The sequence below is a fragment of the Sphaeramia orbicularis genome, chromosome 1 (assembly GCF_902148855.1).
Source record: "Sphaeramia orbicularis chromosome 1, fSphaOr1.1, whole genome shotgun sequence".
Classification (NCBI taxonomy): Eukaryota; Metazoa; Chordata; class Actinopteri; order Kurtiformes; family Apogonidae; genus Sphaeramia; species Sphaeramia orbicularis.
This window is the reverse complement of record NC_043957.1, coordinates 28,667,339-28,955,696: the sequence shown is the minus strand read 5'-3', so window position 1 is coordinate 28,955,696 and position 288,358 is coordinate 28,667,339. Positions and strand designations below refer to the sequence as shown.

Here is a 288,358-nt window from a genome sequence, read left to right as displayed (position 1 = left end):
ATTTATGGTTAGGTATTTGTGATCCAGCAACAATTTTCTGTTAAATAAGGTTGTGATATCTGCTGCACATGCACATGAAATCCAAATCATCCAAGCCCATGCTATGTAATGGTACAGTTATTTAAAGTTAATATACTACTACTACTACTACTACTACTACTACTTCTAATAATAATAATGACTACTCCTAGGTGCAGTAGCTGTCCTGGCAAACCACATTCCATGCAGGAATTTTTTTTCCAAGGCCTGAGTTTTAAAACAAGGTCACTCTTTCCCTGTATTCGCTTGAAAACTTGAGAAGCTGAAGTTGGCTGCCTGTTCCTTTTCTTCTTTCTATTCTGAAATTATAGGGGGCTTTCAGTGAGGTCACCGTGCTGCCATATGAATAATAGATTTTAATTGATTTAACCTGGTCCTGAAATGGGCTAAAACGCAAGCCCTGTCACTTTCAGAGGGCAGCGAGAGGGGAGCATGGTCCAGCACACATCTTTAAAAGCCCCTTGACGTGAGTCTGGGATGAAATATTTACGCTGTAGTGAGGACTGACCTCCTGCAGCAAAACCACGTTGTGATCTCCAATTGATTTCTGACAAGACAATTGGGGCGAGACAAAATGCAACCGGAACTGTCCAGCTATAGAGGCGTGAATCCCCACACTGATAAAATACAGGGTTTAACATACCTGGGGGAATTTAGAGCAGTCACCTATTTTTAACCAAAAATGAATTAAGCAGGACTTAGCCATTAGCTTCTTCTGAGCTTATAGTGTTTACAAGTGTTTTTGTGGAAAAGGGTCCTGGTTATGTTTAGTCAAGCGAAGACCAAAATGATGATTTGAGCTTAAAGACATTATTATTATTATTATTATTATTATTATTATTATTATTATTATTATTATTATTATTATTATTATTATTATTATCATTATATTACAAAAAGTTGTGCAGTTAACATAGTAAAGTTATTTGGCTTTTTATTTGTTCAATGTCTACTTAATAAAATCATGTAAAACACAAAATTCTATATTTTGCTTTTTCAAAGTTCCTTTAAACATGTCTGCTTGCTGGTCCAACAGGCATTGTTAAAATTATGTAGATTTATTCATATCATTAGCATGATAAATTGGGAACAAAATGAAGCAGCTACACTTGAATTATTAAGATTATGAAAAACTATAATGAATGCTTTGCTCTTGATGTGACTTGTTTTCCTGATAAACAAAGGGCTCTAATTACCACTGAAACATCTGGGGACTTTGGTAACCTTCATTAATCTAGCCCAATCCCACTATTCATCTCCCCGCAGAGTTTCACATTAGAAAGGATAAGTGCACCAGTGACACTGCATATAAATGCTTACCAGTTATCAGACACACTCTCTCCGGCTACTTTCTGGCATCTTCACACACCTCAGGGATATTGCCCAATAAATGCCTTCTGCCGGTGCCACATCCTCCGATCTCATTGTCTGCGAGTGTTAATTGCAAGATAGTAAACACTGATTACAAGTCAATTAACTGCAGCTTTAAACACGCTGCTGCAGTTTCACATTGCAAAAACAGGTGATGTAAGAAATTGTGCAGACTAAGTCAGTCATCTTTACAGATTTCTGTGCATATTCCCAAAGGTGAGAGCACTTTGAGTTCATCTCAGACATGATAATAAACGTCACATTCACCCTGGACTTGCACCACATATATTCAGCCTTTTTTCTCAAGTTCTCATCCATCCTGTTCTTTCAAAACTATGGATTCTTCAGTTTGCATCCAACACATCGATACATCATGCTTTGCAGATGTTCTGAGCGTTTTTCATCTTTATGTTTGTCTAAATGTGTGTTCATGCTCCTGAGGGTCACAATGAGTGTTTGTGTATGTGTATGTGTGTGTATGTGTGTGTGTGTGTGTGTGTGTGTGTAGGTGTGTAGGTGTGTAGGTGTGTGTGTGTGTGTGTGTGTGTGTGTGTGTGTGTGTGTGTGTGTGCGTGTGTGTGTGTGTGTGTGTCAGTTCCTGTGTGTTCCCCTCATTCCGCTCATGGAGTGTGAGCCAAGGGTAGCGGTGTGTGGATAACCTCTATGACTGGGGCTTCAGGCTGACAGAAAACCTGGCTTAGGCAGAGAAAGAGGAGCTGGGATACGAGACTGGATCAGACTGGGAGTGATGGAGGGCCATGACCAGGTGTGTGTCTGTGTGCATGTGTGTGTAAGGAGGTGATGGAGGATTTAGGATAGGTAGTGGAGGGGGGAAGAGAGAGGTTGCTGTCAGACTTCTTTTAAAGTTTTAGCAATCATTTGTTTAGTCAGTGTGTGGTGTGAGCTAATGTGTGCCTGTGTGTAGTATGTTTGTACATGAAGGTAGTTCATGTCTGTCCATGTGTTTGTGCAAGTGTGTGTGTGTGTGCTGCTCCCTCTCTGACCTGCAGGATGAGTAGGGGGGAGACTCCTGCTGATTAATGGGCCTGTCGGCTCTCCCATGGTGGCACATTTCCAAACTAAATTTGGCCACTGCTGGCTAGTGGGGTCAGGTGCAGGCAATGGAGACATTAGGGAGGGCCTGCCTCACAGCAGCATCTTCTGAAGACTGCTGGACCTCCGCATCAGGAGAACCTGAGACAGGCTACGACAGGTCATTTCACTGAATCATTAAATGTACTGACAATTATAAAGGGCCTATAAAGGACCAGGAAAAATAATATACGATAAATTAGATGAGATAATTCATATTGAACATTGAAGCTGCAAGATAAAGATAAGATATGATAAGATAAAGATATATAATAAAATCTACACAGGTTTTGCAACTTAAAAGCTCTTTTATGTCATGGTTTTAGATAAAATAATTTAATTTCTTCTGCTTGCTCCAAGTCCTTTATTGCAGAGTGCTTTTGAGCCTGATTACATGTTCTGGTTCTATCTCTTCAAAAAGTGTCATGAGAAAGGAAGCTTACCCATTATTTCTTAAAAGGCTGTTTGCAAGAACACAGTAATGGGGACTCTCAAGTGTGCATTACATCTCATCATCCATCTGATGAGGAGTGGTTGGTGGTTGGTACGATGGACCTATGCATCCAGGTGCAGGTAAAATTAATCATCTTAAACATAGCTGATGATAAAGGAACACATTATGTGCTGTTTTATCACTTATCAATGCTGCTTAAAGAAGCAGCTCTGTTAAACTGTAGACACATCCAATAACATCCCACGCAGTGCCATATCTATCCCCCACCGTGACATTTCCTCATCCATCTCAAAGTGCAATCAGCACTATCCATTATGTATTCGCTACTAGGTAACAAGCACAACTTGACCAATTACAGACACAATGATAGACCCCGCAGCTCATTTTTCTCTGTATTTTTGCCAGCGCTGTCATGGTGACCCCTACAACGGACGAACGTCAAGACTGGTTGGCAGGTCATCCAAGGTGGGCAATGTGAGTACATAATTAGAGCTTGGGAACATTTGCCCTTTGCAAATTGTATGAAATGCATAGTGGCTAATTGGGCCACTCTGGCATTTGTGGAGTTCACCAGGTCATCTTTTATGTGACGGCCATTATCACTAAAGTGATAAGAGTGATAGGCCCACTCAGCTCCCTCTGGTTCTTTTACTGTATCCATAGAAATAACTGGGACTGGGTCAAGTTGTGGAAAACATTACATAGTCAGCTCTATCGCCCATAAAATGGATCCTTTTATGTCCAAAAATCACCATTTAACTTTGGAAATGCAGTAATTAGGAAGGGCATATATTCCTCAGATCATTCGTTACTTGTCTTTTGAACAGTCGTTGCCAAACTTTTTCAGCTCAAGACCAAAAAGATAAGTGTTGTGTCACCTTAGGACCCAGTTTTACCAAACATTTCACATTGTTTTTGTCATGTTGCATAATTTACCTCAGTGTAATTCCTTGGTTTTGGTCTAATGTTTTTTCATTGCTTTCATTTTGTTGCATCTTTTATATCATTTTCATTTTGTTACATTGATTTGACTGAGGCAGGGGCTTGGATGGCATCAACATTTATAAAGTCATCATGAGAACACTCTTCTTCTATCTTCTCAAATTAAAGAAAAATAATTCACAAACCATATGGTGTATAAATATAGATTACCCTGACAGTTGGAAACCCAAGACACAAAAAAAAAGTTCTGTGACTAGTTTTTGGTCCCGACCTTAAGTTTCAGAATAGTTTCTTTAGGACATTGTTTATCTTCTTATTATACACTTATTCTTATTATATACTTATGTATACATTCAATATCACAATTTAAACACCTCAATTCTCTAACATTAAAACCTTACTTATTTAGACAGCATTGTACTTGCTACTCCTGCTGAGCAAATTATTAGTTTCCAGAGAGGGATAAAAGCATCATAATCCCTCAGAATTTAATGATGTATCTATATCAGACTGGGAGATAATCAGATGCAAGGCAATTGAAATTTAATGAAGCAAAAAGAAAAATCTTACTACCTGGAACTGAACTTGTAACAGTGTGGACTTGAAAGCATTATTTCAATGAGAAGTGGTGTCTGTGGACTTTAAGTACAATAATAAGAAAACGTTGGGCATTTCAAGTGACAACGGCAACAGTCTTCACCTTCAGAATGCTCTTCATATTTCATCAAGCTATGAAGAAAACATTTTTGCATTTTAAATCCAACTTTCTGACATTCCACTGACACCTCCCCATTCACAGTAAAGCAGGAATGTGCTAAATCCCCCTCAGGTGGGGGAGTCAGACCGCCAGCCATCGGCAGACTCCATTCTCATACAGACTGATAAATCTCTCCTCTTGTATCCACACCCCTACATTAAGTAAAGGTAGCACCATCTGCTCCCTATTAATTCCCCAGCAGGCGACTTATCACCTCAACCTCTGTGACCCCTTGTGCCTCCTACATCCTCCTTACCCCTCTCCCTCTCTCTCCTCCTCACTTCTCCTTCCACTCCCTCATTCCTGAACCCTATTCATCTCATCTTCTGCATGTTTTATACACTACAGTTGAAGAGGTTTGTTGACATTTCATTTTACTGTGCCTTAGAATATGGATTTATACTCATACACACATGAACACATAACCTTTCACTCACCGCTAAACTCTCCAACAATCCAACTCCCCCCATGTCCCCATGGCAGGGTTCAGTGGACAAGTCTGGTCCTCCAGGTCAATGGCAAATGAGAAGCAGAGCTTTAGGATTAGGGAGGAGATAGCTGAGGGTTCAGGAGCCTTTCTCTGGCTTTGATTAGCTCCCCTACTTGATTAAATGCCCATCGTGGAGGAAAAAAGATGAAAATTGGATGAGGGGAGAAGAAGAGAAGGGAGAGACAGAGTCAAGGCCATTTGTTTTCTCAGCTGGGGCTAGTTCAAGTGGTCGTCTTGTGGAGCCCTCTGGCCCGGGTTCACACACATGCACAGACGCAGACACACGTAAATGCACTTCACTCGAGCACATACGTAGAGATTAATAAAAACGTCCTGCGGGAGGACAGAATAAGTCAGGAGGTTGGCTCAAGTAAGTCCGCCACCTAACTCTTATTTTCCAGTCCCATCCTTCACTCACTTGTTTACCCCCTCATCACCCCCCCCACCTCTCTTTCTCCCCCACTGTATGTAGTCTCTCCCAGCCTGGTCTGTCAGGGTAACCTGACTCCGGCGGCTTCTGACACGATCCAGACCGCTTGTAGCCCCTGCCCAACACTTTCACCACCAGAGCCAGACAGTAAAACAACCAGATTACTACCACATGTTCTCCTCTCTCTCTCTCTTTCTTTCTCTCTTTTACACACACACGCACACACACACACACACACACACACACGCACACGCATGCACACACACACACACTTTCTGTTGTTGGCAAGTATCCCCCACCGCCACCATTGCTGGTTGCACTCAGGAACACAGGCCACACCAAAAACCCCAGAGTGAGGTAAACTGACCCAACCTGTGTGAGAAAAAGGTGTAAGGGGTGGGGGGGGATTTGTGAGGAGAGGAGAGGAGAGGAGAGGAGAGGAGAGGAGAGGAGAGGAGAGGAGAGGAGAGGAGAGGAGAGGAGAGGAGAGGAGAGGAGAGGAGAGGAGAGGAGAGGAGAGGAGAGGAGAGGAGAGGAGAGGAGAGGAGAGGAGAGGAGAGGAGAGGAGAGGAGAGGAGAGGAGAAAAGGCTGATTATATTTAGTTCCCAGCAAAGGAGTTTTACCTACCTCACAATCCAACATCTGCAGAAGAGCAGGGTCATGGGTAATACTGTGAACTGCCATCTAGCGTTCATCTGGGCAATATATAACACATCATTTACCAGATCCCTACTCCAACTCCTCTCACAAATCCCTTCTTTCATTTTATTAAAGAATTTCAAACAAAACCATCAAATGCCTCCCATTCCTATCGATACATGAAATCACAATGAATGCTTTTAAAAGTTAATCTAGGTACTGTGCGCAATCTCCGATGCTGTCTGATCTTCAAAGAGTTATTTTAAGAGAGTTACAGTCCCCTTTTGACTTTGCACCTGCACAGTCCCCCTCCCACCCCCTTCGATGCTTTGTTGCCAAGAGCCGCCTTGGTCATTCTGCATGCCCAGGCACATTATCAACTTGCAATTACATTTACACTCTCTGTTCTACTTGCTCAAATGAACCAGCTGGTGAAACAGCAACACAGAATTACAAACACATTGACTACTGGCACATTCTCAAATAAGAGGTCTTCCTATCACAAATAACCCTAATATGAACTTAATGTGAAGTAATGAATCGGTTGGAGTTTCATTCCAGCATACTGGAAAGTTAATAAAACAATATTGCGATTGGTAGGGAAAGAGAACCCTGCGGACCAAGCTTTAGATTAGGCCCCTAATGGCTCTGAAGCCGGAGGCTAAATTGAAATGTAAAACCCGGAGCGAGACCCTAATTCACCCTTATCTGTGTGAGTGACGAGCCTGCCTCCCCCGACTGAGATTGGGGCCATCGAGTTGGATGAACCGCAATTTGCTTTGTTAGAGGTAGCTGTATATGCATGCATGGCCCGGATCACAGTATGGAGATATAGAATGCGTGTTTGGAATGCATTGAAATGAACGAAAGAGGTTCTTCTTTTTCTCTCCATCTTTTCAGTTGCCTCCATCTGAGCAAGACTGTAGAAGAGACTGTGAGTTACAATGCAACATGAGAGAAAAAAAACACATCAGAAAATGTAAATACAAATGACAGCTGCAGTCTCAAACAAAATGTTCAATGCATTAGTGTTCATAAGTGTAATCTGTGCTGATTTAGGTTCACCGTGTAATATTCAGTGGTATCTAGGATATGATCACTGATTTGAACTAAACACCACTTACTGACCCTTGCATACACTGACCACTGAAACAACAACAATGTTAAAAACACACAAAAAAAACACCCCTATAGCTAGAGCCAGTGTTTCATTTGTCCATTCAGGGGTTTTTGGCAAGCAGACATTAACTTTTTAATTTCAGGATTTAACTTTTTCATTGGGATTGGGCTTTTAATAGGTGTGTGGGTGTGAGTGTAAAGTGCATGTATGAGAATTAATTTGAAGGTTGCAGTTAGTTTCTATGCTTAATATGTGGCTGAAACACTATATAAACTACATTTTTAAAAATTTTTTTTAGTTTAGTTTATTTCGAATATGCAACGAGACAAAGTAATCTTACTTAGTCCTTAAAAAAACAGGTAGCAAGAAGTCATGGAAGAAAACAAAACAGAACAAAATTAAAGTTATACATATACATGACTTCATTTGCACATTCGAAAAGGAGTGGGAGTAAGTAGAATTTATTTAACCCCGCCCCTTCTCCACACAACAGTCTATCCTTTAGCTTCCTATCAGCAGAATATACAAAAAGTCAAGTCCCTTAGATCTTTTGTAAGTAATTAACCTCACTTATCATCCTCACATACACATACATACACGCCCATATTGATTACCTGAAACATGGCTCAAACATAACCATAACTCTTACCAAAACAAGGTTTGCTGGTGAAAGTTAAAAGATTTTAACTCTCTTCCACACTCCAGCAAAGAAGGTAAGATAGGTGAAGTCACATTCATTCTGCAGAACCCTAGAGGAATTAATTTTAGAAAAAAAAACAAAAAAACTGAATAGTGGTCAAAAGTGAGCAATTTTGACCCCATTTTAATTGTACCATTGATGACACATATGACGCTTCTCAAGATAGTCATAAAATTTGTCATAAAAATAGTAACGATTTTGTAGAAATTTAAGAACTAGTTTTATGTAAAATGGGCCAGTGGACTTTTGTCTAACATGCACCAAAATGACCTCAACACATTTATTCTCAACCTTTAAGAATGAGGCCAAAAAGTATTCTAAAATGTATAAATCAGTACAAGTCTGGTCATGTTGAAGCTGCAGAGATATTTTCAGTGACTTTAAACAGACTGTAACGGAAAAAAGGTCACCTGAGATGTAATTTATGTAACTATTATGCATGCATACTCTTTCACTTTCATATTGTCACAGTCTGAGTCTGTTTTAAAACCTAACAAACATCATATGTCTAAGTGATAACATAATTCAGTCAGATTCAAAAAAATGACATTTTTCCCCTCAATTGACTGTAAAATCCTTTATTTTTCAAAATAAGGCCCCATGAGACACAGTCAGAAGGGGAGAGACTTCACCACTAGATGCCACCTAGATGTCCACTACCGTGAATACTGACCTGCTCTGTTTGCAAATATAAAGGGTTCATTTAAAGTAGAAAAAACACAATGCTTTTTATTTTTGCAGATTATCTGCTCAGGAAAACACAATTCTGTATGTTCTATTTTTGCAAATATATACCCCTAAATTCCCATAAATCTTAGACAGGGAACTGTAAGTGCATGCTTCAAACCTTTTGCTTCCTTTTATATGTAGATCCATTTTGCAACCCAGGACTGATTGCAGTAAAACACACAAACACAACACTTCTCCCCACCTCCACCCCTCCTCTTATTCCCCCAGTCAACAGGCCACTCGTCCACCTGTTCCCATTATGTTACCTCGGTGATATCTCTCTCACTTGTGTTCCTCCCTCTCTTTTTAATACTCCTTCCTTCCTCCCCTCTCACCTTAATATCCTTCCTCTTTCCTTTATCGCTCCTCCTTTTACCACCACTGGTGCCTCCATCACTGACCGTTCATTACCCTAATCAAATCCAGCAGCTGAACAACCGCTCACTGCCACTCCACAAGCTGTTATTTTTTCTCCTTTTTTTTTTAATCCCTGGACTCATTTGCATATGCGTCCAGTTAATTAGCGTGGGGGCGCAGGTGCGTGGTGATAATCATTATTAAACATGACAGTCACCTGTGACCGTGGTGCCCTCCCTTCCCTTCCCTTCCCCTTCCCAACCCTACACATACACACACACACTTACTTACTTACTCACACTCAAACACATCATTCCCACTCTGCCTCTGCAGCCCCTTTCCGCTTGAGCATCATAGACCATCAATTTGCACAACCGGTGATGATGTAATTTCCTGTTTCTGTTTTTGCAGTCAGTAAATGCAATCACTTTTTAATCACAGTGGCTTGGTAATATCTGTAAGGGAGCTTTTTCTGATTGGGACGCACTCTTAAGTATTACTGTATGGTCAATTCACCTCTCTTATGGCAGGAAAGTGTGAAAGGAAAAATGACATTCAATGAAGTAAAAAGTCATTCCCAACTGAAGGAGTGAGAGAAAAAGAAGTCTATGTGTGTATTGGCCTGCTGACATCACTGGGAGGGCTGGTTGCCTTATACTCCATTAGCTTTGCCAAGATTTTTCTGTTTGCGTGTGCCAGTGTCAGCACGCATGACACTGTTATGTGTGCATTTACATTTTTATTTGTGTGTGTATACGTGTGAATGTGTGTGTTCTGGCATCATGGAGGCTATATGTATGTATCTGTGTAACACAATACATTCCTGATGATTTTTTTTTTTTCATTGTGGTGGATTAATATGAGTCAATAGACTAATTTTAATGTGAATGAATAGAGGTTATGTGGTAAATGAAATAGATTACGCTAATTTTCTGCTGTTGTGTAGTATGGTGCTTGCTTAGTAAGCTTTTTTTTGTGGGTCTGATGGAGATGTAGTGTGGAGTATTTTAACTGATGTACGGCAAAATGATGAGTATGACTAAACAGTGTCATTTTGTGGAAAGCATTGCTTCACACAAGTGCACCTAACCAATATTTGAAATTTGAAAATGTACTAAATAATAATAATAATAATAATAATAATAATAATAATAATAATACTAATAATAATAAATTTACCATTATTGGGGTTGGTGGGTATCTGGTCTGGTGTTGGACTATAAATAGTGCTGTACTGCCCTCTGCTGTATGATGTAGTGCATTAACCATTATGAAAGCTCGAACATACAGACCTTTTCAGTGTCATTGGGGTCAGTGTTAGGTTTTGTGTGCACATCTTTAAATCTTCACATATATATTTTGCTTATTATTTTTTAAAGCATAAAGTATATAAATTTAAGTGCTGCTATTTTCTGCTTTAGTAAGGTTGACACCAGCATTCTGTTAGTATAAGTATCTACAAGAATATGTTAGGAAATGGCATGGTTATTCAGTAAGACTTTTTTATTAGTAGTATTATTATTACAGTAAATGTAATCCCTAAAGTCTACATGGGCACGGCTGAAAATTTAAAGTCATAAATGGAGAAATAATTTACAATATAGACAATAAACACGAACATATAGACATAATCTATATCACTGTTGAAAATTAGCCTGAACAGATGGTTTAAAGTAGACAAAATACACGCTATTCGTAACTCAAAATAAAGCTCTATTAGATTGTTACTAGATTTTGATTCACTGTCTTCTGTCTTCACATATAAACATGTGAGTAGTACATCATAGTAGTGCATGTGAGCTATTTTGAAAATATAATACTTCAGCATTGTTTTAAGCTTCAATCTTGCCACGAGGATGAATTGTGGTATATATGATGTATGGAGTCTGATGCATGATCATAGACTTATTTAATAGATTGTGTTGTTGTAGTGCCCTCTGTTGGTGAATTCCTGTATTACATTGACATTTAAAGCCGATAACAGAAATTTGATAGCAGTTGAAAATAAGACAGATACTGCAGACCCTTGCTCCTTAGATCAAATCCATCATTTGGAGTAATTCCACCATGCTGTAAAAATAGTAGAAAAAACATGCAGTATGTGTTATCAATCAAGATCATGGCCTTTAAAATTCATTGTGTACTTCAGGTAGTCAAACCAGTGGTGTAAAATCTGTATTATTTAATCATATTATAAAGCAACACTACGGCATGACTATGTAGATCATGCTGATTGATGATGTCATGTAGTATATGTAGTATATTTTTGTTAGAGCAATCACTGCTTTTCCTAGTTTTTTTTTTTTTTTTTGGGGGGGGGGGATAAATACCAAAATAAAAGAAAAAAAGTAGATCTTTCAAGAGGACTGAGGTATACCTGTGTAAACCCTTCAAGTCTAAGTGCATGTTTAGACCTATGTACATACATACTGTGTATAAAGACAGACATTAAGCAAAAGTTCTGGAAAAAGAACTCCTCCTTGAACTGTCACCTTACCATGGTGGAGGAGTTTGAGAGCCCTAATGACCCTAGGAGCTATGTTGTCAGGGGCATTTTGCCCCTGGTAGGGTCTCCCATGGCAGATTAGTCCTAGGCAAAGGGCCAGATGAAGAACAGTTGAGAACACCCTGATGCCAAAGAAAAGCAAGTTTGTCTACCCAGCAGGTAAAATGTGTAAAATGTAAAATGGTAAAATGAACTGAACATTAAATTGGTAAATGAAAGTTATACCACTTTTTGTGAACCAGTAACATATAAAATGCTAAATCAATGCAGTCTCTTTACCATTCAAAACAGTACCCATAGAGGTGCTTCATTTGTGAACGATGGGATTGTTAAATTCTATTCACATCTGACTGTGTGTTTATTGTAGCTTGAAAAAAGTAGCTGTGCTTGCCGTTTTCTGTCCACTAGATGGCAGCATGTTTGTTTAGCACAGACATGCTGCCAATAGCATAGTGTCAGGAGCCTGGTTAAACTTGAAAAAGTTTAACCTGATAAATTGTGGTAATATCTTTTGTTTAATTTTAGCCTCTGCTTTAACAGAAAATAAGAAAAGTTGCCCGATAATAACAGAAAACAGGAGTGTTTCTGAGTACTATTTCTTCTGTGCTCATCTATAAACACACTTAAATGCTTATGATGCAGATAGATCGATGTACCTGGTATAATGTTTGTACTATTTTCTATATGGAAGAAAATAAAGGACTAAAATGAATAAGAGGAAACTGGCAGACAAAAGTACTGCGTGACATTTGGGAGAACACATTAAAAAGATTCTTGTGTGGACAGACTGTAGGTTTAAGCACTTGTTAATTATTAAAGCAACAGTATTTGGTTTTGTGCTGTGCTCAGCAATGTGTCGTTTTACACACGCACACGCACACACACACACACACACATGCACACACACACACACACGCACACACACACACACACACACACACACACACACACACACACACACACACTCACACATCAGTCCTAACAAATGTTCAATAGTTTGACAAATGGATCATTTAGGATATGTTCCAGACATGTGTAATGTGAAAAAGGATGAACTGGTTCTATAGTTGTTTCATTAATTATTGTTAAAAGGTCAATTGTGGGTCAATGAATTACTTAAGCTTACAATAGACATTGTGTGGAAACTATTGATTATGTCCTCTGTGTTTTGACTCATTCTGAGACAAAACAGAACATCAGTAAGTCATTTTAGTAGCTCAACATACAGATAGATTACAATAAGAGTGTCAAGGGAGAATTGGACTCGATTTATGACATTAATTTTTTTTTTTTTCATGTATTTTATATTTTTCTTACAGATGATATACAGCCATTCTGCTTTCACTGTAAATATCCCTTCTCCAGTAGCCTGAGGTGTGTGAAAAAACCTGACAACGATAAAATCATTTTCAGTGTCTTTTTCTCTTGGTCGATCTATGCATGCTGGTGCAGCATGTTCTTTGATCTTTTCTTAGCCCAGTTCACCAGGCCCCAGGCGGCTTTTATTCAGGTGGAAAATGGAGGTTAGACCTAACTGGACAGTGCACAATGGAAGGGAACAGCATGGGGGATGGGGGGCGTCTTTGCCTCTTCAGGATGATGTTGGTGATTCTTGGTGGAAGTAGGTCAAAGGTAGGTCAGCATCTTAAGTGAGAGATGTGTCCATTCAGCAAGCATTATTAAGAGTTATGATCACTACTCGTGAGATATGGCAAGGAGGAGGTCAGTTCATCATCCTTGGGATTTGATTGGATACACAAGATGTATACATTTAGCCTCAGACAGACTGTTCAGTCATAGTGCCTGCTGCTGGATCAGATCATATGTTGTCCCATAGTTTCCTCATCCATCACTTGTATACTGTGGCTCTTCACCCACTGAAGCTAATTCCCATCTTGACAGAGAGCTGTATGTTATAAATCAAAAGGCTTTAATATAATGTCTTAGAACACAGGGATGGTTTGTGTCTGTGTGTGTGTAAAGGGAGTCCTTAGAAAAACTAACATAAGACAGGCTTTTCATGGTTTAACATTAGAGGAAGGTTTTCTTTTTTATTATCTGCTATCATGAAAGTAGTTATGAATTACACAAAACCCTGCAAAGTTCTCCTGAGTTTTAATATCTTTATGGCTTTTATTCTCTCTTCACAACAACACTCCTGCAGTCCTTTGGAAATGAGGGGAAAACTTTTTGACTGAATCCATTGTATTGATCAGCATACCTTGCCCCAGGCCTTGAAATCAGATCTGGTTGTTTACATTCCTGATAATCCTCTGTCTCCTACACATAATCTATTTCCAAGCCTAAATTGCTTGAAGAAGAGTTTGTATATTTAATTCCTTTCCCCTAAAATACAGACAACTGAAAAACAGACTAAAAATAAATGACAATCTGGATCAAATATGGTGGATCCCAGCCATAGGATGTAATGAACCAGCATGTTGGACTTCCCCTTAAATAAAGACCCAGTGCTACTTTTGTGGCAGTCCCCACATTAATTTTTCTGTAGATTTCACCTTTCTTAAGTGATTTATCACCATTTATTATAATATTATCTTCTGTATTTTGCTTTGTTTTCAGTGAAAATCATGCATTTTCTTATGTTTAATTTACTGATCATGCAGATGTTCATTAAACCCCAGATTAAAGTTGAGGATTATTATATCAAAAACAAAGAAAACTGAAGAAAAAGGGACTTTTTCAGCCAATATATCAACAACTGAATGTAAAACAAGTGTGTCCATCCACTATCATTTATCAGACTACATGGGTATTTACTGGTGACTTAATGTTGTAGAAGATGACAGTGTTTTCACATTCACTACAGAGCCTCTGAACATCCAAATGGGTCGTATCTGATGACCATGGAAAGATGATAAACTGCATTTTACCTAAATTATTTACATCTATTGATAGGTTCAGTGGTTCAGAAGATATTAAGCATTTTAGATCAGTAGATGCTTGTGGTCACCAGTGGGTGTTTGGGTCTTTATGGGTTAAAATGGAGTGAGATAAAAAAAAAAAAAGTGAAAGAAAAATAATTTATTGGTACCCTCCGCTTGTAGCAACTCACATACTTTGCATTACAGTATATTAGTAGTGAATCAATTAGCTATCTAGCTTGTTTGCAGCAGTTGATAAAATTAGCACTGAATCTAGTCAGCTGGTGTAGATAATTAAAATGTACAGAAAGAATAGAATAATACTGACACACCCTGACATGTGTAATATATGACAAGGTTGCACCACATGAATTTTATGCATTATCTTGCTGTAAGAGTGGGCCTATCCCACGTTTGGAAGAAGAACATGAAGAGCAGGACTTCTGTTCCAGGTGCAATTTCTTGAGTTAAATGTGAAAGTGAAACAGATGAAGATTCCAAGTCACAGGCTGAATCCCAATTCACCCCTTGGCCCTCGCCATTACCCCTACCCCTCCGTTTTGCGTGTACACGTGAATGGGTAGTGTTGTCCCGATTCTCAATTAGACGGAAAGGAAGGGCTAAGGTGGAGGACTGCATAGCTCTCGAAACAGAGATTTTCCAGGACCGCACTATGAACGGAGGGGTAGGAGAAATTTCCTATAATTCTGTTCGAATCATTGGCAAGATGGAGATAAACAGACCCAAAAAGTGCAGCAGTGTGATGAAACAACTTAATCATTTGATTGACCGTTTCATGCCGTTTCAATGTGTTATAGATCGCATTTCTGCGCTTTATGGTTGATAACTGCAAAAAGACAACCAAATCCCATGCAACAGAGATGGTTACAGTTGCTGACGGCGTGATGAATACTTTCGGAAACAAAGTTTTCACATCTGTTTATAGCGGCATCGATGACTGCTGATGACGTAACAGGTTGCGAAGGGTTGTCCTATTTCATAGGAGAATGTTTCATCTCCTTACCATTTCAGTTCTGTTTCAAGGGGTAGTGTCAAGTGCAAGGGCCAAGGGATAGGGGTAAGGGGTGAATAGGGTTTGGGCCGCAGTAAAATATTACAATTATGTGCATCATCAAAAATAGGTAAGTGACAATGAATAGAAACAACAAATGGGAAAAACAACATGGCTGCAGCAAGGCCTAGTGGTTAAATTGGCTTTAGCAAAAATGCACCAGTACATCTCTAACACAGCAAGTTACTCTGTTTACCACCAGGAGCTTCTGAAACCTGGCTGATATAGTCAGTGTGACCCACTCATGGCTGCACCAAGAAAAGAATATGAATGTTTATGTGTGAAACTATAACTCAATAACATACAACATTATACAAATCAGAACACCTCCCACAAACAAATCAACACACAACTATTGATAAGACCTGCTTGTAAGGACATTTTAGTTGTAAATTTTGCCAAAACCTAACCCCTATGGAAGGGAGTAGGGACTATGACCATAAGCTATTGAAGAAAATGACTAACACTATAAGTTAATATGAACTAAGAAAATATGAATTTTGTGATTATATTAAGTTGGGATAGTGTTATTTTTGAACAGTTTTTTTTGTCTTACTCTTCTGATTCCTGTTAGATTCTGAAACAGTTGAAATTCCAGGTCCAGATGCATTGTATAAAAATGCAAGGAATGATCGGCTTCAATTTCAAGCTTCATCTGTAACCCAATGTGCCAGGTCATTATTTTAACCAAGTATTCGGTCAAACCTACCCATGACCCAGTAGCCGTGAAACCAACATCTGATTATTAAACCAATCCAGCATTTTTTTTCCCAGTGTGTAATTTACATTTTATCTATAGCTATGTACCAGTTCTTTTATAGGGTGCAAAGTCAGTATTTTGAATATCACTTAATAGAGTGACAGCTCTGTGATATATTAATTTTTAAACATTGAATATAACTACACAGAGCTAAATATATGGAAACATATTATGAATACACATTTTACACACTTTTGCTCCAGTGTAAAAATGAAAGAATGGCAGAAAAAATCATGTGGATTTAGCGGCAGATAGAGTAGACAGATAAAAGATTCAGTCAACACATCCATATCTACTTACAGAGTGAAACTGATGGAGACAAAAACAGATTCCTTGTCTCCCCAGCTGACCTTGGTGGCAGCCTAGCTGCGACTTGAGGGCAGAAACCCAAATAACCCAGCCATGAAAATAAAATCAATGCAGGAAGCAGATCTGTTGCCAGAAGGTAGTCCTCCAAGGTCAACAACCCGGCTGGCTGGCTATCACGTTCAGCTTCCCACCCAGTCACACAGATGTAGACAAACAACAGACATGGAAAGAAAATGCCCACAACAATATTCATTCCACCTTAGATCACTTCAGTGTTGGATGTTGAATGCCTTGTCTTAAACTGGGCTGTAAATCCAGGGGTTCTATTGGATTCTGACTCTATTAACTGGTGTATTTACTAAAAAAAAAAATACAGTCCATTTTATCATGTGAATCTGCCTATTTTATGTCTCACAGTGTGAATTGGATTTTTAAATTTTGTCAAATAAAATGATAACACATTCATCTTTTGCCTAAAAATTCTACACATCTCTTTATCTAATAGGAAACGCTTTTGACAGCTTTGTGATAATATCAAGATGATTGGTACCTTGGATACTAATACGTAGAGGGAACTGGCAGGAGCCTGTAGCTACTGAGACTATCAGAAATATTTGTTTCCTATTTTTTCTTTATGCATTACTTTCTTTTATTGAGCGCAAACTTAAAGTAAGCTGTGTTACACCTTTGAGGAAACATAGGTGTAACATAAATTGCAACCAAAAGGACAGATGCAATACACTGTATTCATAAAATGTTTTCTCATAAGTCTTCATGCAGGAGCAGCACTAATCAATGAATGCAGGATGATATTTTAAAGCAGAGAAGTGTCTTGGCTCAGGTTGCATCACAGTAAGTAAGTACTGTTGAGTTACCTCTGTATTGTGTTATTCAGAGTCACAGATTTAGTTTAGATCAAAATGGTACCAATGTGATATTATTCAGCTTGGCAGTTAAACAGTTTCCTTTTTTTTCCTTTAAATTATTCACTTTGTCTAACCTGACGATTTTTCAGGGCAATTAACTCAGCAGTCCACTTGTTCAGGCACTCAGAGGGACACTTTGCAAGACTCTTAAAAGACAAAGAGAGAAAGCACCACTTTATAATTACTTCAGTAATTACTTAAGGTCGGTTTAAGGTCAAACAAGAAATTAGCTGGAGTGAGGTTTAAGTAAAACAGAGGGTCAGAGAGATTAAAGGTTGTGTAGCAGGATGGAGTAGGAGGTAGGTAGGAGGCGCACAGTATAAAAGTACCCCTACTGTTGTTCCTTCTCTCTAGTGATGGGAAGTCTGATTCCTTTGACTAACTCGATTCTTTCGGTTTGTTTATCTGCTGCAAATTAGTATGAATCAATTCATGTGTTCCACCAATTTAAAAAAAAAAAAAACATGTAGTGGGCATTGGTCACAATCTAGCTAGCTAGCTAGCTAGCTAGCTACTTTATGTTGCTTAAAACGACTTTATCCTCCATGTGTTTAATTTAATGTTATTAGTGGTGTTTCTTGCAATTAAACTTTAACATTTTAAACATTACAAAAGCAGGTGACTTCAGATCGCTACATTCACCTTGTTTGTTCATGAGCTAATATGGCTTCTGTTCTGTCCTCGTATGGTAGGGGTATCTAGTCTCATTCAGCGGTACAATAGACTCATGACTAGTGACAACAGACTAGTGATTCACAAAGCCGTTCAGCGAGTCATCGATTCCTGAATGATTCAGAACTTATTCAGTGACTTGGCTCTACTCAGCCCTACTCGTCCGCTCTTTCATTCAGTGGTTCGCTACCTCAGGTTGATCCCTCTGTCGCCGGCAAGTGCTCTGGCGATACAATCAGAGATGTTACGTTGGAGACTACCTGCTGCACAGTGCATCACACAGCACTTCCACCTCCGACTTAATGAGTGATTCTGACTAGTTTATGTGATAATAAACAAAATATTAGGAAAGTGCTGCTGAATTAATTCAGTTGCGTTCGCAAATTGATTCAAGTCCTTCACTGAAATGAATTGATTCTTTTGAATGATTCGTTCATGAATCGCCCATCACTACTCTGCACCTGCTTACTTCCGCCTGGTGTCCTGCATGTCCTACTTCCCCAGTGCCGGTGGCGTGGTGTGGCAGAGCCCCGTGGCATCGCTGTCAGTAGCACTCTACTGTGTGCCGAGCGGAGGTTTGGTTCAGCTGAAGCAGCCAACAGCCTCATTTGTGTCGTCCCCCAAGACGTGTGTGTGTGTGTGTGTGTGTGTGGACTGGTTCGACTGCATGGTGTGGCCTACTGACTGCACAGATTGTGTGTCCTGACAGGCTAGATTGTAAATAGGGTTGCCAACCGTCCCTTGAAAAAAGGAATTTAGAAACAAAACTTACAACACACAAAACAGAAACATTCTGTATTGAGCTGAAAAGGGATGCACTTTTTCACAAACACAAAAAAGGAAAAAAAAAAATTCACCACCCTGGGAGGGGTAGAGGCAATTGGGTCAGTCGGCCCTGCCAACAAGGTGTACATTATTTTTTTATCAGGGAGTTGGCAACCGTAGATGTAAAATTGTTCAGTTTTCCGCTAAAACATCTCAGTCGTCAAGCCTAAAACTAACATTAATTTTGTACATGGGCATCGCCATGAGCCTGTGGCCAGAATTTGGCATGCTGCCTTATCTTTTTGCCATGCCTTTTCATCTTGCCCATTTTTTGAAATCTTGCCTGTATTTATATGAACTGTGATGACATTAACTGAAAATATTCAAAAGGATAATGAAGAAACTCAGAATAACTCTTCAACTTTGAACTATGAAATATTAAATAAACACTTGAGCCTCATCAGTGGATGAACCTGTGTGTATCTGTGGTCCTGAGCCTATCCCAGGTGTGTGTGTGTATATATATATATATATATATATATATATATATATATATATATATGGACATAACAGTGTGACTGCAGAACCTGATGAATTAGGAAACTATGTGAACATGTTCACGTTCAGAGGGGGATTTTGAAATATTATCTCTTCTTATTTGCAGACAGAAATAGATTCTTGAAGCCTATTTCCTCCCATAACAAATGTTCCATGCCATATAACTGTTCAATCACAATGCTGTGATGTTTGTGGCTCATGTCCCTGGGATATACTGTATGTCAGTCAATAGCTCACTGAACAAACTGAAATAATCAAAGTAGGACGTACAAGGAAATGACAGGGGAAGAGATGTGTTTAACATTTTACTGTTGTAGGTTTTAGTGAGCTGTATTAGTGCCATTTAAGTTCTCTCTCAAAAAAGTAAATTCCAAATTAAGAGTCTAATTTTGCCATTTGGTTCATCAGAAATTACTCACAGAAGGTCAGAGGAAGAGAGTGAGTGAGTGTTAAACACACTGATTAAGCTCATGCAGCAGTGGAGAGGTCACAGCTGTCACCGCCGAGGCACAGAAGAGATTTCACTGCAACGGTCTTTGTCTCTTTCAAACAGCTCTTGTCTGAGAGAAGGAAAATAATCACATTTCTCCCTCTTCTTTGATTTAGTTTAAGGAATGACATACTAGTGTGTTATTTACATAATGATGGTTGTATTTGCTGTCAGTTGTGTACCTTCCAATGTGTTTTGCCTGGAGCTTAATTCAAAGACCACAACAATAGATCTATTTATAGCGTTTATGTTTATGGCAGTCTATATTTTTGCTTACATTACATGTGTATATAAACTACAATGACAAACAGTATAAAAACTAAAGTCTGTGATTTTTTTTTTTTTTTTTTTTTTTACATTTTAATACTGATTTAACTGGCCTTCCTCTAGTCTATGTATGCCTTGTATTTAAAATAAATGCCACATATTCTACCATGGACTGTTGAGCAGGTCAAGTCTTGTAAAGAAGCATAGACACCATTTACTCATGGATAATGAACTGTGGTGTGACCAATGTGCTCCATCTCATTTCTGGAATGTAGTTATGAAGCCAGTAGTTTCAAATTTGGTTGTCTCCATGTTGGTTAGTTGGGGCCAGAGGTGACTGTATTTGGATAAAAGGGGCAGAGGTATGGGACCTCTAGGGGTCACAGGTCAGCTAAAGCTAAGCACTAGCTTACTGACTGTAAAGTGGTCAACTCAAACAAGTACTGTGAAATGAAACCATTTTACAGCCTTGTTACTATAACCTATTAATTAAAACCTATTGTATCTATAATCTATTAGTTTTTATTGAAGCAAAATTCATGAAGTCTGCAGATAAGCAGTCTGTCATATAAACTTGTAAATCAAAGACAGACACAGCAGATATTAATGCTTTACATCTGATTTATTGAGATCTGACGATCTGATTAATGAAGCAAAAAACTTGAAGATGGACCATCATAACATTTATCAAAATTTACAAATTAAACAGAGGCAGAGGTCCAGTGTAAGTCCATGCGAGTCAGCAGCTGTCACTGGTATCACAACCTTAATATACTTCATATTGGCTTCATTGACATTTTCAGTTGGTCCTTGCCTGTCATTTCCCAAATAAATGAGTGCAAGAAAAAGCAAAGGCCGTGTAGCACAGTGGTAACTTATTTGATGCATCAAAGCCTAAACAAATAAATGAATAAATGTATTATCTATATTACAAATATCCAATGAATTTGTTAAGTGAAAACTGTGAAAATATATCTCATTTATTAAAGGTTCAAGTGAATTAACATGCATTTTACTTCATATTGCATTTTAGAAAATGTCTAATCTTTTTTGTAAATGGAGTTCGTACACTGGATTCCAGAGTCGGATTTCTCTGACTACGAGGTGGACAACTCACTGAGGTCCAGTACAGCGTCGTGCAGCACTTGAGCACTCAGCTCTTTTCAGGAAGCCTGGCTGCTTAATTACTGAGCAAAGGTCAAGACAGGCATCCCAGAATATGCTTATCCATGGAGATCTCTGGAGGCTGCACAGGTGCACTCCGAGCTGACAATCAATCACAGGGCACACGGGACAGGCCCCTGTGTACCTGTCTGCCCCGTCACTCCCATAAACCATTGTTCCTATGGTGATGAAGTGAGAGAGAGAGAGAGAAAGAGAGAGAGAGGTGTCACTCTCGCGGTGAGCACTGAATAACGATTTCTCTTGCAGTGTGGAGTTCCTGATTTATACCAGCATGTACGCTTGTCACTTGAAGGGCATTACATTTGCAATCAGGAGACAGCAAGCAGATATATGGTAATGGGCAAACATTAGCAGGAGCATGCCTGCTTCTGTACTGTGTAGTCTTAAAACAAAACTCCACTTGTAAATACACTTGCATTGTTGTAAACGGTATGCTGCTGAAATTAGTTCAGTTTAGTGGAAGGTTGCAGCTTTTGATTTAATAATAATTATGGATTAGATTTATATTGAGGTTTTGCACATATGTCACATGATCACGTGGTTGTCTGTTTACGACGCCATATTGGTAGGCAAGCTTTCCTTGGATCGTACAACGTGTTAAATGATGGACCTGCTAAACTCCTCTGTGCCGTTTATTACTTGGCTTTCACCAAGTATAAGTTAGGCATACAGACCGCTCGGTTCCATTGGTGTCAGTGGTGATTCTGTTCTGCCGACCACTGTTTATAGTTATTACCGCGGTTAGCGTAGCTTCTCAGTATAGTTAGCCTGCATGCCTGTTGTGCTAAGTGGCGTGGAAAAAAAGAATTGTCATCATGCGGTACGGTGATGAAGACCCCTTTAACCCCTCCAGGAGGGTTTCCCCTGGCCTATCACCCTATAGAGAGAGAGTGATTGTGGATCTACCTGCTCCCTTTGCCGGCGATGGCAGCCAGAGTTTCCTCAGCTGGAAGTGGCAGTCGGAGCTACGGCAGGCGACACCGGTGAGTTCAGCGGGGAGCTGGTGACAATACTCCCCACCCGTCTGTGCAAGTCTGCTTTTCTACTATGGGACAGCCTTCCCCATGCGGTCAAGTCGAATTATGCAGCCGTGAAAGAGAAGATGGGGTCGGCTTTTGGACAGACAGTTAATGGACCGTTTTAGAGCTAACATATCGGCTCGTTCACGAGTTCCGGTGCAGAGCCTGGAGGTGTACGCAGCTGATGTGAGCCGGCTGGTAACTGGTACGTGTGTTTTTGCCTCCGAGTTGCCCGTGCGTCACTATTGTTAGTAAACATTGAAACTCATCTATGGTGCCTTTATCACAAGCAGACATACTCGCAAATAACAAAACACACAAACACGAGTCCAAAGAAAAACACGATACAAAACAACAGTTCTGACTTTCTGGATCCAGATAGCATACCTACCAATATGGCGGTGTAACCAACAATCACATGACCAGTGACGTCAGCTGCAAGTCCTCAATAGCGCTTTTGTATGAACGCATACTCAAAGCGTGTACAGTGGATCCATTATTCATTCACTCACACATTCTCACTCTGGTGGTGGTAAACTACATAGGTACCCTGTAGGCTGACGGAAGCGTGGCTGCCATTTCCCAGTGTGAATAACAGCAATGAAGGCAAGAAGGGTGAAGTGTCTTGCCCAAGGCACATGACTAGGACAGAGTGGGATTCAAACTGCCAACCCTTTCTGTTGTTGGACAACCCGCTCTACCTCCTGAGCCACCTCTGATTTAGAAATTAAAGCTGTATTGATACAGTACAGGTAAGAGCATCTACATCTAGGATTATGAAATCAGATGGAGATAAACCTGAAATCTTTAAATCATGAATGTGCTTAAAATTTCCCTCCATGTTCTCTTCACTGATATGCAGCTAATATATTAATCCTTCTTTAGGATTAGAGTTGGACACTAATGAAGACAACCAGGTCTGTGATGTTGCTTATAAAGGAAAATAATTGCACTTATCACTGTTCTGACATTTCAAAGTCATTTATTATGGGATTAACTCTGCCCTTGTTTAACATGCCAAACACATGTGAAGACAACAAACCACACATCATGGATTAGCTAACTCTGCTGGGAGTCGACTGGTTAAAATACTAGTATTATACTAGAGTGGATACTGTATCGACTGAAAACCTACCGATTTGCTTTTCTTTTTGTTGAAATTGTTCATTTTCTACTCTGATATATTGCTCTGACATCCTATACTGATGTTCTGTTTTTTTCTGTAAGGAGATTATGTTAAACTGGTTAAATTAAAAATGCTCCTTTCAGAGGATAACAAAAGAAAATCTTCTGTTTTGCACTGAGGTCATATGTTAGGTAAACAGTGAGACAAAAATATGTCGGTGATAGACTTCTATTTAAAGTGTGTTGTGAAGTTAAAGATCACAGTGATAGACTTGAGAAGGATGGTATTTAGTAAAAGTGTCTGCCTTTATTGCTACAGTGCTGTACAACCAAGGAATGTGTGATGTGTTAACAGACAATATGATGCAAAGGTCAGATTGTTTGTCAGCAGCTAAGGTCACATCCCTGGAGAGATGTTTTCCAACTAGACAGGATGAACAATACCTCTTCAGGGGCATGTAACCGTGACTCAGCGCTGTGTATGGGTGCCTGCTGTCCTGCATGTGAATGTGAATGCCTCTGTCAACCTGACTGGCATTCAGTTTCAGCAAGACCCCAGTATGTGCAATAATTCCCTCGATGTACACATAAGATTCACAGGTGAGTTCTATATTTGCTTTAGCTGACTGAATATGCAGGTAAAATAAAGCTGCACTGCCTGACAGTTGAGACAAGAGTAGACTACTGAACTACTCCTTGCCTGTACTGTTGAAAACCTACTCCGTGATGTAGATTTCAGCTAATTACCCTAGATCCCCCCCCCAAAGGGGAGGCAAGGGGTATTGATTTGGTTTGTTTGTTAAAAGTCTAGCAGTAAAACTAATGGTTGAATTCATACCAAATTGGGTTTATATATTGCCAGTGACCCAAAATAGATCTGATTACATTTTTGGAAAAGTTTTTCAAAGTTCAAATTTTTTATGAATTTTTAAAATCTTCCTATTTAATTATAATGGGTGAAATATGTGCAAGGGGCAGGGTTTGTTGTGTTTGGCACTACTTGTTACAGCTGTTTTCAGAATGGTAGGAGGGTTATATACATGAGAGGTAACTGTGATAAACAATTGCTGATCAGTTTGTATCAGATGTGACCTGGATATCACTCTACTGCACCATGTATCTCTGCATAAAACCTTGACTTAAAAGCTTAAAGTGATTTCCTTAGTGATTTATCACCATTTATTATAATACTCTTCTTTTTTCTTATATTTTTCTTTACTTTTTCTTTTGTTTGAGATTGCTTAAGTTGAAATCATGTTTTAAAATCAATTTTTATTCACATTATATTTATTTACTGATCCATCCATATTTGAATTATGTTATTTTATTCTAATAGAAGAGTCACATTAAACATTACCATAGTTTAGGAATAAACATTAGCATAGTAAAGGGAATATGAGGGCACGGAAAGGTAAACAAATGTAACAAGCCATAATAGTGAATAACTGCTCTGAATCTAACCATTATTAGAAATATCTTATAAAACAATAAATAAACAATAAAGTTGGCCTTATCAATTTTAATGTGGAAGGTTTTTAAAAAATGTAGATTTAATTTCCACCTTAAAACAATGTTTTTCAGTCTGTCGTGGCAGCAAAATCATGCATTAATAAACATATTTTCAAATTAAAGGATGACACTTCTCACCTGCCTCCCCTGAAATCCTCCAGGCCATAAAGCAGTTATATATAGAGGGCAGAGATGCAGCCCGTTGTGTGTCTGTCTGAATGGATGTCCTGCAAGCCTCACAGAGGGTTAACTGACCTGACTGTTGGACTATGATTCACACTCTGCTGGGTTAAGGACCTACATGCAACAGAGCAGAACTGTCCTAAGGGCTGAAGCCTGCAGAGCCCAGATTGTGTGTGTGTTTCTGATTGTGTATGCACATATTTGTGTTATAGATTTGCATATTTGCATAGATTTGCTTTCTGTGTGGAGTTTGCATGTTCTCCCCGTGTCTGCGTGGGTTCTCTCCGGGTACTCCGGCTTCCTCCCACCATCCAAAAACATGCACTAATAGGTTAATTGGTTAATCTAAATTGCCCATAGGTGTGAATGTGAGAGTGATTGTTTGTCTCTATATGTTCGGCCCTGCGATGAACTGGCGAAATGTCCAGGGTGTACCCCGCCTTCGCCCCTATGTAGCTGGGATAGGCTCCAAGCGACCCCCGCGACCCTAGTGAGGATAAAGCGGGTTCAGAAAATGAATGAAAGATTTGCATATGTCACAGTTTTTATCTCTTTGGTTTTCAAAATAAGGGGAAAAAAGTAATGCAATCACGTGCATGCTGCACTGACACATACAAATGTATGTGCAGAGACTGAAAGTCCCACAGTGAAACAGTTAGGCAGGGATATGGCTTTATTCTTTTGTGATGAGCACACAGTATAGTTCTCCCTGGAGTGATGAGCTCATGTGATTTACCTGTACATGGACCCGCTTTCAGAGGCAGACTTTAAAATCCCTGCTCTTTGCTCCTCAGTACTTAAAGGCCAGTTATAACATATTGACTGCATGGAGAAATCTCAGGAGAGGCCCATGAAGACAATGACTTTCCATCCGAATGCTTTGACATCCACTTTTTCCCCTCATGGGATGTATGAATCCAGTGTTGCTGCACATGAAGACAGAGGGAGACTCAGAGGCAAGCAGATGATAACCACAGCCTGAAAGTGGTAAGTATTGTAGAAAAAGAGAAGAAGTGCTTACAATGAAAAACCAAAAACAAAGGGCATAAAACTACTTACTGAGACAGTTCAAAGAATGAAGAGAGCAGGAATAAAGAAAGAAAGAGACACAGAGAGATGAAGAAAGAGGAAAGGGTGGGGTAATGGTAATTTACAGCCACCATGTGGCTGAAATATCCATCAGCAGCGCCATAACGAATGGTTGGACCCTGGCAGTGACACTGGGCTGGAGCCTGGGCTGACTGAGTTGTAATCACCCCGCTAGACCACTGCTGCCAGAGACGCAACTCTAACCTGGGCAGGTGACATGGAAACACCAGTGTAAGTTCACAGGTTAAGTGCCACCCCACCCACATTGTCTTGATTAATTCCCTGCCCTTTGTTTTTTTTTGCTCTGTTTTTATACTCATCTTTATCTGTCAGTGTGCACCTGCTCCATTATTGCTGTTTTTAACAGTGTCTGTATGGATTAGTGCGTCTGTCTCCATTTAAGTATACACAGACCAAAACATAGCCTTAGCCTGCAGGGAGTGGCCCTGTTTGAGCTCCACTCATTTCCTCTGCCTCTCAGGTGCTGATGCAGAAGGTTGCATTTAATTTTATTATATTCTACCTTTTCTTCCTCTTTCCCCCATCTTTCCTTTCCCATTGGCACATGATACCCAAGGTCAGGTTCCCTCTCATGTGTCCACATTGCTCATACATTGCTCTATAATTATCAACCAGCGCAGCAACTGCTAAACTCTATTTATGCTTATTCCCTGTTGTAATAGACCTCACCCCCTGCCCCCCCAACGATGCATTACAAAACATAATGTAAGCTATTTGCTGTACAATAGGCTAGTCATTTCCCTTTGTACAGATTTACCAAGTAAAGCTGCAGCCAGCATTGTGTGTCTTTGCTTATATCACTGCTGCTGCTTAGAAATGATCTTTCAGTCAGTGTAAGCCAAGCAACTGGAATCAGCACTTACAGGCTGTCAAAGTGCTGAGAACATTTACATGATTACAGTAATAATGCACTTTTGTGGTCACCGTAGACAGAAAAGGCATATGTTTAAACATCTGTAGACTCTCACATAATCTAAATCTGTAAAATACGACCTCCTAAACAGCAGCTGTCCAATCTTTCCTATTCAGGAACTACTTTTTTGCTTTATGTCAGTTATCAGGTTGCTGCTGACTTGTTTTTTTTCCTCATTTCTTGGAATCTTAAGTGTTTCCACATTAGATTAAATTTAACCGCAAGCTCAACCAGATCTCAACCACATCTGTGAAATATGTTATGAGCATATGATGTTCATTTTTCTGGATATGGATGTAAATGTCAAAGTGTCTCTCAGCCCAGGCAGTGGCATTCAGTGACACCAGACTGAGGTGAGAGGAGGGAGATGGAGGTTGGAGCAGGCACCTTGCTCTCCCCGGTCTGTCTATCTCTTGTTTTATTTGTGTAATATGTGTTTTGGCCTTGGTCCAGTGCAGCGAAGTGCAGCAATAATAAGATTATGAGTGTGCCCAAACTTCATCACCTGTCTGCTGCAGTGCCAGGGGAGATAAATTGATGAGGTGATATATGGTTTGATATGACAAGGGGAGCATGGTTGTGAGAGAAAAATGATATTAACCCCGTTTATTAGTGAGATGGAAGCAAATTGTGCTTAACTGTGGTGGCCTTTTGATACTGTTAGAGGGATATTAACACTGTTCAATGTGTGTGCATGTGTGTGCATTTATCCATGTGGTATAAAAAGATGCAAGTGTTGTTTGTTTTATATAAGGCAATAGTATATAATTTACTACAGTATAATTCAGTGGAAATGTATGTAATAGTGCAAATATAATATTCATTTTCGGAACCAAATGTGATTAGGTTTAGAAAAATAAGAGTCGTGAAGTGCATTGTGGGAATGATAATTCCACGCAGCAGCAATTTTGCTGTCTCTACATGAGTGATGAACCCAAATGTCACCTTTAAGTCCATCCACTGACTATACTCATTCTTTAAAACAACCCTGGTGGACTGTAGAATTTTACATTGTAGTGATCTGGCTCATTTTCTTGCTGAATCTGTGAGAAACTGCTTTTGCTTGGTTGCTACATGGAATTCTTACTCCCACAATGCACTAAGATACAACATTCCCGAAAAGGCCCAAGTGATGTTTTGGTTTGTTATGTAAACAAGTGGACTGTGTTTATGATGGAGTCATCTTCAAAGTTGTTCACTGTGAGGGAAGTGATTCAAGTGTGTAAGCACAGAAAGACTAATGGATTAGTGATAATTAGGTTATCACTCGGGTTTTTCAAATTTGAAAAAAAAAAATTATGTTGAAAGTCATATGCTGCTTTAAATATATATGTAACATGTACATATAAATAATAAAGAACATGTAGTAGATCTGGGCAACATGGTGGTGCAGTGGTTAGCACTCGTGCCTCACAGCAAGAAGGTCCTGGGTTCGATTCCAACACCAGTCGACGGGGGGTGGGACCTTTCTGTGTGGAGTTTGTATGTTCTCCCCGTGTCTGCGTGGGTTCTCTCTGGGTACTCCAGCTTCCTCCCACCATCCAAAGACATGCACTGATAGGTTAATTGATTAATCTAAATTACCCATGGGTGTGAAAGTGAGAGTGATTGTTTGTCTCTATGTGTCAGCCCTGCGATGAACTGGTGATTTGTCCAGGGTGAACCCCGCCTTCGCCCCTATGTAGCTGGGATAGGCTCCAAGCGACCCCCGTGACCCTAATGAGGATAAAGCGGGTTCAGATAATGAATGAATGAATGCAGTAGATCTTCTGTTTCATTGCCGTCATCCATAAAAACAAAAGCTACGTAAGCATTTACTTAATGAGACATTTTGTCAGTTTTATCACTATCAAATGCAGATACAAATAATATTAAAACAAGACATATATTACATTTTATTTAGTATAGTAGTGATACTGGTTATTATGGTAACAAATGTCTTAACATGTGTCCCTTGCTGTCATTGATTAATATTACTGTTGCTATTTAAGTTTGACATACTGAACTTCTCTGATTTTAAAGGAAGTCAAAAACAATTCAAGCATCTGCTCTGTTTTTATTCACATGTTCCAAAATGTAAGTGTTTTTTTTTTTCATGGCCCACCCATGCCCTACCATTCCACCAAGTTTCATGAAAAATGAAGGGAGGGACAGGAGAGACTTCAGAACCTTAATGGCAGACGCAAAAACAGATAATGGTGTTTTGTCAACAGAAAAATAAATCTTATTCAACAAAGTCAGTAAATTATGCAGATTTTAGTTTAACTCATGTAGCAGCACCTGTCCATGTGTATGCACCTTAGTTTCAGTCAGTACAGTAAGTAAATGCAACTATCTGCCAAAATCAGTTACCTTATTTTAAGGTCCCACTCATTCACCAATCTGACGTTGCCTCTGAGGGGAAAGAAAGCTGACACTTGAATTTGCATCTGAGCAGGGTTAGTGGCTGGTAGAGTGGAGGGTACTGCTACCCCTCACCCCCCAGCCCTGGGAGGCTGTGTTTGTGTGTCAGCACTAGTCAGAAGAACACACAACGTTTCCACCATTTAAGTGTTAACAAGGATGGCTTGGCTTGGAAGAAGGGAGGAGGTGGAGACGAAGGGAGAATAGAGATAAATGGGAATGGAAAGGAGGGACACAGACAGACTAGTCACCTACAGAGAAGAAGAAAAATATAGACAAATGTTAACATTTACTGAAAGAGGGACAAAAACAAAGGAAGGTGATTGACATGTCCTCCAGCTGCACCACAACATAGGATGTTGTTTGTGAATGCCATGTCCTATTTTTCATCATAGCCTTTTCATCCACATGGAATAGCACAGGTATGAAATCAGAAATGTGTTCTTTAAAGCATATGAAAGCACTGCCTTATGTTATTACTTTGAAGAATAGTTTCACCTGCATGTATAAGAATGTCCCTACATGTCACTCTCTGATGTTTCCTAGTGACTGCTGATGTTATTTTTCTGGATCAGACTGGCGTGTTCCACTAAAAGGACTCATTTGTATGCTCATATGGCTGCAATAACCTTGTACTTGAGTAGCTATTTATGTCTCTTTCTACTGGCGGAACCACTGACAAGGCAACATGATGTAAAAGAATTAAGCCCAGTAATGCTAAATTGTCAGGGCTCAGTGCTGACATCGCCTTTTCTATGTCAGTATAAATGGGTGTATGCATTTTTTGTGGTCTGTTGTGGATTAATTTCTAATTGAACAAGACAAAGTTCTTTAGTTGCGCTGCACCCCCACTTCTGTGTTGAGGCCAATCTCTTTTACCCTTAATCACCGTTCCACCTCAAAACACCATATTCTTTTCTGTTGGTCATTTATTTTGTAGGAGTTCACTCTCGCCCACCAAAGCAAAAATCAATACAGTCCGAGCCGAGCTCAGTGGGTGGACATAAAATGGCTGTTTCTGGCTCTTTCTTTCCTACTGATCATGGAGGGTGTCAAAGAAAACAATCCAATTCTGTCAAAATGTTAAGTTTTGCTTGATATTAACCCTACAGAAAATTATCCTCAACCTTTGTACAACTTCAAAACTGTTGTAATACACACACGAACCAGCTGATCACATAACAAGAAAAACCACTTACCATTGTTGACTAAAGCTAAAAGGGATACACATCTCCTACGTTTTTGTGCAGCCAATTACCTGCAAAGGTGATGTTCTTTCACTTGAGCTGTCTTTGTAGAGAAACACTGGACAGTAAGATATCAAATGGCAGATTCACAGAAAACTAGATAAACAGCATGGGCCACATTGCTTTTTATAGTCATTAAGCAAATCTACTAATTTAATGATGTACCACATATTTCCTATAAATACATCAACCTAACAACCTAGTATCTGAAGAAAAAGGATTGCACTGTAGTATTTAACAATAAATTGTCCAATGAAACATGTGCTCATTAAAAATGACCTCTTTGTCAGAGTAAAGCCCAGTGGTGAGTGTGTTGTGTTGTAATGAGAGCTGGCTGTGGGCTGAGAATAAGAAGAAGAAAGATCAGGACACAGAGTCTCAGACACAAAGGGCAAAGGACTGACTCAGTCTAACTGAGCCATACAACACTGCAGGAAGGAGAAAGCACTGGCGCCAAAATGACAAGAGATGTATATCTTTAAAATCACTATGACTTGAAATATTTCTGCACAGAATATCTATGCAAAATGCAAAAATCCACATTTGTAAAAACAAGGTGAAACTGGTTGTAATGGATTTTTTAATAGTGAACACTAAAGTTGCGTAAATAATGGTGAAAATATCTAAGTTATCAACATGTCATCATGTATTTGCAGTAATCATTTAACCTTATGAATAATTCATCTATTAGATTCAACAAAAGAGTAAGATATTTGGAAAACATCATACTTAATAAACATGTTTTGATGAAAGTTAAGTCATAATTATGCTGATCATTTCATTTAAAAAAAAGGAAAATAGCACACAGCACAAGTATATTTTAGCTTTTGGATGCATATTGTTAGCCTCATAACATAATTGCCATATTTTTGACCAAACTGTGATATCTGCATAAAATGAATCAGCAGTGTTAGGCGAGTAAAGTTACGCAGATGTGGTCAAAAATATGACAGACAATTATGCTATGTGACTAACGATATGCTAAATATTCTATACATTAAACTGCATATATTGCAAATATAAAACACAGAAACTGTGTACTATAGGACTGCAAAAACATTAACCAGCATTGTAATTTTATAGCCCAAATTACATTTTCATTGGTCCTATTATTCTAAATCCATGCTCAGCTATGCTATACAACCATACTATTAGTGATTACATTAAGTGTTTTTGTAACCTCTGGCATAGTTGAAAGTCAGTGTTTACAAAAATTAATGCAGAAATGACTAAGCTGTTTGCCTTATTCATTGCACATTAATCACGCCACTTCCCTCATTACGAGCCAAAATAGTTGCCATCAGCAAACACCACTCAGTCTCTTCATATATCCAATCTGACTACTCGGCTGACTTCATCTCTTTTTCACCTGCCACCCTTTGGCATTCTTATTATCCCAGTATCAACACTTTGAGCAACACAGAGATGGAGCCAGTCTGACCAAAATAACCTCCCTCCTCAATTCCCCACATTACACTTCAGTCATGTACAAAAGATAATATAGTGTGATGGGACAGTCTCCAGCAGGTGGTGGAGGGTGGGTCAAGGTCAGAGTTAAGGTTGCTATAGAAAAGTGTCAGGACCCTGATTGCAGCAGACAGGTTATCTATGTGCATCAAAGCCCAGGATGCTCTGTGACTGGTTAGGGCCGGCTTGGTGGCAGCTGCACATCGGGTCAGTCCTGTTACTGTCACCGAGAGGAAAACATCCTCTTCAGCAACTACAACTAGAGTGTTGAGGAGGGAAGGAGAGAAACAGTTGTAAAAAGCAAATAAAAATCAATATTGTTAAGGGAACAAACAATAAAAAAAATGTCCCACTAATGTTCAAATTCTGAGAAAAGCATAACATTATTCTCTTTAATGGCACTGCATGATAACCCCTTCACTAATGTTATTGTTTGACTCAATAAAACGTCCAATAGATTTTCATCAGCAATGGCATTCCCATGGTTCTTCAAAATGTCATCTTTGACCGGGCTCGAACCCAAGCCTTTATGGGGCTCTAAGCAGACTTTGATGAAGGGCCCATACAACACTATTGACTATTGTGAGTTAACAGACACTTTCTGCTGTTTTTTTCCACAGATGAGAGGGCTGTAATCTAACACTAGTCTAAACCACTGCTCTTGTATCAAAAATGCATTCACAGTGACAGCGGACTAGGTGTTTTTTAGCCTGCTGTACTAGGGTGGGTTGGTGGAAATAATAGGTGGGCAACTTGGCCATTATGTAACCAGCACATACTCTGTCTCATATCTCATATCTGCTTCTGTTTTCTGTGCATGTTGTCAACAAACACACAAACTTTGGGCTCATATTTTCATCACTAAAGTGCATAATATGCAAATATCATCCTCCGTCACCTTTTGTCCACCTGGAGAGCTCAGTTTTCCAACGTGGACCTGCTGACCCAGAAAAAGACCAGCTATGAATTTTAGAGTTCACACATCCCAGTTTAGGAACTTAAAATAAACAAGTAAATAACTAACTTATCGAGTGGTCTTTCTCTGTGTTGAACGAGTGGTATTGTGTAAACACAGCTGGCTCATTGGAAATGCAAAAAAAATAAAAAAGAAATCTGCTTTTTATCAAACTGTTTTTATTTATTTATTTATTTATTTTACAAATACTAATTTGCAAGAGAAAACAAAAGATGTCATAGAATGTAATACATTTATTGAAATGACAGAGTATGGCACTGCAGATACTACCCATAGAACCAAATAGGATGGTCTTAATTTAGCATTTGATATCTATGAGGCATCATTTAGATACATCAAAATATGCTGCTATTGAGAACATGGAAGGCATGACTGAGTGTCACAGGCATAGTCTGACCTGGTTCCGACTGAGGTTAGTATAGATGCTTTTGGAGCACCACAGCTGTCAACACTAAGAGGAATGCATTAGAGAAAATTGCATTACAGATGGAGGTTCGCCTTATAGGAAAATAAGCCACGTTATTTTGGGTCTAAATTGGTGGTGCCTTCAGGACATACAGTAAGTAGCAGTGGAAAGATAAAACCTTTGTGGCAAGTTAAGCCAATCTGAAGGCAGATATTTGGTTAAAAGCTCTAAAGAAAGCTTGTCTATTTTTGTTAGTTAAATTATTTTTCTTACTGCCCTCACCACTTAAGAAATTATATTTTCATTTACCATGACATTAGTTGGTAAGTTGGAAGGTGAAAAAACAGATGAAACTTTATTGATCCCACAATGGCAAAACTCACTGATTAAAGCAACAAGATAAAGATAAAGTACAAGTGAGATAAAGTACAAGAAAACATGCACGCATAAAGATAGTGCAAAAAACAGACAATACAAACAAAAATATTAGTAAATATACAGGCTCTATACATATTTACATAGAGTAGAATTGCCAAAAACAGATAGAAAAGACTAAAATGAAAAAAAAAAGGAAGATGGGGGGTGTGGCTGTAACCTGCTCCTACTCATGCAGTGCGATGACTCTCATTTTAATTCAATTTTCAACCTTTTTTTTTCCCCTGAAGCTGTCCAGAGTGTTTAAGAAGCCCCTATGACTGTCTCACTTGAGCCCCTTTTACAGAGGATTTCTGTTCTGGGAATTTTCGCCTTTATTCCGGAACATCTGTGTAAACGAAATGGTGGGGTCATTTGGTCCTAACATTATCACGGCTTTGTGACGCCTCTGGAGGTTGTAACAGAGCTGCGATAAAGGTGGAGTCATGATTCCGGAGCACTATGTAAAAGGAACACCTCTCGATCCCCAACCAAGGTGTGACGTTTTGATAATGTATTGCGTGTGCGAACCCTACGCCAGGGGGATTGAAAAATGGGCGTGGGTCGTGTACAGTAAACAAACATATCAGTGTGACCAGAAAAATGTCGAACTGGGGGAACGTCGAGATCTGCGAGCTGTTGTCATTTCGGGTGGAGGACTCTATCCATGCTAACATTTGTGGAACGACTCTGGAGAGGTTGGCAACACCGCTATGCTAGGGGTATTTCTGACATGCAAGTTATACGTAATACTACTACACGCTGCACTGCATCACTGTCCCTTTGATTCCGGAAAAGTGTAAAAGTCCAGCCTGTCTCACTTCTGTTATTCCTTTGGCTTGGCTGTGGAAATCGGTCGGTGGTGGAAAAAAGGTGGGATCACCATCTCACCTTTTTCCGATATCTCTGTGTAAAAGTGGCTTTAGAGAGAGCTACGTATGGATGTGAAACTTAAGGTTATATGTAAATGACTACATTATGAGGTCAAGCATCATCTTCATGAGAGGTGTGTCTCATGGGTTTTTAATGTGAAGGAGACATCTATATCAGGGGTGTAATTATCAAGTTTTACTTTAATTCATATAAATAACCATTGCGTTTCTACGTCATGTCACTCTTTTCACAGTATTTAAACATTTGACTCTGCAACATTTCCCAGTAATTTCTCTGTAGCTGGGATTTCAGGCTGTAAAGTGCTCTTATTTTAAAATGCAGTCTAGAATTTGTGCCAAGAGCAGACGGTGAGTGTATATCGTTTCAATAAATCTGAGTGAAGGAGACAAATTCACAGCTCTCTATCACAGCTTTGATGGATACAGAGGAGGAGGCAGAGAGCACTCAGAGGTCTGTCAGTGAGCCCTCTAACACACCGGCTGTCTGCACTAGATTTGGCGGAGGTGGAGGAGGCTTAACATACAGACACAGCAATAAGGTGAGAGCCAACGCATGGAGTACACCAACATGCACTTAATATTTATGTATGGCACTTTTATACTGTACTGAGCCTTAAAAGACTAACACACACAGTCTTCTTGGTGACTAGAGATGATCTGTAGGCCAGTTCTTATGAGTTCAGGATACTGAGGTGAGAAAACAGCTGTTGCAGTGTTAGGATGAATTTTCTGAAGTGCTATCAAATAAAAATGTAAACATTGCTCATCAATACATCACTCAGCAGAAATAAATTTACTTAACATAAGTTTTGTAACTCAGCCTGTCTATTCCAAATGTGCTAAAACAACTCAAATGTCTTGATTTTCTTGACACTAGTCGCTTTTCTCAAATTGCGTGAATATAACTCGGGCATAAATATTTACCTAATGAAAAAATGACAATTTCGCCAAAACTCTCGTTTTATGAGTAAAAGTTTTTGCGCTGGCAAGAGGTGGTTTTTTGGGTGTAGCGCAATTGGTATATCACGCAAAACTGGAATAGAAAGACCTTTTTCTGCAACTGGAGTCACATGATTAAAAAAACAGATATTTTAAAAGAAACATGGCACGGTATGTGTGGACACATCAGGTTACTGAATAATTTTTAAATTTAGAACGGGATAGAGGGGTAATATATAATAACAAGAAAAGCACTCTGAGAGCGCAGTCCTCCACTAAGACAGATCTGTCGTCCCCCCCCCCCCCCCCCCCCGATCACCACCAAAATTTGATCGTTTCTTCCTTGTGCCAGTATCAACATTTCCTGAAAATTTCATGAAAATCCATCCATAACTTTTTGAGTTATCCTGCTAACAATCAAACACGCAAACAAACACGCAAACACACAAAGCAAAGCGATCACATTACCTCCTGGCAGAGGTAATAATGAATATATCTCTAAATCAACACAATATTTATGTTCATCGCCATGTTTATGGAATGACTTCTCGTGTCATCTCACGATAATAACGGAAACAAATCATCATGTTTGTGATTTAATGGAAAAACCAACATTGAGCACTTCTGTTTTTTCGACATCTTGTAAATATCAGTAAAGTTTTGCACATATGTCCAATGTAAAAGCGAGTACTGAGACATGATTTGAGGGCAATAGTTTCTTTGTTTCGTTTTTTTATATAACTGAGCAAAAATGACATTATTACCACCAAAATTCAATTCCAAAAAGATTTCTATGCCTCCCTTTTGAAAAGCTGTAGAGAGTCTTTCACATGATACAAGATTTTGACTGTTCATAGGTTTCTTTTTAGAGCGGTACAGTGGAGTGTGAAATTCTATACATAATCACAGGGCTTTATTTAATGTATTTCATTGTAACACAGTCTTATTTACAGCTTGTGGTGGTCCATACTGATACAGGTAAATTACAAATAAAGAGTAATTACTTGGTAACAGTTCACAGATAGTCTTCTTAAATGTGACTGATTGAAAAAATTGTTAAAATTTTTACATATAATTTTTAGCATTAAATTTGAGCTATGTGTTTAGGTCTGAGGTATGGCTATGGTGTAAAAAGTCTAATTGATAAAATCGTTTTGTAACTTTTTTTTCTACAAGTGGTATTTTAAAAAAGATAACAGTTTCATAAAATAGAGATCTTCAACTAAAAAATGAGCCCACTTGATAAATTTTGTGAGCAAATTTTACTTTTTCACATTGATGTTCACTTTTGCTTGATTGGACCCATATGCATAGATGCTGCATATAAGGGAACACCATTAAAAACGACACTTTCAGGGCAAAAATCAGCTTTTATAAACCATCGTTTTAATATTTAGGGTGACATCCCTTTGCAGTTAACATGTCTTTAACCCTTTTGTTCAGACAATATGTGATTTATTGCATTAATTTTCTGTTTTATACCAGGTTTCATTCAACACACGTCAGATGTTTCTGTTTGTACTGCTTTTTTTCATGGGGTCAGGGGTCACATTTAAACAGTGACTTTAATCTTTAGAACCAATTTAATTCTGTTTTTTGTGTGTCTCTTAAATCTGTGTACATAGTTCCTGTATTTTCTTACATCTGAAGAAAAGACAAAAAGAAATAAATACGCATGCTCTTTTTCGGCTGAAAAAACAACAAAGCAAAAGGTCTCCTTTGACTTTTGCACAACACTGTATGTTGATTAAGTTATTTGTAGTTTTTAGTTTCAAAAAATAACACCAGCTATCAACAGCAAGGGGCAGTAGTGAACCAGAAAGGACCCACTGCCACCACAGAATTAATGCTATGCCTATTAATCAGAGAAAAGCATCAAGTTTTTTCAAATAAAAATTCAGGAAGCCACTTAAAATAGCAGTGCTGTCTTTTTAGGTTTACATTATATCACATTCATACATCACCTCTCTTTGGAATGTTTTTCCATATTGTTTGTGTTGTCAGTAGCCACATTAAAGATAAATTTTGAATGACTGCAATTGCCTAATATCATATAACTAGAAGCTATCACTATATTGCTATCTTAGTTGTATAGAAATGCATTCAGCAACTTCAGCATCGAACTTCATTACACTGAGAGCTGTCTGCAGTGTGGGAAAGCAATAGTGAATGTGGCAGCATAGATGTGTTAATCCTCTATGTACACTGAACAAAAAAATACACACAACCCTTTTTTTTGTTCCCATTTTTCATGAGCTGAACTCAAAGATCTAAGATTTTTTCTATGTACACAAAAGGTCTGTTTCTTTCAAATATTGTTCATAAATCTGTTAGTGAGCACTTCTCCTTCACTGAGATAATCCATCCACCTCACAGGTTATCAAGATATTGATTAGACAGCATGATTACTGCACAGATCTGCCTTAGGTTGGCCACAATAAAAGGCCCCTCTAAAGTGTGCAGTTTTAGTGTATTGGGGTGGTCAGAAAACCAGTCAGTATCTGGTGTGACAACCATTTGCCTCATGCAGTACAACACATCTCCTTCACATAAAGTTGATCAGGTTGTTGATTGTAGCCTGTGGAATGTTGGTCCGCTCCTCTTCCATGGCTGTGCAAAGTTGCTGGATATTGGCAGGACCTGGAACACACTGTCCAGAGCATCCCAAACATGCTCAGTGGGTGACATGTCCAGTGAGTATACAAGCCACGTAAGAACTAGGATGTTTTCAGCTTCCAGGAATTGTGTCCAGATCCTTCAACATGGGACCGTGCATTATCATGGTCAACATGAGGTGATGGTCGTGGATGATTGGCACAACAATGGGCCTCAGGATGTCGTCACGGTACCTCTGTGCATTCAAAATGCCATCAATAAAATGCACCTGTGTTCGTTGTCCATAATATACACCTGTCCATGCCATAACCCCACCACCGCCATGGTCCACTCCATTCACAACTTGACATCAGCAAACCGCTCACCCACATGATGTCATACATGCTGTCTGCCATCTGCCCTGGACAGTGGAAACTGGGATTCATCCACGTCATTGAATGTCACCATTTGACGACTAACTGTAGTCCAGTCAAGACCTCAGTGAGAATGATGAGCATGCAGATGAGCTTCCCTGAAATGGTTTTGACAGTTTGTGCAGAAATTCTTTGGTTATGTAAACCGATTGTTGCAGCAGCTGTCCGGGCGGTGGGTCTTGGATGATGTTGGAGGTGAAGATGCTGGATGTGGAGGTCCTGGGCTGGTGTGGTTACACGTGGTCTGCAGTTCTGAGGCTGGTTGGATGTACTAACAAATTCTCTGAAACGCCTTCGGAGACAGCTTATGGTATGAACATTCAGTTCACGGGCAACAGCTCTGCCTTAAAACTTGCGGCATCTGTGTCATTGTGCTGTGTAATAAAACTGCACATTTTAGAGTGGCCTTTTATTGTGGCCAGCCTAAGGCACACCTGTGCAATAATCCTGCTGTCTAATCAGCATTTTGATATGCCACACCTGTGAAGTGGATGGACTACCTTGGTCAAAGGAGAAGTGCTCAGTAACACAGATTTAGACAGACTTGTGTACAATATTTGAGAGAAACAGGCCTTTGTGTGCATAGAAAAAGTCTTAGATCTTTAAGTTAGCTCATGAAAAACTGGGAGCAAAAACAAAAGTGTTGCATTTATATTTTTGTTCAGTGTAATTTGCTGTTGCTTGTAATGAGCGCCACTGGTGGCCGTCAATGAGGTGGGCCAGTATAAACATGGCAGCCCTCCCACTAGTTTTTCCTTTGTGCCCCTGTCATCACCGGTGCATCACTTCCAGGTCAGAGGTTGTTTAGCCCAACAGTTATGGCTGCATGCTGCTTCACCTTGCTGGCTTGTTGTGTTTTGTTAGTGTGCTTACGGCATTGTTGTAGACTGCTTGTGTGTGACTTGGTGCCCCCTGTATGTGCTGCTACACTCGTTGGCTGTGGTAAGTGTCCTCTCTCTTTGCAATATGGTTGATGCTATCAGGTGGCTAATGCTAGTGAGGTTGCAGGTAAACGCTGGTGGCTGCCTGGAGCCCTCTTGCCCTCCCTCCTCTTGTGTGAGTGTGTGTCTGTTGCTGCAAACATGGTATGTATATGTACTGTGCACTGCATTATTTTTAGTGTAGTTGGTAACACTAATAGTATTTGTCTTGGTCGGGTGCCACTGTAACCAGCTTATTGGGGCTGCTTCTGTTTTGTCTCCGCTGCTGCTTCATCTTTTCTCTTGTTTGTCTCCGCGGCACCTGCTACTGTGTCTACGCCATTACATTGTTAGCACAGTGTGGCGTCAAACTGTGGACTTGAAGACATTTCACAGCTGTGCATTTGCAACATAGATGCTTTTGGTGATCAGTCCCCACATCCTGGGTGTGACAGCTGCTTACCCACACAACCGATTTTTAACTGGGGTTTGGTCCCTTTTACCAGGATTGAATAAATGTGTGACAGTGTGGATTACCTTCTATCTCTTTTGGGCTTAATGTATGGGTTTATTTTGTTTGGGTTGATCTTGATTTTGGCCGCGAGTTACTTATCTCGTGTTCATGAGTTACTATTAATGTGTGGCCACAAGACAATTCATCTACGAGATTGCTGTAAAGCGTAGCACACCGATTTGATGCTAATTACCAACATGGAACACCTCAATTTGATTTTGTTTTATTTTCATCTTGGTATTAACTACCATGATATACCTCAAACACTTACAGTAAGGCATTGGGTTACGCTTTGGCCATGTATTACTAACTTGTGGCCATGTATTAATATGTTTTTTTCCCTCACATGTCACCAAAGGGACTCCATAGCTTCTTAATGTGTTATGATATTATATTATATCCTCCAATGCCTAGCAACACAAACATCACCAGAGGTAATCATGTCAGTCTAACTCATTGAGCCTAACAATGATTCACCAATAAGTGGCAGCTTATGGCTCAGCTTTGGAAGAAAATGGATATCAAGAAAATTAAACCATGTCCCAAAGGCACACAGCTCTGTGATAAACTAATGGAAATCAATCGTGAGGGCTCTCATTAAAGCGATAATCAAGTATGTCTGCTGAAGTCACATTGATTGGAAAACAGTTTGAGTGACAGTCATGCTAACCTCAGGGGCAGTTAGCAATGAGTCATGGTGAGGAGGACTTTTGAAGCTTCCTCTGTGTCACTTGTCATATCTTGCCTGCTTGGTTTGATCCACTGGGACATTGTGGGTCACATGTCATGACACTGTCGAAATGATCCAGGAGATGATGAGTAGATATGCTCTTAACTACTGAGCGTGTATTTACTGCATAGTGTTTAATGACCAGTATAAGCAGGAGGCAAAGAAGTCATGTTTTTATCTTTATGTCTATTTTAGGTGTGTTGACTTCATATTTTCAGATTCAGATTTGGATGGGTACCTTCAACTGGCATCTTACAATTAAAATTTTATGTGAAGGGTAGTCACTGGAATGGGAAAATGGGACCTTTTTAAATAAGCTTGGAACATTCTGAAAACAATGTGAAACTGGTCTCAGAGTCTTTTAAAGTGATTTTACTTACCTGGAGGTAATGGATGTTTGGCTTGATTCACAATAATAAGATAAGTAATGACAAATATTTGTAGATTACATGTGTATTTTTTTTTATCTCAGTTTATCTCAGTTTCACTCAGTTTAAATCCAGGTAAAAGACCCACCTGTTCTCAACTGCATTTGAATAGAGTTTTTATTCAGAAGTTCAGATCTACAGTGTTTCTTTTAAGCTTAAAGTTTTCATCTGTTTTATCTATATATCTTTTTTCCTCATGCCTATACTTTTTATTGCTTCCCTGCTGTAATGCTTTTAATGTTTTATGTAAAGCACTTTGAACTGTCTTGTACATGAAATGTGCTATGTAAATAAACCTGCCTTGCCTTTATGATTCTGTGTTGTAACCTGTATGATTTAGGTGTCTGTATACATGTAGCCATATAGAAAGTTAAGATGAACAAAATAAATACACATATAAATATAAAAATAAATATACAGAAATGGAAAGATTCACAAAGGAAATACAGGTACATATTTTCTATTCATGTATTTACATATTTTAATAGTTATTTTATTATTTACCAATTTATATTTGTTTGTTCTCTATTTTCATGGATTCCCCATTTATTATTTCCAAATCACATTACTTACTCAATACTTTTTTGATTTACTTCTGCTTTTATTTCTTTATGCATTTCATCACCTGTATATGAATGAGGGGCGATAAGAGACAGCTTTATGTTTGTTTTGTTTTTTTTTGTTGTTGACAAAACACTTCTCCTAAAATATCAAATATTACATCTAACTGGCAAATTTTAAACCACAATAATGAACCAACTCTTAATATTGCATTTTCTTTTACTGATTTTATGAAAATGTTGTACATATTACCAATATATTTGGATGGAAATTATTGACTATAGCTTTGTTAACTGCTGTTATTTGTCTTAGGACTTTTATTAGAGACAGTTTTAATTCTCTTTGGGTCTTTTCTGGTCATAGGATAACAAAGTCAAAGACAAATAAAAAAACAAAACAAAAAAGCCATCTGTACAATTCCTGCTGTTCAGGTTCATATTACTCCATTTCTTTGTCCACATCAGTACCAGTATCCCTGTGTCTTCTTTTTTCTGTCCTTTTGTGTGGAAGCTTTAGGACATCGATCACTCCACCCACAGTTTACTCTGCGAAAGAAGCTTCCACTACCAATGGGAACATTCTTTCTGTAAGTTATTAACTCCCCCCCCCCAGTCATGACAATATTGGCTCATCACCTGCCTCTGTGTGTCTGTGTGTGTGGTTTCATTTCACTTTCATAAAACTAAACAATTTCCTGTGGTGAGAAAAATATCTGTTCACCTTTTGTGTGTTTAGAGCTTTGTGTGTATATGTGCATTTGTGTATGAATGTGTGTTTGTTTGGTGTTAATACCCACTGGCCATCCTCATTGCCTACCGGGTGTGAATAAATAGTGATGTGTGGAGGAGAGAGGCATGACACTCGCTCGACTCAGGTCATCACACTGGCTGGAAGCACAAAATGGAATTCTGCCAAACAGCTGCAAACGGAAACACTTGAAGATTTGTATATTTTTCTGTCAGAGTTGAGGATCTGAATCAAACACTAAAATAGCAAGGTAAACCAAGTGACACATTAACACTTCCAAAAGCTACAAGGTACACCAGTGTCCAGACCTTAACAGTGAATAGTGTTTGTGTAAGTGGACCTAAATGTTCTCTGCAGTTTGACATTGATTTCCCACCCCAAATAGTGACTAACTACCCGAGGGCTGATGGTATTGCTGAGCACTAAACTGTTGTTGTTGGTATTGAGCTGCTTACAATTTACAGTACTTGGCAGCATTTTTGTTTCCTGAATTCAGTAGGAACTGACCTGAAAATGTTCTCTTTTTTTCTCTGTGAAGTTTGTTTATGGAGGTCGAAAGAAAAAGTGTTCAAACTTTACTATGAGGTAAACAAAGTCTTGAGTCATTAACAAAGAACAAGTGGGTAACAAATTACACACTAACTGTTAATCAATGAGGAAGTCCCCCCTCCCCCCTAAAAAAAGGCTCCAGCAGGCTTTTTGCAGAATCCACAACCAACACTCCAGGGGGTGTAGTGAGCATACTGAGTGGAGTTCATTTTATTTGAAGTTTAGGCACAGGACCACTCATCAACACTTCTCTTCCTGTCATATGCTTATAAATGCCTACCTGCCGTACATATACGGTATATTTGTTCTCACTTTTGTGTCCCATTCTTTCTCCTTCTTCTGTCTGTCCTCCTCTCCTCTGGGTACTAGGGGGGATCAGCTGAACCCAGGAACTAGCAGACCCCGAAGAGGCCCTCCCCAAACTGTTGTTGTCATCATTGCTATCCTTTTATAAACACTTGTTTCATTTATCAGAGGTTGTGGTCCTTGCTTGTCAGTTACTAACGTACTGACAAAAAACTAATCCTTGCTCTACTTAAGTTATTAGTCTATATTTCACATCATATCAAAAGAGTGCTATCTTTCAGAAAACTGCTCTAGAAAGAAAACATCCTCAGATTTGGCTGAAACATCCACTGACTCAAGGATAAACTTTTGAATTTTGTGGACAAAGTTAAAATGCCAAGATCAGTAGAGCTAATAAATGTGTTGCTGGCCATAACTCAGTCCACCAGTGCAGAGTTCCAACTGCACCACCTTTTTTTTTTCATTCTATTCTTTTTCAGTCCGAATAACCCATATTACGTATAATATATACAGATGTAAACTACACCCCAAATGATTGGTGGATGTATGCCTCTTCTAGCTGTAAAAGGGGGAAACCATATAATGTACAGTTGGCATCACAGACCAAAAAGCTACTCATCAACCAGGAGCCGTGTGCACTGGAAACTGCAGACTGCAGAGTTTCAAAAGAAAGAGGGATACACTATGCCTGCAATTATATGACTGCAGGACTGAAACAACATGCAGCCGCCTAGAGTCTGGAACAAAAATTATAAAGTACACAATGATATGTCCATGATGTCAGTGATATGGTAACTGCTGAGTGATATAGTATGATTATCTTGGAATGGCAAGAAAAATAATAATCTTGAAGTGATTAAGCCTTTCTCAATACAACATGCTGCACCACTTAACAGGGCATGCATTATGTACTAAGCAAGGTTACAGAGTATAGCAAGTGGTGCCAGGCAAAACAAACCCCGCCCCTCGCACGTTTTATAGCTTATTTTGGCATCGATCCAGCTGATGTCAGCATAGACTTCAACAGCATAGACAAATTTTGGCCATTATAAGTAAATGGGAAGAAAAAAAAAGATTTTTAAAAATTCATAAAACATTTGAACTTTGACCTACTTTTCCCAAAATGTAATCAAATCTATTCTGGGTCACTTGCAATCTTTAAACCCAATCTGGTATGAATTCAACCAGTAGTTTTGTTGCTAGAGTGTCAACAAACAAACAAACAAACCAAACCAAAAACAATACCCTTTGCCTCCCCTTCCGGGGGTGGGGTTATATGTAATTTTAATAATCATCAGTAATCTAAAATAATTCCCAAAAGTTCTGGCAGTGAGACAAATCTTATATTCAAATGCTTCTTAGATCTTTTTTCCATGTGCTTCTAAAGTACATGGACAAACAAGCATTTTTGCAGTTTCAGATACATTTGTTGGCAATTAAATTATATTCATGAAAAGAGTCAATTTGTGTCGCTGCCAAAATGTTTGGCAAAGACTATATATAGTGTACAGCATGATCAGTTTTTCATTACCTCTGAAATGGGGACAATTAAGATGAGATTTGTTTTTGCAAGAATTTAATTTGTCTACACATTAATTTAAGGAATGGAATATGTTTTAATTACGAATCATTATTATATGTATAGCACCCATTGTATTTATTGTCTACATTAGCAAAGTAAGAAGCTTTAAAATAAAAGAATGTGATGGTCTGTAATTGTGTTTGAAAGACTGAAAAGAGTCTAACATGGATTAAACCATAATAAGAGTCATTCAGGAGCTACTTATACCCTACATGTCTTGTTCATTGTCCCAAGGTATGATAACGTTTAATGTCAATGTGCTTGCATGAAGTTGATGTTGGAGTCCATGTTGTACCAGAAGCTGTGTATTTTTTGGTGTTTGTTGACTCAGTTCTGAACTAACAGTGGCTAGTGCTGTATAGTGATGCAGCTGTAAAAGGACAGAGCAAAGGCATTTTGGCATTCGCAAGAGGCATAATTTTCACCCTTTCATTTCAGTCTGACTCCTGGACAGAGAATGTAATCAGGGAAGTAGGCAACTGACAAAGTCGCTGAAGGTTCTCATATTTAAAGGAATGTTACAATCCTGGGACACATTAGGAATAAAAGTGTGATTAATGCACATTTCTTCAAATGTGTTTCATGTTGTATCTTTGATCACTGAAACTTTTGCTAACCTTCCAATGTTTAAGTTCTAAAGGGGTTATATGTAGTATTGTTTCAAATTACCAAAACCACCAACAAATCAGTGCTATATATTCACAGACTGTATCACACTGAATAAAACATAAAGCTCATTGTTTACACACCTCTGTATTATGGTATCATCAGATTTTCTTCTTTGAACTAAAACTATGCATATTCAGTCAAAATGACACTGTATCATAATTTTCACATGCTGTGTTAGCTGATCATTGTAGCTCTGTTAGCTTAGCTCTGTTTTTAGACAGAAAACAGCCACAGTCAAACCACAAATCCAGTCTGTTTTCTGTACGGTTTGTGTTGTCAAGATCTGTTTGGAATCCAACAAATAAGGTCAGAACTGTCACAGTTCAGTCTGAACCGTGGATCAACAACCAACCAACATAGCAAAGATAACAGCCTCCCATAATAACATTATACCTTCATAAGCTTCATAATTAAACTCACCTGTGTAGAAGAAACGCTGCATCACACTCTATTCTTTTCATTTAGAGCTGTGTCCACAGGTGGAAACAACAACGGTGCTCCTTGCTTTTATCACTTCAACTTTCTTTGACTCTAAAAGTTTTTTCTTGACAGTTCTCATCCCACCTCATCACTTTTTGATGCTTTTGTAAAAGAGTCTGTGGTGTTAGTTTTCCTCACCATAGGAGACCAGCAGAGCGACTCGTTACTTCGTCTAGTGGTAATTCTGCCAAATCAACTGTCTGAATATTCTTGGCTCATATTTCTACAATCCATTACATTGGCAGCTTTGGCATAATATATCGGCCCTACATAGAAAATGATTGCACAATCTAATCATTTCATAATGTGATCAAAAGCTGTGGTTAAAAAGGTTTGCTGCAACTTAATGCCAAACGTCAAACATGAATCATGTATTATTTTTGGGTTACACTTTTTTCCAACATTTTTTCAAGCAATTAAATAGTCAGTTTGTTAAATTAAAATATGGGTATATTTGTTAAATTAAAGTCACATTGCGAGACATTGAGAGAAACCCTCTATGACTGTGAATTTGTGTTTCCCATCACCACCAGTAATCCCCTGATCCCAACGGCCCTGCGGTGGCTCTCAGTAGCTTCCCCTGCAGGTGGCTGTCTGAATATTCTTATTAAAGGGCTCTGTGTTGTGCATTTCCCAGGTCCCTGTACAGATGGAAGGCTTAACAGGTGCAGAGCCAGACGCTTATCCTTTGAGCTTCGTGGGGAGTTTATCAGCAGGTTATACCATCAGCAAATGAAGATTGTTAAGCTAGCTGAAGTGAAGTTCAGTCAACACATAGCTGCTATAACTAAGGAAGCTGCAGAGGCGTAAACCAGACAAATTCCAGACAATTAGGGCTTTAATACTGAGACAGGCAGTTACCCAAACACCTGAGGAAGTCGAACACCCACAGAGCCAGACTGAAAAGCTGCACAGACACATATAGAAGCAGGCTTGGCTGTGTCAGACTGTCTGTCTGTCTTTAAGTCTGGTGACCTGTCATTCTGTCTGTCTGGTGCTTGTGTGTGTGTATGTGGTCGTGGGGTGGGGGAATCCTGATGTGGCAGCAGAACAACAGCTCACAAGGGAAATCACTGTCAGAATGCTGAAGATGTGTCAGCTCTGACCCCAGAGGATGACCAGTCGGATTAGCAGGGGGGCATCATGTTGTTTCACTCTGTGGTACTCCATGTGTAGGCGTAGACATGTGGACGGCAACACTGTTTCACTATGTCTGGTCTAGTCTTTGTGCATGTCGTATCATGATAAATTAGCACCTAATAGTGTTTGAGGGCACTGGTGAAGATACATATATGAAATTTCACACATATACTGTACATGATTAAACAGATCTTTTTTTGTTGTTTTGTCTCTGTCTGGATGATGGATTTAGCATAATAAATATAGAGACATGCAACAAAATTAAAGGCCCAGTGTGTCAGTTTTAGCAAAATTTAGTTTGATTTATTTGCAGAAATGGAATACAATATTCACATTCATTTTCAATAGAATATAATTACATTAAAATAAGAGCTAATGTGTTTTATTACACTCATTGTGAATGTGAGTTAATATCCCTGTTAGGGATGAGAACCGATAAGAATTTAATAATTCCATAATCAATTTTGCTAATCGATCCAATTCCTTATCAATTCTCACTGGGTGAGGGAATAAAAGAGTACAAACAGGTTTGTTTGCATTAACTGTCTTTTATATTTGCATCTCTGCACAGAAAAAAGGAAAATACACAGTATGCACAAATAATAATAACACATGACACCGGGCCCAGTTCCAGATAGTCATATATGAGGTGGCAATCAGGAATGTTATGAGGGCACATGTCAGTGACAGAAGCGGCTATGGGGGGGTGGGGGTCCCCACACCATATGACCGTACAAAGTGAAAGTGAAACTTAAGACGCTTTACTAATTCCTATATGTCTCCTGCTGTTGTGCACCTTGTTTCCATTTTCCCTACCTTCGGAAACTTTTTTGAGGTCCTGGTCTTTGCCGTGCCATTGGTTCACAAGTGTCGCTAAGTAGCGTATCAAACACATGACATTCCTACAGATGAATTGCATGCTGTGTGGACAAATGTTTGCAAATATTGGATGTATTTCCCCCCTTTTGAAGAAATGGAAGGTTTGCAAGTGTTACAAGTGGCCCTGGTGTCATCTTTTTGCATGAAATATAGCCATACTTTGGTGTGTTTCTGCCTCAATGCCATGTTGGCTACATTCTAAACCAAAATAATGCAGTGTGCATGTGATGTCATCATGCATGTGCAATGAACCAATAAGCAGAATTGTTAAGCAGGCAGGCAAACGATTCCAAGGAATTGAGCTACTGGGAACTGGTTCTCAGAAAGAACTGGTTCTCAATTCCCATCCCTCATCTGTCTAATTAAAAAGCCCACAGCCAACCAAACACTAGCTATTACAAGGGACTGTCAGTGTCACTGTAGTGGAGGGTGAGAATTATTCACGTGATTGTCTGCAGCTTCACCACTAGATGTTACTATGAATGACACACCGAAGCTTTAAAGTGTCTTAGTAAGGTGTTGGGTCACCATGTGCAATAGAACAATTCTGATGTTCCTTGGCATTAATTCAACACATCTTTGAACACTACTGGATAGATGAGCACCACTCTTCCGAAAGATTTGTTTCCCATTTGGGGTTTTGACAAAGGTAGTGGAAAGTGTCAGCTAATCCACTGGTACTCATTCCAGCACAAGTGAAGCCCATTGTGACGTAGGCTGGCTGTTTAGCGGTTGGAGACAAGTGAAATGAGGAAGAAGATGAGGCAGAGGCAGGAGATGGCGTTGTCCACAGTTTTTTTTTTAATATTTTCAATACTCCTTATTTCTGAACAAAGTGCAAGTGCTGAAAAGTGCAGAGGCTAAAAAAGTGCAAGTGCATATGGAGGTCAGAGCAGCAGTGTCTTCTCCAGCAGCAGAAACCACAACTGATGGAAATGGGCACCTTTTATAGTGTTTAGTCAACTGGATAAAACCACTACAACTCCACAGGAGATTTACAAATCTACATACATTGTTAAAACTAACCTAAAACCTCCATAACTAAAACCCACAACTATAACCTATATAAAACCCAACCCATATACCTAAAAACTCTAAACCCAAACACCAAAGATAAATAAAACCCATAAACCAATAAAATACACTGGCTCCCCCACACATTTCCCTGCCTTGGTCCGGGCCGGAACCTTCTTAAGGGCTGTTGTTCATGCAGGGACTGTTTTCACTGAGGGACCTGGACACAAGGACAGGGTAAGTACAAACACACTACAACACCATTCACTAAACACGTTAAAATCCACTAACACACAGACACTAAACAAAGTTAAACTTAAATATTGCATATTTATGTTGCACTCCATCTGTTTGCGATCTAATTTATGTCTCTCTTTTTCCCCAGGGCTAAGCAATCATCAATTAAAATACTAGTGCCACTAGATGTAAAAACTGAAAAGAAAAGACAAAATCAATAAACTACTTTTAAAACCAATCATGTGCAGTTATTTTGTATGTGCAACAGTGGCAATTTCTCATAGACTGCAAGGAAGGCCCGGCTTCCCCTAAAATTACGAAAATTAAATGGTTAAATATGTTCAGGTGTGTTGACATTTTATTGACTATAAATGTGTTAGAACACATTCATCTTAAAGATGAGTTTGTTCAGAATCAGCTTCATCACAAATCAACGGACGCGATGTTGTTCACTTCTCCTCCATTCCCATGTCTCTGTTTTCTCATTCGATCTCTGCTCAGTGCATTTGTCCGTAGACTGCGGGCGTCTCTGGGCTTCAATGGGACTGAGTGGAACAATTTTTTTCATTGCCTCAAAACTGGACGGTAATTGGATAAATGCCACGATGTTGTCCCGCCCCCGGACGCTGGGCGTCTCTGGGGGTGAATGGAGCTGTGGGCGGAGTTCGACCGGGCTGGACGCCAGAATCCCACGTGCTGATTGGAGGATCAGTTGAAAGGCTGAATCCCATTTGATTGACAGCTGTTTTCAGATCTACTCCTTCACTGACACAGTTCAGTTTAATACCGTCGCACATTCTGCTGTGAAATCAAGAGACAAACCACTACGAAATTACTCGTTCATTTCTTGCACTGTAAATAAAACACACTCATTGTACTTCCTTGTTTCAATTTAACATAATTTCACTGTTTTCTTGTTTCAGTTACATAATTTAATCATTTCTTGTTCGAGTTTAATATCGTTTTGTAGATAGTTAAATCAATCATACTGTCGGCTAGGTCGGAGTGAAAGGAGCATCTCTTATTTAAAAAGGCTGAAGTCTTCCACCCACAACACAATGGGCCAAGGCAATCTAAGCAGAGAGGACACTGGTCCAGTCCCTGGAAAAGATGCCTACTTGGTACGATAAGGTTACTGACCATTTTCTTAAAACAGAACAGAGGGCCGAATGTATGTTTAAATAACTTGACTTTTTTTTTTTTTGTTTTTTTTTGTTTTGATGTAAGCCAACAATGAGCTTCCCCTGTGCAAGTTGAAGTGCTCAAGTGAAAAAGGTGCCTGTATTTATACTTAACCGCAACAAACGGCTGTTTGTTACACCCATTGTATATTCACATCCTTTCACTCATCAAACCGGTCACTCAGACCTTGTACCCTTTCAGCACCAAACTGCAAGAGACCAGTCTCATGAGGTTTTCCCATTTCATTTGTTTCCCATATGTCATTTAGACTTAGACTGATATCTACAATATGCCACATGTGGCGGTATCTCTTGCTCAAGAACATATTCTTCAAATAAAGGTGCCATATCGAATTTAATAGATACTGTCCCTAGCTTGTCAATGTCACCTCCATTATATTTGGTCCAGTGTCTGATGTGACAAAATGTGAAGTCACTCTCTGCCTACATGCAATTCATTTTGCAATCCTGTCAACTGTTTCTGAAGGAGTGAACCACCTGGGGTTTCATAGACACCTGAGCCTAGTACAGAAGAGAATTAATGTTCGAGTTTACTCATGAAATGCCTCACAATATGAAATGACTGCCTGATGCTGAATGGTATTATAGACTCTATATTGGCATAATGCCAGAGCTTTGTAATACTATAAGCCCCTGTGATAGTGGGGCTTATGTCTTGTCAAACGTCATCTGATGAGCCGTGAGCGTCATCTAGAGCTACCTGCTTTAAAGATAATACATGTTTGTGTCAGAGCTTAAGATGAGGAAAAATTGTGCATCTTAAAAAAAAAAAAAGAGAACGGGATGTAAGCCCAAGCTTTGAGGACAAATGGCATATGTTGTCCAGGCAGCCTGAGCTGGTGTTTCAGTATGCTGAGCACTGCGTCTGAATCTTCATAGAGGAGGTGTCAAATGGCCTCTGCAGTAGTTACTCTCCATCTCTGCACTGTCACTGGATACCTGCTACTGTCACAGCCCACTGTGTGTGTGTGCATGCAGGGATAAGCATGCATGTGTACCTGCCTGTGTATTGATGATTGCTGTGTTAGACACAGAGAAATATGCTTTTTTGTTTTGTTTTGAGTGCCTGTTTGTGATCTCTGCCAAAAGCACAGAATAGCCACACATCCTTGCAGCTAGACCATCTGCATCAGCTCTGCTTGCACGTAGAACATTGTCCTTAGTAGGTGTAGAGTATGTTATGTGTGTTTGGACTATGCTTTTGTTTGGGCATGTATTGCCTGCTGCCGCTTGTAGCAACAACCTCCTCTTGAGGACCATAAACCGTACATGCTCTCTTCATGCGCTTACTGGGAAATATGTTTGAGTTTATGGACTTCATTTTCCACTCCCTCTGAAAGAGGCAATACGTCACACAAGTATATCAACTCTGCCAGACTGTGTTGGCCGCGATGGTGAAGCAGACAATAGCCAAGCCTCTTATAGATCCTCTAGAGGGAAATACCCATAAAAGGTTAACAAAAGTCACCTCTTAGATGGCTCTCACACTCTATTAATCATGTTAAGATGATTACGTAAAGGGAATTATCTATCAAAGAGGGCTAAGGCAGGTCACAAGAGTAATTTAGGCTTCTCTTCACACAAGAAGTTGGATGGGAATGCTTTTTATGAGAGACCAGATTGTCAGTCCAAACAAAGGCTGTATGGATTATTGGTTTTATTGTTTTTATTATTATTTTTACAGTTGTTCTATGTCTTTTAATCTACTCTTGTATGGTTTTTATTTATTTTTCTGTACAGCACTTTGGTCCTCTGTGGTTGTTTTAAAGTGCTTTACGAATAAAGTTGGATTGGATGGATTGTCACAGAAATAACAAAATTTCAAGGTAGACATTTCAACCTAGGGCTGGATACAAATGCAAATAATAGATTGCACTCACAACAACCTTTGTTTTAAGGACCCATTCATAAAAGATTTTGCACTATTGATAAACTTGTTTTGACTATTGATAAACTTGTTTTGTGCCAAAGTGTTTCACACCAGCTAGTCCTTTATAAAATCAGCAAAACCCTCAGACTGTGAGTTTTCAGTGAACTGAGACACACACAAGGAGCTCCACAATCAGACCAAGGTTCACCCTTCTGTATGATAGAAGCTCTTAATATTTGCATAACCCCAGTGGATAGTAAAGAAAGATAGTGGAGAAATTCTTAAAGTGTATTAAAATTAGTTTACACAATTATAATAAAAAGCAATTAATACAAGTAAATATTGTCTAATAGAAATACTGACATCAATTGTATCAATATGTGAATGGATTGACATTTATATATTGAATTAATATTGTCAAAAAAACTAAATATCTACTGTGTCCAATTGTAAAAGTTCCTGTTTCCCATTTTTTCAGATGTTAACCTTGCTGTTCATTGCTTCCTTAAAAAGAAATATAACTTTTTGTATAATGCATATTTTGTAATTTATATCTATAGTAGAATGACATTTTATTGAGAAAGTTTAAGTTCACAGAGGTGAGTTAGTGTGTGTCCTATGGGTGCAGACACCCTGTCTTGCACTTTCAGATTCAGTGGGCCATCCCTGCTGCTTCTTTGATGTCATCACCACTCCCCCACCGAGTCCGTCTGCATGTGTCTGTCTGCAGGGCGCTGATTGTTGTGGCATCCTGCCTTCTTCGTCTTCCTTCTCTTCTTCTTCCTCGTCTTCTTCCCCCTGTACTCTTCCTCCCCATCACCTTCTTCTGTCTCTGACTCCCCTTAGTGACAGTTTATGTTGATGTTCCTGGTCTGCCTGAAGATTGTCAGCAGGACACTGTGTTCCTTTTTTGTGCAGGAGTGCTGATGAAAAGCAACAAGAATATCATTTTGAAATAGAATTTTTGGTGTACAGTTTCTATTCATTAAGTGTCAATATGAAATGGAGGGCAAAAATACTGTCAGGCTTGTAGCTATACAAAACAAAACATGTTGGCAGGAAAAACAACTTAATTATCATTGATAAAACCCTAATTACAATGTAGTCAACTGATAAGTGAATGGAGTGAATATTAAATACCACTTTATTTGACATTTGTATGGCAAATAAATCTATTGAATAATGAATTCATTGTAGGATTTGGCAGTAATATTGCATAAAAGATCACATTTTATGCAATGCCATTATTTAAAAAGTCATACAGTGCATTCATGACTATCATCTGTGGTGACTGATCTTGTTTTTCTTCCTGCCTGCTGGTTTCAGACCCACAACTGCGTCCTCAGAGTTGTTTCTTTTCCTCTTTCCACTCTACTTGTTCCCCCATTCCTCTCCCATGGGTTGTTTGCCTGATTGATATAAAATGCATTGCTCTTGAATCTTTAATTCTCATTAAACCAAAGTGTTCAAGGCCTGTATAATGGCTAGCAAATTTTAAATTGCCATCAATTATCTCTCTAGGCCTCTCATTAGACATTCTGGCCACAGTTTTGGGTTACTGCTGCTGCTGCTGCTGTCCCCAACAGGACACTGGAAGGTCCGCCCACGCTAATAAGGAGAAAAGTGCGAAGTCATAGAGAGGCGAGAGAGAATGCCACACAGTTCTTCTGTTTTACACTCATTTGCTTGTTTCCCCCACTCTCATTGGTGTTGAAGCTGTTACATTACACAGCCAGAGGGACTCGGAAAAAGTAATAGCTGTAAGCATATACACTGCCCTGACTCTTTCATGCGTTAGGCATATTATGGCATGCAAGTGCAGACTGATCACATACAGTACTTAATTTCATCTCAAAAGAAGCCTGTGGGGCACCCTGGTGGTTCACCTGGCAGGACGTGGACCAGAGGCTTTGGCCTTATCGTAGCAACTGGGGTTCTATTCAGCCTGAGGCCGTTTACTGCATTTCACTCCCCTGCTCTCCTTCCCTAAAGTTCCTGTCTCTACTTAATCACTCCAATAAATCACAAAATACCAAAAAGGGTAAAAAAAACAAACAAAAAAAAAACAAACAAGCAGAAGTATAAGAACATGTCCCATTCCTACATCCTAAGTAGGCATCTGTGTGTTCATGTACTTACATGATGTTTGTCAGTGTACAGGCTGTGCATTTCACACTTAGGCCGTCATTGGTGTTCCACCTGACTTAACCAACCTTTTCATATCAATATTATACCATCAATACTATACAAAAGAACGCAACATTACAGGACATTGAATAACACACAATTATTTCACATGGCGAAAATGAATATGACTAAAGCAAAAAACCCAATAAATACAACTCTGTTTCTAGTGATTTTCAATACCATGGATTTCCTTTAGGATCCGATACTGAGACTCTGAGTTTTTTTGGAGACTCTGAAGAGGTGCTGATGTGATGAGCGGGAGTTGTACCCACTCCTGGCTGGAGACGGGAGGCCACACAGTTATGGGGGTGTTTTTCCCCATACAGCCTTAGTAAATTAAAGCCAGTGTCATTGCCTCTTTAGTCTTAGTGAAGCCATGACATGAGAGAAGAGCATACAGTTAACAGTGATGGGTCCTGAAGGCAGCATTTGTAATAAAACATAGAGCACTGTGTCCAGACAGTTGAGAGTTGTTGCAGCTGCTGTCATGTAAATGATGTCCCAATAATCCAACACATGCAGGAAAGTGGTTTGTACAAGATCATATTGCAGGCAGAGGGCAGGGAGTGATTTTCTACATGAGTAAAAATGCCCCTGATTTAAGTTGATTGTCTTCATTCTACTCAGTCATCAATAGACAAAACCAGGAGTATTTATCAAGTAACAATGGTTGTTAATCATTTCATGTAAATTTCTTGTGATGTATATAATGTTAGATACTTAACTTTAACACCAAATTGTATCTTATATGAAGTATAAATACTCTGTCTCAGTATGCTGATATACCACATAGGAAGGTGGATGCTAAGTGGTATTTCATATCATGTTTTTATCACCTGTTTACTACGATATGGTTGAGGGAAAATTTTGCCAAGATCATAAAAATTTGAGTAGGTTACATATGATAAACTGATTCATAGAAGTGTTAACATTAATTAAACAGGCCATTTCCTTTGACTCCTGCATGGGATCATGGAACAGTGTAGACATGACATGTCATTCCTAAAGATTGGTGGTGTTGTTCGGCTTGAATTTGCTCTGCGAGTTGAAGAGCCTCTTAAAATGCAGATCAGGGTTGTCACATAGTTGTGTGTACAATGAAAGATACACCCATTTATAGAGTATGGTCTTTTACACATATACACCACATTACGTTTGCCAAGCCCAATCAACAGGACCAGCAGGGAGCAAAACTAGGAGAACCAAATTCAATCACGCTATTGATTTGAGGGAGTTTGAAAATGGAGGGAAGGCATGTATGTGCTTGTGTGTCTTCACACTCAACAGCACTGACTCAAGGCAGACTTTTGTCTGAAACAGCCCTGCAAGTACTTCTATTTAAAGGACTATCAGCAGCTCGTGCTGCTGCAGCTGGAGAGCTCTCTTCTGTGCTGCAGCCATACAGCAATTGTTACACCCTCGAGCAAAGTCCTCCAGGATAGCATGTGAGTTAAAGTAAGGCTGACACACTTCAACCCAGGCTTTGCTGAATATCAGCATTACTGCAAAACATTGTGGCGAGGGCCTCATTTACAAAAGTCTACTCCTGTGTCATAGACACTAAAGGGGACATATGGACAAATATGAACAGACAGCTGGTTTTCTGAACCTGTGGGATTGGTGTTGTGATATTCTATGTGTTCTTTTAGGACAAGCTGCCTGGTGCTATTTGTTTCAAAAACAGAACATTTGCTTGATTATTTGGTGTTTGGAGCTTCTAAACTAAAGCTAGATTTTCACTCACCTCACTGTTTTTGCCTTGAAGTCAGAATATATATAACTTGAGTGCATTTAAGCTAATCTGATGGTAACCATAGCTGGCATTATACGATTAGCGACCTCTATGATTCTGTTCAACACGACATCTGTATTGTCGCTTAAAACTCATCAATAAAATCTCCTGTTATCACACAACACTGTGTCTGGTGTGGATGAAGTGGCAGAAAGTATGCCATGATAAATGTTATGCCCCCCGGAATGAGACAGCAGTTTATGTATGGAGGAAGGGGAGCAAATGGTCTCTTTTTACTAGTGTGCAGGTGGTGTGATAAATCTCTCACCCCGGTGGCCATTTTAAGAGCAGCTTGGCCTGCTTTTGCAGACCCTCCAGACTTGGCTCTCAGAGGGGAGGCAGGCACCGTCCTGTAGATGTGCTCTTTTTATTTCTAGATCTAAACCGTATATTCAAACATTACATCCATATCTAATCTGAGGATTCAGTTTAGCCCATTATGATAGCAACACATTGTTGCATATTTTTGCTGCTCTTGCTTTACAAGAAAAAAAAAATTCCCAAATCAGGACTGTTTCTGTTAGTTTGGGTGATTTTCAACACAGTTCTTTTTTCTAGTTCCCTGAGAACAATCTTTGTACTGTGAGATGTGCTTGAAATAAACTAAAGGTCACATTATTTTTACTTAAATTAATCACAGGGCTGTGTCAAAGGTCACATTATGTTCTATTTGTCATCCAAACTGAGGCCTTGCTGATTTAATCTGCTGATGCATGTTCAGTGAGTTTGAGTCACATAGACAGCTGTCATTGAAGACAGAAGTGTAATCCACATGAGTTACAGCTTTGTTATTTATTTCCTGCTGAAAGAACAATGTGCTTTGCCCCCCCCCCCCCCACACACACACACACACACATTGATTCCCAAAGACTTGAAGCCACGGCACCATATGTTAGTCCTCTTCTCTTGTTTACCTCTTTAGACTGGACACAAGGGAAAATCAATACTGCTCCCTGACAAGTCAGTAAACAGCCTCCATTCGATATTTACTGGTGTCGTGGTTCAGTGGACATTCTTTTGCTACCGTCTCCATCTACCACACCTGACTTTAGATTTCTGCTCAGCTGAGTCTCTCTATCATCAGGCCCCTTCGCTGACATAGCCTCTTTCTTCTCCTGCTGCTGCTATCGTCCATCAGGGTGGCAGGCCCTTTAATCGATGTGGCGCCAAATAGGTCCTGGAAAAGGCCATTTAGCCCAGATTGTTGACACTGTTGCGTAGAGAGATGATAAAGCTTCTTGCTGAAGATAAGAGAAAAGAGGAAGACTAGCAGAAACATGGATGAGACAGCTCAGACAGTGGACATATTTGACGGGTCTGGGGAAATGTTTACACTCTGTAGATACTGCACAGTTGAGGGTGCACATTTGCATGCATATAATTCAGGCTTGACTGAATGTTTGCTACCATTTTTCTTTTCATTTTGTTCACTGTACTGTATGACAATTAATTTTCTCACAATAACTTGGCAAAAACTTCTTGTTTTACTGCTATCTCATGGGGGGTAGTTGCTTTGTAGTTCAGTGTTATCAGCGTCAACATCAATGTAACTCTCTGCTGACTGTCAATCAGCAGCCACTCACTGGAATAAATAGAGATTTCTTTCAGGAAGGAGCCAATTTAAACCATGTTGCCTGACAAACTTTGTGCACATTTGGGGGCATTGTTGACAAGATATCTGCATATCTGCTAAGCACCATGCCGAGAGAAGCTGTGATCTAAGCCTATATGCAGGCATCACTCCAGTCATTCCTCTATATGAAAGAGATTGCATTGGTCATGCTTTGGCTTTCTTACCATCTGTTGGGAGCTTAAGGTTTACTGACACTGTCCTACATGTTGTTATTACTGACACTTTGTAAGATGCAGCATCTATTTTAACTTTACTGTCTTTTTCAATTTCCTAAATGAAAAATTAAAAGTTTGATATGACTAATTAATGAAAAACAAAGGGATGGCTTTTGTGTCAGCAGCGGAAATGGGAAGTCTAAACAGCATCCAGAAGATTTAGGACCACTGAGAATAAACTTTTGGAGATGGCATCTTCTCTACACTTTCCCGCATGACCACACATTTTAAGCCATTCAGTTCATCAGTGCACTCTGATGTCAGCATTACTCGTGTAGGAGCGAGGATCATCATAGTTTTTCATTGCCTGCGAGTAAGGCCTATTTATCATGGGTCAACACATAACCCTCTGCTTTGAGGATGCAAAGGAGATAACATGACTTGACATGCTTTGGCACACTGATATTTATAAATGTAAAATGATGAAGAGCTTAAAAACAAGAACAAGAATTTATTAAATAACTGGATGAAATTAAAGCTACACGAACACAGCAGCAAATAAACACTCATCTTTAACACATATTCACTTTAACATATACACAACACACTATAAATGTGAGCAGAATGTCTCAACACAGACAGATACACACACTGTTGGGGGAGTTTGAGTGTGAGGATGGAGCATCTGCTCCTGCCCACTGGGCCTCCCAGCTAGTGCAAGTAAACACTCACACTCTTTCTCACACAAACTCACACACATACATGCATAGACACACTCAACAGAACTGCTTCTGATTCTAATGAGGCCGAGGCCTGCTGGGGCAGCAGTACGGCTGTCCCAGCCTGTCTCTGGCTCCCTGATTCTTGTCCCAAAGCTCCTCACACGTTATCCACGGTTTCACACCATCCACACTATTTTACACTTGATGATATTTCCTTCCAGCTTTGGGTCTACAGAGAAATGTGTCATCAATATTCAAAATGACAGCGAACAATTGGAAGAAATACAATAGAACTGAAGAAGAATGACATACTTTAAATCGTAGAATGAGCAGAATTACCATGGTTCTATGCATCTCAGTACTAGTGTGATATTATAACTGTTATGCCCTTTGAAGAAGCTAAAACATGTTTTTTGTTGCCAACAGGTGTGGTGCAGATTCCTGACCTCCTGCAGAATCTGATCCCCTTCCGCATTAATAATTTCCCAATGTGAGCAAGATTACTTTTTTGGATAAGGAGGACTATTTGCAGACACAGTGAATACAGGCCATGCCCACAAAATTAAACATATTTGAAGTTCAGACATCAAGAACCTGGTTAGGGTGAGAAAATTAGGTCAGAGGGAAGGTGTTGTAATGCAGAAAACCCTTAATGCAAAAGGGAATCAGAGTCAGGCTTACAATCTACTGCAAGTTAATATTGTGACACTGGGTATGCATTTCACCCTTGTAAGATGATTCGATATGTATTTAGATACAGGGGCTGTAATACGACTCAGGAATGATACAGTTTAATACAGAACACTTCAGGGTGATTCAATGCAGTGGGATTAGTTTTGGTGAGGGGTTACCCCAGCTCTTGCTAACATCAACTTCTTAGTAAAAAGCATTGCTTCAAAGAAATTTACTAAGTAAAAAGCTAAGGTACGTAGATGTGTTGAGCTGTGACTGTCACATAGGAATCAGTCATACAAATTCAGCAATCGATTGTTATTACCACTCGTGTTGCATTTGACAGTTGTTGTTCAACAGACTTAACCCTGCAGTTCAGTCTAAGCTGACCCAGGAGCAATAATGCTGGGGGAAGGACAGTGCACTGAATCTTATCGCCTGTTTCTGGTATTGTGTACCACTTTTGTCTCTACTAATAATTTGCAATATCTGGTTTACTTAGTCTGTTCATTGCTATTCACCCTGTGTCCCTTTTCCCCACTCCCCTCTGGGGGAGTGGCTACTGTTTCAGATGTAGCCACTTGAGGCCCAATGACGACGGGACCTGAGGTGACCCATCTGTGTCCTGTTCTGACCTGTGACCACTGACTTCCTCCCTTACCCTCACCTGTCTGGGTGGACCTCCTCACCCTCATCTGACTAGATGAGGGTGATGTACCCCCTCAGCTGTCTGCATGTACCCCCGCCTACTGCATCCTTACAGACTGGAACTACATCAGCAAATGGATGTCCATCAGTCCTGGTCACATCTACAGCCTGTCTGTCCATGGCAGTGGATCACTCCTTCACTGTGGTTCTCCCTGAGGGTTCTCTTTTTCCCACTGGGTTGTTGGAGATTTTCCTTGCCGAGAAGGAGGGTCTAAGGACGGGGGATACCTGGGACCAAGGCCATGGGAAGTAGGGATGCACAGGATGCTGCAGCACCCCCCTCTGGATCACAGGACAAAACATTCCAAAGTAAATCAATAAAGAGCAATGATCTAATTATTGTTTGTTGGTTAGTATTCTAATGTCAATTTAATTTAGGCTGAGGTTTTTCATTGTAGATTTAAGATTTCCTAGTTTACATGTGCATGACTTAGACACCTTAAAGCCTGGTGGAGGAGCAGCATGACCCAGAAGAGACTGACACACCTCACACTCATGCATGTGCATGCAGACATTATGGAACAGCTGGACATAAAAAATGGTGAAAACTTTCAACAGTATTACCTCGGATCGAAAATACACATTTGGAGCATCATCTTAAGGTCTGTGCACCTGCTACAACAGTAAACCCAGGGTGTGATTTGTGAAAAACGTAAAGGTGGAAATGCTTCTGAAAAGTTTATGAAAATAAATGACAGTAATTAGTTATAGTGTGAAGAGCCTCCTTTTGACCTAATGAAAAAAACAAACATATAAATTGTAAATTGTGGGAAACACGTTGTTGTACCATAATAAAATGTGACCAACAGTAACCCTTTCAGCACCACAGATAGCACCACTCACACTCCTATTACTTGTCGTGGGTTCTAATTTCATCGCTGTTTTCATCACAAAAAAGTTTTTTAAATCATATTGTTTCTATTGTCAATCGGTGAAGGACTTTTAATGAGAGGGGAGACAATTCTTTTCCTGTCCCACACCAAATCGCACTCAGACTCAGCATTAATAGGCCTAGGCCTAGGCCTACTCATTATCAGCTTAGTTTGAAGAAACAAATGTCTGTTCTTTTCCTTGCATATATTTTATCAGTAGTCCATGCTCTTAAAGTAGTCTATTTTGTAACTCTTGCTTTCTGCAGCCAGGAGCCTACACAGCTGCCAGTTGTGTGTTAGCCTGTGCTTCAGAGTATTGTCTAGAGTCGTTGGTATTTGCTGCAGTATTGTGTAAATCTGGCTTTTCTATGAGTCAGTCACTCATTAGTCTTATATTTTGTGTAGCCTGTGGTTTTTTTGTTTTTTTTTAATCATTTATTTATCTATCTTCTACAAGTAATATTGCATTAATAGTCAAACAATGTATTTTCATGACTTGAAAAAGCTAATTGATTTTGCATCACCGTTGGCATGATCCTCACAGCACCCCCTATTTGAAATGGGTTCCCATGGACATTAAACCATTTGCTTCATCCACTGTTTAACATACTAATCAATGACTGTTTGCTTATTTTCATTGTGTTTTTTTATAGGGCTGGGCAAGTTAACGCGTTATTACCGCGTTAACGCATTCATTAAATAACGCCGACAATTTTTTGAATCTCCCGTTAATGCCGTTCTGCCTTTCAAGCAAGTCTTAGTTCATTTATACGTATGGACACTTATTTTGAAACTCATGCTTTTATTTTGGCGCTCCACACGCCGATGCTCTGTGTGAACTGTGCAGGAGCTGAGAGGAGAAAAGTGAGCGACGTTTTCTGCATAATGCTGAATCAAACTTTGCATAACTCCTGCAGAAGCAACGCCAGTATGTATCAATGATTCTGTTGTTTGCTTAATAATTTCACATGCAAACGTGCCGTTAGAAACATGTTTATGACGTTATTTTGGATGTGTTTATTACAATGTGTTATTAACATGTTTAAGCTACAGACGTCTTAGCGAGGACAGTACAATTCTAACTCCTATTCTTCTGCCTCTGCTTGTGTGCCTGTAGCGATTAGCTCGGCAGATAGACAACAGGTTTAACAAGAAAAGCCCAAAACTTCTCTCCAAATCTTACTGTAGACTCACTGTAAAACTGCAACATACATACAAAATATGTCTCAGTCATGTTCACTTAGTACATTTACATGGCATTATACATTTAAATGAATGGGGAAAACACCGCTAGCTCGATGCTAACTTGAATGGGAAAAATCCATAGACACGCTAACGATTAGCATTTACAGATTAATTTAAGATTTACAACGTCTTTTTATCCAGTAACAAAAGGTTCACATCAGAGATATTTTATACTATTCATTCTTACAACAACTGAACATAAAATACTGACAGGCAAACATTTTTCAGGCCACACAAACAGAGTGAAAGAAACGTGTCTGTTAAGTCCTTCTTATATCAGAACTGGCTATGGGAACACGGAAAAGACAAAACATACGTTAGTGCACCTTATTCTGACCACTAGAGGGCCCCCTTTGCTTGCTTTGAACAACTGAACATCACATATTAACGGTCTTATTAGTATTAGTAGTGATTAGTGGGTTTAAGACTCCTGTCAGTCACTCACAACTGGAAATAAACTGGTGGGGACATGAATATGGAGAAAAGTATCGGTCTTTTCCATGGACATTTTCATTTTAAATGTCTTCAAATGGTGGGGTTGAGAAGGCCAAAGTTGTTTGGAAGCACAGCAATGTGGAATTATTTTTTATCACTGGAGTACTTCGAGTCTGAAATATCATTTAAAGGCAATACCCGTTGTTGATGTCGGCAACCCCCCCCAGTATAACTATGCGATTAATCGCAGAAATCCACGCGATTAATTGCAATTAAAAATTTTAATCACTGCCCAGTACTAGTTTTTTATAAATTCAACAAATTCTGTAAAGCCCTGTGAGGCGACCTTGTTGTGATATTGTAGCCTGGCCAGCCATCCATCTTTTTCAATGAGAAATCCATCTGGACTCGCAGGGCTTGAATCCAAACATGAAGACGGGACTAACAGGTGCCGAGTTAACCAATCACAGATAGGATGGATGTGATACTTTTGTCAGAGAAACATAAAAATACAGGGTGTAATCTGTAATTCAATCCTTATTTTTGAATTACGTAAACAACCAACAACAGTTGTAAAGAGATTTGCGGACTTGGAATAGCGAAACACTCGCCCCCCAGACTTGTGGTTAGTTCGTTATAGAATAGATTGTGCATATTTCACAGTGATAGGCCAATTCCAAACTACTTTCACAGTATTGAATACACTGAGAAAACCAGATGGCCAGGCCAGGCTAATGATATTGGGCTCTACAAATAAAATAAAATTGAACTGAATTGTTCAACTACTTTCCTTACTTTGATTTAAAGTAAGTCTACTTGGTGTTCATCTCTTCCTTAAGTATTTGCCATATCACAAAACCCAGCACTCTCAACGATGCTGCAAGCCAGGTACAAGGATATTGGCTCAAAAATGCAGCCAATACAGAAGTATTTTAAAGTTGTAATACCACCAAAGCACTGGGACGTGCTCCAAAAAGCACTGGCTCCCATAGAGTTACATTGAACTTATCTCTAAAAGTCAATAATTTTTGTCCAGGCATCATTTCATTCTCATTTATCTTATTGGGAAACTCTAATAAGTGATTGAATGGTCCATCTTTGCATTTTTCATCATTTAAACAGATCTCAGCTTGAATAGAGACTGTGATTTCTGCTGTGTTGGGGCATTATTGACCGGTCTGTATGACAGCTCACTCGCCTGCAGATGTGGACTTTCAGAGTTTGTGTTTATTGATAAAACAGATTTTTTTTTTTTTACTCTAGTTGTGGTTAAAAGGGTTAACTGGTAATGACTTTGTTACACAATATTTGATGAATTCTACCATCTTACAGTGTCAGTAAGTTAGCATTTAGCCTTCACACTCCCATGATCCCTTGCTCTAATCCCAAATTGGCCAAATGGATAAATCGCAAACTACTGGCTTCAAAAAATCAGTTCAGAAAACAACTGATGACTTTGTGGTTCCTCTATCCACTAATTAGGAATAGTCTCTGGTATTAAGTCTTTAGTAATTAAAGTTTCTATGAATGTTGTATGTATGGGAGTTCTGGCAAGGTTTTGGCTTATAAAAATATTTCGTACTTGCATCTTTGGCTCATGTAATCTTGCTTATCCTAGCTGGACAGAGTCTTTGTTGCTATTATGAGTTTCACTTATGCAGTCTCACCCATTGAGGGTTGGGATTTTGGTCCATGTGTCAGTGCAATCATATCAGTCAAGTTAACATTTGTTTCCATTTCATATCAGTTAATCATTAAACCCCTTTTGCCAATAGATAAGTCCCTTATCCAACACTATTTATTGCAGTTACTTACACTGTAAAGCAGTGGTTCCCAACCTTTTTTGGCTCGTGACCCCATTTTAACATCACAAATTTCTGGCGACCCCAGATTTTCAAAACGGAGACTTTTTTTTTTTTTTTGGCTAAAATTAATTTGTTTTTGATCATGTAATAGTTTGCTATACTATGTTGCAAATAAATGTTAATTTTAGACAACATTTAGTCTACGTAATATATATTATTATGGACAGAGGCTGAAAAGCCAGGTGTAGATTACTGCATAAAGTGAGAATTTTATTTTCCTTGGTCAGGATATGTGCAGTCAGTCCAGCTTGGATTTACAAGGCTGACAATTAATACTGAACAAACAATAACTCAAACTATGAATTATGAAAGAGCTGCAGCATCTGAAACTGACCACAATGAACATTTGACAGATAAACAGTACCACAGTGCTTCAGTTTCAGCTTCACAGTTTGTCATGTCTTTTATGTATTGGGATTGTCTCTCTCAACTCACCATATATATATTTTTAATTAATAAGTTTTGTTTCTATTTTTATCAGGTACTAGAAATTTCAGGCGACCCCATTTGAATTTCAGGTGACCCCAAGTGAGGTCCCGACCCCAAGGTTGAAGAACACTGCTGTAAATCTTTAAATCAAGTTTTTACATGTTAATAAGTTAATGTGAATGCTGTTCAGGTACAAGTGGTTCACTACTGCCTCTATTTTCAGTTTTGGTCCAGGCATTTCCAGAAAACAAACTTCATAGTTCAACAAGGGAAAGTTAGTGGTCTTTCATGCTTCCTCTGCAGGGTTTACATGTGAATGTGTGGAAATATTTGTCTTACTCCCCTACTCTCTTATTCTCTCTAAACTCTAGTTCACTCTTCCTGTTTAAGACTCCTTCGTCCCATCTTTTGACTCACTCCAGCTCTCTCTCCTTTTCTCAGAGTCTCTCCATCAACACTAGGGATAAGCCCAAACAAATCAGCCTAAACCCTTTGCCAGGCTTGACAGTCTAATAGGAATGATACCTATTCCCTCTCATTTCAAAGGACACTAATGGCATATTGATGTGCATGCAGATTAACAGATCATTGTATTTGTGTGTGCAGTGCACAGGAAGTGCGCATTTATCTGTATATTCTAATCCATCTTTTAAACGTTATTTATTTCATCCAGAAGGAAACTCAGCCTGTCCTTTTGTCCTTCACCTAAAGCTGACGCACACATTAGCATGAGCTACCAGCTGCATAAAGACGGGTTATTCATCAACACTTTCAGACTATTTAAGAACTGACTCAGCTTTGAATCAGGCGCTTCATAATCACTTAAACTGTTGTTACTGCTACTGTTAAGAACTAAAGATTATATTTTTCCAACTTTATTTATTATTGTGATTCTCATTAAAAAAGAATTAAACGTCCAATACACAGATGTGTAGCCCTTTCTAAATCACTTTATGTGCTAGTGCAAATACATCTCCTTTATTCTTGCAGACTGGCTCTTTTTGCTTGGCTATTTTTAAAGTGATAATAAAAATGAAAAGGAGAGCTCAGAGTATCAGTGGGGTAAAGAACAGGAGGGGACAAAGTCATCAAAACTATCCCCAAGGAGTCATCTCATCCTTTAGTTCAAGCCATGTAGCTAAACTAATATAGTGAAACGATCTGAGATGGGCCTTTATTTCTCGCCCTCATCTTTTGGGTGTGTATGAATTTGTTTGAGCAAATCCTTGTGCCTGGTCACTGTGAGGAGAGTAGGTGAAATGACATTATTGGTTTTTGCATATTGTAAAAACAAAAAAAAAAAAAGTTTTGCAGAAGACTAAACTTTGCTAGCCTCACAGAAGGGCACCTCATGAAAGAGTTATTATGGTGTGTTTTGCATTACTGGCATCCCAAATTGTCAGATATTGCTTAAAACTAAGCATATCTTAAGGGTTATGAAACTGAGGAGAATGCGGTCAGATGGAGACTGAGGCAGAGAAAGACAGCAAGAGAGTAAGACAGTAACTATTATCAGAAACTAAAGCATCTGCCTCTTTGAAGTGAAAATCTGGACACAAGCTGCAGCTCAGCTGGCCTGTGTTCTTGTTGTAGTTACTGGGTCAGATGATGATTATATTGTGTGTGCATGTGTGTGACTGAGACAAATGGCTTATTGCTGGCGTCATTCTAATAATTTGATCTTTGACAGAGATGGATTGAATGTCATAATGTCCGATGTTAGGAATTAGCATTTGCCAACCTAATGTGTTTTTGCTACAGCATCTAAATGATGTGAAAGCTATTTAGTAGGAAATTACCAACCATGCATCCTCCTCTCATCAGAGAATACAAAGGTGTTATTGGACCAGGTGCTGTGTGTGCATCCAATACACCAGATGCCTTCCAGCAGAAGAGTAAATCCACATTCTTGAGTAACTTCATATCCAGCTGAGGCTCACTCTGACTCCTCTAGCTTTATGAAGAGTGTTTTCTACCAAATCTTGTGAAGTTTGCCTTTTTCTCTTTTTAAGCAGGTGTTTTCTCTCTCATCTTTATAATGTCTGTCATGTCTGACAAGTTTGTTTCACATCTGGCTCATTTGACAAACAGGGAGATAAGAAGTGAAATAGAGATTTGAAACCATTGTGACTAGGGGTGGGAATCGATAAAAATTTATCGATTCTGATTCCTTATCGATTCTCTTATCGATTCTCAATGGGTGGGGGAATAAAAGAGTACAAATGGATGTGTTTAACTGTCTTTTATGTTTCCATCTCTGCACAGAAAATATAACTTATACAGTATGTACAAATAATAATAACAGATAACGCCGGGCCCGGTTTGGGGCGGGGGGGGGGGCGTACAGTGAAAGTGAAACTAAAGACATCGTTGATGTCATTGACAATGATTCCATGGAATCGAGCTACTGGGAGCCGGTTCTCAAAAAGAACCAGTTCTCGATTCCCATCCCTAATTGTGACAAAGGTGGGCGACATGGTGGTGCAGTGGATAACACTCGTGCCTCACTGCAAGAAGGTCCTGGGTTCAATTCCAACACCAGTCGATGGGGGTGGGACCTCTCTGCATGTTCTCCCTGTGTCTGCGTGGGTTCTTTCTGGGTACTCTGGCTTCCTCCCACCATCCAAAGCTATGCACTGATAGGTTAATCTAAATTACCCATAGGTGTAATTGTGAGAGTGATTGTTTGTTTCTATATGTCAACCCTGTGATGAACTAGCAACATATCAGGGTGTACCCATAAGTAGCTGGGATAGGCTCCAGCAACCTCCGTGACCCTAGTGAGGATAAAGCGGGCTCAGAAAATGAATGTGACAGAGGTGAACAAATCTATTTTCTACCCTCAGATGAACAGGATACGACCTCAAGCCATCTTGGGCCTCAGTTCTTAGAAAACAACTTTTTTTTTACTTCTCTGTCAATTACTTTAACTCAGGGACTGAATTATGAATCAAAATTGTTTTATCTGCAACAGATCGTTTTAGCCTTTTTGCAATACTACACTCGTGATATCTAAATCTACAGTTGTAGATAGCATAATTTACTGAGAGCCACTCTTGGATGTGTGATCACTGTAATTTCTATGCTGAGGACCATTTTGCTACTTTAGAACAGCAACTGTGTTTGACACCAACTTCCAGTTTAAAAATGGAGTCCTAACACCAACAAAAAGACTGACTACCAGAACAACAGATTCCAACACAAATTTCTGGGAAGTAACAAAAATGCTGCAAATGGTTCCATTAAATAATTTTGCATCAAGTCTTTATTGAATGATTCACTAAATGTAGTATACAGTCTACTTCCACAAAAAAGATGTATCATAAAAAAATGAGTATTTATCTTTTTATAAAGAAAAAAAAACCCACTTGGATTTACCTGAGCAAATAGTTCAGATCCTACCATTGGATAATTACTGTTAAGATTAATATGTTTTACCTGCAACACATTCTTTAACTCTATCAAATGGATTGAGTGGCTTCTCATTTTTCAAACATCCATCAGTTTGATAGAGAGCATAAAAATTGGACTGTCTCAATGGACAAAGTTCATGTGGTCTGGTGAGTCCAGATTGACCCTGTTCCAGAGTAATGGATGCATTAGGGTGAGAAGAGCGGTGAAAGAAGTGTTTACCTATCATGCCTAGTGCCTAGAGTACAGATCTGTGGGGGCATTGTTATGATCTGGGATTGGTACAGATGGTCAAGGCTAGGTTCAGCAACATTCTGTGTTGGTAAAATGAAATCCATCCATCCCTCCCTCCCAGAACTGACATATACAGACAAACATTCACTTTTCAGTACAAGGTCTTGGCAAAAAAAAAAATGACTGAAACTCTGGATGGAAATAAACAATTGTGTGACATTTATTGTGACATTACATATGCACTTGCATGTCATAAATGATGGCACAGTGAATGCATCCTGTAATCAAAGCTAAATGTGGTCGGATGAAGTATGGTGTTAGTGTCTTTTTTTTTTTTTTTTTGTTCAGGCAGTGTAGAAACACAACTAGACATCACTTCCTGGAGAAAAGAAATTATGTGGATTTGAGGTCACTGGAGTCATGGCAGTTTGATGTGGGAACTTTGTGTAAAGGTCTGGCCTCTCATTCTAACCCCTGTCTCATTGTGTCAGCTGTGGATCTCTCTTTGTGTTCAGCTCCTACCTCTGCCTCCATTGCTGTCACTGCATATCAGCATTGTGTTAATGCTAACATATCACTTCACCATTCCTGACTATGCTCACCCACTCATGAGACAAGGAAAAAAAGAAAAAAAAAAACCCCAAGAAACAATAGCTGAAAGAAGAAAGACAGCAAAAATACAGAAACAATGCTGGTGCTAAAGAAAGTACCAAGAGTTGATAAGATTCATACAAAATAGTCATGCTAAGGTAAAAGAATATATTATGATTTAGTCTGCATTGCAAAACAGCTCCAGAAACCTGCACTTTTACTTGTGTTTACTCGCTTTGCAAAGATTTTTTATTTTTATTTTTTAGTTCAGAGCAGGTATATTGGTGGGAAAGAGAAAATTCTATTAACTTCCATTTTATACTGAAATCTCAGTGACAGCAGAAGTAGTGAACATATTAAAAAAAAAAAAAACACTATATGGGGAAGGGAACATAAAAAAAAAAAAATCACATTAGACACTGCTGAACTGCACCTTTTGAGCTTCCCTTGACTTGGAGAATGCACTTAGAAAGCAGTACCAGTCACTGATTGCATAATTATCTGCTGCCTTAGTAAATCAGATGCTAATTACACACAAACTGTGACTACAAATAGAATGGATGCTTTCTGGCACCGAGTCCTTGCATTTTTGTCAGTCAGTGCACCTGTTCATCAGTCTGTATGATCGATGCTGTGCTTGACATGACCTATTCCATATTAATGATATAATGATCCTGGCCAAAAGTATCAAGTAGTATATAATAAACAAGTACAAGATCTCTAGGTGTATACTACACTGGTCGAATTTCATCAGTGGCACATTACCAGTAGAGGGCGCTATGGTGCCCCCCCCCCCCCCCCCCCCCCCCAAAACCTGTCTCACATGAAGGAGAAGATGAATGGAATCACCTAAAATAATTTTACAGACACATTCATATTTAAATAAATGAGCTGTACATGATACAGCCAGTTAGTACTGTGTATAATCTGCATTCAAGTGTAGTTTAAAAAGGTTTTCAGTCGTTTAATGAGCAGTCAAGTAATGTGTTTCCTTTTTTAAGGATGTCACCCAAGAACTCTATAGACCCTCATTACAGTGGAACCCCCCTCAATACAAGAGATAGGAGAGCTTAAGGGTGCAAGACATTGCGCCCAAGCACCACCCACAGGAGCAAACGTCACATCTCAAAAAGACTCAAGACCTTCCACAGAAATGGAATCACCGAACAGGTCCGTAAGTAATACTACTGAGCCATGAGTAAAGAGTTAGATAGCTCAGTGGTTAACACAACGGACTTTGGTGTGGGTGTGGGGACAAGTGCAGGGCCCATGATATGATTGTTTCTCCTGCAGTGGTCTGATATGGCTGATTTTAAGTTTTCTTGTTCTGCTTTTTCTTTTTGTTTTCTTGTGAGGCATCCCGTTGTTTCCTTTTTGCATTCTTTTTGATGTTCCCAAATGTCCTTGTCTCCCCTATGTATGTTTTATTGCATGATCTGCATGGTATTTCGTATATGACGTTATGCATACGTACAAACAATCATATCATGGATTGGGACAGCACAAGGATTGTTGGATCGGAGAGCAACAAGTACAAACATTGGATCAGGGAGGTTATTGAGATCAGGAAGCGAGCCAGTGGTACTATCAACTGGGACGAGGGGGTGTATATACTCTCATATGTATCCCTCTCCCAACACACCTGATTCCAGTGATAAACCTGTCATCAAGCTCTGCAGAAACCTGATAACAACTGTGAGGTGTGCTGAAAGAGGGAAACATCTGAAACATGCATTATAGTAGATCTTGAGGACCGGGGTTGGTGACACCTGGTGTAGAGCATGACAATGTTTCCACAGTCACTACGGTGCCTCGGAAAAGCCAAAAAAAAAAAAAAAAGACATCTGATGCTTCTGAAAAGCTGATAAACTGCATGTTACCTGAGTTATTTAAATGCATTGATATTATTAGTGTTTCAAGTTATTACACTTGTTTAGGTCTTCAACGATTAAATATGATGCTTCACATAAGGTAATTCACTAAAAGACATGATCATTCACAACTTAGTGGGGAGCTTCGTCCTTGCACATGAAGCCAAAGCAGATAAGTGTCACAGATTAGTACTTCTAATAGGACTTAATATTGTTGGCTGATATTTCAGGACAATAACTCAACCACCCATGCAACATCATGGCTGTACTGGGCACATAATAAAAAAATGCAGGACTCTTTAGGGTTGTTACCTCAGTACTGAAACATGCTTAATGGCATCAGGACTGTGTGTCAAATTTAAATACATTTGTCTCCCTGTCTAGCAGGAGACATATAATGTGGCAGTTGTCTCCACAATAAAGTGCAAGCAGTTTGCTTAATAAGTCCTTCATTTCAGTCCTAGATATGGTAGGAGTGGTAATGAGAGATCTGTTATCTCAGTCTGCCATTAGCCTTAGTGAGTGAAGTCATTAGAGGATGTAATTAACTCCTATTGTACTTGAGATGGGTCGTTAGCAGACGAGTCTTAGGAGCATGTGGCATCGACATTCTTTTTGTGCTTATGCTGGTGACCTACATGGGGTGAGAAGTTTACGTGCTTTGTTGTGAGGCTGCAGGATCGTGGTGATGCTATGTTTACAGCAATGTGTTTCACAAAGGTGTTACCACCTACAGAATGCAGATGAAGCACATTGTTACTCTTTTCATGTACAGACAGAATGCAAAGACATTTATCAATTTGCAAAAGTGTTTAGAATGACAAAAAGCAATCTTTTTGTGAGTCACACATATAGTAAAATCCCTGCTGGGATCTAATGCATGAGTGCATTTATTCAAATCAGTGTAGCTTAAGGATACACTTCATTTTCTTTTTGTCCCCAGAGAGTCTACAGTGTACAGTGCAGAGTGTATTACACTATGTAGTGTATAGGTGCACTGCTGTACATTTTACACCACACAGGGATGCCACCACTATTTACATAAATAAGGGACGCAGTCTGATATGAGCACAATCTGAGACTGTGCAGTGTTACAGTAAATCATGTAGGGATCTATTTGTTTGTTTCTGTTGTTTCTAGATGATAAATCATTGATAGCCCCATTGAAATCGCCCTGCTGTGTGAATGTAATAAAACCCCAAACATCCTGCTAGATGAGCTGAGGCTGAGTATTTGTACATTTGTACAAGCTACTCCCTTGTCAAACAGCTCCCTGAAGCCACATTGGAAAAGAGACACAGTCAGAAAGCACGTCAGTCAGCTGCCATAAACTGCATTTCCCAAGGTGCTCCTTGGTAGATTTATTGCAAAATCTTCTCAAACTGAACAGTTGAACTGAGCAGTTGTATATGTTTGTGGTAAAAACTGGATTTCATAAACTCTAACACATCTTTTGAGGATATTTACTTTATTAACGCAAGGTTGTTATCTCCATTAGTACACATAAAGCAATAATATCCGTTTGATAATGAGAATATTTTTATTACCCTTACCACACAAGGGTTTTGCCATCAGGTCTTTATGTATCTCTACAGCACACTTAACATTTTACCCAAGGTAGGTCTCTGTCATAGCTCATACCTCCAAAAGGATGGACCTGTATACTTTATTCAACACTTTTTGGGACTTGTCTAATTTTCCTGGATATGAAGTTATTTCACACAAACACATACTTTCTGCATGACACTGACTATTAACAAGATCACTTTCTTGCTGATGTCAAAGTGCATATTATAATTTCTAAATCTACCCCATGGGATGGATGTTCATACTCAGTCTCATAAACAACACTTCTAGGAGTATACTTCAAGGGTCAAGGAAGTTATATATATTTTTGTTTAGTGTATTCCCAATATGGGGTTAGAACATGGGGTTTGTGAGCTAAGAAGGAAACATCTGCAGTCTCTGATCATCTTGTAGGTCTATGAAGCCACATGCCTTTTGATAGCTCCAATAAAAGTCCTCATCTTCCACAGATGGATTGTAAATTCTACTAGACTAACAGCTTCCCAAGTCAAAGTGTCACTTTATCTGACTTCAATTGCATGTATTTGCATGTAAAATGTGTGGTCCGCCTAAGTTCATCCTCTGGTGATACGTTTTCCATGGGTTGATCGACTTGTCATCTGGGTAGATTACATGTCTGATCTCCATATAGATAGATTATTGTTACCAGCCTGAATCTGGTGATCTGTTACTATGGTCCTTACTGGTGTCTCATAGCTCTAACAGCTGACAGATTTGGTGTGGTGTTTATAGATTTACCCTCGCAGTGGCAGGGTATGCAGATGGGAAGGATTGACCTGCTGCGACCTTGGAAGAATGCCCTGGCGGAGGATGACGGCGACCTCGGGATGGGCAGGACATGCTGCAATGCAGCAGAGGAGATCAGTGGCGCTGCATGCTCTGACCCACATGCACATACAAACACATAAACTGCAGCTCACCAACACACTGGCACACATTAACATATATACTGTATAATTAAACTGCAGCAGATACACTGATACACACAAATCAATATAAACACACACAGACACTTTTGGTCTTCATGGGATAGCAGGAGTGTGTCTCAACCTGCTGTGTCTGGTGGCCTGAAATAGACAAATCACTAACATGACTCTGCATATTGAACAGCACAGACTTGCACACAGACTCACACACAAATTTCCTGCACACATGTCCATAGACGACATGAAATAAAACCGACACCATATCAATGATTAATATGTGGAACTGATGTCCAAGGAGTGATTAAAAAATCTAAATATCCAGAAATCTGTAAAAGCTTGTCATATTCTGTCCATCTAATCCTACACAAATGAAATACAGTACAGTTATGCTATAGCATATGCAATCACTCCGTACACAATAATACACACTAAGATGTGTAAATACAAACATTTCCCCCTCTTTCCTCTCACTCACACTGCTGAACATAATGCACACTTTTAACAACAGCAGCAAAAATCTCTGCATCTAACCAGCCCCTCTAACCACTGATATCCATACGAGAGAACTACTTCTTTTTTTTTTTTTTTTTTGTCATTTACTGCAGCTTCACTCTGCTGTATGGATAAAGGAATCACTCAGTCCCTATATCCCACTGACAGCTCAGCAGGGCATCTTATAGGGAGACAATATATGTAACACTACTGCTAAGACATCTGATTTAAAGAGCCCCAGCAGAGCAGAACCATCACTTAGTAGATTTTTCTGGGGCAAACAAGTAAACCCTAATCACTTTGAGCAATCAGATCAAACCAGATCCGTCTCAGCTCGCCTTCATTTGCACTGAGCATGCTGGTAATACTTCACATTAGTGGATGACCTTATATGACATATTACACACACACGCACAAGGACACAGTGGTATTTGTGATGACCTTGTGCTGATTTTCATTTATTTCATAGAGGCGTAACAATACCTCCCATATATATATATATATATATATATATATATATATATATATATATATATATATATATATACATACATACATACATATATATATATATATACATATATACATATATATATATATATATATATATATATATATATATATATATATATATATATATATATATATATATACACACACACACACACACACACACACACACACTAATATATCACAATAAATGACCGATTAACCACACATATCCCATTACTGTGTGCCATGCAGTACATTTCCTTTGGTATTAACACACACTTAAAACATATCTATGTGTCAATCCATTGCACTGGGTGATGTGTTAACAATAGTTTGGGCACTGTAGTTCATTTTCAATCAATCCCACATAAATGCTGCTGCTGCTGTATTCATTTGAAATTAAAAAAAAAAAAATGAAAATAGTCTCTGGCAAATGCATCATATACTTCCCATAAAATCTAATGCGATTAAGGAAACTATGGAATTGTTGTAAAAGTGATTTACTTATGACCTTTTTTCAGTGATTTACAACCCAACTGCCGTCAGAAACCAGTGGATCTGAGGGTACTGGAAGACTAAGGAAATCAGGATGCAGTCAAACATGGACTAATGCATTGTTAGATTTAGTATTTCATCTTACTTGTTGAAAATCTAACTTACAGCCAGAAACCCTTATCTTCTATTGAACAATGAAACATGGCAAGATATGAGGGTGTCATATTTAACATGTGGCAGTCAACATCAACAGTATTTCTATTTCTTGTCATCACATACCTTTTTTCATCAAGCGCTCCAACAGCTGATCCTTTTAAGTGACAAATGTGATGACAGACTCTCCTCAAAGGCATCCTTCCATGTTGTATGTGTCGATGTTTTTTTTTTCTCCTGAACTCATTATCTGCTTTAAAACATGCCCTATGTGACCTTCAACCACAGTCCGTCAAACAGCACACAGCCACCTCCACACCAAAATAAAACGTGAACAATTGTTGCACATTTACATAAAGAAGTCTGTTTATTATTTGATATATATCATATGCATCTTCATATAATAGTTCTAATACCAGTAAGTCAAAAATAATAATCATATGATATTTATATATAGATATATAGAAAACTAATCCAATAATCTACTTTTTACTTTTTACTTTACTTCCTTGTAAAAAACAACATGGAGAAACATATACTTTTCTCCCCAGCTTCAATATAGGCGCTTTGAGGGAGCAATGAAGATAATACAAAAAGAAAATTACACCTGAACATTGCATCTTATAGAACTAGAACATCTGTCAGCAGCTAATGTTGACCATCTCGGTTTAAGACACAGGAAGAGGTTTTTGTTTCTTTTTTTTTTTTTTTTTAACTAGAACATCTTTGACAAATACAATTTTTGTTTTGCTTGCAAGTTCAGTTAAAATGGCTTACAAACATTAGAATTTATCAGGGAAGGAGAAGGGATGGTGGCAATACTGTGATGCATGTTGGATTTGGCGATTGAGAGACAGAATATTAGATTACAGCAGTCTCATTACACACTTTGAGGATGATGGGTATCTGAGGATGAAGAAGGGGAGGGTGGGAGAGAAGAAAACGAGAGGGGGTGGGGGGTGTGAAGCAGGAATGTGGAAAATAATTAAGGTTAGGTCAGCAGGATATAGAAAGTTTATATTGTGTGCTTCTCCATCAATTATCTACTTTTGTAAACAATGGGTAGCAGCACAAACAGTGCAGACTCTTCATTTCCTCTCACCAAACCCCAGTATCCCTTTCTTTTTTCTGGGTGCTCTCTGGGAGGTAGCCGTGTCACAGTTGGCAGCGACAGATATCCAGTCTAATCCAAGGAGCTGTACCAGTCCTCATAGGTTTACCAACCATACTAATAGCATTCCTGCTCAACTCCCCTTCCCCTCAAAAGATCTTAATGTGTAGAAAAAGAAAACATGGAGGCAGGGTGTTTCAGGATGCGGGCATGGAAGAGGCCCGGAGCCGTGGAAGGTGGCGTCCAGGGAACCTTTTGTCTATGAAGGCCAGAGACGCAGGATGGCTGGACCACAGCAACCCTCCCGTTCTTTGAGGAGCCCAGCTGGTCAAGTTGTAGTCAAGAGGAGGCATCAAAGCTGCAAAAGATATAAGATATGATATATGAGAAGGATGTCAAATATTCCTTAAGTTAAAGTTGACAATAGTTGATATTTTTTCATTGTTATCATCAAAAATTCTATAATAATCTTTCAGCATGCTGTAATTCAAGGGGTCTTTGAGGGGGGCTAAACTTTGGCGCCTCCTCTTGGCTCTGTTTACAAGCTTTAGAAACTCTACCTCATGACAGAACTAACAGGTCTTTTCATTGCATGGTTATCTCACTGTGCCCATCAGACTAAATAAGTTTAGTTTAGTTTATTTATAAATTTCGAATATGCAACAAAACCAAGTAATCCCACTTAGTCTTTCCAAATGAAACAGATTATAAGAAAACAATACAAACAAACAAAAACCTGTACATATACATGAAAACAAAGTATGACTTCATTTGCATATTAGAAAAGGAGTGGAAGGATGTATAACTTAAATATATATTGAACAGATTCAACACGGTACATGACAGCTCCCCAAACTGGGATATTTTGGCTTCACCTTTTTGACATGAAACAGTGTCACATGTCTATCTTTATATCCAGAGACATTCAGGACAAAGTGAAGAAAGCAGAAAGAGTGTGTGTATTTTGAAAAACATCTGCCTTTTTCCTTAAATTTGTCTAAGTAGATCTCTAGGTTTATTTATGCTGTACTTAGTGGCGGCTTGTCAATAGAGGGTCCTAGAGCTCCGCCCCACCTGTCTCACATGAAGAAGAAGATGATAGGAATTACTTCAAATAATTTTACAAAAACATTAATATTCAAATAAACAAGCTATACATGATATAGCGCATGAGTATCATGTATAATCTGCATTCAAGTGTAGTTTAAAACTGTTTTCGGTCGTTTAATGAGCAGTCAAGTCACATGTTTCCTGTTTAGGGTGCTGCCCGAGAACTCCATAGACTGTCATTATAAATGGCCTGTGTGCAGTAGACCCCCTCCAATACAAGAGACAGGAGAGCCCAAGCACCATCCACAGGAGTAAACATCACATCCCGAAAAAAATCAAGACCTTCCTTAGAAATGGAATCAGTGAATAGGTCCCTCAGTAACACTACAGTGTTCTAAGTAAACAGCTGGATAGCACAGGGGTTAATTAAATGGACTAATTCCAGGTATGAATGGTGTAGATCAGGGGTCACCAACCCTGGTCCTCCAGATCTACTATCCTGCCTGTTTCAGATGTATCCCTCTTCCAACACACCTGATTCAAATGATACGCCTATCATCAAGTTCTGCAGAAGCCTGATAATGATCACCAGGTGCGTTTGAAGAAGGAAACATCTAAAACATGCAGGATAGTAGATCTCGAGGACCAGGGTTGGTGACCCCTGGTGTAGGTATTATGTTTTAACCCTTACTTTGATTCACTTTTTTTTTAACGCCATGCAATCTACCCATACTACCTTTGCCCCTGGTCTAAATGTATTGTCCATATTATCAGTGGAAAAGACACTTGTCAGGGACATGCCTGACTTTAACAATAGAGTCAGAAAAATATGCATGTTTGAAGGATAGATGGGTGAAATTTGATTCATAAAAAATATATGACTGAAAACACATACTGTGTATTTTAATTTTAATGAATATTTTATAGATAGATAGATAGATAGATAGATAGATAGATAGATAGATAGATAGATAGATAGATAGATAGATAGATAGATAGATAGATAGATAGATAGATAGATAGATAGATACTTTATTGATCCCAAGGGAAATTCAACAGAAAATAGTGGTGAAAGTACTTTGGTGTGTCCTAGTAGTGATATGTGGTTATAGTGTAGCTGAAAAATGACTTGGATACTGTGTTCCACCAAAAAATTATTTCACCAGCCACCACTGGCTATAAAGAGCTACACAAATGATGATGATGTTTACAAATGTAGTGTATGTCAGTATTAAGGACTTATTATTTCTACACTCTGCAATATAACAGGTTAAATCCACCTCAAATACCCAGACTGTAATCAGTCCTACTAAAACAAGAAGAGACGAGAGGTACAAGAGGCAAAGAATCAATTCATACTCAAAAAAATTTGTTTGGTTAAAGACGCCATCTTTACATTTTGTGCTTATATTAATACAGATATGTTTTTTCCAGTGATATAACTGTTTTTACGGTAGACTAGATTGAGCCATGTACATTTGAAATATAGGTGTGAAATGATTTTTAATTCACTTTGTATTTCTTTTACAAAATTACTTCGTCACCACATTAGTGCTACAGCATGACAAATAAATATCAGAATTGAAGTGTGGAGATACGCTTTTTTTTCTCTACAATTTCAACAAGCTATAATTTGGCAAATATTCAACTATCATTTAGTTAATCATATCATATAGTTAATGATTAGATGAACTTAGCATCTTGTTTTTACAGTAAAACATCTCAAAACTAATGAAGATTTAAAGCTGAAATTTTGTGCTTTGTGTTTGATTATCCAAAATGATAGCAAAAAAAATACAGACTGGCAGATAGATAGATAGATAGATAGATAGATAGATAGATAGATAGATAGATAGATAGATAGATAGATAGATAGATAGATAGATAGATAGATAGATAGATAGATAGATAGATAGATAGATAGATAGATAGATAGATAGATAGATAGATAGATAGATACCTGCCTGTGTCTGTCTCCCAGGGACCTGACTTCAGTCTGCATTGTTAGCATATCCTTGTTGCTTTTCTCTAAGCCCACAAATCATCCAGTGACATAAAGTACACTTTCTTCTTTTCCTCACCTGAGTCATTGATATTTTTGTATGAGGTATGTGGGAGTGGGAGCTGAAAAAGCATTGGTATGATTGAAAAGACAGTGAATTGAAAAGACAGGGATGTGCAGATAAAGAAGGGAGATGTTCATTCACAGGACTGCCCATGAGTTAGTGTGTGTGAATAATGACTCACAATATGTATTTTTGTATATATGCGACTGAAGTGGTCAGAGGAATGCAAAGATCCGCCTGGAGAATGCATGGCTTGTCTTTCAGCCATTAAATGTTAACATAGTCATCTTGCCCTCCCACTGGGGCCTGATTGAAGATGTAGGATGGTACACAGGGACAGGACAGGGTCACCTCTAACTCCGTAGTCCCCCTGTAAGCCCACTGTGATTACACCTGGGCCAGACCACGCATGCAAACACATTACTCATCTAGAGCTGGTATTCTGGGAGAACTCTTACAACAACCCTGCAATGACGCAGGACCATGAGAACATAAATATCAGTCAAATTTTATGAAAACATTCTGATTTTATTTACTTCTCATTTAGAGATCCTTATTCTTTAATATAAATTAAACCCACCCAGCTCGTTTATATAAATATTGTACGTGTTGGAGCTTCAGCTGAAAGAAGCACACACTGTGGTAAAAGAGAAAATGGTAGCTAATTACAGGATTATGGGCCACTGGTGGAAAGAACAAACAATGACCTTCAAATGGCTGTTCGCCTTCCTTCAAACACTCTTACTAACACAAAGGAGAAACAAAGAGGAGAGGAGTTCTTACCTGTCCCATAGCTTGACATTTCTACAGTTGTTGGTGCAGCAACCGGCTGATATCAAAGCTGTGATGAAGAGAAAAGGAAAAAGAGGGAGAGATGAGAGAGAGAGATGCATTTTAAATGTGTTGATTTGACAAGAAGGAGAGGCTCATTAATCTAATGATTTAGAGCTGACATCTGTCTGTTTAAGCTGCCAAAACAAGTACAACTGCCTCATAAATAAAACATGATGATGGAGTAGTTCCGCCTATTTTTTGTTATCAACAAAACAAGAGAAATTAGATATAGATATTTGAACAAACTTATAGTCACCACTTATTAAAACCTGAACAAACAGTGAGGAAATAAATAGGAAATAGGCTCATTCACTTTCTTGTTGTCAGTTAGATGACAAGATTGATACCATTCATGCATCTACTTAAGCCTGCACTGGAAAACATGTGGCCATGGCTCAGGTGGTAGAGCGGGTTGTCCAATAACCGAAGGGTTGGTGATTCGAATCCCGCTCTGTCCTAGTTAATCCGTTGTGTCCTTGGACAAAACACTTCACCCTCCTTGCCTCCAGTGCCACTCACACTGGTGTATGAATGTTTGGTGGTGGTCGGAGGGGCCGTAGGCGCAAATTGGCAGCCACGCTTCTGTCAGTCTGCCCCAGGACAACTGTGGCTACAGATGTAGTTTACCACCACCAGAGGGAGAATATGTGAGTGAATGAATAATGGGTCAATAATGTAAAGCGCTTTGGGTGTCTAGAAAAGCGTTATATAAATCCAAACTATTATTATTAACATCTAAATCTTACCCAGTGTATTTTACTCATTTCTAGTCAAAATATGTCATCACCCTTGAAATAAGACATAATCACCTAAAGAGTAAATTTTCAGTGAGATATAACAACTTATTTTTAGACAACAGATCTTGAAAACTGTCTTTCAAGAAATCTCACCAAGATAATTTTCACTTGTTCCATTGGTAGATTTTTTGCTTAAAAAAATCTTGAATTAAGCAAAAAAAATCTGCCAGTGGAACAAGTCAAACCTAGAAAAGCAAGCGGAGAGCACAGACCTCCGCCATGGCAGATCAGTCCCCCCCCGATCACTACCAAAATTTAATAATTTGTTCCTTGTGCCAGTATCAATATTTCCTGAAATTCTCATCCAAATCTGTCCGTAACTTTTTGAGTTACCTTGTCAACAGACAAACAAAGAAACAGACAAACAAACAGACAAACCCTGATGAAAACATAACCTCCTTGGCGGAGGTAAAAATAAGTTCTTATATCTCACTGAAAAGTTACTTTTGAGGTGATTATGACTTATTTTAAGTGTGATGAGATATTTTGACTAGAAATGAGAAAAATACACTTGGTAAGATTTTGATTTTTTTCCAGTGTGTTAGCAGAAGGAAACAGCCTGACTTGAACAGAAACTCACTGTTACTTCAGCTATAGCTGTTTCCCACCCTCTCTAGATTTTAAGACACATCTGCCCGATCTGCACTTGGCATCAATCTGGCTGAGACAATCATAAACGTTTATCTGCTCCGTGGCAGGTCTGACGTAGTCTGATGTGATGGGCTGCCTCCAGTGATTCTTCAAGTTCTTGGCTTTGTCTGTGTAGAAAAACCCACCAGTGCAGCCTCAGATCAACCTTTATTCCTGTACAACAACATGCACCGTCTGTTAAACAGCTTACATGTATCACATGACCCTTTAGTTCTGAACGGTTCGTCTTACTTATACTTATTTTCAGACCATACTTACCCCAATCACAGGTCTTATTTCAGTGACTTTTTAGTTAATTGGTCTGGGAGTGCTAGCTTCAGTTGCAGTAGAACCCTTTTGTGACTGGATGGATTCATCATATACAGCTGTGTTATGATCTTAAAATTCTCCAAAATGCTCCCACTCAAGTGCATTTAATATGCTTGAAATCATCACTCCATCTCCACTAAATGACTGGTAGAGAACCAATTCTGAGTATCTGATTCCTTTATGCATATCTACATTTTATATTTTTGACCCAGTGAAACACCCACTACTAAAGACTTTTTCCTTTTTTACTGACAAATTTTCCAAATGTATTTGACCAGTTACATCAACATCCCACATATCAGTGCTTTGATTGCCTGTACATCTATCCCTCTGGCTCTAGAGGCATTCTGGCCTATTCCTGTTGATAATTACTGTTACTGTTGGAAATCAAAAATGAACTGTGGGGGTCAATTGTCATTTCAAAATAATTTTCCTGAAATCAGAATTAAGAATTGTAATTCTAATTTTTTTTGTCCTGGGGTGCCAGCCTTGTCTTTATGTCTAGCTCATGGTGTTTTTCAGCCATTATTCATTTACTCTTAGTGACAAAATATTAACTTTTTTTTTTCATAAATACATTTTAGAAAAACACTTTGATGAAATGTTGAACTTTGTGAAGCACAAGTAGTAAACTGGATTATACACTGTTGTCCATAAGGTTGGAATAAAAATATTTTTAAGTCTCCTCATGAAATGACTGTGACAATTTGATTTATTCATACTAGATAAAGTGTAACTGGGACTAAGTATGTAATCTGGGTCAAAGGTGATTATTGATGTGTAAATAAGAAGAAGAGGAATGTGTTCAAAAATAAAAATATTACAGCTTTATGGGCAAGTATCTATTCTAGTATTTAGATAACTTTTTATAAGTCATTGTGACTATTTTCACTTTGTATTGAGTTGTATAAAAATGTCTTACAATGCAGCTTTTCCTCTCTGTTCCCATTTTTCCATTTCCTGTTTCAATCTTGCTTGTAGCTGTAGCAGCAAACAGAGCGGCCACAACCTTTGCAGTGTAACTAAATGTGAATTTGTCAAGGTACACACATGCACATATTCATGCACAACCTCAGGCAGCCTGATTATCTAGGCTAAAATCAGAAAGTCTATGAAATCTTAGACTTTCAGAACAGGCTAAACAGTGGACAGGACAGACAAGAAAACAAGGAGACAAGAATTGATCTTATTAAAGTAACACTATGAGTGTTGCTTTCTAAAACTTTAATCTGCAGAGCAGACGTTTGACACTATCTTGACATCCTACACCACAGACCAAATCTCTGCTTTATTTATTCCTCTCAGGAAAAATCCTCCTGTCAAGCCAAAGGATATTAATCTAAAGCTGTTTTAAAGTACAATAAATATTTGCCCAAATATTTCACTGGCTGTGCAACTACAACTTTTTGTTTCAGTTCAGTGGAAAAATGTCTTTACCTTAAGCGGACTAACCTTAAAAAATATTTTCCTTCTTTACCTCCTTTGCCCTCCAAAACGATTCTTTCACCCCCCTCTCTTTCTTGCTCAGTATCTTTCTGTGTCTCTTTCTCCATCCTCCAATATTCTCTTCCCCATGAGTCCATAATCACGTTTTCAGCACATTTCCTCTCCTTGCCGTGCGAATGTCTCACATTAAAGATTCATAACACTCTTGTGACTGCAGAGTTCGGCAAAAGATTTCAGTAGCCACCTTTGCTACATTCCCTGCCCATTCTCTCACTCTGTTTATCTTCAGGGGGAAGGGAGATGAGGAAAGACTACATAAAGAGATATGAAAACTCCTTTAAAAAATCAGGGGGATGCAGCAGTAGGCTGGAGGGTATTTTCCTTTGGAGGTCAGGGAATGTGGAATGGAATTGATTTCACGGCTAAAGCAGAGCTGCAAAGCGACAAATTCACGATCACATGCATTTCAGTTCCTACTAACAGAGACAAACATACAAAGTCAACAGGAAGTGGAGCTGATAGCTATGTTAGACAGTACATTTGAAAGCAGGACTTGATCTGTACAAGCTCCGATGGATCGAGAGTGGATGACAGTGGTCAAATCATGACATCCCACTAGATACTGAATGTAGTTTTGGAGCAATGTCAAATGTTTTGAAATATGAATATTTATGTTAGATATATTAGAAGAAAACATACACATCAAACAGGTATTCAGTCCACAATGTGATCAGTTCCAGATGTGTTCTTCTAGTTAACTTTTCATAACAAACACATGTCTGCAGGGCCCTGCCATCATGTTGTTATAAGACGCTTGGCGCCCCTCTGGTCCTGAACCCATAACTTTGTCTGGAGTGAACAGATCATTTTCAAACAAGCCTGATAGCTTCTTCTTTCAAACCAGTTGTGATGTTTCATACAATAAGATAATATGTGAGATGTTGACTGAGATAAAACAAAAAACCTGAAGCTGGGCTTAGCTCTTGCCCCTGACCTGAACCTCTGATCTGGATCAAACTCTGCCTCTACCTTTCTTCAGCTCTTCATGCATGGTAGCCGTTCATCCCCTTATGATATAGCATTTATTTTCCTTAAATCAGTGAAGATTGCAGTGTCCTTATTCCACACATGCGCCAGACATATTTTCCTTTCATTAATCCACTATTGTATCCACTTTCCCCAATAATAATACAAAATAAATTAAATTGGGTTTTTTTTTTTTTTTTTTTACATTTTATGCATTTTAAACAGCTTGATGAAATGCACTTAGTGTGGCTAACAACATGTCTTTATATTACAGACAATACAGGTCAGAGCTTAAATGAACACTCAAAGGCTGAGAGAAGTGTGCCCTTAGTAACACAGAAATGAACTATATGGAAGAGCTGAAGCAACAGCTGATAATACAGCTTGGTTAAACACATCAACCTCACTCACTTCATGGTCTTAAGACTTAACTGCTCAAGCACAAGCAATTAGCTTAAATGGATTTTCTGTCTCAAGGTCAGCAGTCACACACCAGTCACAAGATCACAAACTGCTGTCTTGTGATGGACTGGACCTGCTTATGTAAACTAGCTATATGCCAAAATCCAGACGAATCCTTTTAAAGAGAACTGGATCAGTGTCTAATGAAACTTGCACTTTCTGACTTCTAACCAGCATCTGTGACCTCCTCAAGGAGAGTTATAGAGTGCGAAAACATACAGCACACTTGAACTGTGTTGATTTAGTTATGGGCAAGGCATTAAAGCCAAAATTGGATTTAACGGGATGTGAAAGATGCAGTGGGGGAAGGGGGATTGGTGTGGGTCAGAACAAGAGTATATAGATAATGTGATTATTTCAGAATAATGTGGGTCCTAAGCTCCCTTAAATTCCCCCTCTGTTCACTAGAGCTCAATGAAAGACTCTAAATTTCCCCACAAAGAGCTCTGCTAGATTGGCTTGGGGAAGGCTGCTCCCACACTGAATAAATCACTGCTGTGGGTAGGGAAACCCTTTTCCCAAAGACCATTTATTAACGATACATGTAAGTTATAATCTAAAAAGTACAGGTTTCTGATCTTCAAAAGGTGCTCAGGTCTCTTGTTTGATGAAAATTGATGAAACAACTTCAGAAATTATTTGAAGGGGATAGATCCAGGTAATAAGAAAACAGCACTAGATACAATTCTGACTGAGTGGCGTATGTGTATGATTTCTCAGGATGAGTAATCAAGTTGTTATTGATGTCTGAATCACGCCCGTAAACACATGAAGCTACACTTGTCGATGCTGCTCATCTCTCAGTCCTCTTTGATCTGTCAATTTCTCCTTCTCTCCCTCCTCTTCTCTCAACTTACAGGATCAATGCAAGGTAATTTCACATGGCCATTCCCTCAGATCTCCTAAAAATCTGCCACATAAATTATTCAGGCTGGCTGGGCAGGGAAGCCTGTGGAGATGCATGGTAGATCAGTGACCTTCCGTTTAGCTAGCAGTCAGTCAGACAATCAGAAAGACAGTCAGTCACTCAGTCGTTGAGCGAGGCTGCCTGGCAGGAGAACCACTTAGCCTAACATCCCTGAGGCAGCTGCAGTCTGTGCTATTATGTGCAACTCTGGAGCATGAGAGGAAGTTCTGAATGCAGAATACTTGGGCCGTAACACATGCACCAATATGCAGGATATTTATAGAACCAAGTCAAGTCAGCATTCGGCCAGTGGCTAGACTGATCTTGTGAGTCATATCTACTGACACTGGTGTCAGTTATGGATCAGCTGTCATTCAGTGTTGAGGACAGCAGACCTACAGTGGCCTGTCTTTCTTCTTCTAAAAATAAATGGACGAAGGGGGCTGTAGATTTGTCTGCTGTCATGGACTGAGAAAGTTTTGCTTCTTTTCAGACAAAATAAATCAGTTAATAAATGAATCATCACAACAGCACTGTGGTGGAGTGGTTAGCACTCACTAGGGCTTTCTGTGTGGAGTTTGCATGTACTGCGTTTGTTCTGTCCATAGTCCAAAGACATGCACCTTAACAGGTAAATTCAGTGTTTTTCAACCTTGGGGTTGGGACCCCAAGTGGGGTTGCCTGGAATTCAAATGGGGTCACCTGAAATTTCTAGTAATTGATAAAATAAATAAATAAAATGTACTAAATTTATATGGTGAGTTGAGAGACAATCACAATACATGAAAGACATGACAAACTGTGAAGCTGAAACTGAAGCACTGTGGTACTGTTTATCTGTCAAATGTTCAATGTGGTCAGTTTAAGATGCTGCAGCTCTTTCATAATTCATAGTTTGAGTTATTGTTTGTTCAGTATTAATTGTCAGTTTTGTAAATACAAGCTGGACTGACTGTACATATCCTGACCAAGGAAAATCAAATTCTCACTTTGTGCAGTAATCTACACCTGGCTTTTCTGCCTCCATCCATAATAATATATATTATATAGACTAAATGTCATCTAAAATTAATGTTTATTTGCAACATAGTATAGCAAACTATTAAATGATCAAAAACAAATTAATTTTAGCATTAAAAATGTCTCAGTTTTGAATATCTGGGATTGCCACAAATTTGCGATGTTAAATATGAGGTCACAAGCCAAAAAAGGTTGGGAAACACTGGGTTAATTGGTCAAACTAAATCACCTATAGGTATGAATACTGTCATGGTGCACTCCTGCGTTGCCACAGACCCCTCCCTCTAACTCATTATCAGTTTCACCTGCTGGCACCGCACCTGGAGCAGAGCTCCATTAGGAGCCTTTATAAGCGGCTCCTCTGCTCAGGTGCGGTGCCAGATCATTGCTGCTGTCACCACTTCTCCATAGCCTCACTTGGGCTCTGATATTGTCCCTCACTGCCATAACCCAGACTCTCACCATCCTGATCCTGTCTTCCCATGAACTCTGTTTCATCCCCAGGTTTTGTGTTTCTTTGCTCATGTTTGCTTTTATGTTAATAAACACCTTTACTCCCTTCAGCGTTGTGCGTTTACACTGCAAATTATTTGGTTCTTACCAAGATTAAAAAAACTTAGATTTAGAATTGTTAGATAATTTCTCTTGGTTGTTAATTCCTTATTTTAAGTGTTCATAGATCTGTAGACATGATTATTTCTACATTTAACAATCTTAATTCTAGAACTCTTGTCAAGTGAAATTATCTTGCTGCATGGACAGATATTTCACTTGTTTTGAGTACCCTTTTCCTCAGATTTCGTGTTTTTTATTTAGTTTTTAGACACCCCTTTTTTGCAGTGTGAGTCCACTCATTCACTCAATCTTGTCAAATATGAGAATGAATTGTTGTTCACCTATACGTCAACTCTGAGATGAACTGGCGACATATCTGGGGTGTAGCCCACCTTCACCTGTTAGTAACAGGGATAGGCTCTTGCATTCATGTGACTCTCTCTAGGATTATGCAGTTCAGAAAATAATTGAATGACTGAATCATCAGTTTACATTTGAATTGTTTAATATGTGCTGTGGTTGAGTCTGGAGTAGGAGCCATTTCCTCCACACTTCCTGGGAAAAGGTCACATAACTACAAGAAGGCTTCATTTTTCACAAGTCCAAATCAGACTTCAATACATTTAATGACTTGATTCCACACAAAGACTTCCATAATATCTTGGCATTAACCAATAAAGACCCAAACAGACACCAGCGACCACAATCATCTACTGATCTAAAATGTTTAATAACTGTTGATCCACTAATCTTATCAATACATGTAAATAATTGGTGTTATTAACAGTTTGTCATCTTTTCATGGTCATCTGATATGACCCATTTGGACATTCAGAGGCACTGTAGTTACCATGGAAACACCATCATCTACTAAAACATTGATTCACCAGTAAAACCCATGGAGTTGGATCAATGACAGTAGATGGACACACTGGGTTTATGTTCAGTTAATGACAGTTTTTGACGAAAATATCATTTTTGTTATTCAGTTTTCTCTGTTTTTGATATAATAACCCTCAACTTTAATCTGAGGTTTTATGAACATCTGCATGATCAGTACATTAAATATTGAAAGACACCTGATTTTTACCGGAAAAATTCAAACTACAGAGGATTATTTTATGATAAACGGTGACAGATCACTTAAGAAAGGCTAAATATAGAGAAAAAAATAATTTGGGAACTACCACAGAAGTGGCACTGGGTCTATGTGGGTTGAAGTGAATTAAACTTTATTCCTTACAATAACACACGTGCACACATCATTCCGAATCAACCAATGTGTGATCTGCATTTTACTTCACATTTATTATCACTTTGACTCACTTCGAATCTCAGTGAAGGTGATACTAAAAATAGTACCTGATAATACCTGGTGGTCCCTGCTGTCACATAATGAAAATGCAAAAAAACAACATTCCAAGTAGGAATGAGTTGAGCTGATACTGGTAATACAATGGTAAAGGCATTAGTGACATATAGCACAAGTCCCTCATTAGAATATGTTTGTCTTGTCCATTCTGGGCTTTTTAGTTAAAGGAACAATTACTCTAATCCACATTCAAATAAACTGACAGTAATATACCTTAAAATGCTATGCAATGCAAAAAACCATTAGAAGAAGCCTGTTTAAGCTACACAACAGAGCAGACTCTATTAACAGTGTCTCACTCCCTCTATAGTAACAAATGCCTCATTCTATCAAAAACACAATCAGTCTCATTTTAGTGTGTTAGAAACTAATGAAAACATAATTCTGAATGTCATAGATCCTAAATCCATCAACATCTGCACTGGACCTTTAAGAAATTGTATTACAACAATTAGCCTCTACCCACCAGTGTCTCTAATTAGAGTAAACTAGTTCTACTCTTTATTACATTTTCAGATGATTTCTCAGTTTCTGTATTAAGACCAGATCTGGATATATGGGAAGTATGCACAGCAGTAAAAACAAAAGTTTGAGGGAGAAAAGCAGCTTCTATAAACCAAAATGGTAGTATTTAGTGTGACCTCCCTTTGCGCTAAACATATCTTAAACACTTTTGTTCAGACAATATGAGATTAATTGCATTAATTTTCTACCAGGTTTCATTCAACACATGTCAGATGTTCTTATTTGTGCTGCTTCTTGTCATGGGGTCAGGGTGTTCTACTAAATGATGACTTTAACCTTTAGAACACATTGAAATATTATTTTAATTCAGATATTGAAGTATTAGGATACATTGTTTTATTAGTTAGTAATTAGTGTTTTAACATAGGATTCATTTGTTTAATTTGTTTTATTTCAATACTGTTAGTGGTGAGTTCTTTGTGACCAGATTTATGTTTTACCCTGTTCTAGTTTAAATAGTTGGTCAGTATGTTAAGCTTATTAAAATAGGAAACATCTGCATGCATAGGAGTTAATTATCTTCTGTTCTTCCTTTAGATACACATATAATCACACACACATTTACACACATAGTATTGTCAAACACAGGTGATAAGAAGTAAACTTATTGTTGGCCTAAGTTTACTTAGAGTTGAGGCCCCACCTCTGCTTGATCCAGTTAGATAACACTAAGTTAAAGACCATCCCATTTGTATGGGTGAGCCCGCCCATAGGGAAAATAAATGTGCAATTCATCTTATGTTCGGGGCTCATTGTTCTTTGAGTCCTCAGTGCTGAGTATCCATCTTATTTGTGGTCTGAATAAATTTTGTCAGCTTTGAGACCAAGCTGAACCCAGACTCATCCCTGGAGCTTCCAACAGAAGAACACGATTACAACATTTAGTTTGTATTTTTTGTGTGTCTTTTAAGCCTGTGCACATATGCATTTTCTTATTGTATCTGAAAAAAAAAGAATAAGAAACAAGTATGCTCATTTCAACCAAGGTTATTATCGTTAACGAAAACGAACGAAATGATGAAAATTAGAATTGAAAAAACATTTTCGTTGACTAAAACAAATAAAAACCATAATTAAAAGAAAAAAACCATAACTGAAACTGTATTGTGTGCTTACAAAACTAACTAAAACGGATAAAAATTATGGATAAAATTCCCTTCGTTTTCATCTTTGTCAATGTCGGATTTATATGAAATTGATTTATTTTGCTCTAGCAATTTTAGTTAGCGGCACCATATGATATTTCATGGTCCGTCACTTCTCATCACTTGTGGTTTAGAGTCGTCTTCTCATCCCCACTCTACCTAGAAACAAGGAGACTAATGTGGGGAGAAAGCAGAGTCCTGTCTGGGATTGACAGCGAGGAAGATAAATGATTTGACAAAACTAAAATTAATATTAAAACTAAACTAAAACTAAGAATTTAGAAAAAAATGAAAACTAATAATAACTAGCAAACCTGCTCTAAAAATGACTTAAAATGAACTGAATAAGAGAAAAAGTCAAAACTAAATAAAACTCAACTATAATGAAAAATCCAAAACTATTATAACCTTGATTTCAACCTTGCAAAAACAACAAAGCTAAAGGACTTCTGCACAGTACTGTATTTCCATGGACATCTTATTGAATGTGAATTTAATAGATTTCATATTCATCTCCTGGACACATTAGCCAACAGGAACGTGAGCATACATGGGAAATTGATCATGCTGTTGTAAAGAATGTTAACTACTGCGTAAGCTCTGTACGGGAGTGAGTGATAGCAGTAGGTAAGAACTGTGATGTGGCTTCAAATTCTGGTGTCTGCAGCTTGGCTCACTGTGAGGCTGAAGTGCACTGTGGAGAGATGGGAGAATGAAACTCACTGGAGTAGAGCTGGATAATTGGTGCCCTGTAGGCTGATCAAGCCTGTGAGAGCTCTGCGTGTTTTCTTTCTTTTTTTTTTTTTTTTTTTTTGTATGCAGTCATTGTGATCTCAGGGATACAGGCAGACATACACTTCTTCAATGCACATACATGCAACTATCTGGAAACTTAATAGACATATCCAAGTGTTTCAGTATTTTGTTGATGTGTGATCATGATGGATGGGTACTGAATTTATAACCTTTGTTGGTTCAAAACTCCCATTCTGTCAGATTCATATTTAAAGAGAAAAGATCAACAGAGCGTGAAAGAAACAGAATTGTGTCTCACAGACTAGTAGAACTGAGGGCTGTCACAACATGAGCCCCTAACTCTTCTTTTGTTGTTTTTTGTCATTCATTTTTATGCTCCACATCACACATCCTCCAAACAAGGGCCAGTGTTCTCAGCTGAATTGGTGTGGTATGCTTCCTGCTATGATTCTCTGAGGTCAATTAAATATTAAAGCAGACATTTGCAAGATAAACTGCTGTTGTCCTATTTTAACATGTCACCACCCATCACTCCTCAACGCTGATGAATAATATAACAGGCTGGGCATAGCGTATAGAAGAGGCCAAGTGTGTGGCTCAGATCTGCGGGGATCAGAAACAATGTTGGTCATTTCACTAGTTATGCATGTTCAATTTCATGTATCCCACAATTCCTTTCTGCCTCATCTAAACCCAGGGTCTGTATTTAATGATTTCTGCCTTCACAACTCCCACAAGACTCCAGACCTCCCTGACCCCTGTCCTCAGGCTGTAACTTGTTTACACTCTCTTGGATTGTTTTGTCTCTTTCCTGCTAATGAATACAAGGTTATGTCTTTTGTAGTTGTAGTATGTTACTCAGACTCTTATATTAAATCTATAGAAATAATTTAGTGCATTACATCACTTGCAAAAAGCAGTTTCTTTCAGCATAATGTAATGAAATATAAAATTTGAATAACACTTGATGACTTAAAGTCTGAAGGATGAAATGACATACATGGCATACATTGTCTTCAGGGTCACATTTAAGGGTGGAAAGAATACTTTTGCTCTTAAAATACTGAACATGTCTCTCACAGTTCTTCACACATTAGAAAAGTGAAAATACGAGTTTAACACCATGTTGAAAAAGGTGTATTAAGATTAAGAGTCGACTTGCATGTGGTTAAAAAAAAATCATCATCCTATATTAAGTGAAGGTATACAGCGTTAGAAAATAGTTCAAATCACCTGAAAAATATTGTCAAATCCATACTTTACCTGAGACTAAAGCTTCCCTAAAGGCAGATAAAAGAGGTAATTAAATGTACATTTTACTGTAACAGTAAAGGAAATGAGCCAGTCAGTCTGGAGCAGTGGGGGGTAATGAAATTGATTTCAATATCTCCAAGAGGAAATCTCACAGACCAAAAGACACCACAGAAAGACAACTAGTAAGAGTTAATGATACAGATATAATGATGGTGGTGCCAATCATTTCAGGTTGGTAAGATGGGTCCATCCGCAGTAATGGGTGCTTGCTGTCATTTTCTGCAGGAGGAGCATTACATCAAATGCACATCATGCACAATATGGGTAGGAGATGCATTTATGCTGCAGGAAATGGATAAATCCATCCTGGGAGATGTGAAAGGAAGGAATAATAATGATGTCAGCTGCAGCAGTTTTGACATGTTATATTCCTGATATGTTATCTCACTCTCTGTTTTAACAGATGGTGAGTTTGTAAAAACCATTAGGGCAGTGGCAGCAGTGAAGCAGCTCATCACTGCTACTTGATCTGACAGACAAACACTATAGACAAACTAACTGATGCCCCTAACTATGACTATTTTAAAAGAAAAATAAAACATTCTTCCTATTGCAAGTGAAAGGCTGATTTCATCAGCATCAATACTGATGTCTTCCTGACATGCATTAGGCATCAGTTTCACGTATATTTGCGATAACTGTACTCAGGTATTATACAGTAGGATCTTCTTTCATATCCATGCAACATATCTGGCATCTGATGATTCAGATGCTCCAGAGCTGCAATAAGTTGAAAAGTTATGATATGAAGGAAGAAGCATATTTTATGTTCTCTCTGACATTGCATCACTGAGTACATTTACATGCACACAAGTCTTCCACTATTACTCAGAACATATCAAAATTTGATATTTTAGAAATATCATAAAAACAGTACATTCTGTTTGGATTTTCTGAAATTGTCTGAATTAGATCTTTTTTTTTTCTTTTCTTTTAAACTGGCCTGTTCCGCAAAAAAATGATTTAAATGATTGATGATTTAAAAAATGATTTATCCAGATCTTATTCCGGTTTGATGAGGACTCTTTGAAGTTTCTTACAACACATTCATGTATGCGTCTCATTTGTGGGTTTTTACTGCAGAATTCCGATGCATGTTTGCAGTCAGGCAAGATCAAGACACCTCAATGCTGTAAAGAGAGGTGCACATTCCATACTTTTAAAGATAAAAGAGAAAATAATTTCAAGGTTATTGATGTGTAAATATTGAAAAGCTGACATTTTCAAGGTGTTTCAAAGACTGAATGAGAAATTTTGACTTTTACACAATGTCTTTCAACAGTGGAAGAGTTTGAGATGTGCTGTTTTTAATATGAGTAGGCACAGCTGCATGTGAGCAGAAATATTAGTGGAATACTCATTTTCAGTAGACGTAAGGAAAATATCCTGACAAAAACTGGAGTATGTTGATATGGAACCGACATCGTCATTATTGGCTATCTTGAGCCCCACTAACATTTTTCAGTGTCATACAGTGAAGCACCCAGTACATTTTCTCAATTTATTGCTTCTCTTCAGTTTGTTATACAATACCTGACAGTGCATGACCAGGTGACATAAAATAGCATGTTTTTGTAAGATACTGTTGCAATTTCCATGTTAGAGCACTCACAAGATGCCTAAAAGCCCGAAATATGCAGCTCAATGAAAGCTTGCACACTCTGCATGTACTCATTGACATCTTCATCTCTTCAGACTTCTTCTCTTCCTCCCACTTCCACCTGATCACCTGATACCCTCAGACTGCCAGCTCTCAGCATGACACATAGCTACAGCTGAAGTAAATGCAACATAAATGTGGTTACTGCTGGTGACTTTGGGACTGACAGAGGTTCCCTCAGGCCCAGTCCTGCCCTCGTACATGGCAGCCACTCAACTTCCAGTTAATTACCTGGCCTAGCAAGCTAATTTCCTCTCAGCTCAGTGGGCCGTTCCCCATTGGCACGGCGTAAGAGGACAAAGACTGTTCTCCATTCCACTGGGTTTGCGTGTCTACCAGATGACTGGGCTAGCGTGGAACATTTGCCACATACCTCTGGGGTTTGAGCTGGAGTGATGTTAGTACACATCAAGCAGCCTCTATCATAACTCATACAGCTACTTAGGAGCTGCTGGTGGGGAGGAATGTTTGGGAATATTAACAACAGGTCAGCACTGGAAGGTCTGTTTTCACCTTCTTGCTTAACACTATAAGTGTGGAAATATCTCAATTCACAGATGTATCATGATGCAAGAATAACATTTAATCACAAGGCCAGAGAATGTTCACACTGCTACTTCTGCTGCAATGCAAAATATTTTACATTATGTTTTTGCAATGTTTATGCACCAACATGGGTCACACAGATACTTGCAGTTGTTTGCATTATAGACAGTTGTAATAAAATTAACACCTCAGTTTAACACAATAAAAACATTCATATCAGTATAACAGACTGCCAAAAGACTGGACAAGCTCACAATATTGTAAATCTCCTAAGGGGGGCGGGGGGCTGTAATTGCAGCACATACCCATCCAAGTTTGCTTTTCATGATTTATGATTTAGCTTGCCAAAAGTAGTAGTTATTCTCTTGTTAGAGACATTTCACACTCCATTTCCCTTTGACACAGCTTCAGTCATGAAATTACCAAACAGGGCTGCAATCGTCTGCATTGTATTACACAGTAAAGAGGCATATGTGTGTTTACACTGTCTAGGAGGAGCAAGCTTTAAAGGAAATAGAGCTGATGGCAGCTTGATTAAAAATGACAATGATATGCACCAGAGGTAGATAAACAAAATGCCTCATCATGCAGTCCTTGGCTAATTGCTGCTCTGATAGCCTATACGTAGGCAGGGAGATCTGGGGTAATTGGTCTCATGTGTAATTACATATTCAAATGCCATGATAGCATTTAAGAGTAACATTTCCCCCTTTGAACGTTTGTGATAAAGACATGCACCATGAGAATCACACGTCTTTGATGGCCCCAATTTTTCATCTCTGGAGTTTCCCCGCTCTCTCATGTAACAGTTTTATATAATAATGTAATAAAATATATTGTGTGGGAAAATCTACTGAATTTAATCGCTAGTGACCCATTTTAGGGTTAGGTTAGGTGTTGGTGGTAGGGATATGGTTAGAGTTACGTACATTGAGTTATGTCCTAAACTGATATAATATATGTAGTGTTTCAGGCATGTATTAAGCACAGAAACTAGAGAACATACCTTTTCAAATGAAATCTAATATGTGCATATTGGTCTCACATTTCTTCTGTTTTAATCCCAACCTATCTCACATAGTCAGACCTATCTCCACACTCTGCCAGTGCTATGGATAAGGCTGTCATTGTCTGCTATCATTTTGGAATGAAGTACTAGTTATCTGGGCTTTTTGGCTTGTTCTTGGGTGGTGTTGAGTTCAAAATGCTGTGACAGTGCATGCATACAAGAGTCAAATGACACGTTTTGATGGTACATGAAGTTTGTCATGATATTAAAATGACTAAATCCCTACAAAATAAAATGGAATATAAAAAGATTTGCCTTTTTCAAAACTTGCCATTTTCAGGGTACAGTTGTAGCTCGGAAGGTACTGTTTTCAGTCAAAACATGCAGATAGAGGAAGGAGAAAGGTAAACTTCTATATATTGCTGCAGTACTGCGGCCTGGAGTTCATAAAGCACATCCAGTCTTCATTCTACCACTTTACACAAGATGATAAAGAGCACAGGAAGTGGATGAAGTTAATAAATAAAGTTACAATTCTTACTCAAAGGACAAAAAACTAAGTTTGGTACTAAGAAACAGTATGTTACCTGACTAATATTAGCATGTTGGCTAACCAGTGTTAGTTCCCACTGCATCCACCAAACTGCATCTTTATGGATTACCCTGACATACAACGAGGCTTTTAGTAGGGGTGTGAGAAAATACCGGTTCTGCAATGTTTTAAAATAATATATTTCATTTCACAATACTGTATCGATATTAAAAAGTACTGTATCAATATTTTTAGGTATTTATTCAAACAAAAATAATGTTATGATGTTAGTTATGAACTAATAGAATATGAACATTTGTGCAGGATTTTAATCTGTAATGTCTGTAAAATATAATTTAAGTTTTAACACAGGAGAATGTTGTGATATCGCATTAGGTCCTGTTGTGATCAAATAAAAATGTGTTTAGTATTTGTGTATATTTCTGGTGTAATTCAATTCTTCCAGGAAATAATCATTTAAAAAAAAGAAAAACAAAAAATTTCCTTTTTTTTTTTTTTTTACAGTATCATGATATATCGTGATATATTGAATCGTGATCCAAGTATTGTGATTTGTATCGTATCACTAGATTCTTGCCAATACACGCCCCTAGCTTTTAGGATGTGTTTCACATCTTCATACTTTGTTTTATGTCGGTCAACCCATTTTTTGTGCTGTCCAGTTCAGTAGAAGATAAATGACTCAAGTCAACACACAACTGAGCACAAAATGACACTGCTGTAAATGAACCAGGAGATTAAACAGGTAAAACATTAACAAGGAAAAATTGTATGAACGACTGCATTTAATAAAAAAAAATATAGATAAATGTAGTCCGTTCAGAATCCTGATTGGTGCCTTATTTATAAAAAGTTAGAGGACGGAGGATACACACTGGTAGTTGACTGTTTGGACCCAGAAATGAGTTTTACAGCACAGTGATGTAAGACGTAAAAGCTAGATTCTGATGCAACGAAAATGGAAATATCCACCCTTCCAGTGAGCGAGACAATGCGTAACACTAACCCCTCATCATCCTCGATCCTAAGCCTAGCTCATGGGTCACATGAAAAGATTGGGTGTTAAAAGGTCAAAGCCCCTATATGATATATTGCACACTTACAGGAAAGTGCACTGACATGTTTGAAAATGTCAAAACAGTACTGTCTCCCCAAACCAAGTCAATTTGTGCAACATGTTGTTTAAGCAGTTCACAAAGTACTAAACAGTAAAGCTGGGTTGGTAGCAGCACAGTTGAATTGAACTGATGTCTGCTGTTAATACTAATCGATTTCAGTTAGAGTCTAATGCTTCCCCAAAACCTTTCACGCCAAGTCATTGTGACAAACATTTGAGTTTCTTCATGCTACTTACACTTCATAATTTGTCAAGGGAAGGCTTTACATCCATCTCCTTGGCAGACAAGTGAGGAAGATGAGGATAAAGGGATGTCAGAAGAAGAGAGGAATGTATGACAGAGAGGAGGACAGAAAGAGAGAGAAGGAAAGAGTGGAAGAAAACAGCCACTAATCCACTGAAATACTTCCTCAAACCTCTTTTCCTCAGCTTAGCCTGGCAAACAGCACATCCTCCCCATCTCCAGAAAGAGGGCTTTGTAATCAGAGTTTTCTCTCTGTCCGACAGCTGGTTGTTCACACTGGCAGCCAATTAGGATGGAAAAAGAGAGAAAGCCAGAAAAGAGTGGAAAGAGAGATAGCCCGGCTCTCTTGGTGACAGTGGAGAGGCTGAGCATTATCTGAGGCCAAAGCATCAGTGATGATTTCCTGTTGTGCTGGCAGGCAGAAACACTTCTGAACAACAAGCGGAGAGGGCTAAATAGTCTGAACTGATGCTACTATCATATATTTTAATAGAATGCATGAAAATGGCTGAATTATCTCTGCTAATTCAATATGATGTGTGCACTAGAATAGAAAAAAAAAAGAATTATAGAATTATGCTTGTCATTGTTCATCATTTCTTATTTAGTGTGATACAATATAGCACTGAATAGGGGCAGTTCTGTTCATGAACACATACTGTACTCTTGGCTGTTCAGGGCAGCATGTTTGGACATGTGTGGTGTTCACTTGCATTGTAAGAGTAGAGATTCTCCCACATGCTCCTACTGTCCTTTTTCCCCCCAATGCAGCCCTTTTTACTCCACCCGATAATCTGAGCAGCTTAAGCTAATATGCAGAACTTGTGATTGCTAAAGCAGAAAACATGATTAAGTCACTTCTCCTATTGAAAAAGACCCTCTGCAGTGTAGAAATCCTATTGGCTCAGGGAACAGTCACCCCTCCAGTCTGGGTCAGGAGACTACAGTGTTCATGGCTGATTATCCATCACAGAGAGAGGGAATCTATTGCAGGAAAAGACAGATGTATTTGATCTGGGTCAGAATCGGACTGGCAGGTTTCACTGTTTATTTGTGCAGTCCGGTTTAACATAAACAGTAATAACAGGTTTGACAGGTCCATCATTACATATAGCCCAGACAGTATTTATTGTTTTTCATGAACATAAAATCCTGCAATGACATCCAACCCATTTTATTCCTAATTTATGTATTTACTGCTTAGAATGGCAGGATTCTCTAAAAGCCTTTTTAAAGATTCTCTGCATCATTTATCGTCATAGAATTCACTCATCATAGAATAAGTTCTGTTTACTTGGACCACAAACAAATAAAAATTTTTCAGTGAAACTGCTATTAGTCAGTTTGTGGTATTGCTTTTCCCTGGCTGTGAAAATAAGAGAGCTAGTGTGATAAGCTTTCTGAAAGATGCAACAGAAGATTGTATTAAAAGGCTCAGAGGTCAGAGTGTTGTTTTGCTTTAATTTTGGATTTTGCCAGGAATTTAAATTGCCCTAGCTTCTGTTCTGCTGCGAGGCACATAAACATAAGACTTTCATTTGTCTAAATAAAAAAACCTACAATGACCCTGAATGAGAAACTGTAGCACATCTACCAAAATCTGCCACACAAACACACACACAAACACACACACACACACACACACACAAACACAAGTACATAAAAACTGAAATAATACTGCGCAAAGGGCTTAGAGGATAATCCAAGCAAGTGGAGTGTACTACATCGTCACAGGAATTAAATTCCCTCTTCATCCAAAAAAGGACATGGCGTTAAGGATGGGTCAGTCACACACAGACACAGATGCAAAGCTGCTCTCTTTACTTCTTTTAACTTCTTTTTAACTCACAAAAGCCTGTTTTGGTGGATTTTCATGTATCAGCAGCATTGATTTATGTATGAAATTCTAAAGCAAAACCTCAAACCTCAGGGCTAGCGTTGATTGTATGACACTTGAAGTTACTGTCCTTGTCAGGTGAGTGGAGCCATGGCGGCTCAGAAGGAGCATTCTTGATTGTGACAAACAGACATCTACCAATATGACTCCACAACATACATACTCTATCTTACACTGGTCTCCCACACAGGCTTAATGAATCTTTATGGACTTGGTTAAAGGCTCTTTGGTCCATGCATTCCACTCAGTCTGCAGCAGTTAGGCCACAGTTGGCAAACCACCAGACTCGAGGGCCAGTGAGTGCCCTGTGCACTCACATTTTCCAATTAAGGATTTGTGAGGCATTAATGTTTCGTGGCCTTTTACAGACATCATATGGGTTTCAGATTACAACAAGATTGAAATCTCGTATGGTGCTACACAGAACACTACTGTCACGAGCTAAAAGAAAAACAGAATGATTATCCGAATCAAAGTTGTGTGTGTCTTTAAGGTAATCCGCAACAATCCATACAGACTGTAAAAGTGCTACTGAAAGCATGTTTGCCACTGCTCGACTGACACTGGTTGATAGCTCTACTGTGGGTCTTATAATGATAGAAAAGACTCTGCAAACAAGACAATGAATTGTAGCTGTTCATGTTCAAGGCAACATCGAAGTGTATTTATCACTATAAAATTTGGTAGTAATAATAATACATTTACATATTGTATATATTGGCATAACTTATTGGAGGTAATATGTTTGCGCTGAGTTGACTGTGTCTTTTCTCTTGTAACTTCAGAATCATATTGCAAAGTAAGGCTAATATTTCACCTTGAGGAATTTGTCCTTTAGCTTCTGCCAGCTCTGTGCCACTCAGCACTTTTTCCCTCGGACTAGAGAAATCATTATCAGCCACTGTGGGGTATTTAAACAGCAGCCAAGTTGGTACTTTGATATTCCTCCTTCTCTCTGACGTCCTTAACTCCCACTGATCTCACAGAGATGGGCATGATGCAGCAAAGATTTGGGAGTAATTCAATGTATAAATGGTGCATGTGTGTATGTTTGTTTGCAGATAGTGGCAACACGACATCACCAGCTGAAATCTGAGCATGGTTCATTTGAGCTGAATCTGTTAAAGTTAGACACAGAACATGTAAATAAATATTTCTGAATACCCTATTTTGTTTGCAGTCAAGCCACATTCCTCTAGAGACACCAAAAAAATCAATCATTCAGCAAATTTTGAAACTGTCAAAATCAGGCCAAGTATCTTCGTTTTCTTAGTCATTGCAGTTCAATCACACAATCGCAAAGCTATTTTCACTTTTATATTTTAGAGCGTTTCATATTTTAGAGCAAACATTTCTGTATGAGAGGGACAATAACAGACAGGAAACAATTAACTGGCTAAACTTTGAGAGGCTTGTTTTATGTGTGTTATTTGACATCTTGGTGTGTATAAGGAAACAGTGGGTTACATTAACGTGCACACAGACTTACCATTCATTCCATTGTAGATGCTCCGATGATGTGGTGACAGTTCTTCTGCAGCTGACCTCCTCTGGCCATCTCTAACAGGGCTGCCAAACTTAACATGGTCAGGACTCATGCTGTACTGGTGCCGCTGAGTTTCCGGGCTCCCCCTCTGGACAACACAGCCCTTTTCATAATGTTCAGAAGTCCCTAAATGTGCCTGCCGGTGCTCGGGACTCGCACAGCTAGTACCGCTAATGCTGCTTCTGTTGTGCCTCTGATAGAGCTCCCCACTGCCTCCCTGGCCCAGGAAATGCTGCCTCTGGCCAAGGAGAAGATCCGAGCTGTGGTGCTTGGGGGGCTGCTCTGGACTGCGTCGACCCACATTTCTCCCATATTTTTCAGGGCTCAGTCCCCGCATAACTCGACTGTGGTCAGGTACAGATATGGAGCCACAGCGAGGCCGGCAGAGTTGGGGTAGTGTGTATGGGTATTCCAGGCTTGTGCTCCGATGACGTCCGGTTGGAAGCTCTGGGCTGGACACCTCCCTGTCTCCTCCACTTCCACCTATTCCACTGATGCTGCTACACCTGGGTTTATGCACAATCTCAGGACTCCCTTTGTCCCCAGTGTTACCAACTCCACCCACCCCAACAGCCAGGTGTGGCTGCTTATGGTGAGGGTGATCAGAGCTGTCAGCACTCCCTGCACTGGAGGTGCTGCTCCCGTCCCCCACATCTCTCATCAGCAGCCCTTGTCCTGGAACCAGCAGCAAACTATTCTGGCTGTCTATGGAGTTGCGGCACCCACCCATCCCTACGCCTCCTCCACTTCCACCTCCTCCAGAACCACCTCCTCCTACCACCCCTTTCTCCTCATCCAGCAGCAGGCAAAGCTCCTTCAGCTCCAGGTTCTCCCGGATTACCTCCTCTTGTCGCAACTCCAGCTCCTTGAGTTTTTGAAGGTAAAGGGTCACCTCTTTACGCATGATACTGGCACTGTAACGTCCGAGGCGCTGCCACTCCCTAGAAACACGCTTTGCCTTTTTGCCTGTCGTCATCAAGGAAGCAGCACAAGTCTCTTAGTTCGCGGTTGTCCTCTTGGAGCTTCTGATTAATATCCTGAGTAGGAAGTGAAAGGAAAAATATCAAATTGTTAAAAAGAATGTGTTAGACTCTGTTGAAGGACTCAGCACTTCCTATTTTGTGAAGAACACAATGAGAAGCAAAACAAATCAAAACTATGCTGACGAATGAAGGATAGATAAAAATGTGCTTTCGATTTGAAATGACATAGTCTTTTGTCTATTAATTTTACTCCAAAATAAATCACTGCAACAATTGCCCAGTTTCAATCCATTTTACTTCTATTTTAGGTATCAGTCAAATGCTGTATGCAATCATAATGAAATGAAAATCTAATCCTCTCTGTCTTTTCCATAAAAGCACTGACTTTGTACCACTCATTGTGAAGTACATAAAGTAGATTACTGAAGGAAATGGAGAGGCCACATACAGGAATACAACTGGGCTAGGGCAGCCAAATCACATGGCACAAACATCTAAGACCAAACACATTTCCTTAAACATACCGTCTACACCTCCAAATGAGCTCCTTCTGTCCTCCTCTATCATTCAATGATTTACCTCCTCCCTAACTTCCCTCTACTGCTCCCTCGCCTTTTTACCCTCCAGCTCTTTCCTGTGTAATTAGACAGCTTGGATGGGTGGAGAGGTGAGGAGGCCTCCCAAAAAGGCAAATGATCCCTAGGTGTTTCATCTGAAGTTACTGCAGGCTAGCTTTTAAGTTGAACTGTAAATATTGTGTGCTCAGTGTTATATTTTCCTATTAGTTCAGAATACAAAGGCACTAGTTAAAGGTTACTCAGACAAAAAAATGCTTCATATACTGACAAATGCCACATGCTTTTAAAGGGACACTGCAATGCACATGGTGTAGATTTACAGTATATGCAGGAATTTCCTTGGAATGTAAGGTGCCTGTAGCTGCACGGCCTAATAATAGACAAAGAGGGAAATCTGGACACCAGATTTGTGGAGGTGGAAACAGGACACACCTTCTATTGGATGGATGAATCTCTACACCATTTAGGCAACTCTATCATTACTTAATGTGTGTTTTGTAAGAATAGATGCAGTATAAAGCATGTTTTGTCAGTGATTTTTGTCAAATTATAGTATTACAATATTTTCTAAACAACAAAACTCTTTTTGACTTCTCTAACTCTCCACTCATTCCTACTTTCCAACTAAAGCCTTTGCATGCACTCACAGCCTATTCTTTCAGTTCCCATACAGGCCTACATATGGCACATGAACTTCAGTGATATCTTTGATCCTCACACCATGTTTGCAGAAGCTTCCTAAACAGCCGAACATCCCTCCTGCTATGCGCGTTCTCAGGTGCGCTCTAAACCTATGATCTCATCTTTCACCAAAGCGCGCCCCCTCACCTTCAGCCCCCTGATCTCGTTCAAGTGGAGCTGGAGGCTGCGATTGACCTCTCGGATGAGATTCCCGTGGTCCAGAATCACGCTCATCTTGTCGGCCTCAGACCGCCTCAGCCGCCGCACCAGATCCTCCTTGGTCCACTTGAGCAGCTCCTCGTCGGTCAGACCAGAGATGTCCTCCGCTGGACTTTCCGTCTTCGCTATCGACAGCTGGAGCTGGGGCTGGGGCTGAGGGCTGAGGCTGGGGCTGGGGCTGGGGGGTCGCTTTCTCCATTGGCACAGCTCCTCCGGCACCGACAAAGCGCAGAAAATACTCAGAGACGCGCGGATAACCTCAGATCGCATCCGCTCCCTGGTCGACTTAAGGTGGAAAACGGTTATCGTTTAGAAATCAGTCGCATAGTTTGGCCTTTTCTGTTGCTCCCGACACTTCCACTCTCTCCCAGAGCAACAGCTGACGATGCCGGCTGGAAAGAGAGGATGCTCCTGTTTGTATCAGTGCAACATCCTCAGAGCCGAGATGGGCAGGAAGCCGGTTACTGTGCAGTGGATGGTCTCGGTTTAATCTCCAAATTCAGTACAAAATGTGGCCAAAGTGAGAAAAGCATCGGAGCAGAGAGCCGGCACATACACCTGCCGCCTGCAATGTTCGGCTCAGTGTGTGAGATGAGTCCGGTGAACAGAGTGAGGGAGAGCACTCCCTCTCTGTAAACTCCCCTCATCCAGGGGTTTGAGCCTCTCCTAAAATACAGCTTGGTTGAAGCGCCATCTAATGGTCAAAAGCTGAGAAGTGAAGTTAGGTCATCACATATCCTCTGGAAGACCCAGCAATGTAATTTTGTCCTTTGTATGGGACAGGGGTTTCACGGCTTTCTTTAAAAAAAAAAAACAAAAAAAAACAAAACACTGTCCACTGTAAGAACATCCCATAAAAAGTATCTGAAAAAATTGTTGTATTATGCTTTTTCCAATGAAGATAAATATTTACTGTAAAAACACTAAAACTTTAACTTCCCTGGATCACTGGATGATATGAGATGCTTGAAAAGCGTTATAGAAACCTAATCCATTATTATTATTATTATTATTATTATTATTATTATTATTATTTGGATTTTTAGAGACTTCACAGTGTAGGGCGCTGTAAGGGGGAGAAAAGTGTTAATTGAAATGTTAATTATAAAGGCCAATGACTGACAGTGGCCCTTGAGCATAGTAGAATAATAGTCTATTTTTTATCAGTTATTGACCAATACATGCATTTGTATATCACTGTAAAGACAAAAAAAGAAAAGAAAATGCTATCATTAAAGAATAGGACAAAAATGTAAAAGACGATTTCCACCTCATGTGCCAATCTTGTATGAAATTGTAAAACCTATTTGAAGCAGAATATTGATCCATGCTTGCACAGTCTTATATTTTAGGGTCTGCATGGTTTGTAACATTGAAGTGGTGGCACCAAATGTAGTATTTTTTTCACAGGGCCCCAAATCCCTGGTGGCACCCCTGTCCATAGTGAATATGGGAACACTGTCCTCTTCTACAACATTGAAACACAAAAACAACAACAACAACAACAACAACGTGTAGTTAGACAAATGACAGTGACTGCAGGTGCTTTTTTTTAGGTTCAGTCAATGATATATTTTGCCAGAAAAGCTAGTTTTTCTTCAGTTTTCTCTGTTTAGACATAATAACTTTTGAATTTTCTCTTTCATGAACAACTAGATGATCAGTAAATTAAGTATAGGGAAACACCTGATTATCCTGGTGATACAAAATACAGAGGATAATATTAGAATAAATGGTTATTACTCACACAGGATAGGTTGAATTGAAGAAAATAGTTCTATGTCTTAAAGGGTTACAGAAACTCTCTAGCCTATATTAAAACAAACATGTTTGCATATCAAAATGATAGGTTTTATATTTTTTCTTGTTCTTTTATCTGTTAATTTTATTTTTAAGTAATTGTAATGAATTGTATAAACAAATGGACAGAGAACATTAAGGATTATGATACAGCATCCGGCCTCTGAGCCTCAAAGCCTCTATTTCCCATGTTTCCCTTCCTCTGACAGTGTACGCTAAAGGTGCAGGCCACGCCCCGTATACGTCATGGCATGAGCAGCCAATGGTAGACGGCTGAACGTGGAGTAACACGTCATTCTAGTAAAGTGCAGAAGCCGGTTGAGTGATCCCTGTACCGCCGTCTTTCTGTTCTCCTGTGCATTTGTTACGTTCTAGCCCCAAATGCTGTGATTTGTTTTGACCAGAACATATTCTTTGTCCAACCTGATACTTAAGGTAAGAGCTTGAATTAATATTATTTGAATGTAGGCCGCTCCTTTGCCGTCTCGGTCATTTGGGAAGGGCCAGGAAGTGGGTTAATGCTACATTCCGTTAGCTAGTTCAAGTTAGCATTAGCATGTGGTGGTTTTTACAGAGGAACGCCAATACGTCTCCCAACTGCGTTTAGACAAATGAATGAACGTAGTTGTACTCTACATAACCAAATTCCTATAGGAGTTAGTGGGACCAGGTGATGCTAAAGGGTTATCTTATGTGTTTATCTTGGTATGTGTAGACAGACGTCATGTATTCACTATGTTCTTCAGCAGTGATGGTACGTGGCGTTTACTTTGGACAACTGACAGAACCGTGAACAGGTTAGCCTATATATAACATAACATAGTCTACACTGAAGTTAGTTGTCAGGTTATCTTTTACTTAACACAAACCAATCGGTATTACTTGTATACTTCCATACATAAACGGGCAAACATCACAGTTTTCAAACAATATATAATCTGTTGATTTTACTATCAGTCTACACGCTTACTGTTGATCAGTTGCTCTATAAGATATCACCCATTGAAAACTGTTTTTGATTGATTTTATTGATTGAAGTATTTATTTCGAATATGAATGTTTAAAAAATAAATAAATAAACAAGACATTTAAACATAAGACGCATTGAAACGTTCAATCATTTTAAAGAATCCCTGGTAAAATGTCTTGATTTTGTTCAAATTAAAATGAGGAAATTCTTTAGGAGAACCTAAAATTAGGTCATATTTTTCTATTTCTTTTAAAAGTAACTCGAATTCGTAATTTTATTAATCACTGTTTTCTGTTCTGTCCTCTGACCACACATTTAAGTTTACTCTGAGTTTGGTTCAGCTCACTGGGGTCACACAAATAAAGGTAACATGTGGAACATTTATTTTGGCATAGGTGTAGAGGAGCAACATGAAAATCATGTTATTCTACTGTTACTCATGCCACACAAATGCCCCTTTCAATATGACTTTTTTACATGTTTAAAATGTATATGTATTACTTACATCTGTCTCATTTTAATCATAGGCTGAGTAATGGGTTATTCTAAAATTATTACATTATTTATGAATATATATTAAAAATACATTTTCCATTGTGTTAGTAATTTTTACTTAGAACTTTAGTACGTGAATACAGTAGATGAATGAAAAAATATTTATGCTTTAAAATGTGGCTTATCTGACAATAATATTTTGTTTTCATTGTTTCTCAAAAGCTCCTTGTAACCAGTTGACATACTGTTTTGTTGAGCAGAGAACATAAAGTTTGTTGTCAGGGAACTTTCTCTGATAGCTATGAGTAAAGGGAGAGTCCTGACACATGCCAACAAAGGTGGAGCTTAACCGCACCGTTGGGATTCCTCTGCACTATTCCACCTGAAGTAAACATGCTGGTCAGGTTTCTTCTTGACACATTTGTGCGTCATAGATCTGAGCATCTACGTCTACATTGTATTATTTTAGAATGAGAGGGAATAAAGCACCTGTATAGAAGGCTGGACGTCACAACAGCTGATGAACTGAAGAGAGACAGACTAAAACAGGAGCAAACTGAGAGCGTCACCGTGACTTTTAATAGTTGTTTCATCGGATCAATAACCTCTTGTTTTCTGGGCTTCTTCTTTGCCAAAGCTTGGTGATGGCGACCTACCAGGAGTTTATCCAACAGAATGAGGACAGGGATGGGGTGAGATTCAGCTGGAACCTGTGGCCCTCTAGCCGGCTGGAAGCTACCAGGCTAGTGGTCCCTGTTTCTTGCCTCTTCACACCCCTCAAAGAGAGGCCTGACTTGCCCCCGGTCCAGTATGAACCAGTGCTTTGCAGCCGAGCAAACTGCAAGGCAGTGCTCAACCCACTATGGTGAGTTCAACAGAAAAGTTTTGACAATTCTTCATTTTAGTATTGTTTCAGTAAACATAAGTGGCTGTCGTTAATTTGTGGCTGTATGTTTGAATATTCTGAATCAGTCTTTTACTAATAATTATTTATTATCAATTAATGTGCTAATTATTTTTTTTCATTAGTTGATGGATCAGTCACTTTATAAAATTAGCCATCTATTGCTCCAAGATGTTAAGAGATTTTTTTACTTTTTGACTCTTGTTTGAGTCTCTCATCTGCCTCTTTTTGCTTAACGTGTCACTGAAATATTTGTAGGAAATGTTTAAAAAGTTGCCAATTATTTTTTAAATGCCTAACCCATTAGTTGACGCTGCTCTAATTTTGACAGCTCAATACATCCATGATACAACTATAAGTAGTAGCTGTAATACAGATGAATTGGGATCTCATGTCACGGGGTTCTCTGAATTGTTTTGATCTGTCTTTTACAGTCAAGTGGACTTCAGAGCAAAAATATGGGCCTGTAACTTCTGTTTCCAGAGAAACCCAGTAAGTATGAGTCATATATTCATATTCATGGCACCGTTTTATCCTGTTGCTTTATCAGGTATTAATGGTAACCATATTATCTGAGGCGACATAACATTATGTAGACTTGCTACATTCCTTTATCGTGTGCATTCATTTGGTTTGTTCTTTGTTTGTTTCTGCAGTTCCCTCCTTCTTATGCAGGCATTTCGGAAGTGAATCAGCCAGCTGAACTCATGCCACAGTTTTCTACCATTGAGTACATAGTACAGGTAAATACTATGTACATGTCTGCACTCTGACCTTATGGAGATTGTATGTACTGAAAATGTACTGTGCAAAGGTGACTATTAATGATTTTTGATGGTAACCTGACAACAAGACTTCTTTTTGTTTTGTTTGTTGTCTTGGATCTAATAATTTATTTGAGTGTCATTGTGACTAACAAGTATAGGTTTTTACAGTAATGCAAAGTTTATTTATTTATTTATTTATTACATATTTAGAAATCTTATTAAGTGTGTCCACCAATTCAAGGTTATTTTACAAATACAGACTATTAAGTATTCTTTCAGTCTGCTTTTACCAAAGTATAATCTTCTCCCACCTATTCACAGCGTGGACCCCCAGCTCCTCTGATCTTCCTGTATGTAGTAGACACATGTTTGGAAGAAGAGGATCTCCAAGCACTCAAGGAGTCCCTCCAAATGTCACTCAGCTTGTTGCCACCCAATGCCCTAGTTGGCCTCATTACATTTGGCCGCATGGTTCAGGTTCATGAGCTGAGCTGTGAGGGAATTGCCAAGAGTTACGTGTTCAGGGGTACCAAGGAGCTCTCCTCCAAACAGATCCAGGTAGGTCATGGCAGAGGGACAAACCTTTTGAATGTGAAGGAAAATGCACCGTCACTAATCATGTCATTTGTTACAAACGAAGCTGGATGCCACAGGGAAAGATGAACTAAATTCAGTTTTTTCTTAGCAGATTTTTTTTTTTGTTATACCTACTTTATGTGCATTACTTTGTGTGTTCTAGGAGATGCTCGGTTTAACAAAACCTGCAGCACCAGGGCAGCAAGGTCGCCCGATGGCACCTCAGGATGCTGCACCCTCCTGCAGGTATGCCGGAGCATTAACATTTCACTTTAGTCCTTCAGAATTAATGGCAGCTGCTTCCAAAAGCTGCAAGGTGAGAAAAGATTAGCTTGCTTTTCATTTTTAAGTGGCATGTCTATGTTCATATTTAGGTTCTTGCAGCCTGTGCACCGTGTGGATATGAATCTGACTGACTTGCTTGGTGAGCTGCAGAGAGACCCCTGGCCCGTTCCTCAGGGCAAACGGCCACTTCGCTCCACTGGAGTTGCACTGTCTGTTGCTGTTGGTCTGCTAGAGGTACAATGCACCCACTTTTATTGTTTGTACAAGTATGCTTTGAATTGCCATGAAGAAATTACCAATTATCTTCTGTTGTACACCTGAACTTTAGCCTCTTTGAAATGATGTTGCCACTTGTAACTGTCCAGAAACCAGATAATTATCTTGGATTGCCATTACAGCAGTAGAACATGTGCTTTATCAGTAAAGGCTGCATTCTGGTTGCCTTCTGACTTGTCCCTTTAACATTATTATCCTGCCGTCTCGTACTGCTAATCTGTGCAGTTGTATAACTGATAGTGCAGCAGATCATGCCCCTGCTGTACAACAGATCATTCGCCCGCTGCACTGTTCTTTAACAGATAAGAGATGGGATGTGATGAGAACAAATTTAGCTCTTTCTGAGTCTCCAGAGTTACTGATTTGTTGGCATTTGACTTGATGAATGTTTTTTTTTTCTATATATAGCAATAGTGGTTGAGATCACTTGGCATCTGGTGTCAGCTGATTTGTTGTTTTGATTCATGCAAATGATAAGCCTTTGCTTCTGTGTAAATGAATAGTTGACAAAACTAGCTATCAGAAGTTAACACTATTTTTAAAGCTTCTTGCTGTGGCCTTTGTGGGAGCATGGCCCCTTTCCAAACATCTTGGACTTTCCCACACTCTGGGACTATGGACTTTATTGTAAACGTTGGCTGTGAAGCTGAGATTTGCCCTTTGCTAAGTTTCATTCCACAAAAGCAATCACCTCTTACTTTTACCTTTACATTATTATTATTTTTTTTATTTTTATTTTTTTATTATGTTTCTACTTCAGTTATTGTTATTTTCATATGATTATACAGTGTATGTCTATTTTATGGTCAGTATTTAAGTGTAAATTTAGTAGTATGAAACTTTCTCAATCTTCAATAGGACTGATTGATGTCCTAGTGTCTGCAAAATCTGATTCCATATTTAGACAGGTGATCTTAATCAGTCTTTTTTTTTTTTTTTTTTTACTTCCTGTCTTCCTTATTCCTCCTTAAATGTCAAACTTGAGAACTAGGTCACAAGTCCATTAGTGTTCTTGATTCACATCCACAGTCTGAAAACAGGGAAACGTGACATACTGTTTCTTTATCCCTGATGGTAGAAGTTAAAGAGAGGTGTAAATGTAGCTTTTAAAACATCCACACTGCATTTTATTTGTCAAATCACTGTATATTTGGTATCATAGTAAAGGTACAATGGGACACAGATGAACTGAAGCCTGTTTCCTCACCCTTCTCATGCTCAGGGTACATTTCCCAACACGGGGGCTCGTGTGATGCTGTTCATCGGAGGGCCCCCGACCCAGGGCCCAGGTATGGTGGTGGGCGATGAGCTGAAAACCCCAATCCGCTCCTGGCATGACATTCAGAAAGACAATGCACGCCACCTGAAGAAAGCCACAAAGGTAAACAAATGTGTGAACCTTCCCATACAGAGTTTGTGACTTGAGCTATTAAAGAATGAGTCAAACTCTTTTCATATCTTTTTCCTTGTCCAAATATTTGTCACTTTCACTTTTCACTACAGAGGTGTGCACATGCATGAAGTCTTAATTTTCTATTTCTTTTTTTTTTGTTATTTGTGTTGTACAGTATTATGAAGCCCTGGCCAACCGCTCTGCTGTAAATGGCCACAGTATTGATATCTATGCATGTGCCCTGGACCAGACTGGACTTCTAGAGATGAAATGCTTATCCAACCTCACTGGGTATGCAAGCACTTTGATTTACTGTTAAATTTGTGTGTTGATACTCATACACACCCTATTGTTTAGGATGAATTAAAGTCTTTACTACTGTTTGTATTTTATCATCAGGGGCCACATAGTGATGGGAGACTCTTTCAATACCTCCCTGTTCAAGCAAACCTTCCAAAGAGTCTTCAGCAAAGACTTCAACGGAGATTTCCGAATGGCCTTTGGAGGTGTCCTTGAGGTCAAGGTAAAGAAGTAATTTACACTGAAACATTCTATGGTCCTTTGTTACTTTGTTATTGTATTTTTTGATACAATATTTACCAGTCTGACATTAGCTCACTGTATCCTCAATGTGTTGTTTTTATAGACCTCAAGGGAGCTGAAGGTTTGTGGGGCAATTGGACCATGTGTTTCACTCAACTCCAAGGGTTCCTGTGTTTCAGAGAACGTAAGTGTCCACCATCAAGAAAACCGAGACCTAATCTGATCCCATCCCTTTCACAAACCGTAATCTGAGACCTGCTGTTTACTGGCATTCATTATAATCTGTTCTCATTCTTGTGTAGGAAATGGGCACTGGTGGCACAAACCAGTGGAAAGTGTGCAGTCTTAACCCCTCCACCACCTTGGGGATTTACTTTGAGGTGGTGAATCAGGTAAATGACACTTACTTGAGCTTATCTTTTGAGCTGGGATAGGATTACTGTAAATGAGTGATTGTACAGCTTGCTGATCATAGGATACTTTTTTCCCCCTAAAGCTCTTGGAATAAAGTCTCTGTATGAGCTTTCGTTGCAGCAGTAATTTATTTGGCTAAAGAAAACAGAATGTATGTGAAGGCTATGATTACCTGCAGTCTTAAAGTTTCTTTTTTATGTGTGTAGCACAATGCACCAGTCCCTCAGGGAGGCCGAGGCGCGATCCAGTTTGTAACCCAGTACCAGCATTCCAACACACAGAGGAGGATACGGGTCACCACCATTGCTAGAAAGTAAGACAGGTTTTACATGATTTATTTATAGAAATTTGTGACATCATGGCATAAAGTCTTTGTTGTGTACTGTGCTATAATGGAATATTGACAAACGTGTTCCTTTTGTTGAAAACATTACCTGCATATTTCCTCTAAGCTCCTATTTGCATAGTTTAGTGTTGTAACTCACCTGGCATTTTGTCAAGAAAGCACCAGCCCAACTGGAATGGACATTTACATTCCTGCAGCTGTGAACAATGCATTCAGTCGTGTGCATGTGCGTCATTCTCTCTACACTCACACTCACCTGTGTCTGTGTTTGCTCTGTGTCTCTGCTGCTCCTCTTGAAGTTGGGCAGATGCACAGTCTCAGATTCAGCACATTGAGTCTTCATTCGACCAGGAGGCAGCTGCTGTGCTCATGGCTCGGCTTGGAGTCTTCAGAGCAGAGTCAGAGGAGGGACCAGATGTCCTGCGTTGGCTTGACAGACAACTCATCCGCCTGGTGAGTGACACTCCCTGAGACATGTGAGGACATTAATAGTACAATGCTGAATCAGCAGGAATGTGCGTTCATAAATAGTAAAACCTCAATCTGTGCTCAATCAAATCACGTGGCACTACAGTGATGCTCTCGATGACTGTATGCGATGGTGCATTAACACTGTGGTATGTTCAGTGTTTAAACTATGCTTCGTCTCCCTTGTTTTCAGTGCCAGAAGTTTGGCCAGTTCAACAAAGATGATCCTACCTCCTTCAAACTGTCAGAGTCTCTGTCACTGTACCCACAGGTAAACCTGTCATCTTGTGGAAATGTAACACTGTGTATTTATATTAGAATGACAAATGTGATATCTTCAGTGTCTAATAGTTTGACTTCACTGATTAGTAATCACACCACAGTTGGCAGTTATAATTAATTAATATCAGAGGCATTAGCTTTTCAATATACAGCAGGCTTGTCATATCTTAAACTGAATTCTTATTCAGTTATTCCTTTTTATCTGTCCTTCTCCTGCAGTTTATGTTCCACCTGCGGCGATCACCCTTCCTTCAAGTGTTTAACAACAGCCCAGATGAATCATCCTATTACAGGCACCACTTTGTCAGGCAGGACCTGACCCAATCCCTAATCATGATCCAGCCCATCCTCTACTCATACTCCTTCTATGGACCACCAGAGGTCAGCCTCACACCCTCAATATCATCATCATCAATGCTAGAGGAGTCTAAAAGCACATCTTCTGGCTTTTCTTTGATGCTTTCTAACATGTTTGTGTAAGTGGTGCTTATAACATTATAAATGTTTCCCCTAATGTGTTTGTTGTTCACAGCCAGTGCTTCTGGACAGTAGCAGTATCCTGCCAGATCGCATTCTACTGATGGACACTTTCTTCCAACTGGTTATCTACCATGGAGAGGTAAGACTGCAGACTGTTGATGAAAAATCACTTAAATCAAAGCTGGAAACAGCTTAAAGTTGAAATGCTTTTATACCATCAAAATTTATCGTAAGGCTAAAAAACTTTTTTTTTTTTTTTTTTTTTTTTTTTTTTTTAAGACTATCGCCCAGTGGCGGAAGGCGGGCTACCAGGAAATGGCTGAATACGAGAACTTCAAACAGCTGCTGCAGGCTCCACTGGACGATGCTCAGGAAATCCTACAGACTCGCTTCCCCATGCCACGTTACATCGATACAGAGCATGGTGGATCACAGGCTCGCTTCCTGCTCTCCAAGGTCAACCCATCGCAGACCCACAACAACCTGTATGCCTGGGGGCAGGTACGGTGTTATAAAGTACCATTTTCTATTGTCTTTCAATTTACCAGCTTGCTTAACAGAACAGCGTCCAAAGAACTCAATTTTACAGCTTTGCACATTCAGCCACAGTAACCTCTGTAGGTGTACAACCACCTATTGGGATGATTCAGCTTTCTAAATCATTGCTAGGAAGTCATTTAAAACACAGTCTTGGGTGAATTTCCAGAATATTTCATTCCATTCCCTAGTATGGACTAAAACCTAAAATTACCAGATTTGTTTATACCCTGGGTGAAAAACAATCTGCACCAGCAACTCCAAAGATTTAGTGTTAAACTGTTAGCAAACATAAATCTTGGATTAGCTAACCTCTGATTCTAAATGGGGGAGATTGAAGACTGAAAACAGCATTAATCTCTTATTTCCTAAATTAAGGAAGAGCTCCAACATAACCTGCTGTATACCAATGCAGCTGTTGCAGTTAGAGCATGAGATTATCAAGAGAACAGGGTCTTGCATAAGCTAATCTTTGTGATAAACGTGCCAGGTCATTTGACCGTTCACTGTTATGTCATGAAAAAATCTGCTTATAAATGAGCTCATGGCTATTGTCTGTCTTTTGCTTCCTATGTAACTTTAGGAGACGGGTGCTCCGATTCTTACGGACGACGTGAGTCTGCAGGTCTTCATGGACCATTTGAAGAAACTGGCCGTGTCCAGTTCTACGTAGAAATCTCCACCCAATCACATCACTGGAGAATACAGATGGAATGATCAGACATTCCTGTTGTTATATAGGGATCCATTAACATTTCCCCTGTTTTTGTGAAGGAATTTAATCCTGAGATTTGCTTTTACTATGCTCTTTCTTGAGTCTTATGTGACAGTTCAGTGATGGAAAAATAAAAACAGGGAAAAGACATTCTTGAATCACTTTAGGAGAACAAATGGCATTTTCTATTAATTTTCATCGTTATTTATAACAAATGGCTCCAATATTCCAGAACCAAGCTGTTCTCAGCTAAGCAATAATTCTGTTTCTGTCTCAGATTGGATAATATGTCTGACATGCAGAATGATTAGGTTAATACTTTTACTTTTTTGTTTTGTCTTTGTTTTTCCTAATGTGTTCTTGTTGCAGCACATATGGTTAACGTCTGTGTGTTTGCTTTGTCTATAGCTAAAGATGTCTTGAATTTTTTCATTAATAAATTATGATTGTAACAACCTCGAACGCTGGTTCAAAAATGTTCAAGGACTAATTGTACTGATGGCTTAGTAATCAGTTTATTTGTCATTGACAAAAAAATTCTACATGGATTATGTGTGTTTTCCAAGAAAATTTCCTCAAAATCGGGAAGATTAATGTTCTGTGGAGTAGATGTCCATTCAAATGAGACCAACTCTGTTTTTAGGGACAAACCTTTGCATTTCAAAACGCACGATATAGTTAAGTCAAGAGATCCTCAACTGTTTTGGTCGCCATCTGGTATTTTGCACCCAGTGACTACCCAAATGTCTTAGTAATCAAAGTTTAATATACTTTAAGACTGTACAAAGGGCACAGTTATTTGATTTAGATCCTGTCTGAATACTTAATACTATCTATAAGAAGGCAGGAAACTGACCTCATCTGTGTTGTCTGGGGTCTCACCAGAACATATCCCCTCAACCACAAGGCTCTTTTAGGCTCTTAAATGTTAGTTCAGGTTATTTGATGCTTGATCTAGGTGCCCTTGAGCTGCCATTACCTCCTTAACTCACATTTTAGCCTGAGTTCATCACCAAGCCTCTGTTTATTTTGAACCATATGTTATGTTTAACATAGGAAATGGCAACACTCATATGTCATGTGTTTGAGAGAGTTTCATGATATGTTACACTAGGTGATATTTCCTCTTTACAGATTGGAAATGACACGGCATACACAGTTGTCTTTTTCTCATTCATTACTACTGTACATAAAGCCTGCATGGCACACAATCCCAATCATAAAACCCGTCACACACCATCTACTGTCACTGTAAGCTGATTTCAGAGCACCCAGACAGTATGATTTCGAGGATCAGTGAACGGCAGATTATGAAGACTAATCCTTAGGGGCTATCTGTTTAGAGGAAAATTCTACTCTTAGCAGCTTTAAGCGGAAGTGGTGCTGAAATACAAATGAAGTCTGTCTATCAAGAGCTTAGGGTGTACAGTGTTGCACTCAGAAGCCACATATGTTCCCAAGGTATTCAAGGCCAAGTAAAAGATGCACTGCCACAGCATTTAATCTCTTTTGATATGGATACTCCTGCACAATATTAAAAGCTTCTCGTTATGCCCACCCAGTTTGGAGTGCAGTGCTGTGTGATTTAAGGCCACATGTACATGGATATGAAGGGATCTCCTACAGGGAAGATAATCACGTAACTACTGTATCTCCTTTTTAATCTGTTTTTCTATATGCTTGATCATTTTTACACATGCAAGGCCTGCAGCTTTATACAACCTAGTGATGTTCAGAGAAACAAAAGAACATTACATTTCTCTCAGCCTGATTTTTTTTTTGTTCCTCCTATGTCAGTGATCATTCATGATGCTCATGTCCATGTGATTTCCAGGCTTAGGCAAAGCTGTAAGGAAATGTGTTGTCTTATTATCTCCTATCAAATCCTAACGGATCAGTTCTATTCCAGCAGTCAGAGAAATCCGTTGCAACTATGGCTCCAGATAACTTATGTAAGAATATGGCATAGCATGTTTATATAACTATGGTGGACAATAGATACCATAAGCAGTACAGTTTTGTTTTGTATATATGAACAGAAAAATGACAAAATAAAAAAGTACAAAACAGTATGAAGCATCTTATTAAAGTTTTGTGCTCCCTCAAACCATCAGAACAGCTTCAATGCTTTTTGTGTTTGACATTTGATTCATTTGAAGTCTGTGAACTCTGCTTGAAGAATTAGCACAGCAAAAAATATAACATTTATTTAGTGTTTTGACTACAGAGGATGGCTACAACATATAATTACCATGTATTGTCATACTCATCAAATCATTCCATGACAATTACTGCCAATAGACAATGTTGTGTAACTTCTGATCCATTAATCCTATCGATCCATGTAAATATTTTGTTAAATTACAGTTTTTCATCTTGTCATGGTCATCAGATATGATACATCTGGATGTTTAGAGGCTCCGTAGTTACCGTGGAAACAGCGTCATCTTCTACAACACTGATTCACCAGTAAAACCCATGGATTTTGATAAATGACAGTAGATGGACACACTTGTTTTATGTTCAATTAATGATATATTTGCTGAAAAAGTTACCTTTTTTTCTCCTGTTTCTGATATTATGACAAGTAACTTTAATCTGAGCTTTTATAAACATCCACATGATCAGTAAATTAAAAATGATAAAATACAGATTTTTATTGAAGAGATGCAAAATACAGAGGATAATATTATCATAAATAGTAATAAATCACTTAAGAAAGGTTAAATAGAGAGAAAAATTTGATTGGGAACTGTTGCAAAAGTGGGTCTTTATGGGTTAATGGCATCTTAGAAGAGACCACTCAGGTTTTTTTCTTTAATTTGTTACCCATCAACAGTACTGTGCAGAATTCTTAGGCTACCTTTATTTACCTTTGTTGTTTTGTCAGTGCTTAAAATGAGCACACATGTTTATTTCTTATCATCTTTTCTTCAAATACAAGAAAATATACAAAATATGTGTATAGCCCTCAAAAAAATACACAGATAAATGGTTCTAAAGCTTAGAAAACCAAACATATTTAATGTCAGTAGCAAAATTCTCACTCTATTTTGTCAATCTTATCTAGACAGTTCATTCATATTGTATTTTTTGTTGTGTATGGACATTCCACAGCCATTCACAGAAATAAATGAAGAAAAATTGTGGAGAGCATCAGGTTAACTTGTACCTGTATTTGACCTGCATGATGGAAAAGGCACTTAAAGAAGCAGAAATGCATTTCATCCACTTTTAATATGTTCCTCATATTTGACCAAACCATGTCAAAAGTCATAAAGTCCTGTGGCCATAACTTAGTCTGGGAAAATGTCAAAGCTAGGTATGGGTACAAGGGCACAAGGGCACTGCACAAAAGGCTTTTTTTAAATTTAATATCATAAAGTGTGAGTATTGTACATGCAGTTTGTAGATAAATCTGGAGAATCAACAAATAATACAAACATGGAAGACACATTTGGGAGATGTGACAAAAAAGTATTGGGTTGCGTGTTCCTTAGTTCAACTCAAATGGTAAATACTCTAAATTACAACCCTCATATTCCAGGTATGTGTATTAAATTCAACCACCTACAGGGGCCACAGACTTGTAGTTCATACTTTTGGGAAAGTGGTCCCACTATTACTACTATTACTACTATTACTATTACTAATAAATATTGACCTATGTACAGTATTAGTACAGTAGTACAGTACAGTGCATGAAACATCAATAAACGTTATATCAGTAGAAATATTTCTGGACTCTTATCTTGTAAGGAAATGCCGAAATGAACACATGTAAAAGCCTCTTTATAAAGAACAATGTATTATAATTCACAACTGCAGTGTTAAATGAATTTTACACAATGAATTAACCCAGACCCAACCATAGACAAAGGCAAATATAACACATAACCTTCAATTAATGACTGAGAATCATTTAAGCTGCAGCACAGATAGCCTTATTAAAAAAAATGTGAACCCACAATCTTTTCTGTTAATAATTAATAAAGGATTATGTATTTCACACTTTGTATATCACTAATTCTGAAACTGAAAAGAGGTGCTGACCCACAACTGCAACCTGCTTAGAATATCAACTCAATTTTTCTCATGATTTTTTTTTGTTTTTGTTTTTTACGAATTGTTTTTTCTTTTTCTTTTTCTTTCTTTTTTTTTTTTTTTATAAATATGACACAGAATGTATGTTTATATCCACATAAACAGAAACACATAAAATTACACACACACACACACACACACACACGCACACACACACAAAAAAAATAGAATTTAAATGCCCCCCCCCAAAAAAAAAAAAAAAAAGATCAACAGTGTGATTGATGTTTTGGGCACTTGTGTTTTCAGGTGTTTTGGTGTTTTCATACAGGTAGGGGGTTAAATACATGGTTCATAGCTGTAATTGGCCGTCATTGTTAAAACACCTTCAAATGTGACTCTACTGCTGGTTTCTGTGGCTCCCAAAGTGGTTTTCTGTGCAGGCTTCTCCCTAATTGGTGTTCAGGCAGCAAAATATCTTCACTTAACATTGTTTTGACTGTGGAAGACATAGAGGAAAGTAGAAAAGCACTCTGAAGTTTCCAAACTTTTTAATTGCTTCACAGATGTTTGGGCTAAACACACTGTCTCGGCATGTGTATTGGCAATTTGACAAAATACGTACCAGCGGGGATTATAAATGTCAACATGGTAGAGTCAGTAAAAATTAAGATGCTATGGCACTTCTGGATGTATTTTCTATGTTTGGGTCCAGGGGAGACAATAAATTTGTCTTTTGGGAATTGCCAGTGCTTCCCAAACTGTTTTTCAGGGGACTAGTTTATTACTGACAGTTGGCTTTACTCTACAAATCCAGAGTCATTTGTGCATAAATGAACATTCCTGACCATTTTTTCTACTATTTAACAGTGTTTTTCAACCTTGGGGTCGTTGCCTGGAATTCAAATGGGGTTGCCTGAATTTTTTAGTAACTGATAAAAATAAAAAGAAGCTTACTAATAAAAAATATATGGTGAGTTGAGAGAGACAGTACATACACAAATACAATCATAATACATAAAAGACATGACAAACTGTGAGTAAGAAACTGAAGCACTGTGGTACTGTTTATCTTTCAAATGTTCATTGTGGTCAGTTTCAGATGCTGCAGCTCTTTCATAATTCATAGTTCGAGTTATTGTTTGTTCAGTATTAATTGTCAGCCTTTTAAATCCAAGCTGGACTGACTGTACATATCCTGACCAAGGAAAATCCAATTCTCCCTTTGTGCGGTAATCTACACCTGGCTTTTCTGCCTCCGTCCATAATAATAGACATTATATAGACTAAATGTCGTCTAAAATTAACGTTTATTTGCAACATAGTATAGCAAACTATTACATGATCAAAAACAAATTAATTTTAGCAAAAAAATGTCTCTGTGTTGAATATCTGGGGTTGCCAGAAATTTGTGATGTTAAAATGGGGTCACGAGCCAAAAACGGTTGGAAACCACTGATTTAACCCTTTAAATGCTAAACCTAAAATGGTCTGTCTAGGCTTTTGTTCTTATTTTGACCATAAAAAAGTTACAAAATATGCTGTGAGTGAGTCCTTTTGACCATTTTAACTTTCAAAATCTAGCAGTCATTTACAATTACCTGCATGTTATAATTCTGATAAAATGGCTTCTTCTCCAGCTTCTACTACAGGCATGAGTGAAATTACCGTAATGACCCAATAAAGCCTAAAAAGTGCAATGTCTCCGGTTTCAGAAACCGTTAGAAGTTTTTCAGTTGCACAAACAGTGAAAGAGTTACAGCCAAACTGCATATGCGCAGGGTGTGTCAGCAATGACACATCAGGTTTTAAAGAGTTAAACGGTATAATTATCTTGAACAGGTAAATCAGCACCTCAAAGATATATGGTACCTCACAACTTCACTTTGAGCCCATGTTATTGCAAACATATACATCAAACACCTCATATTTGACAACAAGTTAAAGTTTTCTCATGTTTTTTTTTTTTTTTTTTTTTTAAAGTTATAGGGAAACATTTTCTGAAAATTAACACCAAAAAGTTGTAAAATTGGAACATAAAAAACTATAAGTGAAAATACAATGCAAAGTTGTTTATTTGAAAAGATATTTGTGTTAACGATTAAATCAAATATAGCTGTAGTTTTTACAGAAAGAGTATGTTAACACAACCATATTTGTATGTAGAAATGATGAAATTCTATTGTTTTGAGAGAATAAAACTGTAAATGGAAAAATAATGTGGTACCATTTAACTTGCATGACCAAAATGTTGAAATAAAAGCCTATTCTCAGACTTAAAAAAAAAAAAAAAAGTAATTAAGTAAATTAAACATTTTAAACATGAAAATATAACCAAAGTCCAATGTTAAATATACATGTTTAAAATGTTAAATCTACATGTTACTCCATAAATATGTTTATGGTTTGATGCATTTTTTACAGTATTGTTCTGGTAACCACAGCTACCACTTTTTTTCCATAAAAACAAGATTTTTTTTTTTTTTTTTTTTACAGTGGGTCTACATTTTTCTGTACATTATCTGCTTTAGAGATATACTGTTCTAAATCTTACACTGATAATCTGAATCAGAAAAGAACACTGGCTGGCTAATGCTTCCAACATGAAAAAGTGTTATTATTACATACTGTATGTGTACAGGATTATGTACATTTATATAACCGATTTATAAATGTTATACAAGAACGCACGTAAATAGTGAATGTATTGTAATGTATAGAGAGTGAAGAAAAAATGATAATTGAGAAACGACTGTGCTTTTTGAGTAAAACCCATTCTCTCATTAATTCATACAGTTTCACAGTTTGACCCAGTCCTGTATCCAGTACTACAGGCTCCACTCACAGTGAGCATCCAGAGGACTGAATGGTTCAGAAAATGATTGAATGAACATACATGCTTGTATCTTGAAAACTGTAGCCAACTAGTGCTTTGACTTTATTTCTTCGGTATTTGTGACCCAAATTTGATAAAGTTTCACTGCATTTATTTTGGAAGCACTTTTTTTTTTTTTTTTTACAGAAAACTGAAACGTATTTGTTGGCCTACATAAAATCTCCTGTGACCTACTAGGAGGTCATGACCCAGTCTTTGGTTATGGATGGCCTAGAAGACTTAAGTGTATTCCAACATGCTCGTCAGCAACAAAAAGCCCCTGCAGTAACCCCCCTCGGCGCACAATGAGCTTTTAATTGTGCACACTGCGAAGCCTCCTGTACTCAGCAACACTCCTGCTTCTAAAAGTTCTCCAAAATGAAATACTCTCATACGCTTTGCAGCCTACTTGTTTGGCTGAACTTTCATTTCCCCACAGTGCAACAGAGAACTTCAAATGTGTTAACTTGAGAGTAGGGATTAAGTCCCCCTTCCGGTCATGAACTCAGGAGCTCGCCTATCACCATCTGCATGAGTGTCATGAGTGTAAAGCTGACTAGGCTGAGGTCAAGCATTCCAACCTACAAAGTGCTGCTGATTTTCAATAAAACTCTTGCAAACTGTTGGCGAGGGCCAAGGGGTAATCTTGGGATACACTTTTTGAAGCTTTGTCAGACAGTGGAAGGTTAGTCTGTACGGGGATCACATTCATTCATTCATCAGTATATGCATAACCCTATACGGTGAAGTGCAAATGTGAGGGTTAATCCATTATTCATGATCCAAGACATACATATTCCTTAACCTCAAATCATCTTAATTCTGATGGAGCAATTTATTTCAGTATCACCAGCGGCTTATTCATCATGGAACTGTGGTGTAGAGAGTTTTGGCCTGATTTGGTTTTCAGTGTTATATTCAAGTACAGCTTAGCCTATGGGGATGTAGAAGTAATGAAGATGTCATGCGTAGTATCTGGCCTCATTTACTCTGTATTTGTAAACACTACATCTGCAGCGGCTCAAACGGTTACTATTTTTAGCTCATTTCCACAGAAGGAATCCTAGGATTCACAGGAAAAATCTTTGGTATATTCGGTTGTCTAGGGGCTTTTATTGATCAGAGGACAGTAGTAGACAGCAGGATGCCAGCGGGTGAGCCCAGGGGTCAGCTTAAACTGAAAAGCAAACTAACTCTTGGAAACAGAGGACTAATAGAAAAGCAATCTGCTACAAGTCGTTATGCAGTATTACAGTATTGTGTCACTTTTTCTTTCATTACATTTGCAAATAAAAGGAACTGAGCATCAATAAAAATACAATACAAACTAGAAAGAGTTGTGACAGAGACATGTTTACTATTGTGTTATTGCCTGTAATTGTCTTTTTATTACTATTGTTACCCCGACCCCCAAAGGGGAGGCAAGGGGTATTGTTTTTGGTTTGGTTTGCTTGTTTGTTTGTTTGTTTGTTAACACTTTAGCAGCAAAACTATTGTTTGAATTCATACCAAATTGGGTTTATAGTTTGCCAGTGACCCAGAATAGATGTGATTACATTTTGGGAAAAGTAGGTCAAAGTTCAAATGTTTTATGAGTTTTTAAAATCTTTTTTTCCCCATTTACTTATAATGGCCAAAATTTGTCTATGCCGTCTATGTCTATGCTGACATCAGCACATGCATAGACATGATGACATCAGCTGGATCGATGACAAAATAAGCTACAATATGTGTGAGGGGCGGGGTTTGTTGTGCCTGGCACCACTTGTTATAAATTAAATGATTATTTTTGCTGTTTCTAAGACGGGAGCTGCTCAGCAGGCCACTGTGGCCATTGTCTGATTAACCTCATCATGATATCCATGCATTTTCAGTAGGAGACAGATGTAGACTCCAGACAGGACAGTCCAGCTCCTGCACCTGTGACAATGAAGCCACGCTGTTGGACCTGATGCAGAATGAGGCCTAGCATTGTCCTGCTGATTTTTGTTATTTGTTTGGACAAGTATAATGATAACAAAAAAATTGCTCATTAGAGTTTAATTTCAAAGCTGATATCTAGCTATTTTCCATAGTTTTCTTGATAACAACCAAAATCACTTAAAGTTCTTCCATCAATATCTATGGCATTGTACTGCCAAAAACAGTGCTTTTAGACATTCCATGCTTTCTTTTCTGTCTGTATTAGTCACATGATACACAAAGGAGTTAGTACTTGATTGCATAACCATTGTTTTTGATGACTTTTGATGGTCTAATAATTTTTTCCGCGACTGTAAATATTTTTGTGTCAAATTCAGCCTTGAGATGCTTTTAAGAAACATTGTTGTTATACTTTTAATACCTTTTAAATTATTATATGTATATTCTTAGTTTAGTGATTCATGGTTTTAGAACTAACTTTTATTGTGTTTTATGTATATTTTTAGTGCGGATGTATGGCTGTGATTTCTATTTTGTATAACTTCTGCTGCTGCTGCTGTCTTGGCCAGGACACTCTTACAAAGGAGATTTTTAATCTCAATGAGCTTCTTTTTCTGGTTAAATAAAGGTTTAAAAAAAACCCAAAACAATAATAATAAAAAATAAATAAATAAATGTTATTTCTGCTGTGCACTGGTCTTACACATTGACAGGCTTATAGTGGCTCTGTGGGTGATAAGTTGTTTGTGAAGGATGCAGAGGGGAGGGGGAGCATCCTAATGAGAGGGAGGGGCACAGAGCATCATAAGAAAATCCGACACTTGAGCGTCAAATCCTTTGACAACGTGACATCCTATAGGCTGGACACTCGTGGGACACCGCATGTGAAAGAGAAAAAAAAAAAGTGGATGGAAATGTGTCACTTATGGCACACGAGCTGAGTGTGGAGATGCTTTCAGTGCTCTGCGTGTCGATGGGGATTTTACCAGTCTGTGGAGTGCCAAATGGGACCTCACCTGTTGGATACTAGAATCCATTCCACTCTGCACCCGTTTCACGGACAATGAAGACGACACGCAAATGCAGGACCCTGCTGTCGCTCAGCCTGAACTTTTTCGCTCTGTTTTTCTCCATCACCGCGTTCATCACCACTTACTGGTGCGTCGGGACGCAGAGGGTGCCCAAACCAAAGTGCAGCAAACTGAGGACGCACCAGTGCATAGACTACGGAGTGAACGAAACCGACCCCAACAAGGTGGTCTACAGCTGGGAGACAGGGGACGACAGGTTCCTGTTCCGTCAGTTCCACACCGGCATCTGGTTTTCATGTGAGGAAAATATCCACGATGAAAGTAAGAGGTGAAAGTAAGATGTTGTGACTATTGAAGTAGTTACTACACTGGTCTACTTTTTTTTTTTCCAGAAATGATTTGCTTCAGACATTAAATGTGCTAAATGTTATGTATTTTAATAAGATTAATTGGAAAATAAATGACAAAAGTGCCGGTTTGCTGATGTTTTCAAGGTATATGATAAAGTGTTATTAAACATATATATTGGTTTATGTACGTTTATATAACAGTTTTATAAATCTTCCACTAAATAGAACCTGTAAAGTGAATGTATTCTAATGTGCAGACAGTGTTTTGAAGTAGATCTTGTAGCTCTGAGACAAATATTCCTTTTGAGTCAAACCCATTCCCTCGTTAATTCTTGAATTTCACATTTTGACCCAAGGCTGTATCTTGGAAAGTTCAGCCAACCAGCATCTTTTTACTTGATTTTTCTTTATCAGTGGCTCTCATGTGGTAAAATTTCATTACTTTTATTCTGGAAGCATTTTCCTTGTAGACCAGTGCTATCAGACAGAATTCTGAGAGTTATTCCACTGTTTAACACATAAAGACCCAGTGCTATTTTCAGAATCAGAAAACTTTATTTATTCCATAGCTTACCACAGACATCAGCCCACATATAAAAGTGCTAAGTGACAAAAATAAATAAATAAATCAATGAACAAATACAAGATCATTGAAAGCAAGTACGAATAAATGCATTTAAATAATCAACAATAAATAATCAATAAATACCAATGCAGACTTAAAGACTAAAGATTTTTGTGTCAGCTCCCAAATTAATTTTTCTCCATATTCAACCTTACGTAAGTGATTTATTACCATTGATTGCAGTATTATCTTCCTTATTTCACATTTTTTCAGTGTAAACCATGTATTTTCCTATATATAATTCACTGATCATGTAGATGTTTATTAAAGCTCAGAGTAAAGTTGAGGGTTATTAAATAAAAAACAGAGAAAACTCAAGAAAAAGTGTCTTTTTCAGCAAAGATGTCAATAACTGAACATAATATTATTAAAAAAAAAAAAAAAAAAAAAGCTCAGATGGACTAGTGCCAGTGAATTGTTTGTGTCTAATCGAGTAAATTCATTGCCTGCTGTCTTGAGAAATCTGATGTGTAAGTTTATGTGTCGCCTGAATCATTCAGAAAATATTGTAATTTTATTGTTGACTAATCTTGCATATAGTGCTGCATGTTACACAGCTCAGTCCTAGAAACACTGGTTTGACTGCCTTTGGAAAGTATAGAGGTTTTTATTGTGTTTGTATTTATCTGTTTGCTTTTTAGTGTCTGTAATAGAGCTTATCTATCTATCTATCTATCTATCGATCTATCTATCTATCTATCTATCTATCTATCTATCTATCTATCTATCTATCTATCTATCTATCTATCTATCTATCTATCTATCTATCTATCTATCTGTAAACACAATGTCAGCTCCATGGGTTTTGCTGGTGAATCAATGTTGTAGAAGATGATTGTGTTTCCACGGTAACTACAGAGCTTCTGAGCATCCAAATGGGTCAAATCTGATGACCATGAAAAGATGAATAACTGTATTTTACACCGTTATTTACATGTATTGATAGGATTAGTGGATCAACAGGTATTAAACATTTTAGATCAGTAGATGGTTTTAGTCAACAGTGGAGGTTTTGGGTGTTTATGGGTTAATATTGACTCTTTTATTATAACTGTGTAATTGGAGCTGGATAATGTGGTCAAAAATTGACATCATAACAATAAATGTTTTCTTCTTCACATCATTATTTCTTTCCAGATTAGAGATTTTTTTTTTAGTCTTGTGTGAATGTTGAAGAATTGCGGGTATTCAGACATTTACTTGAGGCTTGAAACTGTATTTGAACTTGACAAATATTTCTCAGATCTAGGTGGATTTAAGTCACTTACAATGATTATATTACAACAACATCTGAATTTGCAGGATTAAATTTCAATAACACACTCTGACATTTTTATTTGACAATGTAAGTATCATAATTCTTTTGGACAAAAAGAAGCTGCAATGAGGATGATCCTTCAAGAAAAAAACTGTATTTGTTTTGCAAATATTTTATCACCCGGCCCAGATGATCTATATGTCAACTTTGAAGAGACTTATGCCACATACGCACCAAATCTCATAAATTTCATTGGAAAGTCCAGATGACCAGGCTAAAAGAGCAAAACTAAGACTAGTCACAATCATAGAAAAAATGTTTTAATCCGACAAATGTTGGTTATTTGACATTTCAGTTTAAGGTTTGGTAAATAACTAGATAAAAAAACCTATAGCCTAGTTTTTTTATTATTAACATTCATATTAATGTGCTAATATCTTCTTACTTTTTAATTTGTCACTTTTAATCATGCTATTTCCCAGACTGTGAGGCATTATCTAACAAAATCTCTGACTGTAAAATATACTCACCGATAAAGACATTTTCACCTCAGAAAATCATTTATAATGCTCATTTGACTGTAGGGGATAGTCAATGGAAATAAAGATTAGCCGATTAAAACTGAGATTTGACTCGTTTGATTTCATGACAATTTCAGGATAACTGGCTTCTGTTAGTACTGGTGGGTTTATGACATTATCAAAAATCAAGGGATAAAAAAACTGTTTTGTTTTAGTTGGAGTGCAGGCCAAACAAAAGTCAATGAAAACACATGATTGTCTAGCACATGGTTCAGGCGATGCATCCTAAGTAATGCTGTTTGTGGGAGCTTTATTTTTTACTGGAAACTGTGGGCATATTTGCAATCATATAATAACAAGAGAAGACAAGAAATTACACCACGGCCTGGTAAAAAATTCAAGCCAAAGGTGTGATCAGACAAGATTATTCCACTTTGATTGGTTTACTCCAGCTTCATCTGGAATTACTGCAGCAATCATCTCCAACCACCACAGTGACAAAACCACCTCACATCAGCTCATAACTGTAACTGTACTGCAAAGATATATTTTCAGAATTATAAGATTTCATAAATAAAGCACATACATTTCAGTTATTCCACAAGGAATTGCTCACACACGTCTATCTCATCAAGTGGCTGTACGATGGAGGAGGGAGCTGAGACAGCTTGAGTTAATAAGGATTATGTAACAGGGGCCTTGATGAGTTTTTCCTCAAAACAGCTGTTGCCACCCTCTTTCTACCTGATTAAAGTGTTCCACTCACAACCAATCCAACGACATGCTCTGCTTGACAGATGACAGAAGGAAAACAGCACATCTGCAAAGAATGTTTGATGTCAAAGGTTATTTTTTTATATTCTGTTGTTAAACTGGGGGGTTATTACATCAGTGTGTTCCTAGGAATGGCTGGTATTAAAGGTGTTTTTTTCTTTTTCTTCTTTTTTTAACACAAGATCTCTTTAATACAGTCATTTTAATTCTGTGGAAAGTACCTGTAATTCAACAGGACAAGAACCAGATGTTTAGCAGCCTTTGCCAACAGACCATCTGCCAACAGTGAAGGGGGCACAGAAAAGCTGCATTTCTAACATATGCCTCTTATTCAACATTTCGTTTATCCTTTTCTGAACTTTTGACCTTTGAATTTTTTGGTTTTCAGTTCACTGATCAGGAGGTCAAACTCTAATCTGATCTGGTGAAATACACCTGGGTACAAACTGGGAATTAAATATAGATTAGGGTTTGGACCAAGGCCTGTATCACCTCTGCACTATGAGCATTTTCTTTATTGGCACCACTCTTTATTTTGTGTCATCAGCGTTAATCCCAAAACCTTTCTGACCTTCTAAACATACCACCTGCTCTCTTGTGAAGTCCTCCTCAACCTCTGCACATATTCCACAGTCAATTAAAAATGTAGATTTACCATGTTTGTTAAATATTCATGATAATAAAATATGCTAACGTATGACACTATTCATTCTATTCTTTTTTTTCTTTTTTCAAGGTGAGAGATGTCGAAGCTTTATCGATTTGGCTCCTGCATCAGAAAAAGGTGAGTGACCTTAAATACATGGGAAGATAGTAACTTTTTGTTACATGGTTGAAAACGTTTTAATACCTTAATACCATAGGAAAAAATACATTTTGTCTTTTGCCTCTGTTGAATGAAACAAAGTAATTCAATCCAACTCTATTACTCAGCAGGCCTGATTTAAGAGATGATTAAAATGAGCCTGTGGTGCTGTGAATCTGTATACTTCATGACAATCTGAGGCATTCTGATAAATTTCACTCCTATAGATGTAATTATTTCATCTTTTAAACTTTGCAGGTAAGTTTAGGTATATATTTTTTTTAGTTATTCCTTAACATAGTTTCAAGTCATGTAAGTTTGAATGTTTTCAGATGACAAATCACTTCAATATGAAGCACGATCCCTTTACTTTTTGCTCTACATGGGTCTAGGTATCTGCATTTTCAGGTGTGCTAACACTGTTGTACGTTGGACAGAACTCATATCATGACAATGTGTGACGTGACGAAGTAGGAAATGCAAAAGGAAAATCTGCTTCTTACAGTAATAATAATAATAATAATAATAATAATAATAATAATAATAATAATAATGATAAATTGCATTTATATAGCACTTTTGATCAAAGTACTTTGCAACACAGCAAAAATAAAAGAGTAAGAGCACAGTAAAAACAGATTCATTAAAAAAATAAATAAAAACAGTTTTAAATAAATACAATTCCAGTAAAGGCAAATGAACAAGTTAAGATCAGAGTAACACCATTTGACCCACAACAACACACCTCAGGGCTCATATACAACAGTAAACAAGTACCAGTATAATTTCTGGCATGTTAAACGGCCTCTGAAGTACAGAATTGTTTTGATATGTTTACCGCTGCAAATATGTGTGGTTCTACATACATGTACACTCCTCTGTTATACAAAATGTAAAGCGATTGCCTTTAAACATAATCTGACGTATGAATTTTGCAGGGATGCTGTGGCTGTCGTTGGTTTCTGAGATGCTGTACATCATCCTGTTGGTGGTGGGCTTCAGCCTCATGTGCTTAGAGCTTGTCCACTCCAGCAATGTCATCGATGGACTAAAGCTCAATGCCTTTGCTGCTGTCTTCACTGTGCTTTCAGGTTGTAAAGGAGCTGTGAGCATTTGTAGTGATTACCACTAACAGACTATATTCAAGTGTTTACAGTTTCTGAGCAATGGCATTGTGTTTTCCATAATAGAGAGTGGCAAGACATACTACATCAGATCTTGTAATGAGTTCAGAAAGACATCAATGCAAACATTTACTGCTTTTAAAATGAATTTAGATCTAGAAGTGAGCAGTAAAGAAAACATTACAGTTTGTCACATGAAAGTAGAGCTTTTTATGTTGACAATGCTCAATTTAGATCCTGTAATATAGAATTGGAATAAATAAGAAGAGACTGGAATGATTGTTTTGCATATTCTGTTGTAAAAAGTCACCAGGATGAACAAGCTTTAGGTCGGTATTGTCTTAAATGTACAGTCTTGTCATGTAGCTCTTTGCTGTTTGTGTGTGTGTGTGTGTGTGTGTGTGTGTGTGTGTGTGTGTGTGTGTGTGTGTGTGTGTGTGTGTGTGTGTGTGATTTTAGGTCTCCTGGGAATGGTGGCCCATGTGATGTACACACAGGTCTTCCAGGTGACTGTCAGCCATGGACCACCTGAGTGGAGGCCATACAACTGGGACTACGGCTGGTCTTTCTGGTACGACTCCACATATTATCTCGACAGATTTTGTCACATTTTATTACTCTCTGGTTTAAATGCCTGACAAATAAAGACGAGCTGTGTCACACATTGGGAAACTGGAACAGAAGTTCTATTTTGCATGTAGAACCCTTGTATAGTCAGTCATAGCTCTGCTCTCACCTCTTCCCAGCATCACTGTCACTAATGAAAAAAGCCCAAAGCTTTCATGTTATGGCAGGATTAGGCTTTGGTGTTTAAAGCCCCAATACAGACGTGATTGGAATTGTATAAGGGGATAATATTTCACTCCTTCACAATATGCACAGTATGCTGAAAATTCATTTCGGAGGCTAAACAATTCTTGACCTTTTGTGAGCATTAATCAACCTGCTTGAAAAGTACATGACATGATGGTTTGATTGTCTGATTTCGCATGTGGCCGTGCGTGGCAGGACTTAAAGTGATTGACACTAATCTCTGCAAACACAGTGTCATAATATTGATGGAAAAATGTCAAATGCAATTTGGTTTGTCTGTACATGGGTGCCCACAAGACCAGAGTTCAGCTAACATTTTTCATAGCATGAATCTCCATAAATTCATTTGTTTGTGTCAGGGGAATGCCTCATTTTTATTTATTTTTTATTTATTTGCTCTGTTTATATCAGCATGGCGTGGGCATCCTTCACCTTCTGTATGGGCGCATCGGTTACCACACTCAACTCTTACACAAAAACCGTCATCGAATTCAGGCACAAGCGCAAGACCTTTGAGCAAAGCATCCGGGAGGAGCATGCTCAGGAGGCTTTGGGAATTTCCGGGATCGCTCGGTGCACTCGATCTCAAAATCAGTGGAAGTTTACACAAGCCAGAGCCTGAAAAGTGGCAGGAGAACTCCCATACCTGCTGACTCCCTGGACCTGAATGACATTCATAGATCTTTAGGGGAGGAACAGTGCTGAATGGAATGGACTTCTGAGTGGTGTCATTTCTCTCATTTGAGGCAACTTTATGAATGTAAAGCGTCATCATCCCTTGCAAGATTTCAGACGACCTTTGCAGTCCTACCAGTGTTTCAACCCTGCCTTAAGTGACATAAAACACTCACTGTGAGTGTGTTGCTGACATTGGTAGTCAGTTGGAGTGCACAAGAACTAACTGAAGGGTGAATTAAAGTGTTTGGTTGTGTTACTATAATGTACAAAGGTATACAAGAAAATGTCATACAGAAGTACCCATATAACTCATGAGGGTCTCTGAGGTGCTAAGAGCCTTATTAAGCACATTTTCATCAGCACTAATAAAATGCTCTCTAATAATAAGGACATTTGAACTGCTTTTCAACTGTGTGATCAGCCTCAAATACCTTCTGCAAACCATGTGCCTAGATGTACAGTTGTAAATAACTTGTTCAGTAACTGTGCAGCATTTTACATCAACAGAATGGATGTAAATAAAAATTGTGTCATGTAACTTTTGGATATTTCCAACTTGCTTTTACCGTGTCACATCTTAAATGTGCATTTTCAACAATTGTTTCTTAAAAAGCGTGAACAATATTAACCCATAAAGACCCAGTGCTACTTTTGTGTCAGGTCCCAAATGAGTTTTTCTCTCTATTTAACCTTTCTTAAGTGATTTTTCACCATTTATTATAATATTATCCTCTTTACTATACCTTTTCAGTGAAAATCAGGTATTTTCCTACTTCACTGATCATGTAGATGGTCATAAAAGCTCAGATTAAAGTGAAGGGTAACTGTATCAAAAACAGAAAGCTGAAAAAACTTTTTCAGACTTTTTCACTAAAATCTATGATTAACTGAACATAAACCCAGTGTGTCCATCCACTGTCCTTGATCCAACTCCACGGGTTTTACTGGTGAAACAATGTTGTAGAGGATGACAGTGTTTCCACAGTAACTAAGGAGCCTCTGAATGTCAAAATAGGTCATATCTGATGACCATGAAAAGATGAATAATTGTATTTTACACCAATTATTTACATGAATTGTTAGGATTAGTAGATCAACAGGTATTAAACAGTTTAGATCAGTAGATGGCTTTAATTGATGGTGGCTGTTTGGGTCTTTATGGGTTAAAGTGAAATGTGATGAATCTCAAAACAGAGAATCTTCAGAATTAATTTAGTTTTATCAGACTTATACTTGAGAACAATGAATAAACAGCTCAGTCAACATATCAAATCCTGGCTGTTATGCACTGTCTGCCAAATGCCAACAGAGGGCAGTGTTACTTCAACTGTCACAACATGGACACAAAATTACAAGTGATCACAAATGTAGGTGACTGTCTTATTGGTTGTGGTGTCTCACTTTCTTTTTGGCATTCAGGGTTTTATTTTATTTTATTTCATTTCATATTGTCTTTTATTTATTTTGCATACATTTCACATGGATCATATTTGATATTACAGTGCTACATGTAACTGACAACAATAGAGATGTGTTTATGATGCACAACTTGGAGTAGTAATGGCACAAATCAGGCTTTAGTGTTTATTTGTGATATTCCTTATATCACACAAAGCTTTAAAGACTGTCATAAAAATGTACCATTAAAATATAACCAAAAAAAAGGTGCGTAAAGAGGTGGACCTGCACTCTCTTATAGCCTTGCTACAGTGTCTCTCAATCTGAATTTGCTGTTTGCATATACAGTTGGATTGAAAGAACAGTGATTTCTGGATTTTACACTGCTGCAAAATCTAAAACTATAATGTCAACTATGTTAAATCTGGTGCTCTTTTTAGTTTTATTTTGGTTAGGTTCTAAAGTCAGACTCCCCTGCTCAGTAACCATCGTCATACTCGCTCTGGGCCTGCTGTCGGGCCAACATGGCCTGTATGAGGGCGCTGGAGCCCGCAGGGGCTGGGTTCTGTGAAGGAGCAGGAACCCACTGTACCCTCTCCTCCTCTTCCTCTGCCCTCTGCCTGGCTTGCATCACTTGCATCATTACACTCGTCACTGAAGCTGGAGTCTCATGCCCTGCATCATCCTCTGCTCTTTGTCTGGCTTGCATTGCCTGAGCCACTGCACTGGAACTGTTCGTAGAATAATCAGAGAAATCTCCTCTGGTGAAGTCATCCTGAACGTCTTGAACCTCAGTTCTCTGTCTGGTCTGTACAAGAGCGCTTGAAGATGATAGGTGTTTATCATACAAATCTTCCTGTTGTTCAGCTGTCTGGCGGGCCGTCATGGCCTGTATCAGAGCACTAGAGGTGGAGATGTCTGAGGGAACAGGAACTCCACCAGTGTGGCGCCTATCCTCCTCCTCTTCAAGCTGCTGACGAGCAAGTAAAACCTGAACCATCGCATTTGAGTTGGACTGACCACCCGAGGAGTGGTTATCTGAATGGTGCTTTGTTTTGTTCTGAAAGAGAGGGAAGAAATTACTGGTTGATACAAACTAATCAGATTCAAAGACAATTAAATCTAATGAGTGTTAATACCGAAGTTATTATTAACGAAAACTAACGAAATGACAAAAATTGAAAAAAACATTTTCGTTAACTGAAATAAATAAAAACTATAATCAAAAGAAAAAAATAAAACTAACTGAAACTGTATTGTGTGGTTACAAAACTAACTAAAATGTTTAAAAATTCTGGATGAAATTCCCTTCGTTTTCGTCTGTCAATATTGGACTAAAGTTGGGAGAAAGCAGCAGAGTCCTGTATGGTATTTCTTTGAATATGACAGTGAGGAAGATAAAAGGTATGAAAAAACTAATACTAAAACTAGCTTTTAGAAAAAAAAAAAGGAAAACTCATTGAAACTAGCAAACCTGCTCCAAATACTAATTAAATCTAACTGAATTAGAGGGAAAAAAAGTCAAAACTAAATAAATCTAAACTATAATGACAAATCCAAAACTATTATAACCTTGGTTAATACACAACAAACCTTTTTTGGATGTTTGTGTTTGCTTTTTTTGTTAGGCTGAGATTTCTGGAGGCTCTGGAGCTTGTCTAACAAGAAGGTTTTGTCCTTGCCCTCCTGATGAATTAAAAAAACAACAAGAAATTATAAACATTAGTGAAAATTTCAAGTGCCCCCAAGGATAACCTGCTATGCTTATTTCCAATAGACCAATATATAAAAGAAAGCATGAAGACAAATGAGATACTTAAGTTGCTTTTCAGACATACTTACATTGACAATCTGTTGTTTTAGAACACCAATGAGCTGCTTGCGTCCCTGAGTGATTTGCCAGAAGATGTATATGATGACACTGAAAAGGAAGAAAAAGGGTTATTCCACATTTGACCAGCTAAAGTCAGACAGGCACATGTTTGGCAACAATAAATACAATTGAAATTGTCATAAAAAAAAAAAAATAATAATAATACTTGCAAACAACCAGGTGGACACCAGAGGCATTCAGAACACAAATGTGCAGTGTACGCGTACTGTGGTTTGACAGTCAAATGAAATGCCAGTAAATTCCTTCACTACTGTTATTGCTACCTGACATGATGGAGTGTTCATTTTTTGCATTGAGAACCATGTTTGAATGTACAGACTGTTAAACATGATGCTTTAAATCAGTGAGAGCCAAGGCTGACACTCTGGACAAAATATATTCATTTGTTGATATGGTAGTTAATATATTTATAGAATAAAAACATGCTCTGAGTAGTACAGTACTCTACACATAGTACAACTACAGTACATTCTACTCCAGTACTTACAGGATGATGAGTGTGATAAGGAAGTAGAAGATTTCGCTCCTGATCACATTTTGGTAAATCCAAATAGCCCACTGAGACCCGGGGATCTCCTCTAGATTATCTATCCAGACCCCCACCACACTGAAGGTATTGTTGAGCCCCCGAAAAGGACCACATTGCTCTGAAGGAGTCAGACTAGAGAGACAGAGAGAGAGAGAGAAAGAGAGAGAAAGAGAGAGAGAGAGAGAGAGAGAGAGAGAGAGAGAGAGAGAGAGAGAGAGAACTGAACAGGACTGAGGTTTGACTTTAGGATGTGTGTGTCAGTGTTAGTACAGAATGCACTGTGTGTCACAGGCTGACACTGTTGGATTATGGTCTGGTACAATTGTGTTCAAAAGGTGATCTTTCAGGATGATATATATGTGTTACTATATATATATATATATATATATATATATATATATATATATATATATATATATATATATATATATATATGTATATGTATATACATATGTGTGTGTGTATATATATATGTATATATGTGTATATATATATAGATTTATTTATTTATTTATTTATTTATTATTACTTTTTTTTTTTTTCAAGCATTTTCAGACTTGCCTCGATACCGTTCCCACTTTTTCACAATTCTTCACATAATATATTTTACAAGCACATAACTGAACGCATCAGTTACCCTTTGGTTCAAAATGTAATTCAACCATCACAGCACTCCGTAAATGTGAAATTGTGCTCTTTTCTCCTCTTGACAGCTCTGTGCTTAATTTTACAAACTTTTCCATGAATGAACTTCACATCTACACTAACATCCATGAATACCTTTGGCTTGGAAAGTATCCTACATCAACAATGTTTCTGGTATACAGTTCAAAGGGTACATGTGGATATAAGGCAGTGTTTTTCAACCTTGGGGTCATGACCCCACGTGGGGTCACCTGGAATTCAAATGGGGTTGCCAAATTTTCTAGTAATTGATTAAAAAAACAACTTATAGATAAAAAAATATATGGTGAGTTGAGAGAGACAATCCCAATACATAAAAGACATGACAAACTCTGAAGCTGAAACTGAAGCACTGTGGTACTGTTTATCTGTCAAATGTACATTCTGGTCAGTTTAAGATGGTGCACCTCTGTCATAATTCATAGTCTGAGTTATTGTTTGTTTAGTATTAATTGTCAGCCTTGTAAATACAAGCTGGACTGACTGTACATATCCTGACCAAGGAAAACAAAATTCTCACTTTGTGCAGTAATCTACACCTGGCTTTTCTGCCTCCGTCCATAATAATATACATTATATAGACTAAATGTCATCTAAAATTAATGTTTATTTGCAACATAGTATGGCAAATTATTACATGATCAAAACAAATTAATTTTAGCAAAAAAATGTCTATATTTTGAAGGTCTGGGGTCACCAGGAATTTGTGATGATAAAATGGGTTCACAAGCCAAAAAAAGTTGGAAACCACTGATATAAGGGTTTAGATGTGTTCAGTATGTGCTGTATAGGTGGTGACAAGGTTACATATAAAATGTGTGTTTTTTTTTAAGTTGTTTCATATGCAGCAGATGCGGCAGATTTACATCTACAGTGGTCATCATTTTGGTTTCTTTTGATCTGAAACTGACTTGTTCTTAATAAAGGACCTAAATGTGTACAAATATGCTGTAGTTGCTGCTGCTGAACACCTGCATGAATTTTAGAGGAAGTAGTGATTGAATGCAATATATGCAGAGTGTCTCCTGATATGGGGATGTGTTTTAAGATTGGTGTGAAAATGACAATAAAAACATGTAGTTTTTTTTGGATCAAAGTCATTCATAGCTTCATACCTCCAGCATGTGTATGCAACAATGGAGAGGGCTCCCACAAAGAAAGGGAAGAAGAGGAGGGCGATGAAGATGGTTTGCATTTGAGCTGCTCTTCCTGATCTCCGTGGAGGTTGGCAATTCTGGGTGAGGCTCAACTACATAAGGAGCATGAACACACACACGTGAACAAATGCTTTTTTTTTTTTTTTGCAATTCCTCATAATGTGTTTATAATACAATGAGCTTATTCAACATCCTATCCGTTTCACTTTATGACAGAGCTCTCTTCAAAGGTCTGAATAGCATTGCTTCAAAGCCTGTCAGTATGTTCATTAAATATTCAACAGCACTGGTTCCAGCCTGGGTCAAGTTACCAATCATACTGAAATCGTTTACTTTTCTGGGATTGATTGACCTTGTATGGCACAAAGTCACCAAAAGGTTTAATCCATAAATCCAACACCCTTGTTGTATTTTCCATAACACAAAATAAAGCAAGTGTTCCATGTAACAAAAGGGTTTGAATTAATTATTGACTCAGGTGCACAAATAGAGTAACATGAACCTAAAAGAGTATCTAGCAGCTTGGTCAGCGATGGTATTGTATCTGCCTATGGACCTGTATCACCAGAGCAGTTTAGTTTACAATCACTAAGGCCTCTAATCCTTGAAGACCGTCGGTTACCTTCTTTAGGTAAAACAGGATGAAAAATTTAAGAATCTGGATAGCAGGCAGGAGAGGAGAGAAGTAGATACCGATCCTATGGAGAGAAAATAGCAGGTTATATAGCAGCTCTCTTAACAGTACAGCAGAAATACAATGCAATTAGACAATAAGCAGCAACTTGGTACTAACTTAATATGAAGTCATTTGTCAAATCAGCCAAAATCAAGTTAAAACAATTAGTAAGAAGGAGTCTGAGCCATTGCTTAGCTTGTGTATTAGCTGTTAAATGTTTTGTTCTCACCAGGCCAGAGTCTGTGCATAGATTAGTTCCAGAACATTTCGAGCCACGTCAAACTCTGGAACTCCCAAGCGTGGTAATAATCTGGTTCCAAGCACACTGTAACAAAGACAATAGATCTGATTGACATCTGAGCTTCACTTTGTTTTCACATATTCATATTTGCTATAAAAATAAAGTTATTTGTGCCACTCACTTGCTGAGAAACTCTCCAAAAAACGATCCCAACATCAGAAAGAGGAAGTCAACGATGACCAGACGGTACAAAGCCTGTCCTACCATGGACTCCCAACACTGTGGAAACACATGAAATGACTGAATATCCATGAATATTCATATGGAGCTGATGGTGTGTTTAAAGGCAATTCTAACCTACCGAAAACTTTTTTGCCACCTCATTCATCCAGTAGTAACACAACACACCCAGAATGAACATCCTGAGTAAGACGTTTCTACATGTGTAGGGAAAGAAGGGCAGAATTGGTGCTTTTAAAAACATATCTCTCAAACATCATGAATCCTGTAGTCATGATTGCATGTAAACAAAAAGTCATTTCTATCTAACCTGACCACTAAAGCGTAGATCTGTCTGCGCTGGCTCGAGTAGTGCTCAAACTTATTGAAGAGTGAGTAAAAAAGTGGGATGACCATGTTCATCAGAGACACTACAAAGGGAACGAGAAGAGTCTCTGCCTCTTGAAGTAGAGACCAGTTGGTAGCATCTGACACACGCTGTAAAGATAACAGATGGACGTCAGGAGGAGATAGCGCTCCAGCACTAACTTTAAGTTCAAAGACATGAATCAAATCCTGTACTGCCAGTAAGTGACTTGACAACTTACTGTCAGGAAGTTGCAAGCTCATGAGTCATGGTGATATGGACTTTAGAGGGGTAATGCTTCCACATATCATAAAGCATTGTCATACGCTGTATCTCTAGGATCTTCTCTGTGTGTGATAGTGTTGATGGCACACACAGAGTAGAAACCTCTCCCCATTGTCTTTCTACTCTATATTCAGCAAAAACAACTGTTTTAATTTTTTACAGACGGTCTAACTATTTCAGCTTGCATACTTGCTGTTCATATTGGCAGAGAAAGTAGATGCTCGCTGCACAGCCAACAGCCAGACTGGTGGAGAGCAGCCAAGAGCCCAAATAAACCCCAAAGCGCTTCAGCTTTTCAGAGAGAGTGAGAAGGTCACCCTGGGCATTTTCTGACAAGGATTCCTGAAGACAAACATGAAGATAATAAAAAACAAAACCACAAAAAAACCCTCAGATGTGTCTTAAAAAAACATAAATGAATTCCCAGAAGTTATTGTTTGAACCTTTTGTATGTATGAACACAGTGATACTGACCTTGAGTTGGATGCGGAGGTTGCTTTTTCGCTGCTTCACAGCTCTTTCATTGGTTATACTAAAGTCCCAGCTGCACAGAAGCTGCCACGCACTGCTTGAAGCTGGGTCTGCTAGTACATAGTTTTTCTTGAATGTGCTCGCCATACTACATGAGGATTGAGACAAACAAGGGAAACAAAATAGAATTCATTGGCTGTAGTTAAAGACATCAAATACTCATCTACATCAAATGGAATGGGAGTTTTTCCATTATGCAGAGGACTGCACTAACCTGAAGATAAGTGCAATACCACAGAGCACCATGTAAACCGCTATCGTGAAGAAATAGGCCAGCTGCATGTCGTACTCCACCAGACCAAACAAGGTTTCATTGCTGTAGCTGCCGTAGTACATGACAGTGTAGTTGAAGTAACCCTGTACAAATAGAGAGACATGTACTTGATTGATCCTGAAGGAAATTCTGTGAACTCCATCGCTCGCATACATACACACACGAGATGCAAGAGTTAAATATAAAGAATAAGAATAATAAATAAATAAAAAGTGACATAGCCATAATAAATGAATAAAAAAGACATAGCCAGAAAAATAGCTAGCCTATACAATAAAAAACACACAATAAAAGTACACAATAAAAGCATCAGTTAATCAGTCAAAGCTGCAATAGTGAACAAGAAGCTATGTAAGTTGACTTAACTGGCTGGAAGATATACAGAACATGAAACTCGATGAAAATGTTTGAAAGGGTGACTGTGATTGATACGATTATACTTACAGCTCCAGTTAAAATTTCTAGTCCTCTGAAATGTGTATTTGGAGGTATGTTGGGTGAGTGGTCATAAACAAGCAGTGGGATGGTGATGAAGCCAAAGTTGACCAGGAAGGAGAATATGTTGAACATGAGCAGCCACTTGAGGAATATGAAATAGATGAGAACACTGGTGCCGAACCTTCCACCGATCTCTTTCATGATGCTGTGCCACAGCTCCAGGGTCTGCCGAGCTGACCTTATGTTGTAGCCCCACCTACGAAAGGACTAAGAGAAAACCCACGGCTTGAAAGTATGCTACAAAACACTCTTGAACTTAAAGGGACTTACTGAAGACAAGTGTAGCAGCACATGGTTTTATAATGAATGAACACTTACCAAGGACACAGTCTCAGAACACTCTGCAAAACAAGTGAACTGACGAGACTGCTTGGAGGATTTGAATGCCAGTACTTGGCTCCTATAAAAACAATTAATTAAGGTTAAAATTAAAGTTCATAAATGATTTTTTCATTTCGTTAGCCTCATAGCATAATTGCCTGAGTCATACATTACATGGACAAAAGTAGCGAGACATGTTGAATTCAGGTATTTCTTTTCTAACAGGGGTCTGGGCCACAAAACAATAATGACAAATGTATTGATGTAGCCATAATGTGTTCCAATATTTTTGTCCATATAGTTTATAAACACCAATGTTTCTCCTTTAAGTTTAATGAGAGCTTTTTCTTCCTAAGTGAGATGTGTACAAAGTAGATGGTTAGTTGTTGTAAAAATGTACTATTTACAATCAGAGCATATAGAGCACAATATTTTGCAAATTTAGAGGTAGATCATTTAAAATCATAGTCATGGATAAAAAAAAAAACAAACAAAATCAATGTTGAGAGAATTTAAGTAAAAACCATCTCAGGCCTTTTGGAAGCAAAGATAACAATTTAAACAAAACTAACCAATTATACTACAAGGATAACTATTTCAAGATCTCCCACACTGGCCCTGTACTCAGGTCTGCAGAATAACCTTTGGACTTCTTTGCAGTTTAATAGTTTCTTGAGTAATGTGGCCTGAAAATAGTACTATCTTTATTCTGAGGTGTTTGCCCAGATCCTGTTTACATAACTCCTCCTTCAGTAAAACCTACCAAGCTGCACTTAAAATACCATCTCTTTGCATACACAGTATTTGTTGTATGGTTCTTTGCAGAGTGTAATGGTTAACTCAGTGTGTAGATAATGACACAACATGGTTTATTACCTTTAACTGCTTGTGTGTCAAGACCCACCTGATATGTTTCTTCTCATCAAAGCTCATTGGAAGATCTCGAATGGCCCGAATTCTGTCTCGTGTTGACTTGGCGACAAGTTCTTTGACCAGGTTCTGTTCCTCTGTTGGATGTACAACATAACAAGACAAACTGTCCTTGGTATCTTTATGCAGGTCAACGTCATCAATGCAAAACAGGTGTCATGCTTTGAAGTTCACATATTCACAGGATAAATATACTATGACAAAAGTAACTCACCGTTTTCCATCTCATTCCTGATGGCATCCTCTGTGATGAAAAGGTGTTCAGGATCTGTGTTGGGAAACATACTCATCCTTCTCATTGTGATTCCCCTCCATCTCATCGTCATGTTACCTGGATGGGTACACAAACAGAACCTGTGTTTTATCAGTTCTGCAGTGAGTTTTAGTTTAGTTTAGTTTATTTCAGACACAAACATAATACAAAATGTAGGGAAAAAAATAAAAGAAGACAAAAATAAATCATAGAATAACAGAAAAAGGAACAACTGTTGTGCCTGAAAGGGAGTAGGAAGAAGCCACTGCTTATCAGTCCTACCCCCTGATTCCAGTCCTCGGACTGTTAATGCCTAGTCACATGTAATACAACATAAGATCGTGATTATCGATGATGTCAAAGACGGCATATAGTTACAGCTTCTTATGTCATTTTAAAGGTTAACTGTGGGAAGTTTAGTGACATCTAGCCTTACCCTCATTTGCAAAAAAACAAGTTCCTCACTAGGGCCATTGTTTGTTTTGTTTGTTTTGGAGTTTTCAGTCAAATAGTCTATATAAATGACGACAATGCACCTTAACACTAGGTGCCACTTGCCAAAATGTATTAGCCCCTTCTCAGCTAGTGTGGAAACTTAGTGGAGCGAAATGACAGATTCCATACTGGCTCATACCGATGAAAAAAAAACCAAACAATTTTTATTTAGCTATTATTATGATTATTATGTTCCATTTTAATAGTAGAGACTCCTAAACCCAATACATAATGCACATTGGACTTTTAAAAAATTGATTCTCTCATGATTTAATACAGATATAGCACTATTATTTGCAATTGTTCTTAGTGTACATCACTTATTTTTGCTGCACAGCTGCTATGTAAGTTATGTCACTATTACAAGTGTGTGTTGTAACCATCTTAAACTACATGCATCCCCACTGAGTGATTGACTATTGTATTTTATAGGCAGTACAGCATGTCATAAATTACAGTGTAATTAAATAGAATTAGGGGCATCTACTGATATATTTCCGTGCTTGGATGAAGCTGGAGCTCAAAGGTTCAAATGACTGCACAACAGAAGAAATGCAGTCATAACTTAACAGCAAGAAATATCTGCTTAAGTGCTATAATCTGTTTTTTATAAATGCCTGTACTCAAACCTTATGCCCTTCATAAAAAGATAACATTTTCCCCACAGTCCCCTTCCATCTTTAAGTTTATTTTCTTGTGAACTTCCTTGTCCTTTCAGCCATTCCTCCACTAATAATTACCCAGTGGTATCATTGCTCAATAGTCAAACTCAGCATGTAATTATGAATGGTACATTTATTTTAGATTAATGTCTCATAATGGACTTTAACTTCCTATAACTTACTACTTAACTTACTTTAACTTTACTATAGAGACTGACTTAGAGCCTATAGCAATGCTTTAGGTGAAAAGAAACTCTTTCTATGGAGTAATGTTAGATTAAGTATTACCTGACAGTGGAGAAGATAGTCGAACAGACAGTGATCGGTCATACTGGGAGTCAGAGGTGATCTGAAACGTACTGTGACCTGAATGAAAAATAGAGGGAGAGGTTGGTCAACAACAGTGTCACTAAGCAACACACAGAAGCACAAATGAAGCTGTCGGGCAGGCTGAGGAATAGTCAAACTAAAACAAAATTATACCATATAACATATATTTACAGCTATTAAATCTATGCTTGTGATACATAATCCACTTACTGAGGTTGTGTTGTTGTGCAGGACTCTCAGGGCGTATCGAGAGGAGACCCATGGGAATACTTTCTCTCCCCCTCCAGCTCTCCTCCTGCCAACCCCCCCAGGGCACTCTCCCTGTAACATCTTGACTACTGGTCTGACCAATAGATGACTGATGAGTCTCTGCTCTCTCACCTCTCCAGACCCTTTCGTCCCCGGCATATGGATTGGTATGATGGGTTTTTCTCGGAGACCTAGAGTCCGAATAATAATAATAAGAATAAAAATGTAATATTCAAAGTGAGGCATAAATGGCTTATCGCATCTTTATCATACAGCCCTGTTTATGGTTCTTAGGGCTCTGTGCTTATCATTTCCTGTAAGGGAATTAAAATGTCAAGTCACAATGTCCTGAATGTGAAATGAAACCAGTATGTGATTTTTTTTTCTCCCTGTTAGTTACTTAGATGATACATAATCCTTATTTCCTTGTAGGATAATTTCATGTTCTACAAGGAAGAAAAGACTGGCTGTGACTTAACTTTGAATAAGCTTTTTTTTCACAGCTTGACATGTTTGTGTAATAGCTCAATTTCTAATCAAACCACAGAAAAAAAAACAACATAGAAATGATTTCAGCTGCTTTACAGTGTATATCAGTGATTTAGACATAATAGGTTTAAATCCCCAAAATATGTATAAATCAGCTCCTGTTACAACTCATGGTATCACATTCCCACACAGCCTGTTCTTCAATGACATCCTGTTCATTCTTTTATAGTACATTACTATGTGTGCCCTCCACTTAAGAACACAAACACTCAGACACAGCCTCTGATAAATGGCAACACATAGGAAGCACTTTTTTCAGTATAAATGATGCACTTTTGAAGGCAAAATCATGCTTTATATCAGATTACTACAAACCTTTTATCAATTTCCAGAGTCTCGCTGTCATGGTAGGCAGGGTTGAAAAATCCTCTGTTGCTGTAGCTTGACATAAGCTCTGTCAAATCGATCTTTTGGCTCTTGCTTGAGACAACAACAATCCCTCAGGTGACTCTTTTACACTCCCTCTTCGATAGGTTGTTTGTGAAGTCCAGCACCTGTAATCAGTTGAATAAACCGAACTAGAAAAAAATACACAAAAAACATGTCTAAAGTAACCCAAAGACAATACAGAAATATTTTCCTTAATTACAGTTTTATCAAGACATAAATTGCCACTTGAGTCAACTTTAATATCCAACGTAACCAAGTAGCATCACATATTGAAGCCAAGTGGTTTTCTGTGCCCAGAATGACAAGCACATTGTCAGGGGGAAGCATGTGTAATCTAATATACCGGCCCCATCCTCATTTGTTCATCATTAATTTATAAACTAGGTTTGGTTTCTAGCCATTGAAAAGCCAATGAAGGATAAGAATAGAGGCAAAAGCTGAGTAACAATGAATACATTAAAAAAAAAAACACTGAAACAATAATTTCATAAATTAGGACAACAGTAATATGTCATTGAGGTGCTAAAATATGCAGATCATGTTAAAATCTTCTGTTCTGTCCTTAAACTCTGCTTACCTGGAACATAAATGATGGTGACGATGATGATGATGATGATGATGACAAGAAGAACTGGTCCTGATAATATTTTAGAATTGTAGAGCAATATTTAGGATTCTAGCTGTGTATGTAGTCTCAGCTTGAAAGCTAACTTGTGTAAATGAGCCTGAGTACCAGTGTAGGAGAGAGAGAGGGGAACCAGGGACTGTGTGGCTACCAGGAAGTTGTGTGCAGAGCTCATAAAGGTAAAAGTCCACACGTCTCCAGAACAGACTGTATAAATCCCACAGGCATGAGAACACAAAGTAATGAATCCTAGAAGCTAAAATTTAATTGGCATCCTTAGTCGGATTTACTTTAGCTATTAATTCACACAATCTTATATTAGTTCATGTGCTTCAATTGTGGCCTAATCAAACTAAAGCACAAAGACTGGAGAAACAGTCAGATCAGTTGGATACCACAATTAACTATATACCCCCAGGCCTCCTGGTTTAATCCACATTACTGCCTCAAATTTACATATCCATCTTTTTTGTTTTGTTTTGTTAGAGCTTCAGGCCAACATTGCAATTACTTTTATTATTATTTTTAAATAGGCTGTTTTTATTTGTTGTTTTGTTTGCATGTCAGTAGTGGATGGAGAGGATCTGGGCCAAAGAGTCCATTAAACTTTGGAGCAGGTCCACAATAATTGCCCTGGACTTTTGTTCCCCCTTTCTTTGCAATCACTATTTATTTATTTTGGCCAAATAGATATTAGAATTAGAAAGTGTCTAAAGCATCACTGCTGCTGGATTAGCCTTTTTTTTTTTTTACCCAGTCTGGACAAGCATTTCTCCTATGAATAATCTACCAGAATTGTATTGATGACTAATCAAAAGTTTTGTTTTGTTTTATTATTATTATTATTATTATTATTATTATTATTATTATTATTATTATTATTATACTTTATTTAGAACAGCACAGTTTACAGTACAAATATAGACTTTTCATAGAAAATACAGTGATCATTCACAATAGAAGTCATTATATAAATGCTTAATTATAATCATGTATAGAAAGAAAGGAGAGAAGAAAAAGAAGATAAGAAAGACAGGAACAAGAGAAAAAAGTATGCCAATTTATATTAGGGATGTCAAAGCTCAGATGAATATTTTAAGGGAAGACAGATTTCAACAATTTTGATTGCCTTTTGCTTTTCAGAGTACTTAATTGTGAGAATGTATTGTTTGAAATTATTATAGAATGCAGTAAAAATTGGCTTTTTTGCTGAGTATTTATAACAATGAATGAGAAATTTTGACATTAAAATGAAAAGATTTATCAGGTATAGTGATTCACTTTTAAGCAAGCTACTTTCAAATAGACCAAACAATACATTCCTCCAAAGAAAGATAAAATGTGCTGTAATGTTATTGTGAATAAGATCACAGAGTTTTTGCCAAAAAGTTTTATGACTAACTAAAAGTAAACATTTTAAATGAATTAAGATGGCATCAGATACTATGAATCGTTCCACCACAGCCTCAGTTGGGTATTCAGGGTTCCTGTTGGAGCTTCATCCATATTCAGGAAGTTGTCTGTGGAAAAGCCTCCGTCTTCTTCCTCACAACTGGAGAGACAACTCCCAGCCGACTCGATTTGCTAGTTCGGTTAATAGTTAGCCCTTAAAGCCATCTATTAACCAATGTAACCAGCGATATTTATTTAATAACTTAAGGAAACGATGGAGGTCGACTCAGGTAAACTTAGCATGACACGCATTAGCTGCCTTTGTACTGGAAGTTAACGCATATATCTGAATAGTTAGCTAACTAAGCTAGCGAGGTTAGCAATGCTAAACTCGAACTTTTTTTTTTTTTTTTTTTTCAAGTAACACATTTAACTTGGTTGTTAATGATTGTATGAAGGATGTTTTTAAGTCAGACAGTAAGTGTGTTTCGTTTGTTTAGCTTTTTTTTTTTTCCTGTTCTGAGTCTGGCGTTGTGAGTCTGCTTCAGCGGTGTCAGTTTTATAGGATACTAAAAAAAAAAAAAAAAACATCTGAAAGTTACATGTCTGAGTCATGTTAATAATCTTAATCAACATTAACAAGCGGCACAGCTCGTATCGGTAAAAGTGCACATTTATTTTAACGTTATCAGTGTTTTATTAACATCTGAAATCATAGTAAATCACTCAAAGGTTAAATGAGTTTTCATGTATTATTTGATTGTTGTTTGTGACTACAGAGCCATCTAAATACTCATTTCTTTGTTCATTTAATTCTGTTAGTAAGATGGTTTTCTTTCATCTGTCATTAGGTTTTAGGCATGCACCAATATTTCTATAAAAAACGTTTTACATATTTAATAATATGTAATTAATAATATATAAATGTGAATTAATTTCATAACATACATTTATTATTTTATATACTGAGTGATGGGGATGGAGGAATAAGTAATGCAGATTAAGTGAAAATCATACGCATCCTGATCTGATATATGGGCCTGGCCAAGCGAAAGTGAACATCAGGGTCACTTTATTTTTTCTCTAAAACAATACATTTGATTAGTCAGCATGAAAGACATATATCTCTAGTTTGTAAAACTGTTTGTTTAATTTAGATATTTATTTGCTGCCATGTAAATAGAATACAGTGTAAATTAAGAACATTAAAGGTTGTAAATAGCATAAATTCAGAATGTAAATAGCAATGTGTAAATAAATATGTTCAAAATATATGCCTGTGTCTAATCTTATATTTCATAATAATCTAATGCTATAATGATTTCGAATGTTACTTATTATTTTTAAAAAACAGCAGAAAGATCTGTATTAAATATAGTGATGAAACATTCAGAATATATACCAAATACAGGAAGTTAAACTATAAACCAGATGAAATCACAAATCAAACCCAGATTCAAAGGAGACAGTTTTGCAACCACTGTTACCAATGTTGAACCCCCTAAACTCAAACAGCTCATCAAGTCTGAACCAATTCAGAAAGAAAGCCATGCATCTACTAACAGCACACTTTGTGTATGCTGCTCTAAACACACACTGGACCAATGTCCTCATTTGGAGGAGAAAACTCACAGAGACAAGATTGCTTTCATAAGAAAAAAGGAATCTGTTTTGGCGTGATTAAAAAATTATTTTCAAAGTATTTGTCAGTAATAGATAGCTGTTATGAAACATCTGAATTATTATTACATTAATATTACCTTATAATCAAGTCTGTTGGTTCTAGTCCTATTTTTCTTTCATTTCCAGTGTTTTACACTGATCGCAGTGGGAGAGTAACCAGTAACCCACTGTTGGACCAGCTCCCCAGCTACCAGTCCCTACTCTACCGCCGGAAGTCGTCGTCTGGAGGCACCAAGCGCAGAGGCAGTTCTAGAACACGGCTGGGCTCCTCTGGTAGTGGAAAATGGGGTGTGAGTACAATCTCCAGACATGAGGAGAAACAGAAGAGTCAGACTGAGCAGAGACCCATCAGAGAACTGACCAAGAGCATGGCAGAGAAACGCAGAGACAAGTATGAATGACAGTATTTCACTCACCTGTTCCATTTAGTGTAGGCTTTCATACTCAGCAAACACTTCATTTTGCTGTGTGATTTGTTAGCACACAGCGTATGGAGGAGGCTCGAGATCTTAGCAGCTGGAGACAGTGGAGGCGAAGCACCCGTAGGAATGTAAGAAGACTGAGAGATGATGCCCATGAATGGCTGAACTCCCTGAAGCTTTGGAGGGGAGATATTCACCTGATAGAGGGTGAGAGATTACTGAAACACCTCAGATATCACAAAGTGCTGGGCAGTGATCAGAATGGCTAGTTCCAGTTACCATACCACTGTGTTCTTGCTGTTGTTTTTCCAGACTTTGATCCGTCTCCTCACTTTTTCACTTAACAGGGATGTTTGGTACTGGAATCCTGTCCTACTTCTCATTCCTACGCTTCCTGGTCCTACTCAACTCAGTCATCTTTTTGCTCATGTTCAGTTTCATCATGTTACCCATCATCTTAGTTCCTCATGCTTCAGGAAACACAACCTACAACCAATATGACGGTCGGTGAATGTTTTATTTAAACTTAAGTATAAACCAATACACATCTAGAATTCAACTTTAATGTTTAACCAGAATTTACACAATAATAAATATGTAGAAGGTGAAATAAGTACAACCCTGGAAAAAATTGAGACCACTGGGGAAAAATGATACATTGGTTTTGCTATTCATAAATGTGTTTGGGTAATAAGAATGTTTTTGTTAATTTTTCTTTTTTAATTGCAAATAAGATTTAAAGCATTAGCTTTCATAAAGTGAAAACTGCCACAGTAAAAACACAGTGTTTTCATATTCAAATAATAATTGTTAATTCAAAGAAACCAGCCAAATTCAATATCAACATCACAATACCAGGACAGTAATAAACCAGCCTTTTACAGTCAGGGGTGTGATTCTTCTGGATAGTTCCTGAAATCCAGCATTTCTGACCTGAATATGAGGATCTTGTGAGTCATGCAAATCCGCTTTTTTTGTTGGGGGGGGCACAGTTGGGTATTGGTAAACATAATGACTGGTCACCGGTACCACTGTTTCATGTCTTCATGTCACTCCACAAGTGGTCCATCCATTTACAGAGCTATGTAAAGTGAAAGCAGAATGCAGAGCCTGAAAGCAGAGCTTCACCGCAGAGCCTGCAATTGTTGCGGAAGGTTATCTCATGTGCTCTAAGAATTTTGGACGTGTGCTGGTGTCCCCATATTTTCCTGCTTTTTTGTCCTTTGCCAATCACACCTGTGTACATTGTTCCTTGATGCTTACTGCCAAAAAACCCCCCGAAACTTTAATAATGGCAGCCTCAAAGTTAATAAAAGCTCAGTAGCTGTGTTTTCTTTCTCAAGGGACAAAATGTCACAGAAAAGAAAATGTGAATGGAAAAAAACAGGGGAAAATGCCAGCAGCGCAGCATTATGTATTTTCTGCTTGACCACTGCAGAAATTACCAGTGGGGTTCAGGACTGGAAATTTGGAGTAGTCTCAACCTTTTCCAGAGCTGTATATTTGGGTAGTTTTGATAAAGCCATCCCATGCCCACTGCTGTAAGGATGCCTGATGACCATGTTTTTCAAACCTGTATGTTCCTATTTCACTACAGGAAGTGAGTGCAGTCTGTATCCAAGTAGTTCCCGTCGAGGTCTCGTCATCTTTCACGAGCACATTACAGATCTGCTCTCTGGAGGAGTAAGTGCACAATCTCTTTAAATATCTCCCAAAGAAACAAACCTGGACAGTTGTCTCACTTTCTCACCTCATTTCTTACATCTACAGGGTTTCCTGGAGCAGACCTACCTTTTTTATGGCTTCTACAAGGTAGATAAAATTCACTTTCCAAACTTCACATACAACGTGCCACTTGCTTATCTGTTGGTCACAGTCGCCTACTTGTTCCTCAGTCTCATCTGGATTGTTAAAAGGTACTGAAAAAGCAAAACAAGTCTGTTTCTGAAGTGTTTGTAAATGCTGTTTAAAAGTAACTAAAGAAAGATCAGTGTTAACTGTGAATTTTTTCCTGAAGGTCGGCCACAGGGTTTAAACGCAACCTGGTCCAGGATGAGGATCGCTTCCAGAGTTTTTGCAACAAGATCTTTGCTGGCTGGGACTTCTGCATCACTAATGAGAACGCTGCAAGACTGAAGAGAAGCAGTCTTCTCTATGAACTCAAGGTTAATTTGATTATTGAGTGACAAAAGATGTTTTATAACATAGAATTTGCCAGAAATTATTGATCAACAGGACTTATAAAGAGATGTTTAGTGGGTATTTAGACAGTTTAGTTAGTCTTAGGTGGTTAGTGAATATAGGATTGAGAGCTGTCAGTCATCGAGCGTAGTTAATTAGAATTTAGTTGTCTGTTTTAAATGTCTGCATTGTGCTTGAATTAAGTATTTTTCTGCCTTATTTTTACACCACCAGACGGACTTGGAAGAAGAGAGGATCAAACAGAAAATAGCGGATCGCACTCGTAAAGAAAAGTGTCGAATCTATGTCCTCCGCCTTGTCCTCAACCTGTTTGTCATTGGTGTACTGGCTGGATGCTTCTATAGTATTTATGTAGCCACCATCGTCTCTCAGGAAGCACAGCTGAATGATGAAAAGGTAAAGAAAATGTCTACAGTGTGCTTAATTTTGCAAGGCAGTATATTTCTGTATTTAACAACTGTTAGGGAGGTTCTTTATTCACCCATGTTGCCAACAATCTTCTTGTTTGGTTCTATGTTGTGATCTTGGTGCTAACACTGTGGAATAGTGCATTTGATCAAAACAGTGATAGGGGCAGTGGTGCTCTACTAAGAGCTCTTCTCACTGATTAAGGAAATACTCTCAAAGTTAACTTCTGTTGGATTCCAGGAGAATTTCATTATGGATCTCATCTATGAGTATCTGCCCTCAATTGTTATCACCTTGGCCAACTTCATCACACCCCTCCTCTTCTCTGTCATCATCAACTTTGAGGACTACTCGCCTGCCTTTGAGATCCGCTTCACTCTCATGAGGTACAATGATCTGAAGTCTCTCAAAGGTGTTTTATTCTCAGTGGGGATGAAAATCTAAGCTTTCTTCCTTCTTGCCTTTGTTCACAGGTGTGTGTTCATGCGGTTGACCAGTATTGGGGTTTTGCTTTTCTCTCTCTGGTCTCAGATCACTGAATGTGGTGAGGAGTCTTGCATCTGTGGCTATAATCACAAACTGTACTCCGTAAGTCTTATCATTTTTCCTTTTTTAAATGTATCAGCGGTTGGGAAAACAGCTAACTAGTCTCTCTTTGCCCCAGTCTTATTGCTAGTATATTTTTTTATCATAGCCAGACTGCTAGCAGATTGTTAGTCTTCTCCATTTGGACTATTCTCAGTACTCTGTGTCCTCTATGGTCACAGTGCTGGGAGACCCGTGTGGGCCAGGAGATGTACAAACTCACTGTCTTTGACTTCATCATCATCGTTGCAGTTACCATCTTTGTAGAGTTTCCCAGAAAGTAAGTCCTCACCTTGTCAAAATGCAAAAAATGTTCTGTGCCATCTCAACAGAAACATCTAACAGCTGCTCTGTCTTATTCAGGCTCATAGTGAAGCACTGTGATTGTGGTCTTGCTAAGTGGTGGGGTCAGCAGGAGTTTGCCATTCCTCAAAATGTGCTGGAAATTGTCTATGGTCAGACCATCTGCTGGATCGGCACTTTTTACTGCCCACTGCTGCCTGCCATCTGCACCATAAAATATTTCTTTATCTTTTACATTAAAAAGGTGATTATGTGGGTTACATAAGTGAAAACACCTTAAGGATAAAAATCATTAAGTAATTTAAAATATTTTTAGTCATTGTTGTAGTGTTGAAATTGCCAAATCTTCTTACTCATCAGGTGTCTTTAATAAACAACTGTCGTCCAGCCACACGTCCATTCAGAGCTTCGAGCTCCAACTTCTTCTTCCTCGGTGTGCTGCTGATAGGCCTGGCTCTGGCCTGTGTGCCTGTCTCTGTTAGCGTAGCACAGTAAGTAATATACAACTTATGGTCATATTATGTTTACATATAGTTGAACTTTTTTTCCTTTTCAAAATTATTAATTTCTTTCGTTTACAAACCCCATTTCCAAAGAAGTGGGGTGTTTCCAAAAATACAATAAAGGCTTAAATCTGTCATTTGAACCTTTTATTTACAAAAGTACAAAGAAAAGCTGTTCATTGTTGTCACTGTCCAATTTAACTAGCTCAAACTGAAAATGTATGTATACAACAAGAATTGGCAATCATTCTGCTTGCAAAAACACAATAATGAGTTTCCATGTTTTAAAGGTCACATACGGTACAGGCCAAAAGTTTGGACACACCTTCTCATTCTTTGCATTTTCTTTATTTTCATGACTATTTACATTGTAGATTCTCACTGAAGGCATCAAAACTATGAATGAACACATGTGGAATTATGTACTTAACAAAAAAGTGTGAAATAACTGAAAACATATCTTATATTCTAGTTTCTTCAAAGTAGCCACCCTTAGCTCTATTGGCTGCCTTGCACACCCTTGGCATTCTCTTGATGAGCATCAAGAGGTAGTCACCTGAAATGGTTTTCACTTCATAGCTGTGCCTTGTCAGGGTTACTTAGTGGAATTTCTTGCCTTATTGATGGGGTTGGGACCATCAGTTGTGTTGTGCAGAAGTCAGGTTGATGCACAGCTGACAGCCCTATTGGACAACTGTTAGAATGCATATTATGGCGAGAACCAATCAGCTAAGTAAAGACAAACGAGTGGCCATCATTACTTTAAGAAATGAAGGTCAGTCAGTCTAGAAAATTTCAAAAACTTTGAATGTGTCCCCAAGTGCAGTCGCAAAAACCATCAAGCGCTACAACGAAACTGGCTCACATGAGGACCGCCCCAGGAAAGGAAGACCAAGAGTCACCTCTGATGCTGAAGATAAGTTCATCTGAGTCGCCAGCCTCAGAAATCGCAAATTAACAGCAGCTCAGATTAGAGACCAGATGAATACCACACAGAGCTCTAGCAGCAGACACATCTCTACAACAACTGTTAAGAGGAGACTGCGTGAATCAGGCCTTCATGGTCAAATAGCTGCTAGGAAACCACTGCTAAGGAGAGGCAACAAACAGAAGAGATTTATTTGGGCCAAGAAACCCAAGGAATGGACATTAGACCAGTGGAAATCTGTGCTTTGGTCTGATGAGTCCAAATTTGAGATCTTTGGATCCAACCGCCGTGTCTTTGTGCGACACAGAAAAGGTGAACGGATGGATGCTACATGCCTGGTTCCCACCGTGAAGCATGGAGGGGGAGGTGTGATGGTGTGGGGGTGCTTTGCTGGTGACGCTGTTGGGGATTTATTCAAGATTGAAGGCAACCTGAATCAGCATGGCTACCACAGCATCCTGAAGTGACATGCCATTCCATCCGGTTTGCGTTTAGTTGGACCATCATTTATGTTTCAACAGGACAATGACCCCAAACACACCTCCAGGCTGTGTGAGGGATATTTGACCAAGAAGGAGAGTGATGGAGTGCTGCGCCAGATGACCTGGCCTCCACAGTCACCGGACCTGAACCCAATCGAGATGGTTTGGGGTGAGCTGGACCGCAGAGTGAAGGCAAAAGGGCCAACAAGTGCTAAGCATCTCTGGGAACTTCTTCAAGACTGTTAGGAAACCATTTCAGGTGACTACCTCTTGATGCTCATCAAGAGAATGGCAAGAGCGCGCAAAGCAGTCATCAGAGCTAAGGGTGGCTACTTTGAAGAAACTAGAATATAAGATATGTTTTCAGTTATTTCACACTTTTTTGTTAAGTACATAATTCCACATGTGTTCATTCATAGTTTTGATGCCTTCAGTGAGAATCTACAATGTAAATAGTCATGAAAATAAAGAAAATGCAAAGAATGAGAAGGTGTGTCCAAACTTTTGGCCTGTACTGTAAATATTAAAATGTTTTTTTTGTGAGGAAGAAAATGTCTCAGCTTTTGTAGAAGTGGACTTTGAACACATGGGTGACTACATTCATTTGTTGCTTACCCATTATCTTGATGTACGTACTCATTCACTCATCTGTTTTTTGTCAGGATAAACTGTTCGCAGGCTTGCGGTCCTTTTGTTAATTACAACACCTCCTGGGAGGTGCTGCCAACCACAGTGTCCCAGCTGCCCTACGGAGTGAAGACCTTCCTGTTTGCTCTGTCATCAGAAGCCTTTGCTGTCTCCTTCTTTGTCATTACATGGTATTTGTTTCTGTCAGGAATTTCCACATTTATGGTGTTTGGTTTAAATGGGAACTGCTCCTTAACATTTACTTGAAATGTTAAGCAAATCTTCAATTTCTTCATTTTCTCTGCAGCTTGGCCATGTTCTATGTTATCGCACTAGCTGGAGCTCACAAGAGAGTCATCAACCAACTAAGGGAGCAACTAGCGATGGTGGGTTAACTCATACATGTTTCCATTTGCCTTGGTCATGTCTGCCTGCATTTTTTAGGAAAACTGTGACTCTGTAATCATCAATACTAGTCCAGACCAAAGATTCACAATAGAAAGAAACTGTTGAAGCTCCTTTTGAAGTGGTGTGAACTTTCTCAGCTTGACTGTGGCTGACGACAGTGCTGGCGACTCAGAATGCACCAGTGGCTGATTTTATTTTATAATATAGTCTCATATAGTGTATGTTTTTCAGTATTTTGAGCTGAAGATCAACTCCTGCCAAGAAGTGTAGTATAATAAACAGTGAAAGACTGTCATAATACTTTGTGTTATCTTTTCTTATTAGAGGATGTGACATCAGTCCCTCTAAACATTGGAACTATTCAGTGATCATGGAGAAATGCTTGACCTCATTTTTGTTTTTTATGGTTTTGCCTTTCATCAGTACCAGAAATGCAGTATCACTATTGTCATCCGCATATATATATATCACATAACGTGAAAACCCTCAGCCTTCAGTCCATGCCAGGGTTTGTCAGCCTTTTTTGAATCAAGCCCCCTAACGGCATCATCAGTCTACTGGCACCCCCCTCTGCCTGAAAAATGTATGGGGTGGGGGGGTACTTCTACAAGTAACGCAACAGACCTGTATGTGGAGAACATGGTGGGTTATATAGCTCTGTAGATAAAGCTGTGAGAAAGTGAAAGTGGGCTCCCCTCACCTTATCATTGAGTACCTGCTGCCCCCCGTAAACAAATTTGCAATGGGGGAGGGGGGGGGGATGATGTGCCAGACAAAAACAGAAGCAAAGTTTTCCAGAACATTGTAGACTGGTGCTACACAAGTAGACTCCTAAGTTCTCAGTTTGTCTCATTGTGAATCTTTGACCTGGACTTTAAAGTTGTTATGAGTGTAAAATGGATTCTCTTACCATTAATGTGTTTATTATGTCAATCAGGAGGGACGTGACAAACGTTTCCTAATCCAGAAACTGTGCCAGGCTCAGAGGGTTTCAGCTATTAGATCCCCAGTATCCAAATCTCAGCCCCGGACCAGCAGGAGCAGCCCCAGCTACCACACCAGCTTCTCCAATAATTTCAGTGAAAGTGTTTTCCTAGCACACCCACCTCCAGATTCCTCTACACATGTGTGAGGACAAATATGAAATAGCACTAACAGTGTCATTTGTTTTATTCTGTTCCACTATCCTCGACTCTATGGACCCGCTCATACTAATGTGTCTTTAGTCACAATCAGAATTGTATACCATACAATAATAAGAAGCAGCAAAGCTAAACTATTTTGAGACCAAAATAATACTAGCTGGTTAGATGTGTTTTGTGGTGTTTATCCCAGCTATATATATTGTTACCTTTTCCTTCTGAGAAGGATTTGCATTATTATAATCACTGGATTTGTCTGAATTTTCATGCACTTTCATAGTATTAACACTACTTTTTATAGCTTTGAGTTGGGTATTGTTTGTATGGATTGAGTGTTTTTAAATCTGTTTTGTGTGTTTTTTAATCTAACATTAACTACTCTGAGGTGTAATAATGGAGAGGACAATTCCAAATTTCACTCTAAAAGTGTAATAATGTATGCCTCACTATCATCATGAGCCAGTTTTTATGTAACTTATTAGTTAACCCTTGGGTAATGGTTGTGTTAAGTGTCTGTTAATGTGTCATATTACATGGCAATGCTCTTTTATTTTCTGATGTCTTATATGACTATGGAGACTGCCTTAAACAGTGAATTACTTACATTTAAAATAAATGCAAATATTGGTGAAACAAATCATTCCTCTCAGTCTTTATTTTCTATGACATGCCATGACTGGCTCGATCACTTCTCAAAGTGAACCCCCTCCTCAGCCAGTCAACATGGCTGGCTCAGACATAGATGATTAGATGAAGGACTGGACATTACAGAAGACCCTTCACTTCCACTGCTTTAGACTGTGCAACAGACTGATGATTACTTTTTTATTTTTATGTTTATTTTTCTTTCTTTGTGTAAATGAATCCGCTTAAGGGTAAAAAAAAAAAAGTTGATCTGTCATTTAGTTTTAAGATATACCACCTCCAGGCCTGCAGAGGGCGCTCCTCTTCTACACAGTGCTTCACTGACGGGTGCTCAGCTGGTGCGGAACCGGAGGCAGCGTGCTGTCGCTCGGCTCATCGAGAGACCAGTCAGCCAAAATGTTCAGGATAACGATTCGGACAGACATGGGATCCGTTTGGATTTATTCTGTATTATCTATTCCCAGTTTCTGACCGTATCTTCTGATGACATAGTGGTGGCGTGCGGAGGATTTGTGAAGTCTGATGTAGAAATCAACTACTCTCTGATCGAGGTGAGAGTGCAAATGTCCCGGCTAGCTAGTTAGCAGCTAACTGACAGTTAATACCTGTTTCTTGTCATTTAAAGGTGGACATTGGGGGTTGGCTGAATGACAGCCTGAATGAATTTACCTCAACAGCAGCCTCTTTAGCCTAGCCAAAGCTTTCTGTACCTTTATTATCACAAATTATATCAGTTAATCTATTTTTGGCGTTAATATCTGGCATTTTCCTGCTTGCTAATTTTGATGTTTTCCTTATGTGGACACTGTTGGGTAAAATAGGCATTTTATACAACATTCATATCCATTTGTAGTACGTAGAGCAGGTTATAGTCAAAGGAAGACATTAGATGGAAGGCACCAGTCTTAATCCCCTCTCATTCACAGGCTCCATGGGATTAGCTAGTTGGCCAATGAGAGTAATTGAGTAAATGGAAGGAAGACTGTTCTGTTTATGTGATCACCCCAGTTAATCTGGCCATCTGTCAATACACTAGTTCAACCTGGTGAAAGGATAGGGTACACACCCTACCCTTAATTCCTGTAAAGACTGGAGCAGATCCCGAACAAGGAAGAGGGAGCTGGAGCCTGTTTTTCACTTTATTCTCTTACTATATTGATCATGTTTTGTTTTCTTTCATTTGACAGATTAAACTATACACCAAACAAGGCTCCTTGAAGTATCAAACTGATTGTGCTCCGATCAATGGTTACTTCATGATCCCTCTCTATGACAAGGTATCATTCAAGGACACACATTAAAAAACTGTTGATTTTGTTATATTCTGTTTCTTTTAATCTGTAGTACACTTTTCTCTTTCGCATAGGGAGATTTTGTTTTGAAGATTGAACCTCCGCTTGGTTGGAGCTTTGGTATGAATCACTGTACCCTTAATGTCAATTTTGCACAAAAGATGCAGAATCTCAGATGCTGTTTGTTATGTCCTTGTGCTTAATGTATTTGATTCTTTACCTCTCATCAGAGCCTACCAGCGTTGACCTCCATGTGGATGGAGTCAATGACATCTGTACCAAAGAAGAAGACATCAACTTTGTATTTACTGGGTTCTCCGTCTCAGGAACGGTGAGATCTCTTGGGGTTATTTACCTCTCGGCCGACTTCAGGCTGAAGGGGTATTGTAAGCTTTTTGTCGTCCGTCTGTCTGTCCATTCAACAATATAATCGTATTCTCTGAAGAATGCATTGAGATATCTGCACCAAATTTATACTGTGGATCCATCTTGGCATGGAGCAGAAACCTATTGAAAATGGTCACTTTGATCTACTTTTTCAAGGTCAAATTGCCTTGTGCAGTTATAATATCTGAGTATTTTCAAATATAAATATTTAAGTAATAAGTTTGACACAAAGGCAATCTAATCAAAATTATACGGCAGTAACTTTCAATAGAATCTTACACTATATTTTACCTAGGAGTATTAAGTGTGTAGAATGTTATGCTCTCTTTCTTACATGATCAAGGTAGGATGTGCTAGTCAGCCCCCAAAATTATGTTCAGGCAAACATAACAAAACCCAGAGCATTGGTTCAGACCTTCAGGTGTGAAAATGCCCTCAATCACCCTTTAGCATTTTGTGTTGTGAAACTGAAAAATGGCTGCAAATGTAAAGTTGCTCAGATCTACCGACCATAAGCTTTCAGAATGTCTTGCATTTTACATATGGACCAGAAAGACAGTGAATGAATGTCAGCAAACTCAAATATTCAGCTCTTCTACTGTATTTTTATCATTCAGGTTCTGAGTAAAGGTCATCTCATGGGCCCAGCAGGAGTTGAAGTCAAGCTCAGCCGAGTAGAAACAGAGGAGAAACTCCAGACTGTTGTTACACAGCCCGGAGGAAAGTGAGTGATTTAACCCAGAGAGCCATAAAGTGTGTCACATCGGCATCCTGTGGCAAACATCATTCTAAAATCATTGCTTTCTCTTTCTGTGCTAATAACACAGGTATACCTTCTTCAAAGTGCTCCCAGGAAATTACGACATTACAGCTTCACATCCGTCCTGGACTTTGGAGCAGGTTGGCAGCTGCACCACATGTTTTGCTGATATTTTTAAACTTGAAAATGAAGTCTGTGATGTCATTGATGCGTTTTATGGTTTATCTTTGCCAGAAGAGTTAACATTTAGCATTTGAAGTAGAGCTAAAACACCATATAGCTGTAGAACTTTTTCAGCTTTTCTGACACATTTATTAAAGCCTCCTCTATGCTACAGTTCATTGTACTCTCCAAAGAAAGAAGGGAAATGTTCTATTTTAGATGTCACTTTTACCCTCATACTTCCTTGGCTTTTTAACATGCTGCTCAGTACCTCATTACCACTGTTCCCAGTCTTGTATCATGCCATTAAAACAGTCATGAATGTGTGGTCACAGAGGTCTTTGTCATTCACTTGGGGGTAAAAAAATAACAAAAATAGAAAACCCTGAATATAATTATTCACCTCCTTACTCGGCTGAAAAGGTTCCCTGTCAGTTAGCTGACACCCAGCAGTAATCAAACTGTGTCCGACAGAGCAATTCTTCGACCTTCGTTTGTAACGCATTTGCCGACCTTTGCCATCTTCTTGTAGAGTACCACATCAGTACATGTCTCCAATGCCAATGCCCCAGCCGCCGCCCATCTGGTGGTGGGAGGCTACGATGTCTCAGGGGAGGTCCGCAGTGATGGAGAGCCCATGAAAGAGGTCACCTTCCTGCTGTATTCAGCCACAGTCAAGAAAGAGGTAAACCAGAATTATTAGATGTTTTTAGAAAAAGTGAAAAGTCCAAATGACTTCTTTAACTCTTTAAGTGCCAGACAGTTAAGGGGCTAATAAGCCTTAAAAGTGCCACAGAATTTGGCCGTTTTTCAGTATTTCGCGTCGTTTTCATAATATTTGAAGAATCCTGCAGGAAGCCGCTCGGTAACATCCGACCGATTGCTAATTAGATCCAAAACGCACCGGACGCAGCCGATTCATTATTGATCGTAATTTGCATAATTTATAATAATAATAATAATAATAATAGTAATCTTTATTTATATAGCACTTTTCATACATTAAAAACTGTAGCACAAAGTGCTTTACATATCAGTTTAAAAATCAGTACCGCCCCCCACCCACACCCACCCACTCACCCGCACACACACACATATACATGCAAACCCACATATACATGCAAACCCACAAGCTCACACATACTTAAGAAGACTGACTGAGTACGGGTAGACCAGAACAAAAATGTACAAGTAAAAGTAAAACATCAATTTAGGAGGCGCTGTCTCAGGGAGCCATCCGCACCAGGAGGCAGCCGCCGACCCCGGCGACCAGGCACCAGCAACACAGCCCCGCATCCCAACTAGTGGGAGAGGGCCAACTGGGACCCTCACCCACCAGAAAGGAGCGGACCCCAGTGAGAGAAGGCGCCGCCACAGCCCCCGGAGTCCACAGCCGCCCCCCGGCATGGAGGGCTCCCTCTGATGAAACACCGGAGAATAAGAAACATTAAAAAGATATAAAAATATTATTCGGTCGCGTGACCTCAAATTCCCGTCTGCTTGGTCTCAAAAGGGGGACACAGAAAGAACGTCATCGAAATGTGAGAAAGAAATGGGGGTGGATGGTTTGTTTGTACACAAATGTGGCGTGTTCTCCAAAGCCGATCTGATCGGCCCGTGGCACTTTATAGGTTGTTTTCGTAAAGCCGATTTAATCGGCCCATGGCACTGAAAGTGTTAATGCCACCTATGTGATTTAATGAAAGTTAATACGATGTCTTTGAGCTTCAGTTTTAACTAGGGTTAGGTGAAATCAGAAAAAAAAATCTCAGTAAATATAATTATTGAGACATACGATTTCCTTTATCTTTATGGTGTATTTTTTTACATTGTCAGCCAATAATGTGACAATATAATAATGTGTATGTTTAAAAGCTTGTCTCACATTTATTGTAAGCAAAAGGTCCTTGAAATTAAAAAAAAAAAAAAAAAAAAAGCAAAATAAGTGACACTACCCCGTTTCTGTGTGTGTTTTTGTGCGATTTCCAGGACATCAGTGGCTGTAACACATCTCCGGTGGAGGGGGCGGACTCTGGGGACAGCGCCTTGGTCTATCTCTGTAGTGCTCTGTCCAGGGAAGATGGAACCTTCTCCTTCCCTTCTCTGGCCAGTGGCGAGTACACTGTGGTAAGCTTTCTGGGAAAGCAAGAAGAAGGATGCTTCCTCTTGTAAAATCGCACATTCATAGTTAATATTACAGTTGCTGCTTTTGTTCTCTTGCGTAAATGTAATTATTTGTGTACTTATCTTGCAGGTACCTTTCTACAGGGGAGAAAGGATTACTTTTGATGTTGCTCCCTCTAGAATGAATTTCAAGGTGGAGCACAACAGTTTGAAGCTAGAGGTAATGGGGAACATTATATTATCGATTTTTCATCACTTGCTTTTATAATAAAAGTAATTTACAACTTAACTAATTCTCTTTGTTAAATACAATTCGAAGCCGATCTTCCGTGTCATGGGCTTTTCTGTCACCGGGAGAGTCCTGAACAGTGTCGGTGGAGAGGGTGTTCCTGACGCTACAGTGTCCATCAACAACCAGATTAAAGGTAGCCAATCTTGCAACTTCCAATTATTAAAAAAAATCAAATAATTCACCTGATCATGGTCATTTTACACAAACTTTTCCATCCACCTTAATAAAACCAGGACTGGACAACTGGAAGAAATGAACCAAAATGAAATATTTTTGTCATTATTTCCAACAATTTTCCACCATTTTTATGACATCAGTGAAAAAAAATTCCTTATAAAAGCTGAAAGGCAGAGACAAATACAATATGACGTGGTGTTTCAGTGTTCAGTGCCAATAAATGGCTCTTCCTCCTCCTCTTCTTCTTCATAATTTCTATACATATTATAACCTATTATTAGTCTATGGGTGTTTTCAAGGTTGAAATTTTGAGTGTAGTACTGAACAAATGTTCAAGATTTTGTACTTTGTTTGGTTCACTTCGTGTCACTATCACATTGGAATTTTGGTTTTAACGCAACATAACATAAACGTTTTGATGATGGTTACCTCTGTGCCAGAGAGACAGTGGGTGCATGTGGAGGCACTGGCATGGATTCTGCGGCAGCCACTAGTGCTGTGGCTACATGCCATTTTCACCTGTGGCACAAAGCCACGGATGCGTTGCATGTAGCTGTGGCAGCTGCCCCAAAATCCATGTCAATGCACAGTATATGTTGCGCTGCGTCACCGTCCGTTTGATTCTGGAATGTAGGTCCACTGTGTAAAAGTCCAGCCTGTCTCACCTCTGTTACTCCTTTGGCTTGGCTGTGTAAATCGGTCAACGGTGGAAAAAAGACAGGATCACCATCTCGCCTTTTTTCCACATCTCTGTGTAAAAGTGGCTAATGACTATGTGAGCATCCACACCTCTGAATGATAACATTCTGTAAACAGTGACTCCAGTTGTGTCTGGACCCCTGAACAAATAGTGATCGCCTGTTGTAAGACAGGAACTCTGTGCAGAGCACAAACGTAAAATCAGTATGTGTTTGCCACTTTTTATCCATAAAACCCACTCTGCAGAGAATGTCAAAAGCTTTCACTTGTCCATAAATTAATGTTACAGAAAATGTTTCAAGACATAATGTTTATCTCAAAAACTTCACAAAAACTGATCTACAGAGTCTTCAACACAAAATGGTGGTGTTTATTTGAAATGGTCCACAAATTGCAAAAAAAAGGATGCTTAACTCAGATACTATGGGTGGTACTGAATTGCTCTTTAATGTCAATAACTCAGTGTGAGGTATTTAACAGGGACATCCTGTTGGTTTTAAGTCCTTCTAGTCTTCATCACATCACACTGAAATTGATCCCAACCGTATTATTTTCCACTGTCAACATGGCTATAGTTGTGTTGAGGTGAGCTAGAACCAACTTAAAAGAATTCAGTTGTTACTCTTATCTTGTTTGGGGTGGACGATCCTTAAAGCAGCAACTTGATGAACTAATTCAGTTTCCTTTTCATGTTCTATACACTTTGCTTTTCTTTTTTTGCAGTTCTTACCAAGGAGGATGGTTCTTTCCGGCTGGAGAACATGACAGCCGGTACCTACACCATCCGAGTCAACAAAGAGCTTATGTTGTTTGATCCAATCACAGTGAAGATCGCCCCAAACACACCACAACTCCCTGACATCATCACTGCGGGGTGAGTATGGAATCATGTGCTTTGTATGCATTGAAATCCAGCAGCCACATTACAAACAGATTATGTTATGCCTTCATTCTACAATGTTTCCGTTACATTTTACAAATGCCTATCATCTGTCTCTGAACAGATTCAGTGTGTGTGGCCAGATCTCCATCAGCCGCTTGCCTGAGGGGATGAAGCAGCAAGGTCGCTACAAGGTCACCCTGACACACCAAGGTCAAGACCGGGCCAGCAGGACCATCGACTCAGATCCTCAAGGGGGGTTCTGCTTTCAGACCAAACCTGGAGACTACAGTGTCCATGTAAGACTCCGCTAGCATCAGAACAAATCATATATTTAATCTTCACATGCCTTTGACTGATTCCTGCCTGCATCCACTTTTAAAGATGAGTCACGTGTCATATATATGAAATTTCTCAGTTTATTTTGTGGGAATTTGAAACGGTCTGTCTTAACGAGTAGGTGACACAGAGTCTGATGATAAACAGTAATCTAATTGAGACAGGGGTGTCAAACATATGGCTCGTGGGCCAAAATTGGCCCGCCACAGGTTTTCGATCTGGTCCGTCAGATGAATTTGTGCAACCCACTAATTGCACTGAAGATGTTATTAGTCAAGGGTGTCAAACTTATTTTAGTCCAATTTGATCTCAAGTGAGTCGGATTAAATATTAGCTTAATAACTTATAAATAATTCCAAACTCTAACATTTTAACAATATTATGCCTGTTACTAAATGTTTGGTGCCTTTGTAGATCCACTTAAGTATGTAATGTGCATGTATAAATGGTAAGTTGAGACATATTGTTAAAATTGCACTTATTTTTCTTTCAGGTTCAAGTCATTAAGTTTTTTGTGAAAGGATAGTTTATAATTGTAAACATTTTCATAATTTAATTGTATTTTATTGCACTAAAACAAAGAGAAAAATTTGGATCTGTCATTATTTTATAGGCTATTTTGTTCTTATTTAACTGGTCCAGCCCACTTGAGATTGTATTAGGCTGAATGTGGCCCCTGAACTAAAATGAGTTTGACAGCCCTGAATTGAGACTTGGTTTTCGTGTGCTCAGGTGACGCTCCCTGATGCCGAGGTGAAGGCTGGCCTGGCTCTGCAGCCTCATGCCCTGGAAGTTTCCCTGGTGGACCGACCCCTCACAGACCTGCTGTTCACCCAGTTCATGGCTTCTGTCTCTGGGAAAATCTATTGTCTAGGTAAGCACTAAGGTCACCCACAAGTTATCTGGCCTGATTAATAACAAGAAAGTAAAGATTATATACTGCCACATGTGCCCCACAGCAAAAGCTCCTTATTTAACCAACACTTTGAATGTTATGTCGCACCATAAAGTTATTTGAGTTTGTTTAGGGATTCATTCACTGTGCAAGAACAGATGATTTTAAAGATTTTTGTAAAGATTATTAAAGCTAAGCCAAACTCCACTATAATATGTTTTTGTGTTAAAACTCATAACTTTTGTTACATTTGAAAAACTCTGCTGTTTTAGGATCACCAAAAGAGAGACTTTGCTTTTGAGATTTTGTATTTATTGCTCACTTGGTCAAGTGTGAAATACAAGACTCAAATCACATTACTGCCCACGATAATAAACATATGACTTCATACAGTCATACAGCCCTACTGCCGACCAGATATAGATTTAGAGACTGTGTCTTTCAGACATATTAGACCGCACATGAATGTATCTTGAAACTTTTTGAAAATGCTCACATTGACAGAAATCACTTTGTATTAAAACATTGTATGTGTGAAAACATATACAGTTTCTAAGTTTTTTAAGAATATTTATCTTTTTCTCATTTAGTAAATCTAAAAAATATAGGTTACAGAATATTTTTTTTTTAAATTTTTCATGAACTGACTTTGTGGCCTGACCTTGTGTTTGACCTCCAGCGTCCTGTGATGACCTGTCAGTAACTCTTCAGCCGGTGAGTCGACAGGGCGAGCGAAGGGCAGTGGCTCTGTCTGGCAGCAGTGACATCCTCAGCTTCTCCTTTCCCAACATCCTACCTGGGAAATACAAAGGTCAGGAATCGCCAGCAGCACTTGTTTTTAACCCCTTAACACCAAGTATATAAAAAAATTTGTTGTGTTTTTGCTTTCAAGTAGATATTAAATTAAGTGGAGATTGTTAATTTGACTGTAGCACATAAAATAGATTGAGTTTTGAGCATGTTGCATATTTGCAATGACAGGCAATAAAAAAAACCCACATTTTCGAGTCTCAGGCATGGAGATGGTTTTATTGATGCCACATTATTTTCAGTGTCCTGACTATAACACCAAGTATTTTGACTATTATTATCCAAACAAACAAAGCTCAAGCTTTTAATTTGGAGCATGGGTGTCAAACTCATTTTAGTTCAGGTTCCACATACAGACCAATATTATTTCAAGGAAGACAGACAAGTAAAATAATAACACAATAACCTATAAGTAATGACAACTCCAAATTTTTGTCTTTGTTTTACTGCAATAAAGTAAAATTACATTATAAAAATATTTACATTACAATTATCCTTTCACAAAAAATGTGAATAACCTGAAAGTCTATGAACAATCTAAGCAACTGCATCTGAAATTTTAACAGTAGTGTACCTCAGTTTATCATTTACACATATACATTGTAACTTAGAGAGCACAGTGGATCCACAAATACACAGCACATTTAGAAACGGGCATCTGGAACTGAAAAATATAGTATTTAACTTTAAACATTTTGTTATATTCTGTTTTGAATGGGAAAAACAATTACTTATGGAAAGTGCAGACATGTTTAATTACATCATATGTACAACAAGTACTCATGGTTACATTCATAAACATACATATGTGTTGACAAAAAAAGCTGTAACTACACAAAATTATAGCCTCAGTACTGCCATTTCCATCCCCTGGTTTAGGTAGATTATATTATTCATTGCTGGCATCATTCAGACAGCCGTCCCATCTCCTCACTTATGTCTGGTGAAACTCTTGTGTGAAGTCCACCATCCCGCTTCTCACAGAACATTGTTGTGTTCATTCTGGTCTGCATAAAAATAAAGGGCAGAAATTGCAATTATATCCCAGCATTTATGTATATAATGAAAGAAATTAACTACAATGGCATTTCCTAAAGAAAATGCATGCGTTAGGGTCATCTGAATGTAGCACTTACCAGCTAGCATTGTTTTTTTTTTTTTTTTTTAACAGCCTCGTTGCTAATATATTACAAACCGAAACATTCAAATAACTTTAAAAATATTTGTCACACATAGTCTACTTTAATATATGCTGTAGAAGCACACAATAAACTAGTGAGTATTTTTATTTTGACACAACTTACCTTATGTGCAAAATTTGATCCACTTTTATTGCCTCCTTTAGCGTGTGTCAGAAATGGGAGCTTCTGCTTCCATAAGCTGGTATATAGGTCCGTCACCAACCAATATGATGTCAAACAAGTGCTTGAAAAAGGTTCCTAGGAATGTGTTGGATATGCCTGAACTGCTTTGGGAGAATATATACCAGAGGCGATTTCTCAAAGACTGCAAGGGAAGATCGGCTTCCCCTAAAATTATGAAAATTGAATGGTCAAATATGTACGATTGTGTTGACATTCTATTGACTACTGATGTGTTAGAACACGTTCGTCTCAAAGATGAGTTCGTTCCGAATCAGCTTTATTACAAATCAACGGACTCAATGTTGTTAACTTCTCATACATTTCCGTTGCGCTGTTTTCTCATACGATCTATGGTCAATGCATTTGCCCGTAGACGCTTGGCATCTCTGGGGGTGAATGGAGCTGTGAGCGGAGCTCAGCTGGGCTGGACGCTGGGCTTGACGCTGGGCTTCCATGTGCTGATTGGAGGATCAGTCAAAAGGCTGTATCTCATTTGATTGAGAGCTATTTTGAGATATACTCCTTCACTTGACAGAGTTCAGTTTAATACCGTTGCGCATTCTGCTTGTGAAATCGAGAGAGAAACCACTACGAAATTACTTGTTCATTTCTTGCACTGTAAATACACAAATATACAAATCACAAGGAATGGAGGGCCGAATTTATGTTTAAATAACTAGACAATTTTTTTGATGTAAGCCGACAATGAGCTTCCCGTCTCTGAAAGACAAGCAGCCGCCACTGATATATATGCTGTCTTGGCTATTTCCATGATGGAAACGGTATGTCTGGAATTTAAGCCTTTCAACGTTAAGGAGTTAATAACAGCTGCTATATTAATTCCTTTCATTCCTTGTAACACAACATCAGTTTGTTTCAGGTTGGTTAAAGCTATAACACATCTGAATTTTCAGCCAGCTGTTGCCACAACAGTTGTTATTATGGAGTGTGGTAGCAAAGGCAGCATACGGGTTTAATTGCAAGATGACAAGACAAGCCTTGTGTATGTTCACAGTTATTATTTTCTAATCATTCCAGGGAAATTATTTAGCAATTTCCAGATTTTGATTGTAATTGATATTTAGTGCCAGAGTTTGACGAAGCACTCATTGTTAAGCCACTGTTTCGACACCTTCTGTTACTGCATCTATCCCACTCCACTATTCAACACACACTGTCTGTTTGTGTGCCTGTGAGCTGTGTGCACGTACAGCGTCTGTGAGGCATGTTTACTCAGCTTGTAGTGCTACCAGGGTGCACAAGTGCAAGAAGTTTAGTTTCAAAAGTGTTGGTTTGTAGATCAGATAATCATACGATCCTTTTGTGTGAGAGCCAGGACTTTATCTGATCACAGCTTCTGAGGATTTTTATTGTATTTTCTTTGCTCTCCAGATTGCACTGGAGGACATCTCATCTCTCAACTCATCTCTCTTTGCTGTTACCTTTGGTTTTAACCTGTTGGTTCATTCTTTGTTATTCTCTTGCCCTTTTTTTTCTTTTTTTTACAAACCAGTGAGTATTTCTCACGAGGAGTGGTGCTGGAAGCATAAGTCCATGGAGGTAGAGGTTTTGGACTCAGACGTCTTGGGAGTGGAGTTCAGACAGATTGGCTACATCCTGCGCTGCTCCCTCTCACATGCCATCACTCTGGTCAGTAATCAGTTGCCTTACCTTGTTTCTACGGTAGCAGATGGTGACAAATCTGCAGTTATTACGAAACATATGTGCTGACAGATTTTTAATCAAATTTTGTTGGGGGTTTTTGTGCAGGAGTTCTTCCAAGATGGTAGCAAACCTGAGAACGTTGGTGTATACAACCTCTCTAAGGGAGTCAACCGCTTCTGCCTCTCCAAGCCTGGTGAGGGTCATACCCCTGACCTCTAATTAGCTAAACATAGTGTGAATTAGCATAGTGAGCAAAGAAAATTCTCAGTGTACCAACAGTTCCCTTGTGCATAGTTAGAGAACAGCATTTTGAGCCAAAAGGTCTGTGTCAGGCTTGCCTAAATATAAAACTGGAGCAAAGTGATTAATCAACTAAAAATGGCTTGTCCAGGTGTTTACAAAGTCACCCCTCGCTCCTGTCACCAGTTTGAGCAAGACTTCTACACATACGACACGTAAGTATGAGCTAATGAGGCGCGTTTATCCCTGAGTTAAAATCATTCTCCCTCGTGTACAATCGATCAACGCTTGGTAATCTGTGTCCTACAGCTCAGCGCCCAGTATCCTCACCCTTACCGCTGTACGGCATCACATGACTGGTCTCATCACCACCGACAAAATCCTGGATGTTACAGTCACCATCAAGTAATATGACTCTGGGTGCTAAACATTTCTCTTCTTTATATTACATTGGATAAATGGTCAGGTAGTGAGCAGTGTCCACCTCCTATGTCTGTTAGATCTTCCATAGAGAGCGAGCCGGCCCTTGTACTCGGACCCCTGCGCAGCCTTGAGGAGCAGAGATTGGAACAGCAGCTGCAGGAAATCCAACTGCGCCGCCAGGAACGAGAGCGCCGCGCCGCTGAAGAGGACACTGACAGTCCACCTATCCAAGAGAAGCCAGATGAGCTGACAGGGCCCTTCCACTACGAGTTCTCCTACTGGGCCAGGTTGGTTGTAGTCGGGTCACATTTTTCCAAACGCGTAGAGTCTTTTTAATTTGTTTTGACACTGTTGGCTTGATGAGAAAACCAAATATGTGGTCATAATAACTTATGTCATCTCACCATATTCATTCATTCATTCATTCACTCATTTTCAGAGCTGCTTAGTCCTTAAGGTACACAGGGGGGTGTCAGATCCTGTCAAAAGCAGGGTGCAGTTCATCACAGGGCTGACAAATAGAGACAATCATTCATTCACTCTCACATTCACACCTACAGGTGATTTAGATTTCTAATTTACCTATTAGTGCATGTCTTTGAGTGGTGGGAGGAAACCAGACTACCTGGACTGAACCCACACAGACACTCTGAGATTAAACTTCACACAGAAAAGACACGCTGGCTGGAGCTGGTACAGAACCCAGGACTATCTTGCTGTGAGGCGATGATGCTGCTGCCTGTTTGAGGGGTATCCTGATTGGATCATTTGCTTATAAATGTAAAATATTAACCAGACAAAACATTCTGATGATTTCAGTGTAATTACAGTATAGACCTGTGTATATTCAAAGAGTAACTTCAGCCCTATTCTGAGTCCATCCACTGCATGATTCTGAAACCTCATTCAAAGTTAGGACGAGGTTGGGACTGAGATGATCAATGTCTGAATGTACAGGTGTAGATGTAAGACAGGGGTAGTTCAAGGGCATCACTATGACAGACATGACAGTTTTGCTGAACCATATGAGACTCCAAAAGGATCAATTTGACTTTTTGCATTAGTTTTATGACCTAATAGACACCTAAAAAAAATAGTACACTATATTTACAAGACTTTTGCTGCATTTTCTCACCATCGTACAGTCCAGGCTCACTCTCAGTACAATTCCTTGTTGAAATTGTTTACTCACTTAACACTCGTCCTAGTAGATTGTTATGAGTACTGATTCTAATTCACATACAAAGCATTAGGTCCTAAGGCAGTTTTCTTACTGTTTGACTGTACAGGGCTGGAGAGAAAATCACAGTGACTCCCTCATCCAAGGAGCTGCTCTTCTACCCCCCTGAAGTAGAAGCCACTATCACTGGAGGTAAAATCCCTTCTATTTGTTCCCTTTGTTTTGTAACAAATTCCTCTTCAATAATTTAGTCTTGACTGAAGTGTAAGCTAAAGCGCTACTGATGTAAGATAATGTTAAAGGAGTCAAAACCCAGGTCTGGTTTATATAAACAGAGAGGAAGCCTAAAGACAGCAGCCAAGAAATCAAAATCTAACCTGCTTAAAGTAACAGTGAGCCATTGCTTTGCCAGAGTCCTGTCCAGGTCGGCTGGTGGACATCATCGGGCGTGCAGGCCTCTTCCTGATGGGCAAGGTGTCACCAGAGCTGCAAGGGGTCGAGATTTCCATCACTGAAAAAGGAGCTGCTGCACCTCTTATTACTGTGGCCACTAATGAGATGGGCGCATACAGGTATGAGAAAGTGGCACTGAACATTTAGAGGTCAAAGTTAAGTGCAGAAAGAATTAAATTAAAGAGGAAGTGTGCGACTGCTATGAAATGTTTTTACTTAGCAGGTCATTTATGAACATGCTAGTTCTTAAATACACTAAAAGCTCAAGAATTGTGGGAATATCAGTGATTTGTGGATTCTAAGTAGGACAGTAATATAAGGTTTAAAAAAATACCTTCTAGGGGTGTTATGGCAAAAGGCATATTAAATCACAATCTGTGCCATGGGCCAAGTCTGTTCAGGATGTGCAACGTTGTAATATGCACACAAGAGAGCTGGGGCTGTGAGATTTTAGTTTTAAGCAAGTGTCTTTTTAAATGCTGGAAATCTTTCGCCTACCTGACCATTTTAGATGTCATAACACATCCTCACTTTTGTTGTCTTTCTCTCATCTTTCTCCCCTGTGGAGGATTTTCTGTAGATGCTTTGAGTCTTGAGAGTTTTTCAGCAGTTTGTCTGGAGCTCTGAACACAAATGAGTTCTTTACAGGCAGGAAGAGATAATATATGTTCTGGACTGACTTTAAAATAGGAGATGGAGTGAATGCCCATTTTATGTAGTGCTCCTCTGTGCCATCTGTCTTTTTTCTGACAGAGGAAAATCTTGGCATGAGGGATATTTTCTGCCTCTGTGTCAGTGATAGGTGTAGCCACAATATGAGTTTAACACCAACTCATAATTAATACAGTATATATGAGGAAATTTCTCACAATTGTGTTCACAATGATGAAGTGATTATAGTGTCATCCAATAACCTGTTAACATTACCTACTGTTCTGCAGGCTATTGTAATATCTTCACAGCTGTCATGTTCCCTTCATTCCCTTTGTTAGTCATGAGGCTTCTAACACTGTGTCGAGCCATTCACTCTTTATTTCTGTCACATCACGTCGCCGCTCTGATGACAAGGCAGCTGTAACTCTGCATTTCAGGTGATCTGATGCAGTTTCTGACTGCTTTGTCATTTCCTGATTTATGACAGCAGGACTTGAAGATCTGTAGTGCCAAGATCTTTGTTTTACAGAGTTGTTAGAATGATGAAAAACCTGGAAATTGATCGAATTAAGCAAAATTGTTAAAGATTTGTAAAAGTCATGGAATTTATTTTGTATTAAGAATGCAAACCTGCATCCTCTTCAGCAAATAATATGCAATCCCCATGTATTTAAACTTGTTTGACTAATATCTGTCTGGACATTTTCCATGCCAATGAAAATCTAAAATAAGACCTGATACAAATATTTTCCTGTAGTCTCTTCAAAACGGTTTTTGCAAAAGGGGTGAACAGCGACAAAGAGAGGAAGTTACAGAGTATATGTATTTTGTAGCAACACACTCATAAAATATAGAGCAGAAGATGTTAATTCTTGCTGTACAGTTCATGGTTATGCCTCGGTCACAAATGCCGTTACGAACAGCTACGAACACCGTGCAAACGATTTCTGGATCATTTTGTATGACTTTCTCACGGCGGCCTTGTAAGAATGGAGAGTAGAACGTAGACTGTTCCTAAGTTCGTACACAGGTGCATCATCTTGTTCAAGATTTTCTACAAACAAACATGCTACAAAATCCCCTTTCGTAGCGCGCCCTAACGAATATCTTCAGAACAACGCATGATGTTTGGGGATCAGGAGGCCAACGCAGTAGTGGACACAGTTTCATTGCCTGTTTTCTCCATGTTTGTTGCTGCTGTGGTTGCATTGAATTCCCATTCCCACAACGCACTTTGTGACAAAATTTCCGGAAAGGCCTGAGTGACGTATAGGTTTGATATGTAAACAAATGGACTGCTTGTGATGGAGTCATGTTCGAAGTTATTCACTATGAGGCAAGTGATTTAGGTGCGTAAGCGTCAAAAGACTAATGGATTAGTGATAATTAGGCTATCACTTGGGTTTTACAAATCTGAAGTAAAATTAGTGATGAAAGTCGTACGCTGTTTTAAGGCTTTCAATTTTTCATTGAAAACAGGTATACGTAGATCAGTTCTCCTGTTGCTGCCTTAGACCCAGATTCTTTGTATTCAGTTCTGCATCTGATTCTGATAAGTAGGGAAAACCATGCGCCTTGTGTTCACGCCATGATGGTTAAATATTAGTTATTTCCTTGAATGGAGCTGCTTGGTGTGCATGAAGTGCACGCAGCTTTGTTACAAACCTGTTGTGTTGGAAGAAGGCCACACTAGTACTAGAACTGACTAAAAACACTTCGTGATCGTGTTTTTGTTTTCATATCATCTGTTGGTCCTTTGAAAGTCACAGAAAGGTTTTGTAATTTTCTCAGCTGAAATGTAGGGGAATCCTACTTCAGTTAAGCAACACTTTCTGAAAATAAGACTTGATCCTGCACACAATTCCCTTTATTTATGAATCTGAAACAAGCGATTCATGAGGTGTTTTTGATGTTGAGAGTTCAATTAATCCAATCTGAAATACAAAGAATACAAATGTTATCTCTTTATTTGATTTATTTATTTATTTTTCTGTGGTCAGTGTTAAGTATAAAATCCTCTTCCTGCTCCTGTCGTTCCTCCAGTGTTGGACCCCTCCACAGCGACCGGCAGTACGATATCACAGCCAGTAAAGAGGGTTTTGTCCTGAGTCCTGTGGAGGGAACCCAGGGGGATTTCAAGGCGTTCGCCCTGGCTGGTGTCACCTTCAGGGTATGTGTCACTGGTCACTTACACCCCACCCCACAGAGTCATCCCAGTAGCGACTCTTAAATGCCTGCTTGGACTATTTAGCTGATGCCTTCATCCCAACTTCATGATCACAACGCACATCCACACTGATTATGTGTATTAAAGTGAATGTGACACGACACGGTAAAAAGCCTTTGTTGGCTCTTTTGCTGCATGTTTTTACAAAATATAATTAAAAGAAAAGATCTCTGATAATAGTTGAATCCATCCTGTGCTTTGCTATGTGCTGTCAGTGATTCACCTTTGTGCTACCTTTGTTAAAAGCAGCTGCAATTATCTACAGCCCACATGAGACCCCGGCACAAACAGTCAGTATTAGTTTCCTTTCAATCTGTGTGAGGAATTACTTTGAAATCTCCTCTGACACTGAGTTTTGTGTCCCTGTTTATTGTTCTTTTTAAAAGTGTCTTCTCTAACAGATCATCACAGACACACAGTGTGCCTGTCAACTTGATTTTGCCCACAGTTTTACCATCAGACTAATACTAGCACAGCACAGTGGTTCCATTATCAAATCATATCCGTTCGGTTTCAGTACATTGGATACTGACTCCACTTGGCCTTTTTTCGTTAAAGGAATCTCATATGTCTAACTTTTATTCCTCAAATATGATCTGGTGGCTAATCTTTAAGTGACACTCTAACTTCTTTTTCCTCTTGGCTGTAGATAAAATCAGAGGATGGCCAACCCCTGTCAGGTGTCCTTCTGTCTCTAAGTGGAGGACAGTTTCGCTCCAACCTCTTGACGCAGGACACTGGCCTCCTCACCTTTAACAACCTGGTAGGAGTCAATTATCTCCTTCACTACAGATAAATAACCCAACTTTAAGTGGTGTTAAGTGTTTTTTTTTCTGCATCTGTTTGACCTAATCACATGTCTCCAGAGTCCTGGTCAGTACTACTTCAAGCCCATGATGAAGGAGTTCCGCTTTGAGCCGGCATCTCAGATGATCACTGTGGAGGAGGGGCAAAACCTCAGTATCGACATAAGTGGCATTAAGACAGCATACAGGTACAAGAATACAACCACAGGTCTCTGAAAAGAGGGCAGCTGTGGCCTAGATGACTTGAGAGTTGGCTGGAGAGTCGACTTGTGACCGATGGGTCGCCGGTTCGATTCCCTGGACTGGTGGAGGGATGTTGGATGATGTGTGAAGTCACTTAACCCCCCATTTGCTCCCCGGGCACCTGATATGGCGAGCCCACTGCTCCTAGTATGCAGTGTGTGATGCATGCATGATCTAGTGATGGGTTAAAGGCAGAGGACAGATTTTGGTGTGGTGTATGTTTACGTGTTTGAACCTGACAAAATACTGACAAAATAAACAACTAAAAAAAGCACTTGGAGAGTGCAGACCTCCACCAAGGCAGATCAGTTCCCCTCTGATCACCACCAAAATGTAATCATTTGTTCCTTGTGCCAGTGTCATTTCCTGAAAATGTCATCAACCCCCCCCCCCCCGATCACAACCAATATCCTTCCATAACTTTATGAGTTATCTCACTAACAAATAAACAAACAAACCCCCGATGAAAACATAACCTCCTTGGCTAAGGTAATAAATAAATGGTAAGTGGACTCAACTTTTAGCGCATTTTATTCACCTTCATGGTCCCCAAAGCGGTTTACAAGGCCCCACATTCACACCAGTAGGTCGCCATGCAAGGTGCTGCCAGGCCTTACTGAGAGCAAGTTAGGGTTCAGTGTCTTGCTAAAGGACACTTCAACATGTGGTCAGTTGGAGCCGGGATTCGAACTGCTGACCTTTTGGTCATTGGATGACCCACTCTACCAACTGAGCCACAGCTACAAGAAAGAAAGAAAGAAATACATAAATACATAAATACATAAATACATACATACACACATACACACACACACACACACACACACACAGGTTCACAAATGGGCCTTTTTTTATTACTTATGGTCATATTTCAGTTAAAGCAAATTTTTGACCATTGGTGTTCAGTGCAGTTGCATCACTACAGTGAGAATCTGGGTGGAATCAAAGTAAGAACTGACCAGTTTCTGTCACTGTAATAAACACATGCACACACACAGAGCACCTGTCTCCTTCTTAACTTATTGCTCATTTGTTGCCTTTAACATTTCTTCTTATCTCACGGAGTTGAGTTTTGGTTCAGTTGTACTTTTGCGCACATGCATTATGTCACACACACACACACACACACACACACACAAATTTACTGTGCAAATGTGGTTGGTGTGGGTAGTTTCATTTTCATCGCTGTGAATTTTTAACGATAACAGTGTGCTTTAACTTTGTCCCAAAATTAATTTCCATCATTAGTAACATGGTTAAGTGAGACTCTGTCCACCTTAATATTTTTGGTTTATTTTAAGGTCACTGTAGACTAAAATAGATGATAGCGGTGCATCACAGTCTTTATCATTAAGAGGAAACACCAGCTGATGAATGTAGTTTGTAAAGTTTGTTTCAGGAAATGAACTGTATTGATTCCAGCTCTACTTATAATGCACTGTCTGCAGATGGATTTGGGGTTTGCTCTGTTGTGGTTACTGACTGAAATGGCTCACACAGACACAATTATGAGAAAATGCAGCGGTTTATTTTATAGGCTGTTGTACTCGGATTATTTTATTTTTTTTACCCATTCTTAAAAAGAGGGAGTTAAGCCTGTTTGCCTGTTTGATGACTATTTGCATTAACTGATGGAAAAGTAAATATGCAGTATTATAGAAAGTTGAGGATGCAACCATTAAGATTCATTGTGAATTGTTGACAGGAAAATCGTAATTGAATTGAATCGTGAGGCCAGTGAAGATTCACACTCAATAATAACACAATAATATTCCATCATCAGTCCAAATATGACAGGCTCCACTTCAACAGCATATTCTGTGAACATGTATACAGCGCAATCGGAACATCCCGTGTGTGGGTTTTACTGTAGGTTGCAACAGTCAGCCTATGTTCGCAATCAGTGACAAAAACATCCTTTCTCGTAGAGAAAGAAAACTAGAAAACTGGTCATTTCTGGTCAGGACATTCACACCAACTGTTAAATACTATGAAGGAGGACATCAGCAGGTTTTTGGGAATGCACAAATATCAAGATGATGTTTGGAAGAATGAAAGGAGGAGGATGCCTTATTTTTTATCAGGTTAATTGTGTTTTGTAGGATAAAACACAGAATATTTTATGTATGATGAGTAGTCACTGACTTGGAAGGTTGAGACACAGGACTTGGAACTGTGAACACATCAGTACATTGGTACAGTCAAAGTCATTTGAAAGAACTAATAGTGTTATTAGTAGTAGATAGCAGATGGGATGTGTACATTATGCTAAACTGCCATGCTCATTATATAACAGGCAACAGGATTTATCTGCTTTTTATTTCCCCCTGCCTGTGTTTGTGTGCAATGTCACCTTCAGCCATTATCAGAAACCCAGCATTTAATTAAGTAATTTGAAGAACTACACTTCTTACCTGCTTGTCCAATTGTGTTTGTCGACACAGAACAGTATGCTTAGGCTTGTGACATAATCAGTGTCGTTGTCCTGTTCTTGTCTCTCCAGCTGCTATGGAGCAGTGCAGTCTCTGAGTGGGGATGCAGAGAGAGATGTAGCCGTGGAAGCAGTTGGACAGGGAGAATGCAGCCTCTATAGCGAGGACACAGTCACCGATGAGGAGGGACGATTCAGACTTCGAGGGTTGCTGGTGAGGATATCAGAACTTAATAAAAGTGGTTTGAAAATGAATTGGATCTGTTGTAGGAAAGTCTTTTGAGTACCTACATGCAGCTTGCATTTCCTAAACCTCTGTTACTATTTCTTCCTCTGCAGCCGGGTTGCAAGTATCTGATTCAGCTCCGAGCTGAAGGTAATGATCACATCGAGAGAGCACTGCCACAGCACAGAGCCATAGAGGTAAGCGGTAAATTATATGAGTACTGGCACTTTTTGGATTTTCCAGCTGAAGTTATCATTCAATAATTACAGTTAAAATTAAGATGCAGCAAATGCTTTTTACAATGTCAGAGGTAAAAGTACCAATACAGAAAACCTAAAACACTTCATTACAAGTAAAAATCCTGCATGAAAAATCCTACTTAATTTAAAGAACAGAAGTGCTGAAGTAAAAGTACTTCAGGGTTCTCTGACTGATAAATGACTATTTAGATTATTAATAGTAAAGCCTCAGTGTTGTTGTATGTTATAGTTGCTGTTATAGTTGGAACTAATTTAAACTCCTTTATACCCTGTTATTAACATATATTTAATGGTAGAAGAAAAAAAGATGATGATTTCAGTATTGTAATAAAACTGTGTGAGAACTTTAAAGGCTAACATGATAAGCCTTAGACATCTGAAGAGTGAGTTTGACTATTCACTTTAAAAAAAAATGTCAGAAGACAAAATGGCAGAAAATTCACAACCGTGTGATTTGCATTAAATGCTTGTTGTTTTCTTTGTTGTATAAAATACTCATTTTAAGAATATCTAAAACTGCCAGATACAGGGTAGTGGAGTAAATAGTTCAACACAACATTTGTGCACTTGAAAACGCTCGGCCTGACTCATTAGGCACACTACTGCCCCCAGTGGCCTGACTTATCAGTGCATACCAAAGTTTTTGGACCGACGGATGGATAGACAGACGGACGGATGACCAGCTGATTACAATACCCTGCGGCCAGTGTGGTCAAGGGTAAAAATGGCAGAAAAGATACAAAATTGTTCATGCAAAAAAAAAAAAAAAAACTTAATGTACATATAGTATACATATACACGAACAATGTTGGATCTTGAATAAAAACCCAAATGTCAAATGTAGCCAGTGGTTAGTATTAGTTAGTTAGTTGTTAGTTTACAGTAATCACCCATATCATATCAACATCAACATCATGTGCAACCATGTTACAAATATGCAAATAATATGTGTGTGTGTGTCTGTACAAAAAAAGTCATTTAACGGCAGATACTTATTTATATTTTCCTCTTTCACTCGTTTATTTTCTGCCTATCTTCTGTTTTCTATATTTTGCTGCTGTGAACCTGCAATTTCCCACAGGGAGGGATCAATAAAGTCATATCTTAAATTATCTCATTACTTTTCTGTAAATGAAGTGTCATTGGCAGAAAAGACAAACTGTAAAAGGCTTTCATTTACATTGAGCAAATACTTAGTGTGATTCCAGAGGTTAGTTTGCATCCCCCAGCAGGAGCACAGTCATTACAACCTAAAGAAGAGAGTATGGAAACCTTTTTGTAATTGAATTGTTAGAGGAACTGTGGGAACCCTGTGATTATGATTTATCAGCAGCCTTATCACATGAGTCCTTTCTATACACAGAACAAAAGACCAGATAATCCTGTTGCAAGTTCTAACCTCTCACTTCATAATGTGGCTTGTCTGAAAAGTGCACGGCCTCTCTAATCTTTCCTGCACGGTGGAAAAATGCCTTAATTCCACTTAATTCTCTGTTATTATCACACTATGTGACTTGTACAAAAGTTTTATCCGCCGTTCCACATTCTTTAAAGGTTCAAGGCACTGCAGCTGTGCGTTAAAGTCTGTTTCCTCTCTCCTCTCAGGTTGGCAGCACTGACATTGAAGGGGTCAATATTATCGCCTTCAGGCAAATCAACCAGTTTGACCTCAGTGGAAACGTCATCACGTCCCCTGAACATCTCCCAACACTATCGGTAGGGCCAGTTGACTTATTTCATTGCTGTAGAACCATATGTATCTCCTCTGGTTGTCAGCATTTTTCCCTTGTTTTTTCTCTCTGTACAGGTGAAACTATATAAGAGCGACAATCTGGACAATCCGATCAGCAGTGTGTCTCTGGGACAGTCCCTCTTCTTCCACTTCCCTCCTCTGGACAGAGATGGAGAGGTATCAGCTTGTACATACATATAAAATGGAAGCCGGTTTTATTATGTACCAAAGTAAATTTCCGTGAAGAGATTATATGTGGTATGTCTACTTTCACGTGAGCATTGAAATTCTGCCAAAGAGGACAATGCGCTGTATTGTAGAGATATAAACTGAATCTATTCACATTGATTCAGATTCAGGAAGGTTTATTTATCCCACACAAGCAATTCATTTGCAACTGACCACAGACATCAGCCCACATCCAAAGTGCAATTTGACAAACATAAATAAATCCGTCTACAAATACAAGATCATAGAAAGCAACTACGAATAAATACATTTAAATAATCAACAATAATAATCAATAAATACCATTGCAGACTAAAAGACCCTATTGGTTCTGCTAACAAAACAAAACAAAAAACTCCTATAAAATGACTAAAATGGCTTGCTGATGGGCTGTGGGATCAGACAATGACCAGATGGGATGAAGAACTGCTAAGAAACTATTTTTAGAGTCAAAGAAAGTGACAGATTAGTTAAAGCTACAAGCACTGTTTTTGTTTTCACCACTGGACATAGCTGTAAATTAAAGAATGGAGTTTGATGCTAAAATCAGTGTTCCTTGTACACAGGTGAGTTTGATTCTGAGACTTATGAAGCTATAAAGTTATTATATGATGTTCTTATCTTCACTAAGTTGCTGTTTGTTGATCCACGGTTCAGACTAAACCGTGACAGTTCTGACCTTTCTTACATGATTCCACTATTGACAATGCAAACCTTACAGAACACTGAGGTGATTTATGGTTTTACTGTGGCTGTTTTCAAAAACAGAGCTAAGCTAACAGAAATATAATGTAAACTATCAGCTGATACAACACAGGAAGATTATAAGACTGTTATTTTGACAGACTGTCAAAATAGTAGAAGAAAACTTGATGATACCATAATACAGATGTGTATAAACAATGAGCTTTATAGTCTATGCAGTGAGTGATACAGTCTGTGGATATATAGTGTTGATTCATAAGTGGTTTTGGTAGAAATAAGTGTGTTCTGGTTCGAGACCTATCATTGATGATGTGAGTTTGGAATATCAACACTATATAGAACACCTTTAAGTTGACTAATAAAATGATATATATCTGCTCTTAGACTACGTTCCAGAGAGCAGATCTTAATGCACAATTCAGGTTTTTTGGTGAAATCCAATTTTTTTTTGTGTGTTCGTTCACTATTACACATTAATGTGACTTTATCAGTTTAAGTATGAACTGAATGCGACCTGAAGTGATCCGCATGCACAAAAGAAGTCCTGAAGTAATACGTGACCACAGAGGCACACACTGTGTTTATGGAAGTCAGTATGTTTTTTCCACCACTTCCTCCTCCTGGGCAACAGAATTGTGCTGTTTTTGCATTTCAATGACCTAAAGGTTGGATAAATTGCGACCTGGCCGTTCAGACTGAAGTCGCATTACAAAATACCAGATGCGTATTGGATTTAGGACCACATATGAAGGTGGCCTGGGTCGGGATTTGAAAAAAATGGGATTTGTGCATATTCAACTGTCTTTAACAGATTGGATACAGGTCACATGTGGGCAAAAAAAATCAGATTCAGGCCACATGTGCCTGCAATCTGAATGTAGTCTTAGATCCATAGTCTCTCTTCTTTTTTGTTCCAGAGCTATGTGCTGATGCTGTACTCCACACTGTCACGTTCCCAGTATGACTTCACTCTGCCTCAAGTCTCCTTCACCCTCCGGGGGGCTACCATAAGCACATCACGCTCACCTTCAACCCCACCGTAAGAAACACACACACTTCGTTTTCAAACAAAGATTTTTCCCAGACCATAACATTTCTGTAGGGGAACACCATTCCTTCCTCTCAGCCAAGAAGTCCAGTAATCCTGACTGAACATGAAGGATGGGCTGTGCAGTGTTTGGCAGCATTGTGGTTCAACTCTTCGGTTTTGGGCATCGTCTCACTACAGATTGTGTTTTTCTTCTCCTACAGCGTAAAGTGCCTGACCAAGATGTTGCCCAGGGCTCCTACATCGCTCTGGCCACGTCACACTCTGCTGCTCCTGTTAGCTGCGTACAACCATGAGAAGGTAGCATATATCCAGAAATTACTTTAAAAGTTTAAGATCTCTTCTTACATAAGGATTTATAATATGAGTCAGTTTATTACTATAATAACAGACTCATATTATAATCCTGGCATGTGCCTTGATATGGAAAAAGCTGTACTGGGAATGATTGTAATGGAATGTTGTGGCTCTACTGACTGTGTATATTTTATAACCAGATCATTCCACTCATTCCTAATGGTTACACTTTATCAACAAGGTTAAAGTTTGAGTCTCTTAATTGAAATCTTGATACCATATGCACCTTGACCTTTTGCAGAAGTGTCAACAGTACTGTACCAAAGGTCTGAGGCAGCCATTAGGTTTGTGGTAGCAAGATTATAGTGGTATTTCTCAAGCTCCTGTGTCAGAATGCATCTGGATTATAGAGGGCATATGTAAGTGACAGTAAAAAAAACTTGAAATTCATTGCAAAAACAGCTCTGTAGACCAAAGAGGCAAATCATTTAGTGTGACTGGCCTTTATACTTAACATATCTTCATTTCTTTATGCAGACATGACAGTTTTACAGCATACATGTTCAGGTTTAGCTCAAAACGTTTACTTTTTAGAACCAGAGGTCACACTAAACAAACTTTTCCCTATAGAAGCCATTTAACTCAGATTCATGTTGTATGTTAAAGTCATATCAGACACTAAAGCATGTCATTTTTTTTGAGCTGTAAAATACTCAGTTCTTTTACTTTACTGTGATGAAACTCATTCATGGGTGTGGTAATGTAGATAAGTATCAGCATATGTATAAAGAGTGGAATTTTCTAGATAAAAGTGACTTGTGTTGTACTGTGGATTAGTCTGTCGTCAGATGTCATCCTCAGTCTTCCTGAAGAGCAGGAAGAATCTGCCAAATATGGTTCATTTCCTGACAGGGAAACTGAAGTTCAATCGCTATATTCAGACCACTGGTTTCTTTTGAGGATAAAAAACCATAGCTGTACGCCTTTGACCTGCTGCCTCATGTATCTAGTTTGTTTGGCGGTTTGGATTCTGAAGTAACATACTGTGAGTGTCAAAGTTGGCCAGTGGTGACCACAGAGCTGCTTTTATGAGTTAGGATGGTTTTCAAGAGCGCTTCAGTTCCCAGCGGAATCTATAACAACAAGGTAAAGGGGAAAAAGTGTTTCCAAAAAAGTACTCCAATTATAGCATACACTTTAAGTGATTTATTTTTTTAGACAGGCCTTTTTTAGTCAGTAGAGATGTACAAAGGCCCAAACTAACCCTTTGGGAGCCTTGTATGGGTTCAGTGTAGGTGTCTTTGATTCTCTGTCCTGTCTCACAGCCCACACCAGCACCTCTTCACCCATCTCTAAGCTTCTGATTTTGGAGTAAAATCATGCAGTGGACAGAGGTTAGCCTCAAGTTGGGCGGGGTGCAGTGTTTAGCACTGTCACCTCACAGCAAGAAGGTCCTAAGTTTGATTCCAACACCAGGAACACTTTCTGTGTGGAGTTTGCATATTCTCCTAGTATTTGCATGAGTTCTTTCCGGGTACTTCGGCATCCTCTCATCATACAAAAGCATGCAGTAGTGGTTAATCTAATTTGCCCATAGCTGTGAATGTGAGCGTGATTGGTTGTTCATCTCTATATGTCCAGGGTTGTTACTGAAATGAAAATCAGTTGTCAACTACTTGCCTGGTTAAATAAATAAATAAATAGTGGGGGTGAAGTTCCTCTTTAATAAATAGACTGTGAAATGAAGACGCTCAGTACAACCCTGCAAAAGCAACAAACCCAGAAGTGGGGCGATGGTTTTCTATAGAGCTGTACATCTTGTTAACTCATCCCGACTTGTTTTCCAGGTAATCCCCCTCCCTGCTACAGCTGGTCAAACCGTATCCAGGGAGTGAGGAGCATGGCCCAGGCCAGCGGGGACAGCGCCGCTCTGGACGAAGCCAAGCGCCAGGCCAAGAGACAGAAGGCCAGGCGCACATGAGGACGCAGTCCACAGCTTTGCAAGGTGCACCTCAGACACACTCTAAACGGTACCCTATCACCTACGATCACAGCCTCGGAGAGCGCTGTGTGTTCACTCAGTCAAGCGTGGAAGTCACTGAACAGACTTTGTGTCACTGTCTGATTATTGGTGGTTAGTGAACTGTTTAGCTTCACTGCGGTGTGATCTGAACGTGGGTCGAGCAAAGTCCAATGTGAACCCCTCAGCATGTGTTAACCACCACCACTCATCAGCCTCTCAGATCACTGGACTGACAGCTGAACACTTACACATCGTTTTTTTTTGTTTTGTTTTGTTTTTTCAAAACAGTCATTGACAAGAAATTTGTCTATACTTGTGATAGAATTTGAGCCATTTTATACCTTTGTAATTATCTAGGTCAACCGAAAAACCTGTCTTTTTAAAACATTCGTGTGCTTTTGTTATCAGTCTAACATTGTTTAGGACTTCTCAGGCACCGTGGACAAATGTGTGTTTGGCCACCAGCACTGGGAGTCAGTTCAGTTTAATTTCAATCTACATGTCACAACGCAAAAACAACAGAAATGGGTTTTTCCATCCGATGAGATCTATTGTGAATTGAGCAGAATTGGCTTTCAGTCCAAAGTTTGAAAGAGTTTGAAATAAAACAAATTCTGCTCTCAACTTACCTTTTAATGCCACTGCCACAGGAGATGCTGTAACTGCTAACTACGACGGATCGACAGCCAAAGAGGGGTTGACAAGCTGCTGCTTTATACCATTGTCAGTCATGTCATACCACTACAATGTAAAACACACACAAGTTACCGTAATGCACTCCATGTCTGATGGTGTTTTATAAGCTGTTAAGTGCGAAGCAAGATTGACTTTGTGTCAGTTTTCTCCATTAGCTCAGGAACGTGATGGTGGAATAGGATGCTGGAATATTCTATTGGAAAATTGTGGGTAAAAAATTTTTTTGGTTTGTTTTTTGGGTTGGGGAGGCGGGTGGGGGGTGCTGGGGGTGCGGGTAGATAGCTATAAGGGGGGAAACTAATGATCAATTGATTAATTTATTAACGTGTCTAATCAGATGTGAATGATAACCAACTTTGTATACTTTTGTTTGAATTGTGTTTTAGGAGTGTGGTTGTTTTATGAACAATATTATGTCAGATATGTCATAAACTGTTTCAAAGAGTGACATAAAATTAAAGAGGGCGTACATCCTCTGAAGTGAAAATTAATGAACTATCTACTCAAGATCTGACATGAACTTAAGTTTAAACTGAAAGATGAGGCAGAATTGTTATTTCCATAAGCCACTGTCTTACTCCTGACCAGCATATACACAGTGAAAACTATGGACCCCCATTACTGTTTTTGTATTCAATTCTGTTCTCAGTTGTGGCAGGCTTTGACAGGCAGAAGAAATGACCCATGACTCTTCCTGTGTTGACAGATATTCCAATTACTCCACTTTTGAGTGAAGTGTATTAGCATTGTTCGGAAGGGGACATAATTGTCATTTGATCAGAATTGTAAATTTTTTGGATAATGAATAAAGTTTGAGTGGAAGGAAACTAAATGGACTGTTTTGTGTGTTTGCCTGTAGGGGGCAGTATAACGTTTGGTTGTACATGAATATTTCACAGACAGCTCAAGAGTTTCATCTTTGATATATAAAATTATTCCAGGACATTCCAAAAGTTGTTTTGGATCAGAAATTGTCCTCTGTTCATGAAAGATTCATAAATAGCCGACTGCTTGATCTTTCTTTATGGTTTTCATCCGCAACATATGGTATAAGAAGTATGTCACATTACAGCAAACACAAGCTGAATGGTTTTTATGCAAGAGGCTGAATTTCCTCTAATAGCAGAGCTTCCTGTAGAGATCACATTCCTAATTTTCACTCTCAGTCTTATCACAAGGTAAAAAAGGAAGTGGCAATGTAAAGCATAAATTCACAGCTTTCCAGGCTGTGAGCATTGCCTTGCTGTTTGTCTATGCTGTCTGGTAGATTATATAGAGATTTGTCATCCAGCTGACTGCAGAAGTGTTATGTGGAAATATAACAAGTCAACGGGGTGGCTGATCACAGCATATGGAGAATCTGCTTCTGTGAACAAAGACTAGATAGGAGGTAGTTTGTTATGCTACTTATAACCCTCCTGACCATCCTGTTTTGTACTCCATGATATAGACAACAGTTCTCGTTTTTGTCTTACATTTCCTTCATGCAATCAGACCCCTTGCTTCCCCCTACAATGGACCTTTTAAACTGACCAGTGCTTTTACAGTATGACTTTCCTTCGTTGCTTTTTCATAGTTAAGCCACATCCCTTGTTTTCCTAATGTTCATTCACTATCATGTTTGACTTTCACTGTGCAGAGCAATGCCTTTGCAGAGTTTGACATTGAGGGTTTTCTCACATTCATATGCTGAATGATATCTGTTTCTCTGTGCATGAATGATGTGAAAACCTGAAGCCATCAGTGTACTGTGATTGATAGTCAACTTTTATGGAAGCAGGAGAGATCGAGGCCCCTGCAGATAAACTTCAAAAATTAAAAAGTATTTGCATATTTAGGTGTTCTAAATGTTTTTAATGAGAATGAAGGGTAAAATGTCATTTTGAGAATTTTATAATGAGGTGATTTCGGTATTTGGTGGAAATCCACACACTTGAATTATTAACAGATTCACCTTCAGCTCCTGTCTTCTCTTCATTCTGCCACAATTATAAAAATTATTTTGATTATATCAATCATGAATGCACTGGGCCATCCACCTTTTATAGTCTCTCCAGAAGTTCTTTTTTCAGTGTACCAAGCTCATCTTCTGGTCTGCTGTTTTGATGAGATACAGTTATTTGATGTGAGTCACTAAGGGTATTGTCTCTATGAAGCAACCTGGGAATGAAAGGAACATGTGAAGGTCAGTAGTTCAATCAAATACGTGTATTGCTTAAGATCATAACAGCAGACAAAGTGGATGGGTTGCATATCTCCCATTTTCTCACATCATCCCCAAGAAATCGGAGATATTTTTTCCTTATAGTCGTCATTTTCCTTAAAGGGGTCATCATCATGCATTGATTTCTTGCTCACTTTCTAGTACCTCATTCAAAGAACTACCTCCTGTTTGTTTTCTATGAAACCTGTGGGTAAAAAACAAGCTGTTCCCCCATCGTGTGTGAGTGTATGTATGTATGTATGTATGTATGTATATATATATATATATATATATATATATATATATATATATATATATAGATAGATATAGATATATATATATAGATATAGATAGATAGATAGATAGATAGATAGATAGACACACACACACAAGCCATGGAACATTGCAGAGCTTCTTGAATTTCTATGCCAGGAGCTACATATATATATATATATATATATATATATATATATATATATATATATATATATATATATATAATGAGACCACTACAAAATTATCACTTTCTCTGATTTTCCCATTTATAGATATGTGTTTGAGTAAAATGAACATTTTTGTTTTATTCTCTAAACTACTGACAACATTGCTCCCAAATTCCAAATAAAAATACTGTTATTTAGAACATGTATTTGCAGAACACGACCAATGGTCAAAATAACAAAAAGATGCAGATGTTTTCACACCTCAAATAATGCAAAGAAACCAGTTCATATTCATTTCTAAACAACACAATATTAATGTTGTAACTTGGGAAAAGTTCAGACATCAGTATTTGGTGGAATAACCCTGATTTTCAATGACAGCTTTCACGTGTCTTGGCTCTCCTCCATTGCTGTTGGATGACTTAATGCAGCTCCTGACATAGAAATTCAAGAAGCTCAGTAATGTTCCATGGCTTTTGAAAATCCATCTTTCTTCAGAAGTTTTCAAAGTGGGTTCAGGTCTGGAGATTGGGCTGGCCATGACAGGGTCTTCATCTGGTGGTCCGTTATCCACACCTTTATTGACCTAGCTGAGGCCAGGAGCATTGTCCTGATAGAAGAACCAGTCCTCAGAGTTTGGGAACATTGTCAGAGCAGAAGTCCAATAGTTTTCAATAGCTATGTTTGGATTCCAATTACTTTTTCAGTACTAATAGCACTGTTTTTGCCTATTGTAAGAGGATAGTGATGGACACAGTAGTGGTTTATTCTTCTTAAATAAGACATGGATCAGGTGTTTATTCAGTAGAATAAGGTGTGCTTGTGTTGGAATTCAACAGACATAGGAATGGAATGGGTGTCATACATACAGACATGCTGATGTCAGAGGAAATTGCAGTGGTCTCTTAATTTTTTTCCAGAGCTGTATACTCTATCTATCTATCTATCTATCTATCTATCTATCTATCTATCTATCTATCTATCTATCTATCTATCTATCTATCTATCTATCTATCTATCTATCTATCTATCTATCTATCTATCTATCTATCTATCTATCTATCTATCTATCTGTCTGTCTGTCTGTCTGTCTGTCTGTCTGTCTGTCTGTCTGTCTGTCTGTCTGTCTGTCTGTCTGTCTGTCTGTCTGTCTGTCTGTCTGTCTGTCTGTCTGTCTGTCTCTCTCTATATCTATATATATGTCAATCATAGCCTGATATAATGCATGTAAAGGCCATTGGATATAAAACAAATGAGACGAGAATGACTGTTGCAAAAAAAGATATTGATTGTGTAATTTTTCAGAAGTTTTTGTAGTCAAAATCTGGTGGCTGTAAGTGGTATTACACTTCAAGATACTTCTGTTTTCTTCTTGTAGATTTTACGCAGTATTAATTCCAAGAGGTCCACTGTTCACTGGCATTATTACCTCTATTTTTGATCATCTCTTATCCTGGAGAAAAATATTTGTCTCTAGCTGCTAAATGCAGGTCTTTGCCAACTGTGTAGGTGACAACATAGCAGACTTATCTGAGTTTTTTTTTTTTTTTTTGTTTACCTGTAAAAGCTTTCAAAATTATTTTTTAAAAAAAAGGAAAAAAAAGAAAATAGGTTTCAGTAAAGGTGCCAAAACAGTTGAAAATCATTATTTATGAGACATTTTGATCACAGAAGTAAATGTATGTAGTTTTCTGATGTATACTCGCATAGTTTTACAATCAGCCCTCTCTTCAATGGTCATGTTATAGGGTTTCAATGTTGAAATTTAGAAAAGTGCTTTCCAAGGACCATAATAAAGATCCTAACTGGTTCTGTGTCTGCTGTATTTGCATTGGCGTGTTACCTAACATGACCTTTCTCTATTCACATCACCCCACACTCTAATGACTTGCTTCCCAGCTTAAGTCACCCCTACCAGTCATAATGCATTGGCCAGGACACAAGTCATCATAGTGCAGAGGAGGGAGGAGGCGGAGAGTGGCGCAGCACACCGTCTGTGGCACATTAATACCAGACGCTTGATGAGAAGGCCAGAGAGGGAGAAGAGAATTAAATATTCATAGGGGATGATGACAAGATGGGCAGCGGTGAGGATGATGTGTAATAGTATCTACTGACTTCTTTTTGTGGGACTTGAAGTCTGTGTGTGAGTGTGTGTTTGTGGAGAGACGCGACCCAGACGGATTCTAACTGCCAGTTTCTATCAGTACAAGAGGTGTGTCATGTTGCCCTTTTATGAAACCCAGAGCCTACTTACTGTATGTTAGATGTGATGATAACTGAGGTGGCGGCTTCACCACTAATGTAATCACAGAGAATGACAGGGCACAAAGCCTTAAAAGGTTTTCTAATTCTACACATATTATGTCTTGAAAATGATTTCACTCCCCAGGCTTATTCACAGCTGCAGTGATAAGAGTAAACTTCCAAAATATTAAAATTTATTGCAATACATATTTGTGCTAAAACAAATAATGGGTTTCAACCTTTGGGAACTTGGACAAAAAAATGCATCTCACAATATACTCATTTGTAATCACCAACAGCTTTTTTTTCCCCTCAATAACTCTAATCCCTCACAGTTATATTCATTTTGGAATTTAAAGGTCTAGTGTGTCATCTTAGGGGGATTTTGAAGGCTCTAATTGTAGAAATGGAATGTAATATTTCAAATTATGTTTTCTGGGTATACAGAAATTGCAAAATTCTTTCCCAATATTGTAATTTGGTCAAAAGCTGATGCTGACACTAATGTTTCGGTTATTATTTTTTTCCCCCTTTTGTGCCAGGGAAATCGCCAGTACCAGCCAGCGGGTCCTTCCTGGGGGGGGTGCACTCTGGCTTCATCCTGCTGCCCAAAGACATGCGCTGCAATAGGTTCACTGGTTCACTGTCCAACTCATTTTAGTTCAGGTGCCACATTCAGCCCAGTAAAATAATAGCATGATAACCCTTAAATAACTCCAAATGATATTATGTAAAATGATTTTAAGTATGAATAACCTGAACAACCATGTACAACCTGAAATTTCTCGGCTTATTATTAACACAACCTACAGATCACAGTGGATCTACAAATGCACAAAACATTTTGTAAATGAAATTATGTTGTTAAAATTGCACTTTCTTTTTTTTTTTTTTTTTTTTTTTTACAACATCTCAGGTTGTTCATATTTGTTCAGGTTATCCGCATTTTATTATGAAAGGATAATTTGTAATTTCTTCACATTAAACCAGGTAGAACATTTGGAGTTGTCATAGGTTATTATGCTAATATTTTATTTGAGATCACATTGGTCTGTATGTGGCCCCTGAACTAAAACAAGTTCAGCACCCTTGATGTTTACTGCCTTTAGTGTAATTTTTCCACCTTACAAATTCATCACTCAAGCAGGATAGGACATCTTGGTGGCCCATATGTGTGACACCCCTGATCTAAACCCTCCATAAGTGTGAATATGAGAATGAATGATAGTTTGTCTCTGTCTCTATATGTCAGCCCTGTGATGAACTGGTGATGTTTCCAGTATGTATTCTGCCTTTGCTCATTGGTAGCTGAAATATGGTCCAGCATCCCTGCAAGCCTCTTGAGCAGAGCATTTCACACACAAAAACAACTAAAATCTTTAATATAACACAATATAAATATCAGCTCTGTCATCTGTGAGGTGGCATCTTTAATGCCTGTGCTGATGGTAACCAGTATCAGCATCCACCGATTCCAGTGTTTGGCTGATATATCAGTGCATCCATAATGTTTCCATTAGTGAATAATCAATAAAAATAAGAATTACTGTGCTTTCACTACCATAGACCTTTGCTGTTTATCCCAACAGAGACAGCAGGTTAACTCCACAGAGTACAACATGTTTGTAACTTCACTCAAAATGGACTTCCTTTTTTTTTTTTCTCTCTTTTTTCTCAGAGGTTCGTGTCCCACGCTAAAGTAAGTGTGTGTGTGTGTGTGTTTGTGTGTGTGGGGGGGTTATGACCCATTTGGACGTTCAGAGGCTCCGCAGTGAACGTGGATACACCATCATCTTCTACAACATTTATTCTCCAGTAAAACCCATGGAGTTTGACAAATGGCAGTGAATGGATACACTTGTTTTATCTTCAGTTAAAGATATATTTTACAGAAAAAGTCACTTTTTCTTCAGTTTTGTCTGTTTCTGATGTAATTGTCCTCAATTTTAATCTGAGCTTTAGTGAACATTTACATGATCAGTGAATTAAATCTAGGAAAAAAACTAATTTTTTTTCAGAAAAAAAAAAAAAAATCTAAAATACAGAGGATAATATTACAATAAATGATGATAAATCACTCACAAAAGGTGCAATACAGAGAAACATTCATTTGAGAATGGCCACAAAAGTAACACTGGGTCTTTATAGGTTAATAATACTCACTGAACCTTTAATTATGTAATTTCTTCATAAAACTATACATTACTACATACTCAGTTTTTCAGTAACATTTATGTGTGTTCATGTGTTGTGAAGTTTGTGTTTCAGTTAGTGTTGTGCTTATTGACTTTAGCTCCAATGTTGTACATGTTGCCTTTGCAGAGGGGCAGAGGTACAGCGAAGAACCTGAGATTGAGAGATTGTGAGGATTTCCATCTTAAATTTAATCTTAAAAAGCACCCACTCTTCCATCAGCCTGCCCCAGGGCAGCTGTGGCTACAAACATAGTTTACCACCACCAGAGTGAATGTAAAAGCGAATGAATAATGGATCAATAATGAAAAGCACTTTGGGTGTCTTGAAAAGCGCTATAGAAATCAAATTTTTTGTATTATTATTATTATTATTATTATTATTATTATTATTATTAATAAACTTGACTCAAAACTGCTACATAGAGGTCTGTGTAGTTGCAGCTGTTTTCATAGATTCAGGGAACTGAGACTGCCATTATTTAACTAGAGACATCTGCGAATGTCAACACATAAATCGCTTTGTGCACCAGAAAGACTCCAACCTAATTTTCATGTAACCACATGCAGGTAGTGTTTTGGGTTTAGACGCACTTTTTTTTATTTCCATGTCCTTGCCTTACTTTCTTTTCCCAAGAGTGTCAACTCTTTTTCTCCCAGACATGTGTTGACATTAAGGACACATCTACTTCTCGGTATGAACCTCTGTACGCCTCGTTCCCAGCACTCTGAGGTGTAAGGGTGAGCCACATACGAACACTGTCTTCTAATCCTCTGACTGTCCGCAAATCTCTCCTTGAAAACGTGTCTGACTCTGACCATTGCCACTGGCTGTCCGCTATGAATGTCCGTTCCCCTTCCCTCCATCCTGTGTAGAGGGTCAGCAAGGTGAACTTTCCTTCCCCCGGCCCTTTCCTAGCCTTGTGAGGTCTCGCCACGACTCGTCTGATCAAATGAGCACTGAGGTCCACTTGCCATTCAGCAAGGTCTCCGTAGCTACTGCCCTGTTGGCTTTAAGAGATTTTTGTTGGCAGGCACGGTGATAACAGCACAGACATCATGGTAATAAAATGGCTGACAGGCTCTGGGAAGGGCTGACTCTCCTCTCATTCTCTCACTCTATCCATTTCATTTTGTCCCATATCTCCTCTCCCCTTTCTCTCATTGCTCGGTTCAGCTCTTGGTTCCGATACACTGGTGCCGTAGTCTATACTGTCATCTGTATGGTCAACGGAGCCTGACAAAAGGGGAGGAGGAGTGAGACAGAGGGGGCAGAGAGAGAGAGTGATAGAGGGATGTCTGGTGTGTGTGTGTATATATATATATATATATGGGGGAGAAGTTGATCAGACTCGAGTTGTAAAAGTCCTTGAGCAAAGTCGGGTTGTAGAGGAGGACAAAAGAGGCAGACATGGCTGCTGACACCCAGGAGGAAGCCTCGACTAAAAGGGCTCTGTGTACCAAGACCTTTCTTAGTACATCAGCAGGATGAGCTTTGAGTGTTTAATATTTAACACCAGTTCACAGCGCTACCTGTATTGATTAATGTCCAACCAGTCATTAAAGCTACCCTTTTAGGACAGGTGTGGGTTTGAGTGAATCTAAATCACAGCATCGCAGAGACGGAGGGGTTTTTTGTGCAAATTGTGTGGTTTTAAATCAAAGTTTTGCTTGATTTATGAACAAAATTATTCATTATATTCCACTACTCTGCATATCTTTCATAGATTCCCAAAAAGTGTCATTTGAAATGTGTGTTGCTTCACTTATCTATGTTGTACACAGCCAGCGAATTTGAAAAACACAATTTTAATGAGGTTTTTATTGGTTATCTTCAAGGCACAGCTATGGCACACATTAAACAAACAAACAAGATGTTTCTGGACTCTAGTTATTCACGCATCCTTCTGCACAGTCTGATCAAAACAAGCTATAGAATCTATGGAGCTGTAGTGCTCAAAAATGTCATATTTAGAGATGATTAAAGTAATGAATGAAGAAAAATGGAAATAAAGTTTCATCGTCTCCTCGTCTCACCCTTCACACATTGCTGAGCTTCAGTGGGAGGATACTGATGATGGTGCCAGATACGCCACATGCATGTTTTGATTAGGCGGATATACCTTTTCTGATTAATTGGATCAATTAAGTGGCTGAATAGTCAGCCAAGTGATAGCAGAAGAGGGGGTTTTGTGCACTTTTAAATTGATAGGTGTGCAGTGCATACAATTAGGAGAGCTGTACAGTATGTAGATGTGGGTGTGTGGGTGAGAGGCTGTTAGAGCCACTGAGAGACAGAGGAAAAAAGAAGATAGGGTGTGTATGTGTGCACAAGGAGAAAAGACAGAATGAAATCCTCGCTGACCTCCACTGTTGGTTAGCCTGAGGATGAAGCGATGACACAGTGGGAATGGGTAAGCTAGTGTGGGCGGCCTCTGGTGCAAGAAAGAAGGCACATGGATTAAACACAGTCAGAATTTAAATGTGCCTAGTGCTGCTTTTACCATCAAAAAATCATTAGCACATTAATTTGCAGGCATTAATATATTTAGTGGGAACAATCAAAGCTGAGACAAGTATCTACCAGCCATTATGGTGCCTTTTAAATAATGTCCCACAGTGCAAAAATTCACAGGAAATCTGGGAGAGATGATCCGACTGTGCAAAAAGAAAACACTACATGTCAAGTGGGAATGGAGCAAAAGCTGGTGGAGTTTCTTGCAATGACAGATGGCAGGAATATGAACAGAAATCACATGAATATAACTTCAGAAAAGAGAGATCAGTTGGAAATGTACATTACGGACAGATATTTTCTGACATTGCAACAAATGTAGCTCTCGATCGATGTGAAGCATCTTTTTTAAATCAGTAAAGAAAGGAGATGGGACAAATTCCCTGGAGTTCAGAAGTTGTAGGTGGTGGAGCAAAGCACGTAGGTGGGAAAATGGAAGCTCTCAGTTAAATCCAAACAATCTGAGGATCATTACAGCCATGTGGGAGGTGGGGTGGTGCATTGAGCACCAGTAGATCTCAGACTCAGCCTCATGAGTATGAAATGCTCATGAACTGCAGTAAGTTCTGGCGCAGACTCAGTGGGAACCAAAGCTAGAGAAAATCCTGTCAAGCCGTAATATGCAAGGATGTCCTGAGGTCTCGGAGCTGATGTAGCTGAAGATGATTTACCAGATATGTTGATGTAGGAATTTGAGAATTGGACAAACTCCAAATGCCAAAGTGAAAAGTAAAATGCAGCGAAAAGCCTCAGCAGACATTATATTTTCAGCATCATTGGGCAAAAGTTTCATAATAACCTTTGAGCATAGGTTAATTTAAGAGGTTGGAGAAGACTCCTGTACCTCTTCTTGGCTGTGTTTCCAGGATTTAGAAAATCTATATTTTGACCAATAATTGGTCTTTTCAGAGAGGAAGCAAAGACGTTTGTCCCATGAGGCTTTGTGTGATATATGGTAGTCAGCAGTGAGAGACAAAAACATTTTGGTCCCACATGTCTTCAGTTATATTTGATATTTGTCCATTTTAAAATGCTTTTGCAAGTTGAGAACATAACAGTCTGACTGTAGAAGCACAAGATGATAATTATGTGGCAGTGCTTAATGAGAACAGCTACTCACCGAAAAGTCAAATAAGTAACATGTCCTCGCTCTTCACAAGTTTCCCTGAGCTGTTAAATGTGTCACTGCAGCTGTCAATCAAGCCACACTCGGAGTGGTTTTCACCTTTTTTAAATACTTTTTTATCATATACTTGAAGAATAAAGTGAGGTTAAATGTTTTGAGATGATGCCCCTTTGGAGCTGAAGACACATATTAGTTTCTCAACTTGTGAAATTCTATTTTAAAGTTACAAACAAGTGTTGATATAATTTGCCTCTTGCACTTACTTGCCATACTTTAAGAAAATAAAAATCTAGATAGAACAGGTATTGGCAGCAGCATAGCAGCTCCTGTGTCTCAAATCTTGTAGTTTTGAACATACTACTTATACCATTACTGCCCAACAGAATATCTGTCATTAAATGTACTTTTTCGCATTATTCACTGACTTCTACCTCTGTTGGTAACAAAAGCTTTTTTTTTTAAATAATGGTTTTGTACAGATCAGTGTTCATGCCGATCATTTTGGGTCCCTGTTTTTCCGCTATATAACTTTGATGATGATGGTCAACAGTGTCCACACTCAACTTTTTGACCATTTTGAGTATCTGGGTACTTGGAGTACACTATATTATGCTGTAACTCACTTTTATCTTCAAACTACTTGAAGAGCAGAAATATGTGACTTGAAACACAGTACTTGTCTTCACTTTTCATTGTCATCATGCATCATTTATCTTTATACTGAGGCAATACTTTGCTACAGGAAGAATGTTTACATTTTCCAATTTTGACGTTTTTTTCTTCTTCATACCTACTGTAGCTTTAAACAGTCAAAGCTACATATCAAGTATTTGCACCAGAATATGTAATATGCTACAGTCAGGCACAACTATATATAGATGCAAAGTGAGTCCAAACATGCATGCACTTGATTGCTTCAAATCATACAAAAATGCAGCTTTTTATGGAAGTCTGAGATGCCACAATCAAAGGAACACTAACTGTCTAGCTCAGCAGTGTTCAACTATTTGCTACTGAAGTCATGTTTATGCAGAATTTTGTTCAAGCAAAACACAACAGCAGGTGATTTCACTGATCAGTTCCTCCCCTCTGCCTAGAAGAGTGCTAATCAGTGGAATCAAACGTGGTGTTCACTGCAGACATGGCTCTCAGTGGCACACTGTTTTTTTCTCCTAACACAGTCTTCGTCTCACTTCACATTTTCTGACTCAGTGTCTCTCTCTATCACTCTATCTCCATTTCATACATTCCTGTCTCCCAAGCGCAGCCATCCTCTCATCTTTCTGCCTTCGTTCTGTCCGTGCCGCCTCTTGCCATCCCTCATGCTGAGGTGTATCCCTTGTCTTTCTATGTGAATAATACATGGCTTCTGCAGCATTGGATGGACAGAGAGAATAAGATCCCTGGCCCTGGGTTATTCTTCTGTCTACTCACCTCCTGGGACTCTCACGCTTATAGCATATGGCCAGCCACTGAGAGGAATACTGAGCAACCTTCCATAACAAACACAGTCACAATGGAATTGGCACTTCGCCTCACCCTAATGCACAAACACATATGATAACCTTTTTGTAGTTTGTGTGTGTGCATGAGGGTAAGACCAGAATGTAAAGTGAAATATATTAACTTCATGATCCACTGCCGGGTTCTGGTACTGTTTTTTCTCTTTTAGAATAATGGGCCATCATCACTTGTAGTCTTGTCTTGGGTAATTTATTGTGCAAATCCTAGAGTCTTCTCTGCATGGTAAACATCTGCTCTCACCAAAACAACCCATAATGGAGCACCAGCTCCTGGATCCTTTAATGAAATGACAATTACAAATTCCCTTCCCAAGAAGCCCTTTTGGAAACACAGCATCATAACAGGGACAAATGAGGGCAAGTCTCCCTCTAATTGATAACCTCATTACCTATGTCTACCAAGCTATTAACAGCCCCCCGCTCTGTATCGCCCGGGTCACTGGGTCACCACTGGGACCTGCATACGAAAGCAGCCAGCATTAAATTGGTACAAGCTGGCCAGGCCTCTGTGCACTACACTCGCTGTCTGCTGTCAAATGGCTCTGCCGGACAAACACACATCTCAACGGGACGCCGCCTGCCACCAGCTGCTCTTTGAAGATACAAACAGGGAAAGGGACACAGAGGACTGTTGAATGGAGGGATCTGGCAGTGGAGGTGTCAGGTGTCTGAGATAGTTATCACCAAAGCTGACAATGTTTCTATGCTTCCACTTTGTGAGATGTCTAGATGTGCTTCAGAAGCGTTTGAAGAACAAGACTCAATAATTCATAAATCTCCATGTCTCACACACCTCTGATGTTGACTATAATTGTCTGGCAGGAGCTTTTGCACGTGCAGTTCTTGTGAGATTTGTTAAGATTCAGGTCAAAGGTTCAATAGTTTCATAGTAAGAAATTGGCTTAGTGGACAAGTCGAAATGGGTATTTATTTAGTTCACAGATTCCAGACAATTACGCACAGTTAAAGCTAAAGTTCCTAATAGGTTTTTAGCTTTGTAAGGCAAAAATTTCATCCATGCCTTTCAGCATATAGACATGAGACCTTTGCATGTACTCTTTCTCTGTGTTTTCCAGCTGTATAAAGCCTACTCCATGATGCCCATATTTTGGCTAATCATGTGTTATCAGTTAAGTGATGGGTGGGGAAGGGGGAGTAAAATACATATATATATATATATATATATATATATATATATATATATATATATATATATATATATATATATATAAACCTCTTTTTAGTTTAATCTAATATTTAATATGACAAGTGTCTATTCAAAGAACACAAAATTTACAAAGTGTTTATAAAACTGTGGAGCTGATGAGATTTCATCAGGGATGACAGTGATTCATCCTCCCCAAAAGAAGACAATGAGCATTTGTCTCTTTCAATAAAAATGTGAAACAAGCAGATGACCTAAATTTAAAACACCATGTAACATTATAACCTTTCTCATAGACACAACAAGGAGACTTTTGTCTTCAACATTAGGTCTTTTTTTCTTTCATGTCAATTCCAGTCATTGGTCATACAAACCACAAACTGTTTTAGACACACTTTTCCAAATGTCTTGCTGTGTGACTTCGAGATACCCATACTTTTTTAGATGAAGCCATAAAAGAAAAAATGTAAGCTTTCTTGAGACCAAAATATATGAAAAACACAAAATCTTCAGATTTTTCCACTATCACAGCAATGCTGAGCAAATGCACTTCAGACAAATGTAAGCGTGTCAATCACAGCTAACAAATAATATCAGCAGTCACTTCTAACTCTGACAGGTATATTACTAACAGACTACTCATAAACAGACACATGAAATAATCAAATCATCAAATATGACTGGCTGACTTTTATTCTGCCATAAACTGTCTCTCTCAATATGCAGCCTCTGAGGGTAAAAGGTGAAGCCAGTGTCGAAGTGTGAAAAACTGCAGTAACACGAATGTCCACTGGGGGTGGGCTCTAAAAGAGTTCATCCTCAAAGACCCCCATGTCCAACTTTACAACTGAAATAAACACATTTACAGCCCAACACAAGAAACATTACCAGTCTCTATAGTTAATTCCCCCCTTCATGACAACGGTGTCGGAGACAAATTTTGATAAAATTTACCTGTTTAGATTATATCAAATAAGTTGTGCATAATAGAGTGACAGATTGTGATTGACAAGTGAGTGCAGTGTCTACCTGCTGTGTGGTTTTACTAATATTAGCTCAGCTGCAGTCAATCATATAGAGCTCCAGTTTGTTGAATAAATGTGATTTTCTGGGGTTATATTTAACAGCATATTCAGAGGATTCTAAAATTTAGTAACTTAACACTACAAACATTCGCTCATTAACATTAGTATGTATGGAATGATATCTGTCAGGTAGCTAGTTAATTAGCCTAGCAGTTGGTTATTAGTATGTTAATACCTTTCACAACTGACCTTATTGTCATCAAACACAATTACATGTTTTATTCTATTTTATTTTATTTTATTTAGTAACTTTTTTTTTAACCAGATAGAGTCCCACTGAGATCAAGATCTGGAGATTAATTCTATCAGAGTGCCTTGGGTGGTTATTATTGACCAAGTAATCATTGTGTCTTGTTTGTGTGCAAAAACCATGAGTTTGGTTTTGTCAGCATTTAAAACCAATTTCATTGCAGCAGATGAGCCAGGACTATGTTAAAAGCAGTCTGTAGAAATTCCTGGACAATTGAAGAACAGCAATAGATTACCGTGTCATCAGCATAAAAGTCATACATGGCATTTGACAGGTTATAACACCGTCTATTAATTTAAATACTGAATAATATGGGTCCTACCATTCAGCCTTGCGGTACTCCTTTTGGCATGTTAAGGAGAGAAGAGGAGGAGCTAGCCAACTGGACACACTAAGTTTTGTCAGTCAGATATACTCTAAACCAGTTGATAACTTGTTTTGCGATGCCAATCTGAAGCAGTGTATCAATTAAAAGTGAGTGATTGACAGTGTTGAATGCCGTAGGCAGATCAGTAAAAAGTGCAACACAGTCTGTTTACAGTCCAGTGCCTGGATAAAATCTTTTAAAACCTTTAGTGTGGCATGCCTTCAGTTGGACACTGATTATTTAACATGTAACTTTGAAATGGGCCTATTTTTGTTTACCTCTGAAGGATCGCCACCTTTTAGCAGGAGAAATACAAAAAGTGATTTTCAGACTTTGGGAATTACATTTGTCTTAAAACTCTAATTAAAAATGAAGGACAACAGTGTGCTCACATTTATTTAGTAGGCCTAGTAATTACTGCAATTATTTATTTTATTCAATATGACACTGTTAGTCTGTGGCAGGGTGTCAAACTCATTTTACATCAGAGGTCACATACCAACCTATCTGATCTCAAGCGGGCCAGATCAGCAAAATAATAACATATAAATAATGCTCACTCCAAATTTGTCACTTTGTTTCAATGCAAAAAAAAGTGAAATTGCATTATGAAAATGTTTACTTTTACAAACTATGTTGTCACAAAAAAATATGAATGACCTGAACAACCGTCAACAACAACAAAAATGCAAGTGCAATTTTAACTGTATTTTGCATCATCTTATCCATTGCACATGTGCATGACAACTTATAGATCACAGTGGATCTAGAAAGACACACAACATTTGGCAACAGGCATCTGGAACTGAAAAATATAGTCTTTAACTTTATGATCAAAACAACTTGTCAAGACTCAGTGACACTGTTGACTGCTATTGTCTTCTGTGTAACTTTTGCACTTTACAAATTCATCCTGTGGGCTGGATTGGACCCAGTGGTGGGCTGCTTTTGGCCCTTGGACCGTATGTTTGACACCCCTGGTCTATGCAGTGTACCTTACTTTCCAAACCAAAGACATTTTTGTCCATGTGTGTACATCGATTCAACACAAAGTGATAGGCTACAGAAAAGACACAAACTGATGTATAAAAATGCACCAGAACACAAGAAATGAAGTGTTTTGTTTGAACACTCGGGAGATTCTCCCCCCCAGACCTGCACCCAGTTTTAATTGGAATGATCTCTGGACACGGTTCTGTGATTCACCTGCTTGTAGCTGTTATCGCCCCATAGATTTCACCAGAACTAGTCTCCAAAGCTCATCTATTTCATCCCATCAGTGTTCAGTGATGCTGATCTATTTGTCTTCCTTGGAAAACTACATCATATGTTTGCTGCTCTCTGCATTGACAGCTGTCCAATCAGGCTTTGTCATCAGCAGTGCTGACAGTTTATTCCAAGACCTTAAGATACTAAAACTCTAATGGGAATTACTCAAAGTCAGAGCTGTCATTAGTGATGAGCTGTTTTTTCAATCCTCACCAAAATTTTTACTCTTCTCAGGATTAAGTATCATTTTAGCACTCATGATGACAGACAGTTTGACTTCAAAGATTAGATGAACCTTAACTCTGCAATATGAAAGACTATCCTGAAGTCCTGACACTGACAGACAGTTTTAGATTTGTATAAAAATGTAGAAAACAGTTTGTTAAAGTAAATGTTTCTGCAGGTGCTCCCTGGTAATATTCACCACAGTTGAGAATTTAAACTCTGCAGAACTATAATATAAAGTTCTCCACAGGCACAGCATGAATAGACATGCTGACAGCTAAAGTCAGCCTTAAAATGCAGTCAGATATGGACATCAGTGGTGAGGGTGGATACAAATAAGCTGATCAACAGGATGCTAACCGAGTGTTTCCTGATGGACGCCCACAGGAAGGTGGAATTGAGTGGCAGCTTGGCAGCCAGTGGAGGAGAGATCCATCATGTCATGACAGGAAGGAGAGGGCTCTGACGTGTTGGCCTGCCCTGAGAGGCCAGCGCCTGTCAGCTTAATGAGGCTCCCAGTGACAGGTGATGCAGTTGTTAGATTGTGTGTCTGTGTGTGCATACATATGTGTGTGTAGGTGTGGATTTTCACAGACGTTGAACAAGTGCCTCGTTAGCATGACTTCCGTAGTTGATATGTTATTCTAGCGTGTCTCCAGATGCCTTGTGTCCCACTTTGATTTGTTTCTCAAAAAAAAAGAGGAAAGAAAAATCACAGATGCTTTTGTCTCCATTTATATCTCTTGTATTTGAGAGGTAACTGCTGGTTTGTTTTCTTCTTTGGTTCAAAATGGTTCACAAGTGATATTTGTGCATCCGCCGTATCCCTCCAGCATCTATGTCTACAAATCCTCTCAACTTCCCAAAAGTCCTCACCAAGTTACTCCTACCTGTGTGAGTGCACCAGAAAACTTTGTGTATAAATACATCTTTGACCTCTCAATTTCTGACATCCTTTTCCCCTCCAGTGTGCATTTCTGCTTCTGAAAGTCCCTCACCTATTCCCCTCAAACCACCCACATATCTTCCTTTCCCCATGTGAGGGTATTAGGTTCACACAGTAGAATATAGATGAATCCAGCATGGACACCTCTATTGATTTCTCCCACACCGCAGACACCGGGGATAATGAAAGGGTTTTCCTTGCTTCTCCCCAAGTATCCTCGCGTCATATTTCTTCAGGAGGTCCACAAGTGGAAGACAAATTGAAAAAAACCGACTCTATCCTACTGATGTGGTAGACCCTGATTGTCTGATATGTTCACTGTAATCAGAATAAAGTGTGTGGTTTTTACTGTAAACAAACAGAAGAGGAACATGTAGACTTGTATTACAGGTGACTTTATGCCAAGGTGATATTCCCAAGGTAGTAACAAGTTATTGGTGACAATTAAAAAAAAAAACATTGTTGTACAAAGTACACTTAGTGCTGGGAAAACTACGTGTTTTTATTTTCTGCATTCATTCTTTCTTCATTTCTTAGTTACTAGGATACCATAGCATTACTTAACAACTTCTGTAATGCTTTAGCAGGCAGCAGATGATTTTCACTACCAGTGATGCAAACACAGAAGTGGAAGTAGACGGCGCTACCATGGCATGACCTACTAGGTAATTTGCATTTTTGCTTATAAGAGTACAGCCATACTCAGACAAAAGGGTGGAGCTGCAGTAGCATGATGGGATGATGGATCAGCTAATGCTAAACCACAGCTTACCAATGAGGTTAAAAAAAAAAAAAACAATCCATAAAGACCTAAACATCCACTGGTGATCAAAACTATCTAGTCATGTAAAATGTTTACCTGTTGATCCACTAATCCTATCAATACATGTAAATAATTGGTGTAAAATGCAGTTTGTCATCTTTTCATGGTCATCAGATATGACCCATTTGGACATTCAGAGGCTCCGCAGTGAGTGTGGAAACACCATCATCTTCTACAACAATGATTCAGCAGTAAAACTCATGGACTTTGATGAATGACAGTAGATGGACACACTTCTTCTATGTTCAGTTAATGATCTTTTTTTTTTTTTTTTTTTTACAGACAAAGTCACTTTTTTTTTCAATTTTATCTGTTTCTGATATAATAACCATGAATTTTAATCTAAGCTTGAATGAACATTTACATAATCAGTGAATTAAATATAGGAAAAAAAAAAAAAAATTACTGAAAAAAAAACTCACAATACAGAGGACAATATTACAATAAATGGTGATAAATCACTTAAGAAAGGTTCAATACAGGAAAAAAATTCAAATGGGAATGGCCACAAAAATAGCACTGGGTCTTTATGGGTTAAACACCAAAACCATTTGACAGTCTTAGTTGTGTAACCACCCCTGCAGTTGTCAGTTGTCTGTGAAGAGAAAGATGTTACATTCAATAAGCAGAAGCTCTAAAAGTTTAATTTAGAAAGTGAGGTGCCAATCACACCTGTCAATCAAAGTTATCATGGAGGACATCGAAGCTTCTATTAGCCCTAAAACCTTTATAATGTTGGAGTCATTTAAAACTGGATGCTTTGATGAGAACACTTATTAACAGGTTCAAATGAAAAGGATAAGACCAGAATGACCCAAGGGGAAAAATACCCTTTTTAGAGAGAAGTTCAATGTAAGTATATAAGAGCCAGGTCATTTTTGGAGTGGTGGTCAGCAGTTTTACACTTGAACATACTTCTGCACTGGTTTCAATTTGGAACTAATGATTATGCCTTCAGAAGACAACACTTCATTTCATTGTACATTCTGTAGCCCATGTGATGATGTTCGTCATCAGTGTTAAACCTCAAAAAGGTTTAATACTCTGTTATTTCTTTCATTCTTTTTTCTTTCTTTTTTTTTTTAAATAAGTGTTCATAAATACCGTTTTGTGTTTTTGTGAAGCAGCCAGCTGAGAGGTTTATTCCATTTTCATACTGATTGGATGGAGTGATTCAAGTTGTTTATGGGGGAGTGGTGACCATTTGAAAGCAGTGAGGGGTTGATTTCTCTTCTTTTAATCTGGTCTCACAGGGCAGTGTGGATCCTCACTTGGTTGTTCTCATGCTCCGATGGCTGCAACACTCTGGAGAACCTAATTACCAACCAAGCTGTGTTCACAGATACGCTCGAAATTTGTTGAAGCTGCTTCCCTTTTAATTGCTGCCACATCTTTCCCTTTAAGAAGAGAAGTTCCTCTTGTGTCTTGTTGTGAATGCAGTTCGGAGGAGGGAAGAGCGGAGAAAACAAACATAAATGATCTTACAATAAAGTGAAGGTATTGGATACTTCCTACAATTATACGCACCACTGGAATGTTTCTGTTGTGTCAAATAGCACATGTGGTTTAATATGTTGGTTCTGTATTGATTTCTTCATAAGCCTCAGCTCAGATAAAATATTGAACTCTTCAGCTCAAAGCAACAAAGGCTTTTCTCCCTCCCTGTTTTTCTCTTTTTTTGGACCCAGAGGGGTGCCTGCTGGTTTCCGCAGTACTGAAAGAGACTCTGATCATGGCTACATAACAAGCAGGTGACCAGCACTCTGGAGTGATTGCTGACGGCGGCTCGGAGCTTGAACTCTTGCCCTTTTCTGCTGCGACTGCATCAAACATCCAGACTAAAGCTGATCATTCCTGACATGTAGATTCAGTTCAGGACCAGTGAGCTCAGATGAACAGGAATGGCTGCAAGTCAAAGCATCCAATGACATGTTAAACATGTACGTTCTGTTACCAAAGATGCAAAGGAGACCAGGACCATTATATTCTTATACACACACCCACAGTCAATAAACTCTTGATACAGGTTTAAAAATAGCGTAAACTGCCCATATAACCTTATTTTTAAGCAGATCCTTTGAAATCAACAAATGATATATCAGACTTGACACCTCAATTTCTTTGCACTCCAAATATGCAGCATATGCTTACTGTTCATGTTTTTGGTCATGAGATTATTTTCTTGTGAACACTGCTACAGATGTAAATTTTGACAACTCCTCTCTTTCTTATGAAAAAATGCTGTCACTTTAATGAAACCAGCCCATTATCAGCCCATTGTGTTCAAAAAATATGGTCTTATCTATTATTGAAATACTGTACATAATGTTCATCTTTCCATTAATATTCAGTGAAGCACAGTAAATGTCTTTCACCTCACTGAGTCCTCACTTTTTTATGTATAACTCTTTTCACACTGCCACTATTGCAATTATTCTCCTTTAATTACATATGGTGGCTGCACAGAATGAGAACTCTTCAACATAGCTGACAGATATGTGACAAGTTTAATAAAAGAATAAGGACACTTTATCTTGTACTTTGGTACAGTATGTTCTGGTCTACATATGAGAACAGTAGGTACTATTAACGGAACTAGTGGAAAGTTTCTCATTTAGATATTTGACAGAATCCCAGAATGAAAGTGTTATAATTATATGTAAATGCCACAATCATCTGTCCTCCATCTTTGATTATCCCATCACTCATAAGCCTCCTTTTACCACTGATCCTCTCCTCTTCCCACCTGGACATCTCTCTGGTCCATCTATGAAGTATGGAAGAGTGGGGGTTGTAAAGTGTTTCATTCCTCTGTGGCTTTTGAAAATCCAGCTGCCCACTAGGGAAACCACACTGGGCCACCTTTCACTGCCACAGATTTTGCAAATCCCCCTCATAATGTCAAGACTGCTGTTCCAGGAATGTGAAATCTTGCTGGAAGGTTCCACTGGCATTTTCTCAAAAGGTCACCTGAACTGTTCGCCACTCACTCTATTGAAGCACTTTTTTTCACTGATACGTTTAACAGTATGGCACCTGATAGATGGACTATAGCCTTAATTATTTTACATACTGATTGCAGGTTCTGAAGACATCTGTACAGTGTGTGTGTGTGTGTGTGTGTGTGTGTGTGTGTGTGTGCATGCGCGCAGCATTTTACAGCAGCTAACCAAGATAGCTGACAAATAAGACGTTCTGATTAAAAAAAAAAAAATTATACATACATACATACATACATACATACATACATATATATATATATATATATATATATATATATATATATATATATATATATATATATATATATATATATATATATATATATATATATATATATATGAGTGATTTTGAAAATAGACTCATGGCAAACAAAATGTGCAGAGTTCAGTGCATTCTCAGAATTATTCTTCATGGGGTAACTTAAATGTCACAGAAAAAACCAACAAAAACAGTGTAAGTAAATCTCTATATGGGGGGGTGCATTCGACTTCAAGGAGAGAGTGTCACACTGGATTCTAATGGGCATCTTGAACAACAGGAGGGTTGGGGTTAGCTTATTGCACTTCTTATGTCATTATTTGCTTCTGTGTGTTGATCGCTGAATCCAACCTATTTTTACATATTAAACTAAGTCTTTTGAGAACAGAGGCTGTACTCAGAATATACTGTATACAACATACTGTACACTACACTGTAAACACAGCATAGAGTACTTTGGATGTACTATATTCTTCGGGATATGAAAGGGGAGATGATTTATATTTTTCATATTGTCTTAGACCAAAACATTTTTGTGCAATCTTCCCGACAGGCAGACAATCTAGTGTAACCTTCCCGGCTCAAGTGAAAACTGGATAAGTGATGCATAAATAGTCTTCTTCACAAATTTAGTAGGTGTTTGTAAAATCTGCAAGGACATATTTTATTTTTTCATCAAACCTAGAGACAGAGAGCTGTCTGTACCGCATTCCTCTACAGAGAGCAAAGACGCTGTGTCAATTTAACTTCCATGGATATTATATCTAGTAAGTGCTTTCAGTAATAACATTGTCTGGAATGCAGTGTCTTAAATACCAGGCTTTTTACCTCACCATAACATTTTAGTAATTGCCAGACAAAACAGAGAGTTTTTGTGCAGTGATGTTTTGTTTGATTGCCTCTATTCACATGCCACTCTGTATATATTTTTTTCTCTCTTCTTCAAGCCACACTTTAAACATGTATGATTGGAAACACAAATGTGAATGTGTGTGCACATGGGTGGGTGCGCTCAGCTGTAATTGGTTTGGTCCACAGAACCACCAGTGGAACGGCAGAGGACAGGACGAAAGGAGAGAGAAGGAAGAGCGAGGATGCTTTGCTTCAGCTCATTAACCAACGCCTGTTAGCCTGAAAATAAATTGGGTGAGATTCCACCACTGGAGAGGCTGATTAGTTCATTTTTCTCCTCCCACCGACTGATCCGTCATAGATGTAGTGAGGCAAGGCTGCTTCTCTCTCCCTCTCACTCTGTCTCACTTACACACACACACATATGCCACATGAGCCCACATACACTCAAATCAGTGGCCCATGGGTTCTAGAGCAGATGTGAATGAGACAGGTGTCAGATGACTTGCAGCCTGCACAGCTCAAAGGTCACCTAGACCTACCGTATCTCTGTCTGTCTAGGCTCACAGCCAGTGGTCCAGACAGTCCATTCAATAGGGACTGATAGCTGCCAGAAAGCTTTAAGGAAATGGATAAGGCTGCTGGAATGGCACAGGGGGAAAAAATCTGGTGGCTCTGTAAAGGTATGTGGTGCATTTTGGTAGCAGAGGTTTAGGTCAGCTGATCATTCCCAACATATGATTGTGAGATATCATCTGGGCTGGACTGGGACAAAAATTTGGCCCTAGGCTTTTTGGCCTAGACCGGCCCACCACAACCTGGAGGTGCTGTATCGACTTGCCCCATTAATATACATACTCACAAGCCCTTAATACCACCACTTTTACTGAACAAAATCCCTTGGTGTTCTGAAGCCTTCAGTAAAATAACTCCGGCTCACGTACCATGTTACTGGTGGTTTCGCCATCTCGTTCCTCATCAGACTCACTGTCGAACTGGTGCTGGCCCCATACCACCTGCTGTTGCTGTGAGGGACCTGGTGAAGCAGCAGCCACCTTGCTACTAGTCCTGACCCCTGCAGCAAACATCACTGGAATTTTTTACTCGTTGCAGCCTCAGCTACTAGAGCTTTTTATTTCTTCTTTCTCAGTTTTACTGCACCACCGTTGCACTTTTTGTCGCCTTCTCCATTTATTAATTTCTTTTGTTGGTAAGATGATACCACTATCTCTCTGATGGCTCTCGCTACACTACTTTTCATAAAGGTGATTAGATGAGGGGGTGGGACTCCTGGGCCACTGTAGCCTCTTTCATAGAGCCACTGGGCCAGGTATTCTGAAAACAGGCAAACCAGTGGACCAACTGTCACCCTAAGCTGAGTCTGCAGCTCTGTGGCTGGTGCTCCTCAAGGTAAGGATGGACCATTTACATGAAAGACAAACCACTGGGCAATTACATGTCTATCTCCGTGAGCTGGGAGGGTCACCATAGTTACAAAAAAACAAAACAAAACCAGAACAAAAAAAAAAAAAAACGGCCACCATTTGTCCCCAATATTGATCGGCCCAGTGGAAAACACCGGTACTCCATATAGCCAGTCCAGCCCTGGACATTATAGAGCCTTCCCTACCATTATGTGGAAAATGCTTCTTCTAAAGGATGTCAAGGGTATCATAAAGGACAATATTTGGATTGGGTCTTGTCATTTTTAAGCCATCGGCATGCATTTACCATTATTAGCGTCCTGTTCAAAAATACTAAACATTTAACTAGACTGAAAGGGCCATTGTCATCCTAAATATCGCAAGAACTGCTATCCATCATGGAGATGATCTTTCAAAATATGTATTTGCTGCAATAATGTACCAGAATATGTGTTTAGCTACGAAATTACCCAACAGTAGTGGAAATACCACCAACACACTGCAGTGTGGGGCTATTTGACACTGTTTCAGCCCGCATAGAGTTACATGAGTTTACAATACTTCCTCATACTTACTTAGACACAGCTTATCCCAGGCAATGCATCAATAGATATCAATAAAAATACTGCATGAATGCACTGATGAACATAAATGCATGTTCCGGTGCACAATAAAGTGTTCATTTTATGTATCAACACACACGTGGCAGGATGAACCACATGTGCACACACATAAGCACACATGTTAATGGTCTGTGTTTAAGCAATCACAGAGTGACCTGTCATCTTTTCTCCCCACTGCTCCTCCTTCCTTAATAACATCATTAATCAGGGAGTGTCAGTGCTGAGATATGGGTCGATAAACAATTTGGTGCAACATGCTTAATGGAAACCGGAGTCATTTAATATATTCACCTTCTTATAAATCCTACAGATTAGACGCTGTGCTCTGTTACCTTTCCATTGAAGCACTTATGTAATACTCGTCTAACATAACGAAACATATAAGAACATATATAAACGATCTGAATGAATCGATATCAAAATTCCATCATAGCCATTATTAAAACTGCTCATCCGCTATACATGTGAAAGTCTTACAAGGGATGTGGATTTCTGTAAAGAAAACTGATGTCTTGATGAAGATCCATTTGAATGGATGATTCACCATTAATAAAAGTAGACGTGATCAGTATAAATATTCAAATATTTATGTAGGTTCCAAGGTTATCAAGTAATGTCAGGAATATATCTTCGTATGTTTATCAAGCTATACCTGAGTGGGAATAGTACAGTCCTGGAGACCTTTAGTGATTAGTAAAACACAGGGATGTTCATTATCATACTTCTGTGTTTATTAAAATAGCCAAGGTAATTTGCAGGCAAGTTTTTAAAATTCACAAATAACGGACGTGGCAGATTCACATGGGAATAAGATAACAGACAACCTCTGCAATTATCGCAAATTTGCAGAGGTCATAAAGTAATACTAGTCCTGTGTGAGTTGAGCCTAGTTAACAACAACCAGGTGCAGGGAATTGTGGGAAATTTGTGGTGAGGGGAGTTTGTCTGATAACTAGCATACAGTAGAGGTGACTTGGTATATGGAAGGGAGAACACTTGTCTGATGAAGTGTTGATATTATATATATTTTCCTCAAATACAGTACATTGTTCTTTTACATTTGTCTATATCTATTTACAACAAATAGATACAACATGTTTGATACGTCTACACAATATGATTTCCACCCCGAACAGAACTACTTTAACTTGCTTTTAGAAACAGTTTTACATTTGGTCCATCCATGCAAGGATACAAAATAGAGAAAAAATAAAGTAAAATACAAAAACTTAAGTCAACCATTACGATGAATTCTGGACAGACACAGAAATCAGCCCATATGGGAATAAAGTCACACTTCTTGCCCACACTAAACCATCAAAAATGGATGTACAAAGTTGTGCACACAAACCACCGTGGACTGTGAGAGCCCAAACTGGAGACTATCATGGTAGAGAAAGATCTCTCTCTCTCTCTCTCTCTCTCTCTCTCTCCTCTCTCTCTCTCTCTCTCTCTCTCTCTTCTCTCTCTCTCTCTCCTCTCTCTCCTCTCTCTCTCTCTCTCTGTCTCCTCTCTCTCTCTCTCCTCTCTCCTCTCTTCTCTCTCTCTCTCTCAAAACACACTCACACATAAGCATTGCATCCAGATTTGTGGGTTACTGGGACTACACACATGCCAGGCTGGAGGGGGAGAGTGTTAACTGGATTAGTCATGCATGCACAGTTTCATCTCTCTGCATGTGTGTATCAGTGTGTGTATGATGCTGTGACCATTCACTCGTATACATAGTTGACTCTTAAAGTTTCTCTCGCGGTCAGAACATTAGCACAACCTGCCGAATGGGATTGTCAAGGTACGGTACCTTTAGGGTTCAGAAAAGATATAAAAATGTTTCATTTGGAAGCTTGATGGTGGTGTAATCTTGAGCTACATCGGTTTTTGCTACCTTATCAGAATATGTCCCCCCTCCTTTTTTTTTTTTTTTTTTTTTTTTTTTAAGTTTTACAGCAGTTATCAGTTCTAAGCATTTAGGGCACAAATAAACGGATACACCCTGTGTGTAAGAAGGGTTTGCATCCTGACAGAGCTGATCTTGAGCTGGCTCCCGCTCCCTCTTTTCTGTGTCAGCCCCCCTGAGTGACATACAGCCTGAGTGGACATGGCACCATCATCTGACTGGGACCAAATGAGCCATGAATAATGACAAGGGACACCCAGCCCATTGGCTAATTGTCCTGAATAATGAGCCTGTTTCGCTTTTCCTGATTGGTGTTCGAGGTGGGAGGTTGGCAGTTGGCAGATCCATCCACAGTATACAGCAGTGTGTCACTAAAATGGATTTGTTGGATCACTGCAGGGGTGGCAGGAGTCGAACCTCCATTTTTCCATCCACCCACTGCAACATACACTCACTGCTAGGAATAAGCCCTTGTGGTCTACTGCTTGGCTACACTGTAGTATAAAAATATCCCTTAAATACAGCTTTTGTTTCAGGTCTGGCTTTAGTGGACTCACACACAAGTCCTGGGCATTTTATGGAGCTGAAACAATTTCAGATAAAGCTCTGGTGTTGTCAGTGATGAATTATTCCCACTTTTTACATCAAGAAGTGCATGTGCCTGAACCACCTGTTCAGTTTCAACCTTAATTTCCTGAAAAAGGGCTGCCATTTGTTCGCATTTGCAGTTAAATCACTGCTATTTTTTTTTTTTAATGTTTGAATTTCCAATGAGCACAGAAATAAACTGGATAAAAAGAACGGCTAGTACCATAATGGTGGGGGAAGTACTCTATTCACCCATGCATTATAAAGGCCATGATTTTGGGTTTAGTGCCTGCTGATCTATAATCCCATTTTAACAGCACTGCCTGCTATTAATTTCTCACCGGTGCTTTTGATTGGTTTGTCAGAATTCAGCAAGCCACAGTGTGACATGTAGAATGCAGACCTGATTGCATTTGAAATCAGCAATGACAGAAGTCAGTGGTTGGGGGAGGACATGTGGTTGAGGATAATCCTTGCTCTGGGTTCATTTTGTGTTTCATATAACAACAATATGGGCAATATGCTCATCTATGGAGAGCATGAATGGAGGAATGGATGGAAAAGAATGAAGCTCAGACATCATGTAATTTTATCAAAGGCTCTGTGTAGAAACAATTCTTTACATCTGACTGTGAGTTTGCGGATTAGATTGTGACCAATTAAATGCATTCTTCCCTATTGTTGGTGCTGTCACTTGAGAGTTTTGTTTTGTGCATTCTGAGCTTTTACTTAAAAGGATATTAACTCTGGTGCACACTCAGTCATAATAGATGATGGTGTTGCATCTTAACACAGGATGTCACAGACACCAAAACTGGAGAAAAAAAAAATTAGAAATCATTTTAAGATTCTGTAGAAACCTGTATGTTGAGGTATGTCACAGTACTTATGGAGAACTCCCTTCAGCTGCTCCTACGTATTATTCCCCCATTTTATTCATCTCCCCCCAGCCCCCCATCTTACAATTTATTGATCCCTCCATGTTGAGAGAAATAGGTAGCATATACAATGTATTTATGTATTATGTGCATGGGAACGTTCACAAAATCCAAGACCGAGCTCGGTTCAGGTGAGTTCAGTGCCAGTATGCTATAAGTGTAAGAAAACTCAGTCCCAACCTGTCTGTTATTTCAATCGGTTGGTTGTCCTTCTGAGGTTGAAATTCATTAGCAGAAGTAGGATGTAAAAACCAGAGGGGGGGTTGATCCCCACCCCACCCCCAACAAATCGCACCCTGCACAGAAGTATAAGTTACTAACCAACAAACTGTCAATTGTTTAGGTTCACTTTTATGACTCTCAGATTTGTTAGCAGCACCAGGCAATTGTGATCTGCAAAAAACAAAAAAAAGCAAAATAAATAAAACAACCCTGTGTATGCTTATCATATTCATATTGTGCCAAATACAAACAACAGGTACATGATCACTGATCTCAGAACAGAGCTATGAATACTGATATCTCAGTTTCCTCAAGAGACCTAGGTAACCTGGGTAAACTTGCCTAACATATTTATAAAGGTTTGTAACGTACATGAAATATACAGACATATGATTCCGACATCCATACATTCATAAATTACACTTCACTTTCAGAGCGTGGGTCTACTTGTGGATCCTAGAGTGACAAAAAATAAGATTGAGAGAGAAAACCTTCACTTATCACGCTCCTCCTCCTGTTGATTCATTCCCTCTCTACTTTAAACTACACTAAATTTGTTATTTGATAAAGAATAGAGTTAGAGCCAGTTGAGGTGATGGTGAAGCACCCCTGTATTCAGCTGCACAGTCCTAGGCTGCTTGGGCACCTCTCCTCTCCTTCTCTCCATATATGTGAACTTTAAAAGAATACACAGAAGTGGAAAACAGTTTTCAGACAACCTTAAATTTTTACACAGTCTCAATATTATCATGAAATATTTGCAGAAAAATCTTTTTTGTGTTTCAAAAAGTGTGGCTGCATCAGACAGACACAAACAAATGCTTGAAAATGTTTTTCTTTCTTCTTTTTTTTTTTTTTTATTGTAACAAGAAAACATAAAATTTAATTTGTGACAGTTCTGTAAGTCATGCCCTGGTTGTGTTTCATTATTTTTCTGAAACATCCAGTTTTTGACTTTAAATGGAACAGAGCACGTGCAGAAGGGAGCATGTGGGTTTATAGAATGGAACAATACTTGGCAGAGTTCAATGACGTAAGAGGGGTATGACAAATGCATGGGGTGTCCAAAAACTTTTTTCCACCTCTGTAAGTCACTAACTTTTTACCTTCTGGTAGTTAGTTCTTCCTCTCTCCATCCTTCTTCTCCTGCTCCTTTCTAAAGGGATGCATGTACCCGAGTTCTATGTTCCTGATGTATGGTTCGGACTCCACTCTACCGAGTTTTTGCCTGTGCTGTCCAGTGTGTGTTGTTTGTTGCTCTCATCTTTTCTTTTCTTTTCTTTTCTTTCTTTTCTTTTCTTTCTTTTCTTTTCTTTTCTTTCTTTTTCTTTTCTTTCTTTTCTTTTCTTTTCTTTTCTTTTCTTTTTCTGTCTCCTGTTTCCACTAACCTCAGCCAGTCAAGACAGATGGCCACCTACCCAGAGCCTGGTTCTGTCTGAGGTTTTTTCTTTCTGCAAATAAGTTTTTCCTTCCCGCTGTCGCCTTGGGTTTGCTCTGGGAGGATTTATTTGGTTTCCTCTCTGTTTAGTATTATTTAAGCCCTAACCTGAATTGTGAAATGCCCTTAAGATATTCATGCATTATGATTAGTGCTATAAAAATAACACCTGAAACTGAATGAAACAGGTACAGATATATTGAAAATTTCTTAATATGGCTTAGATTTTATAAGAGTTGAAGATTATCGATGCATTGCAGATACAATATAACATTGATGCTGACATAGTAAGACCTTTAATTTTTATTTATGTGTGGTACTGCATGCCTTGCTAAATAAAGAACCCCAATATTTTCCTGTATGGCAGGTGAACTTAGTATCGTGCAAATCTTATGTCATTACACTGAATATTGCTCAAAATAAAATTGACTTGTGGGAGGGAGCAAGCAACGTAAGAAAGTAAATCATTCATCTTGCTAAAAATTGATGTGATCATGTACCTTTAAACTTTTTTCCTCTTATTTGTACCAAGCTGGAGCTAAGCCTCACAGAGCAGATTTTTCTGACAGATTTTGGTAAATCAGACACAGAACTGAAGACAGCTGTCAGTGCTATGCTTTACATGCATGGTAATGGTTTGCACTTTTCATGCTACATCAGAGTCCCATGTCATACATGCTTGGCAGTATGTATTAACATAAAAACACTTTCTTTCAATTATCCAAATATCATGTCATGTGACAAATGTATCAGTGAGGTGCTGTCATACTAGATGTCTTCTGTGCCATTCAGCTGATATTTTGGCGTCCGTCTTTTCTGGCTGTCATCTCCGTTTCCTCGCTCTCGCTCTCGCCCCCCTCTGTGCTGAGGCTTGTTGGGACTTCACACAACCCACTCACAGTCTGCTCATCAAGTGAACGACACACATACTCACGTATTCCTGCACCTCACTGTTGTGCAGTTCCATAGCAGGTCGCCTTAGCCTGTCTGTCAGCGCCTCCCCAGAACATACCCAGAGCAGCAGTAGTATGACTCTATCAGTGGTCAGGCTGTGGCGGGGGAGCTTGGCCTCATCACCCACCGCCACCAAACCCCCCACACTGAATCAACCCACTGGAGTGTGACCACACTAGGTAGGAGACAGCCACACAGTGCCAACTCGAAAAGGAAGTGGATTTGACTCATTCGTATCCATCTGCATTTACTGATTTTGTCTTAATATATCTCAGGATTTTTACAGCAAGATCTGGGTGATTTGATCTTGCTTCATCTTGTCATCAAGTTCACGTGACATTCCAGCTGTTCCGGAGGTGGGAATGTGACTCTGAATATCTGTGAAACCTTGTGCTCTTGAATTCTCAAGATTTATTTATACTTTTGCTCTTCATCACGATATAAAATAATCTTACAAGACCACAGCAGTTGGTGTGACATGTTTGTTTGGCAGACTGTTTCTTACTGTTGCTGTGTTTGGATATTTTTCCCTTCAAAAAAAAAAAGCCAACAGAGTCTTGAAACCTGTGTAATTAATCACATTAAATGTCAAGTCTGCATTAATTTTGTCAACGTTACCGTCATGAGGTAATGCAATGCAGACATTTCAAATCAATCTGAATTACTATGCAAACACAGATGTTAAGAATAATGCTGACTTGATGTTTAATTGGATGGATTACAGTTTAAAAAAACAAAAAACAAAACATGGGTCTGTAATAAATACAGTTGCATGTACTGAAAAAATCAGATTCCAAATAATGTAGATTAACCAGTACTTTTATTTTTTATATTGCATTACATTACATTACATAGCAAACTCAACCATGACATTCTACAAACTTATAAATGGAATACAGAAAATAGTTGCTATAAACAGAGATGATGTGAGGTATCATTCATTAGGAGTATTGTTTGTACTTGAAATATGTGACTTTAGAATTCTTTTAGTTTGGATTTGCATTTGGTAACACCCTGATTATTTTGTGTTTAACTTGTAAACTGGTTAATGATATGCATTTTGGCCATGTAAGACAATTTGAGACATATTAGGATATACAAGCTACAATAGAATTCTGGGGGGATACACTTTAAAACAGAATGAAAAAGTTTTAGGCTACAAAAGCCTAAATCAGGAAAAACACTCAAATATGAGAATACACATCTTCCTTCTGCAGCTCTCTCTTCTTGGTCCAAATAAGAAAAAAACCCTCAAAGTTTTCAAAAGCTGCCAGTGACTGAAAATATCTACAGATCTAAAGCATTTAATAACTTTTTAACCACTCATCCTATCAGTACATTTAAATAAGACAGATAAAATGCAGTTTCTCAGCTTTTCACTGGCATCAGATGTGTTTGGACACTCAGATGCTCTGTGGGGAGTACGGAACTTCTGCAACACTGATTCACCAAAAACCCATGTAGTTTGACAAATAGCACTGGTTGCAGACATTTATTTTATGTTCAGTAAATGATATATTTGCTTCAGTTTTCCTTGTTTCCATTTGGAAACAAACAAAAAACAAAAATGTCTCTAGGTCTTTAAGAGTTACACAAAATATGATGATCTGATGCTATTTCACACCATTAAGGAAAAGCTCAACATAGAAGCTTTTCCAAGTTTAATTAACAGTTCATTCACATTATTTTCCCTCTTGAAAACAGAAAACTCCTCCAAACTTTCAATCTCAGAATGGATGGTGCACTGTGCATCCTGTTGCCATCGTCTGGTATGTTGTCTGTGAATGGACAGCGTGAGTTGCTGATCCAAGAGCAACAGAGACCTTGTGAAGAAACTGTAGTAGTCATCTTAAAAGTCAACATTAGTTTAAAATGAATATCAATGGATTTTTACATCCCTGTTATTGATGTGACTCTTGACTGAGATGAGCCAAACAGAAGGTGTTTTAAACAAATTTAAGTCAGTCTACAAATATGTTCACCATCATTAGCCATTGTCTTATTAACTAGAGCCCAGCAGCTGATGCATGATAGAGGTAACACAAGACCATTGCACTGCAGTGATCAGACACTACAAAGCTTATTAAAATGGTTTTTATAGTAAGTGTAACTCTGTACGAAAGGTAAATCTTTTTCAACTGTTTGTCTGCTTTCTGTTAATGCAAATATATGTCCTATAAACGACAAGTGACTAAGTGATGCATAAATTAATTTTAGGTGACATAATAGGCAGGGACACTACAGAGTGTGTTGCGGTACTTTTTTCCGTCAGTCTCTATCGCTGGGTTTCCCAGTCCATCAGGGTCACCTCCATACCCAGCACTACTTGTCTGGATAATTAGCTGCCCAGCCCTTGCTGGCATACTGCGCGCTCCGTGGATTTATAGTGGTGAAGGCTTGCCTGGTCTCAGAGGGGAGTGTGTGTTTATGTGTGGGAATGTGCCAATGAGGCCAAGGAAGACATGGCTGTCCTACTAATGAGGGGACACAAGGTTATTTATGGCACACTGGACCTGTGTCACAGATATGGAGATAAGGCAAAACCTGGACAATAAATCATTAAAAATCTGTTTAGAGGTTTAGAGGTGTGTGTGCATGTGTGCGACTGGGCCAAACACTAAAATCATCACAGATGGGAGGGCTTTGCAGTACCAGATTGTTTCTCACTCTTCTGTTGCAAGGACGAAGATGCTCCATCTCTCCTCTCTACTTAATCTTTGATTGCACTCTCGGTAAATCTTTTTTTTTTTTTTTTTTCAGTGAGTGTACTTACATGAAATATAACTCTTTTTTTTTAAAACAAATTTTCAGTTTGTTCTGGACAAAACTATAAAGCTCCTCTACTTTCCTCCACAGTAATGACTAATGTTTTCTTTATTTTCAGTGTGTTGTGCAACAGTCTCCCCTTGAGCTGCTTATGGCTGGAGGTAGGAGGAGACAACTGATGAAATCAATATTGCTTCCTGTTCAAATTGTTGCTCCTTCAATGTTTAAGTGAACACTTACAACACATTCGCTTGACCTTTAGTGTTTGTCTACTTCTTTCTTTTTTTCTTTTTCCTATTTTATACAATTGAAACAGCTGCATTTCAAGGGCATTTGAGTCATCAGCAAAGGAAAGGGGAAGCGTGAATGGTTGAGTGTAAACCTGTAGAAAAGACCATTATACTCTGATCTATTGGTTATGAAATATACTCTTAAGGTTTTAAAACACAACCCCCAGATAGTAGTTTAATCGACCATCCAAAAAAAAAAAAAAAGAAAAAAAGGCTGCCGTTTTCAAAGAGCACTTATATTGTCGAAATGAGAAGTTCTTTGTTAGAAAAGTGCTTAAGTGTCTCTGTCCACACAAGCGTGACCTGTCTGACCTGTCTGGGATCTATTTAAACACACATCTCATCCAGCACAGTGTGGAATAAAAATTGTCTCTTGCTGTAGTAGCATAGACATTTTTTTGTCTCCTGAAAACAAAATTTCAAATGTAGTCATGACATCTTTTGTAGTTAGTGATTGACCTTTGGAGAAGATTTTTTTTTTTTATTAACGTGGAGTGCACGTCTGGCTTTGGATTGGCCATTCTGCTGGGTCTGCCTCCTGCTGACCTTAGTCCTCACCTCACTCTTTTTCCTGCTTTGAGACAAGTTTGTCCTCCAGCAGCAATGTAGACCTTGACCTTGTGTGCGTCTGTAATTTATGTTTTTTTTTTTTTTTCGCTTCAGACTATTTGCCTTGTTTTTTTCCATGTTGTAGAGTTTTTTTCTCCCAGTAATATGATTAAATGCCTGCAAAAAAACCTGAGCTAATATAACACATCAGATATTTCACCCTCTATTTGGAACTACCCATCTTGTACACTACTTATTTTTATAATTTTTCATAACAGAGATATAGTTTTAGTGCATTGCATAATACATTTTATGAGATCGTTTATATCTGTGGGCTTGCACATCAGCACTATTCAAATACCACTTTTATATTTCAGTTATCTTACTGTTAACAAGAACTGTTACTTTTAATTAACTCTTTTATACAAGCATTTTAATGCAATGATATTTAACACGTCTTGAATAACTTAAGTCAACCAAACATAAACTGGTCAAGGCACACTGGCCTTACAAACTGTAACATTTAATTTGAATATTATTTTATTTCCAAATCATTAATTTTTGTTTATTATATTGACATTTGTTTATGTTGTAATTTACATATTATTTAATTATTATTTAGTCAGTTTATATTATATATTCTTTTATTATGTTTCTCTTGCCTTTTCTTAATATTTTGGTTCCTCTTTATTGGTTGTAGTACGACCAGTTTTGGGGTGACACTAGAGTTAAGTCCGTGATGGAGCGCGAGCAGAGGATGTCATGCTGAGCTGCTGCTAATAAAGCATGCTGAAACTGTCCTGCCGTTTGGTGCCGTTTATTAGCACGGGAGAATAACAAAACATATCACATCAGAATACCACTGTAACCCGCATTACCCACAGCCCCGGAGACCCAAACAAGATATCAGGGTTACAAAACCTTTTCACTTTTATGGAAAAAAGTGAAGTTAAAGAACAGCATACAAATGGACAGTATTGTCTCTAGCTACTTGCAAGGGAAACACATGTCTTATGTAAAACAGGTTTCCATTGTTCCCATAAATGTCTCCACCAAACTGAACCTGTGCAGCACACACAAGTAAACACTTAAACCATCAAAATGGGAACCACTTCCAATTTAACAGTTTTCATGCACAGATTCAGGCTCACTCTTTGGTGCTGTTACATTTCAGATTGTAGTTGTTTAGGTTGTATTATCTTGTCCTTTGTCCAGTCACCAACCATAAACCTAGTGAGGGACCTTATTTTAGGCTGTAGAGTAAATACTGTTTTATTTCTCTAAACAGAAAGAAGATGATGATTTATTAATGACTTTATATAGGGTGACTATATTTTGATTTGCAAAAAACAGGACTCTCGCCTCCACCTCAAGACACTTGATCACACAGTATGTAAGTACCGTAGTATTCTGTACAAAGCGCCTATAATCCTGGAGAAATGATTTCAGTGAAACAGGCTGCTTGGAATTATTTTATTATTCTAACTGTAGAAGTGTCATAAAAGCTGCTGTGTGTATGTACTAGTGTCCTTTTTTCAGTTAATATTTCATCAGGTTATTTACATTTTATTGTTAAAGGATGGTTTGTTAATGTAAATTTTTTCATCATTTAATGTTTTGTTTGTTTGTTTTAATGTTTTGTTGTTGTTTTTTTTGTTTTTTCGCATCAAGCCAAGAATAAATTTTGGAGTCATTATTTGTAGGCTATTCTGTTATTTTACTTGAGATCACAACTGCTCTAAATGTGGCCCCTGTACTGAAACAATCTGACTCTTAATAATTTTAGTATGATTTTTGCACTTTGTAAATTCATACTGTGGGCCAGATTGGAACCTTTGGCGGGCCGGTTTTGGCCTGTGGGCTGCATGTTTGACACCCTGCTACAGCTGATCTATGGACAGGTCTGTCCATCTCCACATCCACAGGCTGGTGTGGATCAGTGCCTTTCACAGCCGTTATGTCCCATATATCACTGGAAAACACAAAGTCTTTTCTTCCAACGGGATCTGGAACTTTTCTGATTGCGTGACAGTGACAGACATCAAAATTGCGCTTGCAGCCTACACATACGCATCTAAGGAGTTTTTTCCTGTTAAAAACAATGAAAACTAGACATTTTCGCTAACCCGCTCGTGTGCTCCAGATGGGAAATGAAAATAGAACATGTCAACATAAAAGAGGACGTTTTGGGCACCCTACTTTATAACATCTAAGATAACTACCAACCCAGTTCAGGTTGAGACCGTAAGAACACCCAAACAGAAATCTTACTTTGAAGCTTCATTTATTAATCCAAGAACAAGGAATCATAAGACATGACCATGAATGATTTTTTTCCCCTAGTTTTCCTGTTTTAGCTTAGGGTGATAAAGCGCTGTTAGCACATGTTAGCAGAATACTGTTAACCGCACTGCTCATGTAACTCAAATAACATCCATTCAACATAAACCCCTTTCCTTGTTCTTTATATAAGGAGCATATTTTGTCAAGACACAAACTATAATTTCAGTGTCACCAGAACATACCAATTTAGCTAGAGCTCTGCTATCATGCTAAATGCTATTCTGTCAAAATAGATTTGGAGGGAATGGACTTTTACACTTTACGGAGAGTTTGGCAACATGTGGATCTAAATGTTGGTTAAATATAACTCTGAGCTGCCTTGGGACCAGAGCTGCAACAGTTACGTGATCAGTTGTCGACAGTTTGTTTAATCAATAACTGTTTTGATAACTATTAGAGTCATTAAAAAACAATCATTTGACTCCATTTTATTAAATCTAGGTTCCATTCAGTTTCTTTCTTACTGTACTGACTTGCCTTTTTGTAAAGCTGCAGATGAAACGACATTATTTGAGGGCATCATGTTTTGTTTTTTTTTTTTTTTTTACCATATTCTATAAGACCAAACAATTAATTAAAATAATTGTTAGTAGCTGACCTATTGGGACCACTAACTAATCTCTTCATTGTGGAATAAAATACCTCTAGCCTTACTGTCTGTCCAATCTAAAAAAGTCTCAAATTCCACTGTTAAAAATTGGCAAAAAAGTTTCTTCTCCATTCTATATTGTAATGATTTATCTTGAAAATTCCTTTCAATATCATAGCCAACCATTTGTCTGGTATTTTGTTTTTGTTGACCTGAAAATGAAAAAGGAATTATACAAAGCAACACCCTTATTATAAGTTTGTGGACAGAGTGTCATAGAGATGGCTTTGGTTATTTATTTGTAAAGTGAGCTGCATCTTATTTTATTACCTCTCAAAGCAGCCCCGCTCAGATCTTTTAGTATAAGGCTACATGTCAAGGTTTACTGTTAGGAGTGGCACATATTCATAATGTCAGCTCATCTAGGATATTTTCCAAAGTTTTCTTATAGTATTTACTCATATTTTCCAAGGCAACAACCAACTTAAGGTGGAGCTTCCTGTTGTTACTAAGTGGTCATTAATAAATTGACATAAAAACGGCATCATTTGCTCTTTTCAATGAGGGCACTGCAACAAATATGAAACTTTGAAAACTGTGATTTAACAGGTTATTAGCACAGCTACAGGCTACGCCTCCTCCAACAAAACTAGCTTCTGTTCATGCACAGATGATGTCAAACTCTTTCCATTGAGTCTTAGACAGTCTCATTTCTGCTGAAGCGCACTACCCCATTGCCTCAGGCTCAAAGCTATGCCAAAACTAACATAAAGGTGAAAACTACACACCTGAGCTTGACAGTTTTATATGTAACTCCTGAGGTTTTCATCAGGTAATTCCCTCAACATACTGTGTCAAATTTCTTCAAAGCTCTTCAAGCTAAAGAAGGTGAGAACAAATACCACATGTGATGGAGTGCTGGCAGAAACCAAGGCAATTGCTTGAGGTTTCAGTTTGAGGGATGCACAATGCCGTTTCTTTAATTCTCTTTCATAGAGCAAATACCCATACCTAAAAAGGGGAAAAGAGGGAAACATGGGGTGGATGCTAGCAGCTAAACATCAATATGAATGTGACACTGTAAAGAGCTTCATATTTGGTCCCACTTAATATTCGCTTTGGGCATCTGTTAGCTCCATTTTATGTAGATCGCATTTTGGAATGGCTCGTAGGAAAATGCAGTGTCAATGAATTACATCACATTATCTTACCCGCCTAGCTTTGTCATTCAAGGGATGGCCCTGTCGGCTGTGTACGCCTGGGCAGCTTTGGCCAGTCGCCAGCATGTCCTGTTGATGTAGCCAACTTTATCCCCTTTGTCAGTGAGCTGTGACTAATATGAAAACACATCTGACATCTGGGTTACTCAATCTGCTGGTTTTAAATAGATAAATAGGCTCGGTAAAGGATTCATTCACTCTTTAGTTTTAGCAGTCGAAGGGAGGAAAGACCTTCCATTTTCTTTGACCCTTATGTTATTACAGCAGCAATGTCTGACCTTTTCAAATTATCTTCCTGTCCTTCTCTGTTTTTTCTTTGTGTTATATATAGAAGACTGAGTAGGCAGCTCAAACAAAAAAGGAGACATGTAGGTAGAATCTGTTCTAAGGATATGAAAAAAAAATACATTGTAAATTCATGAGCAACTTGTTTTGGTTTCTGCAGCCACATGTGTACCACAGCCATCACATGCCAGTCACCAGATTATGGTCTTTTGTGTTTAAGTTAAGAGCTGTTCAAACTCAATTCGGAATGTATTTGCGTGGCAAATGGCAGCTATTCAACTATTTACATCCACGAGCATGCACACAAATATATGTAATGTAACATGTAAGGCCAGTCTCCAAAAGGACGGGGATGCAGCACATCGAGGGGTCTGACAGCACTGACCCTTCGAGTACTGAAGTTTGATTCCTGTGATTTTCCTGTTTTTTCTTTTAATTATTTTCAGTAATCAGTCACAGTTTCGCTAACCTCGGTAGAAGGTCTTTCTACCAGTTTTGCAGGTGCAGATATCATATGATAATATGCAATATTCTGGTGTAAATAACATGTGGGCTACAGAACATGAGTTCAAATCAGTACAAATTCTCTCCACCAATTATACACACCCACATCAGCGCTTCACCCTTGGTGTAAATTGTATGTTTGACTATGGACCCCTGTGTGCAAATAACATCTGCCAGCTGAAAGTTTTTAAGTCTTTTTTTTTTTTCATTTTAGATTGTTTCCTTTTCTGGTCTTTAAAAGGCCTGAAGCATTAAACAGCATCAAATTCCTTGCAAGAAGGCAGCAAAGGAGAAGCCAAAGAAAGACAGAAAACTTTTTTTTTCATTCCTCACACAGCAACATAACTTGTTGCTTTATAATTTATAAGGATGATGAAGTGCACTGGTTGGATGATGGTATCCTGTTGCCCTTTCCCATCAGCATCCTTAAGAACTTATATTATTTACAGCCCGATCTATGGAGTTCATTGAATGAAGAGGAAAACTGTTTGATGAATAGGATCTCTTGGAGGCAAGGAGATGGTTTGATCCATGTTCACTGTACTGTAAATGATTCCCTAATTACTCCTCTCATTGTACATCCACTTTCTGCCTCTTTTCTCTCTGTCTTCATTCTCTGACCTCAGGAAAAAAACAATGCTCAGTATCCCTCTGCTCTGCTTTCCTTTTTGTGAGCATAGAGAGCTAATTCATCAAACCTTCACATTTAACCTGTCCTCAGGCTTCCTGACATTAGGAAAACCTTTTGTTTTTGTTCCTCTGGTTATTTAAACCTGCACTCACTATGAGACTGTCATTACTCAAAACAAGAGCATTTAATCATTAACTTTTACTTTGTCACTTTGTCACTGTAAATTATAGGCAAGACCAGAATATATAACAGTAAAAAGTGAAAACCTAAGCTGTATTATGGTCTAAAATCCAACTTAAGAATTAATGCTTGCATATTCACTGTCATACTTATACATTTTGAGGACCTCAAGGTTTAGATCAGCTCCCGTCGGCTCTATATTGATGCCACATAACTATAACCCCTCACAGATGAATAATTAATTGACCATTAGCTGAAGTAGGTGATAATTAGTGCATAGTCATTGAGTATCTCTCACCTTAGGTTACTCTTCCAAACACATCCTGTAATGCCAGCTAAGGACAAAGCAACAGCATTTTTCATATTTATGCTTCAGTCTGCAAAAACAACTTTAATGCCCTGAAAGGCCCCTTTCCCCCACATATTGTGAGGCAAAATGCAGTTTTAAGACACAGTATTTTTTATGGTTTAAAATCTGACAAACTCCCACTTACCAGGCTACAATAGTGAAGTAGCAACATAACTTTGAGAAGTGATGAACAAAAAGGTAAAGCTTATAAAACAAAATTAACTCCAATACAAGCATCGAGTAATGTGTTAAATTTCATCTAATTATTTATAAGAAAACAAAAACCTTTTAATAATGTACTCCCAGGCATACGTATTCACTAAATATTTGCCTTAGAGATCTTGTAATCAGGTATAGTTCTTGTTCTTTCCTCCTAAGATGCAACGCCATGTACTGAAGTTACACAAAGGTTCAAAGTATTATCAAGAATACATTGTTTTATTTTATTTAGCAGTTATACTTGCACTCCTATGTTTTCAGAAGATATAGACAGTAACCAACAAAAGCACTGCATTGCTTTTCTGTTTTTACAATTATATATTTACTTGTGATACTCTCATATGTGTGATATTGTTAAAAAACCAAACAAAAAACCCCCTACAACCTTCCATGTAAATTACCTTTGAAGGTCCAGTGTGTAATATTCAGTGACATCTAGTGGGGAAGTTACAGACTTCTATGCCCACCCTCCCCTATGGTGAAAGCATTAGAACCAGTATCCTGAACATTTTACTTAATTTAATTATTAAATTAGCCTATATTCCATTTCTACAGTTGGATCTTCATAATTCCAGTTAAATCTTACATGCTGGATCTTTGAAATTTAAAGAAACAGTTAACGACTTTACTGTATTTTGTTTATTCTGTTTGTTTATTATGGACAATGCACTTTAATGAACATGTGCATACAAATATTGGATGTAAATATGCTGGAGTGAACACTAATTGTTAATTGAGGTTGGTCATTCTGAAGCAGGTATGAAGAGACTGAACAATACAGTGACAACATACAATGCAACACATTTTCCAACATACATCAAACTGATCACAGATCTTTTAGCTTGCCGGCTGATAGGCTGTAAGCTATTGTCGTCATGCGGCCTCCAGTGTCGTCGTCTGTTGTCTGTTACAAAAATTTCAATCGTCTTCTTCTCCGAAGCTACAATTCCGATTGACTTCAAACTTGGTATACAGCGTCTTTATGATGATGTCACAAAAGTTAGTGAAATTATTTGGATCCGGATCTGATTCTGGATTGGTGCGACTTTGAAAATTTTCCCCATTATAACAGATAGGAAGTGCCGGTAAGCTACAGGGCCATTGGTCCTATTTTTAGCTTACGGGTCGACAGGCCGTAAGCTATTGTCGTCATGTGGCGTCCGGCGTCGTCGTTGTCGTCTGTTGTCGTCATCGTCTGTTGTTGTCATCGTCTGTTGTCGTCATCGTCTGTTGTCGTCTGTCATCGTCGTCTGTCGTTGTCATCATCTGTCATCGTCGTCTGTTGTCGTCGTCTGTCGTCTGTTACAAAATTTCAATCGTCTTCTTCTCCAAAACTACAATTCCGATTGACTTCAACTTGGTATACAGCTTCTTTATGATGACATCAACAAAATTTAGTGAAATTATTTGGATCCGGATCTGATTCTGGATTTGGTGCGACTTTGAAAATTTCCCCATTATAGCAGATAGGAAGTGGATCAATGCAATAACTCAGTAAATATAAATGATATCAAGTTGAAATTTCTACAGTACAGCCCTGTTGGGGAGATGACCAAAACATAATGGCCACATGCTGATCAGGACCTTTTTCTGGATCCGGGAACTTACAGAAAATTTAACATGGACTCTTATGGGGAAAAAATTTCACTCGTCTTTTTCTCCCAAACTACAGTTCTGATTGACTTGGTATACAACTTCTTTAGGATGATGTCAACACAAGGTATTGAAATTATTTCCATCCAGATCTGATTCTGGATTTGGTGCGACTTTGAAAATTTTCCCATTATAACAGATAGGAAGTGGATTGATACAATGAATCAGTAAATATTAATGATATTAAGTTGGAATTTAAATTTTTTACAGATCTGATTGGAATATGACCAAAACATGGGCTATTTCTGTAATATAATAAATACACATAACTGGGTGATAATAAATGACATCTGGATACATTTCCCAAAGCTTTTAATTTGGCCGGTAAGCTACAGGGCCATTGGTCCTATTTTTCTTTTTTAATGGAGAAAGGTCATGTGGTCTGATGAGTCCAGATTGAGTCTGTTCCACATAAGGATGACAAGAGAGGCAGATGATGTGATTACCCATCATGCCTTGTGCCTGCAGTCCAAGTTTGTTGGGGTAGCATTAGGATGTGGGGTGCTCAATGAAATAATTATCAATAATAATTTAGTTTGTCAATACGATGTCACAGTGAATGCCATAATCAAAGCTAAAAGCTAAATATTGAAGTGTGGGACTTGACTGTGGTCAGGCTGTGAAATGAATAAATGTTTAACCGTATGAAATCTTTTAGAAATATAGTTAGATTGACCAAAATTGGAAACATTACTTAATATTTTGGAATTTTGTAATCTAGACTTTTCTTTAGATGTTCTCTGACAACATATGGCAGTGAGAACCATACATAGATGGCATATACTTGTACTATTTCTAAGTTATCAAACAATGTAGATGAATGCAGACAACAAACTCATAATAGTAAGATTACACATGCATTAAATAAAACATTACCACCAATAAAGGTTTAAAATGGTGCATGTACAGAAGAAAGTCTGGCAGAATTAAAAAAGAAAACAGGGATGAAACACATAAAGAAATGGGGAGGTGGAGGAGAAAGGGAGGAAGAATGGTTGTAGGATGGAGAGAAAAAAGAGCATAGAAGTGATCTTTCATCATAATCCTGTTACTGTTGAATATTTAAGTATCTCCTTGCAGACATTAATTTCCTATCATCTACTTTGCCTCTAATTCATTCGGAGAATTAATGAGGATTGACATGGCCGCTCTTTCTTGTGCCGTGAAAGCCACATGGAGCTGTTGATAAGCGGGACGTGTTGCTGGAACAATGGGCAGCTGGTTATAGCCTAATCGTTTATTTTACGTTTCATCCAGGCTTTCATTAATGGCCAGAGAAAATAGGGCATGGAAAGATATGAAATAATGTTAATTATCTACAGTAATAAAGATCATCAAAACTTCAGAGTAGTACTGATGGGCTGTTTCCATTTTTTAAAAAGTAGTTTAATGTAAAAGTCTATAAATTTGCTTTAAAATGAATTAAACATATACCATCATCTTTAGAGTGCATTATCCACTAAAGGTCACCTTTATGCAGTGCAGACATGTCGAGGACAACGCCATACAACTGATAGGCCATCTGTTTCAAAGATTGATAGCTCCATGCTGCTATCAATGATACGCCCATGTGCCTCTTAGCATTCTGCAGATCTTCATTGTCTTTCTTCAAGGACATCAGGGGTATACAACGCCTTGTAAAATGACATTTCTGGAAATAGAAGAAATGCTGAAGGGGGGAGGCATCAAGTAGGAGGAAATGAGGAGGGGATAAGTCTAGATAATACACCACAGTCACAATGTAACCATAAATGCAACACAAAAAGCTCTTAGAGGTAGTCACTTAAGGCTGGAAGGAGAGCAACATCAGTGGAAAGATAGGGGGTGTGGCTTCGAAGATCTGTCATGTCTTGGTCCGACTTTAATGGTTGTGCGAGAAAACAGAGCTGCTGTGACATTCACAGAAACCCAAAGGAATTAAAAAAAAAGTGAAGGCCACGACTAGGTGTTGAATTAATTTGTATTTCTTTGCTTTTGTGACTGGAGAATCACCATGTTTTATGTATGCTGTTTAAATTATTTTTCTCTTATAGTTGAAATGTTTTGTTTGGGGTTTTTTTTTCACTGTCAAATGAATTGAAACTGGAGAGGGTTTCTGGCACTTGTATTGTCTCCTGCCTCAGCCGGGGACACTTCCTGCACTTCTTGAAGTAATTCAAATCCTTCGAAGTGAAAAATATATCTGCAAGATATGAATTCAACAATACTCTTGGCACTTGTGATAGCAATTTAATTGAAATGTCAGTCGAAAGACAGGGACTCCAAATCCACAAAATCGGGGGGTTTTGTTTCTCTGGTGTCCTTTTCTCTGTTTCTCTTTTCTCTCTGCCTCTTCTCAGTCTTTTTTTCTTTCTGCCTTGCTCTGAGTTATAACTTCATCTTTCAGCCATTGCGGAGGACAGGGGTGAGCCATGCATCAGGTGACGCACTCAATGCCGCTCTCATTTGACCCGTCACCCCAACAATGGAGGCTGACCCTGAGCTGGTCCTCCAATTAATCACCTAACCTTCCCTTCACGCCACTAGCTGCTCTCTTCACCCCACACCCACACCCCACCCAAACCCCCATCAGAGCCAACCCAAGGCGGCCAAACCTCTGCTGCTTTCCTGCCTACAGGGTCGAAGACAGTCGTCCACCATTCTGCATGACTGCCAGTATAAATCTGACGGAAGTAATTACCCATCACCCTCTAGGGGCTATGAGCAGGTTTCCCGCCCCTTCTACAACTTCAATGTAGTTCAGCCTTATTATGCTCAGCTGGGAGGAGAACAGCGGTGCATGAGCAGAGACAGTCGTATTTAGAGTAATTGCCTCTGGCAGGTGAGGACATCGGTTCCATCGTGTGCCCAGGCAGATGGCTCACCAGAGGCAGGTTCAATCAACTCATTGTAAAGTTCTGATAGGGCTTAGGGGAGGTGTTGACCTAGAGCTGAGGCTGAGGGACACGAGATACTCTAACCGATAAAGGGGTGAATGGTGGGGTTTAGTTTGAATGGTTTCATCAATTCTGCAGCCCCACATGTACAGAATCAAATTATGAAACATTTAGATTTTATTATGTGCTCGGGATGGTGATCTTTCACTGATTTTTGATCAATATATTGGCATGTGTTCCAACTGATTAAGTGTCACCCTATACCAGATGCATTGTGGCTAATATCTCTGCATCTGTCAAAATCTATTTACATATAATTATTAGCAGAGACCCCAAGCCTTTGCTATCTACAAACATGATCAGTCATTTATGACCCATAATTTACTATCTATCAGTAGATCAATCCCTCTTCTCATCCCTCTTTCTCCAGTGCATCTTCGCTCTCTGCTGCCAGTGAACAATTCTTGGGAAGCTTCGCAGCCACATCTCACACAAGTAAAGCCTTAGGCCTGATTGACTAAAGGTTTGCGTGTGTAAAAACGTGTGCAAACTTGACTGTGCATGCAAAAACACATTGAAGCTCATCTATTATCAGGACACACCGAGGGTTCTGTTTCTCAAATGGGCAAAATAGCTAGTGCAACCCATTTAGCATGTTTGAGTTGGGAGAATTATTGGGAGGAGTAGATCAAATATTTATTTAGCACACAAAATATGATTTACCAAACAGGAAACTGATTTTGCGTCTACATTTAGCATGTCTGAAAGGCAGGTTTTAACTGGCACAGCTTCATGCACACTGGCCGCAGTTGTTGTGGCGAGGAGAGGACATAGGCACAACCAAAGGCAACGCAGAGAACCAACGGCATCAACGGTTTTGGAATGATAGAAGAAAAAAATTACTGAGACGTATTGCCTACCCAGCAATGCCATTTTAGAACTTTTAGATGAACTAGGGGATGATCTGGGGCCGGTCACAAGGAGGAGTCATGCAATACTGTCTATGAGAAAACTCCTCACGTTACATTTCCTTGCATCTGGATCATTCCAGAGCACTGTTGCCAAATGTTAATCTGGGGCCAAATGTGTTTTTTTTGTAACTCAAAAAGACGCAGCATGAATGAAATACTGAGCTGCAGAAATAAAGAAACACATTCATCCCCCCGTAGCCATATTAATTTAAGTTAAATCATATAAACTTAAACAGACAGTAATTGATACAAATACATTATTACAATATTAAATTACTTAATTCATTGTTGTATTGTGGCTGCCTCCGCCGCTACCGCTGCCACAATATACTAGCAAATTAGACCACTGGTATTATTATTATTATTATTATTATTATTGTTATTATATTTTTGTATTATTACTACAATTATTATCTTCCCCCTCACTCCCCCCTCTCTCTTTCTCACTTTCATTCACACTTCCCTCTCCCCTTTTCCCTATCGCCCCTATAGCCATATTGTTTAGTTGCTCTTTACAGTTATTATCTTTTTCATTACAATATGATGTTGTCATTGTTGTTGTTTTTGGTTTGTTTATTTATTGATTTTCCCTTTGTTTATATTTTATTGTTGTTGTTTTTCCGTCCACAATTTCTCGTTAACTATCACTAATAAAAAAAAAAAAGAAACACATTCATGAAATAAAAAATAATGCTTTGGTTTTTTTTGTTATTAGAGGTCTTAATAAGAACCAGAGGAGTCATTGTAAACTACCCGAGAATTGCATCAGATCTTATTCTCTCAGTTAGGACATCAAATCACACCAGCTGCTTGTTTTAGTGGAACATTTTGCAATGGAGAGGCAAGCAGTGCCATTGAATGAATTAAAATCTGCAATTTTATGGATGTACTTCAGAAATTGCTGTTGAAAATGGTATCACATATGGGCAAGAATAGGAGGAAATAGTCGGCTTATTCCAAAAGACCACTTCCTGTGACTCCGACAGTGTGATTGTATATGTACATGTACACACAGATATTAAAAAGCATCTGCTGTGAGTTGTGGCCTTTATTACTCAGGTAATTAGGAGATGTAAGAACACATAATAAAAACCTTTAGGTCTTTCTCTTAATAAATAGCAAATTATTTCAAAGAAAAAAAAATAGATGTCACACCTCCGGGCAAAGTTGTGTGAACAGAATTCAGGCCACTACAAATAAAAAAGCAAAGTTGTAGGCTGTGGTGAGATTACATTAATGGAAAAACAAGAGATAAAACAACCAACACAAAGACACCCACAACTGTTATACACACATACTGTATAAACACACACTTGTTTTAATCAGCTCATGTGACAAACAAATGCTATGTTAATGTTCATTAAATATTGACTTTTATTAATGTCTGCAAAGCTTAAAGTGACAGTTGACTTTTTCAAACTTTCTTTTTTTATTGAAAAGCTTAGATTGGAGGTGGGACTAAAGGTGACAGTGAAACAGGCTGAGCTGGGCATTAGGACAAGATGTGAAGGAAGATGGAGTGGGAGGAGGAGACAGAGGGGGGTGAGGTGAGATGGATGGAGCGTACTTCACAGAGCACAGGGAGAATGATGACAGGTCAGGTATACCCATGGGGCTTGTGTCAGTGAATAATCTTCACATTAGCGTTTGCTCATTTAAATAATATGGATCACTCAGCAGCTACAATGTTGCTACAAGAATATTAAACCCTCAGCTGCCTTTAGACAACGTTATCTCTGCAAATAAAGCCACACTTGAGTGGATTTTTTCCCCCTTCATCCCTGTTTAATTACTTTTATATAGTGCTGTGCTTATATCACAACACTTTCTTGAACATCTTCACCTTCTTTTGTCTGAATGTGAGTCCAAAGGGACAGGTTTTCCAGGATAAAGAAAAGTCTCACTGTGGGTTACAGAGAAAGTTACAAACTGCAAAGAAGTGATTTGTTGATTTAAAGGTCAAGTAATGTCTAGACATCTGGGAGGTATTCTTATGATATCTAGGTTATATATGACTCACTCTTTCTGGGGTATTTAATGACTGGATTTCAGTGGTACTGAGGATCTACTTCATCTTGAAACACAGTGATTTGAAATGCTTAAGCCTAATTAATGTTTAAACCTGGAAGTCTAGACAGACCCTTCTGACATTTTACTCACTGAAAATATGCCCCAGACATGGATGTATCTTCTTGTGCGGCACTTTATCTGAGTGTTAAAGAAACAAAAAACAATTCATGAAGATATACTGGTGCAAGCCAGTTTTCATATTTTTAAATATTACAATAAAGATCATTCAACCTATATTTAAATATCAGTAACATTAATAAATAAATAATAAGGGATTAGATTGCTATAGCGCTTTACATTAGTGATCCATTATCCACTCACTCTTACATTCTTACTCATTAGAAGTTGCTTCCTGGGTAAAACAGACAGCAGCGCAATTATCAGGGTGTTTTTGATGTTAGAGGAAAGTGAATAGTTGTATGTATTATTTATTGGTGTTTGCATATTACAGGTTTAGTAATAGTTGTATTTATCCGAATCAGAATCAGCTTTATTGGCCAAGTATGTGAACACATACAAGGAATTTGGCTTCGGTTTTTACATTGCTCATGACATACAGTTCTGACATGAACCCAGACAACATGTGGACCTGGACACAATATAGACAAACAGTCCACTCGAGAGAAAGACAACAATGGTTTGGGATTTACGGTGGATTTAAAATGTTATATGTACGGAGCGCAAATTGGAGTTTTTATACAGTGAGTGGATGTGTGGATCCGGTCTATTAAAAATATGTGTTTATGTATATATTATTTACAGTGGGTTTTACATTGGAACATGTGCAGAAAGTGCAAATTGAAGTTTTTATACAGTAAGTGGATATGTTCAGGAATATGGTCTGTAAAATATATGTTCATGTATATATTATTGGAGTTATTTCATGTAGTTTGTTCATGTTTATAGCCAAATATATGGTTTATGTTCAGTCTGTGTGTATTTCATCTAGCCCATAATCCATAAATTTAACAGCAGCCTCTCCACATATGCAGATAGGTTGGATTGATATGTTTTTGCTGGACTGATATGTGTTTATGTGTGGTCACGGTGTTAAAAATAAAAGAAGCTCCTATGACACTGTGGTCAGACTTTTTCTTTACATGGACCAGTTTTATAGAACAGAATGCAGGAACGATAATAGATTTCCATACGTGTTCAAAAACATTAGGTCTGTAGGTAAAATGGAATTAAATTAAGATTAGACAAGATTAATATACCTGTCGTAACTGTATGGATGCACTGACCAACATGAGTGTACAAATGAGAAAAGATGAGCATAGGCTGTAAACTTTTTAACAAATCTTAAACATTATGAGGACACATTCCTCAAACAATGGGGAAGACTCAATTTCAAAATAAGAATCTGATTACATTTTTTCACCAACTACTGTGGAACATGTGCTAGATATTTGAGTTGAGGAATGGGCTCAATCCTAGAGCCCAGAAAAGTGGTGATAGACGTAAGATTCAGTGGCTTCGATTTGCATTTCAAAGCATCACGAGTTGTGTTTTGTCAGCATCCTAAACAAGTGCTTAATTACCACAAAATAAAGAGCCTAGATAAATGTAGATGTGGAGCAGTTTACCGCAGTATCGTCTTCATAACGGTGGCAACGTGTGTTAAACCGTTTGTGTGAGGCAGGTGATGAATGAAAATGAGTGGTATAAGGGCTAGGAAGCCAGTGTTCATGTTAAGATCTGCCTCATAGATAGTTATGAAACCCACTGACAATTTGTTCTGACAGTCCTACATGGACAAGTACATGCGACAGATTCTGTATTTCATCAGAAATTCAAATAACTAAATCAGTTCAATTTTTTTTTTTTTTTTTTTTTCCCAGCATACACTTGTCAAGGTTAGTAGCACTGCAATGCAATTATAAATCAGGGAAAAGTTACAGAAAAGGAAATGTATGGTCATCTGAGTATGAAGCTGACCACTGGAGCTGGTATTGAAGGCAGAGGTCTCAGATGGGTTCAAGATCTAGTATTTTTTGCTTTCAAGTACATAAACAGCACAATACAATAGAAGATTCTGGCAGCAAGTTTTCCAGAGATGGATTAAAAGTAGCTTGGCCCTGTCCATACAAATATGGATGTTTTAAAAGACATGTTTATATCACCTAGATTTTACCAAAACTGTGAGTGTCTTCCAGATGGGTCTTGCTGACCATGACCTACCTCAGGGAATCCAGTGGCTTTAAGAAAATTTCAATTATAATTGCAAAAGGGGACTTTGGATTTTTTCTTAGTTTTAAAAGTTTTTCAACAGTTCCCTAAAGCTGTATTTGTGCATTGACCAGTATGACCTATTTGCACTACTATTTGTCCTATTTTTCACTTGAAGTCAAGGTTCACTGTTAATAGGCTGTCACTTACACATAACTGTTGAACCTGTTCAGTGGGAAAATGTTCCTCTCCATATCTGTCATGCATGTCATTCAGCTGATCATCTCCTGAGATGCTGCTCCTCTGAAGTATTTCAGTGTGCTCCTTCAGGTCCTGTCCATGCAATATTGTGACATGAGCCTCCTGAATTTGCATCCTAAACAGTTTCAACAAGACTTTCGGTTATCATCACCACTGCAGCCTCCTTGGTCCTCATCCAGGAATTAGACTGAATAAAGGTGTGGTGGAACCGAGAAATACTGCAAATCCTATCAAGTCACAGACATGTCAATTTGCACGGGACTAATGTTATCACAGGACCTTGTGTCTGCTGAAATAGGGTGGATAATTTGCAGTGGATTTTTTTATTTACAAATCACAGACATGGCAGATTCACATGGGACTAAGATCACAGACAACTTCCATAATTATATCAAATTACTAGATGTCCAAATACAAATATGACTTTCATATTAACAAGACCAGTGGTATAGTCCAGGGTATATGGCGGTATACAGTGTATACCCACTTATTTTTCAGTCAGCATTGCGTATACCAGCTTCTAAATCCCCCCTGATGCGTACTTTTCAATAGCATCTGAGCTAAATTGGTCATTTTTTCTCCAGGGGACAGTGAAGCCATGACCCGCCCTACTCTGCCTCTAATTGGTTAGTACTCGGTGCCTTCACTGATTAGATTGGTTAACTTATGGCATGAGGACTGATGAGCCAATCAGAGGCAGAGTAGGGCGGGTCATGCCAAGGAAAATATTGCTAACTAGCACCTGCCACCTCTGGAACCTGATTGGAAACCTCAGGTGCCAGTGCCATCCCAGTTGATTGACAGGTCACTGCACAACTCGTTGAAAGATGCACGATCATTGGAAATGTGAATGAGAAAGACAGAATAAACTTATTTCAAGTTAGTTGCATGTACTGAGAGAACCTACTTTCATGGAAAACATAATTCTGAGGTAAGTTTTAAGGTGGTTTCCAAATGAGTCACTGTTAAATACTGGCCATATGACTGCACATTTAGAGGAGAAGAGATTTTGTCGCCATTAAGCTGTGTGAATAGGCTACGTTAAGAAAGGCTAACGTTATCTTATGTTTGCCTCATACTGAATACATTTACATTCATGCAGCTGCTTGTGTGACCAGTAATATCTACAAACTGCTCCTGATCAAGTCATGATAAGTTTTTAATAGCGAGCAAATACTACTGACGGATTTTTGGGTAAACTAAATGGAGTAGTTTTAACATGTCTCTGTTTCTAAAACAGGATGTTTTTTCTGGACTAGTTTAAAAAAAAAAAGGCAAAAATTGTATAGATAGAGAACAGAGTATGCCCACTTCTCCAGGGATGACTACACCACTGGACCAGACACTCAAATTCACCAAATCTGTGTTCTGAAAAATATTGTGTGAGTGTGGACAGGATATGAGACTAAAAGAAAAAAATCAATGATCATTTCCATTGAAAATGTTTTCTGTCTTGGACTAGGGTTAATCATATCCAGAAGACAGAGCCTGATAGATTTTGAATACAAACTTTTGATTTGTGTAAATATTGCAGTTACTGCAGGAGTGAAGGGGCAAATTCAGTTTGCTGATGCTGCGATAAACTACTGCCAAATGAATACTTCCTCATATGACAAATCGGTTTATTTTCAAGTTTTTCTTCTCTGACAGTTCTTTAATAAAATGCATTCATAAAATATGTGCCAGTAGCATCTTGGAGCAACTTTGCTTGAGGACAGTCCTTTTGTTTACTGTGATGTCAATCAGGCATCAGTTTAGATGGAACATGTTATGCCTCTAAGCAGCTGGCAGCTCTGCCTCCTCACTGACAGGATATCTGTCATAAAACGTGATAGTCTCTCATTCCTCACTAAGACACCCAAAGTCATCTTCCCCCCTCTTGTAGATTACACATTCGATCCACTCTGGATCTCTCTATTCGTCATGTGTGAATTGTTGTGCTGTTGACTGCATGGTGTTGTGGAGATGCACTTGATAAACGAAGAGACAGTGACGGCTAACCCTCACCTTGGTGAAAACATAAGAGCTCTGAAAAAGCCAGACAAGACTGAAACTTCACCTTGACTTTGATGGGTCACTACAGGAGTAAAACAGCCACGACTGCTGTGGCTCAGTCAGACTAACCACCCCAAGTGAGAGTTTGAGGGATGTGTTGAGGTGGCATTATACTCATCAGACACAATGACAGCCTAGGTGGATTGGATTTGTCTCTCTTTTTTTTCCAGCTATTACTCATTCTGCATGGAAGCCACTGAGCCACAGCACTGGAAGAAAAGGTGTCATTTCAATGGGTTATTGAATTGTTTTGCTCTCTTATTTTAGTGCAAATGAATTCAGTTCATATTTCAGTGCAATGCTTTTAGCTCTCGCTGTACGATGAATGTGTCAAATGAAGTGTGTTACACAAGCTCCTTGGCCTTGGAGAACAGCGCTGCTTTCACTGAGCAATTGTTTTGTGTGTGTGTGTTTGTGTGTGTGTGTGTGTGTGTGTGTTGTTAATATAATGCCTGTGTGTTTTCCACTTCTGTACTGTATGTGCACAGGACACTGATGTGCATTAGTGAGCAAGCAATAGGGATCCAGACTGCTTTAACAGAGGTGAGAGTATTGAAGTTGGGTTGCCACAGCAACTGTGATGGCAACTATAAATCATATTAATGGTGCCTCTCATTGTGCCTCCATCTTGATCAAATTCAAATACTGAAAAAATGATAAGGTCCAGAGTGCAGCCTAAGCTGTCAGCCAAAACAAAAAAAAAAGAAAGAAAAAGGGGGAAAAAAGCAAGTTTGCAGTGACAGGTTACTAGTTTCTACTGTAAGTGCATTTTCTGTCAGGGCTGTAATATGTCTTTTTACATGTCAGGTGTTAAGAAGTGCACTTAATGGAGTAGGTTACTTTCATGATTACATCTGTGTATAAATATGACAAATACTGCCCACTGTAAAAAGTAAGGTGAATTATTATTTAGTTAACAATGCATACATTTACTGAATAAAATGAGCTAAATGTAATTTCAGCAAATAGTAAGTTGTATGTAAATCATTTACTGATTAAGCTGAAAACAATAATTTTCAAGGCACTGATGAAATCATTTTGAATTTTCCATCTAATTTTGTTGATAAAATAATGTTTGAGTAAATCAATTTTAATAATACTTTGATGATTAAAAAGAATGTGGTTGATTGTATTTATTATGTCAGTCTTGCAAACCAATAAGAAATGTTACTGGGTGGAAATTGTGGCATCAAAATGACAAGTAATATAATATAAAAGATTACAGTTACTTAAACAGTGACTCGAACAGACCAAAATTATGTAAGTAAACCTACATGAATGCTACCTATACCTTCAGTAATATATATTGCAGAAATATTTGAATATGAATCTACTTTTGATGTGAAATTCTTTTGATTATTACAGTCAGGCTGCTTAGTACATTTGATTAATATTTTCAAATTAATTAGATCTACTCAGTAAAATTTGCCAAAACCCATGGATTTCAATAAGTTTTCTATAAAAAAAAACAACTAATGAACAGTTTCTAAAAACCATAGCTGAATTTACTATTTGGAAACTGAGGTCAAGAATGAATGTTGAATCTAAATTAAGAATGGAAATTGGGTTTCAGTTGTCTTCTGAATCAGCAAGGAACTGTATACGACTGCTATTATTATGATTGATTGATTGATTGATTGATTGATTCACTCACTCACTAATTGATTAGATTTTTCCCAGAGTAATACCTACCTTCAATGGTTTAAAAAAAAACACCTTAAAATCCTAGAAATTCAACTGGAAATGAGCTGTGGTTTTGAGCTATTAGTGCAGACAGATACGTATCATACTATAATTAAAATCCAAAAAAAAAAAAAAAGCTATTACAGTAATTAAATCTCAATTAAATCTGGTTATCTTCAGTCAAGTAATACATTTTTTGTAGGATCTGGTATCTTAAAACTTCTTAATTTTGCATATTTAAAAACAGTGAAAATAATTTTTCATGTTAAGAACAAATGTCTTCCTGTTTGTATTTGAAATATGTTTAAAGTAAAAGAATGGAATTATATTTAAGAGGGTTGTTTGTGAAACATGTAAAGTAAGAACAATTGTCAAATATCGGTGTGTTTCTGTTATAGGTGTCAAATTATGGAATCAGCTGAATGATGAATGTAGCTCACTGAGGTTTAAAAAAGCTTTAAATTGTCAAATTCTCAAGGGCTATAAGGGTAAAATGATCTCCAAGTAACTTAAGAAATTGAATGTAGATTAATTTGTGTTGGTGTTTTATTTGCTGCAATTTCAGGTAGGAGAAGCATAAATAAGCCTCTGGCTTCAGCTTCTTCCTTTTCGGTTACTAATTGTGTCAATTGTATGTTCTTTATACCTATGTATGTGTTTTGTACTTACTGAACTAAAAATATTTATTCATACATACTATAATACCCTAAAAAATGAAATAAAAATATTTATTCATACATACTATAATACCCTAAAAAAAACTGAAATAAAAATATTTATTCATACATACTATAATACCCTAAAAAAAAAAAAAAAAAAAAAAAAAAAAAAAACTGCACTGATTTTTGATACTGGTCCGTATAAATAAAACTGACCCACATACAATGAATAATTTAACAAACAGCTGCATTTGCACATATCATTCCCACTTGGAGTCTTGTTTGTGTTCACACTCCTTATTGTCATTTGTCTGCTGTGGTCTTTGGGTTTAAAGGCACTTGGCTGAAATGAATTGTCAGTCTGGAGTCGAACAAAAAGCATATTTTTCACCTCCTCCTCATCTTGTATAAGCATTCACTGCTGTCCTCTGTCATTGCTGAAGCCTCAGAGATACACATCTGCACATAGCGAAGCGCATCCTGTGTGTGTGATTCTGCAGGTTGCTGTAAGATATCAGTAACTGAATCTGTAAATCATTACTGTAGCTGGAAGTCCTTTAAAGGCAAAGTATCATCAATCTTAATATGATCAGTAAATATGGTCCATATACTGTATTTATCTATATCTCATTTTTGCTGCAGTAATAACTAAATTCCCCTGTAGGAATCAATAGATTTCATCTCATCCCATTCCTTTTTGCGAAGCAGCAGTAAAAATGTCTTCTACGGCCTGTGATGCACTCCCCTTTCTGGGCTAATCAGTAACAAATACAAATCCTTATTTCTACCTGTAATTTTTTTATGCAATCCTAATTTCAAATAAACAGTGAGATATCTCATTTCCCCAGTTGTTATTTAAATAAACAAAGAAAGAAAGAACACCGTATCACACACATTTGATGCTCAGTGGGGATAATTAGCATCATTTTGGTAGCACTGTGATGGATTTCTTTTTGAAAGACGCCCATCAGTGAGCAACAAACCAACAAACAAGAGCAAATACACCCATCTGCAAGCCTTTTATGGTTTGCCCAGAGGTAATTCAAGTCGGACAGTTCAGTCACAAGGGTCTTGTTTGCTCTTTTATCCCTTTAAATCAGTTTTTTGTGAGAAACGATTATTACAGGGGTCTCAGTTTGGACTAAACCACAGCTCTGAAAGAAAAGCCTCGACCAATAAACTCTCTGGTGAAAAGATGCTCAATGCTTTGTTCTCCAAATCTTCATTTTTATTGAGATGCTAGTAACTTCCTGGTAAAATGTACAAACCGGCCACCAACCTACCCACTGTGGTCACAGGTGCATGTAGAAAAACACTGGTATAAGTGCATCCACACAGCCTTGTACTGCAATCTCTCTGACATGAAGGGGGCAGCTGCACTGAGGCGTGACTAGGGTTGGAGGGCATGAATCAAGATCACCATAAACAGAATTAAAAAGAATAAATACTTAGCTATCATAGAGGCCGAGTGATTTATTCTACACTATCACAGTGCCGGCTGAACAGAAGCCCCCGAGAAATCAATATGTAATTATAGACATCCTACCCTGGGCCGTTCTCCCAGCATCCACCTCCCACCACCTGCTCCACACCAACACCAACACCCTCAAAACAAATGTCAGAAAAGCACTCAGCCCATGCAGAAGAACAAAAAGTAAGACTTCTTCTTGGGGAGCACAGCCTTACTGGTTATCGTGTGTATATGCACTCATTTAAGCTGTGTGCATATGTCTGTGGAAGATTGTTTTATTGATATTTTAACACATTAAGAACCCAGTATTACTATTGTGTCAGTTCCCAAATGAATTTCTCTATTTAACCTTTCTTAAGTGATTTATTACCATTTATCACAATATTACCCTAGTATTTGGAATTTTTCAATGTAAATCAGGTATTGTCCCCTATATTTAATTTACTGATCATGTACATGTTTATGAAAATTTTGAGTAAATTTAAGATTATTATTTTACAACCGAAAAGACTGAAGAAAAGTGACTTTTTCAGCTAGGATATCAATGACTGAACATAAAAACAAGCATCTACAACTTCTGTCATTTGTCAAACTCCATGGGTTTTACTGGTGATCAACACTGTAGAAGATGATGGTGTTTCCACAGTAACTATGGAGCCTCTGAACGTCCCAAATGGGCTGATGACCATGAAAATATAAATAACTGCATTTTACACCAATTATTTACATGGATTGATAGGATTAGTGGATCAGAAGTTATCAAACATTTAGATCAGTAGATGATTTTGGTGGTTGTTTGAATCTTTATGGGTGAATACAAATATTTTAAGATTTTATTTAAAAAAAAATACTATGGGTACTATGAAAACACTAAGTCAAACCTGTTGAGTTGTCTAAAGATAACTTCATCTACACATTTCCAGCATGTTTTTAGGGGCCTGGTGCCTATATATAATACCTTAGACAATTTCCGTGTTGGAATCTTCAGTTTTTTATTTGACATTAAGTATTTAGAATGTGCCAACCTATAGACACATAATACCTAAAATTAGCATTAGCACATGGCCCACACATTATAGGAGCAGTGAGCTGACATTGAAAGCACGCGGGGACCAACTACCGACCATCAGCACCACCGTTGTTAACAAGAGAGTCCACCCTGTTTTTAATGGTGGTGGGAAACTGAGACACCTGGAGGAAACCTGAACGGCACAGAGACAACAGAAAACCTCAATACAGAAAGGCTCCGGTCTTACTGAGAATAGAATCCAGAACCAACCTGTTGTGGAAGAGGTAACCCTGATACCACTGCGCTTCCTATGTGTATGGTTAAAAAGGATGAACTTCAGTCATGTATATCGAAGTGAACTCCTGATGTCAGCTGACAGACATGATCATGTATCCTCCAAATGTTTACCACAGTAAAGGCTTTTACACGACAGGGCCTGATGAGTAAATTGCATGCCCTGGCAAATATTTAGCATCAAAGTAATAACACCAGAGGATTGAAGCAGACAGCTGGGACATTTGTTTAACCCCTTAACCCCTGACGTGTCTGTGGTGAGTGTTGTGAATGTATGATTTATTGTTAATATCAATAAAAATTTTAAATGTGCTGAGAGAATAGACGTTGTTCTTTCCATGGACATCTGAGCATGCTCAGTGCACCCAGATGGTTTTGGCTTTTTATCTATCTATCTATCTATCTATCTATCTATCTATCTATCTATCTATCTATCTATCTATCTATCTATCTATCTATCTATCTATCTATCTATCTATCTATCTATCTATCTATCTATCTATCTATTACTGTTGTTTGCAGTGTTGTGGGGTTTTTCCTTTAAATTTTTTACTGTGTTTTCTGTTTTTTCGCCATGTATCTGCTTTTTGGAGTTCAACCAGGTGCCAAAAAGCAGCTGGACTGATTTAGAAAAAACAAAAACCATTGGGCCAAAATTCAAATACTTGTAGTTGTTCAGTGTGTTACAGTTCACAGTTCATGTTAAATGTCCTAAATCTCTTATTGATGTACAGTCTAAGTGTCTTATTTAGTCAAAACCTGTAAAACTTCAATTCTTTGTCTTTTTCTGTTATTCTGCCTTGGTTTGACCCTAAAACACACAGTAAAACAAAACCACTGAAGCCCACATTCACAGCAGCTTTTATGACATTTCTACAGATGCAAATTCACAGCAGCTGTTTCACTGAAATAATGTCTCAGGGGTTAATGGGTTAATGAAAAAATCAGGTATGTTTGTGTCGGGTAGTATAATAGAAGTAGTCTTGTGTGAGTCATGTGTCATGGTGTCTCATCTGTTTTGGATCCAGAAACCTATGTTCCTGTTGGTTTAGGTTCAATGTCTTTTCCCCTCAGTCAGTGTCCAGTGACCTGGTAAAAACACACACAATACTAACTGGATTCAATCCATAAGTCATTCATGTTGCAGAATCCTACCGTCAGCTTCATAGTCCAGTTGTTTGTCGATGTGGCTCCACATTTCGCCTTGTTGTTTCATACAAAACCACATGACTACAAATCAACAGGTCATTGTTGTTGTCACCTCACATCTACTTCACATAAATGATTGGTTTTGTTTAAATTGCAAAAACTGACAAATTTTGCTTTGTCCCAGAAAATAAAATGCTGTGTAATAGTCCCATTCTATAAAAGTAGTCATGATGTAAACAGCAGTTTCAAACCATAATGGTGAGCAAAGTAATTGCACAAAAACAACACTGTAAAGATTTTTCATGTTGAGGTGCAGTGGAGCAGTTTTCCAAGGCATCATAGTATAGATTAGTGATGTGCTTGGTGAGTCTGGATACATTTAACATTGGTTTTGATGATACAAAGAAGAAAAGACAGATATAAGTGCATGTGTTCAGCTACATGACAGACTGTAGCACTGCTATAAATGGACCTGTCCTGTCACAACACCTCAAGCTGTCACTTGTTCAGTTTGTTCAGTTTAGATCTTACTAGGTGCCACATAAATTGCTACTCTATGGATAAGATGTTAAAGACTATTACAGCAGCTGTATGATAGTTTTGAAACCACCTGTTTTAACAAAATAAGAGTTTGTTTGGGGACCTGAGCCACAGATCAGATGTCATCTACCACTGAAGACCCTAAAGCTGTGATGTGTTTTACACCCAAAGTTCAGAATATTGTCTCTAATAGCGTTTAGAAAGAGAAGAAAGAGTGGACCAGTGGCCTTGGATGACGCCTGTACTCTGAGCGTCCTTCTACTTTCCTGTTGTGATCTACACTGCGATCCCCCCAGAAAACACCCCACCTGGATTTAACTCAGCAAATAGCTCAGATCCTTCCACTGGATAACTTCTGCAGTGATTGTGTTTCAAGTAGGAACAAGTTCTTTACCCTAACTGATGCAGTGAGTAGCTTCTCATTTCATAAACAACTGCAGTTTTCCAGGGTGTTAATATTAGACTGTGGAGCAATGGTAAAGGGTCATATGGTCTGATTACGAATGGGTATTGGAATGGAAAGATTTTATCAATATCACTACTCTTAGTGATACTGTTTATCAATCCAGTGCTTTAACTGTATTGTTATTAGTTCTTTTCTCAGGTTAGGGTTGTGGTTCAAACCGTGAACAGAATTATTTACACCATTTTGTCATTTGTAGTGTTGGCCCATACATTAATATATTTAATATTCTTTAGAAGTACAGTGCAACATTGTTTTGAATTGATCATTCTCAAAGATTAGGATTTTTCTACAGTAATGTGAAACAAATATAAATAATTATTTACTGTAAAAAAATATTCTTTCACTCAACATTTTTACATCTAAAACGGATTGCAGGACTGTCAGTATTTTTGACAGTGTGGTACTTTTCTTGCAGCTTCCATATCTTTACATCCTCCTGCTTCTATCTCTGAAACTATGAGTTTCTAGACAACAGATAAGATGATGCTCTGACCATTTCAGTTTAAATGCATGAATGGACCCAGAGTGAAACAATCAGTAGCTACTGGTGACCTTCATTAACTTGTCTCACTCTGGTCTTTAATCATTTGGCCTGAGGACTCATTTAATGCCAGGTTTCAGTACCTATCTCTAGGTCTGATGACTCCAGACGGACCCTGTTCCAGAGTGATGGGTGCATCAGGATGAGAAGAGATGCTGATCAACTAATTATCCATCATGTCTAGTGCCTACAGTACTAGCCTTTGGGGGCAGTGTTCAGTCTTGGCTCAGTAATCCAAAAATATATGATCAGGTTTGAAAATCAGAGGATATTTTCTTTGCTGATGACAATAACATATTCCAAGATGACAGTGTCAGGAAAATGTGAAAGAGTTGTTCAGGGAGCATGAGGTTTTCATTTTCATTTACATTTTCATGCATGAATTGGCCATCACAGAGCAGAGGTGGGTAATTCCAGCTCCATATTGTAATAATACTACCATGTATTTGTTCCAACCACTCACTGAACCAGCCCATTTTGATGAGCACAACTCCTCATTCAGGTAGATGGGATAATTAGTGGAATCACTTGTGATTAGTGAACAGGTAGAACCAATACATGGCAGGACTTTTACTCAATGGAGCTGGGATTACCCACCTCTGCCACAGAGTCCAAACCCCCATTGAGAATCTTTGAGATTTGCTGGAGGAGACTTAACGCAGGAGCTCAACTCTCACATTATCAATACAAAATCTTGACCAAGATAAATGCAACTCTGCACAAAAAATAAGGTTGTGATGTTGTAAAAGCTCATTAAAACAATACCATAGTAAAAGCATGCCATAGTCAAAACTAAATGTGGTGAAACAAAATTGTGTGACTTTTTTGGCAAGGGAGTGCATGTACAGGGTGGGGAAGCAAAATTTACAATATTTTGAGGCAGGGATTGAAAGACAGTGTATGACCAGTTAGTTTATTGAAAGTCATGAGAATTTATTTGCCACAAGAAAATTTACATAATAGAAAATGTTTTTATTCTATGTCCTCCTTCTTTCTCAATAACTGCCTTCACACGCTCCTGAAACTTGCGCAAGTGTTCCTCAAATATTCAGGTGACAACTTCTCCCATTCTTCTTTAATAGTATCTTCCAGACTTTCTCGTAATAGTTTTGCTCATAGTCATTCTCTTCTTTACATTATAAACAGTCTTTATGGACACTCCAACTATTTTTGAAATCTCCTATGGTGTGACGAGTGCATTCAGCAAATCACACACTCTTTGACGTTTGCTTTCCTGATTACTCATATGGACAAAACTTCTGAAAAGGTATGGATAATAGTGGTATGATTATGACATCAATATATGTTTGGTTTCAAAACAATTGACGTAGTGCCTGCTGAGAAAAACAACTAAATGTTCATTGTAAATTTTGCTTCCCCACCCTGTACGTTACATATTCTTTTATTTCATGTTTAATTTCACACCACAAATTGCACTTGAACGTTTCACTTTGTGATCTTAGCTAATAGTTTCTAGTTAGTTAACAGCATTCAACTAAGCTGACTGTATAGCTAATACTTGTAGAATCTGTTGAATCAAAGTAGAACGAGAGTAGTTCAGGGGGTTGGGTGGCATCAGCTCCGCTCTGATCAAATAGAAGTCTTCAGTTGCAGTCAGGTCTTAAAGGTAACACATGTCTGGAATAGCACCCCTAATACCCCTCTGTGAGACATTCAGTGACTCAGCCTCAGACCTAGCTACAGCCTCTTAGATTGTTCAAATCATGCTACCTGTCCGAACAAGCTGCAAGGCCAAAAGAACGATTGTCCAGCCTGTCTTAGCTGATCACTTGAATCTCTTGAAGCCAGTGTGTAACACATCAGCCGCCGGTGCCCTATGTCGCTTTGCATCAAATAACAGAGAACTGTAGCAAGCTATCCACAGAGACTTTGTCTTGCTTATTTACAGTAGCGTCTTAAAGTAAACCAGAATGTCAATGTGCAGCTATTACAGAGGGTAAGAGGAGAGAGGGAGGGCGGCTAAACATCACTTACTAAATACCAAATTACCACAGGCCGTCAGGGTTTTGAGGATAGAAAACGCTGCTATCATATATCAGGGTGATGGCTGAGTTTCTCCTTGTTGAAATAGCCACAGTTTGCCATAATGAATCTTAAATGCCAATGCCTAGTGGCGATATAGCCCTCACTCTTTCACTGCTGCTTTCTCCCCTCTCCATTTCTTTGCTCGCTCTTGTTTACATCCTTGTCCTGCATCTCTCCGATCGCAGATTCTTTTTTTTTTTTTTTTTTTTTTAATTCCTGCTCAATTCAGTGTATCATAGCCCTGTTGTCCGACATCCTCTGTGACAGCAAGTTGAAGAACTCTGGGCACGTTTTTCTTTATTGTTTCTCCTGACTATGTCATCGCTCTATGTCTTTCCCCATACTTGTTCATTTTGTTTTGTGTTTTTTGTTTTTCTCTTGTCTCCCATCCACAAAAGATGCAACATTGAATAGATTATTTTTCTCTTTTTTTGTCCCAAAAATGTGACATAATTTCTCTTGACCACATAGTCATTCCAATGTCAATTTTTTGAGACACCATTTGATTTGAACTATATTTTAAGGGTAACTTTGTGGTTCAGATTCTCCCGTAGATGGAGAAGAGCGATAAGTGATGGCTGTTTTCTGCATTTACTGTCCTCTGTGATAAATTATACATCTGTAGTCTCAAGCTGCTACCAACACTTGTTCCTCTGTGATAATCTGAGAGGTGTGTTGCATCAATGGCTTCACTTCCATATGGCTATTATGGATACCGAGATATTTTCAGACACACTTGTGCAGCTCGACTGAAGCTCTTTGTAATCAAACGCTGGAGCCTGAGGCGGAAGGAGGGGGAGGCGTATCAAAACAGCTCCAGTTCCCAATCATTTCAGCCCTCATTGAGAGCAGATATTGATAGGCAATGATGTTATGTCAATTTGACCAGAACTCTGTCTCCCGTGGCCAGACCAATAGGCACCCACAGTGAGAGCAGGGGGAAAAGTTAGTGAGCTCAGCACGAGGCTTAGAAGACAGGAGGGGGTTTACAGATGGATCAAGATACAGAGAGAAATGCAGCAGCAGGAAAATAAATGAGTACATAGATACAGAGAAAATGAAACTGTACTAGACATCCAGGGAGAAGGTGGAGGAGAGAGTGGAAAAGGTGTTTGAGTAACTGAATGGAGAGCGAGGAGGGAGATATAGCCGGGATGAGATGAGATGAGTCCGTCTGGGCAAGAAGAGATGGATTAGTGTGTCTCCTGCTACCTGCGGGGGTCAGTGTTAAACTGCTGGGGCTAGATAAGGGCTTGGCAATAGCTTGAGTGTGGGCAAGCATTGACTGGTTACCTCATTGATTTAGCTGGGAGTGAGCACAGAGCGATGAGCAGAGTTCAGGCCTGTACAGCTGTTCATCAATGTGTCAGGGCCCACAGCGCCTACTGAGGCCCCTCTCTATGACCGTTACCACCACCGCCGAAGCTGCTCACTTCATTGAAACGCTCAGGAGACACCGTGGACTGGAATATGGAGAGCAAACCAACATCTTTTTTATCATCATACCCAAATATCAAATTAGGTTGACTGCTATCCAATGTCAAAACTATATACAGGGTGTCCCAAAAAAATACACACTTGTACTGGAAAGAGTGGAAAAGGAACTTATCTTAAGACTGCAGAAGAAACATGGTGGTGCCACAAACTCCAAGGCAATGAATGACTCCCTCTGTAGATTAAAGGACTCATTTTAAGGTAACAAAAACACAATTTCAAAGGAACAGATTCTAATTTTTCTATGCAAATGACAAAATGTGTTGGAGTCATGTAGTCAATTTCTGCGATTAGATCTACCTAAATCTCCTTAATATCACATGCTGGACCTTTAAGAAGTATTTTATAGTGTATTGTGTCGTCAAACTTTGTGAATATACAGGGTGTCCCAAAAAAATGTATACACACTTTAAATAATTGTAAAGTAGGTGTTTATTAAAATTCATTTAATTTTCAAAATGTAAGAATTTTCAAACATCATTCTATTGTTTTGTCACCGCCTGTTCTCAAACTGACATCCGTTCTGGTGCAGACACTGCTGACGACGCGAAGCAATGGAATGGCACACATCACGAAACAATTCCCTTGGTGAACGCAGAGGGCATTCAACGAAACCCCTCCGTCCAATCCACCTGTTTGGCAAGTTCACCAGACCTCACATCACTAGACTGTTTTTTTAGTCAGTTTGAGAACGGGCAGTGACAAAACAATAAAATGATGTTTGTAAATTCTATTACATTTTGAAAATTAAATGAATTTTAATAAACACCTACTTCACAGTTATTTAAAGAGTGTATGCATTTTTTGGGACACCTTGTATATTCACAAAGTTTGAGGACACAATACACCATAAAATACTTCTTAAAGGTCCAGTGTGTGATATTTAGGGAGAGTTAGGTATATCTAATTGCAGAAATTGACTACATGACTCCAACACATTTTGTCATTTGCACAGAAAAATGAGAATCTGTTCCTTTGAAATTGTGTTTTTGTTACCTTAAAATGAGTCCTTTAATCTACGGAGGGAGTCATTCATTGCCTTGGAACTTGTGGCACCATCACGTTTCTTCTGCAGTCTTAAGACAAGTTCCTTTTCCATTCATTTTCTGAACCCGCTTTATCCTCACTAGGGTCACGGGGGTCGCTTGGAGCCTATCCCAGCTACATAGAGGCGAAGGCAGGGTACACCCTGGACAAGTCGCCAGTTCATCGCAGGGCTGACATATAGAGACAAACAATCACTCTCACATTCACACCTATGGGCAATTTTAGATTAACCAGTTAACCTATTAGTGCATGTCTTTGGATGGTGGAGGAAGCCGGAGTACCCGGAGAGAACCCACGCAGACACGGTGAGAACATGCAAACTCCACACAGAAAGGTCCCACCCCCCGTCGACTGGTGTTGGAATCGAACCCAGGACCTTCTTGCTGTGAGGCACGAGTGCTAACCACTGCACCACCGTGTCGCCCCAAGTTCCTTTTCCATTGTTTCAAATATTAAGGTACATCACCATGACTACTATGTTTGAGTGTGTACCGGAATTAATATTTTGTTAAATAAAAGCCTACAACAAACAGTGGCTGCGTTTTTCATAGTGAGAGAGTTGCAATCTCCAATTCCACTAAATATAACAAACTTAAATTTAATTTTTGTATTCAGGCTGTGACATTGCCACAGTTAAGATGAAATTTAGGCACAGAATTAAAAGTTATGGTTAGGAGAAGATCATCATAGGGATTGAAATAAAAAAGACATATAATTGTCACGATAAAAGAAAATCCCTCTTGTCGTCCTACCTTATCTATATTATAAGTATATTATATAGTTGTCCCAGTGGCTGATTTATATCAATGTTGGTTTTACCTACTGGCGTCCCTGGCACCGTGCACCCCCCCCCCATTTGAAAATCCTCAGAAAAAAAACAAAAAAACTTTAACCAGGAATTGAATCCAAGTCTTCCGCATGGCAGTTTTATTATTTTCTTTGGAAAATCTTCACATGGGAAAATTCAGTACGACAGGTTTCACTACCAGATGAGTACCGGATGTTTATATCGAAAAGAATGTGGTTACTCATGCCTGACAGTTTGGAACATGCGCATAATTCTTAGGGGGTAAAAAAAAAATACCGGGTTAAAATTGATACACAACAGCTGCCGAAACACTCGTGATGTGTTCTATCAACATCACTGAAGATTCTGGAAGTCCATTTTATTGAGTGGGTTCAGAAAGTCAGGTGTGGGCCCAGTGATGTTTTCAACCTCTAGCATTCAGTATCAGTATCAGTGCCCCCCCCCCCCCCCACACACACACACACACACACACCACATTCACATTTAGATGGTCCATGTGGATGGCCAATTTTGAGTTCAACTTGGCTAAAGGCTACTAGTTTGCAGGTATGTAAACAATAGGGCCACATTGCCGTGGTGTCAATTTTCATGTGCAGAAACAGACATGAGAGATTATTCAACTGAAAATGCCAGTGGAATTTACCAAGAAACTATTTGGAATGAACTGTATCAAAGGATCTCCAACCCATAGTTCCCCATGGGTCAACACCTAGTTCCACTATAACTTTCTAAGGATTGTTCCTATTTATGCATCACCGAACAGTCACATATGTAAACACTAGTTGCTGTAAACCCAACCCATCAAAAACCTCCCAGCATTGTCTTTTTTCTTATGAGGTTCTTTCTGTAACTAAGGATAGACATTAAAAAAACAGGTATCTGTCGTACAATGACACATTAACACAGCAGTTTTCAACTGATGCTCACAACTTAGCTTATTCTAAGCATGCGTATGGTCCACACATGTTGCATACAAAAGTAACACAGTCACTGTGTTTTTTCTTGCTTATAATTTGAGCTGCAAATGACTAAAAATGTCAAAATTTGCCTACACCATCATGTTAAATTTTGTCTACCCAAGCATAACAAAAGCTTTGACTTAAACATCTTTTTCTAGCCTTGGAGCACTAATCTGTGTCCCTTGCAATGATACTTTAGTCCTTCCTGGTGGAAAGAACTGAATAACAAAACTGACTTAAACACTGAATTGTAGAGACTGGTTTGTACTGAGGTATTCACCTTTCACCTTTGTTTTCTCGTTATCTGACTGTCTGTCATGCCCACAGAGGCTTTTTTATAGTATAGCTGGCAGACCACAGCCTGAGCCTGCACTTGGCACTCTGTTTGTTTTGTGATAATGTGAGCATGAATAATTGTTACAATTCAGCACATGTGACTGTTCAGCTGAGGTTTGCATACATGCATATATACACTTGGCATGCACAGGCATACAATTAGGAGTCTCTGTTTGTGTCTGCTAGACATTCCAGCTATATCAACCATTCTCTCTTGAGCAGACTTATCTGGCACAATCCACTAGAGGCATTTTCCCAAAAGAGCTCTGTACCAGTGAAGCAAAAAGGCCTCAAATCAGACCAGCTGCATCCCTTGCTTCAGGCTATGTGGAATAGATATGAAGGCAACTCCAGTGTACCTCCATCCAGGCTGTTTTCATTCGCCACTGAGCAGAGCTGCATACAGCCCAGCATGGCAAATCTCTGGTTGCCTCACATTTTCTCATCACCAGTCCTGGGGAGCTGGATCCCGCCGTGGATGCATATGTGGTGAGACCCTAAGAGAGAGTAAGGACAAGAGAAAGAGATAGAGGAGAATGAGATGAAAATTTCATGAGGCACAGGGTTGGTGTGGACAACCACAATGAAAATGCAAAGATTGAATTTTCTCCAGGACTGAGGGTGGGTGGTGATGAGAGGAAAGAGAGCCTGGATGTGCATGGGTGAGGAGAGTGAGGTGAGCAGTTGGGAGTAAAGATAGCTGCGGATGTGGAAAGAAGAAAGGGTTATCAGTAGATTCTAATCCCACTGTTTCCCACCTTGTTTGTTTGCCCTGTTAATCTCCTACGGTCTTTATTCCCCGCTGGCTTCATTTTTCATTCAATTCATCCTCTATCTCATTTGAACCTCCTGTTCCATTATTTTCCATCCACCATTGAACCACCATCCTCCCGGATGTGGTGGGCAATGAAATGAGAAGTATATGACCACAGGCAGGTGGAAGCGTCAGGAGACAGGGCTGGGAGGTGGCAGATGTCTGGGTGGCACCTTAGAGGATGTCTGAGTCTCCACAACATCTTCCAGTCCTCATTTGTATCTGTGCACACATATTAGGCTTACACACAAGTGCACAGGCTCCACTGTCCTTCCTCTGCGCATCGTCTTGTCTCCCTCTTCCAGGAAACGTGTGGTGCCATTTTATGATCGATGGTTTGCATTCAAAAATGGAGCAGCCCCCACTGTTTGTTTGTCTCTGTTACGCATGACTGCAAAATGACAGCTGGGACCAGTGCATGGTTTTGAGTCTGTCTGGCAGGAAAAGTTGAGCTGCATTTGGTTCAACTTGTCTTTTGTTCGCAAGACAGAGAGAGCAGAGAGTTTCTGTGCTTAGATCTGAAAACCCTTTGGTAACCCATTAGCTCATGGAAAGCCAATAGATTTTAAAACCTCAGTAGATGTTTGTCATCTGAGCATACAAAACAGTGATGTTAGCTTTGCAAGTGTCTGTGTTCTAAGGATGTTTGCGATCCGATGAAATCTGTTTGAAAAAGGAATAGAAAGAGAACCAGAGGAAGAACAGCAGGAGATGCTAATTCATGCTCTTATTCTCTGTCTCACTGTGTGTGTACTGCCAAAGCATGAAAAGCAAGTTATCAGCAAAACACACAACAGTACAGAGATGTGTTTTCGATCTGGAAGTCTAGCTCAGGAAATGAGAGGGGTCTTATCTGAGTTCATCTGATAATAAATTCTGCTTTTACAGCCCAAAAATGAAATGCAAGCATTTCCTGATCATGACCGATGATGATTCAGTGATTCACTAATTACCATTATCTTGGCATGGTGCATTGAGAATTAACCAGAACCCCACTGATAAAAATCCTTCAGTCATGATATTTCTTGTGTAATCTTCTAGAGGCATGTTTTTGTCTGAAAAATGAGGCAGCATGCTCATGCCTGACTCAAAGGTTTATTTCGATAGTTATCAACATTGCATCGTGAAAGCTAACAATCATCAAAACAATATCTCTGGTTTTTCCAAATTGAGATTTCAGTTGTAGAACACATAATCTGTGCCAAGGTTCTGATTTATCAAAACATGGCAGCATCCGTTGAAAATTATGACACCAATTACATGACTTCTTATCAGAAGGTTGTTTACTTTAACTTTGAGTCTGTTTCAAAAGTATCATTGTGGCAAACTCATGCAGAACAAGGTGACAGACACACAATCTGGAACTCAGGTGGTGATTAAAGTATGGCTAGGCTCTTATTTAATTTTTAGAGGTTATTTTCTGAAAAAAGTTTCAATCTCTATGCCTCAGACTGACTGTTGACTTGACTGTGTCTTAGAATGAGTTACACTGGGAGCAATAATAAAAGATGCACATACTAAAGGAACAACACAGTGCAGTAGCTGCAACAAATAATCTATCAGCCAATTTTTCTGAAGTAAGCCTGAGTACTTCTTGTACATTCGGCTCCATTTCAAACTCTGTCATTCACCAGACTCATAACCAGGCCATTAACTTTCAAGCAGTGGCCACAATAATAATACTCTGTATTAGATCACAGGACCACAAGTTATTGTCATCAAGGTAAAATTACAAAACCTCCAACTAATAAAAACTGTAAGCCCTGGGCCATTCTACTTGTCTGTTCTCTTACCTGTGGATGATAGCTTCCTCCCCAAGCTGCTGGGGATCAGACAATCTTGTGTGTCCACATTGTCAGCATTGGTGCTGCAGAGCTGCTACTGTCACATTGTGTATGAGAATGATCATTTGCTAACATGTAAATACCTTAAAGATCACCCTATCACCACAAATTCTCCAATAGGACTCAAACAGATCAACCTCTGGTCTCCTTTCAAAGACCTTCAAGGGACAAATTTGGAATGTCCCTCCTTTAATTTTTGTCATCTGTAGTTAATAGTTGCAATCGTTGTCATGACAGAGAGAATGAATGGACTCACATGCATGGTGCTGAAGGGAGAAAATAGGTTTATTAATAGAAATTAAACAAGAACATGGGTAACAAAAAACCTGAGGGTGGAAGAACCAGCAGAGTCTGCAGTATGGCAAGATTAGGTGAATGATGAGATGAACAGTCCAGAAGAGTCTATGGATGTATGAAGCAGTGGCAGCAGCAATGGTCTAGCGCCGCAGTAGACCAGAGGACCCCCTTATATGGGGCCCTAATAGAGATGTGCTCCAGGTGCAGTGCCAGCAGGTGGAGATCATTATCAGTCTGAGGGAGGGGTTAGCAGTAACTAGTGATGGGTCGGTCGTGAACAATCCGGTTCTAAGAGTCGGCTCTTTTAAGTAATCGACTGGAGCTGGCTCTTTATTGAGGGCCGATTTTTTTTTCCCCCCCTTATTTATTTTATCAAAGCAGCATGTGATTGGTCAAGATGTTTGTTGGTATTTGTGTGTTCATGCTGCGCAGAAGGGGGGGGGCTGCAGACACAAAGTATAGTGATCACGTGAAGGAGACGAGTTAGAGTGAGAGATTCAGTGGATTATTTTAATACTGTATTACCCTGCAGTGATGTTTGGGGATGTTGCTGTTTCAATGTTCTGTAACTTCTGTCTGTCTGTGGTAATTTCTGTCTGAGTGTGTATGGCTATGAGGGATAGGTGATTGGATGACAAAGGTATGAAGGCGGAGCCAGTAAACAGGTGTGTGTGTGGTGGTGTGTGTGTGTGTGTGTGGTGTGTGTGGTGGATGAGTAACTGGTACTGACAGTTAAGTTTTCCATCTTTTTCTGTTATTCTGTTGTTTGTCACTGTTACGGCCGACACTAACTGTTTTGTGTTCTATTAATAAAGTGATTGGTACAGAATAACTGGTGTCCATCCTTTAGACATCCAGCCGGATGCTACAATATCACAGACAGTTCAAGAGCAGAGTATAGACTGTGCAAAGTAAACATTTTATACCGAACAGGTTCCACAAAGCAACCTGCACAGACGTATGGTAACTGTTCATCCATCAATGCAATTAGAAAATATAAGAAAGGGTTAATGAAGGTACCCTTGTGTCTACTGAGACTGTTTCTCTGCTCTCTTTCTTATTGTATTTCATGATTTATTTGTGTACCTACTGTGTTTAAAAGTGGATAAATAAAGCCACATGAATAATAAACATTTGATATAATGTATATTTCTCCATTACATGCATTATTTTACACATAATTTGGTAATAAATTAATTTAAGGAACAATAACATCTGGGGAGCCACTTGGAAGCCAAATGAGCCAGCTCTTTTTAGTGAACCGAACCAAAAGAATTGGTTCTTTAAAATGAGCCCAACTTCCCATCACTAGCGGTAATGTACTGTGACAATCGTAAACATTTCGGTTTTTTTGCTCTGTGGTGGCTCCTTTTACTGGCAGCTGGTTATTGCAAATTTGTCTTTTAACTTCACTGCAAAGATCACAGCAGTTACCTGTGTGTTGTCATCTGTATCATCAGTCAGCTGGCAATAGAATCTGTGGCCACGCCTCCTTAGCGATTCACTGATTTAGAGTCTATCTGTGCCAATCTGTCAGTGATGAAACTGTTTGCATAGCCCACTTTTATGTGTTAAGTAGAGTTTCTCACATAATTGTCTTGGCTGATGTTGAACTATCATTGTGGTCAAGGTGTCAGCTGATAAGAGAGAGTCATCCTACTGCTGTCTGTACTGCAGGACAGCAGCTTCTCTAAGTCCTTCACTTCCAGATGCATGTTAATGTAGGGTAGATTTAACATTACATTCAGGTTCATTTCTCTTATGTGGGCTTGTAACTACTACTACATAATAGAATAACATTATCCTCTGTCGGTATGGTTTGATTTACACTGAATTAATGTAAAAGCACAAGTGTTAAGTGAGGGAACACTAGCAAAAATCGAACATGGGTTGTTCCTCTGTTTCTGTTTATTGTTTTTAATCTACTATGCTGTCATTGACTCATAATTTTGCCAGTTCAATCAGATGCGACAGAGTTATGCAAAACATATTTTATCAAAACAGAAATAGCTTAATATAATGTATGCAGTGCTATAACTGCAGCACTGGACTAATATATAATAATAATCATATACATAATGAAAAATATAATTAAGATTTGCAGCAGCACTCTATTGTATTTGAACATTTGGCTGCAGAAGATGTCTATTCTTGTCTATGTCTAAATCTACCTTGTGCTCTGTTACTATTGGTAAGGCCCAGTAAAGTCTCTGTGTGGTGAACAGTGGGTCACTCTGCCTGCCTACCTTCTGTGTGACAGCTGCCTTTGTGTGTTCAGGCCCTATGTTGACACACACAGTGACAGGTCACTGGTCACTCTGGTGATGAAACACACGTCACTGCTGGCTCCACATGATGATTTTTTTCATGGGAATGTCGCCACAGACACTTACATCATACAACTGTAATTACACAGACTTAGGGACATAAGATAAGCTCAGTCAGTGTAGTGTAAACTCATTTTACAATAGAGAATGACTTAACAAACATCAGACATTTATTTGAAAGCCCTCAAGACTGTTAACTAACAGTTAGTGACAAAGGTCAAATTTCTAGCCTCTAATTCTAATTGTTAATACCACTCTTCAAAGATGGTGGTGCATTTCTGCAGGCAGACACAACAGACTTCAGTGAACATCCTAGCTTGAGGTAATAACATTTTTACTATTATGATGTCAATGTTACCACCCGATGTTTTCTCAATGACATCACCCTGCTAGAGCCTCCAACGCACTTCTCACATTGATCTCGGCGGTTGCTGTGACATCTTAACATGGACACTGAAATGATGAGTGAGAGGTTTAGCGACTGTGATACTCCTAATGTGGTCTAAAGCTCCATACACTAATGATCAGTGTGTGATGCAGGGGCATTTAGGAGGCTTTAATTGCAGAAATGGAATATAAGGTGCATATATATTTTCTTGAGTGTTTTAATCACCTGAAGATATGAGTGTTAGTGTTTTTGTTATCATAGAATGAGTTGTTTATATTTGCAAAGGGATTAGGTCAGGGAGGTTCATGGAGTCCTATGTGTTGCAGCATCATGTTTCCATAGTAGCACTGAATGGATTTCCTCTTCTTTTTTTTCAGTTTATACAAAGTGGTATCCAGCATTAAGGTGTATCCTATACTATATTTGAGAGAGGACCAGAGTTAATATTCACTTAACTACAAATTCCACAACAGACAAAACAAACAGTCCCTCTCTAATAAGGCTGTTTTTTTGTTTGTTTTGTGGCCACCATAGGGCACTGTGAGGGAGTGTTGAGCTGCCATACACACTGAGCTGTTAACTTGCATCACTGCCTCAGTTGTATTTGAATTAGACTATTATGTAAAGGATTTGGATGATGGATAGAATTTGTTGCACCTCGAAATTGCTTTTAAATGTGCCACAGTTAAAGAAAAACAGAAAGAAACAATGAAATCATGTGCAACAACTGAATAACAGCAGCTCTGTGCCATCTCACCACCCGCTGTAGCCGCGGTGACTTCAAAGGGTTCACATCGCAGCTGGGAAAGTTTTGAAGCTGGTTAAAATTATGCAGCTCAACACAGTTGTTGTATCATCATATCATCATCCTCATGAACATACACAGAGATAGGCTGGCTGGCTTCATGCTGCTTTTATGAATCTTTCTGACAGATAATGTATGAACAGTACAGCACATCCCATAATATTAAACATTTTCATTTGTCAAGGTCTCATGGGTTTTCACTTATTTGTACATTTGGCTGCCACACTGTGCATTTATTATGGGCCTTTCCACACATACAATGCACATGTTTTGCATAATGGCCTTATTAAATAAATGCTCACTGACATACACTTACATAGCACTTAGACCTCTCATGCATTTGTGTAAGCATATGTTAATTTTTGCACAAGTTTGCCAATTAGTTTTTACATTGTGTGTAGAACATGCTTTATATATTGCAAGTGGAGAAAATCCATTTCTTTTGGTTCCTACTGATGAACTGCATGGGGCTCTTGCTCGCCCATTAACAGTGTTTTTAAGTCCATTTAACCCACTGTTCCCCTGTTCACAACCACACACAAATGCATATAATCACATTCAGAGATCAAAATTGATATGAAAAAGCATACCACTCAAAGTGCACTTTACACATACATGCATAAACATAAGCATACAGATACAGACACATATAGCCTAATAAATAACCAAAAACATTCACCTTTTCCTGTGATGCACACACCTGCATATGCAAATAAATCCCTCCCCCCTAGAGATTCCCACACATAAATACTTACACAGGTAGCTGAGTTGCCTGGGGTTTTCTGTGCACCTTTCCTCTTAACCTTGATGTTCTCTTCTATTCCCACACATCTGCTTAACACATGTAGCCCTGAGCATTCACTTCCGCCTAACAAGAGAAAAGGGAGAGATGAGAAAGAGGGGAGACAGACTGGGGGAGGGGGGATCAGGTGTCTCCAGAGACTCTGATTGGCATTCAGAAGCACAGCATCCAGTCCTCGTGCCTGGCATCCCTTAGAGCTTCACCGATCCTTCACAAGGTGTTGAGAACACACCAGGAGCTTTAAGATGGACTTTTACAGATATCCTGTCTTATTTGACAAGACAGTCCCTGCTGAATTATTTCCAGTAAGTGACGTATGAAAGTGTATCATTCACAGGCAGTTTGTTGTTTTGTTTTGTTTTGTGCTGAGTTTGGTTCAGTTTAATTGAATGCACTTTCTGTAGTACAAATGCTTTTATGTGTACCTGGACTGGAGTGGTTCACTGTTTAAGCCTACAGAAAATAGTTGGCCTTCAGCTTATCTTTTAAATATGCAAAGAGTGTGGTTTCCATTTTAAATGGTACTTTTCAATAGTGCCCCACCAGCCCAGTCTGTTCTGAAAGGTTTTTTTGTTGGGTTTTTTTTTTTTCTGACTAGAGACACTTGACTGAACTCTTCAGAGTCCTGACTTCAGCCCCATCTAATCCAACTAGACCTGACCTCTGGTATAGTTCTGTACTCAGGTGCGTGGCATGAATAGAAGCAAATGTCAGCAGCCATGTCTGAAAAGCTGCATTTTAAATAGATTATATTGTAGGACATCACATAAAACTGAGTATGTTCTTTTTGGTTTTTTGGTTATGGATCACTACATTTATATTTTAGGGTGCCCACACTTTCTTCGGTTTTAAAACTACCTCCACATATCTAAAAAGAAATAAATAAACAGAAATGATCTATTCTAATACGGGGTTCTCTTTGTGCTGTGTAGGTGTAGGTGAAAAAGGCAACAGAGAAGTATCCGACTTAATGGATGTTAAATTGGATGCACAACAATATTGCTGGATTTCAATCCATTTGCTTGTAGTTAGAAATATGTTTCTGTCATATTTTCTGAACCTTGTATCATTTCAGTGTTTGACATTTATTGAGGATGCAAAGAAATGTTGCCCTTATTGGCTGATATAATGTGTTGGCAATAAAAATATCATTTCACAAGCTTATGTTTATCTGTTGTGTTGCTTAGAGATTATACTGAAAAAAGTGTGTAGTTGAATTAGTGGTCTTTAAAACACAGTGAGATGAAGACACAAGACCTTAGATAATACAGTTTGTTTTTTACATAAGGATAGTTCTTTCTCCTTTGTCACAAAAGGGGGAATGACTTACAATAAATAAAGTAAATAACCTGGTATCAAAAATCAGCCAACACCCATAATGTTATTCTGTCAAGACCTTCTCTGTTTGCCTAAAGAATCGGATCACTGACTTACAATTTCACCCTACATTTTATATTGTTCCATGAAGAGGTATTACATTAATCCAAAAGTCGATTGTATTTTGTACATTTTCTCTTGATTGCACTGATTCTAGAGGTGAATGTGTATGTTAAGAGCATCATATGTTGCAGAGTAAAATAAATCTGCCTTGGTTTATTTTAACCTGCCCTACGAATCCGAACAGTGGCAGCCTCTGGAGTTTAAAATAACTGACAATGAACCTGTAGTTTTAACCATTCAGATGTCATGTTGGCCACACAGGGATGATCTATTCAGGTGTACAATACCATGGGCATTTTATGTCATTTGATTGGATGGTCAAAGATCTAATAGCGTAAACTCAGACTGGCTCTGCAGATGTTAATAGACTGTTTTCCTACCCTACAATGTTCTGACATAGGAGAAGAAATGGAGTTGGTACACAGACATACTGAAGAATAAGCAGTAGTTAAGCTGATCATAATGTATTTGATCAACAGTTTTATGTTTTTGTCATCTTACTCAGTAATATTTGATGATTGTGCTCGAGATGATATGTGGTTGCAGTTGTGGCTGAAGAGAAATGGACGACCTGCTTGAACGCATGTTCGTTGTTTATTGCTTTAATAATGATATTCATTTTTGTTTACCTGTCTGTGATGCAATGCAATGTTATACTGTGTTTTTAGCTTGCCAGCGACAGGCCGTAAGCCTATTATCATCAATGCGGCGTCCGCGTTGTCGTCTGTCATCGTTGTCTGTTGTCGTCGTCTGTCATCCGTTACAAAAACTTCAACTGTCTTCTTCTCCGAAACTACAATTCCGATTGACTTCAAACTTGGTGTACAGCTTCTTTATGATGATGTCAACAAAAGTTAGTGAAATTATTTCGATCCGGATCTGATTCTGGATTTGGTGCGACTTTGAAAAATTTCCCCATTATAGAGATAGAAGTAGATTGATGCATTAACTCAGTAAATATAAATGATATCAAGTTGAAATTTCTACATTACTGCCCTGATGGGGAGACGACCAAAACATAATGGGCCACATGCTGGATCAGGATCTTCTCTGGATCTGGGAAGTTACGGAAACTTTAACATAGGCTCTTAGTAAGCGAAGAAATTTCAATCGTCCTCTTCTTCCGGAACTACAGTTCTGATTGACTTCAAACTTGGTATCCAGCTTCTTTATCATTGATGTCAACACAAGGTTTGAAATTATTTCGATCTGGATCTGAGTCTGGATTTGGTGCACTTTGAAAAATTTTCCCATTATAAGAGATAGGAAGTGGATTGATGCAATAAATCAGTAAGTATCAATGATATCAAGTTGGAATTTGAGTTTTTTTTACAGATCTGATTGGAATATGACCAAACATGGGCTATTTCTGTAATATAATAAAATACACATAACTGGGTGATAATAAATGGCATCTGATACATTTCCCAAAGCTTTTAATTTGGCGGTAAGCTACAGGCCATGGGTCCTATTTTTTGTATAGTATTAATGGTATCATATTGATATTAAAAGGTGAATTAAGTCTGGTAGAACACCACGAAGGCCTACATGTGAAATCACAGCCTAACACTGATTCAAATATCAGTATTGGCATAAAATTTCACATTCTGTAAACCACAATATTTATCCATTTATTTATTCATTATTCAAAAAGGAAGGAAGGAAGGGAGTTACTTTGTACTCTGACTGGCCCCTTTATTTGTTACATCTTGCCAGTGCCAAGGTCATAATCGTTAATGAAACGAACGAAATGACGAAAGCTAAAATTGAAAAAACATTTTCGTTAACTGAAATAATAAAACTCTAAAAAATTAAAGAAAAAATGATAACTGACACTGTATTGTGAGCTTACAAAACTAACTAAATGCATAAAAATTATGGATAAAATTCCCTTTGTTTCATCTTTGTCAATGTCGGATTGATATCAATTGATTTATTTCACTCCAGCAATTTTAGTTGGTGGCACCATATGGCACTTCACAGTCTGTCATGTCTGGTCACTTGTGGTTTCAGTCACTCTTCTGGTCCCCACTCTACCTGGAACATACAGACTAAAGCTGGGACAAAGCAGCACAGTCCTGTCTGGGATTTACTTTACTTTTTTTACTTGGGGTTGTTTTTTTTTTTGTTTGTTTGTTTGTTTTTTTTTGTTCACTGTGTGTGTGCGTGAGTGACAGAGACAGAGCAGAGCTAAATGACAGAGTCATACAGGTGTTGAACTAGCATCCAGGTAAAGACTGGAGAGTTTATCACCATGAAAAGGCCTTCCAAGCCCCTAAATGCACAGTTTAAAAGAGGAGAAAAGAGGAGGATGAAAAACTAATACAATTACAGAGGTATGGAACCTGTTATAATGTTAAAAAAAACGTTTGCTGTTACTAGCTACAGCTAGCTTAACTGAAATGAAGCAAAGTTGTCTAATAATGGAACTGCAGATGATTAAGAGATGAGATATCTGCTAAGTTGTGTGTTTACTGCTGCTGAACTGAGTTATATATGTTTATAAGTGGTTTATGTTTCTGTATGGTTTCTATATGTTTGTATGTGGTTCACTGCTGGCTAGCTGGTTTATATATGTTTCTATCTGGTTTACTGCTGGTTAGCTGGTTTATAAATGTTTCTCTTTGGTTTACTGCTGGTTAGCTGGTTTATATATGTTTCTATCTGGTTTACTGCTGGCTGCTTGTGCATCTCCTCTCACACTTTGCACATCTTCGCATTGTTTTAACATAAGTGACGTTGTGTATGGATCACACACACACCCCAACCTGCTATAGGGAATTTATACATTGTACTGTACATGTGTTTGTGTCTCTGCTCAGTCAATGAGCCCCCCTAACCGACCCCCCAAATAAAGTGTCCAGGGGTACCCATATCCGCGCCTCACTAATTTCTTTGAATAGGATGGTGAGGAAGATAAAATATATCAAATAAGTAAAACTAATAATAAAACTAAACTAAAACTAAGCATTACAAAAACATTATAACTAATGAAACTAGCAAACCTGCTCTAAAAACTAATAAAACTAACGAATTAGAGAAAAATTCAAAACTAATTAAACTAAACTATAATTAAAAATCCAAATTATTATAACCTTGGCCAGTGCCTGATGCGCCTAATAAAGTGGCCAGTCAATGTCTGTGCTGTTTGCTAAAGTTGTAACCCGTGTTATTTGAGTACTGCTATCTTTCTATCAGTTTGAACCATTACCTTCAAGAATCCTTGTGAAAATCCCTCTAGATCTGCAGTTTCTCGTATACTAAGACTGCAGATTGTCTTGACCATGTCCAGATGCCAAAATGCACTGAGTTACTGCCATGTGATCAGCCTCTTAGATATCTGTGTTAAAAGAGCAGTTGAACAGATGTATCTGATAATGTGAACAATGAGTGTATATTAAACCAGTGTTTTATTTCTTCTCATTTCTCATATTGACAATGTACTACATTGATGGTTTGCTCTGACTTTCACATCAATGTCAAACATTAAAGCCTCGAATATTAGCTACTAAATGGCACTTGGAGAGGTCTTCATTTCATCTGTGGAAGACATTACAGCCTTAAGCAAAACAAGGACAAGTTTATTTATTTTTTATTTCTGGTCACAGACAGAGAGTCAGATAGAAATATCTTTGGTTACAGGAAGAGCAAAACCTTTTTGCCGCCACAGTATACGTGTGTCCTGCTAGTGTATGTGAGTGTGTATATGGAAGGGGGTGTTATTGCTGAGGGCAGAAAATCAAAGGGATGAGAAAACAATACAGGCTATTCTCCGCGTGTTCTCCCTTGGCGGTTGTAAGAGACAGTCTTCTCTGCTGAGACACGTCATCCTCTCTTTGTATTTTCTTCCCTGTATGCTTTTTTACCCTTCCACCTTCTTCCTATTTGCCTCTGTCTCCCTCCATGTTGCATGTACCATGTTTCCACTGTTTCCTTCTTGTCTCTCCACTCTGTCATCGTTGTCCCTCTGGAGATAAGACTGAAGCCGTCTCCGCTTACTCAGGGGTTTGCAGTTTGTAAGAGAACGCCGTTTGTGCCTGTAATTTAAAACGGTTCCTAAAGTGAAAGAAATTAATAGTGACATGCCCCCAACACACACAGGCTAAACATGCACACACAGAGACGTTTTTTGACGCTCATTTAGAGCTTCCACATTCAAGTCATGCCCCACTTGTAACCACACTTCCTGGTGTAGATGTTCCCGCTCTTAAACCACTTCAGCCCAACTCCCAGCTCAGATAAACAGTGCTTGTCATCGCGTAAAATAGACTCAGTTTCCTGTCTGACTTTGACCGAGTCCTCACTCCATCATTCTCCCATTCCATCAGCATGATGTGACTTCTAAAAAGAGGAGGAAGGTGGTGAATGAAGAGGTGGTGTGGGCGGGGGTGGGGAATAGTTTCCCTCCTGGACCGACTGGTTCCTGTCCGACTATTTGTGGCTTCCATTAGTGCAACCCATGCAGCCTCACTGGTTTTCACACTACATTTCCCTTCATTCACTTTAACACTCCATTGGGTCTCAAAAGAAATGGTGGGTGTAATTGCATTTTGAGTGATGCTTGTGTCATTACCTTGCTTCAAAGTCAGTCACAACAACAACAATTTAGCAAACATGCTCAGCCTGCCTTAAAAATCACAGCTGCTGATTCAGAGATGTGGAGATGGCCCGGATCGAAAAAGAAAAGACAGTTAGTTTCAGGAGTCACTTTCAGTGACATTTAATACTGATCACATATGCTCTCAAGTGAATTCAAGTACTAACAAGGGTACTCCAGAATGCTGTGGTGAGTGTTTCGCTGCAATCGAGAAAAGCCCTAAGTAATAACATAGGGATTTATTGCAGAAAACCCACAGACATGTCAGTGTTTTAAATGTATTTCTCAGAATTTTTCAGAATTAAGGTTAGACTCTGTACCGCAGACATGAGAAAATGCTTCTTGATGTTATTATGATTATACCTGAATGAAATTTGTGCTTATTCCACTATTACTCATATTATACAAAGCCTCTGATGTTAAAGTGTGGTTTCCTCTTGTCGTGTTGTGATGCGCAACATTTTAATGGCCATGTCTAAGCTACCCTTCATTTATAAGCCTCTCAACATTCCAACAGTTGCATAAACACAGCTGTTGTTTGTTTGTGTTTACAAAGGCACTGTGTGTGCCAATTCCTCCTTTGTTTCAGATTGAAAAAGATTATAAAATTATGTACTCCATTTCAACTCCAAAAAGGCTGTAAAGCGCTGACCAGAAATGGAGTGCTGTGCGTCAGATTAATGAGGGAATCATTCGCCTAAACCTGGGATATGCTCAGCTGGACTGACTCATCAAAAAGCCATATTCCACCCTTAAACACAGGTTTGGATCACCCTGTCAAAAATTTAAGAATTAATATGTTTCCGCTGCCTATTGCTAAGCTGCAGAAACTGACACCCTGCAGCATCACCTCAACCCGGCCCTTGTTGTCCTTAGTTGCTGTGTGTACGTCTACACATGCACATATACATATATATGAGCGAATGTGTTTTTCTGTTTGAGAGTGTTTTGCTGTGCTTTAAATGCTAATCTGCTCAGACAACAGGACCCAGCCGTGTCCAGGGGCTACGGGCTAAGGACAGGAGGACCTTGACAGCGCTGGATCCGTGTTGAGTATAAGGATGCCTCCACCCACACTCATTGGCCTTTCTCACAGAGTGACTGTCAAGACGATTGTGATTGCACCCATAGTATAGAATTAGATAAATAAGGCACATCGAAGACAACTGCCTGAAATGTAGACGGCAATCTGATATGCAGATGTGGGTATTTAAACAGTGACAAGGGGCGAGTGAAATTTTTACATGGAAATAAAAAGACTGCGAAAAAATGAAAGACAGGTGAGCTTAACTGAGTGACAGGAGGAAGAACAAGATAGCAGCATGGCAGTAGTAAAGATAGTGGTGGTCGAGATAAAAGGGAGGGAGAAAGCAGAGGAGATATGGGCAGACAGCCAGCGGTGGCTCTGGAGGGTGTCTGGGATAGCTGGCGGTTGAACAGCACATCAAAACAGCTGGTCAGTCTGCGCTATTTTCTATATTGGCCGTAAAGCACTGCTGAGATGAAAGCTACGCACAACCCTTAACCTTAAACCCCCACCGTCGCTGCTACTCTCACACACAACTCCATATGCCATCCTCTGAGCACATGCACCTGCACTCCCATAGCGAAAAGGCAACTCCAATTATCGCATAATAGATCTTTGCCCTGTTGCTGGAACCCTCCACCAGCATATCAGATGAACCCAACTTCTCTTTCTTCAGGTGTGTGTAACATGGTGCAAGAAAAAAGCAAGAAAATGAGAGAGAGAGAGAGAGAGAGAGAGAGAGGGCCACATATTTGTTAGGTCAGTCCAATATTAGCAGTCCACATGGTGCAGAAATCACATGCATCAACTGTAATAGCTCTCATTCATCACAGTGCTCAGTGAGGAAGACCAACCTTATGCATACGGCACTCACTGCCAAAGACATATTACTTGTTGTCAGCATGAGGGGCACTTCACAGATTAGATTCATCACTGACCTCATCAACTGCACAAAGTAAACAAATTGGCTGAAAATGTGCGATGTTTGTCAAGAGCTGACACGTGGCCTATTTTCCGCCCCCCTTCCACCCATCCCCTCATTCCACCTTCTCCCTTGTCAGTCTCTAAGTTGAAGCATCGATACTGCAGGCTGCCCTGCAACGCAAAGAAATGTAACAGTGTTGCTCTGCCGAGAGTGCACACCGACTTGTATCTAGACAAACAAATCGATAAGCAGTCCACTGTGTTCCATTATCAGGCGGAAAAGTTAACCACCAGCACCAACAGTGAGAGCACACAGCAGCACAGAGTCTTGAGGGGGAGGAGGAGGAGGAGGAACAAAACAATATGAATTCCCAATTCATTTGAGAGTAAACGCTTACGCTGGTATCTTATTGATTGAGAAAAAGTTGGGTGGAAACTATTAGTGTTTTAATGCTGAATTCAGCAGGGATCTCTCCGTTAACCTATGCCAAAAATATCATAGGTGGCAAAGTTTGACCTTACTTCTATATGAAATTTGCACCAACTTTGGATTCAACTTTGAGAATTGATGTGATATTTTTCCTTTGCATACTTGGGTTGAATGTTGTCTCCAAGATTGTTGTAAATATAAAGATTTTTAATGTCACACTCAGCAGCATGAATCACGCTACTTCTGAATCACATTTTAGTTAAGAAAAAAATTATATACATACAGCGACTGGATAACTCAGTGGTGTATGCTCCTGACTTTGATGCGGAAGTCTGGGGGTTCAAATCCTGGTAGGAGTGCGATGTTGATAGTTCTGCGCAGACTGAGATGGACTGGAATTCAGCAGATCAGTAATCGGAGTTATTGCGAGGTACGCTAACGAGGTTGGCCTAGTTCTTACCGTAGCCTGGTTTCACTCCACCAGTCCCCGGTTATACCCAGCCCATTAACGTTTGCCTCCTATCTATCTATCTATCTATCTATCTATCTATCTATCTATCTATCTATCTATCTATCTATCTATCTATCTACACACGCAAGTCAGACAACAGTGACTAGAGTGTCAGTTGAAATGGCTAGCACTCCTAGCAGCCAATCCAGTAACCTATAAGCGACAAAGTTAGCAAGGTTAACACTTGTCTTTTTATCCGGTGACCGGCCTGACAGATTCTGACAGATCTGTGAGGCCATACCCCCACCATCTGATGGTCTCTGGAGTCTCAGGTGTGCGATTCATGGAATCCTTGGGTGTTGCCACCACCAGGTTTGGGTCCTCCACCAGAGCCCTGATGTCCTGAGGGTTCTGTGCAGGATCTTAGCTGTTCCAAGGACTGCACTCTTTTGTAACTGTATTACTGCCTTCAAACTTAGGTATTCAATAAGGCGGTTCACTAAACTTAACTTTATCAAGTCTTAAACACACGGTAGCTCTCACGTAGCTATAGCTCAGTCCAAGGTGCTCAATCATGTCCCTCTCTTATTTCCCTCTGCTTATGCACATTCCCATGAACGTTCATGAGAGCTCCAATCTCTTAAAGCCACAATGCAAATTTGTACCTGTTACATAAGTAAGGTAAAAGCTGCCATTAGTGATGTCGCAGTCTCTATCAGAGGTCATTGCTAATCAGCCAAACCAGTGGGGGCATATAATCTTTCTCACCTACGCAGCTGAAAGTTGGACTGCTCTGAGGGCTTTTGTAACTGCCACATTTCTCCAGGCTGTCTTTCCCTCATTACCTGCCTCATTCCTCTCTCTCCCTGTGTCTCCTCTTTTGTATTTCTAAACACAGTCTCTCGCTTCTCTCAAATCATCGCTGGTGTTACTATTTTTACCAGTCTAACAAGGTTGCTTGGTCACAGAGGAAAGAAATGTTCAGAGCTCGAAGATGCAGACACGCTACTTCTGCTATGTCTGCCCTCAGAGCAAAAGGGCCCTGGAACTGAAAGTAGAGCCCCCTTGCCCTCCCCCTCCCATCCTCCGAGATGGAGCGAGATGGGAGAGAAAAAAGACAGAATGGGTGCAAGAGCTGCTAGAGTCCAGGCGGTGGTTAGACAAATTCTTAACCTTAAAGACAGATGAAAAAGAACCAGCCTGGAGCCAAGAGAAGATGAAAAAAAGTCAGGGTTTACATCAGGGTTGTATGGTGTCATTTGGGAAAGAGAAGTTAAATCTCTAAAAAGTCAAAAAGGGAAAAAAAAAGACTTTGATGTGCGCTCTGAATTAACTGAAAATACAGACAGACCATTTGAACTCAACATGTTACCATTTTACGGAAGCATATGGTTGCAATTGTTTCGGATATGTGTCAATGTTCTGTGCGACACCAATTTGAGCAGATATTGTACATGGATGCATGCCCTTACCAGTATTCTGCTTACATGATTTATCTTTCAAATAAAATACATTGTAAGAGCGTTTACATCCAGGAGTATATATTTATTGCACATGTTTTACAACATAAACAAGAAAAGCACTCAGAGAGCACAGACCTCCGCCAAGACAGATCTGTCCCCCACCCCCGGTCACCACCAAAATTAAATTATTTGTTCCTTGTGCCAGTATCAACATTTCCTGAAAATTTCATGAAAATCTGTCTATAAATTTTTGAGTTATCTTGCTAACAAACAAACAAACAAACAAACACGCAAACACACAAAGCAAAGTGATCACAATACCTCCTGGCGGAGATAATAACATACGTCTCTGCACATATTGGCCATTTCACATATTGACACATTCTTGTCTGTTCTTCCATTCTCAAATTCTCGTGAAACATAATCAGCCGCAGTCCAAGTACTGTTCCAATTGCAAGTTTGCATAAACCTGGAATGCATGGAATACCCGGATGTTGTTCTTGTCAGCTAGCTTAAACCAAGGATGCACTGGTTGGTGACTCATGTAGACTTGGCTGGGAAATAATTCTCAAGATGCAGTTCGTGCCAGCCCGACCATGAGCCCCCTGACTTGGTCGAGAGCTCCACAGTCTTGAGCCTGCCGGCTTGGCTGGGATCCAGGCGGCTGTGCCTGGCTGAACCAACAAAATGTATTACAGTTTTGAAAAATATACAAAATGTATATATGACATGTAAATACTAGTACAAATTTATTGAAATCAAATCGAGTGACACTGTGGTGATTTGAGGGAAATACATTAGGGAGCAGATGGCAGAAATACAGCAGAGACAGGGAGGAAAGTTCACAAGTATGCAGCTGTTCCGATTATAGACTTGCTTTCTCAGGAAGTACGTACTCTGAGACTGTTCTTACCAAGACCATACTCGCTGAGTTCACAAGACCGTACTCTGCATTCTTGGTATTGAGAAACGGTCATTGTCCTTTGTCATACAATCAGGAAATATCATTAGAATCTCAGGTGATTTTTCACCATCTAGCATGAGCATAACTGGCAATGTACCTCTTAAAATGCAGACCGGCTAACTTTGTACATTCCATTGTGAAACATAATCTGAACTGATGTTAGTTAACCGTGTCAGAAACCATTTACTAGTCAACACTAGCAGTCAAGTTGTCAGCAGGAGTACATATTTATGAGTGACTATATCAAACTGTAAGATGAATTTCAGTCTTTGCACCTTCAAGGTTTCAGGAGAGGTCCTAATTATGAATTAGAATCTAATGTAGACTATCTGGGTAATTAGAATTATGCAAAGGCACCAACATTAAAGTCAATTTTAAGATGTTTAGCCAATGCAACCTCTCAGAGTTATCATACAGCTGCTGTTCACTGATCACTGTCTGTCAGTTTTGGGGTGGAGGTGGACCAGTGTATGGATGAGAGTGTCAACATCAGAAGAGCTCAGCATTGTAATGTGATGGTTCAGTGGATGGTGAAGAGCTGCTCTTGATAAAAGAATCAGGAGAAGAGGGATGGGCTAACTTCAGAGAGCAGTCAAACGTCTACCGATCATCTTTGCGTTACAATACAGCACTCGGTTACACTTTACTCACTTACTAAGTTTCAAACTAACTTCCTAAATCTTAACTCCAATGTGACTTTACAGCCAATCAGGAATAACTACATAACCAATCAGAAACCAGGAAGGCATACTGAGGTAAATGTATGGTACTGTGCAAAAGTCTGAGGCCAATATTAGGTTTGTTGGTGTAGTCTCCAGATATGTGAAATATAGGAGAAAAAAAAACAGCTTCTATAAACCAGTGTAATAGTGTTTAGTTTGACCTCCCTTTGCTCTTATATCTTTAACCCTTTTGTTCAGATGATATGAGATTTATTGCATTAATTTTCTGATGTTTTATGCCAACTTTCATTCAACATGTCAGATGTTTCTAATTGTTTGTGCTGCTGCTTCTTGTCATGGGGTCAGGGGTCACACAAAATAAAGACTTTAACCTTTAGAACCTAGTAAACCTTTAGCTCAGTTTATTTGTGTGTCTTTTATGGCTGCGCACATTTCCTGTATTTTCTTGTGTTGAAGAAAAACACAATGGCAAATAAATATGTATGCTCATTTCAACCCTGCAAAAACAATAAATTTAGAGGTGGTCTAAGACTTTTGCACAATATGGGAATCACAGATGTATATTCAACAGTTATTCTGAAAGGGATTCTAAAATTTACATCAACACTTAATCTGTAAATATATAAACATTAAAGGTGGGGTGTGAGATGTTTTCCTGGAGCATTTTTTACTATACTGCTTAAAATCCCCTTCACACCACGATTACAACCAATTAATTAAATGCTTTAACACAAAAATAAAAAAATGTAGTCACTTGTAGAACGGACAGGACTGAAAAAACACCATCCAATCATTTTGAGCACCCAATCGTAATGATTGAACGGTGATATGTCTGTTAAACTCAACTGTCATTTGTTCCTCCCCCCTCCCCCCTCTGCGCGTACCCCTCCTTGTGCATGAATCCTGTGTTCTCAGAGGCTTGGAGCACTTGTACAGGAAACGAAGCCAGAGCCAGAGCTTGGCTATATTAGCTGTATTAGGATGGAAAGTTCACCAGCAAACTGTTTTGTCACCAACATAAATCCCTAGGAAATGTGACGTTAGCCAGATAGGTATGAATTGGCGCTGTTCTGTACGAGCGGGGGTGTTGGAAGAAACTGAATGAGGTATGCATGTATCAGGGCCAGGGCCACTGGAGCTGGGCGAATTGGTGTTGTGCAGTACTCGTGAACCCTTGAGAACAAGCATTGCACATGCCAGTACTCTGGAGGCGTGGCTTCGAGGGATGTCTGAAGAAAGGGGTTTGGACTTTTGAATTGAGTATTTTCAAAATGTAGCTTACTCAAATCATTTTTCTAAGATCTCATACCCCACCTTTAACTGTTTAGAGACAACTGTGTACATGGGTCAAACCTCTTCTTGTTTGTGTCGAAACCAGCTATTGAAATGAGTCATCATCCAAGACCTGGTTTCATCTGGTATTATAAACTCTTGACTGATGACCAACCTTGTTTTTGGCAAAATTAGTTAGTAGTTACATCCATATAACTATGCTGCAAGTAAATGGTCAGTAACATTATTTTACCAATGACTGCACTGATAATTGTTCTTTCAAAAAGGTGTAAACGTGATGGGTGGAAGGTCTGCAGATGTTTACTTTGGAAAAGAATTATTCAGGTTTTAGGAGCATTATTTGGACATTTACACTGCATATTTGGAATATGTGCCTTGCAGTTTGCAGCACATAGCCTCCTTCCTATTTATAGTCAGCTCTGTGTGTTGTATACAAACTAAGTATCCCAACGTTTTATAGGGCTGCAGGAGAGATGCATGCCCTGAAGAAATCCTCACAATTCTGGTGAGAAGGTAAACATACAACTATTTTTTAAACATTACTGAGGACTTGAACATAAACAAGTTATGGATATGCACAAATATCACAGAGATGACCTTTACAATGTAGTGGTTGAAGAAATGAATGAAGGAAGCTGTGTTTGCATGGTTGTATACGCATGAAACAAAAAGTTGCATATACACAAAACTGATTGTAAACAGTTATATTAGTGGGATGTTGACTTTCACAAGCCATGTAAAAGCTTAGTAGGATTTCTCTTTTTGAAAATAAAAGCAAAAAAAGAAGAAGAGTATATTGTAATGTGGATACAGTCATTCTGGCTGGTGTGTAGCAGAGGTCAACCAGTTGTGGCTTTTTAAAGGCTATTACAATGATAGTTTGGAACAAAGAAAAGCTGAATTAATCCACCAATATCATCCCCTAAAACATGTTGACACAGGAAACACATTATATGTCTGAAATGAATTATCTTCCACTTACTAGAACAAACACAACTGCAGAAATATGGTGAATTTTACATTTATTTGTGGTCATTTGATTCAGCACAACTTCATGCACCTTTTAAGATTTTATAAACTGGAATGATAGAAAATATTATTGACATTAGATTACTTTTCCCAGTTGGTAATTCAGCCTCCTCAGGTCATGTCTTGTGTTTTGCTGAATTAAATTCCATCATGTTTTTCTGAGGATTTTCCATACATTAAACAGAGAGAATGTCAGTGGACTCATTAGTATTTTTAGGGCTGTCAAAATTAATGCATTATTACAGACGAATCCACCATCATGATTAATCTGGTTAAAAGTTTTAACATAATTAACCCATCTGCAGCACAGAATGACTTTGAAAGTCTCTGCCAACGTATTTGGGGCAGTTTGTCCAAGTAGAGTTACCGTCGTGCATGCGCAAATGGACAGTTGATCCGGTAGTGACAGGCAGCAGAACCAATCCATAAAGATGGAAGACACTAAACAGCACGTTGGCCCTCTGGATGGAAATATGAGAACAAAAAAAAACCAAGACTTAACAGTTTCAAGTTGTTTTGTTGAAACTGTTGAAGTTGTAATAAACATGTTAAGTGCATATATATTCCCTTCTGTCATGAGTCTGTTCATGCAAAATGAAACACGATTAATATACATTAAAAATTAATTATATTTGATTGTGATTAATTTAAATTAATCCACAGCAACCCTGTGATTAATCTGATAAAAAATTTAATCATTTTACAGCACTAGTATTTTTATGAATATTACTATTATCATTATTATTATTATTATTATTATTATTAGTAGTAGTAGTAGTAGTAGTAGTAGTAGTAGTAGTAGGATTTTCTGAATACCAGGTGAAGGTAGAAGAACATTCCAAACCCTCATCTCAGTTGAAAGTATCTGCTCATATTAAGTGATAGATTTCTTTTTGGTGGAAAGTACAGTGAGCAGCCAGTCATATGAAATCCAATATCTTCCTATTTACATAGAGGTCACACATGGTCCGTCTGATATTATCCACTGGCTCCCATGTTGTATGGATCACTTGTCCTCAGAGGAGAAGAGCAGATGTCAATGCACAAAAAAGTCATTTTCTGTCTGTCAGATGTGAAGAACCATTCAGACCCATTTAAGTGTGCTTTGCAATATGTCTAGTCAGCAAAAGAAAGCAGGAGGGGTTGAATCTGGGAAGGATAAATTATTCAGTACTTTAATGAAGCCGCACAGGGGTAAATTTGCTCTCTAAAATGGTGCTGCCCTGGGAGAGGAAGTTCACAGAGTGACTCGAGACAAACAGAATAGCTGTAAGGTCATAGAATATCAATATTAATAGATGTAAAGCTACAGAGAGCTGTACACTTCCCCACAGGTTAATGCTACTGACAGGTTACATGACACCACATCCATACAGTGGAGGGTGGAGAGGGGAAGGTTGGAATTAAAGGTACCCTATCTCTGTGACTTCAATCCATCATCACAACAAGGAGCCATGGTTAATTACAACATAACAGAGGACTGAAACAAGAAAGCTTGATAAATATGTAAACAGAATTTAAAACACACCACCTTATTTTTTTAGATAGTGCATTCAGCGTGAGACCCACACATTTGACTGCCTTCACACTCACTCATGCCATACATCTGATTTCTCACACCAAAACAAAAGACGGGGAAAAAAAAGAAAAACTGATTTAGGTGACCCATTGGCATAAGTGTGAATCCTACTATGGCTACGTCAAAACTCGCCCTTGTCCATCTCTGATTGGCTGGGTTGTGCAGTGTTCTAAGCTCTGTTTGGGGAAGTTCCAGGGACACTTCAGAATGCAAGCGATTCATTGCTGCCTTTGAAAATCCCAAGATAAGTCAAGTTTAAGAGTTTAAAATAACATGATTAATGTTAATGAATTAAAATGTGTTAGTTAAATGTTGGTAACCAGCATGATCATTTGAATTCTTTAAAGTTTCAAATGTGTCCCCTAAGATGCCTTTGGCTGGACAAAGAAGCATTTTGCTTTATTTTAAAGATCAGCTAAGTGTGAAGACAGACAGACATAGCTACAGAGCAACAGCCAGGACAAACAGAACAAACAGTACCACAGTAATTAGTGCAGCGGTTCCCAACCTTTTTGGTTCGTGACCCCATTTTAACAGACATTCAAAATCGAGACTTTTTTTGTTGCTAAAATTAATTTGTTTTTGATCATGTAATAGTTTGCTATACTATGTAGCAAATAAACATTAATTTTAGATGACATTTAGTCTATGTAATGTATATTATTATGGATAGAGGTAGAAAAGCCAGGTGTAGATTACTGCACAAAGTGAGAATTTTATTTTCCTTGGTCAGGATATGTACAGTCAGTCCAGCTTGGATTTACAAGGCTGACAATTAATACTGAACAAACAAGAACTCAAACTATGAATTATGAAAGAGCTGCAGCATCTGAAACCGACCACAATGAACATTTGAAAGATAAACAGTACCACAGTGCTTCAGTTTCAGCTTCAGAGTTTGTCATGTCTTTTTATGTATTGTGATTGTCTGTCAACTCACCGTATATTTTTTATTAAGAGGGTTTTTTTTTTTGTCAAACTTTTTTTTTTTATCAAAACAACTGAACTATTTATACGTTTGAAGTAGAATTTTTTATGCCCACAATGACTGACAGAGGAGAAGAAAATAATTTGGTCTTGGACTTACTTAAAAATCCATTTTCCATTCCATAGATTTTCAAGGCAGACTTTTCAAGAAAAGTCGAACATTGTGAGCAGAAGTCAAATAAGACAGTTTCTAAGAGAATAAAAACCTATGTCAGGAATATGACTGTACAGAGGAGACTCTCAGCCTTGGCCTCCATGGACATAAAAAAGGACTTATTGATGGAACTGAAACACACAGATCACCTTAGTGATCAGTGGAGTGTTCCTCAAAGAAAGGAGGATGGATTTTCTTTATAATACAAATAATGAACATCTCTGGTGAGAAGGCCATGACGTTTTTTTATGTTTTTGTCTTGTTAGTAGATAAATATTGGTTGTGAACTGCTCCAGATGATGTACATGGTACAGCTGTGGTTGTAGTGTAGTTTAGTTTGGAGTTGTCTTACCTGGGTTTCTTGCTTTAGAAATAATGGTATTCAATCTCAGTATGACAAATGCCTCTCTCTGTGATACCACGCCTTGTTATTTTACATTTTTTGTTTAGTATTGATGGTTTCTATAATTGTGACGTCATAGGTCCCACTGAAGGCCCAGGTACCAAATGTATGGCCTGTTACTGGCTGAAAGACAAGTTGTTTGTAAAAATGTCTTTCACAAAAATTCTATATTTTAAGACTACAGCAAATCTGAGGAACCACATCAGCTGCTTTCATCCTGAGCTAACGTCTGTCACCATGAAATCACTGATTCTAGCCAAGCAATATAACAACTGAAGAGGTCTTAGCCATGTACTTCGGGTTAGCGTCCCTGGTCCTCAGTATAAGTACATTTGGTTTGTTGGTTTGGTTTATTTACAGATGTATTACACTTGGTCAGCAGAGGGCACATTAATTAGACAAGAAAAGCACTCGGAGAGTGCAGACCTCCGCCAAGACAGATCTGCCACCGCCCCAGTCACCACCAAAATTGAATCATTTCTTCCTTGTGCCAGTATCAACATTTCCTGAAAATTTCCTGAAAATCCATCCATAACTTTTTGAGTTATCTTGCTAACAAACAAACACGCACACACGCATGCATGTACACAAAGCAAAGTGATCACAATAGCTCCTGGCGGAGGTAAAAACGCTTCACTGCAAGCAGCACTACTGACCTGTACATCTTATTTGTAGAACATTTTGTTCACTTTTGTTGCCATAACCGTTTGAGTGGTTTAACAAGTGTTCTACCTGCAGAAGGATGAGGAAGGACTGTAGAAGAAAACAAAACAAAACAAAACAAAAAAAAAAGACTATCAAGTTGCTGCTGTCAGCAGTAAATATACCAGGGGTTTCTGATCCCCTTTTAGGTGTTTTACTGTTTTATCGACAAAAATGGCTCACATGGGGAACAAGAACAAGTGTGTGTGTGTGTGTGTGTGTGTGAGTCACTGTGAAAAACATCATGGACGTCAATAAACCATGACTGTTCAGATCATTATGTTTTATTTGCAATTCGGGCTGGAACTATTTAGTAATGTGAACAACCATGAAGTTTGATATGGGCTTTTTTCTAAATTAATCTATTCTACAAACTATAACCCAATTGTTCAGCTGCTGTTGTTTGCAAATAGTCACTAAGAGGAGGTTGGGATGGGTCATGATAGAACACAAGTTTGATGTATACACACAGGAGACCAGGGTTCAACTTGAGTTTGATGCTGTGATTATTTTCATGTTTCTTATTTTAACTGTTCCCTGTAACTGTAACCCAAACTCTAATCAAGTTGTTTTTTTGCTGAAACCTTACCAAACCGTAACAATGAGTAGATGTCTTTGGGATAAGCCCACGCAACGAAAAACGACACCCTGGGGGAAACTTACGTGTCACATGTGATGCCCTGGCTGAGGGTGTCAGTATGTGACGAGCTGGGAGTGAGAATGTGCAGTCCTTTTTAAGAACATTTGGTGTGAAAGGAATGATGATGGTGTTTTATCCTCTTCAAGATGAACACTTATGCATTAAAGGGATTCAGACTTCTTCATGCAGGATCATAGGCAACCCATGAACTTCTCAGTTTAATATCGTATATATTGTTTTAGATATATGCAATTTCTTTCCTATCAAGAAAATATTTTCAAGAGATAATACCAGTGTAACTACTGGCTCCTTATTACCCTTTATGCATGGCAAGACTGAACCCACTGATGTATTTGCAGTCCAGCCTCATTACATCTTTGAAATGAATAGAGATTAGATGTGATTATTCCTCCAACACAAATTAAATTATGTGAACAGGACATCAACTAGAAACACCCTTTTCTCTCCCTGATTTCCTCTCTCAAAAATGGCCACTGTCTTATCTAAATTTAAAAAGTCACAGTCTCTTGTCTGGATAAATTAATCATACACTCATTTTATATAATACACTTAAACTTGTGCTTTATATAATACATTTTGTAAGCCTCTATTACTTTATAAGTACCTTGCTTTTTTGCACATACTTACAGATATCTCATTCTGTATGACATTTTGTTTTTGCCTCTTCACTGCCACTGGAAGCTCTCTAACAGATGGAAATAGATTACAAATGTGAGTGAAAAACAGAAATATAGGCATCCCACATTGTCCAGAAACACAGGCAAAGGAAATTGAAGTCTATTGGCTAGACTGTTGCTACTGCTCACAGTGAGTATTACTTATTAATACAACACCCCGGGGTCCTTCGCAGGTTCTTCACAAGCACTGATGCTTTACATTCCCTTGTGACATTTTACAGTTGTATCAAATACCACAAATACTGAGAGCTGAGCAGTTCTTGCAAATATAATTTCCCTATTTGTGTGGATTTTTGATGTGGAAAAAACAAAAAAATCAACAATTTGAATGAGGTAAGATGAAGCTAGTATAAAAATACATGCATGTTTTCTAAATATGCCAAACACACAGGTGCATTAGTAGCTTCAAGAAGAAAATGCTGAAATCACATGCTTTGATTTCAGTCATATCGCACCTAAACACTGAAATCTGTGACTCAAAATGCCAGAGTGTATATTAGTGTTCCCAACATCAACTGCTGTTGCTTTGCAATAGAAAACATAATATGGGTCCATAACAACACCGTGCCTACCTTTTCCTAACATGGCAGTGGAAGACAACTTTGCACCAAACAGTTTCTGAGGTATTAGGTTTACATCTGCGGTGGTGTTTAAAGCTCCTTAACTCTACAAACAACACATCACCACTCTGATATGCAAATATGTTGCGGCATCGTTTGATGCTCTCTCCCACCACTCAAACCATATGGTTTTGAGGTGCTGTTTTGTAGAGATGTTCCTCTGGCTGACTTAATTTTCCTTATCTGTTTGCCCTTTTGAAGCTAAGGCCTCACATTGTACTGGATGGTCTGTTTTCCCGGGTGGAGCTTTGTACCCGATAAGATGTGCTGTGGTCCTCAAGGATAAGCCTGACTGATGTGAGAAAAGCTTACCATCCTGGAACACATCCATTTCCTCAGGAAACACTCATATTGATGCTCATATGCACACATGGCAGTGGAAACATAGCCTCTTGCCATATGGGATGAGATACTTGACTTGAGATCACGTAGCTCAGCTACCAAATGAGCCAATCACAACAGCAAGCTGTCCCCAGTCTGTTGATGTTGCTGTTGCATTAAGCGTGTGGCATTTTAGTAACTCTGCACTGACCTTTGACTCTGGCAGGAAGCCTTTTGGAAACACAAAACAGTGATATGAGCACAATTCTGTTTGTCCTAGTGGTAAAAATAACATTATCAACCTGAATTTACTAGTTAAGAAAAAAAAAAAAAAAATTAGTGGGGAGGAAAATGTAGTCAGATTAAATAAATATAAAACTAACCATTTTTTAAAAAGATGTGAACTAAATATAATTAACCTTGCAACACAAACTAAAATGAAAGGGAACTGTGGATAAAACTACTCTTGCTTTCATTTTCCTTCGGTGTTGTGTGCTTTATGGTTTACAAAAATAATGTAGAACCCTTAATGAACAATATTTTATAACAGTATTGATGTCATGCATCCTCCCGTCCTTTTTCAGCTTGTTGCAATGAACACTTTCCTCCTTATACCACAGACAAACACTAAAACTTGACGAATATGAAACTAAAACTGAAAACAAATATGCACTCAGAAAACTTACCAGAACGAAAAAAAAACAAAAACAAAAAAAACCTGAAAGTCCTAATAAAAATAAAAACTAATGAACATTTCAAGACTAAATAAAGTCCCGAACCTCCTGGCATTTAACTCTTAATGGATGTGACATTTTCAGTCTTTGACACAGACAGTACAGATGAGTTGTGCACTTGGCACATCTACAGAACAGCTTATACATGAACTTCTATCAGCTCTTTGCAGTTGCTCTAAAAAGTCAGTGTCTCTCTCCTTCCTGTGAACACAGTAGCATAAGCGATGGATGAACCATGTCCTCCTGTTTAATCTCGTCGTATCACAGTGGGAGAAAAAAGGCTCCCTCTGCTCCCCTGGGGCATCGCTGTCAAGGACACCTGTCTGCTGCTGTGTTTCGCTGTGTTCTACTGCACTCCAGTCTGCACGCTGCCTGATTACATAAAACACTGGATGCATGAGAGTGTCCTACAGCAGGACGCCTAAAGCTTCAGCAGTCATGTTGTGCAGTGCCCACCCCAGTTCTTCTCCCTCCTGTCCCAGACTCACTCCACCAGCTGGCTGCTCATCTGTCTCCCTGTCTACGTCTCTGACTTCCTGTTACTTGTACCTCAGAAGACACATGCAGGGTGTTTGTGAGGACGCCGTATGCCCGCTTGAATCTAAGCAATGAGCTCTGAGCAAGTTACTCTGACCAGTCTATGTCTGTCTGTCTGTCTGTCTGTCTGTCTGAGAGACAAAGAGGTTGGCTCTAATTAAAATCAGTGTTTGTTGCTGCAGGGAATGGTAACCATCGTCGTGGCGACAGTCAGCCCACTCGGTCCCCTAAGCAACAGAGCTACAGCTAATGAGAAGGGAAGACACTGCTCTGCTGCCAGAGGAGCATGAGACATCCTTTCCCTCTGCTTTGCATGCTTTTTCTCTGTTCATTCCTCTGTTTTGTTCCTTACATTGAGCTCATAAATGCTTTTGTTTTTCCTGCTCTCTGTCTTCCTTCGACTCTGCCCTCATCCATCTCTCCCTTCTCTTTACTAATTTAGCAGACCTATAAGTGTACTTGCAATGGTTTAAATATGTTTTCTTTTCTCTTTCCTACTTTCTAACTTCACCCCTGCTTTCCAATTACATCTATCTTTGTCTTTTAACTGTTCTTCATCTCAATCCCATTTTCCCATTTATGATGGAGTATGCATTTCCCCACTCTCTTCCATCATGACCTCCTATCCTCCTTTTCTTCTATCTTATATTTCTCACAATTAACAAGTTAGTATCTTTTCTCCTTTCATAACCTCTCTCCATCTCCCATCCCTCACTCTACTTGATGAAGTAAGACTTAATATTTTTTTTAAAGGTGCTTGACTATCTTCGGAGTGTCTGTGAGCGTGAGGACATTTTGAAATTTAATGCAACATTTATCGGCCTGCAGACTCAAGTCTTATCTCTATTTGCCTGCAGAAATACCACCAAGTTAATAATTTGTGTCGCAATTCAGATGCTAAAATGCTGTAAGAAAGCTTTGTGATGAGAGTACAGATGGCACATGGATGACAGAATACTTAAAAGCAACAATCAGCTCTGTCAGGCTCTGCTGTCTCTAGCTATGGCAGTGTATATCTGCCTAACTGTCTGGATGAAGGGCTGAAAATGAATGCGACGAACAAAGTATTTCCGTTCATTTTAGGTATTGGATAAACACGCTCCATTGCTTCTCATGGATAAGCTCAACAAATAGTTATGATGAAAATGAATATCCATTGTTAAAAAAGACCAGATGTTATTCTAGTATCGGCAGGAATGTCTAATTGCCCTGTTGATTTAAGGTCAGTTTCTTGCCCTCCAAGAGAAATATCTGCTTTTGTTTCCTGCAGAGCTGTTGTTTTGGGGTCTTGCATAATATGCTTTTGTCTGAGTGTCAGTCAAGGCATTCCTGCAGATGAAAACCACAGCACGCTGCTCAAAATAAAAACAGTCCAACACGTCTTTGTCTTTGCTTTGACAATAAATACAGCGTCTCATTCAGCCTCCATTCAAAGGGCTTGATATATGTAAAACTTTTTTTTTTTTTTTGGAAAATTTACATCCAGCAATTTTCTTGTTTTCCACCGCCAATTATCTTATCAACACAACCAGCTATCAGTTTGTCAAAAAGCTATGTCTACTGTGTGTCATGTCTGCAATCTCACTTATTGCCTCAATAGTTTATTCTACTACTAAATAGTCTTTATAAGAGTGGAGTGTCAGTTTGTTTCTCTAGTGTTATTACATGAATTATTGAGGGTACCTAAGCATCTTACCTAAGCATCGTGTAGTCTCCCATGCTTCGTACTTGAAAACAAGATGAGGGTCTGATTAGCCAAGGTCTACTTTCAAAGGAACTAATAAAATAAAGAAATAAAAAAGTTTTCAGTCTGTATTCAGTTCAATCTTCCAAACTTTAAAAAAAAAAAAAAAAGGTTAATAGTCATTTATCCCATCTGCCGCTTTTAGTCGCCTAAAGCTCAATGTCTTATTAATCACTGCAGAGTAAACATGATAAATGCTGGGTGTACGCAGTCTCTTCTTTCATTTACCAATACAAAGAGTGTGATGTAACTATCCCTTGTGTGTCTGATCTTGGTAAATGAAAAACACTCACAGTACTGCAGCATTCATTAAAAGCTCAACACTTCTTTGAATACTAGATGAAACTGTAACCATAACATCAGAGTTGTCTGTTTTAAGCGATTACACAACTCTTTTTCACACTCTGTTGTGTCTTAATATTAGATAGAACAAACCTTTGGATCAATGGGTGTTATCTATCGCTGGTCAGAGTTGTCAGTCACAGTAGTGAGGAGTATGCGGGAAGCTTCTTAAGAAGTAAGTGGAGTGATGTTTGTTTTGGTTTTCTGGCCCACAAACTCTATGCTCAATGGATGAAGCAGTTGGTTTAGACGGTAAACTTTTTTATGAACCCAAACAGCAGCACTGGAAGTTCAGTATCAAATATTTGACCAATGATGTCAAAAAACTGTAGCTATAAGGGTTTCTATCTTATAATTTAATCTTTTTTTTCCCCAATGTTAAACACTTTGGTCTTCTTCATGTTGTAAAGTGCTATATAAATAAACTTTGATTGATTGATTGACTGATTGACTGATTGATTGATTGATTGATTGATTGATTGATTGATTGATTGATTGATTGATTGATAAGTAAAGTTTGGAAGGTCCAGTTTTACTTGTATTTTCAGTGTGATGTGGACTTTGGCTGAACTGTAACACAGAGCCTGACAATGTTCTACATCCTTTGATAGTTCAGTTGGTAGGGTGGAGTAGTGCAGATTAGTGGGTATCCTTAGATTGCTGGTTTGACTCTGACCTGAAGGACTCTGTTTTAGGACATTCATGTTCTAAAAGGTTGAAACACCAGCTTGTAACCAAATGGTCAATTTTGGTACAATTCTCCAGACCGGTACTTGACCCCCCATTTTCTCCCTGGTTACCTGACATAGTAAATTTATTTTATTTATATATAGAGCACTTTTCACAGACAGAGTCACAAAGTGCTTTACCAATTCAAATCAGAATCAAATCAAGTTTACAGAGACCCAACAGAATCCTTCAGGAGCAAACACTTGTGATTGGTGACAGTGGCGAGGAAAAACTTCCCTTTAACGAGCAGAAACCTCGAGCAGACCCAGACTCCTGAAGGATGGCTGTCTGCCTTGACCAGTTGGGGTTAAAGAGAGAGAGTAAAGGAGGAGAAAAGAGAGAGCGATAGAGATATAGAGAGACTGGGGGAGGGGGGACACATGGAGTACTTTATGATGAATACATAGAGTGTAATCAATTTGTGGTGGCCCTGGGTCAGGTGGGAGACTAAAAAGCCTTTTTGAACAGGAGGGTTTTGAGGTGTTTTTTAAAGCTCTCTACAGAGTCCATGGACCGTAGGTGTAGAGGCAGGTCATTCCATAGACGTGGCGCCACAGCTTTAAAAGACCTGTCACCGCGTGTGCTACAACAGGTGCGTGGAACCATCAGCAGGTGCTGTCCTGAAGACCTCAGGCTACAAGTCGAGCGACATGGCAGGTCACTGTCCCCGGTCTGCAGAGTATGGTGTGTTCCTCAATGGTCATCTAGTGATAGATTAAATGCAGAGGGTGAACTTCAACAAGTGTTGCATGTCTGCATGTAAAATACAGGGTGTTTCTTTACAATTTAACAAATATATTACAAAAAACATTTGATGAGATATGTTAATCAGATTTGTTCTATGTACTCAGTGGTTATCAAACTTTTTAATTACATAGTGGGATCATGTGCAACCAAATCATTGGTCCTTTTTTCGTCAACGAGAGATCAATTACTGCAAACATTTACCTTGACCTTTTGACTGAATATGTTGCACCACAAATGGATGAGCTTCAACCAACCATCATTATCCAGGTAGATAGTGTACCACCACACTGAGGACTGCATGTTGGTGGGTTCCTAAATCAAACATTTCCAGACCGGTGGATTAGAAGGGATGGTCCAATTCCCTGGACACCTCATTCACCAAATATCCCTCACCTGGATTTCTTTCTATGGGGTTATGTTAAAGATATTGTATGTTGAACAAAGATACGAGTTATCAACAACCTGAAGGAAAACATCGCTGATGCTGGCAGACACCTTCTCTGGGAGGCGGACAACCTCTCTATGTTTAAGAGTAGGCTTAAAGGGAGTCCCTTTATAGAACACCTGAAGAAAGTAACCACTCTGCTAGAAGAACACTAAAGGCTCCCCCCCTTTTTTTTTTTTTTACTTTAATTGTATTTTTGTTTTGTCACTTTTAACTATATATTTGTGTGTGTGAGTGTGTGTGTTTATTTATTTTTCATTATCATTATTTTTTTCACCAAGTAACCATCTTGATTTTTGTTTGGTTTGTTTGGGTGTGGGTGGAATGGGAACAGTTGAGGGTTAATTCAAAGACTATTTCAAGAAGAGCCTGCCTGGAAAATTCTCTTTTATTTTTAATATGGCTTTGTTCCTATTCCTTGAATGTATGTACATAAACCAGTGACTTATTTTGTATTTTACTATTCATTTTCGCTGTTTGACACTGGCACAAAATCAATAAAAAGTTCTGGGGGAAAAAAAGAGTCGGTTTAAAACTTTCCTTTGTGATGAAGCTTATAGTTTGGGTGGGTCAGGCTGCTTAGTTCTGCTGCTACAGGCTTAGACTGCTGGGAGACTCATGATACACTGAGCTCTTCTCTGCTTCTCCTCCTCTCTGAGCTCTTCTCTGCTCCTCCTCCTCTCTGACCTCTTCTCTGTTCCTCCTCCTCTCTGAGGTCTTCTCTGCTCCTCCTCCTCCTCTCTGAGCTCTTCTCTGCTCCTCTTCCTCCTCCTCCTCTCTGAGCTCTTCTCTGCTCTTCCTCTCTCCTGCTCTTCTCCTCTATTCATGCCCCAGAAAATACATGTTACTGACTCTCCTTCTTCCCTGGAGTCACTGTGCTTTATCACTTCACAGGTTTTCCCTGGATCATCTCTGGACCTGCTGCGGTGGTCCTGTTTCTCTCCTGCCTCCATCGTCATTATCCATTTATCCATATAGTTGTGATAGTGTTTATTATATAGTTCCATAGATGGTAGTGGTTTCTATTATTTGTACTAACAGTTACAGTAGTAGTATACCCACTGTTAATACTTGTATTTGTAGTAGTAGTATTAACAGTTATGGACATTTGTTCTAGTTATTGGTAATTACACCAGCACCACCTGTTCTACTTTTTTAACAGTTCTAGTTCAGTTATCTGTGCCTCTGTGTGTTTCCCTCTATTTCCTCCCTTCTCCCCCAATCTCTCTCTCTCTCTCTCTCTCTCTCTCTCTCGCTCTCTCTCTCTCGCTCTCTCTCTCTCTCTCTCTCTCTCTCTCTCTCTCTCTCTCTCTCTCTCTCTCTTGCTCCTGAAGGATTCTGTTGGGTTTCTGGAAATTGGCTGAAGAGTCTGGTTTAAACCAGTTCTAAGTCATGACATAACTTTTGTCATGATGTGACGCTATATAACAAAAAAACTGATTGATTGATTGATTGATTGATGCCATTGCCACTATTGATGAGGTTATGCTACAGCCAACATGGCAAGAAACTGAGTGCCATCTTGATGTGCTTTGTGCAACTAATGGTGCCCATATACACTACCAGTCAAAAGTTTGGACTCACCTGGTTTTTAGCTTACCGGCTGACAGGCCGTAAGCTATTGTCGTCATGCGGCATCCGTTGGCGTCGTCCTCGTCTGTCGTCCGTTACAAAAATTTCAATCATCTTCTTCTCCGAAATTACAATTCCGATTGACTTCAAACTTGGTATACAGCTTCTTTATGATGATGTCAACAAAAGTTAATGAAATTATTGCAATCCGGATCTGATTCTGGATTTGGTACGACTTTGAAAAATTTCCCCATTATTAGAGATAGGAAATAGATTGATGCATTAACTCAGTAAATATAAATGATATCGAGTTGAAATTTCTACAGTACTGCCCTGATGGCGAGATGACCAAAACTTAATGGCCACATGCTGATCAGGATCTTCTTCTGGATCTGGGAACTTACGGAAAATTTAACATGGGCTCTTACAGGGAAGAAATTTCAATCGTCTTCTTCTCCCAAACCACAGTTCTGATTGACTTCAAACTTGGTATACAGCTTCTTTATGATGATGTCAACACAAGGTATTGAAATTATTTCGATCTGATTCTGGATTTGGGCGACTTTGACAAATTTTCCCATTATAAGAGATAAGAAGTGGATTGATACAATAAATCAGTAAATATCAATGATATCAAGTTGGAATTTGAATTTTTTACAGATCTGATTGGAATATGACCAAAACATGGGCTATTTCTGTAATATAATAAATACACATAACTGGGTGATAATAAATGACATCTGGATACATTTCCTAAAGCTTTTAATTTGGCCTGTAAGCTACAGGGCCATTGGTCCTATTTTTCTTTATTTTCATGACTATTTACATTGTAGATTCTCACTGAAAGCATCAAAACTATGAATGGACACATATGGAATTATGTAGTTAAAAAAGTGTGACATAACTCAAAGCATGTTTTATAATTTAGATTCTTCAAAATAGCCACATTTTGCTTTTATTGCTGCTTTGCACAGTCTTGGCATTCTCTCGATGAGCTTCATGAGGTAGTCACCTGAAATGTTTTCCAAAAGTCTTAAAGGAGTTCCCAGTGATACTGAACACTTGTTGGCCATATTCATTTGCTTTTGTAATGAATTTGACTTTATGGACACCCTGTATACGGACAAATAAAGGTTCTTCTTCTTTGTTAATATTAATATGTAACATGAACAGCCCCTGAGCACTAAAGGTCAGCAGTGTTAACTTAGTCTTTGAGTAATGTTAGTTCTTGATGAGTGTGTCAGTCCCCCTGTAACATGTGCCGATGAGAATACAGACTAAAGCTGAATATATACAGTCCTGGTGAGTTGGTGATCATTAAAGAAGATTAGTCACAGAGAAACAGTAGCCTGCTTGTGACCTCTGACCTAAAGG

General features: G+C 38.7%; 5 protein-coding genes across 5 annotated transcripts; 3 read left to right on the top strand and 2 right to left on the bottom strand.

Moving 5' to 3' along the window:
- Nucleotides 1-76,602: 76,602 nt before the first annotated feature.
- LOC115419576 (coiled-coil domain-containing protein 85A) lies at nt 76,603-104,932 on the bottom strand. Its single transcript, XM_075353476.1, is given in 5 exon segments — nt 76,603-77,410; nt 80,952-81,009; nt 101,803-102,814; nt 102,816-102,896; nt 104,249-104,932. Coding segments are annotated over 5 exon segments (1,512 nt in total). The 5' UTR covers nt 104,591-104,932; the 3' UTR covers nt 76,603-77,391.
- Nucleotides 104,933-106,405: 1,473 nt separating this feature from the next.
- sec23b (SEC23 homolog B, coat complex II component) lies at nt 106,406-116,797 on the top strand. The gene is made up of 19 exons (XM_030134440.1): nt 106,406-106,555; nt 108,223-108,450; nt 108,924-108,981; nt 109,146-109,232; nt 109,578-109,814; nt 109,996-110,078; nt 110,207-110,351; nt 111,616-111,774; nt 111,962-112,077; nt 112,186-112,309; nt 112,433-112,513; nt 112,632-112,721; nt 112,950-113,056; nt 113,389-113,542; nt 113,751-113,828; nt 114,059-114,220; nt 114,372-114,458; nt 114,599-114,820; nt 115,440-116,797. Exons 2-19 carry the CDS (start codon nt 108,230-108,232, stop codon nt 115,527-115,529), a joined length of 2,301 nt encoding a protein of 766 aa, XP_029990300.1. The 5' UTR covers nt 106,406-106,555; nt 108,223-108,229; the 3' UTR covers nt 115,530-116,797.
- Nucleotides 116,798-125,261: 8,464 nt separating this feature from the next.
- On the top strand, nt 125,262-132,927 carry LOC115427259 (germ cell-specific gene 1-like protein). The gene is given in 6 exon segments (XM_030145757.1): nt 125,262-125,762; nt 129,706-129,753; nt 130,713-130,865; nt 131,358-131,469; nt 132,123-132,256; nt 132,259-132,927. Coding segments are annotated over 6 exon segments (894 nt in total). The 5' UTR covers nt 125,262-125,473; the 3' UTR covers nt 132,417-132,927.
- A 566-nt stretch (nt 132,928-133,493) lies between these two features.
- Nucleotides 133,494-146,066, bottom strand: tmc5 (transmembrane channel like 5). The gene is made up of 21 exons (XM_030145745.1): nt 145,899-146,066; nt 145,247-145,425; nt 144,344-144,573; nt 144,092-144,169; nt 142,608-142,724; nt 142,368-142,470; nt 141,461-141,542; nt 141,089-141,349; nt 140,585-140,727; nt 140,314-140,458; nt 140,029-140,181; nt 139,519-139,685; nt 139,330-139,405; nt 139,150-139,247; nt 138,957-139,052; nt 138,674-138,749; nt 138,010-138,143; nt 136,169-136,342; nt 135,630-135,708; nt 135,381-135,473; nt 133,494-134,847 (listed from the first exon to the last, which is right to left on the bottom strand). Exons 2-21 carry the CDS (start codon nt 145,318-145,320, stop codon nt 134,266-134,268), a joined length of 2,961 nt encoding a protein of 986 aa, XP_030001605.1. The 5' UTR covers nt 145,321-145,425; nt 145,899-146,066; the 3' UTR covers nt 133,494-134,265.
- A 1,406-nt stretch (nt 146,067-147,472) lies between these two features.
- LOC115420554 (nodal modulator 3-like) lies at nt 147,473-185,207 on the top strand. The gene is given in 48 exon segments (XM_030135898.1): nt 147,473-147,628; nt 149,148-149,412; nt 149,502-149,650; nt 149,791-149,946; nt 151,041-151,126; nt 151,214-151,359; nt 151,461-151,608; nt 151,859-152,041; nt 152,294-152,439; nt 152,527-152,641; nt 152,821-152,918; nt 153,002-153,185; nt 153,302-153,432; nt 155,517-155,672; nt 155,789-155,867; nt 156,827-157,015; nt 157,968-158,112; nt 158,115-158,227; nt 158,864-158,953; nt 159,043-159,088; nt 159,199-159,299; nt 159,973-160,079; nt 160,183-160,255; nt 160,810-160,962; nt 162,267-162,404; nt 162,532-162,621; nt 162,721-162,826; nt 164,293-164,443; nt 164,574-164,748; nt 165,521-165,662; nt 166,363-166,494; nt 169,371-169,507; nt 169,628-169,715; nt 169,914-169,977; nt 170,072-170,167; nt 170,263-170,472; nt 171,475-171,557; nt 171,778-171,937; nt 174,516-174,642; nt 175,349-175,462; nt 175,566-175,693; nt 178,252-178,393; nt 178,519-178,602; nt 180,271-180,381; nt 180,473-180,574; nt 182,248-182,369; nt 182,582-182,678; nt 184,523-185,207. Coding segments are annotated over 48 exon segments (5,922 nt in total). The 5' UTR covers nt 147,473-147,612; the 3' UTR covers nt 184,571-185,207.
- The last annotated feature ends 103,151 nt before the right edge of the window (nt 185,208-288,358 follow it).

Coding starts and splice junctions, on each gene's coding strand:
- sec23b (XM_030134440.1), top strand. CDS start 108,230: ATGGCGACCTACCAGGAGTTTATCCAACAGAATGAGGACAGGGATGGG. Junction 113,543..113,750: donor ACAGACAACTCATCCGCCTG/GTGAGTGACACT, acceptor CCTTGTTTTCAG/TGCCAGAAGTTTGGCCAGTT. Junction 114,459..114,598: donor TGGTTATCTACCATGGAGAG/GTAAGACTGCAG, acceptor TTTTTTTTTAAG/ACTATCGCCCAGTGGCGGAA.
- tmc5 (XM_030145745.1), bottom strand. CDS start 145,320: ATGTCAAGCTACAGCAACAGAGGATTTTTCAACCCTGCCTACCATGAC. Junction 141,350..141,460: donor GTTCTGAGACTGTGTCCTTG/GTAAGTGTTCAT, acceptor GTTTTCTCTTAG/TCCTTTCGTAGGTGGGGCTA. Junction 140,182..140,313: donor ACCTCCGCATCCAACTCAAG/GTCAGTATCACT, acceptor GTTTGTCTTCAG/GAATCCTTGTCAGAAAATGC.